At 44.6% G+C, this 277130-nt stretch overlaps 7 protein-coding genes, 1 long non-coding RNA gene and 2 pseudogenes across 26 annotated transcripts; 6 read left to right on the top strand and 4 right to left on the bottom strand.

Moving 5' to 3' along the window:
- On the top strand, positions 16625-17578 carry LOC100621423 (olfactory receptor 10AD1-like). The gene has a single exon (XM_013997985.2). It carries the CDS (start codon positions 16625-16627, stop codon positions 17576-17578), a length of 954 nt encoding a protein of 317 aa, XP_013853439.2.
- Positions 43881-48448, top strand: LOC102161787 (olfactory receptor 10AD1-like). Its single transcript, XM_021092619.1, has 2 exons — positions 43881-45022; positions 47311-48448. The coding sequence occupies exons 1-2, from the start codon at positions 45018-45020 to the stop codon at positions 48275-48277; spliced, it is 972 nt and encodes a 323-aa protein (XP_020948278.1). The 5' UTR covers positions 43881-45017; the 3' UTR covers positions 48278-48448.
- Positions 60680-63021, bottom strand: CCDC184 (coiled-coil domain containing 184). Its single transcript, XM_021092621.1, has one exon. The coding sequence runs from the start codon at positions 62491-62493 to the stop codon at positions 61906-61908; it is 588 nt and encodes a 195-aa protein (XP_020948280.1). The 5' UTR covers positions 62494-63021; the 3' UTR covers positions 60680-61905.
- On the bottom strand, positions 74643-89523 carry LOC100621110 (annotated as a pseudogene).
- ASB8 (ankyrin repeat and SOCS box containing 8) lies at positions 89383-98088 on the top strand. 5 transcript variants are annotated; one of them, XM_021092616.1, is made up of 4 exons: positions 89383-89768; positions 92467-92626; positions 94074-94178; positions 96257-98088. In XM_021092616.1, exons 2-4 carry the CDS (start codon positions 92498-92500, stop codon positions 96887-96889), a joined length of 867 nt encoding a protein of 288 aa, XP_020948275.1. In that variant the 5' UTR covers positions 89383-89768; positions 92467-92497; the 3' UTR covers positions 96890-98088. The 5 variants fall into 5 exon arrangements, with proteins under 5 accessions (XP_020948275.1, XP_020948273.1, XP_020948277.1 ...); XM_021092614.1 differs by having other exon boundaries at positions 89643-89768; positions 92463-92626; XM_021092615.1 differs by lacking the exon at positions 89383-89768 and adding an exon at positions 90658-90705 and having other exon boundaries at positions 92463-92626.
- On the bottom strand, positions 99141-148720 carry PFKM (phosphofructokinase, muscle). Of its 8 annotated transcripts, none has more exons than XM_021091209.1 (25): positions 148589-148648; positions 146541-146627; positions 143665-143777; positions 122096-122188; positions 114308-114381; positions 112949-113026; positions 111323-111512; positions 110948-111113; positions 110169-110213; positions 109666-109774; positions 109456-109551; positions 109126-109218; positions 108281-108406; positions 106844-106908; positions 106343-106406; positions 105459-105608; positions 104432-104502; positions 103981-104068; positions 103740-103892; positions 103118-103282; positions 101831-101892; positions 101494-101605; positions 100103-100202; positions 99918-100023; positions 99141-99676 (listed from the first exon to the last, which is right to left on the bottom strand). In XM_021091209.1, exons 4-25 carry the CDS (start codon positions 122178-122180, stop codon positions 99532-99534), a joined length of 2343 nt encoding a protein of 780 aa, XP_020946868.1. In that variant the 5' UTR covers positions 122181-122188; positions 143665-143777; positions 146541-146627; positions 148589-148648; the 3' UTR covers positions 99141-99531.
- On the top strand, positions 147878-204344 carry SENP1 (SUMO1/sentrin specific peptidase 1). 8 transcript variants are annotated; one of them, XM_013997976.2, is made up of 19 exons: positions 147885-147975; positions 152516-152563; positions 154300-154430; positions 155491-155575; positions 156391-156432; positions 160866-161025; positions 165049-165220; positions 175382-175485; positions 175568-175854; positions 177719-177773; positions 179326-179364; positions 180226-180310; positions 180794-180949; positions 181997-182128; positions 195018-195221; positions 196626-196705; positions 197614-197698; positions 198206-198301; positions 199265-204344. In XM_013997976.2, the coding sequence occupies exons 2-19, from the start codon at positions 152560-152562 to the stop codon at positions 199325-199327; spliced, it is 1980 nt and encodes a 659-aa protein (XP_013853430.1). In that variant the 5' UTR covers positions 147885-147975; positions 152516-152559; the 3' UTR covers positions 199328-204344. The 8 variants fall into 8 exon arrangements, 7 of the variants coding, with proteins under 7 accessions (XP_020948272.1, XP_013853430.1, XP_013853433.1 ...); XM_013997973.2 differs by lacking the exon at positions 147885-147975 and adding an exon at positions 148134-148606; XM_013997978.2 differs by lacking the exon at positions 147885-147975 and adding an exon at positions 148152-148302.
- LOC102162871 lies at positions 171118-172860 on the top strand (annotated as a pseudogene).
- COL2A1 (collagen type II alpha 1 chain) lies at positions 243300-274062 on the top strand. Its single transcript, XM_021092611.1, is given in 55 exon segments — positions 243300-243758; positions 247884-248090; positions 249478-249494; positions 249696-249728; positions 249835-249867; positions 249966-250019; positions 250182-250283; positions 251301-251378; positions 252010-252054; positions 252160-252213; positions 252865-252918; positions 253628-253681; positions 254055-254108; positions 254236-254289; positions 254574-254618; positions 255168-255221; positions 257937-257981; positions 258452-258505; positions 259947-260045; positions 260360-260404; positions 260497-260595; positions 260769-260822; positions 261205-261312; positions 261685-261738; positions 261823-261921; positions 262066-262119; positions 262543-262641; positions 263008-263061; positions 263439-263492; positions 263799-263852; positions 264046-264099; positions 264314-264341; positions 264344-264357; positions 264542-264640; positions 264828-264935; positions 265174-265227; positions 265492-265545; positions 265915-265968; positions 266266-266319; positions 266574-266681; positions 267223-267276; positions 267770-267823; positions 268435-268596; positions 268834-268941; positions 269139-269246; positions 269552-269605; positions 269760-269867; positions 270049-270102; positions 270224-270331; positions 270587-270640; positions 271072-271179; positions 271531-271819; positions 272301-272488; positions 272811-273053; positions 273480-274062. Coding segments are annotated over 55 exon segments (4461 nt in total). The 5' UTR covers positions 243300-243673; the 3' UTR covers positions 273627-274062.
- LOC110260776 lies at positions 255253-262536 on the bottom strand. The gene is made up of 2 exons (XR_002344185.1): positions 260247-262536; positions 255253-260116 (listed from the first exon to the last, which is right to left on the bottom strand). It is a non-coding gene; the product is annotated as an uncharacterized LOC110260776 (long non-coding RNA).

Here is a 277130-nt window from a genome sequence, read left to right as displayed (position 1 = left end):
AATATGGTAAGAAAAAAAGAAGTTGAAGACATAAAGAGTGAAAAGGAAGAATTAAAACTGTCTTTACTAACAAACAGCATGATTGTGTACATACAAAATTCACACATTTATAGACACAAGATTTATAACTAAGGTGGCACTGCAAAGCAGTTGGGAAAGAAGTTTTTTTAAATTAACGATGCCTAGACAACTAGTTATCTATATAGAAAAAAATTGACATCTGACTCCTACTTGATGTATATCGAATACAAAAACAGTTTCCACTTACTTTATAGGTCTAATTGGGAAATAAAACAATAAACCTGCAGAATATAATATAGGAAGACATTTACATGATGTCAGGGTAGGGTAAATGTTCTTAAATAAGACACACAAAAAGTACCAACGAAAAAGGGGGAAATCTTAAATATGACTATATTAAAATCAAGAACTTCTGTTTACTATTTCCCAAAGAAAGGCACAGACTTTTGTGAATTGTGCATAGTAATCTGTTAGTTGTTATACTTCTCTACCATTTGTTAAATATCAGCTTGGTGCTCAGGCATAAACTCCAGCTAGAACCTTCACAAGAACTTCATAAAATGTGGTAAAGACAAATATTACAATACTTGTAATAAAAAAATAATAATAAGTTGGGAGTTCCTGTGGTGGCTCAGCAGTAATGAGGACATGGGTTTGATCCCTGGCCTTGCTCCATGGGTTAAGGATCCCGGGTTGTTGTGAGCTGTGGGGTAGGTCACAGACCCAGCTTGGATTCCGCCTTGCTGTGGCTATGGCGTAGGCCGTCAGCTATAGCTCTGATTCAAACCCTAGCTAGGAACTTCCATACGCCATGGGTGTGGTCATAAAAATAAAAAATAAAATAACTAAAGGTTCAGGGTTATTCCTATAGAGAGGTCTTTTTGTCACTCACTTCAGAAGCACTTTTCCTCAAGAATGAATCCAAGAGCATGAGGAAAGGTCAGCATATCTTGATTCAAATCTAAATGGAAATAGATATAAGGCTATCTCCATACTACCTGTATTGGAAGCTGATCATTGTCTTCATTTCATGGATCAATTCTAAAATATCAGTCCTTTCCTAAAGATGCTCCTAGAAGAGGCTGACCCTGTTTCTCACTGTGTTCTGTAGGTGACAGTCTCCTGATTTCCAGAAAGGTAAGGTCTTTGTTTGCCTTACCATCTTTCTGGTTTCTCCTTTTATTGTACTAATGTCCTAAGCATAAGCAGTCCTAAAGAAAGGTTTCTTTCAGCACCCATATAGACTGTCCCTTGGCACAGGGTATTGAAGAGGAAGTGAAAATAGACAAAGAGGCTTACATATGGCACCCTATCACATTCTCAGCCCTGTAGTCCCTGACCAAGGTCACTGAAATGCTTCTTCTATAGCTTCACCCTGTACAATTGCTAGCCCCTATGAATAAGGCAAGGGAAAAAATGAGAAATTAGGCTCTGCCAGCAGAGGTGTGCAAAATTAGTCTTATTGACATGGCCCATTCTCCCATGCTGTGCTCCTTATAGGGACTAGGTCTTGTTTAGATTTCCATTCTAACAAACCAATTACTTTTTAAAGAGTATCTGAGACAAGTAGGAAAATTTGAACATGACTAGATATTTGTTCCATTTAGGAACTGTTCTGAATAAACATTTTTCCAAAGAAAACTTACTATCCTATTCATTTCCTGGAATCCCACATTGAACTGGATCTTCCTAAATCCCTTGGGTTGCGGGTGAGGGTGATAGGTTCTAGGTAGATTCTACCTCTGAGGATAGGCATTCTTTGTTCTTTGTTTGGCATAAGGTGGCAAGAAACACAAAAACATCATGACCTTTAGTTCTTCCAAACAGCAATCTTGGGTGGGGAAAAAAGATTCTGCCTGAGAAATCTGAAACGAACCCAAAAATTCCAGGGCCCTTTGCCAATGGACACATCTCCCTCAGGATCCTTAGACTGCTCACTCTTATCTGCTGTAACTCCAGAGACCTGGTCAGATGAAGGCAGACCTCAAAAATGGACTCTTCATCTGTTACAGTAAGTTTCCTATCAGTAACCAGTGAGAAGCAGCCTCTACCTCCCTGATGTTGAGAATCTATTTGACGCCCTGCTGTATGGGTGTGTGTGTGTGTGTGTGTGTGTGTGTGTGTGTGTGTGTGTGATTATAAAGTGAGAGAAACACTATGGAGAGTACGTATAGAATCAGGAGCTCATACTCTATAAAGGGGTAGCTGGTTTATAGCAGAACTCACTGCACCTTCACTCTGGGCCTAATATCAACAAGCCAATGTCCTCATCTGCATTTGCCAAAGCCCATAAAGAAGGTCAGTGAACATCCTCACTTCTGTGCTGAAAGCTGACTATGCCTCTGTTGGCATCCATCAGAAATGAACACTTACTGTCTTCTTCAGAAGCCACCTATGTTCAGGTCATTCCACAGCTCAGCACTCAGTGGCCATGGACAAGATGTCCAGATCTTGACCCAGTTAACCCCTTGCTTTTTCTCCCTTTCTAGATGTCTAGTTAGATTTCTGCTTTCACAACAATCTATGGTTAGTTTTTTCTTCTTCAATATCTCCCCTCTCTGTTTCTGTCAGGATCTCTGAGTCTGCCCACCTCCCCTCTGGCATTAGCTAAGGGGCTGATGGCTTGGATGGGAGAGCCAGTCTGGTTTTGAGGTGACCAATCTAAAAGGCAGAAAGAACCCAGAGACCAGTCCAATCCTTCTAAGTCAACTTTGAAGTGAGAGGGTTCCAAACTCCTAGACTGGGAGGTCATTTCTATACATCCAAGGACAGGTGCCATTATGCTCATATGGGCCTCTCAGTTTTTTTCCTATTTGGCTTTTCATCTTTCTGGAAGTTTTTTATCTATCCCTTTTCCTGGCTCTCTGTCTGCCTTTGCCATGTGCTTCATCTCCCATTCTCTCGATCCCCAACTTTAATAATTTTTCTGTCCTCTTTCAGCACAGAGTGGAAAATGTACTGTTCCAGGAGCCAGAAATTTTCTTTTGGTCTTAATACTTTATTGATAAATAGCCTTAATACACAGAGGTTTTGGCTAGTTCCCTGTGCTGTACAGTAGGACCTCATTGCTTATCCATTCTAAATGTCATATTCTTTCACTTTGTTTCCCTATTTGACTTTGTCTTCTGTTTTCTGCCCACCTAGCTTTTTTCTTTTCTTAGCCTCACAATGTGTTTCTCTCCTCCTTTCTCATTGGTGCTTTTCCCTCAGTTCATTTGCCTGCATGAATAGTTTTCTTGCGTATCTGTGCATTTTTCTTTCCTGCTCAGAGAGGTTTGTGAATATATCACAAAATAAAACAAATAACATGAAGATTCAGGTTTGTCCCATTTTCTCTAAGATCTACAAAATAAATAAAATTAAAAGGAGGTAGGGCAAGGAGTCAGAGACAAGACAGGAGTTTGATATACAAAAGAATTTCCTGATCCTGAAGAGTGATTCTTTCAAAGCTGCAGTTTCTCCCCAGGAGTTTCCCATGGCAGTGAAATATTGGTTCAAGATCTTAAAAAATCTCTTCCAGCATATGAAGTACAAAGAAGAAAAGAGAAAAGAATAAAGGAGAAGGTAATGAATGTGTACCAAGCAACTGCTGTTTGTCAGTCACATTGAATATTGTAGTTTCCTTGTCAATTAATCTTTACATTAATCAAGAAAATGCAATTAGTAAGTAGGAAAGCTGAGAAGCAATGGTTTATCTAATTCCACACCCTAAGCTTTTTCCATACACCTGCCATATATATGTATATTTCACATGTGGATGTTAGATCTCAAAAAAATATCTATATCACCCCTAAATACTGTCATTGATCATATAACTCTCTAGTTCTATCCAAAACTTTCATGGGTACTGGTCTTACCTCCCTATCTTTGTGTTCCTGATTTTTTTTTTAATCAGTACAATTCTTCAAGACAACAAAAATGACACTGTAGTGCTCATTAACTGTGGCCGTAAGACTGCTGGAAAGAGCCAATCTACTGCTCAGTTTTGACCTCATCAATTGCAAAGTGCCTCTGTATAATTTCTGAAAAACCTCATCTTTTACTAATAGTCAAACCCTTAATATCCAAGAATTAATCATTCTATATGTGGATTATTTGGTCACCTTTTCATCTTGTTTTCCTTCTACCTTTTAGGGTATTGGAGGGTAGAGGGGTTTGTTTATTTGTTTGTTTTTTGTTTTTTGAGGTGTGGACTTTTTTCTCAAATTTTTTAAACCCCCTTCTAGGGGTGGCTATTGTCAGGAGGAAAAACGTATTCTCAGTATTATTTGATTTTTGCTTTATAGCTTAGATTAAGCCTCTGGAGGGGAGACTCTGAACAACTATCAAGTGAAAAGGATAAGCAGATAGGAGATCCATCTAGAATTAAGAAAGTAGATTGAAAGAAAGATCTAAAATCTACATCTCTCTTGTGAATGTCAGAGAAGTTTCCTTATGACTACATCCTGTGCTTCTGTCTTGTCCATTGTAGCAAAGATCTGTCATGCCAAGCAAGGGCCCTCAGATGTCAGTCAGACCAGAATTAGATGGTCAGGGTCCCTCAACTACAGAAATATGGAGACTTAACAGTCAATCTAAATATAAGAGGACAGAATCTAGAAGAGACAGATTAATGGGGAAAAGCCACATTTACCTTGAAAAAATATCTGATAACATAATTGAAAATATTATTATAATTTGAGAAATTGTTGAATTTGTCTACTACATGATAAAAATTGAACATAAACCTTCATTTTTGCTGAGGCTAGGACAACATAAGTTGCTTTGTAGTAGATGTAGGTTAGACCTAGCCAGGTGTTTGATAACCATGTTCTTTTTAATTCCAATAAAAATCACAAAATCTACTTAGATATTAAGTCCACCAATCCTAAAACCAATCCTCCTGTGAGATAAATATCCTAAAACCAATCCTCCTGTGAGCCTAGTGATTAATTTTCACAGTGAGATTCACATTTATTAACTTCACAAAAAATTGTATGCAATTAGGTTATTTCAGCTTTCCGTTTGTTTGTTTGTTTATGCTGCACATGTGGCATGCAAATTCCTGGTCTAGGGATTGAAACCGCACCAAGCAGCAGCCCAAGCCACAGCAGTGATGCTGCTGGATCTTTAACCCACTAGGCCACCAAGGAACTCCATATTTCAGCTCTTTAAAGAGTTTTCTATTTTTGCCTCTAACTTTCTTTCTCTTAATTTTAACATCCAAGGAGATGAGCTCAGAATATGATTGTCTAAAGTTCCTATGTCTAGAATTATTCAATTTGATGGCTTTGGCTAGTTATATGGTGAGTTTAACCCTTCTAACTCCTTTTTAGTCCTTTGACATGTCTATTTTTAGACACACTTCAATATTCTTTTAGCCAAAGCCATTCCCTCTTCATTTTCTTGATTCTAACAGAATGGAAAGATCATGAGGAAAATAACCTTGGAGTTGCCTTCTTGGCTCAGTGGTTAACAAACCCAACTAGGAACCATGAGGATGTGGGTTTGATCCCTGGCCTCGCTCAGCACGTTAAGGTTCCAGCGTTGCCATGAGCTGTGGTATAGGTCGCAGATGTGGCTCGGATCTGGCATTGCTGTGGCTCTGGTGTAGGCCGGCAGCTACACTCCAGTTTGACCCCAAGCCTGGGAACCTCCACATGTGGCGAGTGCGGTCCTAAAAAGACAAAAAGACAAAAAAAAAAAAAAAAAAGAAAAGAATCTTGATCACTTGCTATTTCCTGAGTATCTAAAATAGGGTATGGTTCAAAATAGGCTCCTAGTCAATATTTTTTGATTGAATATAAATTAGATATTTAGTTGATTTATCCCTTTTTTATATTTTCAATGTATTTGAATTACATCTATAACTTTATTTATTAAACAAACTAGTAATACACAATATTTGCTCAATTTAAGAAGAGTATTTTAAACACTAAGAGTAAGAAAATGTAATGGGTAAATGAAAAGCGTGTTCATCTTTGGTACACTTTATAAATCATAGAAAAATAACATTATTGCACACAATATCACTTTATACCTTAAAAATATGTATAAAGCAGTATATAAAAGTAAAACGTGCTGAGTTTTAAATAAATATAAAATAGAGAAGAGCGGGGTTCCCGTCGTGGTTCAGCAGAAATGAATCTGACTCGTATCCATGAGGACGCAGGTTCGATCCCAGGCCTTGCTCAGTGGGTTAAGGAGCCAGCATTGCCATGAGCTGTGGTGTAGATCGCAGACTCGGCTCAGATCTGATGTTGCTGTGGCTGCAGTGTAGGCTGGCAGCTGCAGCTCCAATTCGACCCCTAGCCTGGGAACCTCCATATGCCAAGGGTGTGGTCCTAAAAAGACCAAAGGGAAAAAAAAAAAAAGGTATTAAAAAAATAGGGAAGAGCATAAAAAAAATCTTTCATGAGTTCCCATTGTGGCTCAGTGGGTTAAGAACCCAACTAGTATCCATGAGGATGCAGGTTTCATCCCTGGCCTCACTCAGTGGTTTAAGGATCCAGCATTGCTGCAAGCTGTATTGTAGGTTACAGATGCATCTCAGATCTGGCGTGGCTGTGGCTGTGGCATAGGCTGGCATCTGCAGCTCCAATTGGACCCCTAGCCTGGGAACTTCTACATGCCTCAAGTGTGGCCCTTAAAAAAAAACTTTTATAGTACCATCTACAAGTTAGTGAACTTCCTTCAATCTCATACCAATGCAAAGGAAATTGCTTTTTAAAAAAAAATTATTATAGTTGATTTAAAGGAAATTGCTTTTTAATTAATGTAGTAATGAATATACCAAATATGCTGGTTTATATTTTGCTTTTTGTTTCGCTTAAAATTATAATGTATTTCAACATCATTATACAGAGTTCATAATGGTAATGACTGCATATTTCATTAATTTTCAATGATATAGTTAATCACTTCCCTGTTACAGCTTGTTATTTTTTGCTGTTATAAATAGTGCTATGATTTGCAATTTTGTATATAAAGCTTTGGTAGTTAATTTCTTGGAATAAATTTTTAAAGTAGTTGAATCTATTCACATTTAGAAAACTAATTTAGCACTATGTGCCAGGCACTATTCCAAAAACTTCTCAAGTATTGACTCATTTAATCCTCATAATGATCCAATAATATAGGTACTATCATTATTATCCTCATCTTAGAAATGAGTAAGCTGAGGTATGTTAAGTCACCTCAGTTTACACAGTTGGTAAGTGTTGATTTTGTGTGAAGCTGCATAATTGGACTCCAGAGTCTGTATTATTAAAGAGACCTTACATTAAAAGGAATAAACATTTTTAAAGCTTTTGGTATATATTGTCGAACTGCTTTCCAGCCAAAATAGAGTGCCATTTAACCATCACTAAAGTTATAACTTTAAAATTTAATTTAATGGATTGGGAATGTTATCTAATTGTTTTAAAACTGCTGTTTGATTATTAATGAGTTTGAATGCTTTGGGATTTTTTCCGTTTTTATGAATTATAAGTGCTCATCTTTTTATTTCTTAAGATCTTGGTGTTTTTGATAAGCTCTTTACCTAACAAATTTAATATATTGTTCTCTCTTATATTTGCTTTTTTTTGTTTGTTTGTTTCTACCAAAATTTTCTGTTTGATGTGGTCAAATCTATCTTCCTTTTCATGATTTCTTGAATGATGTAGACAAAGCCTGAATTCCTATAGTAGTCAGATAGATGCTACAATGGAGTGATAATTAGGAATCTTGAGACAGGGAAGGACTTGAAGCTCGTCCAAGCAAGAAACCACAACTAAACTCCATTAGTTGTTGTTGAGACTAGGCATAGTACAGCAAGATATTCTGGTTGCTGTTCCCTGAGAAGTTAGCATCTAGAGTTTTACGTAAGAGGAAAGACTGTGGCTTAATAAAACTCATCTGTATGGGCCAAAAGGCTGATGATTTAACACCTTTGGCTCAGAAGTCCCCCTTCATTCAAATTCAAGTCTGTTTTCTTCCAGTCTTTCTGTGGGCTTCTGAAATATACTCAAAATTTTATACAACTATAATTAGGTTGTGGTGTGAAGCTTCCTTAAACTAAAGGAAGGAAATAATTTACATTTCTCGGTTCTCTTGCCTCAAGTTTCTTTCCTTCTTAGAAAGCAGAGGGATCAATGAAATAATGAAGAAGTATTAAACATTATGATGGTGATTTCTCTAATTTTAAAGGAACAGTTTCCCTTTTTCTTTATAGTGGACTTACATTGAATGCTCTTATTTCTTAATTAATAGAGTATATCTTTGTTTAAAATTAAGGTAGGAGGATACATGGATAAATTGGAATTTAAAACTCTTGGAAATGATTTAAAAAAGTTAAATAGAAAGGGAAAAATAGAAGTTCTCTCTGTGGTACAAGGGGATCGGCAGTGTCTATGCAGCTCGGGAACACAGGCTTGATCCTTGGCCTGGCACAGTGAGTTAATGATACAGTGTGGCTGTGGCATAGGGAATTCCATATGCCACAGGGCAGCCAAAAAAAAAAGAGAGAGATGAAAAAAAGGGAAAAGTATGCAAAGAAATGCAAAATTTTCAGATTAAAACAATCAATCTAATCATATTAAATATTGAAATTTGATAAATATGAATTTCAGGAAGATTTCAGTTAGTCGGTTACATAGCTAGAAAGTGAAAAACAAAAATCACACTTTAAATATTCATTTACTTGTTTGAAAACCATTAATCGAAAGCTTACTTTGTGCTGGAGAACCAGTAGATGTTTGAAATCTCACTATTATGATTCCATAGTTACTTTTCTATCACTATACTAGCCCTTGGATTTGATTCTATGTTAGTGAATAAAAGCATTTAAATCAGAATTATACCAGCACCAATGAATTATTGATATGAAATTACTCTTAATAAGTAATTCCATTAACCCAAATTAATTCCTTGATCAGTTTTCTAGTATAATACTTTAAATATTTCCAATTTTGTCAATGTGAATACAAATACTGAAATTATTTTGATTCAGATTAATTCATTCATGTTTAACTTATCAACACAGTTCTTTTAGTCTTTTGTCCAAATCACTTCTGCTACTACGTGATTTCTTTTGTGTGCATTATTTTTCCCAAGTCAAAATGTATAGATCTAAATCTTACCACATATAATTTTACCAATTTTCAGTTTTATTGTATATTGATTATTTCTATTATTTTTGTCTGGTATTGATTTCTTTGCTAATCCATGATAAATTGTTAAATATCTCAGTATTGGTCTGTTGCCAGAATTGTCTATTATAAAGCTAATTTAATTCTTCCGATTATTTGGGGGGGACCTTGTCCACAACACTTGTGGCTCAATGAGCAAATAATGGGATCAAAAGAGCTTACATCTAAAAAAATTAAGCAATTTTCACTAAAAGAATTCAGGGGTCGGCGTGGGATGATAGGTTATAGGGGAAGGCTTTGCTGAGCAGGCAGCATGTGATTTGCATTACAACAGATGAGAAAAAATTCACCAGATGCCAGTAGGGGTGAAGGACAGTGCATACAAAAAATGACCAGTATGTGTAAAAGCATGGAGGCAAGGAATAGAATGTGTGCATAGTAAGCACCAAATAAAGATGAATGAGCAAATAAATGGGTTAGTGTGTGGTAAATAGTAAATGGAGTGTAGGATGCAAGAAGTGGATAGAGAGGATGAAGTCAAAGGATGAAAGGCTAATTGCATATGAAGATGAGTGAGGGAGAAGCGAAAGAGATCATTCAGTCTCCCACTTTCACGAGTGGCTGTATCTTGATGCTATCATACAAGAAAGCAAACACAAAAGGCTCCAGTCCACTCTGCTTTCGGACCATTTTGACCTGAAACGAAACCTGATGCATTAGAATCTGTCTGATTGGTAAATTAGAATCTGTCTGATTGGTAAAGACCACAGAAAAGATTTTTCGTTACTCCTTGGTCAGTCACTTTGATGCCTTCAAATTCTTCATTAAAATCAGTAAAGTATTCCTTTAGTCTAGGCTACTCTTGTTGCCAGAAACTTACCTCTGTTTCCTATTGTTCTTTCTTGTGAGAGCTGGAGAAGAGCTGGTCAGCATATTTGACTGTATTTAAATAGGCATATTTCCTAGAATGTTCCTTCTGGGCCTCTTAAATCTCTCAGTGTTCTTCTGATTCAATGCCCTTTATAATATATTCTTTGTTTCAGAGATGCTCTGAGGGGCCTGTTGACCCAGGGTATTATATACACTGAATTTTTTTTAATGCAAAATGTATTTAATTCATTCTTACACTTTTCTCCATGTCTCCAGTCAATGTCTTCTTTAGTTGTTTCTTTTCTTATTTATGGAAACCTTAAAGGTAATGAGGAAATAAGGATAGCAAGGCATGGTAAAAAGGCCTGTAATGTTTAGCCTAAGGAAAAAGGATAAAATGGTTGATCAAAATATCCAAATTTCAAACAGTTTCCCTCTCATAATCAATCATTCTTTATTAGTGATTAATTTCAAAGACTGAAGCCTATAGCTCTTATGAAATGTGCATTATAACATATGGTTATGTGTAGATTTCTGACTAAATGGAACATTAGTTAATAGTGTGACCTAGAGGAAATTGTGACATCTCTGCCCTAGGCACCTTGGTATAGTGGAAAAGGCATTCTAAGGACTTTAAAGGCCCCATTGGAATGGCCTTTGGGCCTTGGGCAAGTTACTTTAGCTCTCTGGGCCTCAGTTTCCTCATCTATAAAATGGAGATAGTATCTGCTTCATAGGTTTTTTGTAAGAGTTAAGAGAGGTAATATATGTGAATATGCTTTGAAAACTATCAATTACTATAAGTGGGTAAAGAACTTTTATCTGAGTAGATATTCATCTGGAATGATTTGAGAAATTTCATGTAAGGGGTTAAAGAAGCTAACAGGGGCACCATCTCTTCCAGAAAAGACCCCACATCAGATGTATTCCTGGACTGGCTCACTCTCAGGCTTCATGAGACATCTTTCTTACCTGTTGCAATGACTTGGTGACAAACAGACCACTTCCAGCTATAGCAACAGAATGAGGTAAGAATGACTTCTACAAGATTTTCCCATTTTATGTGTCTACCATAATATATGTAACAACTGATGGATATTTTTTATTGCCCAACTGAGGGATATTTAAGTTATTTCTAGAGCAAAGATCAAAAATGGGGCCAAAGGGGGTTCCTGTAACATTATTCCCTCCTAGGTAGAAAATCTGTCCTCCTGATGGGCTGAGGCAGAAACAGAAAGGGAGAAATTCACTCTAATCCTAGAAATACCTTCTGCAAATAATAATTTTGCCCTTTCCTTTTCATTCCAGTGGTGTACCAAAACCAATTGGTGGTATCAGCTCTCAAGAGCTAATTGTTAAATTTTCAAGGACTTTAAGAACAGGTTGTTTAAAAAGCCACAAAAACAAATCATAACAACTACTAAATATATTACAAAAACAAAAGTAACAGATATTCAAAATTCATCACTTCCTAAAGTTTTCACGCTTTTTTACTACTATCTATGCTTTCAAAGTTCTGTATTTATATCTATTGTATCTATATGGTTGGAAAACCATACAGTAATGCCATAATGTGCTTCTCTTCCTAACTCCATGTTTATTTACTTATTTATTTTTTGTCTTTTGTCTTTTTAGGGCCACACCCATTGCATATGGAGGTTCCCAGGCCAGAGGTCTAATCAGAGCTACAGCTACCGGCCGTGGCCACAGCCACAGAAATACAGGATCAGAGCTGTGTCTGCGACCTACACCACAGCTCATGGCAATGCCGGATCCTTAACCTACTGAGCGAGGCCAGGGATCAAACCCTCAACCTCATGGTTCCTGGTCGGATTTGTTTCCGCTGCGCCACGACATGAACTCCTGCTAACTCTGTGTTTAGTAGTGTCATCTTTCCAGCTTGAAATAGGTTAATACTCCCAATGGTGGGAGTATTTACACCATGGAAACTGGCAAATGCTATAAATCAGGTGTCCCTATGAGAACCATCTGTTAAACACATACCAGCACACTACTCCCTCAATTCATTTGTCAAAATACTTTGGCTAATAATTGTAGGGCATCCAAAAGCCTGAAGCTGTGGAGATAGTTGACAATGCAGCTTCTGGAATTGGACTCCCAAGATTTGAATTCAAGCTTCACTACTTACTCACTGCATGACATTGGGTAAATTACTGACCATTTCTGGTGTATTTTTAAAATGATGATAAAAGAAAGATTATCTACTCCATGTGTGGTTTTGAAGCTTTAAAACCTTACTACCTATAAACACAGCAGAATAAATAATACCTAACACATAGTAATTATTATAATTAATTTAGATAAATTTCTTAATTATGACATGGGAGCCTCTTTCTAGTACTGTTTTACTAAGGAATTTTAAAAATCAGGTATTACTCTTGAATTTTGTCAAATGCTTTAACATCTCATTGATTAGAATTTTCTCACCTTTGACATATTAATGTGGTAGTTATAGTACTAGAATTCCTAATATAAGCAAAACCTTAAATCACTGGAATGGGTTTCACTTGGTCAAGGTGCATTATCCTTTGACTGCACTAATAAATTCCATTTGCTAATGACTTATTTTACCAATTTCATCATTATTAATAAATTATCCTGGTTGCAATTTTCTTTTGCATACTTTTTCAGGTTTGGGATCAATGGTTTGATGATTTTGTAGAAGTAATCTGGAAGCTATCATTTTTTCTGTTCTTATAAACAGTTTCAGTAGCTTCAAAAAGATCTGATTGCTGCAACATTAGAAAGAACTCATTTAGGGAATTGTCGGGGTCTGGAGCTATTTGGGGCTCCAGAACTAAAATAGTTCTCAAGCTTGGCTGCACATTGGAATCACCTAGGAAACTTTTAAAACCACTGATGCCTGAGTTCCTCTCAATATGTTGTTTTAACTACTGTGGTATGCATGCTGGGCATGGGGACATTTAAAAACTCTTGAGCCAGCTATGCTGTGAAGCCAAGGTTCAGAACTACTACATTTCATTCAGTTTATCAAGATGTTAGCTTAATGTGATTTCTCTGTTTACTTTAATAAATTTTAGTGACTTTTATTTACTTAGAAAACTGTCTTTGCCTCCAGACTTTCAAACTCATTGTCATAGTGTTTTGCAAAATATTGTCACATAATTATTTGTAGCTGTGATAATTTTGACTTTTTAATTTCTGATTTATATATTTGTGCTTTCTTCCCCCACCTCATGTTTTAATTGTTGTTATTAGATAAATCGCAGTTTATCTGTATTATTTGCTTTTTCATGACCAATTCTTGAATTTATTTAACTACTTTTTTTTTCTGGTTTTGTATTCAGTAATTTCTACTTTGATCTTTCAGTATATTCCTGTTCTGGTCTACCTTAGGTTAATTTACCTGCTTCCAACCTCTGAAGCTATTTCATTTTGTTTCATTTCATTTACCTTTATTCCTTTTTCTTAAGTAATACAAGTATTTCAGGCTATTGACTTTTCCTCTAACACATATCTCTGTGTGTATTTATTAATATATGCTACTTCTATTATCAGAACTTTTAAATAGTCTGTAATTACCATTTTGACTTCCTTTTAGTTGTAGGAGTTGTTTTCAGGGAGTTTATTGTTTTCCAGTTTTCAAGTACGTAGGTATTTTTCATGATCATGTCTAGTTTCATTGTTGTCAAATCCCTTCTAAATTCTTCCAAAACTTCTGCTTGATCTTCTTTGATCATGCGTAACAGTGGTTACTTAAGAAAGGAAGAGCAACTGACAGAGTAAGTTTAATAAACAGAAAAAAGAAGTGGCACCAGCTGCCCTTCCTTCCCGAGCCAACTGATTTAATGTGAGTCTTCTGGGGAAGGAAGTATTGAGACTCAATGCACCAGAATCCCAGGTGTGTGATGAGAACTAAGACCTTTCTCATTGCTTCCTTTACATGCTCCTATCTATCAGAAGCAAGTCCACTCTACAAACATAGCATTAAGCAAGAGTCAGCAAACTTTGTTTGTAAAGGGAAAGATAGTAAATATTTTAGGCTTTGTGTATTAGTTTACTAATATTGCATGCAACATATTTATAATAAAAAATTATTCATTGATTGTCTGAAAATCACATTTAATGAGGATCTAATATTTTTATTTACTAAATCTGATAGTCCTATTTTCAGGCTATCTGGGTGTCAGGCTACTCAGCTCTGCCTGTGCAGAACTGAGTAGCAAATGAGTGTGGATGTGTTCTAATTGAACTTGATTCAAAAAATAGACAATGGACTGGAGTTCCCTGGTGGCCTAGCTGTTAAGGATTTGATGTTGTCACTACTGTGACAACATTCACATAATTTCAATCCCTGGCATGGGAACTTCTCCATGTCATGGGCACCACACAAAAAAAAAAAAAAAAAAAAAAAAAAAAAAAAAAGGCAATGGACTATATTTGGCTTGAGGGCTTAGTTTGTTCACCCTTGCATTAAATATGTATACATTTAATGTGCCTTAGAATCACATGCAGGCCTGTTAAAACACTGATTGCTGGGCACCATCCCCACAGCTTATAATTTCTGTGGATCTGGGTGAAACCCAATAATTTGCATTTCTATTAAGTTCCCTGCTGCTGGTGGTGGTCTAAGGACCACACTTTGAGTACAACTGCATTAGAAGAAATACCTATTGCCTTTTTATTCCTAAAACCCACTCCGTGGAACCCAGGCTTATTTATTATTACCCATTCAGAGACTCCATCAATTTTGTAACAAAAAAAAAAATCAAGCGCTGAATGGTAAACATTCTCCTAGCCAGATCTTACTTGGTGTTACTTTTAAAAAGCCACTCCATTCCAGGGAAATATTAGAATAAAAGCACCACTTTCTCTGAACTCTCACAGCCCCTCACAAGGGTAGACTGCTTGGTAAGTTGAGAACAATCTAGACTTCACCATCCACTCTTTCCTTCAGGAGGCTTTGCACATGCGCAAAGTGGCACAACACTCCTGGCAGCCCTGCTGAGCAAAAGAATGTTATCAACAATTTATTTATCAAAATAATTACATTCTAAATTTTAACATTCAGTAAGAGTTTACTTCTTTTCTTGAACTAAAACAAATATGTAATAAAACAATATTCTTTTTTTTCCACTTGGATTTGATAGGCTTTTTTTTCTTTCAGCTTTATTGAGGTATAATTGAAAAGAAAATTGTATGATATTTAAAGTATGCAATGTGATGATAAAAAATATTCTTAAGGAAAATCCCATACACAAATAGATACTTGTGCTCTTTTTCTTACCTTCAGGGGGCAAAATAAATAGAATTTTAAGAAATTTCCTCTACATGGAAATTTAAGAATTTCAGTGCCTAGTTTTAGTGTAGTGAGTATGGTCTGGACTGTTTGGGATCTTTGGAAATCATCTAAGAGTTGGTATATATTGGTATATACTCTAATATACCAATATGTTGCAAGTGTTCCCTGACCCTTCAAAAAGATACATTCCCTGTATGGAGGCAATGAAGTTTGAAATATATCTGCTTATACATGTATGCTTTTCTGTTACTATTATCCATATGTTATATGGATTCTCAGTACTCTTACTTACCCCCTGATCTAATGACTTAGGATAGTATAAGTTCCATGAGGTCAGGGAGGAAGTTCTCACGCATGATTTTATATCTTTGGCACCTAATTCAAATTACAGAGTACAGCAGACCTTCATTTATTAAATAAATAAGCCATCTTTGTCTGTAAAATGAAGTGGAATTGTTCCCAGTTCCCCATTCAAATAAAGAATGAATTTTTATCCTTTTTACTTTCTTCCTGTTGGAATTGTAGCAATCCTCCAACTTAGAATATGCTGTAATTATTGCATTTCTTCTTGAAAATCTACATCTCCCCCTCACTTAAGTTCTTATGGATGGTTTGTCTCAGGCCTTGTGTTGGTCTTAAAAGCTTTTAAAATATAAACAAAGAAAAACTACTGAAAAGACATGAACTAAGACATAGATGTAGTTTCCCTCTGGTTGATTATTTTTATTTATTTATTTTGCTTTTGCTTACTGGTATTTTCCAAAGTACTACAATGAGCAGGCATTAGTCTTATAGTTAAAATAACAAAGAAAATTTATAATGAGAAATAGCAGTCATTTTTTCTCTGATATTTCTACTCCCTGGCTCAAGTTCTACTCATCGAGATTACCCAGAAAAAGTAAATTCTCTCTTATAGATGAAACACCTATGAACATTTAAAAGGTCCTCTCTGATTCTCCCTAAGTCTTTCAAGTTTCCTTTAAAAGTTTGCCATGTGGTTCTTAAATTCTTTACCATCTTGTCCCTGAACTTAATCCCATTGGTGGATGATCATTTAAAAGAAATACCCCAGCACTGGATAAGTGTTTCAGGTGCAGCCTGATTCATACAAAATGCAATAGAATCTCCCTTGGTTCATAATATGGTTCCATTGTTGCAGCCTACAACAGTACTGGCTTTTCATTGCCCATAACACTGCTGACTCACTGAAATTTACTGAAATTCCCATCTCTTTCACTCATTTACTCTTAATCTATTTTTATACAAGTGGCTAAAAACCTGTATACAACCCACTTATCTGTGCTTTATCTATCCTCTCTTCTCAAGCAGCCCCCAGGTGATGGACATAAGGAATGAGAGCACAGTGACAGAGTTTGTCCTAGTGGGCTTTGAGCAGAGCTCTCCTTCTACACGGGCTTTGCTCTTTGCCCTCTTCCTAGCCCTCTACAGCCTCGCCATGGCCATGAATGGCCTCATCATCTTCATCACCTGGACAGACCCCAGGCTCAGCAGCCCCGTGTACTTCTTCCTTGGCCACCTGTCCTTCCTGGATGTCTGCTTCATCACCACCACCATCCCACAGATGCTGATCCACCTGGTGGTCATGAATCACACTCTTGCCTTTGCCTCCTGCTTGGCCCAGATGTATCTGGTTTTTGGTGTGGGTGTGGCTGAGTGCATCCTCTTGGCTTTCATGGCCTATGACCGTTATGTTGCAATCTGCCACCCACTTAACTATGCCCAAATCATGAGCCGGCAGGTCTGTGTGAGGCTGGTCAGTACTGCCTGGTTCTTTGGGTTGATCAATGGGATCCTGCTTGATTACATGACATTTCGTGGTCCATTCTGCAAAGACAACCACATAGAAAACTTCTTCTGTGAAGCCCCCATAGTGATCACCCTCTCTTGTGGAGACCCCCAGTTTAGTCTGAAAATGATCTTTGCCGATGCCATCGTGGTGCTGCTCAGCCCCATGGTGCTCATCGTCATCTCCTATGCTCGCATCCTGACCTCCATCCTGGGCAGAGCCTCCTCCTCTGGTCGGGGGAAGACCTTCTCTACTTGTGCCTCCCATCTGACTGTGGTCATCTTTTTCTACACTTCGGCCATGTTCTCTTACATGAACCCCCGTAGCACCCATGGTCCTGACAAAGACAAGCCTTTCTCTCTCCTCTACACCATCATCACCCCCATGTGCAACCCTATCATCTACAGTTTTCGAAACAAAGAAATGAAGGGGGCTATGGTGAGGGCCCTTGGGAGGAGCAGCCTGGCCCAGGCACGGTCTGTCTAGTGGGAAGACTCATGGAGCCTCCCTTAACTTGCTCCTCCCCCAGTCCCAACAAGTAGGAAATTCACTGGCTGTCAAGCTCCAGAAAAGAGTATTCATGGCTTCCTTTTACTAGCATCAGACCTGGAAGATCCTGTTAATATCTAACAATACTCATCTATCTAACTTCATTTCCACCATAGATTGATCCCCCCAAGCTTCTCTTTGTTATGCATTTTCATAATGGAGGATTATGAAATGGAGAAGTGTGTTCAAAATTTGGGGAAATATAGTATGGTCCTCTAGAGAAAGTCTATGAAGAGGATGAGCAGTCCATTCTTTCCAGGTCAGAGTCAATGGTGGGAGCCTTAGGATTGGGAAAGGAGCAGATTGAGAGCCATGAGGGGAAAAAAGTTATGTGTAGAAGATGGGGGGAAAGCAATGGGTTGGAGAAATAAGCTGTAAGATGGGTGATATTGTTCCTCTATGGTAGCCTCAAAATTGTCCATGAAATCCCTCCAAATTAAGAACTGATTAGTAGGATTACTTCTCAGAGGCACAAGAGGAGGAGCTATATGCCTGATACATGTGGATTATTGATGGAGAGGAGGCAGGGCAGAAGCAAGAGCAAGAGGTCTGAGGAGATGCCCACTTCCCTACGTTGAAACTGGGGGTGGGTTCTATAGATCAAAACCTCCTAGGGTCAGGGAAGCTTTGAGTGATATCTGAGTTGTACAAGAGTATAAAAATAACACTTTACCTTATATTCATTTACTTGCTTCCACTTGTCACTTTTGCCACCAGCCCGGATATGACTTGTGCAATTTAAGTGTACCCTTTTTTTCCCCATGAAGATTCCTTACTACCTCTTACTTTACCTATAATATATTACATGTCCTAAGATGTCCTACTCACATCTTTGTCTGCTTTCTTCCCTACCACTATTCTGTTACCAAAAGTCTAGAGCAGAGTTCTAAGTGGGGATGATTTTCTCCCCCAGAGGTATCTAGCAATATCTGAAGACACTTCGTACTTGTCACTACTGTAGGAAGGAATATGCTACTGGCATCTAGGACGCAGAGGCCCGATATGCTGCTAAACATTCTACAGTATTCAGGACAGCAGAAACAAATCTAACTAGTATCCATGAGGATGTGGGTTCCGTCCCTGGCCTCACTAGTGGGTAGGGGATCCAGTGTTGCCCTGAGCTGCGGTGTAGTTCACAGACGTTCCTAAGATCCCAAGTTGCTATGGCTGTGGTGTAGGCCAGCAGCTGTAGCTCCAATTAGACCCATAGCCTGAGAACTTCCATATTCCGAGGCTGCAGCTCTAGAAAGAAAAAAAAAAAATGCAGGACAGCCCCTAAAATAAAGAATTGTGTGGCCCAAGATGTCAATAATGCTGAAGTTGAATGTGTCCCTGATCTAGAGATGAAGTACAAAAAGGGCAGAATCAGAAAGATGATGAGAGGTATTGATATGGGAAGGGAAGAGATAGGAGGAAACCAAGAAGAATTTAGCATACAAAATTCTATCTGCAAAGTCATTTTCTGCTGGACCCTGTTCAGGATTTCTATTGGCACTGCCATGACAACCATCTACATAAGCACTTGTAATAAAACCTTCCTAAAGCCTCTGTGTTTCACTCTAATTGAGCTTCTCCCTATACCCTCTCCCCAAATTTTTCCAAGTTCTAGAAATTTCCTATCCAGTCATGTCTTTCTGTGTATCACTAGTGTAGACTCCTACTTAAATACGGCCCTTTTCCTCTATTACTTCCAAGAGAACGTCATCTACCCAACAGTCACCCTTCCCTTGTTCCCCCCAATCTCACATTCCTGCCTAGTTCGGTCTCACCCCTCATCACCTCTGCCTGTTTTAGAGAGACTTGTACAAATGCCATTTAGTGCAACCTGTGGAAGCCATATTCCCTCTTATGGAAATGCTCCCTAAAATTTCAACAGTTTTTCTCATCCACTTTAACCAATCTCTTCATTTACTAATGCTTATATTTCCCCACCCATAAGCTCTACCCATTCTGAAGGGTCTGCTCTACTTTTCATGTGTGCTGGATATTTTCTTTTGCTCCTTTAGAACTAAACACACACACCCTCACCCCAACCTGTGTCCTGGTAGGCAGACCTTTATTGACTATCTCAATGGGCTTCATTACCTTCTGGGCTCTGGTTGGGTTCAGCTAATAAGAATTACTTAATAGGACAGAGGAAGGCAGAAAGAGAGTGAGCATCTGTATTTTCTACTTTTTTTTTCTTTTTAGGGCCACATAATGTGACATTTAGAAGTTCCTGGGCTATGGGTTGAATTGGAGCTGCAGCTGCTAGCCTACACCACAGCCCCAGCAATGCCAGATCCCAGTCATATCTTTGACCTGCATCACAGCTCGTGGCAATGCTGGAACCTTTAACCCACTGAGCAAGGCCAGGGATTGAACTCTCATCCTCATGGATACTAGTTGGGTTCTTAACCTGCTGAGCCACAACAGGAACTCCTGAGCATGTTTATTTTCCTGTCCCCTTCCCTGATGTTCCAGTGCCCCTGTCAGGTGGTCTTCTCCTACAGCTCCCTTCCCTGACCTCATAAGGTAGTACCTGATGCTGCTTTTGAGAGCCCAGGATGCTTTATCATCCCTATTTGATTCCCCTTAACCTTTCTCCATATGTTTGTAAGTTCCTTCATTTGTCCTATTTTTAAGGATGCCAGCTGTTTCCTCCTACCACACTGACTGGCTCAGTAACAGGTACCAGGCACCTAGAAGCAAAAACAGATGGAAATTTTCTCAAAATAGACCATGTGTTGGTCCACAAAGAAAATCTTAAAACATTTCAAAGATACGGAAGCATAGAAACCAAGTTGTCTGATCATAATGCAGTTAAAATAGAAATCAGTATAAAAAAGATAACTGAAAAGAAACCCACATGTTTGGAAATTAAGAACCATAATTCTAGGAGTATCCTGGTGGCTCAGTGGATTAAGGATTGGGCATTGTCACTGCAGTGGGCTGGGTTGCTACTGTGGCACATGTTTGATCCCTGACCAGGAACTTCCACATGTTGCGTGCATGACCAAAAATAAGAAAGAAAGAAAGAAAGAAGGAAGGAAGGAAGGGAAGGAAGATGGAAAATTCTAATTAACCTACAAACCAAAGAATGTATCTTAAGTGCAATTTTACATAGAAAGAGTATAGAGCTTGGAAGTTGTCACTTCCACCTTCTTCAATGACAAAGAAAAAAAGAATGAACAGGAGTTCCCATCATGGCGAAGTTGTTAACAAATCCGACTAGGAACCATGAGGTTTCGGGTTCGGTCCCTGCCCTTGCTCAGTGGGTTAACGATCCGTCAGTTGCCATGAGCTGTGGTGTAGGTTGCAGACGCGGCTCCGATCCTGTGTTGCTGTGGCTCTGGCGTAGGCTGGTGGCTACGGCTCCGATTGGACCCCTAGCCTGGGAACCTCCATGTGCCACGGGAGCGGCCCAAGAAATAGCAAAAAGACAAAAAAAAAAAAAAAAAAAAGAATGAACAAGCCAAAAATCAATAACACTTCTTAGATCCATCAGAGAATTGAGTTCACAGGGCAAATCATCCCCCCAAAACTGGGGAACAGGTGAACACTGAGGATCACAGCTTCCTTAGGAACAGAAGCTGCAGTTGGAGACTAGTCAGAATACTTAAAGAAAAACTGATTTGTTTCTGGAGACTGAGCATAGACTAGCTTCAGATAGAAAAAAAATTCCTGGGGAGTTCCCGTCGTGGCGCAGTGGTTGACAAATCCGACTAGGAACCATGAGGTTGCAGGTTCGGTCCCTGCCCTTGCTCAGTGGGTTAACGATCCGGCATTGCCGTGAGCTGTGGCGTAGGTTGCAGATGCAGCTCAGATCCCGCGTTGCTGTGGCTCTGGCGTAGGCCGGTGGCTACAGCTCCGATTCGACCCCTAGCCTGGGAACCTCCATATGCCGCAGGAGCGGCCCAAGAAATAGCAAAAAAAAGAAAAAAAAAAAAAAGAAAAAATTCCTGTAGGCTCATAGTGCGATGAGGTTTATTCCCAGTATCCCCATCATATTCTCATGACAAAAGTCAGAAAAATGCCCCCCTATGCTTCAGCAGTGGGAAGGGGAAAATAACCATTCTGAAATAAGCCCAGAGAACTGTTCTCCTTAACAGCCTGCCCTTGAGGAAGCCTAACTTTAGAGACCCTAAGATCCAAGGAGGAGGGGAACTATCTGAGAAGCACTTGTGAAGGTCACAGCCCAGGGACACATGCTGGCTAGAAGTCTAAGACCTAATTGTAGGAATACAGAATGCTTCCACTCCCCCATACCCTACTGCCACATCATTAGAGCTGGTGGATTTCAAGGGTCATAGCTGAAAGAAAGGCAACCCTCAGACCCTATTTAAGAAGCAAAAAGGCAGGAGTTCCCATCGTGGCTCAGTGGTTAATGAATCCGACTAGGAACCGTGAGGTTGTAGGTTTGATCCCTGGCCTTGCTCAGTGGGTTAAGGATCCAGTGTTCCCGTGAGCTGTGGTGTAGGTCTCAGACATGGCTTGGATCCCAAGTTGCTGTGGCTCTGGCGTAGGATGGCAGCTATGGCTCTGATTCCACCCCTAGCCTGGGAACCTCCATATGCTGCGGGTGCGGCCCTAGAAATGGCAAAAAGCCAAAAGAAAAAAAAAAAGGAAGCAAAAAGGCAGCAGAGGAGACAAAATCAAGGACACTAGAGGAAATTTTAGTTTCTGACACCACAGCTACAACAAACATTAAACATTGCCTAACACCTACCGAGATTAACATAAAACGTCCACTAAAGATCTATTTACCTCATGTCCTTCTACCTGATACCTCATGTCTGATTTTTAACAATAGAGCCAATTATGATTTAAAAAATTATGAAATTTCACAAATTCCAAAATAGTTATGAATCTACATCCAGTTTGGAGATGTAGCTAGAGCAGTGCTTTCTTTTATTAGAAAAAAAAATTTTAATAAATTAAACTACCAATTTAATCACAGAATTATAGATCTTACAAGGAAAGTAGGAGAAAAATACATATAATAGATTGATTCAACCAAATCCAAAGGTTAACTAAACTAATAGAATTAGAAGGAATTAATAATTTGAAAGGGCTGTGGCATGACTGATCAAAAATAAACAGATTTAAGCTATACTAAGAATTAAAGGAGCATGTGATTTCAGATATTGCATACTGAATTATAAAATAGCTCTTCTAATATTGATGGACTAGGTAATTTGGACCAACTATCTCACTAAGAACAATCAAAAGCAGGACAGTTATTTTAAAACATCTTGAGGCGTTCTCCTCGTGGCTCAGTGGTTAACGAATCCGACTAGGAACCATGAGGTTTCGGGTTTGATGCCTGACCTTGCTCAGTGGGTTAACGATCTGGCGTTGCCGTGAGCTGTGGTGTAGGTCGCAGACGCAGCTCAGATCCCGCGTTGCCGTGGCTCTGGCGTAGGCCGGCAGCTTCAGCTCCGATTAGACCCCTAGCCTGGGAACCTCCATATGCTACAGGAGCGGCCCAAGAAATGGCAAAAAGACAAAAAAATAAAAATAAATTTTTTAATTGAAAAAAAAAGAAGGAGTTCCCTTGTGGCACAATGGAGGAAGGATCCAGCATTGTCACTGAAGTGACTCAGGGTGCCACAGTAGCACAGGTTTGATCCCTGGCCCAGGAAATTACACATGCTGTGGGTGCAGCCAAAGACAAAAAAAAAAAAAAAAAAAAAAAAAAAACAGCTAATAAGAGAACTGGCATATGAGATATGTCATAAAGAAGATGGAAGAATGGATAGAGCAAAATAACTTGAAGAGAAAATAGCCAAGAATTTTCCAAAGTCAAAAAAATAAAAAAAGAGACACCAGTCCACTGATTAAGGAGCCCCTAAATATACAAAAAATGTGTGATTTATAAAATGAAAAACACTTCTGGTTATGCCATTAAAAGTTCTGAAAATGAAAAAAAAAAAGCCATCTAAATAAAAAGACAGATTCCTTTCAAAGGAATCACAATTAGGTGGAAAGCTCTCTTCTCAATAGTGAAAGTCAAATATAAAATTTATCTCATATCAAACTCCATCATAGCAGACTAGAGAGGAGTTGGAAGTCAGAAGAGAAAATGCTCCAGACAGCCTGGCAGAAAGCAAGCCTCCACGCTGTGAACTGCCTGTGGGGGCCATGTGATAAGGAACCGTGGGCAGCCTCTCAGAGTTGAGAGCAATGTAGACAGGCAGGTACTTCAGTGGTACAATACAAAGAAAGGGATTTTTCTAATGATCAGTGACCTTGGAAAGGGACCCCCAGTCTCAGATAAGAATCACAGCCCGATTGACACCTTCGATTTCAGCCTGTGAGAACCTGAGCAGAAGACCCAGCTAATCATACCTGTTCTGACCCAAGGAAATTGTAAGGATAATAAATTTCTTCTACTTTAAGCCACTGAATTTGTAGTAATTTGTTACACAGCAATAAAAAACTAATGCACATTTTTAAAATTCTAAGAGAATACTACAGAAAAATTTATGACATTAAATTTTCTAACTTAGATGAGTGAAAAATCACTAGAAAAATAACATTTTTCAAAACTGACAGAAGAAATAAAAAACTTTTGAAAACACCTAGACACATGAAATTAAATCAGTAGTTTAATTTTTTCTCTAAATAAAGATAAAAACATACAATTTTAAGGCAAATACTGCCAACAAGAATTTTTATTTTAGACAGGAATTTCTTGTTTTATTGTGCTTCGCAGCTATTGCAGTTTTTTTGTATGGCCACATCCACAGCATATGGAAGTTCCTGGGCCAGGAACTGAATCCGAGTCACAGCTGCAACCTGCACTGCAGCTATGGAAACACTGGATCCTTTAACCCTCTGCACCAGGCCAGGGATTGAATTCACACCTCCACAGCAACCTGAGCTGTTGCAGTAGGATTCTTAACCCACAGTGGTAACTTCCAATTATTGCGATTTTTACAGTTGAAAGTTTATGGTAACTCTGTGTTGAGCAAATCTGTCAGCAGTTTTTTTCCAACAGCATTTTTTCATTTTGTGTGTCTGTGACTCATTTTGGTAATTCTTGCAATATTTCAAATTTTTACTTATTATTATATTTCTTAAGGTTGTCTGTGATCAGTGACCTTGATGTTAATACTGTGACTCACTGAAAACACAGATGATTGCTAGCATGTTTTAGGGAAAAAGTTTTTTTTTTATTTTACTATTATCAGCTATTTTTTAAAATTACTTAATGAATTTTATTACATTTATAGGTGTGCAATAATCATCACAACCAAATTTTACAGCATTTCCATCCCAAACCTCAGTGCATCCCCCCACCCCCAACCTGTCTCATTTGGAAACCATAAGATTTTCTTTTTTATTTGTCTTTTCTAGGGCCACACCCAAGGCATATGGAGGTTCCCAGGCTAGGGGTCTAATCAGAGCTGTGGCCACAGCCACAGCAACACAGGATCTGAGCCGCATCTGTAACCTACACCACAGCTCACGGCAATGCCGGATCCTTAACCCATTGAGCAAGGCCAGGGATCGAACCCCCACTCTTAGGGCTCCTAGTCCGATTCGTTAACCACTTAGCCACAATGGGAACTCCGGAAACCATAAGTTTTTCAAGGTTTGTAAGTCATTATCTGTTATGCAAAGAAGTTCAATCTGTCCTTTTTTTAGATTCCACATGTAAGTGATAGTATTTGATGTTGGTGTCTCGTTGTCTGACTGACTTCACTTAGCATGATAATTTCTAAGTTCATCCATGCTGCTGCAAATGCCATTTTTTCTTTCCTTTTAATGGCTGAGTAATATTCCATTGTGTATATGTACCACATCTTCTTGATCCACTCCTCTGTCAATGGACATTAAGGTTGTTTCCATGTCTTGACTATTGCAAATAGTGCCGCAATGAACATTGGAGTACATGTGTCTTTGTGAGTCATGGTTTTCTCTGGGTAGATGCCCAGGAGTGGGATTGCTGGATCAAATGGTAGTTCTATTTTTAGTTTTCTGAGGCATCTCTAAACTGTTTTCCACCAATTTACAGTCCCACCAACAGTGTAAGAAGGTTCCTTTTTCTCCAAACCCTCTCCAACACTTACTGTTTGTAGGCTTTTTGAAGATGGCCCTTCTGGCCAGTGTAAGGTGGTACCTTATAGTGGTTTTGATTTGCATTTCTCTGATAATGAGTGATACTGAACATCTTTTCATGTGTTTTTTGGCCATCTGTATGTCTCCTTTGCAGAATTGTCCGTTTAGATCTTCTGCCCATTTTTTGATAGGGTTGTTTTTTTTTTCTTGATATTGAGCTGCAGAAGGTGTTTATAAATTTTGGAGATTAATCCCTTGTCAGTCAATTTATTGCAAAGATTTTCTCCCATTCTGTGGGTAGTCTTTTCATTTTGTTTAGGTTTACCTTTGCTGTGCAGAAACTTTGAAGTTTGATTAGGTCCCATTTGTTTATTTTTGTTTTTACTGTCATTACTCTAAGAAATAGATCTGAGAAGATGTTGCTGTCATTATATGTCAAAGAGCGTTTGGCCTATGTTTTCCTCTAAGAGTTTTATAGTATCTGGTCTTATATCTAGGTCTTTAATCCATTTTGAGTTTATTTTTGTGTATAGTGTTAGGGAGTGTTCTAATTTCATTCTTTTACATATGGCTGTCCTGTTTTCCCAGCACCACTTATTGAACAGGCTGTCTTTCTCCATTGTATATGCTAGCCTCCTTTGTCATAGATTAGTTGACTGTAGGTGTATGGGTTTAATTCTGGGCTTTCTATTCTGTTCCACTGATCTATATTTCTGTCTTTGTAACAGCACCATGCAGTTTTAATGACTGTAACTTTGTAGTATAGTCAGAAGTCTGGGAGCCTGATTCTTCCAGCTCCATTTTTCTTTTTCAGGATGTCTTTGGCTATTCTAGGTCTTTTGTGCTTCCAAACAAACTTTAAAATATTTTGTTTGATTTCTGTGAAAATTTTCCTTTGTAATTTGATAGGGATTGCATTGAATCTGCAGATTACCTTGGGTAGTATAGTCATTTTGATAATATTGACTCTTCCAGTCCAAGAGCATGGTGTGTCTTTCCATCTATTTGTGTCATCTTTGATTTCTTTCATCAGCATCTTACAGTTTTCAGAGTACAGATCTTTTCCTCTTTAGGTAGGTTAATTCCTAAGAATTTTATTCTTTTGGATGTGATGGTAAACGAGATTGTTTCCTTAATTTCTCTTTCTGATCTTTCATTGTTAGTATATAGAAGTGCAGTCGATTTCGTGTATTAATTTTGTATCCTGCGACTTTGCCAAATTCATGGATGAGCTCTAACAGTTTTCTGGTAGAAGCTTTAGGATTCTCTAGGTGCAGTATCATGTCATCTGCAAATAGTGATAGTTTGACTTCTTCCTTTCCGATTTGGATTCCTTTTATCTCTTTTACTTTTCTGATTGCTATGGCTAGGACTTCCAAAACTATGTTGAATGGTAGTGGTAAGAGCAGACATCCTTGTCTTATTCCTGATCTCAGTGGGAATTCTTTCAGCTTTTCACCATTGAGAATGATGTTCACTGTGGGTTTGTCATACATGGCCTTTATTATGTTGATGTGTTCCCTCTATGCCCACTTTCTGAAGGGTTTTTATCAGAAATGGGTGTTAGATTTTGTCAAAGGCCTTTTCTGCATCGATTGAGAGGATCATATGGTTTCTATTCTTCAGTTTGCTAATGTGGTGTATCACACTGATGGATTTGTGGATGTTGAAGAACCCTTGCATCCCTGGGATAAATCCCACTTGATCATGATGTACAATCTTTTAATATATTGTTGAATTAGGTTTGCTAGTATTTTGTTGAGGATTTTTGCATCTATGTTCATCAGTGAAATTGGCCTGTAGTTTTTTTTCCTTTTTTTTTTTTTTTTTGTGGTAGCTTTATCTGGTTTTGGTATCAGGGTGATGGTGGCCTCATAGAATGAGTTTAGAAGTGTCCCTTCCTCTACAATTTTTTTGGAATAGTTTCAGAAGGAGAGGTGTTACCTCTTCTCTAAATGTTTGATAGAACTCACCTGTGAAGCCATCTGCTCCTGGACTTTTGTTTGTTGGAAGTTTTTTAATCACAGTTTCCATTTCAGTTCTTGTGATTGGTCTGTTCATCTTTTCTATTTCATCTTGGTTTAGTCTTGGAAGATTACACATTTTTAAGAATTTGTCCATTTCTTCTAGGTTTTCCATTTTATTGGTATATAGTTGCATATAGTAGTCTCTTATGCTCCTTGGTATTTCTGTGATGACCATTGTTACTTCTCCTTTTTCATTTCTAATTTTACTGATTTGAGTCCTCTCTCTTTTTTTCTTGGTGAGTCTGGCTAAGGGTTTATCAATTTTGTTGATCTTTTCTTTGATTTTCTTTGTTTTTATTTCATTGATTTCTCCTCTCATCTTTATGATTACTTTCCTTCTGATAACTAGATCTTGTCCTTCTCTCTCTATCTGCTTTAGATGTAAAATTAGGTTGTTTATTTGAGCTCTTTTCTTGTTTCCTGAGGTAGGCTTGTATTGCAATAAACTTTCCACTTAGAATGGCTTTTGCTGAATCCCAAGGTTTTGGAGTGTCGTATTTTTGTCGTTTGCTTCTAGGTATTTTTCAACTTCATCTTTGACTTCTTCAGTGATCCATTGGTTGTTTAGAAGCATGTTGTTTAGTCTCCATGTGTTGGTGTTTTTTGCAGTTTTTTTCTTGTTGTTGATTTCCAGCCATATGGCATTGTTGTCAGAAATGTTGCTTGATATGATTTCAATTTTCTTAAAGTTACTGAGGCTTGATTTGTAGCCCAAGATGTGATCAATCTCAGAGTTCCGTGTGCACTTGAGAAGAATGTGTATTCTGTTGCTTTTGGATGGAATGTCCTATAAATATCTATTAAGTCCATCTGGTCTAGTGCTTCATTCAGGGCCTGTGTTTCCTTGTTGATTTTGTGTCTGGATGATCTGTCCATTGCTGTAAGTGGGTTGTTAAAGTCCCCCCGTATTATTGTGTAATTGTTGATTTTTCTTTTTAAGGTTGTTAGCAATTGCCTTGTATATTGTGGTGACTCTATGTTGGGTGCATAGATATTTAAAATTGTTATATCTTCTTCTTGATCATTATGTAGTGTCCTTCCTTGTCTCTTAAAATATTCTTCATTTTAAGGTCTATTTTGTCTGATATGAGTATTGCTACTCCAGCTCTCTTTTGATTCCTGTTTGCATGGAATATTTTCTTCCATCCTCTCACTTTCAATTTGCATGTGTCCCTAGAAGTGAACAGGGTCTCTTGAAGACAGCATATATATGCATCTTGTTTTTGTATCCATTCAGCCAGTCTGTGTCTTTTGGTTGGGGCATTTAGTCCACTAATATTTGAGGTAATTATTCATATGTATGTTCTTATTGCCATTTTATTAATTGCTTTGGATTTGGTTTTGTTGCTCTTTTTTCTTCCCTTCTTCTCTTGTTCTCCCCTCTTGTGGTTTGATGACATTCTTTAGTGTTGTATTTGAGCTATTTTTCTTATTTGTCTGTGTATCATTTGCAGAGTTTTGATTTGGAGTTGCCCTGGAGTTTTGACATAGGAGTCCATATATATATATATATATATGAATGATTGTTTTAAGTTGTTGGTCTCTTAACTGCAAGTGCATCTCCAGTGTCCTGCATTTGTACCCTCCTCTCATCATGATTTCTGATTTCAGTAGCATAATTGTGGGTGTATGATTTCATATCTTTACTGCATATATGCCTTTACTGATGAGCCTTGTCATTTGTGGTATTTTTGTTTCTGGTTGCGGCCTTGGCTTTTCAGCCTAGAGGAGTTCCTTTAGTGTTTGTTGTAAGGCTGGTTTAGTGTTTCTGAATTCTCTCAGCTTTTGCTTATCTGCGAAGGTTTTGATTTCTCCTTCAAATCTGAATGAGAGCCTTGCTAGGTAAAGTAATCTTGGTTGGAGGTTTTTTCCTTTCACCACGTTAAGTATATCATGCCACTTCCTTCTGGCCTGCAGAGTTTCTGTTGAAAAATCTGCCCATAACCTTATCGGGGTTCCCTTGTATGTTATTTGTTTCTTTTCCCTAGCTGCTTTCAAGATTTCCTCTTTGTCTTTAATTTTGATCAGTTTGATGAATTTGTGTCTCAGGGTGTTCCTCCTTGGGTTTATTTTATATGGTACTTGTTGCACTTCCTGGATTTGAGTGAGTGGTTCCTTTCCCATGTTGGGGAAGTTTTTGGCTATCATCTCTTCAAATATTTTTCTGTCCCTCTCTCTCTCACGTCTCCTTCTGGCACCCCTATAATATGGATGTTTGTGCATTTAATATTGTTCCAGAGTTCTCTGAGACTCTCTTCATTTCTTTTGCATCTTTTTTCTCTTTTCTGTTCTGCATCCGTGATTTCCAGTAGTCTGTCCTCCACCTCGCTTATTCATTCTTCTGCCTCCTGTATTCTCCTGTTGGCTGCTTCTAGTGAATTTTTTATTTCAGTTATTGTATTTTGCATCTCTTCTTGCTTAAGTTTTATATCTTGTATTTCTTTGCTCGGTGTTTCCTGTAAATTATCCTTCTTTGCCTCCAGTTTATTTCCAATGTCTTGCATCATCTTCAGCATCAACAATCTAAAGCCTTTTTCCTGGAGGCTGAGAATCTCCTGATCACTTATCTGTTTTTCTGGAGTTTTTTCTTTCGCCCTTATTTGAGTTACAGTTCTCTGTCTTTTAATTTTTGTAGGTTTTTGGTGTGATGACCTTTTTGCAGATAATAGAATTGTAGCCTCTCTTACTTCTGGTGTCTGCCCCCCTTGTGGTTGAAGTTGGTATAGGGGCTTGCTGTAGCCTTCCTGATAGGAGGGACTCATGTCTGCCCACTGGTAGGTGGAGCTGATTCTAATCCCTCTGGTGGGTGGGGCTTTGTCTCTGGGTGAGATTAGAGGTGACTGTGTGCGCGGCGGGGGGGGGGGGGTCTTTAGGCAGCCTGTTTACTGATGGGTGGGGCTGTGATCCCACCTGGATTGTTGTTTGGGTCTGGGGACTCTCAGCGCTGATGAGCAGGGCCAGATTTTCCCAAAATGGCCACCTGCAGAGAAACACACATTGATGAATATTTCCAAGAGCTTTGCCTCCAATGCCCTTCCCCACAACAAGCCACATTCACCCCCTGTTTTCCCAGGAGATCCACCAAGAACTGCAGTCAGGTCCATCCTAGACTCCTATGGAGACTTTGCTTTGCCCTGAGATCCAGGGCATGTGAAAGTCTGTGAGCACCTTTCAAGAAAGGGATTTCTGTTTCCCCCAGTCCTGTGAAGCTCCTACGCACAAGCCCCAATGGCCTTCAATGCCAGATGTGCCAGGGGATCTTTGTCCCAGTGCCAGATCCCCAGGCCTGGGATTTGACATGGGGCCCCAGAACTCTCACTCCTGTAGGTGAGTTTCTGTGATACAGTTACTTTCCAGTCTGTGGGGCTTCCCACCAGGGAGGTATGGGGTTGCTTATATCATGTAATCGCTCCTCTTACCTCTTGTTGTGGCCTCCTCTTTGTCCTCTGGAGTAAGATTTCTTTTTGAAAGTTTCCAGTCCATTTGGCTGAAGGTTGCTCAGCATTTGGTTGTAATTTTGTTGTTTTTATGAGAGAAGTTGAGCTCCAATCCTCAGGAATAAAGTTTTTTAATTAAATATGTACATCATATTTTGGACATAATGGTATTACACACTTAATAGACTGAATTATAGAGTAAATATAACTTTTGTATGCACTGGGAGACAAAAAAATTGTTTGAAATGCTTTATTGTAATATTCTCTTTCTTGTGGTAGTCTGGAACTGAACCTGCAATATTTTAGAGACATGCCTGTATACTAGAAAAAGGGAAAGACCTCAAAAAAATAAAAATAGATCTACCATATTCCTCAATATTTCCACTCTGGATACATATTCAAAAAGGAATGAAAACATTTATTTGAAAAAATGCACCCCAATGTTTATAGCAGTGCTATTTATAATAGCCAAGACATAGAAGCAACCTAAGTGTCTATCAACAGATGAGTGGACAAAGAAGATATATATGTGTATATATATATATACACATACGCACAATACACAAACATATACATGCACAATTGGATACTGCTCATCCATTTTAAAAATGAAATTTTACTATTTGCAGCAATATGGATGGATTTAGTGGGTATTATGCTTAGTGAAACGATTCAGACAGAAAAAAACAAATACTCCATGATATCCCTTGCATGTGGAACCTAAAAAAAAAAAACTAGTGAATATAACAAAAAAAGAGAGAAAGATCTCAACTTTTAAAATAACTTTGATATCAAAACTTAAGATAAAATAAGTTAATCTCACTCTCATGAACAGAATTGTAAAATTCTTAAAACAAAATTGTGTCCTACATTGTATTAAAAAGATAATGCCTTATATCATGAACAAAATTGAGTCTATCCCAATACATTAAAAGTTGACTTAACATCAGAAAATAAATTAATGTAGGAGTTCCCGTCGTAGTGCGACAGAAAAGAATCCAACCAGGAACCATGTGGTTGCGGGTTCAATCCCTGGCCTTAAGGATCTGGCATTGCCGTGAGCTGTGGTGCAAGTTGCAGATGTGACTCAGATCTGGCATTGCTGAGATTGTGGTTGTGGTGTAGGCCAGGAGCTACAGCTCCAATTAGACCCCTAGCCTGGGAACCTCCATGTGTCACAGGTGCGGCCCTAAAAAGCAAAAAAAAAAAAAAAAAAAAAAAAAGAAAGAAAGAAAAGAAATTAATGTAAATCACTACTTTATCAGACAAATGAAGAAAAACAACATTATATCTCAGTAGATGCAGGAAAAGGCATCCATTTTTATTGAAAATTCACACTGGTTAATAATATTTTATTTTATTTTATTTCATTTCATGTCATTTCATTTTTTTTGCTGCACTATGGCATATGGAGTTCCCAGGCTAGAAATCGGCTCCAAGCTACAGTTGCGACCTATGCAGCAGCTGCAGCAACACTGGATCCTTAACCCACTGTGCTGGGCCAGGGATCAAACCTACATCTCAGCACTCCAGCGATGCCAATCTGATTGCACTACAGTGGGACCTCCTGGTTTTTAATTAAAAAAAAAAAATTCTCAGCCAATCAGGAATAGAAATGCTATTAAAGTGATCAATCACCAAAACTCTATAGCAAACATCATCCTTAATAGTGAAACATTAAAATTACCTTTAGATCATAAAGAAGCCTAGGGTAGCCATTATCCCTACTTTAACTTAAGACTATATTAAAAATTCTAGACATGACAGTAAAGCAAGGGAAATAGATAAATGATATATAACTAGAAATGAAAGAACAAAACTATCTTTATTTGGGGGATTTTGGGGTGCTTGTTTTGCATGCTTTTGGCTGATCCCAAGGCATGCAGAAGTTCCCAGGGATCAATCCCGTGCCACAGCAGTGACTTAGGAACCACTGCAGTGACAATCCTGGATCCTTAACCTGCTGAGTCACATGAGAACTCCAAAACTGTCTTTATTTATGGATGGTGTGATTGCCTTAATAGAAAAACTAAAAGAAGGCACAGATGATTTATTAAGGTTAATAGACTTTAACAAGATTCCTGGATATAAAATCAATATGCAAAATCAAATCGCATTTCAATGTTCCAGCAAACAAATTAGAAAAATAAATTTTAAGAACATTTTAAATAATATCCAAAATCTAAAGTACATAGGAAAAACAGTAATGAAAAAGGACAAGCCTTCTTAGAAAAAGGCACATGAATTTATGGACTGTCCTAGGGAAAATCTAAATAATTGGAAATACATAGATACTTAATTCACGAAACATCCATAGATACATTAATGTCCTAATGACTCTTGAAGTCATACTACTTTTGGACAGCTCTTTTTTGGTACAATTATTTTTTCACCCACATTTGAATCGCACGTCATGTTTGGGTTGAAAGTGTGTCAACAAAATGCTGTGAACCAGAGATTATAGAGAAGTGAGGAGACCAATGTGCTTCCTTCTTAGCATTTCAAGGAATGATGTACAAATAGATGCTTTCAAAGAGCTTGATGAATTCACTTTTCTTCATAAGTTTTTGAGTGGATATCTGAAAGATCATCAAAAATCTTTACTGTAAAGGTCAATTTCCTGAAGTTTAGCTTTGGTGTCATATGCATAAAAATCATGCTTTCCTCCAAACTCATTTATGTTACAAAAATACTCCAATAATGGAGTTCCCATTGTGGTTCTGTGGTAGCAAACCTGACTAGGATCCGTGGGGACTAAGGTTCAATCCTCCGCCTCGCTCAGTGGGTTAAGAGTCCGTTGTTGCTGTAAGCTGCGGTATAGATCGCAGATGCAGCTCAGATCTGGTGTTGCTGTAGCTGTGGCAAGGCTGGCAGCTGCAGCTCCAATTTGACGATTTGACCCCTAGCCTGGGAACTTCCATATGCTGAGAGTGCAGCCCTAAGAAGCAAAAAGCAAAACAAGCAAACAAACAAAAAAATTATTTAAGACTGAAGTTTGGAGAATGGTAGTGGAGGTATATGTTATATGGTGGGACCAGAGGTGAAGCCATCCCAGACACTTAGAATGAGTCAGGACACAAGCAGCATAAACTTCAGCTTTATAGGAAGCCAAGCACTCTAAGAGTAGAAAGAAGAGGCGCTGCAGAGGATTGAAGGAGTGAGGGAAATACTGAACTTCTTTGAGTCATGCAGAATCTAATTTAGTACCAGGCAGGAACAACAGTGAGTGAATCAAGGGAAAGAAGGTTATTACAGGTTTGAATAATAGCATTGTGATAAAGAAGAGGTAGAGGATGCAGGTCTGGAAGGGAGCATGTTATCATATACACATGCTCCTTCAGGGAGAGCTTTGGACTATGTGTTCACCACCCTATCAACTACATTTAATACCGTGACTGCTTCATATAGGTATTCAGCCAATATTTATTGTTGTGTTGAACATAGTATAATGATATTGGAAAGGATTGAATTGTGGGCATAAGGAGTGGTACCTAAGTCATAAGAAACCCAAAGTAGAAAATTAATTTGCAATAAAACTGGAAAATAAGTGGTCCAGAATTAATGGGCTCCCAGATGTAATGCTGAGGACATAGGGGTGACACCTGCCTTAACTATCAACTTACAACCAGTATAGAACTTCCCTGGGAAACCATGAAACTATTCTAGACCTTCCAGGCCACTTGCCGTGAACAGAGCCTCACAAGGGGGCCTTGAATGAACCGGTATGAGAGTACCTCTAGGGACCCAGTTAAGATGGTAGGATTCCAAGATGAGACAGTTGGCCTTTATTATAGTTGGCTCCCAACAGTAACCAGTGAGAAGTTCATGCTTGCGTGTGTGTGTGTGTGTGTGTGTGTGTGTCTAAGGAGCTCTCATACTCCCTACCCTATAAATGAGCATCTGTTTTGCAGCCGCACCCTCACTTCTGAGTGTGGATCCCTCCTCTTAGCCTGAGATCAGCACAGGCAATGTCGTCACCAGGGTGTGCCAAAGCCCATGGAGAAGGTCAGTAAATGTGCTCACTTCTTCAGTGAAAGCTGACCCTGACTCTGTTGGCAGCCACCAGAAATGAACACCCCTTGGCTCCCTCAGTGACCACCTATGTTTAGATCACACCAGGTCCCTGCATACAGTGGCCATGGAGGGGACGTCACAGATCTTGACTCCTTTAACCACTTTACTCCATTTCTCCCTCTCTGGTTGCCTAACTCTGTCTCTGCTTTTCCAACTCTCTCCAACTAGTCTGTTCTCTCCATCTCCCCTCTGAGTTTCCACCAAGCTCTCAAAGACTGCCACCTGCCCTTCTGGTTCTGGCTGAGGGGCAGATGGCTTGGGTATACCTGACTGATGGCCCTTCTGAAGGCAAAGGCCTATCACCAGTTTCTTCAGAGAAAGAGACAGTTCTAACTCTGGGACTACTTTTCTCAATTCTTTTCCCAACTTTCCTCTTCTTGTCAGTGCATGTTGCTGTTTTCTATTTTTCTTGCATTTTTCTTATTCCCTGGAGAAAGAGAGGCTTAGAAGTGACTCTAGGATGATCCTCTCTTAGAGATTGAGATATAGAGCATATTTTGCAGTGTTTTGGGGAGCCAAATTAACAGAAATGGGACTTAAATATATCAGGGGGAAAAAACCTGAGTTAAATGGAAAGACTCTCCTCACAGGGGAAAGCAGGAACCATTAGCATGGATTGTAAAGTGTGAATGTGATCCTTTTCTGTTTGTGGGTTTCTGCATGGTCAGTTTGGCTTCCAAGTGGGATGCTAGTCAAGTCTTTACACTATTCATTTCACCTGTGAAGTGAAACCACAGGGAGAAGGAAACGGAAATCACAACTAATGATTATTTAGTGTCCAATCTGTGTTGTCCACTAATTACAAATTATTTTAGTTAACCCTCAGTTTATTGGAGGAAAAACTTGAGAATCAGCCAGCCAACTCCACATAATAGTAACAATGTCAAGGTCAAATTTCAAGTATACCTGCCTCTAAATTGCCTGTACTTTACCCTCTGCCTCACTGCTTCCCTATAAAGTGATAAGATCTAGTTTCGGATGTGGTTTTTAAATTTCAAGATATATAAATATTCATGTTTTTAAATCATTTATTTCTTAGTCTAAGAATCCCTCTAGGTTTCAGCTTTTTTCTCTTCTGTTGTGTTGGTACACACCTCTCTCTCTCTCTCTCATTATCCCTCATGTTTTCTCTCCCTTTATTCTCTTCTCTAAGCAAATTAGAGTCATTGCAAATCTTTTCACACATTTTTAAATAGCAAAATAGCTCAGATTAATCAATGCCATGGAACAGCTGAAGTTATCCAATCCATTGATGTTCAATAATTCTCCTTGATTGCCAGGTTCTCCCTGATTTCATATTCTTTCATCTTTGGTCATATACACAGTGTCCTTAATATTCAGAGGAAGGTCATTATGGATACTTTTATATATCATTTCCTCTCTCTCTCTCCCAATAGGTCATCTGGTTGTTTTACTCTTTGTTTAAGTCTCCATATTGAAAGTGACCGTGAGAAGGGAGACGAGGAGCAAGTCTAGACTGATTTCATTATGCCTTCTAATGAAATAGTGAATTCACGTTAGAGCTATGCTGGAGAACAAGTAGGGATGATGGAAGGAGATCAAGACTCAAAGGTTGGAAAGAGAGTTAGAACCTCAACTGTAAAATGAAATTGAGTTTATTTTGAGTATTTCCGATACTTATGGTGTCTCCTATTAGTGCTAATCTACAAGAAGGGTCTTCTGGGAGAGTTTGTGACCTGCGTTTTGGACGTCACAGGGATCTGGTTCATCACAGGCATCTGAAAGGCCCAACCTTAGCATATTTATAGCATTTGGTCCTGGCCAAGCCACTGTCCAGGGATCCAGGTACTTCACAGACCCTCAGTTTTGGAAAGATATAGAGAAATTGAAGTGTATCCAGGAGCAAGGAGGCAGATGAAGCAAAAAGAAGGCAGAAGACAGAAAGAGAAGAGAATTTACAAAACTTCTGTAATTTAACTCAATTGGATGAATCTCTATTGCCAGCCAGTTATTGGCAAGGCACTAGGAGGAGCAAAGAATTTCTCAGTGTTCATCTTCTTAAGAGAATTGGAAATTAACTTAAAATAGGAAAGAGGGAAATGGGTAGGCCTATAGAAACACTTCTAAGTGACTTTGTAAGAAATTGGGATGGTTGCTAAGTTGTAACAGAGTTGCCAGCAGAGGCCAGGAGGCACTCATGGTATTGATTAGTAGTGCTGCTTCCTTAAAAGTCATTTACATATGTCCTCTAAATAATTTCCCAACCATGGATCTATATGCTTTGTTAGGTAATACATGGCAAAAAGAGATTTCCTGTTGTCTCCCAATGTGATTCCTAAATTCCTCAAAGTTCATGTAAATGTGTTAGCAAAAATCATGGAGTTCCAAAGTTACATCTCACATTTTAAAATCTTTTAAGGAGTTCCCGTCGTGGCGCAGTGGTTAACGAATCCGACTAGGAACCATGAGGTTGCGGGTTCGGTCCCTGCCCTTGCTCAGTGGGTTAAGGATCCGGCGTTGCCGTGAGCTGTGGTGTAGGTTGCAGACGCGGCTCGGATCCCGCGTTGCTGTGGCTCTGGCGTAGGCTCTGGCGTAGGCTGGTGGCTACAGCTCCGATTCAACCCCTAGCCTGGGAACCTCCATATGCCGCGGAAGCGGCCCAAGAGATAGCAACAACAACAACAAAAAAAAAGACAAAAAAGATAAAAAAAAAATAAAAAAATAAAAAAATAAAATCTTTTAAAATGCTGTAATTGTAGGGCTATTATTAATAATATGTGCAATCAGCAGGGAAAACAATTATTCCTTTTTTTGCAATTGGTGCTTTATTTATTATGGTAAACATTTTTGTCAATTGAAGTTTTCTTCCATTTTTATTGAGATATAATTGACAGATAGCACTGTGTAAGTTTAAACTATACAGTATGATGATTTGACATACAAACATCACAAAATTATTATCACAGTAAATTTAATGAACATCCATCATTTCATGTAGATACAAAAGTAAAGAAATAGAATAAAAAGTTTTTTCCTTCTGTTGAGAACTCTTAGGATTTACTCTTTTAACAACTGCCATATGTAACTTACAGCAATATTCATTTATCATTTATTACTTATTTATACTTATTTATCTTAAAGTTACATAATATATTGATTCAATATTCTACACATTTCAAACTGATCACCATAATAAGTTCAGTCAATATCTGTTACAATGCAAAGAGATTACACAGTTATCGACTATATTCCCCACACTGTACACTTCATACCTGACTCCTTTATTTTGCAGCTGGAAGATGGTAACCTCTTATTTTCTTTCACCCGTTTCTTTTCTCTCCCCAACCCCCTACCTCTGGCAACCCCCTGTTTGTTCTATCTATAACTCTACCTCTATTTTGTTGCGTTTCTTGTGTTATTTTTTTAGATTCCATATATATTTGAAATCATCCAGTACTTGTCTTTTCCTATATGACTTATTTCACTTAGCATAAAACCCTTTAGGTCCATCCATGTTGTCACAAATGGCAAGATTTCATTACTTACATGGCTGGATAATATTCCATTGTATATATACCCCACATCTTTTCTATCCATTCTTCTCTTGGTGGGCATTTAGGTTGCTTCCATGTCTTGGCTATTGTAAATAATGCTGGAAAAAACATAGAGGTGCATATATCTTTTCTAATTAGTATTCTCATTTTCTTTAAAAAATACCCAGAATTGGAAGTGCAGGATGATACGGTAGTTTTAGTTTTAACTTTCTGAAGACTCTCCCGAATGTTTTCTATAGTGGCAGCACCAATTTATATTCTCCCAAACAGTGTACTAGAGTACTCTTTTCTCTACATCCTCACCAGCACTGGTCATTTGTTGTCTTTTCAATAATAGGCATAATGTGATATTTCACTGTGCTTTTGATTTGCATTTCCCTGATGATTAATGATGTTGAGCATATTTCCATATGCCCGTTGACCATCCATATATCTCTTTTGGGAAAATGTCTGTTCAGATTCTCTTCCCATTTTTTTAATTGGGTTCTGTGAGGTTTTTTGTTGAGTTTTATGAGTTTTTTAAAATATTTTGGATATTAATACATTATCAGACATATTGGAAAATAATTATTCTTTTCCAATCATTTAAGGATTTGGTAAGAGCTTGTCTTTTTTTTAACTCAATGAATTTTATTATATTTATAGTTGTACAACAATCATCACAACCCAGTTTTATAGCATTTCCATCCCAAATCCCCAGCAATGAAAAGACAACCCACAGAATGGGAAAAAATATTTGCAAATGAAGCGACTGACAAGGGATTAATCTCCAGAATTTAGTCTGTCTTTCTAGTGATGGGATTGGTGCAATAGGATGCAGCGTCAGAGAGGCCTGAGGACAAGGGCTCTGGTCTTATAAGTTCTTGCTAATTTCTCTTCTTTTTGTTCCTAGTGAAAGGACCCACTGTAGTTTCCTCTCTTTCTGGCGTTCCTGACCTGAGACACTACTCAATTAGATACAACTATTTGGTTCTCTTCCTAAACAGATAGGTGGCCAAATCATCCAAACAACCCCACGATTTTCAATTCTCTCTCATTTCTGGTTGTGGATGGTGGGAGGTCTCACTGACCAGTATCTCTGTAAGTTCTGGTTGTCCTTCTTTTTTAACAGTGCTAATTCAGATCTCATCCCTCATTGATTTCTAGGGCTTGTCATCATTGTCTTTATTTCTGAATGATTAATGACCCTACTTTTGCTTTTTTTTAATTTTTTTTTAAATTTGGGGGGTTTTTGGGGCCTCATCTGAGGCATATAGAAGTTCCTGGGCTAGGGGTCAAATTGGAGCTGCAGCTACCAACCTATGCCATAGCCACAGCAATGCCAGATCCAAGCCACACCTACAACTCACGCCAAAGCTTGGCACAACACTAGATCCACAACCCAGTGAACGAAGCCAGGGATTAAACCAGCATTCTCATGGACAATGTGTTGAGTTCTTAACCCCCTGAGCCACAACAGGAACTCCCAAGAAATGCATTTTTAATATGCAGATTCAGTTTTTAAACAGCTTCAGGTATTTTGAGGATTACAGACATTTAAAAACATAAATGTCCTGGAGTTCTCATTATGGTGCAGCGGAAACAAACCCAACTGGTATCCATGAGGATGCGGATTCGACTCCTGGCCTTGCTCAGGGGGTCAAGGATCCAGTGCTGCCCTTAGCTATGGAGTAGGTTGCAAAAGCAGCTGCAGTTTGAACCCTAGCCTGAGAACTTCCATATGCCACATGTGCAGCGCTAAAAAAGCAAAAAAACCCAAAAGCATAAATGTTCTAATTAATATTTTTCTTTTATCCAGTGACCTTCAAAAAGGAACAGTAAATTAAAATTCATTGAGCACTTTTCCTATTGCAGATATTATTCCATGGGGTTTACATATATATTTTTATATAAAATATTTTTTGATTGAATAATTTCCTCCTAATCTTCACAACAATCATACAAACAGAGTTTTTTTCATTTTATAGATGAGAAAATGGGGTTGCAGGAGTTGATTTTTAAAGTTGATGTTACTGGCAACATGAAATAATTTAGAAAATTGGTCATTTATTCCACTATTCCTACAACATACACATATTCAACACTTACTATATGTTAGGCAGTGCGCCTGGAGATAGGGATGTAAAAAAATATCTCTGTATTTAAGGAGCTCATAATTTAGAGGGGAAGACATGTGATGAGTGTTTCCTCTGGCAGAGGCAGGAACAAGTGCAACTTCAGATGGGCTGATGTGAGAAGAGTTACTGAAGACTTCACTATGAATGCAAGAGTTGAGATTGGTCTTGTAGAAGCAGGAGTTTGTCAAACAAAGAAAATACATGAAGACTGAATTCCAGAATGTGACACTAGCATACTCAGTCTTGGAGGCTTAGAAAATTATAGTACGGAGGGGTGGGGGTGTCGGGGGCGGGGGGAACATGAGTATAGCTAGAAACAGGTTGTCTATAGGAGAGTAGGGGAAGAAAGGGGTATTTATCACACTAAAAATATGGATGTTAGAGAGAGGGGAATGGGAAGTGACTTCATGCTTTCTGACTTAGGTTACTAAGGGTTCAATTAATACCATTAACTGAGGTAAGAGATTAGGACAAAGAGCCATGGATGCTCCTGGGGTCACTGATAGCTGTGCAGACTGCTATCTGTCCTCTTTCTTTTACTAAAACAAATCTGAACCAGACTTGACATACTGAAATTTTCATTAAAATCTTCTCAAAGACCTACAAAGTAGGAAATTATACCCCTTAGCTAGTCATATTGCTATTTAAAAGAGCTTTGGGGACTGAAATTTCCTCTAGCTACCCTTACAGCTTCCTAATCTTGAAAGAAATGGGAAACCACTGGCCACCATAGAGGTGTTCCCCAGGATGAGACCTAAGTGCCTTGAAGCTCCTCTTTAGTGCTTTTTTTTCCTTCCACCATGTCATCCTACTTCCACTCTCAATTAAAATATATATATATGAATATGTATGTATATATGTATATATATGTATGTATATATGTATATATATTCTCACTGGATAAGATCTTGGCTACCTGTATGGCCAGAGGCTCTGCCTCCATGGTGATTTAGAGTGTCAATTTCTGAACTTGTACCATAAATATGCTATTTAATTACTCATCTTACTGCACTCTCCTCCCACCCCCAACTCAATTCTCTATGCTTTCAGGTCAGCTTATTCTCGTTTTAATTGTGATGGCAAGATTGGAGTGTAGGCTTAAGAGAAAAGAAACAAGAAGGCCTGTCAGCTACTTTATGGATTGTAGGCCTTAAGCTACTGAGTGGCCCAGGAAAAAACCTAAGTGTAAAAAAAACATGAGTGCTAGGGTACCTCCCACACAAGAGTTGGGAGTGAAAACCCCAGCTAGTAACAAATTGTTTGCCTGGAATTCTTTGAGACATTTTGGGGGTAGCTCCAGTCTCAAGAGTTTATTGGTGGTCGAAGTGGGTGCTCGACCATCACTCAGTCACTCTCCATGGGAGACATTTCTCAAAATGTCTGTGAGAACAACAAAAAATTCTGTGAGATAAAATTTGAGTTCCCATCATGGCTAAGCAGAAACGAATCTGACTAGCATCCATGAGGATGCAGGTTTGATCCCTGGTGTGGATCAGTGGGTTAAGGACCTAGTGTTGCCATGAGCTGTGGTGTAGGTCACAGACATGGCTCAGATCTGGCGTTGTGGGTGTGGCGTAGGTCAGTGTTACAGCTCCGATTTGACTGCTAGCATTGGAACTTCCATATGCCTAGGGTGTGGTCCTGATAAATAAATAAATAAATAAATCAGGAGATTTTTTCATCCTGAGTTCCAGCTGCCTTTTAGAAGTTGATTAAATTATAGACTTTCCAAGAAAATAGCTCTCACACACACAATATTTCCTACAACATTTCAGAGATGCAAGGACAATCTGAGCCATATCTATTGATTCCCTAGCAGCCCATGAACTCAAGTATGAATATTTCTACCATAAAAGTTTTTCACCCAGAAAAAAGGAAATGGTGCTTCTTTGATTTAAGGTCATGAAATGGGTATTTTTAAAAAAAGTAAAGAATTAGAATATATAGGAGAGGAGGCAGGTTTCAAGCTGTTATGATCTGAAATTGCTAGAGGAAAATTAAATTTAAAGCAGAACTACAAGAAGATAGCCAAGCCTCAGAGAGGCTAAGAGAAGAACTTACATGACTTTAAACAAGACTGGTGATTTCCTTTACAACTTATCCGTAAAACAAACATATTCTACAGAAAGATGAACAATACAATGCTGTATTATATTTTCTTTCCTGTGGTCATGGCAGGCTAGGAAGGCAACAGCAATACTGGGGCTACTTGTTGATAATTCAGAAGTGTCCTGGTCCTCTTCAGTAAACATCACAGGAGCCAGAGTCGTACTTTATAATGAGACATTTTCCCACCAGTCTAGTCTACAGTAGCACACTTTGTTCATTGAGATCCTGTGGTCATGGAATGAAGACTTCTCTCACCTCATCGGCACTGTTCTTTGAGAATTCAATATACATGTATGAGCAGGATTCTTCCCCTTCAGGAGCTGCCAGACACCACTGTGATTCACAGTTTCTTTTTGTTATACCCAAAGCTCTATCATGTGTCTTGGTTTACAATTTTATTTCCACATACGTGATAATACTATTACTAACAATTGGGACTTTGATGGGGTACAGTAAATAACACCACTCCTCTCTGCACTTCTTAATCAACTGAGAAATAAGAGTCAGCCAATGGAGGGTAAAATATCACCTTTATTAAAAACAAAGCAGGAATTTGAGCAATTAATTGGACTTCCTGACACAGAAGCACAGAGGTAGACTTATTTCCCTGTATCTGGCAGCTACAACCACACATTGCCTCCCTAAACTGGGGCAGAGCCTGCCCTTAAAAAGTCTACTCACTCCCAAGGGGAAGGTTTGGCAGGAAGCCTGGGGAGGAAAGGAATGGACACATGAGCTCAGTTTCTCCTTCTAAGATCACGAAGCAGGGAACTGCTCCACCGCCCATGAGATGGTGGAAATGAAGAGGGGAAGGGTCCAGAGTGTGTCACTACTACAGTTCCATTCACGTGGAAGGAAGCATCAGGAATGTGGAAGAAGTTATTCCCCACCCTACCCCACCCCTAGCCATACCTAGCCTTGTGGTCTCTTGCCCCATTAAGTCTGTGGTTATCCAGGGCTTTGGTAGACCAAGACAGTCCTACTTCCACCTTCGTGTGGCTGCTCCTCCAGTACTTGGAACTTTTCAGCAGTTCTATTTTACTGGCAGACAGTTCTAAATAAGATCAGAACAGTAAGTAATTAAATCCAGTCTGAAGGGTCTCCAGCTAAAAATGCATCCCCTATTCCTTTCTCCTTACCAAACCGTTCAACTACATTGTCCCACGTAACATAAGTTCTTCAATGCGATTAAATCACGTCATTAAATTACAGTAATAAATTTGAGGTTTGACTGTGATGGTGGGTGTAAACTATTTTATTGTCAAGTTAAAGAGGTTACAGACCCTTCGGTCTTTAAATAAGAAATCAAGAAGTCATGGGTGGTTATTTATTATTCTCTGTTCTCTTGGCAAAAGAAAATCCCATGATCCTCTTCTGGTTTAACAAATAATCTCACAAGTATATAGACAAGTTTTCTGTTCCAGAAAACAGAGAGGTATCCATTTATATATTACCATGGCCACAATTAAGAACAACAATAAAGATTACATATTAGAGGTTTGAGATAAGCTTTACAGCGTTTAGCAACAATTTCTGACGTACACCCTTAGTAGAATCTTTGTCAGAAACAATATTTGAAGGACATGTTCTATGTTACAGAATAATGGGAGCTTATCTGAAGCCAAAGGAGAATGAATGTCTTCTTATTTTCTTACTGGTATTTCTTCAGCTAACAGTTATGATTTTCAAGTCAAGGTGTTAGAATTCAGTTAGTTACCACAGACAAAAATCCTAACAAAATCAAAACCTACACTATTAAAAAGTGAGGACAGAATAAGATTCCTAACAAATGGAGTATGTGAAATGTAAAGTTTTACACTTATTCTAAAAAACGCAGCACACATATAACTTAGTGATATTATTTAACGCAACATTCATCATCTAAGGTACAGATGACAAAGAACAAGGTCAATCAGACAAAACTTCTCTTCCAGAGTGGCCCACCAGGTCGGACCATCCTCTGTGGACCAGTTCTGCAAACACCATGAGAGTTTCTCTGTTATTTGCCACAGCGATTCAGTGACAAACATCATTACCAGCCAAGCAACAGAATGAGGTAAGTTGTGATTTTCAGGGTATTGTCCCATTTATCTATACAAATGTTTGATTGGTTAACCCCTAATGATACTTAACAAAGCACTAGAGGTCAAGTATCACAGAATATTCTTTCTGGCACAATGAACCACAAATAAGCATTTATACTCCTTTGGAATATGCTACTGTCTTAGTGATTCCTTAGGTTGAACTTTAGTTTCTTCTTGGCCAAGTCCCAGGTGTCTGAAGCGTTGCTCACTTACTTCTTTTGCCCAGTCTCTGCCCTCAGCTTCAACAAGTCCACTGGGTCCAGGATTCTGAGCCGCATCTTGGGTTAAGCAGTGTTCTCTGCCCTTCCCTTTTCTTTCTGGGCTCCCAAGAGGAGAAGTAGAGTTCCAAAGTAGAGATTATGGGAGCACTGCCTGGACCTATTAGTAAACACTTAGAGGAAAATCCAGGGCTAAAAGGTGTGGCGTACCGGCATAGGTATTTTCTAAAATTAAGAAAGGCAACATGAGAGATTTAAAGACATGGAGAAGAGAGCGGATACAACCAGAGGTATCTTGATGGCAGACACTCATCACCAGAGATGACAAAGGGAGAGAGAGAAGGGGTGAGAAGTGGAAGTGGGAAAACAGGGAGAAAGACAAACGGGGGGAAAACTGAAAGTATGTACACAAGGGAGTTGGAAAAGAGAAAATGAAAAAGAGTGTGTGGCATAACTGAATGTCAATAAGGAATATACTAACCATCTATAAGCCTCTGAAAGTGGAAGGGATCTATCTGATATATCCTAACTCCAAAACAAGATGAAAAGCAGGAGAGGGTTTTTTTGTTTGTTTGTTTTGTTGTTGTTGTTTTTATTGTTTGGGTTTGTGGGGGCGGGGTTGTTTGTTTTTGATTGTTTGGGTTTTGGGTTTGTTTGTTTTTTTTTTTTTAACCCCACCTGTGATTTGTGAAAGTTCCCTGGCCAGGGATTGACCTGTGCCATAGCAGCAGCCTGAGCCACTGCAGTGACAATGCCGGATCCTTAACCCACTGTACCACAGAGGAACTCCAAAAGTAGAAGATATTGAATATGAGCATAATGACATCCTAAAAGTTTCAATAATAAGAAAAGAACATGAGAATTCTGAATGGTCATTCTCTGATAATAGAAGAAGAACAAGAGTTACTTCTAATAGTCAAAGGACAGATTGAAGTTCTCTGAAGGTCCATCTGGAAAGCTTGAATTTGTGCCCTGCTCACAGAGATGTTTGGATCTTTTTCACCCAATGACATATAGTCCTGAATTCCATCCCAGCAGGAAAAATATCTCCTGTTAGAAAGAATACACAAATTCACAACCAGGCCCCATTTTCTATCTCCAGCATCCACAGCATGGGTGGTTAATGCAGCAATAGCAACCACTGGGAAAGTGAGTCTGGAATGAGGTAAGCTGATTGTTTCAAGTTATTCAAATCATTCTCACCTCAGGGACAATCCTGAGGGTTAGCATGTTTTTAGTTTCTCTAAAAATTCAACCTCTTCATTGTTTTATTTTTTAGTTTAACCATATTAGAGTATAGATCACTTACAATGTTGTATTATTTTCAGGTGTATACAAAGTGAATCATTCATACAGATAAATATATCCATTCTTTTTTCCCATATAGGTTATTACAAACTATTGAGATTTTCCTGTGCTATGCAGTAGGTTCTAATTAATCACCTACTTTATACAATAGTGTGTGTGTGTTATTCCCACCCTTCCAATTCTTCCCTTCTTCACCATTCATTATTTTAAATAGGTACACTAAGAGATATTTAACATTGAGATATTTTTCTTCTAAAAAATAACATATTCAAATATCTTTTAAGTGCTTCTTCAACATGATCTTGTGTAAACTAATAGCTATCATACTCTCCCCTCACATAATCCATTCCTCTGTTTGGCATGGATTCCAAACCCAACTATCTTATCTTTTCACAGTTTAGTTAAAGGCTAATTCTTCAATATTGAGGGTCCTGGAACAGATACTTTACTTCACTTGAGGCCTGACCAAAGTAGAATAATGAACTAAAATAACCACTAGTTTCTTAATTTTTTGATATTATGATTCCTTATCTGCAGCATATGATGACCCTGGCATTTTCACTGCCCAATAACATCGCCAATTGCATAATGTTTACTTAAGTTCTAAAATATTTACAACCACCTATCCATCTTTTTATTTTACATCATATCCATCTATCTTAGCTGGGTTCCTATGCCCAAGTGAGTACCTTGCATTGCCCTACAGCTGTCTCTCTTGTGCCTTCCTCCTCAAGCAGGTCCAAGCCAGCGGACCTAAGAAATGGCAGCACAGTGACAGAGTTTGTCCTCGTGGGCTTTGAGCAGAGCTCCCCTTCCACACGGGCTTTGCTCTTTGCCCTCTTCCTAGCCCTCTACAGCCTCGCCATGGCCATGAATGGCCTCATCATCTTCATCACCTGGACAGACCCCAGGCTCAGCAGCCCCATGTACTTCTTCCTTGGCCACCTGTCCTTCCTGGATGTCTGCTTCATCACCACCACCATCCCACAGATGCTGATCCACCTGGTGGTCAAGAACCACAGTGTCTCCTTTGTCGCTTGCATGACCCAGACGTACCTGGTCTTCTTTGTGGGTGTGGCTGAGTGCATCCTCTTGGCTTTCATGGCCTATGACCGTTATGTTGCAATCTGCCACCCACTTAACTATGCCCAAATCATGAGCCGGCAGGTCTGTGTGAGGCTGGTCAGTACTGCCTGGTTCTTTGGGTTGATCAATGGCCTCTTTCTTGAGTATATGTCTTTCCGGAATCCCTTCTGCAGAGGCCACCACATAGAAAACTTCTTCTGTGAGGCCCCCGTAGTGATTGCTCTCTCCTGTGGAGACCCCAGGTTCAGTCTGAAAATGGTCTTTGCCGATGCCATCGTGGTGCTGCTCAGCCCCATGGTGCTCATCGTCATCTCCTATGCTCGCATCCTGACCTCCATCCTGGGCAGAGCCTCCTCCTCTGGTCGGGGGAAGACCTTCTCTACTTGTGCCTCCCATCTGACTGTGGTCACCTGTCTCTACACTTCGGCCATGTTCTCTTACATGAACCCCCGTAGCACCCATGGTCCTGACAAAGACAAGCCTTTCTCTCTCCTCTACACCATCATCACCCCCATGTGCAACCCCATCATCTACAGTTTTCGAAACAAAGAAATGAAGGGGGCTATGGTGAGGGCCCTTGGGAGGAGCAGCCTGGCCCAGGCACGGTCTGTCTAGTGGGAAGACCCCTGGAGGGGTGGCTCCCTCCTCCAGCCCTGACAGGTGGGTAACTCTCCATGCTCAAAGGCTCCAGGAAAGCGCATCCTAGCTTCCTTGGTACTAGCATCCGACCCGGAAGAGCCTCCTGATGTCTAATGCTCATCTGTCTAGGTGACGTTAAACACCATTTTCTCTCGGAAGTTATTCGGGAGAACTTGTGACTTTTCTGAGTCATTTTCTTCTAAGTTCTCACAACAGAAATGCATAAGCACATAACTGCACTAAAATCCATTTCATTTTCTTTGTACAGCAAGTTTACATGCTCTTCCCAGCAGGAGTTCTGCATGCACATTTAGGAATAAACAGTTTTCTCTTTCAGTGTACTGTTTGTATTTGTTTTTCTTTCTCACACTCCACTCTCACTTCCTGAATCTGCCTTCGTCCACGCTGCTCCTACATGAGAAACAGTAGAGGAAGAAGTAAGAAAAAGGAAATTAGGGAGCAGCGTTGAGATTAAGACAAGTTGGTCAGAGAAAGAAGAAAAACTGAGGATCACCAAGCTGAATATACCTTTTTAGCCTCCACTAGCCCATGAGGGAGAATTTGCGGTGGCATGAAATTACCAACACTGCATTCAGTGTTTGTTTAGGTTCCTGTGTGTTGAGGAAGGGCAGGACAAGTGGGAGAGCCCAGGTGTCCACACCTTCTCCCTGAGTCCTCTAACTTCCTTAAGTACATGAGTATTTGATGTTTCCTTCAGATCCAAGTAATAAGTACCTCTATCAAGTTTCTCAGAATACCAGTTTCCTTCCCTGTCACCCATCCCCCTAATAACTCCCCTCTCCTGACTGCCTTCCTTTTGAGTAATCATCTAACATCTCAGTCCATTCAATCCTATTCCACCTTACCTCCTCATCTTAAATGGAGGCATTTCATTCCCTGTAGTTTTAAGGAATGCCCCCTCCACACTACTTCCACTGTCTCTGAAGACTTTCTCTTGGTAATCCTGACCTCTCTACCTTCATGTAGCTTCTCTCCTTAGTCAAACTCAGCATCCCTTGAGAGGGCATTATGTTCTCAGCTGATGCTCTTTCTTTGAAAATTGCATCCTTCTGGAGTTCTCTGGTGGCCTGATGGTAAAGGATCTGGTATTTTCACTGCTGTGGCATGAGTCAGTCCCTGGCCCAGGAACTTATGCATGCCATGGGTGCAGCCAAAAAAAAGAGAGAGAGAGAGAAAGCAAACTGCATCTTTCTTAGGTCTCTTTCATAACAGATGGGAAAGAAAAGGGGCTAACCCTGACATTATCCAAGAAAAATTACCCCAAGGCAGCGTTAAGCAGACAAGAAAGACTTCATTTCAGAGTATGGCAATAAGAAGGCGATTGAATCCAACTCTGCTGAATCAAGTAGCTAGAAAGTTTTTAAGAGATGCACTAGGGGGATCTTAGTCCACCTGCCCCTGGTAATTGCTCTTACCCAAAGGAAATGTAAACTTACCTGCTGTAATTTACAATTTGGAGCAAGACACCCACTAAAGTTAGACACCTACCCTACCACAGAGACTAGGAAACTGGGGTGTTATTTTCCTTGAGAATTACACTTCAAAAGATGGCTCCCAGGTCCTTGATAAAATCATTCCCTGAGTCTTAAAACTGGCAAGAAGCTTTTTAAGGGGATTTTTATACATTTCAAAGGGGCAGAGAAAGAATTTGCAATTACAAGTTTCTAAAGTAAATGCTCTGAGAAAAAGAGAAGTCAGGGGCCTATGGTCAAGATGAAACCTGTTTACAAATTTGTCAAGTTCAAAGGGGAATGTTAAGGCCTTCTTAGTCATCACTGAGAACAAAAGAAGTCCTTATTCTTCCCTCAGGATCTCTGTTCCTTTTCCAAGTTCAAAAATCCCTGTCTCAAAGAGCCTTTAAAAGTAAAAAGTGAAGGAAAGAGAAAAAGGAAAAGGCAAAAAGAGATGAAAATGTGGTTTTAAGTTTTCTGAGAAATAACATTTCCCCAGCACTATTGTACACTGACATAAACAAGACACAGTTACAGCTTTTAAGCTTTAACAAGTAACAAATAATGGTAATGCAAAGGGCAGACTAATATAGGAGGGCTATACAAAATACACTGGGAGTACAGATTATAACACCGCTTGCAACCATTAAGCACTTAGGTTCTAACAACTTTACGTTTAATCTTCACAAAACCCTTGAAGTACTAGTACTAACTCCATTTTGAGAAGCAAAACTAAGGCTCATAGAGGTTATTTTGCTCAAAATCATAGCTCATTTCAAATGACATAGCTTCAATTCTAACTGGGCACCACTTCGAGAGCCTGCACTCCTTAATCAGATAACTATCCCAAAGAATGGGTCAGGCTTTTACACCAAGGAAGTGATATTAGACCTAAGCCTTAAACAATATATAGGGAATTAAAAGGTAAAATGGAGCAGGGTGTGGCATTGCCAGGGACCAGTAATTATAAGCAAGAGGAACTGCCTGATTCATCATGCAAATGATAGGTTCAACATGGATGACGAAGTATGGCCAGGCATGCTAGAAAATCAGGCTCAGTGACCTAGAACTGTCTTCTCCAGGCCAAACACTTCTCATTCAAGGTCCTGGGCTCTCAGGAGTCCCGGGCTCCACGTGGGAACCAACGCATAGAGACCGGGGTTGGGGGTGGGGGCGTCTTGCCGGTGCTCTGTCCGAGTCTCCCCTGCCGCTGCCTCGGGGCTGGGGCTCGAAAAGAGCCCATACATACGACGAAAACCCAAGTAAACGCAAAAACTAGAAGCCATCCATTAATGCACGTCCATTCTCATTTCGGGATGCAAAGCCACTGGCCCTCCGCGTGACAGGCTTTAGGGTTACCACAGCCCGGCCCAGGGGCCGAAAATGGAGGAAAGAAATCCAGGAATTCTACCTACAGTCTCGACTCAGCCCACCCTCAGCCATGGCCGAGCCCTCGGCTCCTTTCATTTAAAGCCTGCGCCATGTTCTCAGCACCAGATTTCCCGCAGGTTCGGCGCAGCAGAGAAATAAACTACCCAGGAAGCCGCGAGGCTCTGACCTAATTACAGCTAGCAGAGGAGGTGGGCGTGGTCCGCGCTAAGGCCCTGCGGCCAATCAGACTTCCCCAGCTTCTCGGATCGTCGCTATGGCAACCAATGAGCGCCTCCTCTTTCGCCGCCCAGCCCTGATTGAGAGCTCTAACCAGACCTCTCTGGGTGTGAGACGCTAGCTATTTTGGGAAGCTCCGCAGCCGCACGCCCCAGCTGGTGACGCATCCTTCGGCTTGGGATATCCTCCCAGCAGAGTGCAATTGTTGAAATGCCGCGCCCCTTTGGAGGAAGGCGGGGCGGGATGGGGGCGGAGCAAGGCTGGAGGGAGGCCTGAGCAGAGATCTTTGAGCATCACTAGGAGTGACCTTGTCCAAGGATCTGCAGCCTAGTTCTTTCCAGGTGTTAGCACCCACACCCCCGCCGCCCCTTTCAGCGAATTGAGTAATTGTTGGATCTTCTTCCCTCCTTTGGACAACCGCAGGGTTCTCTGAGCGTCCTTGACTCCCTTTGCAGTTATCGACTCCAGGAAACCTTCCTTGATCCCTTCCCATCCTGGGTTCACTGGACTTTAAGTTCCCTTCATAACCTGCCCGTTTTCCTAACACCACTGATGCTTTTCTGCCTTCCTCATTAGTCTGTGATTCCTTTGTGAGTCCTTAGCACAGTGCCTCACTGTAGGTGGTGCTGTGGTACTGTTTCCTCAATGAACTCTCTAGCACAATCCTGATGTATTAACCAAGTATAAGCAAAACTGTTCTGATAGGAGTGGAGAAGGAGTGTCCAAGGAAGTCTCTGAGCACCACAATTAGTTACTTCAGGTGAAGTAATCAGTTTAACATATATAGTTTACCCACAGACATGAAAATTAAACATAGAGCCTCTAGAAATACCCTTAAAAATCTCTTTTTGGACTTCCAATCTGATTACATGTGTTTGTTTTTATTTTCCAGTCTTAATACCTAGGTAGCCATTTGCCTGTTCTGCTTAATTCCTTACCCTCTTCCCCCAGGTCTGGGCTTTGAAGCAAACCTGTGTGGACCACTTCAGCAGATTCCCTTCTCTGCCTTTCTGTTGGATTCAGCCAATGAGTATCATAGGCAGAAGATCAGAGGGAAGTAGGAATGTGAGGTTGGGATATTTAATGCCCTATTTCCCTAGGAGGGTGTGGACTCATTTGAGTCCTCTTGCTAAGAGCTCACTCCTGTCATGTGACCACCCTCTACCTAGTTCTCTAAGTTTGAACCAGCTATCCCATTACCCCTTCAGGCTTAGCCCCTCTAATAGTAGATTCTGGGAACTGCTCACCACTCTTGTGATTTCCCTACACTTTGCCCACACCTTTCTAAATAATCATCTATTAAATTTTCTCAAATTACTGTGATTCGACAGTGCCTTCTGTTTCCTGGGGATGCCCTTATATAAGACCATTTTCTTTTACTGAGGTAATGGAAACAGTTATCTCAAATGCAGATATTTGGAAGGCTCAATGATGTAGCAAAAGAGCATGGGCTTTGAAGTTGGGAAAAAAAATGGAGTCTCATGTCATTCGATCATTTATTTATTCAGTTGAACAGTACTGTTAGCTGTAGTAGAGATTTTAGAGAGTGTCTGCTATGGCACACAGCCCATTCCCTAAGAACCATCTTCTCCCACATGTGGGAACCTTGCCCATCAAGTTAGTAAGTATCACGGGCCACAACTCTCCTCAATCACAGTCAGTGCAACAAAGCTAGATTAAGCCCTCTTTCACAGGAGTTTGCAATTGGTATGCAGTGAATATAATCAGTTCTAGGCTGGAACAGGCAGACACTCAAACTATGGAGCAGTTGTCTTCTGCTCTGTACCTGAAGAAACAGTTAGCAGGGAGAATAGGTTGAAGTCAGAGGAGAAGGAAACAGAGATAAAATACCATGTCTCCAGAAAAAGAGCCAAATAACGACTCCCCTGGTTTTGGTCAGCCTTGGAGGCCCACCTTCATTTTTGCTCTTTGCTTTTGTGAAATAACCATGCATCTTTGTAATAAACTCCTCTTTTCCATCAAAACGATTACAGATAGGTTTCTATTTCTTGCAACCAAAGAAGTCTTAACCGAGACAATATCCACCTCACTGTGGTTATAAGAACTAAATGAGATAACATATTTCAAACACCTAAATCAGTGCTCCAAAAATAAATTGCTTTTAGAGATCCTTCGTGGCACAGCAGGTTAAGGGTCCAGCATTGTTACTGCAACACCTTGGGTCACTGCTTGATATGGGTTCAGTCCCTGGCCTGGGAACTTCAACATGCCATGGGTATAGCACAAAAATAATAATAATAAAAGTTACTTTCTTCCTTCCAACTTTAAATGGCACCCATGTGCTCTGAGTATCAGACTTACTGTTTTTTTGTATTTCTTATTTGGAATGACAAGCCACTATTTTTGCAAGATTTTCTTCATTCATGTTTTTCCTCTTACAGTTGCTGTTCTGTTCATTGTCTAGGTGCTGATGTATTTGTGTTTGTGTTTCGTTATGTTTTGTTTTGAAGTTTTTGTTCTCAGTGGATTGAATGTTTTGTTCCTCAATGGGTTTTAATCATATGCCTCAGTTTCTGACACACCATCATGGGTCTCTGTGAGGAAAGGCCCTCTTGTTTTATGTGTTTATTTATTTCTTTATTCTATCTTTATACCCTTTATCTCCTCTCCCTCCACCTTCCAAAATAGGCGGTTTTCTAGTATGTGTATTTCTGTTAAACGTGTCCTTGGAAAATAGTATTATTTTGCAGGCATGAATTTTCTTTCTTTTTTGTCATACCCACAGCATGCAGAAATTCCTGGGCCAAGGATCAAACCTGAGCCACAGCAGATTCTTAACCACTAGACCACCGGAGAACACCTGTAGGCATGTATTTTTAAATGTGCTCCAAACTACTATTATATGTCTCATTCTGTGCCTTTTTTCAGTGAGCACTATTTTTTATCTCCATCCACATTGCCAGATGCTAGCATTTAATCTGTTGCTTCACACTAGTGCCTACTCTTCCGGGCTCTGCACTATGCACTCACAATGTTGTACCTCCATTGATGAACACCCACATTGCCCCCGACTCAGTGACACTGCTAATAACACATCCCTAACAACATTAGTAATTATCTAGATTTCTGATTTTTGCTGTTTTGATAGATATAAACTGATGTCTCATTGTTGGTTTAATTTGCATTTTATTATTAATGGTTTTGATCAAATTCCCATATGCATATCAGCTTATTCTATTCTGTAAATTGTCTGTTGATATTATTTGCATCTTTCTTTACCTGTTGAGTTGCTTTTTTCTGTTCATTTGCACGAGTTCCACGTATATTCCGTCTTTGTCAGTTTTAGACAAAGCAAATATTTTCTTCATTCTGCCATTTATTAACTTTGCCCATGGTCTCCTGTATAGAACATAAGTCTTTGTATTATAGTCCAATTTCTCAGTTTTTGCCTTGTGGTATGTGCTTTTGAGAGTGTTGAAATATATGGACTACTCTCTTAGTTATGCCCACTCTCTGCCTCGTTCTCTGAGGTCACTGGAGAGGCCCCTGGGGTCACTGCATCCACTCCTCTTCATTGGACGCCACAGTATTTGGACTACTGAGTTTCATTCTTAAGAGAATCCCATCTTCCCTGAGCCTTTTCCCACACAGAACCTCAGGCTATGAAAATCATATCTTTTAATTATTTGAAGCTGGGCTTCCCATAATCCTGGACACACATAATCTCCTTGGCTATTGGGGAGAACCAAATCACCATAGTTACTGTCTTTCAAGAGTTTCCTCACTCCCATTTCTCTAGTCACTTCCATCTCTGTGAGTCAAAATTAGGCCCAGTTTGCGATCTCTGCTCTGCCATCCTCTTCCTTAATGAATCACTAAATCACCTTCTGGAACTTGGCATTGTGCCTATTTTATGATTTGTTCCTGGGACCTACAATCCAGTTTATCTGTTTTGGCAGACTCTAGCACATTTTTACAATGATAGTACTTATTTTCCTCTACTTTACCTTCACCTGAATAATTCCTTGTTTATTTCTACTCTCAGGGACATACAATTCCATTAAAGCTCCTCATGATGTAAAGTACCCTGACTTTTCTTCTATCATTTTCTTTTGTTTTTATTCCTCCTACTTACTTCCTTGTGTTTCTTTCCTTTTTTCCTTCCCTCCCTGCCCTTTTTCTTCCTCATTTCCTTTCTAAATTTTACCAGTGCTGAAGGCCAGGACTGACTTTCTATAGATCACAGCAAAGAAGCTGTTTCTATCCCAGAAGCAGGTTCCCCACAAGCATGTGGTATGTGCCACATGACCTGCACTTCCTTTCCAGTTGCACATCAGAACCCATTTCTGTTTCTTTGGAACAATGTACTGCACCTTTTCTTACTTCTGTGGTCCAGGCATGAGTCCTGTCCTACCAAGTTTCTTTTTTTTTTTTTTTTTTTTTTTTCCATTTTTAGGACCACACCAGCAGCATATGGAAGTTCTCAGGCTAGAAGTCGAATCAGAGCTGCAGCTGACAGTCTACGCCACAGCCACAGCAATGCCAGATCCGAGCCGAGTTTGATATCTACACTGCAGCTCACAACCACGTCGGATCCTTAACCCACTGAGCAGGGCCAGGGATTGAACCCACATCCTCATGGATACTATGGTTCACTATTGCTGAGCCACAATGAGAACTCCCCAAATTTCTTTACATTTGTCACATTTTATTTTCCTCATTGTGTAAAAACTCAAGTTCTATTTTTATCTTACCTGCACTTTGTGGATTAGTGTAGAGACCGGAAGTGCTTTTTTTCCCCAACCCTTTTCTACTTACTTTTTCCAGGGAATTATGGGATGCCACCTCTCCTACTGCTTTTCTTCCAGTAATTATATTTGATATCCCCTGTGGCATAAAATTTTGTGAATTTTCTCAGCATTTTTTTCACTTTTGTCTTCTCCATTTTGTCTTGTCATCCCCACCACTGACAAACCACACAATCACATCCCCAACACACACACACACACACACACACACACCCCATTCCCATTTTCAAATGGAAGTGCTCTTAATTCAGTTGACAGTGCTCACAGGAAATGAGTTTTCCCTTCAATCTTCTGTCCCAATTCAAGAACGTAACATTCTCTCATCATCAGACTGTGAGCAACATAAGGGCAGAGACCATCCCTTCCTGGAGTCTACCCCAGAGCCTACCAGTTGATAAATACGTGCTAGAAGATTGAGTCAGTCGTGTTTCCCTTCTTGGATGTCTTTTTCCATCATCCTTATAAGAATTATTCACCTACTCTAAAAGGAATTTTGACTTTCTCTTTTTATTCTCAAAGCAGAATGTAAGCTACTTAAACTTCCCTTAACATACTGCAACCACTTGTAGCAGAGTAAGATGAAATACTATTTAATAAGCCTTGCAGGGCACCCCAGAAGAAGCTGGTGCAGGTGATCAAGACTGCAGAAGTGCCTTTTCTGAAGGAAAAACTGGGCTCTGACTGCATTTGGGAAGAATGACTAAGAGAATGGAATCAAGGGCCAGAGGGACACATTGAGATTAAAAGAGCAGGGATACCCTTGGGAATCATTTCTAGTTGACTGCATTATGGGCTTCCAACGGATGGTATAGTAGAATAGCTAGAAAATGTACCTGGGAAAGGAAATGTATAGGTAAAAGAAGTATGCCAGGTGCTTATTGGGCGGAACTTAACTCCACCCAACCACTGTATTTTATACTTAATTCAGGAAATAATGGCACATGGTGCAGATTTCTGAAAAGAATGAATGTTCAGAGCTGTAGTTTAGGAAAATCAGTCTTCAGGATTATAGGTATATGAGCAACCAGGGGAGACCATTTAGGAGCTTATTGCAGTTGGGTTTTATATCATTCAAATACATTCTATTTATTCAGTTTCCCCTTCTGTCCTTGCCACCCACTATTTGGCCAGGCTGTTAGTAAGCATTTGGTAGTGCTTGCTAGACTGAAAAACATAAATTTACTTTGAGGGTCCCTTTGTAATGTCCCTGTTCCTCACCAGGTGGCACCATTACAGCATTATTTACAGAGCAGGCCTTCCTTCTATAAGCACAGTGCTCCCACGCAGAAAGGCTGTGTTGCTTCGTGGGAATTCACCTTCTGGGAACAATCTAGAGGTGTGGAGTTGGGAGAGGAGAACAGGGAGGATGGTAGCTGAGATGAAAGATTCAATAATATTCTTTTTGTACTGTAAATCAATTAATACCTCAATTTTTTAAAGTATTTCTTTTGTATTTCTATGTCATTTCTTACTGTAGCAGAGTATCCTGGCTAAATTTCTATTCCTAGGTATATATATGGGGAGAGATGCTTAGGAAAACCTGCCTTTTCAAAGATGCAAGCAGTTTTCTATCTTGCGCCAAGTACTAAACTTAAGTATATCTGGGAAAGACCTGTTTCTTAGTTCTGGGAATACTTCTAGATGAGCAATTTCATTTACATTTCAAGCAAAAACTATACTCTGTGGTGATACTGAGGCCATATAAAAGGACATATTTATGTTGGAGGCCAGTTTGCATCTCTAAGAGAAATAACTATTTCTCTAGAACAGACTTTATTTAGCTGTGCCAGAGTAAAGTTGTAGCTTATTTCTAGAAGTTGTATGTTTTCATTTTGAGATTAAGAGCTAACCCTGAGAGATTGCCTGATGAGAGACAGAAGTGCCAGAACCTGAGAGAGTTGTGATGACTTATATGCAGCTTTATTGGGCCGACGTAAAGTGCAGCACGAAGTTTGGAGAGGACCATCACCTCACTGCCACACATCAGCAGTGCTCTGACAAACTCCCAAGTACTAGAAGGCTTAGAGACAATGGGAGACAAGATTCTTAGCACATTCTAATGGGTGTCAATATAATTTGAATTTGCTGAATTAGTGGTGAGTAATCAGATTTATGCAAAGATTTCAATTCACTGTAGGAAATACTCTGGAGGCCCCAGGAGACAAGGATGTATCAGTTCAGATAGGGTAATTTCTTCTTTGGTATTTTTCAAATTAAAAAGTCTTTTAGCTCAGTGATTCTTACCTTTTTATGTAATTCTTACCTTTAAGAATTAAGTTGAAACAATGGCTCTTCTCTCTAGAGAATATATATATATATACACATGATTTTGCATTCAATTTCAAGGGGCTGTGGTCCCGGAAATTCAATAGTGACTCTATTGATGAGTTGTAGGTTAGAAATCTCATCTGAAACTCACTCAACAGAAGCATTGCAAAGCAGAAATGCCAGAGAAGAGTGAGAAATCTGGAGAAAGGAGGAGGTGGGAGAAAAACCCCGAGCTGTATCCCTCTGAGATGCTGGTGCAGGTGACTGAAGAAAACTGAAGACTGAAGAAAACTGAGTATCGCTTTTTCTGGGGAGATTTTTATCTATCTGACTTGGGAAGAATAGCTTGAGAACCTTTAGGAGCCCTGGGCTAAGAGACTGACGACACATTTAGGACAGTTGGCAGAGGAGGAGGAACTGAATTGGAGTCAGGGGTTAAAGGGCTCAACCAGACCTTTCTACAGGTGCAAAAGCAGTAAGCTGCCTTGAGATTCATGTCATATTCTGCAGAATCTGAGCTACAGGAAAGAGGCACAAGAACGGAGCTGTGTCAGGGAGTATCTGGGAACATCAGCTTCTTCCTCTCAAGGAGCAAGCCCAGAAGGCCATCTTCTCAGTGCCATTATTGTATTATCACTCACTTGACTCTGAGAAGGGTCACTAACCAAAACCTGAACTGCAATTACTTGTTCAAAGGTGACAGGTGAATAAAACTAACATTCTTTCCTTTTCAGGACTCTTAGACTCTTGATTGGGGAAATAAGGGATTTCCTTTTCCAAAGATGAAATAATATAGCAGTTGGTGGAGTAGTTCCCACCTAGGGTTCTTTAAGTCAGAAGATCTAGGTTTAAGTCCTGCTTCTGCCAAGTACTAGTTGTGTGACCTTGACCCAGTCTTGGAGTCTGTTTCTGGAACTAAGTGAAAATAATAATAAAGCCTACTTCCTAGGGTTGTTGAGAGATAAAATTGGGCACAGTGTCTGGCACATAGTAAGTGTTCAATAAGAGTTATCATGGCTGTTATTGATGCTGAATGCCAGAACTGTAACAAGAAACTATCTCCAGCCCTCAGGGACACTTTCCCACTAATACATTTTAGCTGCCTTCTCCAGGGCTCCAGCACACATTCCCCAGCCACCCACCACTGCACAAATCAAGGCTTCCTCTGGTCATCCTATGTGTACAGGGCTGGCGTTAAAATCTTTTGACCCTTAACTGTATGGAATTTGTGAGGAAAAGACATGTCAACTTGGGAATCTCATCATCCCCTTTACTTGACTATCCTGAAAGATAAGAGTTCTTTAGATCAGGAAGAATTATGTTAGAAGAAAGCTTCTAGAAACTTCCCTAGGTAATTGTGTTTTGCCAGAGGAGACAGTCGCCATCATCACCCCTATCCTGAGAGAACTATACAAAAACTAACATTTGCACAAAACTTCCCGAGGGGCTTAGATATTTTTCTCCCCAACAAATTTTGTCCCCATTTTACACAAGCAGAAACTAAGTCTCAAGCAAGAGACCAAGTCTCAAGCAGTCATTTACTGCTGGAACTGAGATTCAGTCCCAGAGCTCTTTCCATCTCTCTGTAGCAAGCAGCAGGAAGAACACACACACACACACACACACACACACACGCACGCACGCACGCACGCACGCACGTGCGGCACCCCAGCTCATTCTTCTCCCAAATTTTGTTCAGGGAAGTCTTCGGAAATCTCCAATGCCCAAGGGAGCAGACTAGAGTTGATGTCACTATAAGCTCCGGGGAACACCTTACCGGCATTCTCCACTAGAGGCCTGAGGCAGTTATTGTGTTTCCTTTGTGATGTGTCACTATTGCCAGAGATCCCAGGGCAATCCCTCATGAGCAATCCCCCTCCCTAGCCCTCCCATGGAACAGATGTCTGCCTACCATTGCAGGTCTCAGATTTGGAAATCATATCCCAGAGGCCAAGTGCTTCACTGAAGAGAAGTCAACTGAATGTCTGGAGTCTAGCTACTAAAAATCCTTGTTAGTTTGGGAGTCTCAAAACATACCCTCTCCCTCTTCAGTCCAGCTTGAAGTCAAGGTCCAGGATGGAAGGGAAAGCAGGTAGAGTTGGCAATGCATATACCGACCAGGGTAAGGACAGTCAACTCCTTGGAACCCGAGGCGAGAATAGAGGAGGGAAAGCCTGGTTCCTATAGTTCCCACTAAGTCTTTGTCCATGCAGTGGGTCCAGAAGCCCCACCCTGACATTGCCTTAGTACCAGTCAGCAAGGAGGGGAGATGACGCCTCTTTATTCAGGTTAACACCAAGGAAAGCATCGAGAAGGAATACACAGAGGAGGAGGAAGGGCACACAAAGTCACCACTTGAGGAGGTGGGAGGGAGGCGCATCAGTTAGGAACCTCAGGACAGCCACATGCTCCATGCCCTGGTTGTGGAGGAAAAGAGGAGAGGAAAGGGGACAGCGCCATGAGAGCCTGGGGCTCACAGAAGGGTCTGAAGCCCCCTGAACCTAACACCAGAGCCACAAGCCCTGCCCCTCAGGGCTCACACACTACTACACAGGTCGACACACATAACACACACAAGACATTATGGAGGTAACACCGAGAGGCGGCGGGCAGGGACGTATTGACAGGAAAAGGAACTGAAGTTAAGCGGGTATAGCCAGGAGAGAGACAGTTTTTGGCTGCAGCCCCCAAGAGTCCCTCAAATGTCCCCTAAATCTGGGCTGTTGCTGAGCACCCTCAAGTCTGTGCCTGTGAACTGGGCTCTTTGTTCTCTAAGCCCCAGTGAATGGATAAAACAATCCCAGATGAAGTCAGTGACAAGGCAGGATCCGCTCTGCATGCAAAATCCTAGATGTTGAGCTATTATGTCTTCATGTACATTCATAGCCAGCTCCTCCCAGCCCAGGGGCCCTTGGAACCCCATTCACCCAGTTTCCTAGGGCTGCAGTTCCCTCCTCAAGCTTCCTTTACCAATCAGCAGCCGCAGAGATCTGTGAGGGGGAGAGGCTTCTGCAGAACGCTGAATAGCTTGGATTTCATCAGAAGGGTAAATTTTCTGTTGCCAGAACAGAATACCCTCAATTCCTTAACTTCTAGGTAAATCGTTAGAGATTATTTGCCATAGTCCTAGATAAGTCCTTTTTCAGAATAGAAAAGCAGAATTTTATTTACACAGTTCAGGGGTTCTCCTGTTGGCTGGGGAGGGGAAAAGGGCAGGGTAGGGGATTGGATGGGAGTCCAGAGATGGGCGCTTCCTCTCCCGGAATCTCACCTTTCCGCAGTTTGCTGCATCTCGCTTGGTTGGGCAGAAAGAATTCTTGATGCTCCCAAAGTCCTTTACCCTATAAATCCTTCCTCGAGGGAGTCTCTTCTGCTTGACCAACAAGAGCAGCGTGAAGCATGTTGCACCGCGCCGTTCAGTCCCCTCACGTCATGCACTCGGAAACCCAAAGCCAGTCCGGGAAAATAGAGCCCCCTCGGAGTCCCCTCACAGAGAGGCCTCGGCCTCCAGCTGCAGCAGGGTAATGTCGGGCAGATCGAGGGGCTCCACAAGTGGCCCGTCCCCCCCAAGGTGGCCAGCACAGGGGCTCTCGGGGCGCTCACAGTGACTAGTGGGTGTGGCGGAGCTGGGCATCTCCTTCTCCTCTTCATCGTCGTCCTCCTCGTCTTCAGGATCGCGACCCAGCAAACCGCTGTCCCCGATCCCAAGCGAAGGGGTCTCCCGCTCTTGGGGGGCGCCGGGGAAGCTCCCCTTGCCGCCGACCACGCCCAGGCCACCCTGGCGGGGCGCGGTGGTCATAATCCGGCACATGGAGACGATGGCTCGCTGGTTGGCGCACACGTCGTCCGAGAGCACCTGGATGTGCGAGGCCTGCTCGTCCAGGGCCCCCCGCATGGCCCTCACGTCCTCAAACAGGGCCTGCAGCTGGGCTTTCAGGTGCTCCATCAGTTCCTTCATGCCGCCGTTGTACTCCCCGGAGATCACGTCCCCCACCGCCGGCACGGTGGACACCTCCAGAGGTGCGGGCATGTCTCCGCCGTCCTTGGTCATGATCTCCAGCAGACCGTCCTCCATTGAATGGCAGAAGCGGGTGATGGCTGCTCCGGGTCCGGTCCAGCCCGGCCTCGGGGTGGGGGAGGGTACGGGGAGGGGGAGAGGTGCCCAGAGGGCGGGGAGGAGCCGAGGAAAGAGGAGACTCTTGAGAGGGGCGGGGAGCCGACGTGAGGAGGTGAGTCCCGGGCAGAGGGCACAGGCAGGATCGGGGCAGGCCGGGAAGAGCCGGCGGGACGCGGACCCGGTTACAGTCCCAGGGCCGGCGTCTCTCCGGCTCGCACAGGGGCGAACGCTCCCTGCCCTGCCTCGCCTCCCGAATTGCACCCGAATCAGCGCCGCCCTCTGGGCGCTAAGGACGGCAAGTAGTCGCCCTTTCCCGGGGTCACAGAAGCGCCTGTGGTGGGACCCAGGTCGAGGCCGAGGCCAGCAAAGGGTCGAGCTCGGGACTCCCCCCAGTCATAACCAGCTGGCTCGCGAGTGTGGTTGGAGTGACGGGGCGGGTCTCCCAGCCGCGCCACGGATGCTCCTCTGTTTCCAAGGCGACGCACGGCACGTAAATGACGTGTGTCTCCATGGCAACCAGGAAGTGGAAAAGAAAAGGGAGGATGGCTGGGAAGCTGCAGTGGGGCTCTAGAGTCTCAGCTAGCGGGTGGGGGCGGGTAGGGTGGGGATGCTGCAGAGGCTTCAGCTGAGGCTGAAAGAGCGTGTGGCCGCAGTGTTTAATAGGGAAGCATGAGAGAGCAGTTTGCTGCCTAAGTCCCCAGGTCGGGGGAGACGTAGTCCCTCTCCTGGCCTGGGTGGTAGACACTGAGCGCTACTGCCTTGGAAGGATTTTCACTCGCCCGCAATCTTTTCTCTGAGGATGGCGCTAGAGCCAGGTCTGCTTCTTTGTCCTCCAGCAGGAAAACAGAGAGGATAGTGAGGCCGATGCTATTAATCCCAGACTTGAGTTGGAGCGCTGCGCCGCTTTGGAGCCGGCCCCGCCAGCCTTAGCGGTGCGGAGGCGCAGGCTGTCACTACAGAGGTTTCCGCCACTTCGTTTTGTTTCTGCAATAAATCAGCCCTCGCCGTAGATAGTTCAGGAGCTGAGAAAAGATGGGATTCCCTCCCATATGAGACCCAGCCGCTTCTACCCAGGGCACTGGGAGTTCTAGGGTGGTGAGGCAAAGCGCTTCAGTTTTGAGAAAGACAGCTGCGTTAAGAGCAGAGATTTCTGTCTCCTCTGTGTCCTCTAGCACGGAATCCCCAGCACCTAAAATAGTACCTGGGGCGTAGTAAATAATGCTCAATATGTTTGTTGAATGAATACTTTACAAGAACTGCTGTGTACCATACCTTCATCCAGAACTCTCTAGCTCACAAGTAGTGGATTTTAGGAACCTGAGTGCAATTTCGTTTCTGTCATTTATTAATTCAGAGACCTTGAGTAAATCACTTTCCTGATCTGTTAGGGGATTGGACTGGGTATGGAGTAACATTATTGTATTGAGTAACATCATTGAGTTACTCATAATATTGAGTAACATTATTTCTAACTCTGAGTAACACTTTGCATCAGCTTACAGATGAAAGTGTGAACTGTTGACAATGTGTGGAAGGGATGAATGAGGGGACTATGTACCCTTAATTCCTTCTCAGCAGGCCCTGCACCCATGTACAGACATGCACTGAGTGTCTCAACCTTTGTAACAATGCATTGCCCTTTTTGAAGAGTGGAGTGGGAAGCAGGGAGGAGGAAGAACAATTAAATTTAATACATTTACAGATGACTTCGACTGAGAAGACAACAGCACCTGGGCAGCAGCATACTAACTAATAATGACCTCAGTACATTGGAAAAGCCAAGTGGTCAGAAACCAAAATGAAATTCACAAGAAATAAACCTGGAGAAGAGAAAAGCTGTATCACTTCAAGATGGGGAAGAGCTAGGTATGGGTAAGTGTTTCATATACTAGTGGTTCAGTGATAGCAAATGTGTTACCTTTGTTGCATTCTCTGGTGATGAGGAGTGGGGCTGGCCCAGAGAAACTGTAAAGAGCTGTTTAGCTTATTCCATGTCTTACTGCTATTAAAATGGGGAAATATCCTAAACAGCAGAATGTTTAATCTAAGGCATTATTGGTATAACAAAGTATTATGCAGCCATTAGAAATTCAACTTCTCAAAACAAATATTTTTTTGTTTTTAAACCTTCAGTATTTAAACCTTCAGTATTGCATTTTCTAAGATTCAATCCTATTTGCTTGCTCATTCTGTCCTTCCTTCATTCCACAAATTTGTGACTCTCACCTTAGTTATCACTCCCACCTCTACTGTGTGCCCCAATAAGTTATTCCTAAAGCTCAGAAGAAAACGGAAATGCGTTTCCTTGATTTCCCTAGGCACAGCTGAATTGAACTGGTATTCACAAAAAGACTTTACCCGAAAAAGAACAGTAGGAAAACTAGAAACAGAAAACACACACTCGCGCATACACACACACACACACACACACATACACACACACACAAAACAACTGAGCTTACACAGCCTAAGTTTCTGATTATACTACAGCAAGTATATTCTAAAGGCTTATGGGTTCAAGGCTGTTCATCTTTCCCTGGAGAACTTTGCCATAGTCAGAAAATACTGGCATGATTTTCAGGGTTTTTGCTTGGGTCTGTTACTTCACATCTCTTGACCAGCACATCACATGGATGATTTCATCTTGCCAGCTCTCTCACCCTTCAGATGGGTTCCTGCCTTCTAACAACAAGAACCAACCCTGTCCCTAATACAGGACCTCCCATCTTAGCCTTAACCTTACATTAAACATAGCCCCTATACAGTAGGAGCTGGGTTATGCCATCATACAAGGCCCTTTGCCACTATTGTTGAGGATATCATGTATGTCAAGGCTTTCAGCATAAGATTACATCATGCTGCCCAGAGGTGCTGGCATGAGGTCTGCTGAGAGCACAGGGGGTCTGAGCCTCAAGGGAGGGGAAATTTTATTGGAGAAGCACAAAAGAACATGGGAAACAGTGCAGAGATCAAGGGGTGTGGCTGATCCAGTCAAGTTCCAGGTCAGATATTTGAGAGCCAAGGGTAGGTGGGATCTGGGGGTCTGGACTAGTAGCAGGACTTGAAAATACAAGAAGACAGTTAGTCCCTCAGATTCAGAGCCAGATAATTTTAGGAATTCCAGGTAAAAATGAGACAAGGGAAAATAAAAGGGTCTGGTCTCAGAAAAGTAAGGAGCCAGAGTGCAGATAGTAGAGCAGAGCTTCAGTCAGCTGGCTGGGTTACAGTGCTGGGCCCTCTGGAATCCAGTGCCCTGGGGTTTGTTGAGTGGGTCCCTCCCCAAGTCAAATGGGTACTCTGGCCATGGCTCCAGAGTATTCACACATAGAATGTTTGCCACATAGCAGGAAAAAATAACCCCTTCACACTGCTCTTCTGCTTCCTGCCTTTTTCTTATCCTCTGGGAATCACCTTAGCTGTTCTATTGCTTCATCCCAATCTCAGAAGCCCAGAGAGGTGCAGAGACTCCATGCTGCATAGATATAGGTCACCCAGTTTCAAGCCTCGCATTCTCACTAAAATTTTGATTTTTAGTAGTCTTTGCCATTTTCCTCTACCTAGTGTTTAGTTTATCTCCAGGGTCTGTTTTATATAACTGGTGTGCTTTTGCACTATAAATCCAGTAGTCATAATGAAGGTGCTTACTTAACTCAGATCTAGAAAGATGGTCAAAATCAAGGTACAAAATCAAGTTTGACTGCCACACTTAGGTCTGCAATCCCAGACAGTACTCCCCAAATGTAATTTTATAAAGCTGAGCTGCCTTGGGTCCCATCTTAGCATTCTATCATATTCAAAAGAAACACATCTAATAACCAAAAAGAATTAAAAGCAATTTAGATTTTTATTATGGTGTCTGGAAAACTCTAGGGGGTTTACATTTTTAGCACAGAGCAAAAATCTTAAGCTTCTTGCTTCATGTTGCTCATAAGGCATAAACTGTTGCTGCCCTACTTTCTCCCTTCTCCCCAAACACCCCCAGACTTTCTCAGAAGTCTGGCCCTTGATTTTTCATTCCCCCATACCCATCACTACTTCTTCTCCTTCTCCTCCTTCTCCTTCTTCTTCTTTTTTAAGGGCTGCACAGGTACAGCATATGGAAGTTCCTTCCTAGGCTAGGAGTTGAATTAGAGCTACAGTTGCTGGCCTATGCCACAGCAGCATCAGATCTGAGATGCATCTGAAAGCTACACCACAGCTCATGGTAATGCCAGATCCTTAACCCACTGAGCAGGGCCAGGGATTGAACCCACATCCTCATGGATACTAGGCCAGTTCCTTTCCTCTGAGCCACAATGGGAACTCCCCCATCACTTCTTGAATGTATTTTTTTTCTTTTCTGTAGAAAGAAACTCCTTGTCCTTGTTTTAGCTCCTTTTATTCTGTCCCTCATTCCTCTGATCTGCATAGGTACTAGGAGCCCTAGCTGTCAATAACAGAGTCTCTTCCAAGAGGGTAAGAAAGACTGAGGGGCTAAGGATAGTCTTGTTGGAGTTCCCTGGTGGCTCAGTGGGTTAAGGATCTGGCATTATTACTACTGTGGCACAAGTTCAATCCCTGGCCCAGGAACTTACCCATGCCGTGGTTGTGCCCCCCTAAAAAGAATACTCCTATTGTTATGGGTTTTGTGTGACTAAATTTTTTCAGCATGAGAGGGTTGTTTGCCTGGTATTCCAGCCCACCTCCTTTGCTCATCTCCATGCTTGTTCAGAGAAGTGGGCATGCTCGCTAGCAAGGATCCTAAACCCTTATGAGCCTCTGCCTGGAGAGGGGGTCCAACTCTTCACACTCTCAAGAATCTCTACTTCACAGAAGTGGTCATGAGGTCACACACACCCCTCAGTTAAAGCCTGATCAGGGCTTTCAGTTGCTTGCTTTGTGCCCTCAAACAAATTTTAGAAATCCTAAAGGCCAGAGTTCCCATCATGGCTCAGTGGTTAACGAACATGACTAGCATCCGTGAGGTTGTGGGTTTGATCCCTGGCCTCACTCAGTGGGTTAAGGATCCGGCATTGCCGTGAGCTGGGGTGCAGGTCGCAGATGAGACTCGGATCCCACATTGCTGTGGCTCTGGTGGAGGCCGGCAGCTACAGCTCCAATTGGACCCCTAGCCTGGGAACCTCCATATGCCGCAGGTGGGGCCCTAAAAAGACAGAAAAAAAAAAAAAGAAGAAAGAAAGAAAAGAAAAGAAAGGAATCTTAAAGGCCACCCCTCCTCATTTCTTTCTCACCCATATTAACGGTACTCAGAGCAAGAATTCCAGGGGATCTTCCAGCTTCTCATGCAGTCTGCACTTCCACTGGAAATAACTTGTCATTTCAATTAAACCTGCTTTGCTGCTTTTCACCCCACCTCCCCTTTCTTCATTGCTCACCACAACAGCTTCTCTTGTAGCAACACTTGCACAGAATTTCCTCCCTCTCAGTGCATGTTTAGTCATTTATCCATGTCTCTCTGTACATAAATAGTTCCAGTCCAAGTGTCGTTGGACAGTTGGCCACAGACACAGACAACTCCAAACTCTAGAGCTACCCAGGACCCCTTGTGCAGGGCTTCATGTACCCTCCATCCTCTCTGTATATTTTCTTTCTTTCTTTTTTTTTTTTTTTTTTTTTTTTTTTTTGTCTTTTGTCCTTTTTAAGGCTGTACCCATGGCATATAGAGGTTCCCAGGCTAGGGGTCTAATCGGAGCTGTAGCTGCCATCCTACACCAAAGCCTCAGCAACACCAGATCTGAGCCACATTTGTGACCTACACCACAGCTCATAGCTTAACCCACTGAACAAGGCCAGGGATCAAACCTGCAACCTCATGGTTCCTTGTCGGATTCATTTCTGCTGTGCCACAACAGGAACTCCTCCCTCTGTATATTTTCTGCCCCCAGAAAGTTGCACAAAGCTCAGGGCCTGATTTGTCTCCAAGTCAGAATCCTCATCAGGCATGGATAATGCTGCACTGCATGAGAATACCCGCATTTTCTGGTGTCATGAGGCAATTTTGCTTGGCAAATTGCCTCTCTCAGAGTATCAGTGCAATGTGGAGGAAATTATGTGCAAGTATCTGGGGAGATTATGGACTGTGGTATGTCTGCCATAGACTTCTCTGCCATTTAAAAGAATTTTTAGAAATTCCGTTTCACAATACCAACTTATGCAAACTTCCCTATCCCTTCTCACCTGTCATATCTTGGGAAGTCTCTGGTATTCCATCATGGACAATACATACAAAATTTTGTAGATCTCCCTCTTTTTTTTTTTTTTTTTTTTTTTTTTTTTTGTCTTTTTGCTATTTCTTGGGCCGCTCCCATGGCATATGGAGGTTCCCAGGCTAGGGGTCGAATTGGAGCCATGGTCTCCGGCCTACGCCAGAGCCACAGCAACGCAGGATCCAAGCCGCGTCTGCAACCTACACCACAGCTCACGGCAACGCCGGATCCTTAACCCACTGAACAAGCGCAGGGACCGAACCCGCAACCTCATGGTTCGTAGTCGGATTCGTTAACCACTGCGCCACGACGGGAACTCCTGTAGATCTCCCTCTTGCTAATATCTCTACTTATGCTCTCTCAGGACCTCTCAGAGGCCCTAAAAATACTATCAAACATTGTTTCTTCCACTTCCCTTTTTCTATGAGGTGGTATTCCAAGAGCCAACAAGACACTGTTAGCTCCACTATTATTTGGGGGTTGCCAGGGGAAGGGCTGCATCCACAGCTTGTGGAAGTTCCCAGGCCAAGGATCGAACCTGTGCCACAGCAGCAGCTCCAGCTACAGCAGTGACAACACTGGATCCTTAACCCGCTGAGCCACCAGGAATTTCCAGCTGCACTATTAGAGCAGCCACCATGAGGGTACAGTATTCTGTTCAAAACACAAGTAAGAACCACACTAGTATTCATGACTGTGGTAGACACAGGTCCCCAAAATGCAATCCACATCTTCATAGTAGCACAACGATTCTGGCTCTTAGGCAGAAGTAAGAAAAGGTCTTTCTCCAACTTTTTCACCAAGACCCTGAAGCCCCTGTTTTACGAGGTCTTACATGAAAAACAGCTCCATCTTCTATAGTCATCCACAGTTTATAGGCACAATGCCTGCTTCATCTGTTTTAAGGCACAAGGATCCCCTTCACTCTGGGACTCTCTCATTCCTTTACTTTGCTTTATACTTCTCCACAGCACTCATATCTGCGGTACTATTTTTTATTTTTTGGTCTTTTTTTTAGGGCCACACCCTTGGCATATGGAGGTTCCCAGACTAGGGGTTGAATTGGAGCTGTAGCCGCTGGCCTGCATCACAGCTCATGGCAACGCCAGATCCTTAACCCACTGAGCAAGGCCAGGGATTCGAACCTGCATCCTCATGGTTGTGAGTCAAAGTCTTTTCTGCTGAGCCATAACAGGAACTCCTGTGGTACTATATTTTTACTTAATTATTTATTTGTTTATATAGGTATTTATTGTCTTTCACCTCCAGCTAGGTGTAAGTCCATGAAGGCCAAGGTTTGGTTTTGTTTATTGCAATATCTCTAGCACTAGAATAGTACCTGGCACCTGGGAGATGCTCAATAAATATATGTTAAATAGATGGATAAATGAGACCTGAATCCATACCTAGAAAAAGAAATGTCTCCCTTAAAAATATGTACCTACAGAGCTCCAACTCTGCCTTATCTTAGAGAGCAGGTTACCTTCTCTGATTTCAGCCGTCTACTTTGGAGATCTAGGACTTATGTTCACACAATTAAAATGACCCTTTTTAGTGGCTATTCTTGAACAAAGGAATACTTACTATAAAATACGTGGACGTTCCCATGTCTTGCAAAACAGAAAAGTATTTGTAGCTTTGAAATGAGAATTATGCCACCCCTTGGAACCCTCAGCAGTATATTCCACCACTGTCTCCATCAAAGTGTCAAAGATTGGGGTCAAGTTTTTAGTCTAACTTCAAGGTCAGAGGATGGCATGCTCTCCCCCCACCTCAAATGTTGAGAATGGAATGATGCCAAGCCTGCATCCCCATCCTGAATGTCACAGAACTCCTAATTTATACTCTTATACTAGTAGAGACAGGCTCAAAAAAAGTACTGTGGTACTGGTTATAATAAGATTGGTAGTTAACTGAGAAGGGATATTATGAGTAGAAAGGTTACTATGGTTTAAAGCTAGTGTTTCTATTCCCTTTGAGTTCCTGAACTGATAGACTAATAATTTAGTGTAATGTTAGCCCAGGGTACATTATACTGTAATAAAACTGAGGATTTTTTGTCCCTTGCTTACACCTTCCCTGCTTCTGTTCTAAAACCAAACAAAAACTCCCCACATTGATCAAATATATAACAAAGGAGCTATAAAAATCAGTTTTTCCAGGATAGGAAAAATCAAATTAAAAACCAAACATCACACCTGGATCAGAAAACCAGTATTCCAGGAACTGAGATTAGTCTTTAAACAACCTCAGTAGGACAATTTCAATGAGAACTTACTATTCTCAACAGTGTTATCTGAGTCTCTAGGAAGCAGAGGGCAATTTCACTGGTAATTGCCCAGATGAAATGCATTAAACTGGGACTTAGTTCCCCTCAGAGGGTGATCCTGAGTCACATATCTAATCTTTTATTCATCCCAGCTCATCCATCACCACATCACACACCAGCTTCCAGTTGCTTCATGTATTATTAAAAGTCAGTTCCCTCTTAACAAGGACATTAGTGGCTTCTGCTACTTAGCAGAACAATGAGTACCATCCAAGACACTTGCAGGTGTGATAAACAATAAACTGCCCACGATTTCACATTATTAGAACATTGAAATCACTGGTGTTTCAAATTGTAATGAGATCTCTGGGACATAGGCTTCTCTGCTTCATACTTGTGGATTTTTATTAGTGTTTCAGGGACAGTCTCTTCATAAAAAAGAGTGATTAAGGAGACAGGTTCTAAAGAGATGGAGATGGAACACAAAGATGCTGCCAGGGTTATAATTTGAGTCTAAAAGATGTAATCAACAGAGATGAGAGAGAAGGAAAAGCTAGAAGGAGATTCTCAGTAGATTTTAAACTCTGAAACAAATCAGCATCACCCTTTGATTCCACGATGAGGACAAGAGGCAGGGTGAAGCTTTTTTAAAAAAAAACGGCGGCACCTGCAGCATATGGAAGTTCCGAAGCTAGGGGTCAAATCAGAGCTGCAGCTGCCAGCCTACGCCACAGCCACAGCAATACCAGATCCAAGCCAAATATGCAAACTACACCACACCTCATGGCAACACCGGATCCTTAACACACTCAGCGAGGCCAGGGATCAAATCAACATCTTCATGGATACTAGTCAGGTTCTTATCCTGCTGAGCCACAATGGGAACTCCAGGGTGAAACATTTAAGCAAGATTTCTTTTTTCTTTTTGTTTTTTTTGTTTGTTTATTTGTTTGTTTTTTGTTTTTGTCTTTTTGCCTTTTCTAGGGCTTCTTCCCTCGGCATATGGAGGGTCCCAGGCTAGGGGTCCAATCAGAGCTATAGATGCCGGCCTACACCACAGTCACAGCAACAGCAATGTAGGATCCAAGCTGCGTCTATGACCTACACCACAGCTCACAGCAACGCCAGGTCCTTAACCCACTGAGCAAGGCCAGGGATCAAACCCGCAACCTCATGGTTCCTAGTCGGATTTGTTAACCACTGCGCCACGACGGGAATTTCCAAGATTTCTTAAAGGACTTCTTGAGAGTGCTTGGATAGGTGAGAGGAAGGGGCTTGAATTTCCCTTCTAGGAGAACTTGAAAACTGGGAAAATCTTACTTGTCTGGGTTTAGCTTCGAAATAAATAGATTTATTTACCCTTTAGACCAGCTCTGTACTATGTTAGCACCCTACTGCCTGTGTTTTAACCACAAATCCAAAGCTGAAAAACACGTGACGTGATTGTGCATTTTTCAAAATAGAAAGATTCACCTGTAATCTCTGATCCCACAGATCCTTCTCTAACCCATTTCCTCCTCCCCTTATCTCATTATCTCCTGCCTGGAGGGTGATGACAGTTCCCCTCTCAGCCTTTCCTCTCTCCATCCCTTTCCTCCTTACTGTACAACCCTCTCCTCACAGCATTTAGAAGAATCTTCCTAGAATTCATGTTTAAGCCAGTATGGTAGCCACTAGTCTCAAATGAGTAAGACTTAAGTATAGCTAATATGACTAAGGAACTGAGTTTTTCGTTTTCTCTAATTTTACTTTTAATTTTGATGGCCCATGTGTGGCCAGCAGCTACTTACTGTATTGGACAGTGCAGTTCAAGAATTTACAATATACATCCTCAACTTGTCACAGTCTACCCTCAAATAGTGTAAGAACCTTACAACAACATACTTTTATTTCTTTCCTTAGGTCTTTTGTGGTTTTGTGGTCACATATATTACTCCTATGTAAGCTAAACTCCCAAATGTACTTTAATTATTTTTAATTTAGTCATTTATTTTTCAAGAGATTAAAATATGAGGAAAATATTTTAAAATATTTTACCTACTATTTATCACTTTTCACACTCTCTATTCCTTTGTTTTGTTTTGTTTTATTTTGGGTCATACCTTCAGCATGCTGAAGTTCCCCAGGCCAGGGACTGAACTCAAGCCAGAGCAGTAACCTGAGCCACAGCAGTAACAATGCCAGATCCTTAACTTGCTGAGCCATAAGGGAACTTATTCCTTTGTGTTGATCCAAATTTTCAAGTTATTTTTTTTCTACCTAAAGAACTTCCTTTAATATTTCATCTTTGGGAGTTCTCTAGTGGCCTAGAAGTTAGGACTGGCATTTTCACCGCTGCAGCATGGGTTCAATCCCTGGTCTGGGAACTGAAATCCCACATCAAGCTGCTACATGACAAGGCCAAAAGAAACAAGTTTTCATCTTTTGTTGGTTTAAAATGTTTTTGTAGCTCCCGTTGTGGCTCAGTGGGTTAAGAACCCGACATAGTGTCCGTGAGGATGTGGGTTGGATCCCTGGCCTCGCACAGTGGGTTAAAGATCCAGTGCTACTGCAACTGTGGTATAGGTGACAGATGTGGCTCAGATCCTGCATTGCAGTGGCCATGGTATAGGCCTGCAGCTACAGCTCCTGGGAATTTCCATATGCTTAAAAGAAAAAAAAAGTTCTTTATTTCATCTTTACGTTTGGGCAAAAAAATTCTGGGTTGACCCTGTCTTCTATCTTGCATAGCTTTTATAAGAAATCTGCCTTCATTGACTTCTCTATTCTTCAATAGCTGGTGATGGCATACTTTCCTGTAAAGGTACAGATAGTCCTTTAGGTTTTGTAAGCCATATAATCTGTTGAAACTACTCAACTCTGCCATCATAGCACAGAAGCAGTCATAGCGAATACATAAACGAATTCATGAGGCTATGTTCCAACTATATTTACAGAAACAAGAGGTGAGCCAGATTTGACCCATGACCATAGTTTGCCAGTCCCTGTTCTATATGTAATTTGTCTTTTTAATCTGGCTGCTTTTAGAATATTTTCTTTATCCTTTGTTTTTACCAGTTTGATTACAATGTGCCTTGGTATAGTATTCTTTAAGTTTATTCTGCCTGGACTTCATTAAGTTTTCAAATTTTGAAAATTTTTAGCCATTATTTCTTTAAATATTTGTATAGTCCCCAGCTTTTCTGAAACTTCAGTTACATGTATGTTAAACTTCTTAATATGTCTCACAGATGACTTTTGCTCTGATCTTTTTCAATCCTTTTTCTCTCTGCTTCATTTTGAATAGTTTCTATTTCCATGTCTTCAAGTTCTCAAATCTTTTCTTCTATAGTCTATAATTTACTATATTTCTCCTGCAAAAATTTTAAATTTTATTCATTTTTAAAATTTGAAAATCTTTATTTTAATTCAATACTAAACTTTAAAATCTGTGCCAAATTATCAAAGTATTACTTTGACTCACAATGACATTATACATATTTAAACTCAACACAATTACAAAATAAAAACTGCTTATTTAAACAATATAATTCTCCTCTAATTAAAAATAGCTTTAAAGAAAAGGCTGGATTTCCAATTTTCATTGCTATTCCACTCTTTGGCCTCCATTGTCCAGAAAAAACAGGCATATTTCAACTCATTTCTTTAATGGAATTTTGCAACAAATTTCTGAAGTTTTCCAGTTCTTTCATATTTGTAGAAATTCTTCCAAATGCATTAAATGGTGACACTCTTTCTTGTCTGCTTAGATGGATTTCATAACTGGGCCAACTTTCTGGTATATTTGCTGTCACTTTCTCTGAAAATGAGACCTTCAAAGCAGTGCCCAAACCCTGAGTCAGAGTATTTTCCACAGTCGACATTTAAACCAACCAACAAAAATCCATAATTCTGGGGAATTCCCATTGTGGCTCAGTGGTAACAAACCTGACTAGTATCCATGGGAACACAGGTTCCATTTCTGGCCTTGCTCAGTGGGTTAAAGATCCGGTGTTGCCCTGAGTTGTGGTGGAGGTCACAGACCCAGCTCAGATCTAGTGCTGCTGTCTGTGGCTGTGGTGTAGGCCGGCAACTACAGCTCTGATTGGATCCCTAGCCTGGTAACTCCCATATGTCTCAGGTGCGGCCCTAAAAAGATCAGCAAACCAAAAAACATAATTTTGGAGACATTTCTGCAGTGCAGCCTAAAGTGTGCCTGTGATTAGCTTGCTCCTTTTTTTATCCCAAGCGGAAAAAAAAAAAAATTCATAAGAATGCAAAGGAAACAATTTGTTTTAATGAAATATTTCCAAGAGTAATTTCTGAATCTTGTTTTCCGAATCTTAAACTTCATTTCCAGGAAATAGTTGGAAATCTGGGTGCCCAAAGAATGGTAGCACTTTAGATAAAGGCCTTAAATCTTTTAAGTAGAGACCATACATGTTCTTAGGCCTTCTTGAATCTTCTCCTTTAGTCAAAATTCCATCAAACCCACTGGTGAAATTCTTTAATATGTATCCCCATTTTTTTTTCCCAAACAGATATCTTGTTAAAACTGTCACACTCAAATGCACATTAGTTATTGCTTGCATGTAGTCCAGGTATAAGTCTGTAGAATACCACTTCTTTTACACGGAGACCATCATTTGTGAAAAATGTTCTTGTCACATTTCCCTTGACTAGAAGCCAAAATATTTAAATGTCTTTTGTCTGTAGCTTGAAACAGTTTTCTTTGTAGATAACGATATTCCCTATCTTCCAAGCATCAGGCCCCTGATAACTGTAATGCTTAGGCTTAGAACAGTCTATCGGAGTTCCGTCACGGTACAGTGAGTGGTTAACGAATCCGATTAGGAACCATGAGGTTGAGGATTCGATCCCTGGCCTCGCTCAGTGGGTTAAGGATCCGGCATTGCCATGAGCTGTGGTGTAAGTTGCAGACACGGCTCGGATCCTGCGTTGCTGTGGCTCTGGCGTAGGCTGGCGGCTACAGCTCCGATTGGATCCCTAGCCTGGGAACCTCCATATGCCGCGAGTGCAGCCCTAGAAAAGACAAAAAAAAAGGGCACTATATGTCATCAGCTTCACAAAGGTTGTGTGGGGAATCATCAGACCTGGCCCACGGAAAGACAGTCTTTTTTGTTTCCTCAGAGACTCATCCCAAACTCCATGTCACTCAGCTTCAGTGAGATTGTTGGCTTCTTCAGAGTACCTGTCTTGCAAACTTGTTTTTAATTTAATGAGAACACTGAATTTTTAACATTTAATTTCGCATCTTTATTATTTCTTACACTGAACTTATTTGCTTTATCGTATAACACACATAAAACAGTTTCACAATACCAGTATTAGTACTAATGATAAAACTACAGAATATAGTTTGAGTTCTCTGCAATGTGTTTTGTTCTTAGAATGTATGCCACTACAGAAGGACAAAGTCCTGTGTTTAAAAGTCATCTGAAATAAAGTTTTGCCTTTTTCTTTTTGGTTATGTTACCAATATCATACACATTTAGGTCTATTTTGCTTGTTTTAGATTTTAGGGCTTTTTTTTTCTTTTTTGAATATATAAAGTAATTACAGGATCCTAAAATCAAAAATACGTTAAAAGGTACACTCAGAGGCATCTCCCTTCCATTCCTATCTCCTGACCCCAGTTCCCTCTCATCACCTTCTATAAATAACAATTTTCATTAGTTTCTGGGTTATCTTTCAAATATTTCATTTTGTTCAAAGGGTAGCTACCATATACATTGTTTTGCACCTTGCCTCACATGATACATGATGATAATTATCCTATAGCAGCGCATAGAAGTATTCCTCATTATGTTCACAGCTTCATAGTATTCCATTATATACCTATTCAACTCCCTACTGTTAATAGTATTCAGAGTGTTTCTAGGTTTTTTTTGTCATGAAAAACAATGCCACAATTAATAACCTTGTATGAATGTTATTTCAAGTTTGTGGATATGTACTTTTAGTACATAGATTTCTAGAAAATGTGATTTCTGGGTTAAAGGGTGAATGTATTTACTTTATAATTTTGCTAGATAATACCAAATTCCACTCCTTAAGAGCTGTATCATTCAACACTTCCTCCGGTAACATACCAGTGTCTCTTTTTCCAGAGTTTTGGCAACAAATTGTTCTCTCAAACTTTTGAATTTTTGCCAACACAGTAAAAACTTCTATCTGATTGTAATGTAATTTACTTTTCTTTCTTTATTGAGTATGTTTTAGTATTTTAAGGGCTACTTGCATGACTTTTTAAAACTATCTTCATGTCTTGAGATCATTTTTTCTACTGGATTTATGTCTTTTTATTTCTAGATCTTTATGTATTACAGAGATTAGCTTTTCCCTGTGATACAGTTGCAGATATTTTGTCCAATGAATTCTTGGTCTTACTTTGTCTATGGTCCTACTACTTATGGTATTTGGGTCATACAATTTTAAAAATTGTTTATAGTAGAATTTATCAGTCTTTTATTGATTCTAGATTTTGAGTCCTATAAATGCTTTCCCCCCTACCCCCAAAGGTATATTATATAGAAATCTACTCATGTTTTCTTCTACAACTTGTAGGGTTTCCATTTTTGTTATGTTTTATTAACTGATCCACTCGGAGTTCATCTAGGTGTGGGTATAAGCTATAGATACAATTTTATCTTTTTCCAAATAACACCCAGTTGTCTCAATAGCATTTATTTAAGACTCCATTTTTCATTATTTTGAAATGTCTTTGTCATATATGAAATCTCTTTATGTATTGGATTGATGCCTAGGCTTTATGTTATATCCCACTAGTGTATGTCTATTCTCGGACCAATTCCACAGCATTTTAATTATGAAGGCTTCATAGTATTTTAAATGCCAGTAAGACTGGCCCCTCCTCATTGTTATTTTTCTTAGGATTCCCTGGAAATACATGTTTTTTTTCTGTATTTATCTAACTAAAAAAACAAATTCAAAACTTATTGAAATTCTTTTTTGTCCTTTTTTATTTATTTTATTTATTTTTTTTTAGGGCCCCACCCACAGCACATGGAGGTTCCCAGACTAGGGGTCTAATCAGAGCTACAGCTGCCAGCCTACGCCACAGCCACAGAAACGCAAGATCCAAGCCATGTCTGCAACTTACACCACAGCTCACAGCAACACTGGATCGTTAACCCACTGAGCAAGGCCAGGGATCAAACCCCTAACCTCATAGTTCCTAGTGGGACTCATTTCTGCTACACCATGATGGGAACTCCCAAAACTTGTTAAAATTTTTATTGGAATTATATTAATTTTACAAATTCACTTAAAGTATGTCTTTCATTTGCTCAGGTCTACTTTTGTGTCTTAGGGATATATTATAAAAGTTTCCTCATATATTGTTACATATTTCTTCTTAACTTTATTCCTAGGAGTTTTGTAATTACAGTTGCTATTAAACGGGATGTGGGTGTTCTCAGCTATGTTATATTCTAACTGGTTCATCCTTGTTTCTATGAAACCTACTGACTTCTGTAAATTGATTTTATATCCTGCTACCTCACTGAATCATCTTTTTGTTTGCAGTAGTTTTTCCATTGATTTACTTTCATTTTCTAGACACACCATGAGATTATCTACAATCCTCATACAGTGAATTGCTTTCTTTGAACAATACTGTGGCAAATACCTCCAACATCATGTTAGATGTTCTAGTAATAATATCTAAGCCTCACTTTGCTTAGACATTGGCCAGGATGCTTCCAGTGTTTTCCCACGAAAATTGTAAGATAGATGTTGATAAGCAAGATACTTTATGATGTAAAGAAAATGCTCTCCTATTCCTCTTCTGAAAGTTATTTTTACTAGGAATACATCTTGAATTTTCTTAAGTATTTTTTCAGCACTATGGAGATAATTACATGATCTTTCTTCTTATATATAATAAAATTATTAAATATATTAATGTATTTTCTAACACTGAACCATCTTTATATTCCTGAAGCAATTTCCATTTGGTCATGACATTTCATACTGTTTGATTCCATTTGCTAATATTTTATTTAGGATATTTGCATTCATATTCATAAGTTGGATTGGTCTGTAGTTTTCCCTTTGGTACAATCTTTATCAGATTCTGGTTTCAATGTTATATGCATTTCTTTAAAGAATTTTTAAAGTTGTCCTTCTTCTGAGCTTTGGAATAGAATTGAGCTTATAGGTCTTTAACTCAAAGATATAAAGAACAAAATGGTGGTCACCAGGGGGAGAGGAAAGGTAGGAGGGGAAGGATAGGGGTAGGAGTACAAATTACCATGTATGAAATAAATAAGCTACAAAGATATATTGTACAGAACAGGGAATGTAACATATATTTTCTTTCTTTCTTTTTAGGGCTGCACCTGTGGCATATGGAAGTTCCCAGGTTAGGGGTCGAATCAGAGCTGCAGCTGCCCGCCTACACCACAGCCACAGCAATGCCAGATCCTTTATTCTACTGAGTGAGGCCAGGGATCAAACCCCCATCCTCATGGTTACTAGTCAAGTTCTTAACCCACTGAGCCACAGTGGGGACTCCTAGCCTATATCTTATAGTCACTTTATTTTTTTTATTTTTTTAAATGTTTTTATAATAGTCGATTTACAATGTTCTGTCAATTTATAATCACTTTAAATGGAGTATAATCTATAAAAATATTGAATTACTATGTTGTACACCTAAAATTCATGCCATATTGCAAATCAACTATATTTCAATTAAAAATAAAGAGATTATAGGTCTTCGAATAATCCCATTTGAACTTTGAAAAATTTATGGTTTGCAAATAGACAGGTTTTTGGAGGGGATGCACTGGGGGTTTGGGATGGAAATGCTATAAAATTGGTTGTGATGATCATTGTACAACCATAAATATAATAAATTGAGTAATGTTAAAAAAAATCCCATTTGAAACCATATTGGATACTTTTAGGGAGTTTTTGTTTTGTTTTGTTTTTTGGGTTTTTTTTTGTCTTTTTGCTATTTCTTAAGCCGCTCCCGCGGCATATGGAGATTCCCAGGCTAGGGGTCTAATCGGAGCCGTAGCCACCGGCCTACGCCAGAGCCACAGCAACGCTGGATCCGAGCCGCGTCTGCAACCTACACCACAGCTCACAGCAACGCCGGATCCTTAACCCACTGAGCAAGGGCAGGGACCGAACCCGCAACCTCATGGTTCCTAGTCGGATTTGTTAACCACTGCGCCACGACGGGAACTCCTAGGGAGATTTTTTTTAAATATTCTATTCAGGAATTCCTGTCTTGGTGCAGCAGAAACGAATCCGACTGGGAACCATGAGGTTGCGGATTCGATCCCTGCCCTTGCTCAGTGGGTTAAAGATCTGGCGTTGCCGTGAACTGTGGTGTAGGTCGCAGATCTGGCATTGCTGTGGCTCTGGCATAGGCCAGCGGCAACGGCTCCAATTAGACCCTAGCCTGGGAACTTCCATATACTGTGGATGCGGCCCGAAAAAAGACAAAAAGACAAGAAAAAAAAATTCTATCCAGTATTTTAATTGTTTTCAGCAGAATAACTGGTCTAAATAGGCTATTACTACTTCTTCCTGAGGAAAAACTCCCAGCTTTCTTTACCTTATTTATCCCTTCTAATCCTTCAAGACTTTGTTCAATTATCATCTTCTCTAAAAAGTCCCCCCCCCCCCCGCACCCTGCCTTATGCTAAGGTGCCTCTTTTCTGGGCTCCTTCTGGAAATTCTCTCTCTTGCATAGTTACATTTTTAAAAGTAATCTAGTAGTGGTATCATTATCCTCTATTAACCAGAAGTTTCTTGCAGACAAGGATCCTGCATTGGCTCCACTTTTTCACTTCTGGTGTGTAGTGCTAAACATGGTGGCTGACATATAATACGAGTCTCAATACATATTTGATGAACTGATCTTTGATTAGATTCCCCCAATCCCCCACCTGTTTATTCTCTAGTTCCTGTATTTGTAAACGGCTGCTCAATTCATCCAGGAGCTCACAGCAAAATCTAGGACTCATTCTTGACAAACTGTAACCTCTCCAATCCTCTTGCAATCAATCACCAAGTTCCATCAATTCTAGCCTTAAAATATTTCAAATTTACCCACTTCTCTCCCTTTTTGTGGTCACTACCCTAGTCCTAGTCCCCATCATTTCCTGCCTATATCTCCTAATGCTGCTTTCCCTATTTTACTCCTTACTCTACCCCTTCTATAATCCATTCTTCATCAGAGAGTCAAAATAATCCTTTAAAAACACAATTGAGATCAGTGTCACTTGCATAAAACCTGTAGTAGCTACCTATTCTCTTGGGATAATGTTTAGAATCCTTCAGATGGTCCCCAAGGCCCCACCCGATCTGGAGCATCCCCCACTACCCCAACTTGAGCCCCTTATTCTGACCCCTTTCACTTCTTCCACCTTCCTCAGCTCTTTCCCTTTTGAGGTCTTGAGATACTCTTTTCCATTTGCTGGAAGGCCTGCTCCCTTCACCTCCTCCACACTTTGATCCGGTGATATCCATTCATCTTCCAGATACCCAGGGAAGTTTTCCTTGCTCTCCCAGTGTGATCGAGGTCCTCTATTGAGTGGTCGTATTATCCTCCATACTCTTCCTTAAAGTAACTTATCACTGTTGTGATTATTTAGGTGTTCGGGTGATTAATGTTCATTTCCCACAGTAACCTTTAATTTCTCTGGAGGCAGAGATAGTGCTGATCTTATTTTCAGCTAGATCTTCAGCATCTATCATAACAAAAAGCAAAGTAATAGGATTAAATAAGTAATTGTTGAATGGGGGGTGGGGGGAACTAATCAAACACAGAGCAAGCCTGAAGGAACAAATACTCTATTTCCCCTCCAGGGGGAGGCATCCTCCTGCTAGAAGTGGCACAGAGCTCAAGAGAGCACAAAATTCTGAGAGCAACCATAACTTGCTTCTCAAGCCCCTAATACTGATCCAGAGAATCTGATAATTTCCTTGCCAGTAAGACTCAACTGTTCAGTCTGAACCATGTACTGATACCAGGCAAGTGGGCATTTCCTCCTAATTTCCCTTTCTTGAACAATCTTAAAAACTCTCCTGCTTGGAGTTTCCTTGTGGCAAAGCAGGTTAAGGATCTGGTGTCACTGCCGTGGTGCAGGTTTGATTCCCTAGCCTGGAAACTTCCACTTGCTGCAGGCGTGACCAAAAACAAAAAACAAAAACTCTCCTATTAGAGTTTGTCTGCTCCAGTCTTGGTTTGTTTGGAAATTTAAGTATAACTGTCATGATCTTGAAAAAATAGTGTCATGTATATGTAATTAAATTTTATCATTAATATTGTTTTGTATTTTTATGTAACTTTTTTTTTCAGAATCCCTCAGGCATCTTTCTCTATCAAGTCTCAAAATGTTTCAGAATTATTCTGACAGTGGAAAATATTGGTCATCTGTAGGGACAAAATATAATAAAATATTAATGAAACGCTAATGTTAATTAAAAAAACAGAGATTCATTAATTTCCTCAAGCCTTGGGGAAATTTAAAAGGAAAAAGAAAAAGAGCAGAGTTTGAATACTGAGAGCGTGTCTGCCTCTGAGCAATTTCTGAAAGAAGCCCTTGTTTAGTCCAGATGACATGTCTTGGGAGACTCCCCTGCTGCACATTAATACTGTTCTTTTCTTTACTGAACTACTTTCTCTAGGACAAGGTTTAAGTCTATAAAAAGTTTCATGAGGTTTACATTATCTTTATCTGAACTTTTTTTTTCCTTTCCTTTGCTCTATTTCCAAAGTTCTCTTTCAACTTTCCTTTTAAATATGCCTTTCCTTTTAAATACGGCTTTGAGAGGTCAGTTCACTTTAGTTCCATTCAGTTTGCATTTATCCAATACCTATTGTGTGTTTGGGACTGTTCTGTGGGGAGACATGAGTACAGGAAATCTAAGTGCCTACCTTAGAGGTGCTTACAGCAGAACTGAGAGGCCCAGACATTTGGTAACTTCCTTGAACAGGTACAAAGATGACATAGATAAGAATATTTACGGAGTTTACAAAACCATTTTTCAAAAATATGATCTAGGTTTTGTGAAATTAACTGTTGGGGTAATTGTTACTCTTAGCCTGTTGTATAGTCATCAGTAAACCGAGACTTAGATAGTGTAACTTGCTCAGACAAGTGAGGTAACTAGAGCTACTATCAGAACTGGAACCTTCGTCCCTATGCTGTTTGCATGAATATCTCATCATTTCTAAATTAAGGAATATGCTATAAGTGATAACCCTAAAAATTAAAGAAATTCAAAATAAAGAGAGAAAAATTGACTATTATACCTAGGAAGAAAAGCTATATTTCCCAACAAGTCTGACTCTTGGATCTTATTTTTTTCACCCCACGTTGCTGATTTTGACAGGTCTCCTCTCTCTCCTTCACTCTTAGGGCATCTCAAACTTTCTTTGGTTATTTTCTTTTCCTTTGGTGATGGGGAAGAGCTTCTTTGGAAGGAATCACTTCTTACTTAAGTCATCTTTTTCTAGGAAGTGTGTCAGGAAAGCTTTGTCATCAACATTAATCAAGCAGCCCCTGAAGAAGGATGAGGGCTTTTTTTTTTTTTTTTTGGCTTTTTGGCTTTTTGGCTTTTCTAGGGCTGCTCCCTTGGCATATGGAGATGCCCAGGCTAGGGGTCCAACCAGAGCTGTAGCCACTGGCCTACGCCAGAGCCACAGCAACGCGGGATCCAGCTGCATCTGCAACCTACACCACAGCTCACAGCAATGCCGGATCCTTAACCCACTGAGCAAGGCCAGGGATTGAACCCGCAACCTCATGGTTCCTAGTCGGATTCATTAGCCACTGTGCCACAATGGGAACTCCGGGATGAGGGCTTTTTAGAAGAAGAATTGATGAGTTCTGGCCAGAAGCCAGAAAACTGTTGTGATAGGTTTCATGTTACCACTTAGAAAGGCTGCAAGGCATAATTCCTCTCCTCCAGCACACTGTCCCTCTGGAAGATTGTACTCAAAATCAAGAAAGGGTTTGGAGCCAGCTGTTGAAAAAAGGAGTTTTTCACTCCCAAAAGGAGTTGTACAAAATCCCATGACTGTAAGGTTGCCATAGCACTCAAGGAGCGAGACACCCATATCTGCAACCTGAGACAGCTCAATGGCATCTACCCACGGAGGCTGGATACTAATCCGCATTGAACAGTGATAGCAGCAATTATTACAAGCAAAACATCATTATCGAATTTCTAGTCCAAGTTTATGCCAAGGTCTGAAAATAGGAACACTAGTTGTACTGTCATTCAGTACCATCTAATGAACACTTCTTCAAAACAGAACTAGAATTAGCAGAGAAGAGAAAAAATAAAAGTCTTTTGAGAGGGACACGACATATTAAAACAAAAATAACTCAGGGAGTCACTTGTAATCAAAGCATGAAAATCAGAAGTAAACAACTGAGATATATAGAGATGGAGTTGGGATGTAGAAAGCAAGGTTCATAGGATGTGATCAAAACATGGCTTTTCTTTTTGGCTTTTACCATTTTTAAAAAATATTTGTTGGGAGAGGATGATTTTCCCTTTCCCTGAATGGAAAACTAGGCAGATTTCCTGACTTAGCTCATTCTTCCATAATGGACAATACTTTGAGTAACAATCATTTTAAATCAAAAAAGAGTCTTGATTTAGTAATTAGAATGTTTCCAAATTCCCAGTGGTCATGGCTCAGTGGTTAATGAATCCAACTAGGAACCATGAGGTTGCAGGTTCGATTCCGGGCTTTGCTCAGCGGGTTAAGGATCCCGCTGAGTTTGTTTCGTTGCACTTCCAGTCCCTTCCCACCCAGAGGGAGAGGCAGTGCTGGTGCTGCATCCTTCTTCTTAAGCCTAAAGAGTAGCTTGGTGGGACCAGAGAGCTAGGGGTCGAATCGGAGCTGTAGCTGCCAGTCTACACCACAGCCACAGCAATAAATGATTAAAATGATTGTTACTCAAAGTATTGTCCATTATGGAAGAATGAGCTAAGTCAGGAAATCTGCCTAGTTTTCCATTCAGGGAAAGGGAAAATCATCCTCTCCCAACAAATATTGCTGTGGCTGTGGTGTAGACTGGCAGCTACAGCTCCGATTCGACCCCTAGCCTGGGAACCTCCATATGCTGCAGGAGAGGCAAAAAAAAAAAGGCAATAAATAAATACATAAATAGCCGCACCTGTGGCATATGGAAGTTCCCAGACTAGGGGTCAAATTGGAGTTGCAGCTGTTGGCTTTCACCACCTACAGCAATGCCAGATCCCAGCTGTATCTGTGACCTAGGCCACAATTTGCAGGAATGCCAGATCCTTAACCCACTGAGTGAGGCCAGGGATCAAACTGGAATCCTCAAAGACATTATTTTGGGTTCTTCACAGAGGCACAACTGTAACTCTTGCCTTTTTTAATTTATATGCAAGACTCAGTGCAATTCTCTGTTTTTGACACCTATGGGAAACAGTTTCCAAGCTCTCTGGTCCCACCAAGCTACTCTTTAGGCTTAAGAAGAAGGATGCAGCACCAGCACTGCCTCTCCCTCTGGGTGGGAAGGGACTGGAAGTGCAACGAAACAAACTCATTTTTCCACAAGAACCCTCTTTACAGACCCTCCCTCTCTACACTCTCTTGATCTCACCCTGAAGTAGAACTGTTCTTCAGCATCAACTTTGTACATAAAATTGTATTGAGGAGTTCCCGTCGTGGCTCAGTGGTTAACGAATCTGACTAGGAACCATGAGGTTGAGGGTTCGATTCCTGCCCTTGCTCAGTGGGTTAAGGATCCGGCGTTGCTGTGAGCTGTGGTGTAGATTGCAGACGAGGCTTGGATCCCGCGTTGCCATGGCTCTGGCGTAGGCCAGTGGCTACAACTCCGATTAGACCCCTAGCCTGGGAACCTCCATATGCCACGGGAGCAGCCCTAGAAAAGCCAAAAAGACCAAAAAAAAAAAAATTGTATTGAAATAATGATCTTTAACTGCAGTTAACTGGAAATCTGCCTCCCATCTCTGTCAGTTAACTGGAAACAGGTCTTTTCATCTCTGTCTTCCCTGCCCTGCTGAGCACAGAGCTTGGAAAAAAGTAGGTGCCCAACAGATGTCTGATGAGCATATAAATGGGCCTGAAACCCCCTTTGGTTGTGCAGTGGATTTTCAAAGACACTATAAAATAATCTGAATGAGATGGGTTATTTTACAACTCCTTGGGAGACTAATCTTTCTTATATTTATAAGCTGCTGGGAGTTCCTCAGAATTTCTATACCTTAGTATTTAGAAACCAAGAGATTCTGGGGACAAAACAATGTAGAGGAAAAAAAAAATCATCTTTTTTTTTTTCAAGAAACAAATGGATAAATAACATGAGATAGTACAAGTTTTTAGAAATTTTATGAGCTGTCAAATAGAACTTCAGAAAAAATTTCCCCCAAAGCCATGGGAACTATGGATATTGTCTGAGTGGTTTATTTTAAAAACCCTAAAGCTGAACAAAACAACAAAGAAACAAAAAAATAAGCTTTAAAATATTTGGCAAAATGTTAATATGTTAAAAAGGTAATACTATAAAAAGTTAATCACGCTATTCTCTCTAGTTTTCTGGTATGCTTGAACATTTTTTATAATACAAATAATTTTTTTTTTTGGCCCTGCCTGTGGCATGTGGAAGTTCCCTGGCCAAGGATCGTACCTGCACCACAGCAGCGATCCAAGCCATTGCAATGACAATGCCAGATCCTCAACCTGATGCAATACGAGAGAACTCACAAATAGCATTTTTAAACTGGAGCTGGGAATGAGCACTGCCTTTACCCTGCTTTAGAAATGAGGTGCCAGAGAGTTCCTGTTGTCACTCAGCAGGTTAAGAACCCAACTAGTAACCTTGAGGCAGGTCGATCTCTGGCCTTGCTCAGTGGGTTAAGGGTCTGGCATTGTCAAGATCTGTGGTGTAGGTCCCAGATTCAGGGTTATTGTGGCTGTGGCATAGGCTCCAGCTGCAGCTCTGATTCGACCCCTAACCCAAGAACTTCCATATGCCACAGGTGGAGCCCCTCCCCCCAAAAAAAGAAAGAAAGAAAAAGAAAAAAAAATGAGGTGCCAGAAAAAGCAAAAATGGAACAGAAACTATGTAGTCTTTATCATCTTATAATATTCATGGGCCCATGAATATAGTAGTATTACGACAGCCATAAAGCTGTTCTTATTTGGACTAAGGAGTAAAAATTTTGGAAGCAGTATTTTTTTTTTTTTTTGCTTAGGAATTTGGTAAATTCAGAATTTATAGAAATAAAATGATATTTAGAGGTTATTTCAGCCAACACTCTCACTTTACAAATAAGAAAACTGATACAGAATGAAATAACTATCACTATTAGAGCTAGGACAAAATCCTGCGTCTTCTGTACTCTGGCTTCTCTTCCTACCAACCCTGTTTTTTACATATCATTGAACAAGAGCTTCCAAAGCGTGGAACCTCTGAAAAGCGATAGATGCCACCCTTCAGGTACAGTACTTTCATTTGCTAGGTCCTTTGTCTCTATCATCTTTTGCTATGCACAAGTGGGGACTTCTTTTGGGCAGGAGATTCTCTTAGAATGGTAGACCCACTAGAGCTAGATTTAATAAGATGAAGATCAGACAGGCAGTTACCAACCCCTTCATAGACAGGTTAGTTATGTGGAGCTTGTGTTCTACTTTGAGAAGGCTATGGGGAGTGCCAAGAAGAGCATCACTTTACTTGATTTAGAGAGAGACTTAACAAGCCTGGGCCCACAGCATCATGGAATGGAATGTGTTGCATCTCTACCTCTCACCTCATTAATCCGCCAGCCAATTAGAATTGAAGGGGGTTGAGGCAGAATATACCATCAGGCTATTCATGCTCTGGACACAGGGACAGGAGTGTGAGGGGTACTGAGTAGACTGTTTTTAGACAAGACAGGTAACGTGGTTTTTCCTATGATATTGCCTGCTGGTGGCCAGGAAGTACAGGTTCACAGAATGAACTCCCTCATTTTGGATCAGCACCAACACAAGTATCTCTTGCCCCTTTGTTGAGATGTTTAATGCTAATTTCTGCTTTATAAGCAACAGGCACAGAGTCAAGCTGTTTCCATTCACTAAATTTGATCAAATACCTTAGATTCCTTCAAACTTTCTGAAGTAAACATATGAATTTAAAACAATGTAGTTAATAGGTAACTACAAATTCAAATCAACTCCCCAGACACCTTCCCAATCAGAGGGCTGCCCAAAGTCACAATTCCAGAGCTGCCAATGACCAAAGCTTCCTTTAATCCAGAGCCTAGAATTGGTGGCTTGCCTGCTTTTAAAAATGATTCTTGAAAACCAATGTTGCCGACATTTGCTATTTGGGAGAAATGGCTTTTTTAAAAATCTGGACTTTAGCTTCTTTTGAAAAACTGAACAGTCTCTCGATAGCAAAGTGGTGGGAGGTGGGAGACACATTCCTGCATGGAACAACTCCTTGAGTTTGAAACTCAGAGGAGGCTCACGGAATTTACCCAGTTACACCATTTAACTTACAACGTTTCCTCACTGATATACGTACCAGAGCCCTGCTTTACTCTCAAACTGGTTAGACTTTGTTGCTTAGAGCAAGCTTTAGGGAGTGGGTGCTGTAATACTTTTGGTTAAACAGGTATGAGGTAGATCATGGTACTTAACAGTCAGCCTCTGTGGGCTGATTCACTCTTTGCGTGCACCACTACATGCTGCTGGCTCCGAACTCTGTGCTTTGCATGGAAAATTCATCACTCAGAGGTGTCAGCATCTCTCTGGGTGGGAAAGGTTAATGTCAGCATGTATATCTTATTCAGTCCTCAACATTTGGGCTAGTATCCCTCTTGAGTGGCTGTTTATCTTTGGTATAGTGTCCTTTGAGGGAGGGTGGACAATATCCAGAAGCGTTCCGAAGAGCACAGATGCGTGCCAATGTTATGGAAAAAAAAAAAAAATGCGGAAAGTCTTTTATTTGCCAAAGACAGTTTTGTTTTGTTTTTGTCTTTTTCTAGGGCCGCACCCGCGGCATATGGAGGTTCCCAGACTAGGGGTAGAATCGGAGCTAGAGTCGCAGGCCTACGCCACAGCTACAGCAACGGGGGAACCGAGCTGCGTCTGCAACCTACACTACAGGTCACGGCCACGCTGTACCCCACTGAGCGAGGCCAGGGATCGAAACCCCAATCTCATGGTTCCCAGTCGGATTCCTTAACCACTGAGCCACGAGGGGGAACTCCCGACACTTCTTACTAACGGTTGAATCTTCTCACCAACCCAATCAGCGTAGGGAGTTTGGGAATAATCTGGGAATTGAGTGCTCAGGTCCGATATAAAATGCCAGTGGGAAGCAGCAGAGGGCTCGGATGAACTCGTTGCAGACCTGGTCCAGCTGGCGTAGCCCCGCAGTGCAGGTCCAACAGCACGGGAGCGGTGAGCTCTTTGCCTCTTTGCACACTATCGCGGCGGACCGGAGCCCCGGGGTTGCGGCGAGGGCGCCGCATTGAGTTTGCAAGCAAAATCTTTGGTGAAGCTTGAAAGTAAACCGGTTAACTAAGCCTGGGTAGGACGGAGGCAGTGTCACAAGTCTACGCAGGCGCGTTCCGCGTTCGGACACTGGTGGGTGCGCAGGCGCTCATTCTAGTCACTCCTCACATCCTGTAAACAGAGCGGCCCGCCGGAGACAACTTCTGCTTCCGGGTCACGCCTTGACAGCGGCTTTCACCACCCAGGTCAGCCCCGAGGTTCGGTGAGTGTCTCTCCGCTGCGGCCGCGTCTGCAGCCAGGTTCCCTAGCCCGGGGCACCACGCTCAGTAACGCTTCCTCCACTTTCCGCTCAGGGTCCGCCAGCCCTAGAGGGACCTCGTTCCGGGCCTTGGGGAGATCAGGGCGGGGGTTGGTCCGCTTCTGGGGCTCTCCTGGTGGAGATTACGCGACCCTGTTTCAGTACCTGCCCCAGGAGACCTGCTGTGATTGCCGCGGTCTCTGCTGAGTTCGTGCGGAAAGTGACACCACACACCCATCGCATTTTGTGCAGTCGCCCTCTACTCCCTAGACTCGGCAAGACCTAGCTGCTGCGGGCCCTCTCCTAGCAGGTGCAGTGGGGTGAGGGCGCCCCTGGCTGGGCCGCGGGTCCCCCACCCAGGTGGGCGGAAGCCGGGTCTCTAGCACCAGAGCTGTAGAATGTCGCCTTTCTCCTACCTTGGCGTTTTCTCTGAATACGAAGTGAAAGAAAATGGGAGAGAAAGGACTTTCAGCTGCAGCGAGGGAAGGGGCCGCTTGGGGTCACGTGCAGGGGCTGCTGTCCCGAGAAAGGTCGAGTTTAGAATTCCTTGACCCTTCCTGTCAGTGTTGTAAAAGTGCCCCGAAGTTTTCCTCTTTAGTAGGAGCTTCGAGGCAGCAGCAGAGGACCACTAGTCACATTCTCAGGAGTTCTTAGCCTGGAGTCCAAGAGCGCTTCGAAGATGATTGCAGGGTCAAGTTTCTTCAGATTATCATACCCCAGAAAGAGTTAACAGAGCCACTTCAGTCTAAGCCTTCAACCCTGGGTGCTCTGTTTTCTGCCCCTGTTCTTGGAATCGCTGACTCAAATGCATCTATGCCTTTTTTCCCTTTTTCTTTGCAGCAAAGTATAGATATAGACTCTTGTCTCTGAGGAGTTTCATGGCTGTTGGAGAGATTAAAAAGTATGCCAACTCTAAAACTACCTAGAAAATTTCAGAGAGGCCTATAAACAAGTGTGTAAGCTTATTCATTCATAGTAAACTAAGGGAGAATAATACCCAATTTGAATCATTGATACCTGTGAATTGAATATTTTTAACTTGCATTCTATTAATTAGTACTGTATGTATTTTAAACAGATAAATGGCTACTGATTAGAAAAAAAGGTTAGAATTTATAGCGTATTACATAATGTGTAAGGGAATAGTCCATCACAAAAAACAAAACTTACCTTGTATGAAATTACCAAAATAATTTTAGGATTTCCCTCTTAGTAATCATCCTGTGTGTAACATATTTAATTACTGCAAGTCTTGAATTTTTTTAGGATCCTAAGTAATAAGCTTTACATTGGTTTAACAAACGTTTATTGATAACATGCCATGTGCCAGGAACTATTAAAAATAACACTGTATTTATCCCCAAGGAGCTTATAGTTTGATAAGAACGTGGATTCCTAAACCGTTATGCCTAGAGAGCTGATATGGCATACCATATTTTCTCTAGTTTTTGATATATACTTTTTCAGAGAAATTCTCCACCTTCTTTGCTGTAATTTAAAATTTTCCCCAACTGGTATACAGCTCTTATACAGCCAAAAGTGTTATCATAGTTCAATTTAGGTATACTTCATTTTCTTCTTCCATCACAGAACTTTCTGTTGTGTTGTAGTTTCAACGTATATTTGCCCAAATTTTTTTCTCAGTTGTCACAAATGGCCAATTATTAAAACGTTAAACTCATTTTGCACTCTTAAATCTGTTTGTTTTCCTGCAGTTGCAAGCATATGTCACTGATGTCAACTTTGGAATTTTTTTTTCTAATCTTATATAGATGACCCCAGAGTAATTATACTTTGGCGTTCTTTCCTCGTTGTAGAATATTACCTCAAAAACTTACATTTTTTTTCTTTGCTGAAGACACTTTAAACTATTTCACAGATACTTTGTCATTATTAACATAGATCTATTTGCTCCATAGCCTTTTCCCTCTCTTCTCATAGGTAACCAATCACTTCCATACCCTTTAGTCAATCAATTAGTATTTATAAAATATCTACTTTTTGTGAGACTTTATGACTGGGCAAAAAAGTGGAAGACAGGGAGTTCTCTTGTTGCGCAGTAGGTTAAGGATCTGACATTGTCTTGCTACTGTGGCGCAGGTTTGATCCCTGGCCTGGGAATTTCCACAAGCCAAGGGCATGGCCAAAAAAAAAAAGAGAGAGAGAGAGAGAGAAATGGAAGACGAAGACCTTGCCTTCCAATTGATTACAACTTAGGTGGAAAAACAATGTGAACGTAACTATATTGCAAGGCCAAATATAACAGATAACCTAAAGGAGGACTGATGATAAAGACCACATAATTCAGAGGAGAAAAAGAATGTTTTGTGGCATCTTTAGCTTAAAAAAAAAAAAAATCCTCTTCCTTGCGTAATCTTTTTCCGTGGGGATCTTGGAGCCTCTTAGGGAAATCTTGTGCTAGACTAGGTCAGAGAGTAGAACTGAGATTCTAAGGGTCAGAACATTTGCATTCAGGTTTATTCAGATGCCTTAGCAACTATTATAATCTATTTCCTATAATTAAGAAAGAATGATATTAATGAATTATCGATCACTTTGAAATCTGGTTTTAGTCATGGGAAGGCCTCAGAGAACTCCCAACCCTCAGGACAGGTATGCTCAGTGATACTACATTTGCCTAAAACATCTTTGTTTCAGGCAGTTTGGAGCATGTGAACATACTTTGAGCCTTGATGAGTTCCAGTATGTGGTATATTATGCAGAGCATTCAGAGCAAATACTCTCTCTCAGAGCGCTTAATCCGAACAATCGCTGCCATTCGCTCCTTCCCACATGACAATGTAGAGGACCTCATCAGAGGGGTGAGTGTGCTGTATTGACGCAGGAGTACTTGGGGAGGTAAAGTGGGAAAGTTCCTGGGGAATCCTAAATGGTTTACAGATTCGCAGCTCTGACTCAGCACAAGATCACAAGGAGTTTTAACAGTCTTCTAAAATGTATTAACTTGACCATTAAGTTTTATTTTCCTATGTTTTGCTTCTCTTCCTTTCTGCCTTTCACTTTGTGCATATACTTTTATTCAGGAAATATGTTCTAGATAACCCTAGTCTCATGGTCTTGGTAAAATCTTTGTATATATTGCATTTGGGATCCAGCAACTCAAAGTCTTCTACACATATTGTACTAAGGGAGGAAGGAAGCAAGCAAAGCATAAGTGGTTTTCAAATCCTTGTGGTTTATAATTACATGAAGAGATATCATTTGCCTTCTGTCTTAACAACAGCTACCACTTATAGTTCTGTAGAGAATATCGATTCCTAAAGTATATGGTAATTTTTGACTCAAGAAAGCACCTTAACTATCTGATATCTATAGTTATCCACTACTATTCAGTAATTCGGTTAATGAGTAGTATCCTAAAAGGGTCTTGATACCTTTTTCTGTATATTATTCCCCTTGAAGTTACAGAGTAATTTTTTTTTTTTTTTGATCACTAGAGAATGCATCCAGATGGTTATTCCCGAACATTCTTTTTAACAACTTTAGAATCCCTGTTTACAGTCTGGAGCTGCTTCAGAGTTGTGTGGCACAGTTTTAAGAAGAAAAAGTCATACAGCATTAGCTTGTTCTCAGCAAAGGTGGTATTAGAAGACTCAGCAGTAGAGACTTTGTCACGTTCTAATTCTAGCTCTGCTGCTGAGTCATTCCATGACTTTTGTCTGACTGTGTATCGCCACCTCCTTTGTCTGATCTGAAATGGAAGTACCAGTGGGGTCTAGGTGGCAGAGAATGCTGATGCTAAGAGGCTACTTTGAAGATGTTTATAAACAAAGAGATAGCATTAAGATGACCTTAATATTAGTGTTGGTTGTCTATCACATGCCAAAAAGAGCCAGTTCTCCTGGTGTCAGTCTGAAAGACTCACTTTCCGGACTTTTTCAGAGTACGGTGGCCATAGAAAGTTGATTGCTTCTCCAGCTTTCCTGCCTGATGAGAAGGTTCCACTGCTTTTACATATAAGGTTATGTCCTCAGGTGATGTTCAGATGACCATCTGGCAGGCTAGCCTTGGAGAAACTTAATCACTTGATCTAAGGAATTGACAGTCCCTTTCATTCATCTTCAGTGTATTCTATTGATTTAGTTACTGGCATTATAAAATTATTTAATTAATAGGAATAGAAACTGGGACAGTGGCATGTTTACAGTACAAGTCAGAAATAGAACCCCCCTGGACCTAGTTCTGGGTCTTGTTGTGCGTGGTGAGCCAGAGCTGAGCACACTGACTGAAGTTTCCTCCTGCCCATAGGGAGCAGATGTGAACTGCACTCACGGCACACTGAAGCCCCTGCATTGCGCCTGCATGGTGTCAGATGCCGACTGTGTGGAGTTACTCTTGGAGAAGGGAGCTGAGGTAATGTTTTTTGAACACTGCCGTATCAGTGACTCTCTAAAACTTGAACTTCACATTTTCTTAAAATTTGTCTCTTCTCCCATTTCTTCCCACCTTCTAGCTCATGGTAACATTGGCATAGCCAATATTAAAGCAAAGTGTAGTGGTAAATGTATAAATCACCTGAAGGATTTCATTCCTTTGCCTTTCTTTCTTACCCTGTCCATGGCTCCAGGGAGAGGGAATTTTTATTCCCCCTTTCTCTCCCAGCCTACCTTCTGGAGTTGTTTACATTTGCATTTAACCCTCTCATTGCCTGTTGACTATCCAGGCACCTCAAGTATGATTCAGTCTAAACTATTTGAAATGTGCTACCAGATGTACACTTCCAGTACCTCTGTTACTGGAAAATGAATCCTTAGGCAATCCCTTCCTCAGGATTGAGCTACTTGTGCTATTTCTACCCACTAATGTTTTCTATTTTAGTATACCTTATGCCTGTCTTCTTTCTAATATATCTTAACATTGAAAAGTAGATTAATTTTTATTGGCATTAATAAGAAGCAGCGTACTATAGTGAATGATTAAAAGAATATATTCTGGAGCCGGTCTTTGGGGGGCTTGAATTCCAGCCCTGTCACTTCAAGCTGTGTGACCTTGAACAAGTAACTTAACCTTTCTTTGCCTCAGTTTCCCCATATGTAAAGTGAAGATGGTAATGATGTCTTCTTCATGAGGTTGTAAAGTGTTTAGAACATTGGCTTGTAGTAATTATTAAGTAAGTGTCTGTTAAATAAATGAATTTTTGGCAGTTTTTGAGGAATCTTCAAGGTACACGAGCTGTAGCACTCATCTGAATCAAGGATGTGATGAAGCTGGGAGTTCCCATTGTGGCTCAGTGGTACTGAACCCAACTAGTATCCATGAGGATATAGGTTCAATCCCTGGCTCGCTCCATGGGTTAAGGATCCAGCGTTGCTGTGAGCTGTAGTGTAGGTCACAGATGGGGCTCAGATCTGGTGTGGCTGTGGCTGTGGCGTAGGGCAGATTCAAATCCTAGCCTGGGAACTTCCATGTGCCTTTGGTATGGCCCTAAAAAGACAGAAAAAAAAAAAAAAAAAGCATGCCATGAAGCTGGTCAGTAGTCTTGGCCAGCACCCAGCACCCCACCTCCACACAGCCATGTTGTACTCTACTTGTCAGTAACTATCCCATAACTTTTTGAGTGGACCTGAAGGGAAAACCAGTGGTAACTCTCAGTGATGAAGGTGAAAATATCCTGGGATGGGGAAAAGACAGTTTTTAGCCAAATAGAAGGTTGAACTCAGTTAAATATTTCAGTTTTTCTTTAGCGCATTTTATAGGGGAAGATAATATGCTGTTAATAAACTTGGGATTTGAAGTCTTTGTAGCCTTCAGAAATTATAGGTGATGCTGCCCACTAGCGAGCCAGATGCTGTTCCAGCACTGGAAGAGCACTGGATGTGTGCTCTTTCCTCCACATGCTTTCCTCCAGCTTCTATTGTGACCCCACAGCATATGTTCGCAGGGGTGACTTGGATTAACAATTTGAGCTTCTCCGTTTGGTTAAAAGACACAGCAGAGCTACGTTAGCAGAACCTTGTTTGGCCTCATGATTTTTTAGTTTGGTTGCCATTCGCCACAGGATTCAGTGAGTTAGGATAAGTAAAATGAACCAAAACCTTTACTCTGGCCAAGATATTCAAGCTGCTTTCCAGTAAGTGTCCTTCAGGGCAGTTAAAAGCGCTTAGACTTCATCTTCTCTTTCTTTCCCCTTCCTCTGTGGTAGAGGTCCCAGCGAATAGTAAGTAAGATGGCAGCAAAAACCTCAATAATGCAGGCAAGCTAATCAATGCACGTAATAGAGTGTTGGTTGTTTGGGGACAAGACTTTTCCTATTTCCTCTTCGGTGCCCATCCTATCTCTGTCCTGATCAACACAACTCCCTGGGAATTGCTTGTTGACCATCATATTCAGATGTTACGTAACAATGGTGGATAAACACCTGCAAGCTTCTTTGCCGCCTGTCCTCTTCTCAGTCATTTAGATACTGTAATGTAGACGCTCCCTCTTTGCAGGTGAATGCCCTGGATGGTTATAACCGAACAGCCCTCCACTATGCAGCCGAGAAAGATGAGGCTTGTGTGGAGGTCCTGTTGGAGTATGGTGCAAACCCCAATGCACTGGATGGCAACCGAGACACCCCGCTTCACTGGGCAGCCTTTAAGAACAATGCCGAGTGCGTGCGGGCACTCCTAGAGAGCGGGGCCTCTGTCAATGCCCTGGATTACAACAATGACACTCCGCTCAGCTGGGCTGCCATGAAAGGAAATCTTGAGAGCGTCAGCATCCTTCTTGATTATGGCGCAGAGGTCAGAGTCATCAACCTGAAAGGCCAGACACCCATCTCCCGCCTGGTGGCTCTGCTTGTCAGAGGACTTGGAACAGAGAAGGAGGACTCTTGCTTTGAGCTCCTCCACAGAGCTGTTGGACACTTTGAATTAAGGAAAAATGGCACCATGCCACGAGAAGTGGCCAAAGACCAGCAGCTTTGTGAAAAACTGACTGTTCTGTGCTCAGCCCCAGGGACTCTAAAAACACTCTCTCGCTATGCTGTGCGTCGGAGCCTTGGACTCCAGTATCTGCCGGATGCAGTGAAGGGCCTTCCACTGCCAGCTTCTCTGAAGGAATACCTGTTACTTGTAGAATAGCCTGGAGGAGACGTTTGACCAGCATGCTGGCAGCTCTGGATGAGGTTTTGCCCTGCAGTACTGTCTCTGTCTTAGAAAACAGGAAAAGCACTTGTTCCTGTTGTGTGGTTCATATTTACGAGGCAACATGTCACAACAGTAACCTCCACATCACTTCCCCTCTCCAGCCAAGCAACCAAACAAAAAACCCCTCATTCTTGTTTCTGTTTTTTGCTTCCTTGGCTTTTTATATTGCCCCCTGCAAAAGAAGAGGTCTCCTCTCCCTCCCCTTTAGTGAAAAAGTCAACAGTGCAACTAAATTTTTCTAGGAAGATGAGGAGTATTTATAGAATATGCATTTGGTTTTCCTTTGGGATATGATTAACGTTTCAGAAGAATCCCTCTAGAAACATTGCAGTTCATCTCTGAAGAAGTTTAAGAAAATGTGGGTAACAATTCCAGCCTGAAGATGAAGATACGAAACAACTGCAGATGGTGCGCAGGTTCTGAGTTGGGCTAGATGATATCCCTAGAATGCCATCATGGGCACTCAGAGGGGACCCTCGCCTCAAAGAGAGGCGCAGTCTTTGCTGCTTTTCCTTGGGTTTGTTGCGGGCTAACAGTAGTTCAGTAATGTTATTTCAGGAAGATTGTCTTGCTGCTTTCTGGATAAAAGCCCTAGGAACTTTTCTTTCTAAGGCAGCTCTTTCTCTCCCTAAAAGCCAGTTTGCCGGAATGGGCTTGGCAGGCACTTTTTTTTTTTCCCAGGAAGGGGCTGGGCAGGGCTGCCCTTTATCATGGGCCTTTTTTCCCTATGGGAAGCTCACGCTGCTAAGAGTTGGGAGTTATTCTTTTCAGCTGTTTGGAAACTGCTTTTCTGATCTATACAAGACATTGGTGGAAGGGGCAGCGTTGGGGAGCAGGGGAAAGAGCATTATAGGAGCTTCCTCTGAGATGGCCCACCTAGACAAAAAAGATCTGTTTTAGTGAATGATGCTCTATAGTACTTTCCCTTTTCATGTTCCTAAACCAGATCAAGTTGTTACTGATCTTAGATGACCTCATGAAAATCTGAAAAACTTTTTTTTGATTGGGAAATATAAATAAAAGTGAACAGAATCTGCTGACACAGCTAATTCGGAAAAGTATGTCTGCTTTTGTCCTTTTGCTATTGGTGTTTTTTGCTCACTTAAAAAAAAAATAAACAGTTCTAAAAGCAATTTGGCAATTTGTCCTGTTGCTAGTTTTCTGTACCTTAATGAATTCCCCTGAGCCCCAGTGTCCTCATTTCTGAAATGAAGCTGTCACCAGCAATCACACAGCCTGTTTTGAAGAATCAGTAATAACAGTGTGATATTCATTATTAATTTCTCTTTCCCTTAAAGCACTGTACAAAGAGCATTTGGCTGCTTTAATGCTGGACACTGACAAGCCTTCTTGGTTATTTTTTTAAGAACTGTTTTCAGAGTATAGCAGTTATGCTTTGGACACTCAGCAAAAGTGAAGTACCAGAGATAATCCTTTCCTCCACTCTTTGTAAAACCTCAAGCCTTCCTGCCTCAGTAAGTGAGGAAACTGCAGGTTGGGAGGAATATGTATGCCTGTGCCAAGAGCCCAGATGTGACTGGAGACTAATCTCAAGCCTGGCATTGGCAGGGCAGGATCCTGTCAACTGGGACATAGTCTGTAGTCCCAATCCTGAAGACCCACTGCCTTACATGAGCCCTTGACTAATGAAGAGGAAGAAGTCGTTTTGGAACAGAAAGCAAATTGAGCTAAGAACAATTTTCCAAACCAGTATTTCAACCAGCTCACAAAACTAAGTTCAAGACTAGTGTGTTTCCCAGGCTTTCACACTGTACATGTCGCCCCATCCTTGGAGTCTGCTTTTATCCAGGAAGGAGCACAGGGGAAAAGTTGAAAAGGAAGAGCCCTGGGTTGTCAGCAGTAGAGATTGTGGGATGTCTGGAAAAAAGCAATGCTGGGTAGTGGGTATATAAACAAGAGGTAAAACACAACTTTATGCTTAAGGAAGAGAAGAGCATCCTATCAGCTACGGAGGATGCAGGAGGGACCAGTCCTGGGATGAGGGTAAGGACAGTGTACTATGTTCTAGGACCCTGTGTACAGAGTCAAGAGATGTCCAAGAATGGAGAGAAGGACATGTGGTTATCACATGGGCTGCATTCTCCCAGGTGTCCATCTGGGCAGAGTCTGGCGCTTGGGGCTGATAGGAATGCACTTGTGAAGATGATAACAGGAGAACCAGAAGCACAGTGACCAGTTGGCATTTATTAGTGTAGTTATTGTTTGTCACTGTGGTAAAAGTAGTAGAGGAACCAAGACTTTGTTATCACAAAGAAATAAATAAAGCTTATTTTTAGGAAAATTCTAACCGAGTAACTGAAATCTAGCAGTAGCACTAGAGGAGCTCAGCCTTGTGTGACAGATGAAGCAGGGGTAGAAGCATGACAAATTCTACCTATAAGGAGCTTCCACTTACTGCCCCTGCCCCAGCTCCCTGGCCAGAGCTGACCATGGCTTCAGCATAAAAGGAAACCTAATGAAAAATGAGCTGAAATACTTGAGAATACATGGACTTGGATCTATCGGGGATGAGCTGATGATGATCAGACAATCTGTTCCCCACACTGCAGAGAGGTTTAGATGGTAGCTTCTCCAGACCGCTTCCGAGTGATGTGCTCCAGGTGGGCATGCTCTGACGTATCCAAGTCAATCTCATATTTGGCCAGGATTTTGAGGATGGGCCTCAGCTTCAGCCACCACTGTTCCTTGGGGATACGGTGCCTGCGGAGGAACAAAGTAGGTGTAAATTTAATCTTTAGCACCCCAGTCAGCTTCTATCAAAAGCTTTGGGAAGATGTTGAGCAAAAGAGGCTGGATTTGGGGCATGGGCACCAGATCTGAAGGAGGTACCACTACAGATGTTACTCTGAAGAGAAAAGGACTGAAGACAGGGAACAGGCTGGGAAGAGTAGATCTTGAAACCGCCAAGGAGGGAACCAGCCTAGGAGGTAGATGTACTCACTCAAAATCCGTCTGTTCCTTCAGCTCAGTCACTGGTTGAAAGACCAAGGCCCTCTTGCGCATGCCCAGAACACAGCCCGAGTCTGGGGTATTGGCAAAGATCCGCCCTGCAATGGGGGCAGTCAGTCAGCTTCTATACTGGGAGCCAGCTTCCAAGAAAGGGGCTCACCCTCTTACCCCACCTACCATTGCGGTAACTCTCTTTGATTTTCCCAGACATCCAGTTCATAGCCTTCGCACCCATCTTAGTGGCAAAATTCCTATCAAATGGAGTTGGGCTCCCACCCTGGAAAAACAAATCATAAAAATTCCACAGGGAAGGACTCTAATGAAGTACCCACGATGTTGAAATACACAGAGAAAAGAGAAAAGAAGAGGCCAAGGTTTACAGCCAGAAACAGGAATCAAGAAGCCTAACCATGGAGGGAAATCCTGAAACAGGGCCAGGAACCAGGGTGAGCTGGCCTAGCATATTTAGCTGTTAATCAGCTATGAGAGTAAGTAATTAGTACAAGGGGATGACTGGTCTCACAGTGCCTCTTCTAGCTCCAGAGCTGTGTGACCCTGTCCATTTCCTTCTAGTCTTACTGGCCACTCGGTCAATTCCCTGCTCCTCTTCAGCCAAATGGCTTTTGTCAGTCACCATCTCAATGACACAAAGTGTGCCTTGTGACCCCATCTGGATGCCCTTGGTAGCACCTCAGAATAATACAAAACGCTGTGCAGATTTTCTCTGAACAAAGCAAAAGTTAAGTGGGAAAATGGGAAGAGAGGAAACACAGAATATACGCCTTTACACTTTATCCAATAGGACCTCATTCCTGCAGGGGCGGATAAGCCAATTCAGACTGAGATAATGAGAATTCATCTCTGGGTCAAAGGTCAATGCTTAAACAGCACCAGCAGGGGACATTTGGGATGGGGGAGGCCTCAGACCACTAGTATCACTGGAGGTGATTGAATGTGGATGATAGGAAGGGATTCCTTTCTCCTCGAAACCCCAGTGAATGGAGACAGAACCCAAGGCCAGCAAGGTGCCTGTGCTCCGCCCTATGAAAGGCAGCATGGTGTGATGGGAAGAGCACTGCCCTAGCTCATTCTGGCCTCACTCAAGCTAGATGAGTGGCTCTGAAAGCATTATTTTCCTCTCTGAGCTTCATTTTTATCTGAAGAAGTGGTTCTCAACTGGAGGTGATTTTGCCCCCGAGGGGACATCTGGTAATGTCCAGAGATGTTCTTTTAGTTGTACAACTGTGGAGGGAGTGCTGCTGGCATGGTGAGTAGAGTCCAGGGATGCTGCTAAGCCATCCTACAATGCACACAACCGCCGCAAAGAATTTTCCAGCTCAAAATGGCAAGGGTGCCAAGGTTGAGAAACCCTGCCCTACATGGAGAGGATGAACACAGAATCTCTAGGGCCATTTCCAGGGTGGAGATTTCTGACTGTGACTGTAAAGGCCGCAGGCCTGAGCTCTGGGCAGCACTGATAGCTTCCGGCAGGTTGGGGGCCAGCACGGGCTCAGTGGCTGTGGGGGGTTATGGCTGCTGCTGCTGGGCATGCTGTGTGTCTTCCCCACCTGCTGCATGTGGCCAAGCACATTCTTCCTGCTGTCGAAGATGCCTTTCCCCTCCTCAGAGTACAGGTTGAAGATGAAGTCAGTGGTGTAGTTCTCATTGCACTTCTCGTTCCTGTAGGAGAGACCGAAGCCTGTGCAGGGCCTTGTCCCCTCCCTCCACCAGCCTTCTGCCTTCGTCGGCCGTGTCCCTCCCAGTTCCACCTCCTCCCACCATCCAGGCTCTCTTGCTTGGCAGCCACAGCTCCCTCAGGGTGTCCGAGCTGCAGGTGCAGTCTGACTCAGGCCAGAGCCTGGCTGTTTCTTCTCTTCATCCAGGAGCAAACCAGGGAGGACATACCTTAACACCAAGCCCCTCTTCACAGTTGTTTTCATCTTTTGCACCAGATGTTCCACATTCACCTGAGAAGGAAACAAAATCCTAAGCCCAGCTGAGAGCGGATAAGGCTGGGCGGGTGCACAGAGCCTGCCTCTCCAGGAGGGGAGAGGGTTGGCAGGGGTTGTTTACAGCCTAATCCCTTAAGAAGGTCAGGGCGGGGTGAAATTAAGTGAGACTCCAGAGGAGACTGGCAGAACAGGAAGAGGGAGTTGGAATCAGGATGGTAACTGTCAGTTTTCAGCCCCTCCCCACCCCCTCCTAACCTCCTTTCCAGGGCTTTCTGGTTCTGCCTCCCTCAGAGGGCTGACTCTGCTCTGGGTGTTGGACTCTTTAAGTTGCTTCCATATGCAGCAGTGACCCGCGCCCCCTGTGCCCCTGCCACCGCCACCCTGGAGGAACCATCCTGTCATTTGGGCTTTGAGTTGGGGTGAAAGAAGGAGAGGGTCACTACAGGCAGGGTGGCTGAGTCCTTGGATTAGGGGGTTCCCTCAGCCTGCAGACTCCACTTTGTGGCTCGTTCCCCTTCCAGTGAAGGGGGATCTTGGAAAACAAGGATCATGGAATGAGAAGAGCCCAGTTTGGTAGCAAGGGGAGTCTGGAGGGGCGGCGTGACTTTCTCAATCAGTTCATCTGCCTACCCACTAAGTTCATCTTTTCTTCTTTTTTATCTTTTTGGGGCTGTATCCGTGGCATATGGAAGTTTCCAGGCTAGCGAGTCAAATCGGAACTGCAGCTTCTGGCCCACACCACAGCTGCAATGATGTGGGATCTGAGCCATGTCTGCGACTTACACCACAGCTCATGGCAACACCAGATCCTTAACCCACTGAGCAAGGCCAGGGATCGAACCCGTGTCCTCATGGATGCTAGTTGGATTCGTTACTGCTGAGCCATAACAGAAACCCAGGCCTACTCACTAAGTTTAGAAAGGTTTTGTAGCCTCACTAAACCTTTCTTATTTGTAATACAGAGAAATTATCTCCCTTACATGTCTATTATGAAAATAAAAGGGGGGAAAAAAAAACACACATGTAAAGGGCTTAGCAGCCTGGCGCCCTTCAAAAGAAAGCTCCACCAACAGGAGCTGTGGCCTGTATGGGAGTTTACACCAGAGAAGGCCTGCCAGGTGCTCGCTTTCCAACTCCACAGACCATCAGCTGTGTCCTGGTCTTGAGCTCTTATTGTGGGGACAGTAGGGACAGACTGGGGCAGGGGACAGCCTCCTAGCAGGCTCCCGTAGCTCTCTACCTGCAGGTCCCGAATGGTGAAGGGCTCCTCAAAAATATAGGCAGCATCGGCCCCCGCTGCCAGTCCCGCCATGGTGGCCAGGTAGCCACAGTAGCCGCCCATGGTTTCGATGATGAACACACGGCGCTTGGTGCCCGCCGCGGACTGCTTAATGCGGTCACAGGTCTGCAAAGACAATGGTCAGAGAAATTCAGGGTCAGGGATGTGGTTCTTGTCACTGTTCTGGCCCTGGCCATCGCCTAGCTCTGGAGCAACATCCTCCCCCCAGCCAGCTGGGCCCCTAAGCCCCTCAGGTTTCTGCCTTCAGGGACGGCAGGCACACCTGCCAACCACCCTGTGGCCCCTTTCCAGAGAAGAAGGTTGTCCCTACCCTTCCTGTTGCTCCGCAAAGGGGAATTAGGCCATCTACAGAAAAACATTTGGTATGCGGAGAGCAGATGCATGCTGAGGTCAGAGGACCCACAAGGCACGTAGAACAGACACTAAAGGTTGAGCTCAATGCAGTCTGTGTAAATGCTGGGCTTGAAGAGGCATTTTTCTAACACTGCCACTTGGCTGGGACAGAACAAGCTCACTTGCTAGGCCCAGGCTCATCCAGGGCTCACAGTTGCGGCACACTCACCATGCAGATGGTGTTGAGAGCTGTGTCGGCCCCCACGCTGAAGTCTGAGCCCGGCACGTTGTTGGAGACCGTGGCAGGGATGACCACAAACGGGATGCAGAGCTCGTCATACTGCTTCCTGCCTTCCATCAGCTCTAGGCCCCCTGTGTAAGCCTGAGAGGAAGAGAGCAGCAGGGGTAGGAATCACGGGCGAGGGAAGGTGGGGGAGGGTGAAGGGAGATACGGGCTGGAGGACACTCACCTCAAAGCCCCCAATGATCACAAGGCCCTGGATGTTAAACTTAGTGATGTTGGCACTGATCTGTTCGAAGCTCTTCTTGGGGAGAGTCCTGGTTGGTTGGGGCAAGGGCCAGGGGTGGGAGTGATAGAATTTGGAGAAGAGACAGCAAAATTGAGGGAGAGAAAAGCTAGAGTTATAAAGCTCTTTATTTATCATTTCTTGCTTGTGCCCCCTTCCCTACCCCACCTCTCACCCACATCCAAGGATACACCTGGGGCTCTACATGGCCAGAGCTGCTAAAAGGTGTCTGGATGGGAATGTCCGCCTCACTGAAGCTCCTGTGAGCTTGGGAGTAGAGGACCTAGATGACAGCACTGGTCCAGGCAGGCCCTGAGCGAGTGAACTGATGCCCAAATCCCAAGGGAGACCTTTAGAGGTGACTAGAAGGAGGTGCTCCTGTAATGCCACTCACCTTTTAGTCCCAAGTTTAGAACCACCTTGGCCAGTCCAGCCCCCAACATAGCTCCAGCCAGCCTCCTCGATCTGTGGGGCAAGGTCACACAGGTCTGCACTGGGCCTGACACCACTTCCTGCGTGCTGACCCCGCCCAGAGACACCTCTCCTTGGAACACCAGGCGTCACTTTTTCCCCACGTCACTGAACTTCCACCCTTACTGCTCATTCACTGGCATTAAGCCCCTGCTTATGCCAGGCACTGCGCTGAGCTTCAGGATGGAGAATTAAATACGCTGTTTGCAAAGGATTCATTTCAGTGGCTCCTGCCCGTTCCTACTGCCCTAAAATTAAATATAGTGCCCCCCTTATCCATGATTTCATTTTCTGAGCTTTTAGTTACCCATGGTCAACCTCAGTCCAAAAATATTAACTGGAAAATTCCAGAAGTAAACAATTCCTAAGTTTTAAATTGTGTGCTGTCCTGAGGAGTATGACGAAATCTTGTACCATCCCGCTCCATCCCACCTGAGATATGTATCATCCCTTTGTCCAGCATATCCACGCTGTATATGCGACTTGCCTCTTAGTATAGCAATAGAACAGAGTATACATTGACCCTTGAACAGTGCAGGGGTTAGGGGCATCGACCCTCCATGCAGTCAAAAATACACATATAACTTTAGCCAACTCTTATATCCATGGCTCTGCATCCATGGATTCACCTGACCCGGGTCAGAATACTGCAGTGTTTGCTATTGAAGAAAATCTGCATGTGAGCGAGCCCATGCAGCAGCAACCCAAGTTGTCCAAGGATCAGCTGTGTACAGGGTTTGGTGCTATCAGGGTTTCAGGCATCCACTGGGGATGTGCCCTTGTGGATAAGGGGGGACCACTGTATCTACTTCTGCTTGCGCCCTGAGAGAAGAGAAAGGTAGCGAGGGATAAGGAAGGCCAGAGAACAAACCGGTCACCGAGCCACACTTAATCCCACCATGCTGCTCCTGGGCCCTGGAGTAAGTGCCCGCTTTCCTTTTATCCCGTACCTGACCCTTGGCTAAGCCCTCGAAGCCATCGTGCACAACCAGCACTCGGTTGCCCTGGATGAGGCCAATTCTCACAGTGGAGCGGACAGCGGCATTCATGCCTGCGGCTGGGGCCCCCACGTTCATCACGGCCACTGTGTAAGAGCCACTCTAGAGAAGGAAGAAGAGAGGGAAAGGGGAGGGGGACAGCAGCAGGATGGGGAGACTCTGAGTCCCAGTGGTCCTGACAGCACACCCCCTCCCAGGGGATGCCGGCACAGCCTGTTCCCTCCCTCCCACAAGGGAGTGAAAGCTGTCATCACAGGTCAATCAACAAAGCCTCGGTCTCTGATCCCAGCTCTCACTGCACAACGAGTACGAGCCCTTCCAGGGCAGTGTTTCCCCAACTTGGATCCTCGGACCCCCATGTCAGTCCACTCAGGGAGCTTGTTGAAGCTGCATATTCTTGGCTCTGGCCCCGATCTGAATGCCCTCTGAGGGAGGGGAATAGCATGTTGAATAAGCACCAAGATAACGCCAGTATACAGTGAATATTAAGAACCACTACGCCAATGGAAAAGGTGGCTTAGAGACACAGATGTGACTATTGCAATGTGCTCAGAGGAAATAATACATAAGCCTCTTTCCCATTCCTTGCACGCCATCCTGTCAGCCCTGAATGGGATGTGGTCCCGGGTTAGAGACATCCAGGGCACACTACAACATGGGGCTTGTACCTGGGTGGCTGAGAGATAGTTATCTGAATGGGGTCTTGGACTCAGCACTGAAGATTAGAGGGGGGCAGAGAACTTGGCAAGACCATGGGTTGTGTGGACTGAGGGCAACACTTTTTGACAGGAGAACGAGGGAGGAAGAGGGAGGAGGGGAGAGCAACTTGCCGGTACCTTAGTCACTGGGGGTCTGACGTGAGCCAGAAGCTTGTATACCTCCCAGTTGTTCATGAAGCTCCTAAAAAAGTACCGAGAGAGAGGGCGAGGGAGAGAGAGAGATGTCTTCAGGCCATTCTCCAAGACCAGCAGCCAGGGAGATCTGGTCTGAAGTTTTGCTCCCTGAGTGAAGTTCCACAGGGCAACTTCTAAGGCCAGAAAAGGCAGAGCAGGGAGCAGGCGGTGACTCATCAACACCCCCGGGAGCACGGCCCCCCTTGCCTAGGGCTAAATACAGAAATAACAGACAGGAAAGCCTAAGGCCGGGGAGAGAATCCCCGGGGTGCACCGAGCCTCCTGGTCACCTCACAACTAATTCTCTTGGGGAAGAAACTGCTGCAAGGACAGTAAGAAGAGAAAAAAGCAGAAGCTCCTATTCCAGGTCTGGAGTACATCGATTTGGGGCTTCCTTCTAGCATCTGATTTCTGCAGCTAATAAGCTCCCAGCTATTTCCTCACCGGCCTCTCAGCTTCATGGCTTCATCAAATCTCTTCTCATTCATGGCCTTGGTCACGTCTTTGGTCTGAGGGAGGAGCAGAGCAATAGTCAGGCTCCAGGGCAGGGTTCCGCACAACTGGACTCTTACCCCTACCCCACCCCAAGACCTGCCTGTCTCTGGGCTTGTGACTAGATCCTGCCCACCCTGTACCCCACCTTTCCAGTGCCCCCACAAACTTTCACAGAGGAGAAGTATCTGCTTTTCCTTAATTTTCTGAGTAATGAGCAGCAAAAGAAAAAAGCTGATTCAATGCTCTATTTATTAGAAGATGAGCAGAGTGGAGGAGGAACACACACAGATACAACAGCACCAGGAGTTCCCATTGTGGCTCAGCAATAAAGAACCCAACTAGTATCCTTGAGAATGCAGGTTTGATTCCCAGCCTTGCTCATAAGCATCCGGCGTTACCATGAACTGTGATGTAGGTTCTGATCTGGCGTGGCTGTGGCTGTGACATAGGTCGGCAGCTGCAGCTCCAATTCAACCCCTAGCCTAGGAACCTCCACATGCTGTACAAGTGGCCCTGAAAAGCAAAACAAAAACAAAAAAAAAACCCAGCACCTTCCTCCATTCTACACCCAGAGAGCCCCAGCCTCAAAGCAGCCTCTAAACTAATGAGTAAAATAACCAAGTAACCAGCCAGGAAGAAAGGCTGATCCCTGTCCTGTGCTTCCCAGCTATGCTTTCTGCTCTGCCAGCCAGTGCTTTAGCTTAGTGATGTGATGCAGTTCTAGGCAAGGCTGGAGCCTGTCCAGGCTGTAGGGCCTTAGGACTCCTGAGTCTCAGAGAGAAGCAGCCTGGAGACAAGGAGCCAGCCCTGAGAACCAGCCAGACACCTTCCCCCCCGCCCCCACACATGCTGGCTCTGGGGCATCAAAGGAGTGGTTCTCAATAAGCAGAGCCACCAGTTCCTGAGCATCAACCTCTTCTGGGTACAGCAACAGATCACTTACCTGCCTTCTCGCCAATCCCTATAATGGCCCTCGGGGTGAGTAATTTTTAGTAACCTCATGTTGGTTTAGAGAAACATGTTCAAGGAGGAAATCAGAGAGACAGATAAGCTCCCCAGCGAGAACTGCATAACATCCCCTGCTTTTACTAGGGTCTGGAGAGAGGTTGCATTTCTCCCAAGGCTGGCTGGTATAAGATATCTGGTCTCTACTGGGTAGGATGGAAGTTTTGCATCTTCTTTAGGAAGATTTGGCAGATGAGAAAACTGAGGCTTAGTTAAGAGAGGTGACAGCTCGTATGCACAGCATCCTGTGCTCCTCCCCGATGAACCTCTGGCCTAACCGCACACCTCTCCACCCACCTCGCCTGGGCGGCTGCGCTCTTCCATTAGCTCAGAGACCGGGGCTTGGGGCTGGGAGGGAGGCAGCCTGCGGTCAATACTCACCACCTGGACGCACTCCATGAGGGGCAGGCGCACAGCCTGGTTACCAGAGAGGCTCACCACACAGGCAGGGGTGTCCGGGGTCCCCTCCAAAAGTGCCATCACTGCTTCCACACCCATCCTGCTGCCCTGCAGGTAGCAAAGACAGTCTGCTTCAAGCCTCCCCATCTAGGCTAGGCCTGGAGAGCCTGGGCACCCAAGGCCTTTTCCAAATCTTGAGTTGAGTTCCGCATTTTTTGGCCACACCCATGACATGTGAAATTTCCCCCACGCCACGGATCAAACCCGCACCACAGCAGCAGCCCAAGCCATGGCAGTGACAGCGTTGGATTCTTAACCTACTAAGCCACCAAGGAACTCCCTGAACTTCACAATTAAGGACTGCAGCCAAGAACTCTGGCCTTTACCTCCCTCCTCAGATCTCATCCAAAGCTTGACGACTCTTAATCCTCTTGCCATCAGAACCCTAAGGAGTCTCCCTGGTTCCAGAGAAACATGTCCACTACAGTAAGTGAGGGGATTACTGGGGCTGAATAATATTTCCTTCTTGAATTGATAAAACAAGGAAAGTAGGAATAAGAGGGTACCAACTGTGTGTCTGAGGTTAATCTAATAATCCTGATAATGCTCAAAGCTCTAAGATACTAGACCTTAGGGGAGCATTTTTTGCAACAAAAGAGAACTCTTGCGTGTATGGGAAGGGGTCAAGGGCCACTGCAGTTCAGAGGCTGGTGGCGGGGTGGCACAACCAATGGTTGAAGCCCCTGTGCTGTTAAGTGCAGTCCTGCTGGGAAAGGACCACAAGCTGAGGGTCCATGGTGTGAAGATCGCTCAGCCTCATGACTTACCAGGATTCTGTCAAAGGCCGACGGTGTCCCACCCCGCTGCACGTGCCCCAAGACGGTGACCCGGGTGTCATATCCCAGACGCTTTACCACCAGCTGAAGGGACCAAGAGGGGCAGACAGAGATGACGAGTCAAGGAGAGAGACAAGCAGGGACCAAGGTAAACCAAGGATGACTTGGCCTCTTATCTGGCAATGATTCCCGGGTAGGAGGAAACCTGGGGGCAGGAACCTGGGGAGGGACAGGAGAAGGACTCAGGGGAGACTCAGAAAACAGCAGGGGATGGGCCGGGTGGGCAAAGTGTCAAGGCTGCTCTGGCTCCATCATACTAACGTCTTTGATATTTTCTGAGGTGATTGGCTGTCCATTCTTGTCAATCGCACCCTCAGCCACAATGATGATGTTGAGACGAGAACCCCGGGTCCTTGTCTGGTCAAAAACAAAGGAGAAAATGGTCAGAGCTACGAAACTGATGGACAGGAAAGGGATCAGCAGTGGAACAGGGTGAGGGACGCTTCAAAGGGCAAAATAAAGGGCCGGTACCTCGCTGAGCCGGCGACAAAGATGCTCCTCCCAGGCATCATCCGGCGGACACTCAGGAATAAAAACCCAGTCGGCCCCACAGGAGAGAGAGGTGACAAGGGCCAGGTACCTGAGATGAGAGCCAGAAGCATCGCGCACAGGCTACGCTCCACCAAAGCCTCACCCCTTCCCAACAAGCCCACCCAGCCCCATGGCTGTTGAAAGGTCTGAGGCTCCATTTCACTCTTGGGGTGCAGGGAAGAGCCCCTTGTATTCATGCTCATCTGCCACAGTGGCACCCAACCTCAGAGCACTGTCCATTCTCTCACATTGCGTGCATGCTTGTGCTGAGCCCTCTTGCACCCGTGCACACACAGGTATGTAAGGAGGTGGAGGGGCGAAAGGCGGCCACACCAAGACAAGCACGGACACCACCAGATCTGCACCCCTGGGCGGCCTCTCTAGGGAAGAGGACAGGGCTACTGCTGGGCTCACGAGATAAAGGGGTCAAACAGGGATCTTACCCACAGTGCCGGCCCATCACTTCTAACACAAATGTCCTCTGGTGGCTGCAAGAGACAGACATAGGGCTGACATAGTCGAAGTATCCCTGTGGCCAGGACCAAGCCATCCCCGATCTTGAGGCCAAGCAACCTCTCTCTGAGATGCATTTATGCCCTGGGACTGCCAGCAGGTCTCCTGAGAGACTAGGAACACCCAGGGGAAAATCTTTAGCCCCAGGGTGTCCTTCCCAGGCCTGAGAAAACACAGCAGAAGAAGGTGTCAGGATTGAGGCTCTGTTCCCAAGAAGGAGGAGACCCAGGCAGGGAAGGGGTGAAGGGAAAGAGCTGAAGGGAACGCCAGCCTGGAATCCTCCAGGATCACCGGGCAGGAGACTGTCAACCCCCACGCCCCCATTCCTCCCAGCTCTGCCTCCCCCGAGGCCCCTCCCTACTGTGCAGTGTTAGTAATGGCCTCTACAACCTCTGTGATATGGTTGGACAGGTTTGGGGCTCCCTGGATTTGTCTCAGCCTGGTCACTAATGATTTAGGAGACTTCACAAGTATTAAAGACCTCAGAGCAACATGTCTGGACAGAGGGCTAGACAGTGACCAGAGGCAAGTCTTAGAGCTGTGCAATTCAGTGCTCCAGGGATCACTGTTAGTTAAAAATAGTGTTCTAGCCCCGGAAAACCAATCGTTAGAGTCACCACAGCTCAAGTGCTTTAATCTTCCCTGTTTCCTGGTCGGTCAGCCTGTCCCAGCCACCATCCTCCCACACTGCCTCCCACCAAGCCCTCACCTCTGGGCGGTAGTAGTGATGGCATCTACGATCTCTATGATCCGGTGCAGGGCCGAGTCCGTGCCAATGGTCATATCGGTGCCGCAAAAGTCATTGTCAATGGAGCCCACCAGGCCCACGATGTTCAGGTAGCTGGACTTGTTAGCCTCCTCCGCTGTGATCTTACCTGACAAGGGGAAGCCAAGCAGAAGCTACTGGGTGAGGACCCTGGTGTGCTGAGGAACAGAAGCCAGGAGAGGGAAGGGGCTGAAGCCGATGGCAACTGTCAACAAGGCAGGAAAAGGAAGCCAGAGACTGCCCTCCGTGCCTCCCCTGGGAGGAGACAGCTGTGTGTGCGCATGCACAGAGGCCACACTGATGAGAACAGCATCTCACCTGCTTTCTGGAGGTCGTTCAACAGGTCACCCCACTCAGAGCGGAAGGTGTCGGCCCCAGTGAGGCTGCCATCACCCCCAATGACACACAGGTTGGTGATCCCGCGCTTCACCAGGTTGTGAGCAGCTCGCAGCCGTCCCTCTCGTTCCCGAAAGTCCTTGCACCGGGCGCTTCCAATCACTGTGCCGCCCTTTGGGGAAGAGGTGCAAGTTAGATCCCCAGATGACACTGCCAAAGCTGGGCTCAACATGCTAAGATTCCCCCTGTTCCAAAACCTCCATGGGCTGACATCACCACATGACTCCCTAGGAGGTTCCCTGACACAAAGCCGTGGCCCCTTCTAAAGGACAGGGAGGTGGTGCTGGCTGAGATATCACAGGGTGGACCCCACATTCTGCTACCCCTCTTAGAAGATGGCTCAGACGGACCCATTTCATTGAAGGCTTTGTCATCAACCTGATTATCCTGGAGAGAACTAGGGAGTGCACACATATCTGCAGGCTTTGGAACTAATCTCCATCTTCTGAGTCTTGGAAGTGTAAGAAGGAGCAGTGGTAGAGTCCCGGATGTGGCACAGTGGGTAAAGAATCTGACTGCAGTGTCTTGGGTTGCTGTGGAGGTGTGGGCTTGGTGTGGTAGGTTAAAGGATCTGGCGTTGCCATAGTTGGGGCATAGGTCTTAGCTGTGGCTCAGATTCAGTCCCTGGCCCAGGACCTTCTATATGCTGTGGACGCAGCCATTTAAAAAACAAACCAAAAAAAGGAGCAGTGGTGACTTCAGCAGGGACCAGGCATTGTCAATCCTTTCCCCTTCATGCTGGCGATCCATGTGCTATTAGGAGGAGCCACAGGAACCAAGCATTCACCAGAGAAACAACTCTGAGTATGAAAAGGGCTCAGAGATACCCCAAGAGAGGAAAAGACACTTAGGGTTTTCATAAATCATATAAACTCCTGGCATCCAAGACTTTAGGGGTATTGATGGAGAATTCTGGGTCATTATCAGACTACTTTATGGAGGCACCATACAGAACCTTCACTAAGTTGGACTTTTTAGGAGATTGAGGTAAAAGAATGGGGATACAAATGTAATGTGTACATTTTTCAGTAAATCAGGAAATGGATGTATATAGAATGACAAGAGAAAATAGCAAAAATGGCTGTGGATACAGTTGGAATAATCTAAACTCTAAAAGGCTCTCTTAGTCCCTCCTCCCTTAAAAGGTCTGGTTTCAGGTCACCTCCTCGCCATCACATGAGGACTGGCAGACTTCAGCTCTACTTCTGGCTCTGGCTCCAGTCCTCGGGTAAGGTTATTTTCAGGGCCTAACCTTCCCTGTGACCCCAGAGCAGGATCTGCTTATGTACCAGTTATTCAAGTCTTGCCTTTGACCTTTCTATAAAGAGCATAGTGTCCCGTAATCACATCCCCACCCTCCATCCTGCCCCAGGAAACTAGGGTGATGTTTTCAAAGTCAAAGAGTAAAGGGCAAACGGAGGCCCTCTCTCGTCACAGAATCCCTTCCCACCAAACCACATGGCAGGGAATTCGGTAAACCATGAGCCCAAAGCTGAGTGGAGTGAGACAGGACAGGACAAATAGGAGACAGGAGTCCTCTGAACATACCAGCTGAAGCATCATGGAAACGCTCTCCCAGGTGGCCTCCCTGATGTTATCTCCGCCATCCACCAGGCCTTGGTAACCCTGTGGGTACATCACACCTGTTCAGCCCCTGCCCGGCTTCCCCCCAACTCCCAGGGTTATGATAGGATCCCTGGGAAGAGGTCCCTAAGAACCTAGTCACCCATCCCACCTCCTGTTACTGATGCCTGGGTGCTCCTGAGGATAATGCCGTCCGAGGAAGGAGATTCAGCTTTTTCAATACCCTCTTTTAGTTGCTCTCATTCTTGAAATATCAGGATGCCCTCCCTAACTTTTAATCTGGATTCCTCTTATTTTTGGTTCATCCCACTTCTTTCCAGGGGTGTTTTAATAACTAACAATAGAGGAAACAGGATGTTAGAGGGAGAAGGGAGAGACATGTGACTTGAAAAGGTAAGAGACAATAAAATTTGAGAGAAGAAAGGCAGCTAGACCTGATGAAAAGAAGAGTGGACAAAGGATGAGAGGAAAAAGAGAGAAGGCAACCAAAGAAGGGTTAGCACCTCAGAGAGTTAGGCCAAGAGGAGAAACGTCGTGGGCCTCTCCCCTCCTAAGGCTCTCTTTCTGGATGCCCTGTATTTGCTATGAAGCACTAACTCATTTCAGCTTCTCTCTCTGTTTGGGGGGACGTGAAGGGAAGGCAGAGTTTCTTTTTACTTTAAAGTGAACAGGAATTCCCGTTGTGGCGCAGCAGAAGCAAATCTGACTAGGAACCATGAGGTTGGGGGTTCGATCCTTGGCCTCGCTCAGTGGATTAAGGATCTGGTGTTGACGTGAGCTGTGGTGTAGGTCACACACTCGGCTCAGATCCCGAGTTGCTGTGGCTCTGGCATAGGCCAGCAGCAACAGCTCCGATTAGACTCCTAGCCTGGGAACCTCCATGTGCCATGGGTGTGGCCCTAAAAAGCCAAAAAAGAAAAATAACAAAACAAAAAGTGAACAGGGGGAGTTCCTGATGTGATGCAGTGGGTTAATCTGACTGCAGTGGCTCAGGGTGCTGTGGAGGTGCAGGTTTGATTCCCAGCCTGGCGCAGTGGGTTTAAGATTTGGGCATTGCCAGAGCTGTGGCTTGGATTCAGTCCTTGGCCCTGGAACTTCCATATGCTATGAGTGCAGCTATTAAAAACAGTGAACAGGCAACATAAGGAACCAGTCTGCAGATCCCTGGTACCCACCACCATTATGGGAGCCCAGAGTAGGGTGGAGTAACTCATGGAGATGGAGAACCAAGACAAATCAGACACAGCAACATAACAGGGAGGTAAGGAAAGAGAAGAGCAGGAAACCGAGAAGGAATAATGAGGAGCGAAGCAGAGAACCAACCTCATGGACAAAGAAGACACGGGCGCCAGTATAGATGCCAACTCGAACCACAGCTCTGACTGCAGCATTCATTCCTGCAAGGATGAGAGTCAGAGACATTACTCCTGAGGAAAGTGGCCCTGGACTCCAAGATCTGAGACAGTCCTTTTCTTGGGCTTTTCTCTGAATCTAGAATACTCCTCTCACCCAAGTCTTCTGGCCTCCCCATTAATACCAAATTACTTCATTCAATGGTAATATAGCTCCAGATACCTCCATACATCTCCCCTCCCCTCAAAACCCTGTCTTTCCCAAGATCTTTCCTTGCCAGGGCCATCTGGGGACTAATAATCCTGCAAGCTCATTGTGGGGGTGTCAAACATCAACTCATTGAATCTTATCCATAACCCTGGAGTGGCCTCCATTTTACAGACGTGGAAACTGAAATTCGGGGAGGTCGGGGTCACAGAGCTAGGACCAGCTTAGCTTTTAATCCAAGGCCTAAAATGTCTAAACCCACACTGCTGACCTCCATGCAAATCCCATGGCTGTACTAGGTTTTTTCTTGCTTTCTACACTGAATCTAGGCATCCCATTTGTGTGGGCTTCATGGGACAAAGACATGACTCTGGGGCTCAGTGACCTGACCAGTCACCATCAGTTTATGCGTACATCTACTACTGGCTGGAGAATTCTCCCAGTCTCCACACATACACAGCTTTTCAGTGTCCTTGAGGTGGCATATGTCCTAGCATGTACCACCCAGTTACAGACTCTACGCTCTTCCTTCTCCTGTGCTGATCTCTGCTCGTGACCCTGTGTGTATGATGCGTATGAGGAACTTAAAAATTGTGCCGTTGGTTACACTGGGAGAAACAATTTGGGCTAAAACTGAGAGGAGAGCCTTTCACCCTTTTCCCATGTGAGTATGGTCCTTCTACGAGTATCTACTCAGTGACAAGAACTCTGTCTCCTGAGGGTCCAGGAGGAGCTGACCTGTCACAGCACACAGCACATGGCGGGCATTGTGAAGACCCCTGCAGCAGAAACAGTGCCACTGCTCCTGCACTCAACACAGCTTCACCAGGGAGACATTCCTGGGCCTTGATTCTGGTAACCCTGTCCCACCTCATAATGTGAGGAGGGGCTCATGGTGATGCCCTAATGAGTCAACTTCTTGTGGCCTTTTTCTTTTTCTTTTTTTTTTTTTTTTTTTTTTTTGCTTTTTAGGGCCGCACCTACGGCATATGGAAGTTCCCAGGCTAGGGGTCGAATCAGAGCTGCGGTGCTGGCCTACACCACAGCAACGTGGGATCCGAGCTATGTCTGCGACCTACACCACAGTTCATGGCAATGCCAGATCCTTAAACCACTGAGCAAGGCCAGGGATTGAACCTGCATTCCCATGGATACTAGTCAAACTCCTTGTGAGCCATTTTAATCCTCTCCCTCAGACATCCCAGTACACATTTTTGTTTCAATCTAAAATCTATTCATTTGGTCCTTAACACCGCCTGGAGAAATATCATGTACCCATGAGCACTAGAGAAACCAGGAACTGGAAGAATCTATAGCAGCAGACTAAAATCCATCACTCATTATCCAAAGTATCTGGAATGGGATAGAATCAAAAAGACCAAGGCATCTAGGGTTTTTTTTTGGGGGGGGGAGGGTTTGTTTGTTTGCAGGCTGACAAAGATTGGTATTACATGGCTATAAGCTCTAAATCAAATTGAAGGTCATTCACATACTGAGTAAATATTTATTGAATATTTATCATGTTTCTGCACTAAGTAGGCACTGGGGACATCAGGGAATGATGGAAGTTTGGGGATACAAAGATAAAGGACTTGGGAATGGTCCTCAAGACTTGGGAAGAATTATAGTGTGGTTTCAAATTGGATCCATATGGAGGGGATCTGTACAAAGTACAGTGGGAACAAGAAGGAAAATCTAAGCCACCAGGAGGGAGTCAGGGAAGGTGATACAGAAAAGACAGCATTCAGGAGTTCCCACTGTGGCACAGCAGGTTAAGGATTTGATGTTGTCTCTGCAGTGGCTCAGGTCACTGCTGAGGCACTGGTTCGATCCCTGGCCCAGCACAGTGGGTTAAGGATCCCAGTGCTGCCACAGCTGTGGTATAAGATTTGATCCCTGGCCTGGGAACTTCCATGTGCCATGGTACAGCAAAAAAGGCAGAGGCAGGGAGGCAGCATTTGTCCTGAGACCTAAAGGATAATTTCCTTTCAAATCTTTTTATCAGGTGGGGGAATTGTGGAGAGTGTTGTAGGGAGGGAGAATAACACAAATGTGACAGTCAAGAAACAGCCTTGGGGAGTTCCCGTTGTGGCTCAGTGGTTAACAAATCCGCCTAGGAACCATGAGGTTGCAGGTTCAATCCCTGGCCTCGCTCAGTGGGTTAAGGATCCGGCGTTACTGTGAGCTGTGGTGTAGGTCGCAGACGTGGTTCGGATCCTTCGTTGCTATGGCTGTGGGATAGGCTGGCGGCTACAGCTCCAATTAGACCCCTAGCCTGGGAACCTCCATATGCCACGGGTGTGGCCCTAGAAAAGACATAAAAAAAGAAAGAAGGAAGGAAGGAAGGAAGGAAGGAAGGAAGGAAGGAAGGAAGGAAGGAAGGAAGGAAGGAAAGAAGAAAATGCCTTAGGTAATTCCATATTATAGATAAAGAATAAAATGTAAAATGATTGAGAGATGAAGCTGCACAGGTAGGCAGACACCTGTGTGCCCAGTGAGCAAGTTTGGCTTTTATTCTGGAAGCCAGGGTTCAACTGGGGACCCATGGGCGTTGGTTTCAGGGAATCCATAAACCCCATGACACCATGGAACTGTATGAAAAGCTTTGTAGGCACATGAGTATTTATTCTGGGAGAAGGTCCACAGCTTTCATTTGAAGGGGCTTGAAACCTAGAAAAAAGTTGCAGGCAATGGAGAGTCTTCGAAGGATTCTGAGAGAGGGAGGACATGATAAGATCTACATATCAGAAAGATCATTCTGGAAGCAATGTGGAAGGTAGACTGAATGAGGTGACACTAGGATTAGATGGCTATCTGGTGGCCTACAAAAATGGTGAGGGCCTGAACTGGAAGAGTGGCATTTGGGACAGAACAGAGATACTAGACAGGAGTCAGAAGCAATAGGGCTTCCACTTAATCAGCAATGTGATTCGACTTTAAGGTGTTGGAGAGGAGGACAGAAATGCCCCATGACTGACTTACGCCACAGGGAAGACTGGTGCAGTTAACTGAGCAGAGGTGGGTCTGGGTTCAGGAAGGTAGGGTGGGATGATGTATTTATGTTTGGATCTCTTGAGTTTGAAGCTCCTGTGGGACATCCATGTGGACTTGGAAGAGACTGTCTCAATAAAATACATAAAATTAGAGGGGAAATGGCAAGGAATGGAACCCTGTAGCAAGCCAACATGGAAGGAATGGGCAGGGAAAGAGGGGTTCCAAGACAAAAACTATAAGGAGCAGCAAGAAAGACAAGAGGAGAACCAGGATTTAGCAATATTTTGGAAGCCAAAGAGGACAGTTTCAGGAAGTGGGAACAGTGCCAAATGCTTCTGATAATTGATCTAAGAGGAGGACAGGAAGGCTGGGCTTGACAACAGGAGGTCACTGGTAAGCACTGACGTCAGAGCTTTTCTATGACATCACTAGGGCAAAGTCTAGAAGTCTAACTGAAGGAATCAAAACTGAAAAATCTGTGAAGGGAGCAGGCTTCTCATAAGCTTGAGGGAAGGCCTGTGTGTATTAAAAAAAAATAAGGTCAGAGTCAATGCAAAGCCATCAGTTTTAGAAAAGATGAATAAAGTCAACTTAATAGGATCAGAACAGATGTGAACCTGTGGTTTGTTTTATTTATTTTCTAGACTTTCACAAGGCTATGGAATTCTCTTTTGGATACCTGGAGTCCTGGAGTATAAGTCTGTAATCTTAAGAAATAAGGAAAAAAACCTTCTGAAATGTATAGGTTGGAATGCTGCTTCCTGCTCCAGAGCTGAGTAAGGGTAGAAGAGAAAAGATTTAAGGAAAACAAATCACTTAAAAGGTTTTAAGTGTAAAGCAAACAATGGATGGTGGGAAGGAAATACCTGAATCCATTGGGCAAAGGAAAAATCCCACGAGAAAAGAAGATTTCTTTTTTCTTCCCTCAGCCTTCTTACCTCAACCCTCTCAACTTCCAGAGATTGTCCTTCCTACCTCTGAGTTGGATATCTGAGTGTTTTCCTAAAAGTCAAGTTTTAGGACCCCTTTTATGTATTTGTACCTGTGTCTCCAACTCCTAGTTCCCTAGAAATCACAGACTGGGCTATATAGGTAGCTTATACTAGAAAGTCCCAGCAATTCTTTGGGCTCTTGTACTTAACATCACTGGCCTATTCTGGCCCCAGGCCAGTCCTTGGCTGTTCCACATTGCCCTAAATAACCCTCTATGAGCAGCTGTTGGACTTATTAGAAGCAAGACGAAGGATAAGATTACAGGCACTATCCAGGGGTACTCTGGGTACAGCCAGGAGGGGCTCTGGAGAGCATCAGAAGCACGCACTTTGGAGTCTCCGATTACAGACTGTCGGGAAGAGGCTTTAGGGAGAACTACAGGTGATGGGTCTCTATGACATGTGGTAGAAAAAAACTCATAATTGACTTAGTCACTCTCTTTTTGCTAAGAAGTTTCTTTCTACCTTAACTGAACCTTGAAAAAGAAAAAAAAAAAAGGGATATGAGGAACAAATATTAGATGTGAATTACACTTTCAGATGAATGTGTAATTAAAAATTGTTTAGTCCTAGAAAAGCAGTCCACAGAAGGACTAGAATCCTGTTCCTATGAACCTTTAAAAATAGGATAAATAGGAGTTCCCGTCGTGGCGCAGTGGTTAACGAATCCGACTGGGAACCATGAGGTTGCCGGTTCAGGTCCTGGCTTTCCCCAGTGGGTTGGGGATCCGGCGTTGCCATGAGCTGCGGTGTAGGTCGCAGACGCGGCTCGGATCCCACATTGCTGTGGCTCTGGCGTAGGCTGGTGGCTGCAGCTCCAATTCGGCCCCTAGCCTGGGAATCTCCATATGCCGTGGGAGCGGTCCAAGAAATGACAAAAAAAGACAAAAAAAAAAAAAATAGGATAAATATGCATTTGGAATGGACTGCCTGTTTGAAGACAGAGGGCTGGAGGAGATGACTGAGAGCCTTTTCAGAAGAATGTGCCAATTTTATAAGGCCAGGTGTAGCATGGTTTTAAGAGGACTGGGACCACTTTGGGGCTGGAAAGGGAGTTAGGATTTGGTAGCTAATCAGCCCAGCTTCCTCCCCTCCTGCCACCCAAGCCACACCCACTGCATGCAGAAATTCCAAGGCTAGGGATCAAATCCACACCACAGCAGCAACCTAAGCCATAGCAGTGACAATGCCAGATCTTAACAGCTAGGCCAACTTCTGAGTCTGGGTTGTCTGATTCCTGGCTACTCTTCTACTTTAAGAGGTTATTAGCCTTGCTAAGCTCAAGGAATGACAGAGCTGAGGCCCCTCGAGATCCTATAGAGCCCACAGCCTCTCGGGGTGAAAAACGTTTCTGCGCCCTCTCCCTGGGAGAACTAGGGCCCTAAACCTATCTTGGAGCAGGCCACTTCAGCATTTGAGCTGCTCTTTCAGTTAAGACCTCTCAGCTCTACGTTGTTTTCTGTTTTGCTTCTTCCTCTCTGGAATTCCATCCTCTACCACTCAGTCCCTACTGACGTACACCCGTGATGTTATGTGGCTTCACAGTGGGATGTTACCCTGGGTACACTGAGCCTGTCACAGAGTCCCATAGGTCTTGGTCCATCCAGTTGGACCCTCCAGAAACCAGCTTTACCCATAGCCCCTGCCTCCAGAGAGGATCTTTCCCTTGGAGCAGGTGATGGTCATCTCTAGGATAAGAGGGTCTCTCTGCTCAGGATCAGAAGCTGGAAGGGCTCTGCTGCTCTCGGACCCAAGTTAATCCTAGACCTCTTTTTGTTTTTTTAACCTCGATCTCCAGAGAGCTCTACTTTTTTATAAATTCATAACTGTGTGACTCACCTGGATTTTTTTTTAGCAGGCTGTTGCTTCCCCTACTCTGACAATCCAATTCCACAGGCCATCCTACCAAAATTTTAAACTCACCACTCAGAGTTCATGTGGAAAAACTCAGTATGGTATGAGAATCTTTCCAGGAGAGAAGAGAGCAGCAACAGAAACCAGGTCAGCAATCTCTACAGCTTCAAGGAGGGCTCCACATTCCTAATCTGGCCACTAATCCTATGCTCAAGCCTCTGTGCCCTCCTTCCTCAGCTTCTTCATCCTAGCATTCTCCTGTTCATAACATATATCACAATTATAATTAAACATTAGTTTAAAATATAGTTAAAGTCTAGTTTTACTAATATATTAACAGGAAGGATCATAGCAGCAAAGATGATGTGTGATTTTTTCACTAAGGTAGCCCTAGTGCCTACCATCCTGTTTGGCAGACAACAGATGCTCAACAATACACTTTTTACTTAATTAGTAATGCATTTATTAAGTACTTAATAGGTACCAGGCACTGTTCTAGCATTCTCTTTACTTGAGTGAAGAGTTCAGTTTCTTGAAATCTTTTCCATGAAGTTTTTCCTCGTTAATCCAAGCAAGGCCTATCATTTCATTATATAAAGAGAATAGGAATCAGATGAGGTCTGGGGCACTGAGAACCAGCAAAGTAGAAGCAGAAAAGCAAGGATAGGTTGGGTTATGGTTAAGACACACTTGATTATGTGTGTCTTATGTGTCTTAACATAAGAATTCTAATAATGTATGATATCTTTCCTTATTAAAGATCCCAAAGGAAATCAGCTTCACAACACGTAAGACAGGGCTCTATACAAAGTGGGCACTTAACATTAGGTCTAGGAAAGCCAAGGGAGAGGGGAGGGGAGGGGAGGCTAGTCTCCTTTCTCTCTTTTTCTCATCACAGCCTCCATGTCCTAGTACCCCCTTCAAAGAGATTCTGCCTTCTTCAATGTCTTATAAATCAGGATGTATAAGAATTTACATCAAACAGGTAAAAATAAAAAAAAAAAACAACCCACAACCCCTACCTTCATCTTTCCATATACCTGATATTTATGACTCCCAGGTTTCTTGGACTTAACCCAGAGATGGGTTCTCCAACTTTGCTTTCTGGACCTGCTCCCCCCTTGGGTATGTACTGATTAACTGCTGCTGTTCCTGTTTGTTTAAGGGTTAAAGGGATGAAGGAGAGAAAAGGCCAGAGAAAACAGAAGATGACAGGATGGCACAGAAGTGTGCCTAGTAGAAGGAAATGTGCTGTGAGAGCAAGGTGCCGGGCCCTGGTCAGTGTAGCTTTGCAGACATCAGAGTTGGTGCCTGCAGATTACCAATTCCAGATCTCCTTGTCTCATCCTTTCCAAGGTACTTGAAGTGAATCCACCCACTGCCTTCTCAACCATTTGATCTCTTTAGTCTCCTTTCAAATGTTGCTTGAGAAAACACTGGTTTTCCAGGTACCAAGGGACCAAAATGGTCCCAAATCTTTAGAGAGACTTGGAAAGAAGTTTTATACAGATTTGAGTAAATAGAAATCCAAAAGCACTTGAGGACTTAGACCTAACAGATTGTTAGGGAAGCCCAAGGCTCCAGTGTGAATTTAGAGCAGGAGGATCTTAAGGAGCATGGTTCTGTCCTATAGACTCGGAGAGTCAGGAAATTCAAAGGCACCTCCCAGCCATAGTTTTTGTCTCTCCCCAAGCAGGGCCCTCCTGCTTACCTTGGGCATCACCACCAGAGGTTAACACGGCGATGGCTTTGCCAACCCCCAGGGATTTGGCTGCATGGTGCTCTTCATGGGTCATGATCCACTCTAGAATTCAAAAGAATGATCGGTTAAGACACAGCTGGATCAAGGTGCCACAAGCTCAGAGAATGGCTGTTAGACTGGCTGGAGCCACCTCAGTCAGGCTCTCCACTGAGTCTGGGCTTTACAGCCTGGCACCTCTGGACTTCTTCCAAAAGGGAGCCACACCCCCTCAGAGTGACAAGCTAAAATGTCACAGAAATCAAGCCCAAGTCTGCAAAGGTCCTGGCTAATCCCTCCCACCCCAATGGAGCCTATTTGGAGAATGAGATAAGGTCAAGGAGAAAGGGGTGGGGGCAGTGACTGAACCGAAATGAGAAAGGAAGGAGAAAAGTTAGGTTAACCTCAAAGATTCCTCCCTTTTAATGACAGGAAGGGCTGTTGCAGAGGATAGGAATCAGACGGGGTCTGGGGCATTGAGAACCAGCAAAGTGGAAGCAGAAAAGCAAGGGTAGGTTGGGTTATGGTTAAGATTAGGGTTGGATGTTAGGGAACTGAGCTAAATCGGAACTGGAGTTTGAGGTTATAATGGCACATTAGAGCTCGGGCAAAATAATGGTTCAGGCTCAGGCATGGTTAGGGACTTCCTGTGTTTTTTCCCATCTCTTTCAGGGTTTTCTGCCTCCTGAGTATATCTTGATCTTCAGGCCTTGCCCCTCATACTAAAAACCATCAAACAGGAAAAGTAACACAAGATCACTGCCACATACACACAGATATGTACACTTGACAGGTGAATACCTTCATATTTTTGTCTTTTGGGCTTATCTCTCTCAAAGGAAAACATACTTTTGTATCCATAAAATGCCAAAGGAATCATCACAATCCCAGTTGTCCAGGCTAAAAGCTGTTATTTTTACAATTTATCTCCTCCCAACTCTCAGAACCCAAACCCTTCCCAAACTCTGTTATTCTCCTTCCTCATTATCTTCCCTTATCCTTCTCTTCTTTTCTATCCTCTTGCCTCTTTCCATCTGAATTGCTTACTACAATAGCTGGTCTCCCTCTGCTGGCGCTCTCCTTCTCCCCTCTATTTGAGACACAAAATAAATCTCCATGGGAAGGTCACAGGCCTGTTAGGCCTCTGTGGAAAGAGGATTCATTCACAGGAACAGGAGCTGATGACCTTTAAGCACAGCTCATGTTTCTACTGTGAATCCGGCGAAATCAGGGTAGCTGCTGATAAAAACATAGGTCACATCCACACACAAATCCACATACGTGCCAATAAAATACATGCAATGAGATACTCATGAAGAAAAACAGACACAAACACACAGTGTTCTTAAGAAACACATATTCACAGACATGCTACACATAATCAATGCTGACAGATAAAGCCCAAACTTCTTGGGCTGGCATTCAAAGCTTCCTCGATCTAGCTCTGGCCTCGAGCGTCAACCTTAGCACCGATGAATTCTCTGTTGCATTATCACCTGAATGTTACTTTGTTCCTCCCCATTTTGTGCCTGTACACACTGCATCACTTGTCCAGAAGGCCATGCTGGCTCGTTCCACAGATCAATATCCTACTCCATTATTTAAGACCAGTGCCCATCACATCCCTATTAAGCCTATTAAGCCCTCACTGACAACCACAGGTCAAAGAGGGCTTCTTTCTGGTCCTCCTCTAATCACATATTGTCTGGAACTGAATCATTCGTTTAGCACTCAAGTACTACTTTATGTGATATTTTAATTGCTTCTTATCTATTGAAAAAGTTTCACTAGATCGGGGTTAACAAACTATAGCCCACGGGCCAATTCCAGCCCTTTTAATGTTTTGTGTATGGTGACAAATTAAGAAAACTTTCTAAATTTTAAATGGTTGAAAAAACAACTTCATGACATGGGAAAATTATATGCAATCCAGATTTCAGTACCCATACTTCACACATTCTTTTGCACATCATCTTTGGCTACTTTTGTGCTAAGAGCACAGAGTAGTAGATTATTGCAACAGAGACCTTATAGCCAAAGCCTAAGACATTTACTATCTGGTCTTTAACAGAAAAAGTTTACAGATACCTGGACTAGATGATTGCTAAAGTCATTTCCCCTAACTAGACTGAAAACCTCCAGGGATCATGTTCATTTTTTAAACTCTCCCACAGCCTACCAAAGCCTAACGAAGTCTATGCACATAACAGGAGTCCAATAAATTCTTGTTGGAAGCACTGGTAAAATAAAAAACAACACAAAATGTACACAAATATAGGGAAAATTTTAAATATGCTTGGATACAGATATACCTCCATATTCTCTCTACTTCTAACACATGCAGATAAAAATAGGACTTAAGAAAGCAGACAGTGACAAATAGGGAAAGAAATATAAACACACACAGACCGAGTGTCTAACTAGAGTGTTCATGTCCAAATTTCTGCAGTTCTCAAAAAAAGACTAAGTGGCTAGTGCAAATAGGAAGGCAAAAATTTGGAAAGAACAAAACATGAGTACTATGCTGATCCCTTTTCCCCTGAGTTTTTCCTTCTCATTCACTGTGGGAGCTCATCACTGATAGAAACCCATACAGGGATCTTCAGTGAGACAGAGAAAATTCATCATAAAGGAGGAGGGGAGGAGGGCGGGGGAGGAAGAGGGGAGGGAGGTGTTAGGAGTGCTGACCTGCCAAAAACAGCCCAAATTCTTCTTCTGCATCTCTAAAATTGTTATGGAGGCACAGGACACAGATATGCATGCAGATTCATAAATAAATAGATCCACAGCAACACACTCATAGAAACAGAGATGTTAAAGCCTATCTATAAAATCACATGTGTGCAGATAAGCACGCAGGAGAAAGACAGGAGAGGCAGCATCACTGGTGCACTGATTTGAATTGGATGAATGCCAGGGTAGGAGTCGGGCAGCCGAGGGCAAAGAGGTCCAAACACCACCCAACCATCCCTGATTCCCAGGGAATGGGCCAGCGCGTGCAAGCCAGGGGAGTCCAGCAAGGGGCTAGGATTGGATTCTTCCCGACTGCCCATCCCCCTCTCAGCTCCTGCTTCTGATGCCATACACCTCTTCTTTTCCCTTCTGCTCTTTTCTGTTCTCCTCACCGCTTCTTCCCAGTAAGTACGTTCACTCCCACCCCGCTCTCAGCTTTCCCCCTGCTCTTTACCCAAGGGCCCCTCTTGCCTTATAGTCTCAGCTCTCCTCCGCCCCGGCTTCCTTGCAGATTGTCCTTGGGGAAGGGGGGAGGGGAGCTTGGCGAGCACGGGGAGGAGCCAGGTGGAGGCTACAAGGGAGGGGAAAGAGGAGAGGCTTTCCAACCTCCACTAGCTGATGCTGCCCAGGAGGCTCCGCCTTCTCCTGCTCGCCTTTCTCCTCCCCTTCCCCCTCCCACAAAGAACACAGCTCAAATACGATACTGGCTAACTTTCTTCTCTCTCTGCAAGGTTCAGGAGTCCCCGAATCTAACACGGCTCCTGTGTACATGAGCTCCTGTGTACAGTGGGAATCAAAATTTCTTTAGTCGCTTTCCTTCTTGTCAGCAGAGACTTTTTTTTTTCTCTTAGCCGGGGCTGCCTGAGACTCCTTGCATTCAAACATCCTCAGCAACTAATAGCAAAGACTCCATCTCTGACACTCTCCATTCTCTCCCACCTCCCACTATTTAAACAAACAGGTATGGAAAGTATATGTGCCAGTTTTGTATTAGGTTCTCAGAGATGAAAAAATAAATGAAACAAAATCTCCGCCCTTGAGGAACATCAATCACTGGTATTTTCTATAGAGGGACCCCAAAATTCCTCTTACATTTACATACCTTTCTCAGAGAAAATACAGAAAAGCTACCTAGGAATCAGAGTGGCAAGAGGCAAGACCCCTGCCGTGATAGCTCCATTCTCAAGCCTGCAGTAGAGGGGGTGCAGGATTCTGACAGTGTCACAAGCATTTCTGCTGGGCTACAAAGCAGGCAGAATCCAGACTGGGAGCATGGGTCAAGCAAGAGGTGCATTCTTCACTCAGCTCCTCTTTACTCTTTCCACTGCTTCACCCATGCCTTGTTTCTTTTTGCGTGTGTGTCTTTTTAGGGCCGCACCCCTGGCATATGGAAGTTCCCAGGCTGGGGGCAGAACTGGAGCTATAGCTGCCAGCAACGCAGGATCCAAGCCGCATCTGAGACCTACACCACAACTCACAGCAACATCAGATCCTTAACCTGATGCGTCGGATCAAGGATCGAACCCAGGTCCTCATGGATACTAGTCCGGTTTGTTACCACTGAGTTACAAGGGGAACTCCCACCCATGCCTTGTTTCAGTGCCTCTCCACAGTCAGCTCTCATCTCCTTGCTGTTTCTACTGCCCTTCCTCTTGCTTACTTTTGTTTCTGCACCTGCACAGTCTGCAAACGATAAAAATGCAAGTGATTAGAAGATAAAACATAAAATTAAATGTTACCATCAAAAAAGTGAAAAGACAACCCATAGAATGAGAGAAAATACTTGCAAATCATATATCTGATAAGGGACCAGATATCAAGAATATATAACTTGCACAGCTCAATAATAATAAAAAATAAGCCAATTTAAAAAATTGGCAAAAGATCTGAACAGATACCTCACCAAAGAAGATAGACAGATGGGAAATAAACATATGAAATGATGCTCAATATCCTATGTCATTAGGAACTGCAAATTAAAACTGAGATACCACTACAATCTATTAGACTGGGGGAAAAAAAGAAAGAAAGAAATGACAATACCAAATACTGATAAGAATGAGTCTCATTCTTTTTTGGTGCAAATGCAAAATGGTACACTCACTTTATTTATTTATTTATTTTCTTTTTAGGGCGGCACCCACAGCACACAGAAGTTCCCAGGCTAGGAGTCGAACTGGAGCTGCAGCTGCTGTCCTATGCCACAGCCACAGCAACCATATCCAAGCTGCATCTGCAACCTACACTGCAGCTTGCGGCAACATCCGATCCCTTAACCCACCAAGAGACGCCAGGGATCAAACCTGCATCCTGGAGTTCCCGTCGTTGCTCAGTGGTTAACGAATCTGACTAGGAACCATGAGGTTGTAGGTTCGATCCCTGCCCTTGCTCAGTGGGTTAACGATCCGGCGTTGCCGTGAGCTGTGGTGTAGGTCGCAGACGCGGCTCGGATCCCAAGTTGCTGTGGCTCTGGCGTAGGCTGGCAGCTACAGCTCCAATTAGACCCCTAGCCTGGGAACCTCCATATGCCATGGGACCGGCCCAAGAAATGGCAAAAAGACAAAAACAAAAAACAAAAAACAAAACACCTGCATCCTCATGGATACTAGTCAGGTTCTTCACCCACTGAGCCACAATGAGAACTCCAAGGTATAGTCGCTTCATCAGTTTCTCACAAAGCCAAATATAGTATTATCATATGATCCAGCAATCATACGTCTAAGTATTTACTCCAATGAGTTGGAAACTACATCCATATAAAAACCTGCACATAAATGTTTACAGCAGCTTTTACTGCCAGAAACTGGAAGTAACCAAAATGTCCCTCAAAAGGTGAAAGGATAAACAAACTGGTACATCTATATAAGGGAATATTGCACTAAGAAGAAAAGACATGGAGGAAACATATTTTTCAGTGAAAGAAAGCAGTCTGAAAAGGCTACATACTGTATGACTCCAACTGTATGACATTATATATGCAACTATAAAGTGTCTGCAGTAGCAAATCTACAGAGACAGAAAGTAGATTTGCAATTGGTTGGAATGCAGAGAAATGACGAGTATAGAATTTCTTTTTTGGTTGCTGGAAATATCCTACACTTAGAGTGACTGCACAACTCTATAAATATACTAAGAGCCGTTTAATTGTACACTTTAAATTTAATGAAGTTGAGTTTATCAATTATCCATGGATTGTGTTTTTTAAAACATATCACCATACCCAGGGTCATCTGGATTTTTTCCTACACTATCTTTTAGGAGTTTTAAAGCTTTGCATTTGACATTTAACATTTAAGCCTATGATCCATTTAGAGTTAGTTTTTGTGACGGGCATAAGGTCTGTATCTAGATTTTTTTTTTTTTAACACATGTATGTCCAGTTGTTCCATCACCATTTGTTGAGGAGACTGTCTTTGCTTCATTGTATAGCTTTGGCTCCTTTGTCAAAGATCAGTTGACTATAACTATGAAGATTTCTTTCTGGACTCGTTATTTCTTTCCATTGATCTACTTGTCTATTCTTTCACAAAAACCACACTTGCTTGATTACTGTAGCTTTACAGTAAGTCTTGAATTTCAGCAGTGTTAGTCCTTCAACTCTGTTCTTCTCCAATATTGTGTTGGCTATTTTGGGTATTTTCTTTCCATATAAACTTTAGAATCAATTTGTTGATATCTATAAAACTACTTGCTAGGGAGTTCCCGTTGTGGCTCAGTGGAAGTGAATCCGACTAGGAACCATGAGGTTGCAGGTTCGATCCCTGGCCTCGCTCAGTGGGTTAAGGATCTGGTGTTGCCTCAAGCTGTGGTGTAGGTCGCAGACGTGGCTCGGGTCTGGCATTGCTGTGGCTGTGGTGTAGGCCGGGGCTACAGCTCTGATTAGACCCCTAGCCTGGGAACCTCCATATGCCACAGGTGCAGCCCTAAAAAGACAAAAGACAAAAAAAAAAAATTACTTGCTAGGATTTTTATTGGGATTTCATTGAATCTACAAGTCAATTTGGGAAGAACATCTGGACATTATTTATTCTTCCTATCTATGAACATGGAATATCTCTCTATATATTTAGTCCTTCTTTGATTTCATTCACCAGAGTTTTTAGGTTTTCTTCATAAAGATCTTACATATATTTTGTTAGATGTTATCCCTATTTTATTTTGAAGGATGCCAATATAAATGGTATTGTGTTTTTAATTTCAAATTCCACTTGTTTCTTGTTAGTATGTAGGAAAGTATTTAACTTTTGCATATTAGTTTTTCATCCTGCAACTTTGCTGTAATTGTTTATTAGTTCCAGGAGCTTTTTGTTGGTTCCTTCAGATTTTCAACATAGACAATCATGTCATCTGTGAACAAAGACTGTTTTATGTCTTCCTTCCCAATCTATATACTTTTTTATATCCTTTTCTTGTCTTGTCACACCAGCAAGGATTTCTAGTACAAAGTTGAAAAGGAGGAGTTCCCGTCGTGGCGCAGTGGTTAACGAATCCGACTAGGAACCATGAGGTTGCGGTTCGGTCCCTGCCCTTGCTCAGTGGGTTAACGATCCAGCGTTGCCGTGAGCTGTGGTGTAGATTGCAGACGTGGCTCGGATCCCGAGTTGCTGTGGCTCTGGCGTAGGCCGGTGGCTACAGCTCCAATTCAACCCCTGGCCTGGGAACCTCCATATGCCGCGGGAGCAGCCCAAGAAATAGCAACAACAACAACAAAAAGAAAAAAAAAAAGACAAAAACAAAGTTGAAAAGGAGTGGTGAAAGGGAACAACCTTGCCATGTACCTAAACTTAGTGGGAAAACTTCAGTTTCTCACCATTAAGTATTATGTGAGCTGTAGAGTTTTTTTTTTTTTTCTAAATAGTCTATCAAATTGAAAGTTCCCCTCTATTCCTAGTTTACTGATAACTTTTATAATGAATGAGTGTTGTATATTGTCAAATGCTTTTTCTGCATCTATTGATATTGTCATGTACATGATTTTTCTATTTTGGTCTGTTTATATGATGGATTTTTACTTATTTATTTTGCTTTTTAGGGCTGTATGTGCAGCATATGAAAGTTCCCAGGCTAGGGGTTGAAGAGGACCTGCAGCTGCCAGCCTACACCACAGCCACAGCCACACTGAATATTTAACCTGCTGAGTGAGGCCAGGGATCAAACCCACATCCTCATGGACAGTGGTCAGGTTCATTACCACTAAACCACAATGGGAACTCCCTATATTAATTGGTTTTTGAATGTTGAACAAGCCTTGCATAACTGAGATAAATCCCAGTTGGTCATGGTGTACAATTCTTTTTAGACTTTTTATGATTCCATTTGCTAAAATTTTGTTGAGGATTTTTTTTTTTTTTTTTTTTGGCCTTTTGCCTTTTCTAGGGCCGCTCCCATGGCATATGGAGATTCCCAGGCTAGGGTTTAATCAGAGCTGTAGCCACCAGCCTACTCCAGAGCCACAGCAACGCAGGATCCGAGCCGTGTCTGCAGCCTACACCACAGCTCACAGCAACACCAGATCCTTAACCCACTGAGCAAGGGCAGGGATCAGACCCGCAACCTCATTGTTCCTAGTCAGATTCGTTAACCACTGAGCCATGACAGGAACTCCTGTTGAGGATTTTTGAATCTATCTTCATAAGAGATACTGATCTGTAGTTTTCTTTTTTTTCTAATGTCTTTGCCTGGTTTTGGTAGCAGGAGGATAATGCTGGCCTCATAGAATGAGTTAGGAAGTACTTTCTTGGCTTCTATCTTCTGAAAGAGATTGTAGAGAACAGGTAAAATCTCTCCTTTAATTGTTCGGTAGAATTTACCAGTGAATCTACTGGGACCTGGTGCTTTCTTATTTGGAAGATTATTAATTATTAATTCAGTTCTTTAATGGACATAGGCCTATTCAAATCATTTGTTTCTCCTTGTGTGAGTTTTGGCAGATTACATCTTTCAAGGAATTGATCCATTTCATATAGGTTATTAAATTTATGGGCGTAGAGTTGTTCATAGTATTCTTTTATGACCCTTTTAATTTCTATGGAATCTGTAGTGATGTCCCTGCTTTTATTTTGGGTGTTAGTAATCTGGGTCCTCTTTTTTTCTTAGTTAACCTAACTAGGAATGTATTAACTTTACTGCTGACCTTTTCAAGGAGCTAGCATTTGGTTTCATTAGTTTTCTCCACTGCTTTCCTGTTTTCAATTTTATTGATTTCTGTTTGAATTCTTACTTTTTTCTATTTACTTTGGATTTAATTTGCTCTTCTTTCATAGTTTCCTAAGTTGGAAACTTAGATGATTGATCTAGATCATCATCTTTTCTAACATATACATTCAAAGCTATAAATTTCCTTCTAAGCACTGCTTTCTTTGCATCTGACAAATTTTAATGAGTTGTTTTCATTTCATTTTCTTCAAAATATTTAAAATTTCTCTTGAAATTTACTCATTAACTCATGTTTTATTTAACCTTCAAGTATTCAGAGATTTTTCTAGTTATCTTCTGTTATTGACTAGTTTAATTCCATTGTGGTTTGTGAGAAACCACTGTATAATTTCCACTCTTTTAAATTAGCACATATATATATTTGTTTTTAATGACCACACCTGTGGCATAGGGTCAAATCAGAGCTGTAGCTGCCAGCCTCCACCACAGCCACGGCAACACCAGATCTTTAGCCCACTGAACGAGGCCAGGGATTGAAACCACATCTCATGGACACTATGTCTGGTTCTTAATGTGCTGAGCCACAATGGGAACTCCCAGTTAAGATATTTTAATAATCTACAATATGGTGTTATCATGTATGAATGTATAAATTAATATGTATGTGTGAATCATGTAAACTTGAGAAAATTTTTACTTGGTAATTGTTGGATGAATTGTTGATGTCCATTATATCCAGTTCCTGGGCCAGGGATTGAATCTGAGCTGCAGCTGCAGCCTACACCACAGCTGCAGCAAATGCTGAATCCTTTAACCTGCTGCACTGGGCTGGGGATCGAACCAACACTTCCACCAAGACAAGCCAGGTCATTAATCCAGTTCATTCAGAGTGGTGAGTTCAACTACATCCTTACTTATTTTCTGTATGCTAGGTCTGTCCATTTCTGAGAGAAGATGTTGGAGTCTGCAATTTGTGATAATGGTTTCATCTATTTCTCCTTTTAGTTCTATCAGTTTTTTACCTCACATAGTTTGATGCTGTGTTGTGAGGCACATACATATTAAGAATATTATATCTTCTTGGAGTTCCCTTGTGGCACAGTAGGTTAAGGGTCTGGTGTCATCACTGCAGTGGCTTAGGTCACTGGTATGGCAGGGGTTCCCTGGCCAGGAAATTTCTGCATGCTGCAGACACAGCAAAAAAAAAAAAAAAAAAAAAAAAATTGTTATATCTTCTTGGAGATTTGACCTCTTTATCATTATGTAATGCCCGCATTATCCCTGATAACTTTCTTTGAAGTCTGCTTGTCTAAAATTAATATAGCTACTTCTTTCTTTTGGTTAGTGTTAGTGTGGGATATATTTTTTTTATCCATTTATTTTTTTCTTTTTCAGCCACACCCACAACATATGGAAGTTTCTGGACCAGGCAGCTGCAGCCTACACCACAGCTGAGGCAATGCCGAATCCTTTAATCCACTGTACTGGGCTGGGGATGGAACCAACACTTCCAGAGACAAGCCAGATCATTAATCCACTGTACCACATCAGGAACTCCATCCATCCATTTACTTTTTATCAACAGGTATTTTATATTTAAAGTGGGGTTTTTTTTTTTGTAGACAACACATAGTTGAGTCATGTTTTCAGGTGAACTCTGACATCTGTCTTTAAATTGGTACATTTAGACCACTGATATTCAAAATGACTATTGATATAGTTGGATTAATAGCTACTATATAACTTATCATTTTCTATTTGTCACCTCTGTTCTTTGTTCCTATTTTTGTCTTCCACTCTTTTTCTGTCTTTTGTAGGTTTAACTGAATTATTTTATGTGATTCCATTTTCTCTCCTTTCTTATCAGCAATACTTTTAAACTTTTTTTAGTGGTTGCCCTAGAGTTTGCAAAACACACTTGCAACTAATCCAAGTCTATTTTATTTTATTATTGTTTTTGCTTTTTAGGGCTGTACTCGTGGCATGTGGAGGTTCTCAGGCTAAGGAATCTAATCAGACTATAGTTGCCAGCCTACACCACAGCCACAGCAACACAGATCCGAGTCACGTCTGCGACCTACACCATAGCTCACGGCAACGCCAGATCCTTAACCCACTGAGCGAGGCCAGGGATCAAACCTGCAAGCTCATGGTTCCGAGTTGGATTCGTTTCTACTGCACCATGGCAGGAACTCCCACAAGTCTATTTTAAAATAACACTATACCATTTCACAAGTGGTGTGAATACCTATAATAATAAAATAATCTTAATTCCTTCCTCCCATCCCTGTATTGTTTCTTTTATTTCACTTATATACAAACATAATTAGGCATATATATGATATATAAGCATACATAATTGAATACATTGTTGCTATTATTTTGAACAAAATGTTATGTTAGATTCATGAAGAATAAGAAAAATAAAAGTTTTTATTCTGTCTTCACTTATTCCTCCTCTGATGCTCTTCTTTCTTTATGTAGATCCAAGTTTCTGACCTATATTATTTTCCTTCTCTCCAACATACTTCTTTTAACATTTCTTGCAAAGCAGGTTTACTGGCAAAAAAAAAGTTCCCTCAATTTGTGTTTTCCTGAGAAAGTCTTTATTTCTCTTCCACTTTTCTTTTTTTGGCTGCACCCATTGCATGCAGAGGTTCCTGGGCCAGGGATCAAACTGACACCACAGCAGGGACCCAAGCAACTGCAGTGACAATGTTAAATCCTTACCTGCTGATGCACAAGAGAACCCCTCTCCTCCACTTTTGAAGGACAATTTTACAGGGTACAGAATTTGACATCAGTGTGTTTTTCTCTCAACATTTTAAATACTACTCTATTCTCTTCTTGCTTGCATGGTTTCTGAGGAGAAGTCAGATATAACTCTTATCTTTGTTCCTCTATTAGGTAGGTATGCTTTTTCCCCCTTTCAGGACTTTCTATCTTCAATTTTCTATAACTTGAAAATGATATCCCTAGGTATAGGGGTGTTTTTGTTTTTGTTTGGTCTTTAACTTGTTTGGTATTCTCTGAACTTCCCAGATCTATGGTTTGATGTCTGACATTAACTTGGAAAATTCTCAGTCATTATTGTTTTAAATATTTCTTCTGTTCCTTTGTCTGCTTTTTTTCCTTCTGGTATTCCCATTATGTGTATATTACAACTGTTGTAGGTGTACCACAGTCCTTGGTATTCTGTTGAGTTTTTTTTTTTTTTTCCATTCTTTGTTCTCTTTGCTTTTCAGTTTTTGAGGATTGTATCAATATATCCTCTAGCTCAAAGATCTTCATTCAGCCATGTCCAGTATAACAAGGCAGTTTTCAATGCTGTTACAGTAGTTTTTATCTCTACCATTTATTTTTGGTTCCTTCTTAAGATTTCCATCTCTCAGCTTATATTGTTTGTCTGTCCTTACATGCTCTCTATTTTATCCATTAGAACCCTTAGTGCATTAATCATAGGTGTTTAAAATTCCCGGTCTGATAATTCCAACATCCCTGCCATATTTGATATTGATGTTTGCTCTGTCTCTTCAGTTGTGTTTTCTGGAGTTTCCATTGTGGCACAGTGGTTAACGAATCTGACTAGGAACCATATGGTTGCAGGTTCAATCCCTGGCCTTGCTCAGTGGGTTAAGGATCTGGCGTTGCTGTGGCTGTGGTGTAGGCCGGCGGCTACAGCTCCAATTAGACCCCTAGCCTAGGAACCTCCATATGCTGTGGGAGCAAGTGTAGAAAAGGCAAAAAGACCAAAAAATTGTGTTTTCTGCCTTTTTATATGCTTTATAATTTTTTCTTGATAGCCAGATGTGATACACCAGGTAAAATAAAGTGCTGTAAAAAGGCTTTAAAGATGTGGTGGTGAGGTGTAGGGGGACATATTGTCTTGTCATTAGACTGAAGTGTTTTTTTTACTGAGCCTATGCCTCTGGACTATGAATTTCACAAGTGTTTCTTGGATGTTTTTTTTTTTTCCTCCTAACTCCCTGGAGGTGGGATAGGACTAGAGTGAGTTGGAGTTGGGTATTTCCCTTCCTCACGTCAGTTGAACTCTGCCCCCACCCCCACTTTGCCTGGATCCTCTGAAAGTTTTTAACTCTCAGAGTTGTCTGCCCTGAGCCTCCAGCAACTTGTCAATTTACAGTTCAGGTTTTCCTACTCCTTTATTGGTTCTCAAGGAGGTTTGCATTTGTGGGTCTCTGCTCCAGGAAGCTGTGATAAACTATATTTACCTGTTGTCTCTCCAATTTGGGAGTCAGCAGTTTGCCCTGTGTCCTCTCCTCTCTTATGGATTTAAGAAGAGTTGTTGATTTTTCAGTCCTTTTACTTTTACTGTTGTTAGCATGGAATGGTGACTACCAAGCTCTTTACATGGGGATGGAAGCTAGAACTCCAAAGTCCAAATTACACATTTTAAATGGGTGAATTTTAGGATATATGAATCATATCTCAATAAAGTGTTTTTAAAATTTAGAAAAGGAGAAACTGGAAAAGCTCCCCATATATTCCTGGGTTTTTAACTCCAACAATGAATCTAAAGGCTGAAACTTAGAAGTCAATCAATCCCTTCCCCTTTCTACCATTACCAACTCCTGTGTCTTCATGAAAAGTGTTCTTAATGACTTACTGCATTAACGCATCTATCGCAATTAGGTGAAGACAAGAAAATGTCACTTGCTCATAGCCTCATCCCAAGACACTCAATCCTTTAGATATCTTTTTCTGTCCAGGGATCAATCATCCCTAGGAGTTCCCAGAAAGTTATATGAACACAATTTAAAGAAATGCCATCTCAAAAGGCATCTAGGGAACCTTCAGATCAGTTGGAGCTGGGGAGGCATAGAAAAGAATTTTCTCAGAAGTACTTAGGTCTTGACTATGGTCATCCTAGCTCAATCCCCAAACTTGAAGATGTTACTTTCTGAGAGCTAAATTAGTGAAAACCAACATAAAATAGAGATTTGCTAATGGAAGAAATTTGTCATTTAAAGAAATGGCTGTAAATGTCTTCCTAACAAGAATTTTGAGAAACCCCTATTCGTCATTAATTTACTTATACATTCCCCAAATATTTATTGACTCATTATGTGCGAGCCACTGTGCCAGGTACTGAGGTATAATAAGCTCTCATGGAACTTATCATCTAGAAGTGCTGTCAAAGGAAGTTTATATTTCATTGGACCTGGGGTACAAGTGAAGAAATTAATAACCCGGAGTTCCTGTCATGGAACAAATCCAACTAGGAACCATGAGGTTGAGGGTTTGATCCCTGGCCTCGCTCAGTGGGTTAAGGATCTGGCGTTGCCGTGAGCTGTGGTGTAGGTCGCAGACACGGCTCAGATCTGGCGTCACTGTGGCTCGGATTAGACCCCCTAGCCTGGGAAGCTCCATATGCTGTGGGTGTGGCCCTAAAAAGAAAAAAAAAAAGAAAAAAAATTAATAACCCAATTTATAACTGTAATACAACAAATTCTTATGACATATATTTGTTAGATGAGGGTAAATGGAATTTAAAAATGGGACCTGGATACTAAGAACTTGGCAGTGTTTATTTAGTACTGTTTGAGAAAAGAACACCAGTGGATGTACATTCCAGCGTTAGAAAGAAGAGTGAACACAATGGAATACTATTCAGCCATAAAAAAGGATGACATAATGCCATTTGCAGCAACATGGATGGAACTAGAGAATCTCATACTGAGTTAAATGAGCCAGAAAGACAAAGACAAATACCATATGATATCACTTATAACTGGAATCTAATATCTAGCACAAATGAACATCTCCTCAGAAAAGAAAATCATGGACTTGGAGAAGAGACTTGTGGCTGCCTGATGGGAGGGGGAGGGAGTGGGAGGGATCGGGAGCTTGGGCTTATCAGACACAACTTAGAATAGATTTACAAGGAGATCCTGCTGAATAGCATTGAGAACTATGTCTAGATACTCATGTTGCAACAGAAGAAAGGGTGGGGAAAAACTGTAATTGTAATGTATACATGTAAGGATAACCTGACCCCTTTGCTGTACAGTGGGAAAATAAAAAAAAAAAAAGAAAGAAAGAAGAGTGATATGATAAAACCATGAAAGCTCCTTATAAATGGATTTTCCTTAATTTTAATCCTAAACTCCAATATCATACATTTCACTTTTTCATAATTTTCTGTTTATTTTATTTTATTTTATTTTATTTTATTTTATTTTGTCTTTTTGCTATTTCTTGGGCCGCTCCCGCGGCATATGGAGATTCCCAGGCTAGGGGTCTAATCGGAGCCGTAGCCACCAGCCTACACCAGGGCCACAGCAATGCGTGATCCGAGCCGCATCTGCAACCTGCACCACAGCTCAGGCAACACCGGATCGTCAACCCACTGAGCAAGGGCAGGGATCGAACCTGCAACCTCATGGTTCCTAGTCGGATTCGTTAACCACTGCACCACGACGGGAACTCCCATAATTTTCTGTTTATCAAACAACTTTTAAATTTCAAACGTAATTCCGCAGGAACCTTAACAATTTGGAAGGAGCACTTTAGTGAGCTATGGTTGACTTATGAATCAAAATTTGTATGCATAATTTGATGGTGGACTGATTAGAAGAGAATGTTTGAGATCTGGGAAGTTCTAGAAAATAGGGCATATCTAATCCTCAGGCCTCTAATGGGGGAGGCTGAAAAGCATCCCTCATGGCAGGGTTTAGGTGCAGGAAGCCTGCAGGTAAACACATTATGGTGACTAAGGAAGAAGAGGTTGAAAAGGGGGACTAAACATCACCATACAAGCTAGGCTGCCTAAGCAAAGTATCAGGAATTAAGTGCACAGTTTAGCAGAGTTAAGGAGTCACGAGAGCAAAGCAGCAAGTTAGTCAAATAAGAGATGTTATCAATAAATCTCAAGGCAACCAAACTAAGCCAGCGGCTGAATTTGCCCTCATTCCAAAATTATTTTCATTGCTAGTATGGTTTAATGGGGCTGGAAAAGGACACGCTGGACACTTCCTCCATAGGAAGAGCCAAAGTGTCCTAGGTTTGCACTGGAAAAGAACATAGGGCCCTCAGATAGGCTTCTCAAGGGGGCTTATGTCCATTCTAATGAGTCAAGGATAGGAATTAGCTAGGGTACCTCTAGAAATCTAGAACTTTGTCCAAAGTATAATCAGTTTTCTTTAGTTGTTGAGATTGGTAGTTAGAACTCAGGCTTTAGGGGACTTGGCAGAGAGTGAGGGGAAAAAAAGAATTGAACCCATAAGAAGGTCAGTTGGACCCAGAAGGCCATGTGTTAAAGTCCACTATTTCTTCTACTGTGTACTACCAGATGGTGGTCTTGTTTTTAGCACATCAGATAAAGCTCATGTGCCAACTTCCTTATATGACAGTTCACCTTATATGTATAGTCAGGTACCAAGTAACGAAAGACACATTCTTTATACTGAGCATCAGAGTACAGGAAAGCATTTAGAAGGTCATCTTAGATTTCTCAGAGCTCTCCAGGCACAGACAGCTATTAGGATATTGGCATGAAGTCCAGGTAAACAGTTGGGACAAAGATTATAATTATTACAAAAGAGGGCATTCTGGGGGAGAGAAGTTTAAGATGTTTAGAGAGAATTCTGCAGCAGCTAGATAGGAAGAGCACTTGAGTAAAACAGTTGAGATAGTCTAAAGTACTTGGTTCATATGCTCTGCCCAATAACTCTGTTAAGTAGTAGTAGGTAAATGAAGACAGAGAGAGGTTTGGAGAGTATGCTCCAAACCAGGATAAAGTAAAATATCACTGCCAGGAAGTTAAGTAGTTCACCAAGACAGAAGATCTCTTTGACAATGATCTAAAGGCTGGTATAGACGAGGGGCAATGAAGAGGACGTGGTATGCTATACTCAGGGTCCATTTACTACCACTCAGATGGTGTCGTGACTATGAAATGGGTACAGATCCATATTTAGACCACTATGATGAGCAGATAAAGATGATGCTAATGGTGATATACCAGGGCATTTAGGAATAAGAAGTAGGTATGCCAGTTATCCAGGTATGACTCTAACCTAGGAAAACAGGAAATAGCATAGTATGGCCCCATGTATTCAGTCAACAAATATTGAGCACCTATTACATATTAGGGACTGTTCCAGACTCAAGGGTATCCAGGATTGGGAAAAATAAACAAACAAACCTGTCTGTCCTCAAGGAGGTTACACACAGTGAGGAAAGTAGATAATGAAAAAATTAGTCAAGTAGTAATAAACGCTGTGAAGAAAAATAGGAATTCCGTTGTGGATCAGCAGGTTAAGGACCCAACATTGTGAGGATGTGGGTTTGAACCCTGGCCTTGCTCAGTGGGTTAAGGATCTGGCATTGCCACAAGCTGCTGCGTAGGTCGCAGATGCAGCTCAGATCTGGTGTTGCCGTGGCGTGGCGTAGGCGGGCATCTACAGCTCCAATTTGAAACCTAGGCTGGGAACTTCCATATGCCACAGGTGTGGCCATAAAAATAAATAAATAAATAAAAATTAAAAAAATAAAAAAGAGAAATAAAGCAGGGCAAAGAAGCAGAGCAACAAGAGTGCTATCTTAAGTAAGGAGTTCTGGGAAAACCTTGCTAAAATGATATTCTAGGAAGAAGTCTGAACAAATAAGACAGAAAACCAGGCTACCATTTGGAGGGACAGTTTTCAGATGGGGAGAATAGCAAATGCAAAGATTCTGGGACAAGAAGAAGTTTGAGTCATACCAGAAGAGCACCAAGATTCCCCCTGGACCAGAATCAGAATCGTAAATGGGTCACCATGACTAGGTGGGATGATGTTGTGAACCATAGGCAGCAAGTAGGTACGGGTCTCTTCCTGGGTTAAAACAAGTATCTGGTCCTCTCACTTCCACAAAACCCCTGGATCTCATCAAGTCATTACCTGACTAATACGCTCTTATCTGTTTCCTCCACTAGAATGTAAGCTCCTTGAGGACAGACCCTGGGCATGAACACAAAGCCACTGTCTGCGCTGGAGGACCATCCCTAACTGGGGTACGATGACCCTTGGAAACACCGCAGCCTCTGTTAGCCACTAATATTAAAGTTCCTGACACAGGGCACTGGATTAAGACAAAGGTTCTTGGTTTCAGTCCAGCAGATTCAGCACCACCTGGATCCTTGTCAGAAATGCAAATTCTTAGGCCCTACATGGGACGTACTGAATCAGAAACTCTAGGGGTGGGGCACAGCAATTTTTTTTTTTCTTTTTAGGACCCCTGCAGCATATGGAAGTTCCCAGGCTAGGGGTCTAATCAGAGCCATAGGTTTCGACCTATGCCACAGCCACAGCAATGCCAGATCTGAGCTGCGCCTGTGACCTACACCACACAGCTTGCAGCAAGGCAATACCACATCCTTAACCCACTGAGTGAGGCCATGGATTGAACCCGGATCCTCATGGCTACTAGTCAGGTTCTTAACCCACTAAACCACAACGGGAACGACAACAGTGTGGTTTAACAAGCCCTCCAGGTGATTAAAATGCACAATAAAGTTTGAGAACCATTGTTCTCAGTTGTGGAGGTCTAAGAACACCATCACTTGCATGTCTCAAAGAGCTGGATGGTTCCTATGGAGTAATTTCTGCCAACTGGGATCAAATTCTTGAGAAAGTTAGCTCAGGGAAGAGATTACAGGTAACAAAATGATCCCTACTACATGTTGAAGCACAACTTTTTTTTTTTTTTCTGTCTTTTTAGGGCCACATCTGGGGCATATGGAGGTTCCCAAGCTAGGGATCGAATTGGAGCTACAGCTGCAGGCCTTCGCCGCAACCACAGAAATGCAGGATCGGAGCCGTGTCGGCGACAAACACTACAGCTCCTGGGAACGCCAGATCCTTAACCCACTGAGTGAGGCCAGGGATTGAACCTGTGTCCCCATGGATACTAGTCAGGTTCCTTTCCACCAAGCCATGACGGGAACTCAATGAAGCACAACTTTCAAGTCATGATAAGGGCAGAGATAAATAAAATCTTCAGCTGAGGTACAGAGACTCAAGCCTGGACCAGACACACTTTTTCTTTTTGTAAAGAACAAGTTTTGAGGGATAGCAGAGAAGGCAAATAATCACTATATGAGACAATCTTGGGTGTCTTTCACCTCAGACCTGTTAACATCTCATGGAACATAATGTGAAAAGCCTGGCTGTTTAGCAAGTCCAAGGGATATAGTTTAGGCTCTTAAATACATTTCCCTGGGTTAACTGATTTAATAGGGGACAACCAAGAGATGGGTGGTTTAAGAGGATAAATAAGATAATCTCCATTAATCAATGGAAGATGAAAAATGTGTTTTATAGGTTTACCAGTATCTCTTTTTTTTTTTAACTGGTGTCCTTGCATATTCAACTGGAAGAAGAGCATCTATAAAGTTATTTTCCCACTCAATGATGTTTCCAAATTAGTTGACATTATAAAAACCCTGAGCATTTTAGCTTCATGAAAACTCAAGTTCTTTGGAGCTGGTCCTAGAAAGTTGGGCTCAAGAGGTCAATGATGAATAGTGACTAGGTTGAGATTAAGGCAATTTTGATTGAGGAAGAGCTCCCACTGACTTTCCTTCAGCAATACAGGCTTTTGGGTTACTTTAGCATAGTCTGGATCTCTGATGCAGAAAGCAAGTATACCTGTTTGGAGGGAGCCTGAGCTGGGGGAAGCGACCATCTCCACATACCACTTGTACTCACAACGTTGGGGTTACTTTGCATCCTGGTCTGCATAACCACCCAGGTGTGAGTGTACTACCAAAGGAACAGAAAGTTGGTTGGGGGGGGGCATGGGCAATGCTGGTGACAGTAGCCTAGATTAAGCAAAGAATATGATAGGAAGGTCTTATGCTTGGGCAGGGAAGCTGTGAAACAAAAGACAGATGGGTGTAACACTATTCTCTTGGCACACTCCCCTGTTTGCAGCCCAATAAGAAGAGGGGAGGAACTTCTTCTGTGGTGGTGCGGCGAGTCCAACTAGCATCGATGAGGGTGCGGGTTCAATTCCTGGCCTTGCTCAGTGGGTTGGGTTACAGTGTTGCTGTGAGCTGTGGTGTAGGTCACAAATGTGGCTCGGATTCCACGTTGCCGTAGCTGTGGCATAAGCGAGCAGCTTTGCTCCGATTTAACACCTAGCCTGGGAACTTCCGCACGCTGCAGGTGCAGCCCTAAAAAAGAAAAAATAAATAAATAAATAAAGGAAAAGAAGAGGGGAGGTTTCTGCCCAGGGGAAGCTTTAGGTCTAGTGGGCAGCTGGATCTGCTGGACCAAGGACTGGCCCACAGAGCTGCCTGCTCCCCCTGAGCATTTGTCCTGGAGATAGTTGTCCCACATTCTCAGCTATCTGGGAATATAAACCACCATCCTTTACAAAGGTTAGGGACCTAGGACCCCTTGCTGTGCCTCAGTGCAGGACCAAGTGACTTCCTTATGTTGGGAATTGATCCTCTATAGGCCAGAAACACACACACACACACTCACACACACACACATACACAGCCTACCTCAATTTAGTACAGGATGATCTGTCTATACTGATGGTCAGGTAGTTAGAAAAAAGGAGCTGCAGCTGTTTCCCTTCCAGGTGTGAGGCCTAGAGCTCAGCCCCTCCATACTGGCTTCACTTTACAGAGCAAGGAGCAGAGTATCCTGAATGGAGTCCCTATAAACTTTTTCAGGCTAGCACCAACAACAGTGGGACATCAGGGCAGGGTTTTGGGGGTTTGGGGCATCAGTATCTTTGGGCTCACCTCTGCCAATCATACTATTTGAGGCATACTATTTGAGGCTCACTCATAACCTATAGAGCTGCACTGCCTAGACTGAGGAATGGAGCAAGGCAGTGCCATTAACCATTCCACCAAAGCAGGTAACCACTCTTGCCCCCTCAAATCCCTCCCCAACCCAGGAGCCAAAATGATATTTTTAAAACATAAATATGATCCTGTTACTCTTCACTGACGTCCCATGGCTTGGGGATGGTAAGACCTAGAAGGCATGACAGGTTTTGCCTCTTCTACTATCTTCATAGTCAGCTCTCCAGCTACTCCTTTCCTCTCACTCAGGTCATACTGGCCTCTCTACTCCTCCAGTGAACCAAACTCCTCATTCAGAGCTACTGTCCCTTTTTCCAGGAAGCTCTTTCCCCTTTGCCTGGCTAGTACATGCTCATCTCACAGGTCTTCCTGAGAAAAGGTCTCCCTGACTTCTCAGGCAGGTTCAGTCCCCTGTTTTACACTCTGACTGCATGGTACTATTTTCCTTCATTGTACTAGCTTTATTCTGGTTATCTAACCATGGGTGTGATTATGTGATTCCTGCCTTACTCCAACAAGACTATAAACTTCGTGAGGGCAGGCAATGTACCTGCTTTGTTTACTTTATTCCCAGTGCCAAGTACAGTGCCTGACACAATGTGTGCTAAACAAGTTTTCCTGTAGGACCGAAAAGAAGGAGGGAGAGAAGGAGGAAGGTAGGAAGGAATGAAGAAAAGGAGGGAAGGAAAGAAGGGGGAATGAAGAAGGGAAACAGCCAGGGAGAAAGGCAGAGGAGGAGGAATGGAGGCCCCAACAGTGTGAACTGGGAAAATATCTGATTCCCCATCTCTAATGGAGAGCTGGAAGGGTTAAATGTAGCTCTTACCTGAGGCCTCAATGCTTAAAGGCAGAAGTTGAACATCAAAATTTTGTCCATAGGATAATGCTGAGTTCAAACCACAGAAGCAGGTCCAATTGGGTCACCAGAGCAATGGAGGTCTGAGGTGAGTATGAGGTGCAGAGCAAAATGAGAATGGGAAAAGCAGGGAAGAAGAGGGCAAATAAATAATCTACACAAATTCAGGAAACTGTAGGACAAGTCCACCAGCTGGCTTTTTCTTTACCTAGCAGCTTTTTATGCATGAGCAAAGCAAGCCTGATTAAAGGGACACAGACCACACTCAGTTGCCATATATAGATACGATTGTTCCAACAGCTTAATAAATTGGGATTCTTGGATATAAACCCTCTTCTTGTGAGTCTGGTTAACTCTAGGTACACTAAGGAGACTGAAATAAGTTAGAGCGTATGCCATTTCAAAGCTTAGGACTGGATCCTGGACCATGGTGCCCTGCTACAGGCTGGACTCAGTGGCGCTCTGCTTAAGCAGTTACCTGGCCCCTCCCTTTCCTACATCTCCAAGGCTTCCTCTTTTAGAAATGCAACATTTTTGAACCAAAGTTATCAAGCTCTTAACTTACACACTGTCTCCTATTATCTCCCTTCTTGATTGTCATCTCTGGGGGACAGGGCAAGCATCTAGTTCATTTTTTCATCTACTGAGTCTATACAGTGACTTCAAATAGTAAGTGCTCAAAAAATTTGGAATAAATATCTGTATTTCATAGGTGGTAGGAGTGCTTACTCCAATGAATTTGTTAACTTCTGGAGGAAAATCTTTTAGACTCAAATTCTTTCTGAAACTACAAGGAGTTGGGCTAAATAATCTCTAAGGTGTCTCCAAACTGTAAACTACTGGGACAATGACAAGGTTATGTTGTGTGTGTGTGTGTGTGTGTGTGTGTGTGTGTGCGTGTGCGTGTTTGTGTGTGTGTGTGTGTGTGTGTGTGTATTTAACAACCTATCATTTCTAATGCACTATTCGGCTCATAGTGGGAACTCAATAAATGTCTGCAGTGAACTGACTGCAATACAAATATATACATATAAATAAATATAGATGTATACTCCAGTACAGAGATATATATAATTATATATAAATACATATATAATTTTCTTTTTTAAGGCCATTCCTGCAGCATATGGAGAGTCCCAGGGTAGGGGTCTAATCAGAGCTACAGCTGCCAGCCTACACCACAGAAACAACAACCAGATCTGAGCCATGTCTGCGACCTATACTACAGCTCGCAGCAATGCCAGATCCCTAACCCACTGGGAGAGGCCAGGGATTGAACCGGCAACTTCATGGTTCCTAGTCAGATTCGTTTCCACTGTGCCATAAGAGGAACTTCTGACTCCAATACAGATATATTAAGTTGAGAAGAAACACAGAGATAAATTCCTGAAGTTTCATACAAACTGCATAAGAGTTGGACACTACAAAGTATATAAGAGAAATTTGTTATTTAATGGATTCTGAAGGTGAAATTTTTTTTTTACAGTATCTGGAATCACTTTGTAATATAGTAACTCCTTAATTTGATCCTGTTTTTTTTTTTTTTTTCTTTTTACAGCCACGCCCATAGCATATGGAAGTTCCAGGGCCAGGGGTTGAATCAGAGCTGCAGCTGCCAGCCTACACCAAGGCTTGTGGCATCACTGGATTATTAACCCACCGAGTGAGGCCAGGGATCAAACCTGCATCCTCACGACACTGTGTTGGGTTCTTAACCCACTGAGCCACAACAGAAACTCCCCTTAATTTAATCCATTTTTAAGTTTCACAGTTTTACATATCAAGGTAGCCAATAATAGGATAAACCAGATTAGCAGCTTACAGTTATGAGGGTGCCAACAGACTTAGCCCTGACCAAGCTATTCTTCACAGAGGGAAGTCCTTCTTTACATAGTTTTGCAGATGTTCAGCACCCCGCCCCCAGCACACAGACATTTTCTCCCTCTTGTCTTAACTCTTATTTCAAATCTGGTAGATCTATCCTACTTTATAATGCTGTGCATACATTTTTCACTTTCCAATACTCCTTTCCACATTCCTCCCCCTTGTTTAGCTACATGCCTCACCATTTTCAAAAACATGTATGCCTTCCACAGTGTGTGGATCATCCATAGTATCTAGACTCTTCAAGGTGTCTGTCTTGGGTGACTTTTGAATGAGCAGGCTGGAAGTTGAAGCTTCCCCAGATGAGAAGCACTATATCTAGGTCACCCTCAAGGTGGGATTCAGGGAGGGGAGTGCTCCTTAATCTCTTTCACTTTCTCTATGACTCTCAGCTAGTTGTCTAGGGATGTTTTTCCCCCACCCCCAATAAATCCAGGGAAAAATTAGAGAAGTACTGACTCTTATCAACAACTATCTTACCTCAAAAAGGTTCTAATCCTTTGACATAATTGGGGTAAAAGCAGAACACATAACTAGGAACTTTGAGACTGAGGTGGAAGAGAAAGCCATTTTTCTTTGGGACACTATTTATCTTATAGGTTTTGGAGTATCAATTAAAGTGGCAACAAGGGCTCTCACAAATGAACCTGGAAAGGTTGAAATAATTCACAAAGGACAGAGAAATCAAGTACAAGCTCAATACTATAAATCTTGTTCTCCCTCAACTCCCGAGTCCTCCCTATCTGCTTGGGCCTATCCCCACATATCATGCCAAAATATCACCTGATACTTATACAAGGAAAAGACCATCATAAATGTTTTATCATAGTGGGGATGGAATACCCAAGGTCAGTTGACTGCTAAAGCCCGCCTCTACACCAGTTAAGTGTCATCTCCTGTACTGAGAGTCCCTGCAAGTGAACCCATTCTGTCACTGGAATATGATCAGGAGACAATGGTACCTGTTCTCTGAGGAGTCCTGACTAACTGGCGAGACTGAATCACACACATGAAAAATTTCAGATGGACTTCCTCTTTATGCATGCCTCCTAGAAATAGAGACAAAGTTTAATGCAAATCAACAGATCTGTGCAATGATTAAAATGGACAAAAGTGACATGGACCAGGTACATTTAAGACTAATAGGCCTTAGGACTTGACACTATAAAATGTCAGCATATGAACTGATACATATAATCTACTTTTATATATTTGACAGGACAAGATATCCTAAAGTCAGCAAGCACCTCCCCACCCCACCCCCAGCGGCTGAGAGTAGCTAAAAGGCTGGGGGCCTCCAGAGGCTTCCCTTCTTCCAGTCTGAGGTCACAGACCAGGACTGTCACCTGAGTCTAGAGAGCTTACTCAGAAGCATTTCTCTAAGGCTTCTAGACATGGCCTGGGTTCCAAGGCCCACCAAGCTGATGGGCTTGGTAACAAGTCTGAATGAACATACATATTTCTTCTCATTATTTTCTCTTAAAAATTACAGCACAGATTAAGTTAATTGATTCAGTCCAGCAACAGCAGCACTGGCCATTTAATTCTTCAGAGAGCAGAATCCTGGGTTGTTTCCCTGAGAGCTTTCCTCACACCTCCTGGAGGGGCATTTCAAACTGCTCCAAAGTTCTGGAAGTTTCTACACGTTTCCAGCATCTAACCTAAGCCAATTCCAAGCAGGTTTTTTTGTGCTTTTTTTTGTTTGTTTTTTGTTTTTTCTTTTCCCCAATGGCCAATCAAGCTTGATGTGGTGCAAAGGAGAATATAGAAGTGCAAGTTAAAAAACTCTTGTTTCCTAGTCTCAAATCTGCCATGTGCTTTATAGCCTTGCCAATGGTTCCATTTCTCTGAAACTCTTAGACTAAATCATCTCCAATAACCTCTGCAAGCAGTAATGTTTTGTGATTCTCAATAAAACATGACATAGCCTCAGCTATATTTAGCTCCTCAGGTTTACATCTGTCAAGGTGGCCACAGGTTGCCGCAGATCGAGGGTCAAAGCAACGAGCTGCCATGGAAACCAGAGCCTAAGCAAAAAACCGCCAGGCGGAACCAGAAAGCAACGGGTGAGGGGGCCGAGGGAACAGAGAAAAGCGTAGGACGAAGGGCACACTAACAGTATTCCAAGAACGAGAAAAAGCTCAAGATGAAAGGGAAACGGGGAAATTATAACTACAGCCTTAGATGCTCCCTTGACTTATCAGGCCTTACCACACTGCGCAGGCGTTTCGTAGGTCCTCAACTCTGCTCTTTGACCTCCCGCCCCCACCCCTCCCCCGCAGGCCACCGAGCAGCCCTTCCGGTGTTGAGGAGGCGGTTCCGGTTCGCGGCGGTTCCCGGGTTTTGCGTTCCGCGCCCGGCCGGAAACCCCTTCGTATAGCAGCCGGTTCCGGTTCGGTGAGTGGCGGCGGGAAGCTGGGGGAGGGGTGAGGATGGAGGGATCCTGGGCTGGGAGGCAGTGTGGGCCCGGGCCCGGCAACCTGGGCTTGGCTGGGCGGAAGCGGGGACGGCTGTGGGGACGGTGCTTTTTCCTCTGCCCCGCCCCCTGGGACCACCTCCCCTCCCCCCTGCCGTCCGCCGGCTGCGATCTGGCTGGTGGCCGTTAGTTAGGTTTCCCAAGGCCGTTCCTTCAGGCTTCTCCTCCCGCGTCGAGGAGAGGCGGTTTCCTTGCGGTTACGGCCGGTTCCATCTCAACGCCCAGCCCTCGTTGTGAGGAACAGGCAGGTTGGGATTTCGGGGCTTTCCCGCCAGAGCAAGGGCTTCTCTCGGGGGAAGCTGTTTTCACCCGGAAGCTCAGCCTTTCTCTTATACTTGCTTCACCTCCCGCCTTCCTTGAGACCTGAATGGTATTTCTCCGCTACTTCTGCGTCTCACGTAAACATTTCTCCAACTCTTTTACTCTGTGGTATCTCCCTGAGATGTGATATCGCTAGTGCCACCAACAGAAAGAAACGTCGGGACCCTCCTGCCCAGGTTATGAAAATCCCCTTAACTGCCACTGTTTGCTTACCTGGCTCATCGCCTCCTGGTAATTCCCTTGAACCGTCTCTTTCTTGGTGTACCCTAACCTGATCTCTCTGGCTACGTGCCCAGTTTCTCTTGAGCTTGGTGATTTCTGTTTATCGGTGCCTCTGCAGTATTTCCACTATCTTGTTAGCACTAACTTGCTCCTTTATCACTTTCACGTCAGCCTTGTTAAAGTCATTTCACTTCACAGTTGGTACGCTTATTTGGGTGGTGGTGATTCTTGCAAAATTTTTTATAAAAATTTTATAAGCCTTTGATTGGCTACCAACCATTGACTTAGGGTGTTCCAGTTATGTGTTTTGGTTGGAGTAGGTCGCATTATCTCCTCAGTCTTTATTTTTTATAGAGATAATTTCTAAGGACTCATGTTGAAAGATAGATTACAGAGTTTGAAATTACAGTTACGGTGAAACCTAGAGCATTTCTTTAAGCGTGATCCCCTAATCTTCCAATTTAGAGACTCCCTTTTCTTGATCTAGTCCCATTTTGAAAGCCTCATTTGTTTTTATCTTGAGAAGCCTCATTCACTTTTACCTAATCCCCATTAATTATACCAAAGGTAAAGATGGTGTCCATATCAGTCATCTGATGACAAATCTAGAGGAAGCAAATGAATTAAAAAAAACAGGTTCTTCTACCTCAAGCTAAGGTGATGTAACTCAACTACAGCTTTGGGAGTTTTTCCTTTTCTTTACCCGACTCCTACATCTCCTACCAATTGCACCGGCTTTATTGTCTTGGTGTAAGTGTCTGTTGATGGATCTGGTTTCCTCCAGGGGCCAGTGAGATTCTCGGCCGCAGGGACCAGTTCTTATTCAGCTTCGCAGCCGCAGGACCCTATATTACTGGTGCACAGTAAATGTTTGTATATGAGGAAAAGCGAGTCCTTTCTGTTTAAGGTGTTAGAGTCTGGAGAGATTTCATGTAAAAAGGTGGGAAAAAATACGTAATTATATAGTACAAACTGTTTCATAGACATAATGTTCCAGAGTTCATAGTAGGATGATTCATATGATTCCTTCTACAACTTTCTCATATAAATTGTTCTGTAAAGCTAATTTTACAGCACCCTCTCCTCAGTATATACTTTCGGTAATTTCATCATAGCTCCAAACATTCATTTTTATTTTTTAAATTTTATTTTATTTATTTTTTGTCTTTTTAGGTCTGCACCCTTGGCATATGGAAGTTCCCAGGCTAGGGGTCGAATTGGAGCTGCAGTTGCTGGCCTATGCCACAGCAATGTGGGGTAGGAGCTGAGTCTGCAACCTACACCACAGCTCATGGCAGTGCCCGATCCTTTAACCCACTGAGCGAGGCCAGGGATCAAACCCGACTCCTCATGGATACTAGTAGGGTTCATTACTGCTGAGCCACAGTGGGATCTCCCAAACTCTTTGCATGTATGTAAACTTATAAATGTTTTACTGTGCTTACTACATTCCGTCATTGTTAGGACTTTGCCATCTTTTTTTTTCCTTTCAGATTTCCTATTGTTTTGTGTTCAGCTACTTTACCTGACTTCTCCTGAATATCTCTAACTGCTATGTTCTTTTAGTAAATTAAATGACCAGTGTAAAGTAGGAAATGAGTTACTAGAATACTCATTTTTTAGAGAGAAAAAAATTCTTATGCTTGAAAAAATTTGGTAACATCAAAGGTTCCAGGTCCGGCATTTCATGTTGAGTCTTGGGGTGAAATATCCCTTCTCCCATTGTAATTTCAAAGTGGCATAAAGAAAGTAGGATAAGCACACTGAAGAAGCAGCATGGATTTGTATTAAAATGTGAATATGGGGCTTTAATGATTAAAATTATAAAATAGTGTGGATTCCCAGAGTTAGCTAGGGATTAATTTTATCTTGCTAAAGTTGTATAAATCCTTGTATAAGGATATGTTAAAGGATGTGAAATTTTGTGATTTTTGTTGAAAGAACATTTGCTTGGAAGTGAGGATGCCTGGATTTTTGTCTTCCCTTTGCCCCATCTTTGTGATTTCAGGCAAGTCACTTAACCTTTCTGAACATAATCAGTAATATTCTGTGATTTTTTGTTTACTCTCCTCTTCACATCTATCTCAGCAATGAAAAGGAAGTTAAAATGGGATTGTTCTACTGGGCACCAGGCTTTCATTTTTTTTATGGCTGCACCCACAGCATATGGAAGTTCCTGGGCCAAGGATTGAATCCGAGCCCCAACTGCAACCTACACTGCTGCTGTGGCAACACTGGATCCTGTAACCCACTGCACTGGGCTGGAAATTGAACCCACACCTCCACAGTGACCTGAGCCTCTGCAGTTGGATTCTTAACCCACTGCACGGCAACAGGAATTCCAAGTTTTATTTTATTTTATTTTTTTGGTTGTGACATGCAGTGACTTGATGTGAAATCTCGGTTCCCAGACCAGGATTGAACCAGGCCATAGCAGTAAAAGCGCTGAATCCTAACCACTGACCATCAGGGATCTCCCAACCAGGCTTTTAAGTTGGCAATCTTCTAAATACAACAAAAAAGACTAGTGATGTCTCCTGGCCCCTGAGCCCCCAGCTCTGGGGGTGGCGGGGACAGGGAGAGAAGAGAGACAAAGTGTCCCAGAGACCTTTGGAAATGCTGAGTTGATTGGACAATAGAAAATGATCAAATATTTTAAAACTAAACCTGAAAAAACTGTCCTCCCCACCCCTCCACACCCAAGCAAGACATCTGTTTTGAAACTTTAAATACAATAAATATTAAAATTGTAGCCTTAAAAAAAAAAAAAAAAAAAAGGCTAGTGGTAACAATTACGGAATGGCCTGAAAGAGAAAATGTGAAAAAGCCACAGCTAGGTTATTGGTTGATAGGATTTTTTCCCTTAATATGGGACCCAGGGGATTAAGCTTTATTAAAAAAGAAGGGGAAAGAATGACCTGGAGAATTACCAGATAGAAACTTTTTAGTAGGTTGAGCATTTCAAATACATTTGAAGCCTAAATCTTAGACTTAAATTCTTTGGAGATCCTCCTTGGCAAGACTAGGTAATCAGATGATTATTCTGCTTAATCTGTACCTAGGCCAAGAAAAGCTCAAGCAGCCCCCTCCTTTGTGTATGCACTTTGTTATTAGAATCATGAAGGATACCTGTTATCATCATCCAGTCTCCTTAGATTGAAGGCCTGATAGTGCTGTGTAATTGATAAAGTGCTCAATCTTTTTAAAAACATGGTGATAAGATTATGAATATATAAATGTACCATCCCTAGTCTCCTCCTCTTAGAAATCTGCCAAGGAGCCTGTGTGTCAAGGATACATTTATTAACCAGGTTCCTCCAGTTAGGCTTTTAACTTCTTTTTCTGGGCAAGTAAGATATATCAGAGGGGAAAGTAATTTCATATAGGCAAAGGGGGTTTGGTTTACAACCATTTGAATAGGGGAGAAAGTGTTTAGTACAACCACGAGGTATTCCTTGATTGTCCTCGGAATACAGGTAGCTTTATGTTTGAGTGAGTCTTAATAGGACTACCACAAGATCTGGCGCTTGTTAATAAAGTGGTTTAGCCTGAGGTAATAGAGCAGTGGATTGGGATGAATTTTTAGGTTGTAATTTCAGTACAGTCACTAACTTTATGATTTCATGCAAATTAATCTCCAAAGGTTGGCTTTCCTAACTGCTTCTTGCTATGATATTCTGTGATTCTTTATGTAGTCCATAATTGCTGTTTAGTATTGCCCAGGTTGCAGAAGTGCTTGCAACTGCCTCAGGCTAGTTTTAGTTCCTGTTCTCTTCCCATCAACTTGCCTTATTACCACCTCATATTTTTCTCCGCTAAGAATACAGGTGTCACTTCTGAGTGGCTTCCTGTTCTATAATTATATGAAAGAGATGTTTGAGAGTGTAACATTTCTATTTTCTGTCTTTTTTTTTATAGGACTTTGTATCTTTGCTAAAGTCAGTGATGTGAAAACACCTGACATGGGTAAGACAGACTCTGAAGTAGTGGTCAATCCTTTTAGCTACTCTGCTTAGTTAAACTGGAGTGAGAGAATAAGTTTTCCTAACATTTTCAATATTTGCACCTTTGTGCTATAGTTTTAAAAGCAATCTCATCCTAATCACGTGATACAGTATACCAATTTTCTTTTGTTTAGGGTAGTGTTTATAGCAGCACTTTAAAGCATTTTCTCATTCATTATATTGAAAAAGCCAGGTATACAGTAGCAAGCATTACTATGAGCCAGGCCTTGTTTTAAGTACTTAAAATATTCTGTTTCATTTAATTTTTTAAAATTGGAGTTCCCTGGTGGTACAGTGGGTTAAGGATTCAGCATTGTCACTGCCATGGCACCAGTTTGATCCCTGGCCCAGGAACTTCCACAGATGCGGTCAAAAAAAGAAAAACAGAACCTCCTTACAAGGATACCTAATAGTACCTAGTAGGTACTATTATTATCTCCATTATATTGCCAAAGAAACTGAGATGCAGAGGTTAAGAGACTTGCCTAGGGTCACACAATTATAACTGGCAGAGCTAGGATTTAAATTGAGGCAGACTGGTTCCAGGATCCTTGTTCTTTAGTGCTAGGTCATACTGCCTTCTATATGATAAATAATGTGATTAAGGTAAATTTAAATTTCATTTAGCTAGTGGCATTGAGAATTATGATTGGAACATTTTCCACTGTTCATAGTACTTTATATCTGTAAAAGGGAATAATAGAAGGTCAAGACTAGTAACCAATTTAGGAATAGGTTGAAAAATCTATACAGTAGGTCTTTTTTTTTTTTTCTGGCTTAAATTCCATCAATGAGTTTCTTTCTTTTTTTTTTTTTTATATAGTAGGTCTTATAATAATCCCTATGCTCCTTTAAATCCACATTAGTCTTCTACTGTTGTTTTTTTTTATTTTTTTTAATTTTTATTTTCCCACTGTACAGCAAGGGGATCAAGTTATCCTTACATGTATACATTACAATTACATTTTTTTTCCCCACCCTTTGTTCTGTTGCAACATAAGTATCTAGACAAAGTTCTCAATGCTTCTTCTACTGTTTTTTGCTTGGTGTACCTTCTTTTTCCAAGTCATTTGTTTCTCTTTTTTCTCATTGCTGGTATCAGTGTAAGTCAGTGAGTTCCCTTGCTCTCATTTGTTCCTGTTCTAGCTCTTGTATAGTGACAGAGGTCTCAAAAATGAATATCAAGCTTCTGTGACAGTATTATAGTAATTGAGCTGGTCTCTATTAAGAGCTATATGAATACATTATGCTTTTTGCAGAAGAATTTTTAAGGTGGATTGATTTTTAAAGCACCTTTTTGAATTGAAACAGAAGAATAAATCAGGGTTAAGAGTTATGAATGGTGAAATTTTTGCCCTATTTTTTAATTTTTTTTTCCTACAGTTAAAAAATAGTCAAAATTTTCTTTTGGGAAAATTTCGTTATTTTAAAACTTTGAGTTAAAAACATGTACCATTTGGAACCATTATAAGTAGGTGATTTCAGTCAATTCCAAATTAACCAATTTCTGCACACTGGCCTCTTTTTTTGACAGTGACATTTTGAGATTTCTTGCCAATAATTATGAAAGAGGTTTCATTTGACTGTAGACCTGTCTTTTGGAGATCATTTTTTTTGTTTTAGGTGAAATGATTGGTTCATAGGAAAGCAACCATCAAAGAATTATGTGACTTGTACTAATCCAGACTCTTTCCCCAGATGATATTGCTGATAGGATGAGGATGGATGCTGGAGAAGTAACTTTAATGAACCATAACTCCATATTCAAAACCCATCTCCTGTCACAAACAGGTTTTGCAGAGGACCAGCTTTCACTTTCTGACCATCAGGTTAGTAATAATTTTCTTTCCCTAATTAACGCATTATTTTGGCTTAAGTTTTCATCTGATATAGTTTAAATGCCACACTCAAAAGCACAAGCATATGTGTAAACTTTTTAGAATCAGTAATTCTAGTATTTGGTATTCTGTTTGATATGTTAAAGTTAAGGACCAAGCTATGTATGAAGTCCTGGAGAACAGTACCTTTTAGAAAACTCATTATTATTCCTCTATTACAATTACCAATACACAGATGAATGTTCTTTTAAGCTGGGGTCTTAAAATTATTGAGCATTAAATGGGGGAAACTGAAAATATATAGCAGCTCTGAGATTTCTCTGTTCTGTAAAGCTTAGTTTCTTGAAGGACCAGCAGCATCAGCATCACCTGGGAGCTTCTTAGAAATGCAGAATCTCACACTATACCTACTGAATCAGAATCTACACTTTATAAAAAGTCTCCAGTAGATCTATATGTACAGTAAGGTTTGAGGGGCACTATTAATAAAACAGTCTTTCTCAGTAGGAAGCTATTACTAATTCCTATTATACCATTCTTTGTGGTGTGAATCTTCCCTGAATTGCAGAATGTTTAGCATCCTTGGCCTCAAGGCAAGGATGTGTAGCATCTGCCCCCAATAATCATTTTGATATTTGAATGTCTATCCACATATTTCCAGATTTGTGCTGGGGTGCAGGACCACCACTGATTAAGAAATGTCTCTGTAAATTATCAAGAGTCAAAACCAGGTTGATTTTTGTCAGCTACTTTGGCGTATGATACAAATGGCTTTCAGAACAGGATATGCTAAATATGTATTACCTTCTAATGAGCATTCTTTGAATTAAGTTGTATAATAGATATTTTGTGCATTTTCACCTTAAATCCTTAATCATTTTATGAGGTTGTATATGTGTTTTCCTTGTTAGTATGTAGTTTAATTTATTTTTAATACATATTAATATAATTAATTATATTAAGTTCTGAAATGTAGTAGTTCCTAATGTAAATTTTTATTCCATTTTTCTGTCAAAAATATGATTTAAGAAAAATCTTTTGTTTTCTTTAGATTTTACCTTCTAGGCAAGGAAATTTGGACCGCTCTTATACTTGTTCTGCAAGAAGTACCGCTTATAATGCAAATTATTATTCAGGTATGATATATTACTTGGAATCAAGGCATTTCTACCTTTCAGACTCCTAGTAAATTGTGTTTATTGTCTCTAGAAGTGAAAACATTGTCAAAAGCAAAATGGTATCTTTAAAACATCATTTTAATAAGCACTCTCTGTGTGGTTGCTGTAATACTTTACTGATCTAGTCTCAACCAGATATTTTTTAATGAAGAAGGTTTTCTTGGAATCCATTCTCCTGCTTGTCTATTTGCCATTATAAAAAGCAGTGCAGATTTTTGGTTTTGGTTTTTTTTAAGATACGTGTATCCGATGTAAAGGTTATTTGTTTTGTGCTTGTTTAAAGCACAGAGCTAGCCTATTTGTATTCTGCCTAAAACCATAAATCCTAAAAAATTTATTTCTACCCCAGCTTGTCCCTCCATTAGGGCAGGAAATGTTACCTACATGTTTCTGTCTAGCACCTGCCACAGCCATGCTTGCATATTCAAGGGCTTGCCTTTTAACTTGTGATCCATGACAGAAGTCAGCATTCTCTAGGCTATTCCTAGCCTCTGGCCTGCCTGACTTTGCATCTACCCCCTTTCTAAGGTTTGGATTTCCAAAGATCTGGCTCTGTTTTGGGGAAACTAAGAGTTTTTTGATAGTTAGCTTCTTGACAGTATGACCCAAGATTATAGTGGTCTTTTCACTCCTCATGCTTTAATCTCCTTACCTGACCAAAGGTATGGGAATATTAGCCATACCATTGAACCTGTCTCAATGAGATTTTTATAAGTTGAGATAATAAATATGAAATGCAAATAATAATTATTGTTGTTATTTGGCTTCCTCAGGATTCTTTGTCAGCAAGATGAGATCTCCTCCCCTAAAAAGACGTTAGTATGATGCTCTTTTAGATTTGTATTATATTTAAATATCATTTAGGTGGGTGGTACTTTACCCTGGGCACTGGATTTCCTCTCCTGGGGTGGGAAATGGCCTCCACATAGTATGTGCATAATTGTATAGAAAAATCAGTTAATTTTTTCAGAAAGTAACTCTGCCATCATTATTGTTGAAAAGGCCTTTCTGATGAGCAGAGAGCCTAAAATATGGTTTGATAGCTCATTATTATTAATCCTAGGGGAAGGACAGTTGAGTGGATAATGAAATAAGATCATTAGTATTTTCTTTTGAATTTAGGCTGTGTTGACTTATAATTTTGTATGCTTATTTACCATTGGACAGAATATTTGGTTTTAGTTTAAAATAACTGCTCAATAATAAACAATCATATATTAGAAAATTATACTCAAATTGATACTCAAAATCTCCTGGCTAACTCAACTCTTACTTAACTCTGTGGTCTTTTCTGTTTTTTATCTGATTATATATCCATGTACACATTGTATGATTCAGAACATAGAGTCTTTTGTTAGCCTAGTAATTTTTTTTTTTTTTACTTTTCTGTTTACCTATTATTCTTCATGTTTACCTTTTTCTATTGATTTCTAATAATCCATGGAATTGATATACACATTTATAATCTTTTATGTACAATTCCAAAATCCTAAAAGCTCTGAAAATCAAACTTTTTTCATAATTTACTTGGCATCAAAATCTGACCTGAGCTGAATTCATTACTTGGCGAAAGCTTCATGAACTAATGTTAAACTATTTGTTTTGTCTTTATTTATCCCTGTAAATATGAATATTTATACATTTCACTGTAGATATATCAGTATGTTTGATAATAGGGTGCTGCTTCAGATTATACTTAGAAACACATTTAGTATATACCAGGTTATCCTTGTAAAATTCCAGAAATCTTTAATGTAGAGACACAATTGGATCCAGGGAGCTGTGATTTAGGATGATGGCCTGTACCTTCATTTCCTTCATTTTCTCTATGATTTAGGTCCCCTTCATCCTCACCACTTGCAGCTTTTATAAGTAACATAATTTACAAATATTTATTTTTAGCATTTTTTCTTTTAAATTTCAGTAGGCCTTTGATATTCACAAAGGATATATCTGAGATCATCTCAGAGTCCTATTTTGACTATGGTGATATTTAACCAGATTCCTGGCTTCCTACTCAGTTACATGATTCTTGAGGGTTATATATATTTTTTCTATGTTTTTCTTCATACCACAAGTTGATCCCTGTATCAGAATCTTACACCAAAGTTATTATCTCTCACTTAAAGCCCCTTTTTTTAGGAAAAGGAAAGAAAACTAATTCATAACAATTACTTTATACATGATGTTGACTAGAGAATACCAGCTGTTTAATCCATATTGAAATGGGGATGCTGAGCTATTAGATTAATTTTCTAAATTACAGCCTGAAGCAAAGGATTCAGATTTATGTCTCTGCCGAATTTAATCTAGTCCCTAGCCAAACCACCTTACGGTATGTCATAGACCTCCAGGGTTGCTCCCTGCAATTAGACTTTTAAATCCATGAATGTCAAGGGTCCAGCTACTTTTTTCTTTTATAAAGACTTTAATTCAAACCTTTAAACTTTATTCCTTTGCCACACCCAGTCTAGTTCATTGCAAGTCCTACAGAATATTGTCTCTGCTGTCACCTATTCTTTTCCGATAATTATCACATTGATTTCTCTGGTCAGTCTCCTTAAACCTTACCTCTTGATTGGGCTAGACAGGGGTCCCCAGTTTACCTCCCTTAGTCTTCTCATTCTCCCTATGCTGGTATTTGTCTCCTCGCTCACCTTACTCCTATCTGCTCCTCCACTAAGATGAGAGCAAACCCAAGAAAGTGTTAAACTTTAAAACCTAGAGTCTGGAGCTTTCATTTATTGATTTTCTTGATCTGCCTTTCTATATCAAGCTTTTAAAATATTTGCTTCTCAATCCCAAGATTAGAGTGTTAAAAACATTGATTTCTTTTTTAATTTAGAAAGCAGAGAAAATGCAATACTTTTATTTTAATAAATTAGTGCTGGTCAGACTTTAAGACCTCTTGATTTTATTATGAGAACAATTAAAAAGAAAATTAAAACATTTTAAACCTTAAAAGTAATTTAAGATGAAAAGAAATGATTTTGCTCATGCTTAGAATCATTATTAATGTCTTATCTTTGTAAGATATGTTAAATTAGGTTGAAAAACAGGCATTTAGTAGGTGAGGCAAATTAAAGTATCCTGTATTTATGGTAACTAGATAAATCTGAAAGTTAACAGGAGCAACTGATGATTAATAGTAAGTGATTGCTCGACACACTTTTTTTTTTAAATATAAAGTTTCATTATTTCCATAAAAGTATTGCCTGTTCTTGTAGAAAAATTGTAGAGAAAAGTAGAAAAATACTCATCATTCCATCATTGGAACACAACCAAAATTAAAATTTTGGTGTATTTTCCTGTAGTTTTGCGTGTGTGTGTGTGTGTACACGTAATAAATAATCTTATTTGGGCATTTGCAGTCTGACTTCTTAGTGATGACAGAATGCTAGGTTAAACTGACACTAAAAAACAGTGTCTGCAGGAGTTCCTCTTGTGGCTCAGCAGGTTAAGAACCCGACCAATATCTGTGAGGATGTGGGTTCAATCCCTGGCTTTGCTCAGTGTGTTGGGTGGGAATCCACTGTTGCCACAAGCTGTGGTGTAGGTAGAGGATGCAGCTCAGAGAAAAAAAAAAGTGTCTACAGCTCTCTGTTGGTCCCTCTCTAGCTTTGCTTGATCTCATTGACCACAGAGCAGTATCCAGTGATTTCACTGAGTAGGGATGGAACCACCTTATTCTGATGAAATAGATTGCCTGATCCTGTACTTTTCCCTTGAATTTTAAAGCCAGAGTCTCTGTCAGGTGCCATTGAGGCAGCTATATTGGCTTATCCTTAGTCTCAGATTTTATTTGCATTTATTTGCATTGTCAGGGTATTTGCATTTTTGGTAGACTTACTCCTCAAGTAGACATCTCTAGTTAGATCATTCCCTAGTCAAATTTTAGCAAAAAAAAAAAAGTGTGACAAAGATTTCTACTGCTGTCCTTTGCATTTAAAGATAATGATTTTCAGGTCCTTTAATGAAACTCATTTTCATTAGCCTCATGTTTCTATTCTTGTAATAATAGTGATAGATGTTAAGCATGGGTATTGATACCAAGGGAAAAGATTATGATTCATTTTGAAAGTAAATTTAATTTAATTATTAGATTAGGTCATTCACTACGTCAGCTAGTATTAGTACCAGCCAAGCCAAGCACTGCTACTTTTTTTATACCTTATTTCCCCTAAAGTCTGATATCCTGATCAGCAAAAACAAAAACCCATTACACCAAACTTAACGTTTTTGTCAGTTGCCTTACTTTTTGTATAGAATACCAAAAACTACATTATGTATTTTGAATGACATAAGTACATAATATTGTGCAAAGTTCTGTAGTAATATGTTTTGAAAGAGGATCTTCAGAATAATGTTGGCATTAGACAAAAATTCAGGAAGTAGAAAATTACATTGTTACCTTTCCACTGGTGCTCCTCAGAGGTCTGTAGCCTAACTTTTGAAGTTACTTTGAAGATACTGTTTTAAATTGTTCAATCCTGCTGTTAGGGAGGGGAGGGTATAAAAATTATTCTACTCCTAGCTGAAATTTTGAAAGATTTTTATCACCCCAGTTTGTAAGCCAGAAGTCAGAAAATTCAAATAATAATTAATCCTCACTCAGTCTGACTGCAGTAGCAAGCATTGGAGTATTGATATGTCTGACAATCATAACATTAAGTGACTAAAGGTTATCATGCCAGAACCAAATGCATATGACAGGTCCTTCCTGCCATAAGCCGGCCAGAATAAGCAGCAATTGGGTTATCTCTGCTCTTATACAGAGCCCTTGAGTCGTGAATATGGTAATTTAACACAAGAAAGTGACACCAGCTGCTTATTAAGCAATAACTGTTGTTCATTTGAATTACAATTCTCCTTGGCCCTCCACTGCTTTCTTACTGGTCTGGCCTACCTTCTTTCAGGCCCAGGCCTGGGAGTGCTTGCAAGATATAGTTGGGGTAAAATGTTGACTTTTGGTGGACACCACGGAGTCACATTGATGCAGATAAGGCACATGGCTGTGGCAGGATTCAGCTCCTTCATCAATTTTCAGGTTAGTATGGCTGAATCAATTATAGTTTGTAGAAGTTCCCTTACTACAGACTTTACTGGCAGTTGAGACTGGGATCTTTCTTCCGTGAGAGACATGGTGATATGCCACATTGCTTTGGAATACAATGTTGGACATGGTTGCAGTCATGTGGAGAACCACTGTAGGTATTTGTTTAATTTATTCCAACTTTTCTTCTTTTAGACAACCCTTCCTCAGACAGTTTTCTTGGCTCAGGAGACCTAAGAACCTTTGGCCAGAGTGCAAATGGCCAGTGGAGAAATTCCACTCCGGCATCAGGTTCAACTTTACAAAAATCAAGAAACAGCCGAAGTCTTTACCTCGAAACCCGAAAGACCTCAAGGTAAGTATTCTGGCTATTTAGTTCACAAGCCCTTCCTCCAATATAAGAGAAAATGGCTATTAAGATAGTTGTTATATTGGCATTTTTTGAAAGTAACACCGTTTTTGAGCTTTAAACCATAGAGATATGGACAAATATATTTTGAACTTTCAACTCTTTATTTGGTGCTGAATTTTGGTGATAGCCAAATTTTATCACTAGAGGGAGGAAAAGAGTTTTCAGGAAATCTTGGTGGATATCAGCATATTGGGACCCTTCAAGATCAGTATGGCTGTTATGAACCTTAAAGTGTAAATGGATCAGCTTCTGCAACTTTAGTAGCAAAGAAACCACATTTCACTTTGTAGGCTCTCACATGAGCAGAGACCTTATTTTAAACCAAATCAGCCTTATGGCTCATGGCCTTAGACAACTACTTCTATTAGAAAATACAATCACAAAAACTTTATCCTATTTTGCCCAACTTAGTAAGCCCTGCCTATTCCTTCACCAAACTTATACGGATTATTAAAGGCAGATGAAATTTGCCTTGGAAACTTTCCCTCAAGTACTTTATTATATTAATATAGTAAAATATTTTTTCTCTCTTAATATGGTATTTGTGACTTCTTAAATATTACTCTGGTAATGGATTTTAGGAATGTGGGATCAGTTACTACTTAGTAAAAGCTAAGCTTTCTGGTGTTGATTAAAACCAACAAGATGGTTTTTATCTTATTTTATGATTATCAGCACATGGACTCTGGAAACGTGTGAGAGTACTCCCAGAGATTGTCTTCCCCACTTCTTAATATTTTTAAAAATTATGTAAGAATTCATTAATACTCTCACATAAAAATTAAAGCATTGCAGATAAAGCCAAAGATCCCTTGACCACTACTCGCAGTCTTACTCCCTTCACCACACTGTGTTTCCTTCCAAATCTTTTCCAATGCTTATTTCTCTTCACTCTTTCTTACTTATATATAGCATGATATATATGCTATGTAATTCTATAACATGTATAATATTTTGTCTTCATTAAAGATATTCTGTACACATCATTTGGCAAGTTTCTTTTTTACTCAGTAATGCCATACTGTTATTTTTTAAGTAACATTGTTACAGAAACATCGCACATGATTTGTATAAAATTAGAAAACACAAATAAGCACAAATATAAAAAAAGTCATATTCCCACCTGTCAGACATCACCTCTGTAATGTCTTAGTACATCTTTTTCCAGATACTTTTCTCAGTTTACACACTTTTTTTTTCCAAAAATAAGTTCATACTATGCATACTCTTGTAATCTGCTTTTTTTCTTTTCATTTTTCTTTTTACGGCTGCACCTGAGCTATATAGGAGTTCCCTGGCTAGGGGTCACATCTGAGCTTCAGCTGTAGTCCTCTGCCACAGCCACAGCAACCCCGGATCTGAGCCACATCTGCGACCTACTCCATGGTTTTTGGCAACACTGGATCCTTAACCCACTGAGGCAAGGCCAGGAATCAAACTCACATCCTCATAGAGACTACATGGTGTCTTTAACTGGCTGGGCCACAATGGGAGCTCCATAATCTGCTTTTTCAATCAGTCGTCTTCTCTTTCTCATTCACTCAGTAAATTTTATCTTGTACACTGAATAAATTATATTTAAATTTTTCTAGTTGACCCAAAAGTATCTTTATAGCTAGTTTGTCTAAACCAGTATCCAGTCTAGAACTGCATCTGGTAGTTAATCACCCTTAGGTCTCATACAGTCCAGAACAGCTTCCTTTTTTTTATGACAAAACTTTTTATGCATTATGTTCCACTTTTTGAATTTGACAGGTTGCTTCTTCATAATATCATTATTTTGTCCTCTATCCTCTATATATTTTATAATCTATATTTTTGACTTGAATAAAAACCAGTGCTGTGTTACATCACATTAGAAAACCTACAATGTCTGATTCCTATCACTGATGATGTTGGATTGACCTCTAGGTTAGGGTGATAACACTCTGGTTCTTAATTGTACAGTTAAGTTTTTTTCTCTCTTGTGACTAGAATGTATTCTAAATGATGTTACTTTGGTATTATATGAATGACCAGTTTCAAATCAGACTTAAGAGTTAATAATGTCAGTTGATAATCCTTATCTGATAATTTTTAATTGAGGTATAATTGACATATAGCATTAGTTTTCAGGTGTGCAGCATAATGATGCAATATTTATATATATTGTGAAATGATCACCACAGTAAGTTTAGTTAACATTTGGTACCAAACATAGTTATAAAAAAATTTTTTTCTTGTGATAAAGAAATTTTAAGATCTGCTCTCCTAGTGACTTTCAAATAGGAAATATAGTATTAACTGTAGTCATCTTGCTCTACGTTACATCCTCATAACTTATGTTACCACTGGAAGTTTGTACTTTTTGTCCCCCTTTGCTCTGATATTAGAGTTAATGAAATAGTGTTTTTCTAATATTGTCATTTCTCTTACACTTATTAATTGGTACTCCTCTATAAGGGAGAACTTTTTTCCTCATTAGCTGGGGCTATTTGATTACCCTGAAATACATTTCCTGTTGGAAAGGCAGAATATGTGATTAGATCTTTCTTTTTCATTACCAATTTTCAAAGTAAATTTTTTTAAGTAGCCACTGCATGTGGTTCAAATGAATTTTTCTGTTCTTTTTTTAGTGTCATCATAGATTCACTGTGTTTCAATCCACTACAGCTATTATTCTTTTAATGCTTACATTCTCACAGCTTTGGGTAGTTGGAACTCTTTCAGGCTTATGTCTCTGTGACTCAACCTCTTTAATTGTTGGTAGCACCTTTGCTTTCTGGTAATGCAAGATGCCCTCTTGCATTAAATACTGTCTTGCCTCATACTGTCATTAAACAAACACATATGCACACACATACATTCTCTCTCTAAAGCATAAATACAGAAAACATTGTGGGGAATTCATTATATCTTTACCAAATTATATTCCCCTTGCCATCTTTTCCTAGCTGCATCTACCCATCCTAAGAAAAGAAGCCTCTTTCTGAAACTCCAAGTTCTTGTTCCTCTCCCCATTTGAATACATACAGAGGTCATTAGTGTTTGAAGAGTTAGAATATATGTATGTTCTAATTTTCTTTAGACCTAGACTGATTTCATTTGAATCCAGAACACATATACTGGTTTAAATAGTTGACTTCATTAAATTCAGTCTAGTCAGCTATGTACTTTATTCTTCATCATCAGCAGAAAGAAAATTAATTATGCGGAGCACAAGTACCTTTGCTGCATAATGATATATGAAAAAAGCACATAGAAAAAAAATTAAATTATTAACCTAGCCTTAGAGATAAAGCTCAGTTTTGAATCCACAAAAATATTTTTCTTGCCAAATTTTTTCCCATTATTTGAGGCACATACAGTATTAAAAAAAAAAATTTCCTTTGAAAGAGGTAAATAGTGAAGCCAAAAAGAGAAGTCACAGTGATCCAGCCTCATAAAAAAGTCTTCTGGTTGTTTTTAATGAAGGATGGGAGCCCTCTGTTGGTCTTTTAGGAAACTTTAAATTCAATTGAAAAACAGTTGAGAAGCTTCAGCTTTATCCATCTTTGCATATTTAATCTTAAAATAATTCCCTCCAAAATGCTGGGGAAAGGATGCTACAGGGAGTAAATAGAAAGTGTGTGCATATTAGCATACCTGGTACCCAGCTTGTCTGAAAATGTCCAATCTGATATGCTTTCTGTCATACAACACAGGTCTGTGGTTACTGACCAAAGGAACTTAAAAGTTTGCAAAGCTAAGAAATACAGTTTTTAGTTGTTTGATAGTTACGTAGCTTAGCAATTTAAGACCTCCTAAGTGGTAGAACCTGATGCAGCAACTCATGTATCATTTCTTATGTATTTCCCTCCAGGGTTCATCTGTCATTCTGCCTGTTAATTTTTTTGTTTTTGTTATTTCTTGAAAGTGAAAATAATCACTAGGTTAGATTTTCTTACTTACTGTTCTTGTCTTTTCTTACAAACTTTTTTTTTTTAGTGGATTATCAAACACTTTTACGGGAAAGTCAAACCATCACTGCCATGTGTCTGCATATGAAAAATCTTTTCCTATTAAGCCTGTTCCAAGTCCATCTTGGAGTGGTTCATGTCGTCGAAATCTTTTGAGCCCCAAGAAAACTCAGAGGCGACATGTTAGTACAGCAGAAGAGGTAAGGAAAACCTGAAACAAAAGCTACTAAAAGTTAGATTCTTTCCCTACATTCAGCCATTTGTTCCCTCAGATTTGGATATTTATTAACCATTGCATTTACTCAATCCTTTCTGTGTTGTTTTTTTTTTTTTTCTTTCTTAATTACTCTTTGAGTGCTATCATCTGTTCTAAAGAAAGTAAGGAGATATTTTCTCAAGATTTTAGTATTTTTCTTACCATCTTCTATTCCTGTTGGACAGCAGGCTTAATCTTCAGTATTTTCTGAATGGCTTCACATACATCAGATTCTCTCTCTTCTCTTTTGGACCCTACCTAAAACTCTAGTTTCATATGGCAAAACTGTTAACCTTGCTGGATTTGATAAAATACTTGCCCTTATTTCTTACTAGGACAGTTATTCTTCCATATAAAAGAAAAATCAAGAAACCAGCTTAATAATTTATATCCTTTCATTATGAGTAAGATCTTTGAGATCATAGACTTTCTCCACAAGAAAGATGTGTTGACACTGTGTTGTTATATTTATTCGACTTAAAGGAAAAAGTTAATTCTGTAAATATAACATAATACATAATTTATGCAATAAGGAAATGTGCTTATACCTGTTCAATTAAATATTTATTATGCATCTAGTGAGCTTCGGACCATGCAGATATAAATGAATAACAATGACCTCACATTTAAATGGCATTAGAGTTTCCAGTATTCTTTCCACACGGTTTATATTCTTTTAACCCTGCGAAATAGGTAGAGATGAGATAATAACCACATTTTACAAAGTTGGAAAGTAAAGATCAGAGGTCACACAATAATAAATGGCCAGCCTGCAGTCCAGGTCTTCTGAAGGAGCCTAGTGTGCTGTGCTTTCTGTTACACAATATGTGATTCCTGCCTATTGGGGCTTATAGACCATGGAGTCAAGAATATAGCATTATGTGCTAAATAATTACATAATTTGGTGGTGAATATCTCTTAGGTGGCAAAACTTGATTATTTGTGACATGGTTAGTAAAAATGTTGTATGTTTTAAATTTGTATTGAATCTAAAATATCCAACAGAGGATGGCAGAACTAGTAAATCATATTTAGCAGGGGGAAGGACAGACAAGAGTTGCCTTTGGTAGTAAGAGCTGAGCAACAGTTATGAAAGATTTATTTTTCACTGTACCTTTTGTAACATTGAATTTAGTACCATGTATGTATCAGTTGTTATATACATAAATAATTTTTTTTTAATTGCTGGAGTTGTGGGGGTTGTGCTTTTGCTGAAGTCTAGGCAGCCTACATGGTACAGAGAAACTTGTGGAGAGGGAGACAGCAGCAGCATGGCAGCTGGATTCAGGCTTCCCACACCCTTCCCTGCCCCATGTGGCACTGCTGGGATCAGGGTCCTTTAGACTGTGTTCATTGTAAGCCCACCATTCGCCCCCTAGCCAGCCAGTCCTTGGGGCTGTTCAGCCCCTCCTCCTTCACCTTCACTTCCAGCCTGAGGACTTAGGCTGACCAAATACTTTCATCCTTCTAATGTACCCTCCAGGCCACAGACCGGGCCAATGGAGGACATGAAGCTATAGAGTTCTCTTTCCTTTTATAGTGCCAAGAAGATACCAAGGGTTGAACCTATCGTGTAGAACAAGAGATGCAAGAAATTTTGCCTCAGTTTTTTTAGGTCTATAAATCTGCTTTGAAAAGCAAGTCACTTGTAGTGTAGAAATATGAATAATCCATATTATATGAATAAGACAAAATATTGGATCACATTTTATTAAATGAAACTTTCAACAGATAAGATATTTAGTTTTAGATATTACAATAATCCAGATTAAAATATATTATTTTCCTGGGCCTCCCGGGACTAAAGGATTTATTAATGGATGCTTATAAACTAGAGGAAAAGTTATATTCTATGGAAATACTAGGATCTCCAAGGGAGATGCTGTTGCTTATGTAGAGGAGAATTATGTATGAATCTCACTTCTGGAGTTGTCTAACAGCTTCAGGAATATGAAACCATCTACACATCAACATATTATCACTGTACTCTTGAGGCTTAGAACAGGGGTTTGAAGAGAATACCTGAAGAAGAATTTGGAAATGTGCAAGTGGTAGCTGTACCAACACTTGGCTGATGGCTGATTCAAGGGCAACATTAAAGAATGATGCTATCCAATAGAGAAGCCATTAGCTACATATGCTATTTAAATTAATTCAAATTAAATTAAAAATTTAGTTTCTTAGTCACACTAGCCACATTTCAATTACTCAGTCATATGTGGCTAGCGGCTGCCATATTTTGGACAGTGCAGATATAGAACATTTCCATTATCACAGAAAGTTCTGTTAACACTGTTACAGAGAATGTGAGTTTGTAATGAAAAAATACTAGGGACATTGGAAATGATAAATAATACAAAGACAAGTCTTTTCTTTTCAATTATATTTTGCTTCCAGACATGCTTTTCTACAAAATATTGTGCAACATTTTAAGATACTATACTTCCTTATAGATGATACTGATGGTTTTATTCTTTAAAAAAAAATACTTTACAATTTTGTTATAAACCAAGAATTTTTGACTTAGAAAATTGTTTAATTATACACTTTTCATACTTGAAATTTATTTATATGGTATAAAGCTGTTACTTTAAACAAAATCAGAGTGGGATTTATAAAGTATTATTTGGGGCTATAGTGAAAGGAATTACTTGTTTGCTAAAATTTATTTTGTGCTTTCTGTTAAATTTCTTTTTTTGTTTTTTGGGGGTTTTTTTTTGGCCACTCCTGGGGCATGTGAAAATTCCTGGGCCAGAGATCAAACCTGAGCCACAGCAGTAACCCAAGCCAGAGCAGTAACAATGCTGAGTCCTTAACTGTTGGGCTACCATGGAACACCATCTGTTAAATTTGTATAATTTTGCACTTCAGTTTTATGATGGAACCTCTTATAGAGGCATCTAAATGCAAGAATATGCCATATTTTATTCTTAATAGAATTCAGCACCTTAATTATCCTTACACTTATTAAACTTCCTTTGATCCTTTATTAGGTTTAAAATATGACATTGGTGAACTTCCTTTAACATTTTATCCAATTATTTGCTCACTCAATAGAAAATAGTTTAGTAAATAATATACAGAAAGGGTGTTTTCTTTTACTTTAATAGTACCAGGTGCTTCAAAAAAGTATTGTCTTTGAAATTTCAAGTGACTTACCTCTGCATTTTGTATTTTCTTTTGGTAAAGCCAGAAGTTTTATGTTCCTTTTCTTTCTTTTTTGGTTTTTGGGGTTTTTTTGATTTTTAGGGTCAGCATGTGGCAGATGGAAGTTCCCAGGCTAGGGATCAAATCAGAGCTGTAGCTGCCAGCCTACTCCACAGCCACAGCATTGCAGGATCCAAGCCACGTCTCACCCTACACCACAGCTCACATCAATGCTGGATATTTAATCTGCTGAGAGAGGCCAGGGTTCGAACCCAAATCCTCATGGATGCCAGTGGGGTTCCTTACCACTGAGCCAAATGTTATATGTTCCTTTGAGAGTTGCGCAGACTATTTTTTCTTTCTCCAAAACAGTTCTAAATAAAGTGTAAAATACCCAGTGTTTCTTGTTTTAATGAAGCCGAAAATAGAAATGTATCTTTCATCATTAAAAATAAAAACAAAAAAGATGAATTCTTATAACTTCCAAATTAAGATGTAGAATAGTGAAGGATCCTTAATGCTTTTTCTATCACTTCTTTTTTAAACCATAAGTTAGTTTAAGTTGGAAGTATGGGGCATGAAGAGACTGCAGATAATTATTTGGAATATGGAACAGATAATTATTTGGAACTATCTGGAACCTTTATTTCTGTTCATTTTATGTTCTCTAATGACTTTGAAGTTGTTCAGGCTCAGACAGAAGCTTTTCTTTGAAGATATATTTCCTGGGGAAAATGATTCGTGGGCAACTTTTGTGTTAAATTGATTTTTAAAAATCAATTATTGAAGTTCCCTTGTGGCACAGTGGGTTAAGGATCCAGCATTGTCACTGTGGCAGCTTGGACTGCTACTGTGGTGTGAGTTCAGTCCCTGGCCCGGGAACTTTTATGTGCTGTGGGTGCAACCAAAAAGGAAAAAACAATAATTAAAGCCTGATAAGTGTTTTTGTAAAAATCAATTCTTTGTATTGAATTAATTTAGATTTCTTTATTTTTATTTATTTATTTATTTATTTGGACAATTCAACCATTGCTCTTCATACGTTCCCATAGTTTTGTTTTAATTTTGTCTTTTTAGGGCTGCACCCATGGCATATGGGGTTCCCAGGCTAGAGGTCGAATCAGAGTTTTAGCCACTGGCCTATGCCACAGCCACAGCAACACCAGATCCTTAACCCACGGAGCGAGGCCAGGGATTGAACTCGCAACTTCATGGTTCCTAGTTGGATTTGTTTCCGCTGCACCACGATGGGAACTCCAATCTAGATTTCTTATAATTTGCATTAGTTGAGTCACTTATTGACATCTTGGTTCTTAATGTTTTATTTATAAATATAAAAGCTTATCCCAAGAGGAGTTCCCATTGTGACTCAGTGGATTAATGACCCAACATGGTATCCACAAGTATGTAGGTTCCATCCCTAGCCTTGCTTACTGGGTTAAGGATCCAGCATTGCCACAAGCTGCAGTGTAGGTCACAGATGCAGCTCGGATCTCGTGTTGCCCTGGCTGTGGTGTAAGCAGCAGCTGCAGCTCTGGTTCAACCCCTAGCCTGGGCACTTCCATATGCTGCAGGTATGGTCATAAAAAGAAAAATATATACATCCCAAGAAAACATTTTGCTTTGTGATGTGAGGAAGGAGGGAAATGTTTCTAACTTTTTATGGTTGAAAGCTTTAGTGTACCACCAACAAAGGACCTTTCTATGTCACTGTTCTTAGTGTTCTCTTGAGGTCTTTGGGATATTTCTTTACTTTCCCTTGGTATGCAGAGTAACCTCTTAGACCAGTATATCTGCTTTACTTTCCTCCCTATGATAAGATGATACAGTCAAAGCTTTTTAGAATGTAGTTTGGTGGACAGTGGGAATGAACTAAAATGACTAAGAGTTGATTTCAGAGTTCCTGCTATGGCTCAGTGGGTTAAGAATCTGACTGCAGCAGCTCTAGTCATCATGGAGGTACGGATTCAATTCCTGATTGGGTGCAGTAGGTTAAACATAGGTCTCAGCTGTGGCTCGAATTCAGTCCCTGGCCTGAGAAATTCCTTGTGCAGCAGGTGCGGCCATTTAAAAAAAGAAAAAGTTGGAGTTCCCGTCGTGGTGCAGTGGTTAACGAATCCGACTAGGAACCATGAGGTTGCGGGTTCGGTCCCTGCCCTTGCTCAGTGGGTTAACGATCCGGTGTTGCAGTGAGCTGTGGTGTAGGTTGCAGACGCGGCTCGGATCCCGCGTTGCTGTGGCTCTGGCGGAGGCCGGCGGCTACAGCTCCAATTCAACCCCTAGCCTGGGAACCTCCATATGCCGCAGGAACGGCCCAAGAAATAGCTAAAAAGACAAAAAAAAAAAAAGTTAATTTTGGAATTCACCTTGTGGTGCAGGGGAAACGAATCCAACTAGTATCCATGAGGATGCAGGTTTGATCCCTGGCCTCAATTAGTGGGTTAAAGATCTGGCATTTCTGTGAGCTGTGGTGTAGGTTGCAGATGAGGCTTGGATCCCACGTGGCTGTGGCTGTGGCTGGCAGCTGCAACTCCAGTTCCACCCCTAGCCTTGGAACTTCCAGGATATGGCCCTAAAAAGCAAAATAAATAAATACTTAAAAAAAAAAATGTTGGGAGTTCTCTGATGGCCTAGCAGGTTGAGGCTCCTATGTTCTCACCACTGTGTCTCTGGTTGCTGCTGTGCGGCATAGGTTCAGTCCCTGGCCCAGGAATTCCCACATACTGCCTGTGTGGCAAAAAAGAAAAAAAGAGAACCTGAAATAAAAGTTGCAACTCTCATTTAAAAAAAAAGTTAATTTCCATGACTCAGGTGTGGTATTCCTCCATTTTACCACCCCTGAAAATAACAGCATACTCTTAACCCTGTTACACTGTGGATTAGGTTATCTGGTGTAGTGGAAAAATGGAGTCAAAATTTACATTGAGGGGTATTCAAAAATTTCAGGTATTAGTCAGGCTGTGCTTGAGCTGCTGGTCCCTTGCAGCTGCCACCTCTCCCTCTACCCTGGTGCCCTCGCCACTGCCATGCCACAGAGCAGCCAGGCCCCTGGGCTGCAGGAGGAAAGCCTGCATGGCTCCTCGGTAGAGTTATACTTTGGCAATAATGGGAATGGGAGCATCATTCCAGACTCGGTTTCTGTTTATAATGGCAACATGGAAAAAATACTGCTGGATGCCCAGCATGAATCTGGACAGAGCAGCTCTAAGAGTTCTCACTGTGACAACCCACCTCGCTCACAGACCCAAGACAATAACAGAGCTTCTGAGACAGACACACATAGTGTTGGAGAAAAGAACAGCTCTCATTCCAAGGAAGATTATATGGAGAGAAGGAAAGAAGTCGAGAACATCTTGAAAAAAAACTCAGACCAGATTTGGAATTGGTCAGGTCAGCCAGAAAACATCCCCCCCACCAAGGAGTTCCTCCTCTTTAAGCACCCAGCGTGCATGACCACGCTCAGCATGAGGAACACAAGTGTGATGAAGAAAGGGGGCATTTTCTTTTCCGAGTTCCTCAGAGTATTTCTTCCATCTCTTCTGCTGTCCCACCTGCTGTCTGTCTGCATGGGAATCTACAACAGAAGGTGCCTGATGACATCCCCCAGTGGCTTTTGATGAAGAGCCGGGGCCCGATTCTCCTGTCATGGGGTGTATGTCGGAGCCTGCAGCACAGCTCAAGGAAGAAGCTGCAGCACTGGTCCCATCTTCTGTAAATGCCGAATTCCTAACTCAGCAAAATACAGACAGCAAGACTCTGCTTGCCTGTGATCACACAGGTTCAAGTCCTAAGCATGTCATTGGTTTATAGCTCCTGTTATCACCTGCTAGTGACCTGTCTTTGGACATTATAAAAATCTAAGAATAAATAATTTTAACATACCTAGTCTAGTATTTTAACAAATTACCTGAGACCTTGAGTTACACACTTGATCTTAAAACGACATGAGGGGTTTGTTTATCCCCAGTAAACGCTGTGGCCTTACTACTGTAGACGCACTTGAAGTGGACACCTCTGTCTACCGCAGACCCCTCGTCCTGGCTGTGCTGGTGACTCTGTCACCTGACCTCTAGAATCCAGGCTGTAGATCTGCTTGCGCTGGGCAGTCCCCACACCCACATGGGATTCCCTCTGAGACTTGCCCATTTCCTGGGCGTAACCACTGGGACAGTAGGAAGCTACTCTCTCTGGATTGCTGAATTAGTTTGTGCTCAGTTTTTTAAGTTCCTATGTCTACGTTAAAAGGCTGGAATAGGAAAAAATAAATCTTTGCCAAATTAAAAAAAAAAAAATTCAGACATTAAAGTGCCAGACATCACAGGTTTCCCGTATATAGATCACTATGGATTTCACTGTCAAAAATCTCTCTTACAATCTAATAATGTGTAATGATGCTTCACTCAGATTATCTACTTGACAAATTTTCATAATAGTAAATTTATGTGTTTTTTTTTTTTTTTTTTTTTTTGTCTTTTTGTCTTTTGTTGTTGTTGCTATTTCTTGGGCTGCTCCCGCGGCATATGGAGGTTCCCAGGCTAGGGGTCGAGTTGGAGCTGTAGCCACCGGCCTACGCCAGAGCCACAGCAACGCAGGATCCGAGCCGCGTCTGCAACCTACACCACAGCTCACGGCAACGCCAGATCGTTAACCCACTGAGCAAGGCAGGGACCGAACCCGCAACCTCATGGTTCCTAGTCGGATTCGTTAACCACTGCACCACGACGGGAACTCCAATTTATGTTTTAATAAAGCATTGCTTTTAAATTTTTTTTTTTTTTTTTTTTGACCATGCACGACACATGGAAGTTCGAAGGCCTGGGACTGAACCCAACCATAGCAGCGACCCTAACGCTGCAGTGACAATGCCTGATCCTTAACCTGCTGTGCCAGAAGAGAACTCCTAATTACAGTTTTTTTTGCTTCGTTTTATGGCTGCAACTGTGGCGTATGGAAGTTCCCAGGCTAGGGGTCAAATCAGAGCTGCAGCTGCCAGCCACATCCACAGCAACTCAGGATGTGATCTACCTGCAGCTTAGGGCAACTGCAGATCCTTAACCCACTGAGTGAGGCCAGGGATCAAACCTGAATCCTCATGGATACTAGTCAGGTTCTTAACCCAGTGAGCCGCAATGGGAACTCCATAATTATGGTTTCTAATACTGTAGACTGTCTCCTCACAAACACTAAAAAAGAGGACCGCCATCATCTCTAGTATAATGGTAATGTCTAAGGGCTTATTTTCTTCATATAGAGCATGGCAAATTTGTTTCTTCTCTTTTTCTGTTTTGATACCAAATGCTCAACTAATTCTACCTTTTCTGATTACTCAACTGTGCAAATTTAAGGATATTTTTTCTTATAAGGAATTAGCACGACTCATAGTGCAGATGTATCTTGTTAGATCAGTAACATAATGACAGTGTGATTGAAATTTACCTTGTAGCAAAAAAATGATTCAAGGAGAAAAAAATTTAATGTCTCTTTACCTTTTCATAGATAATTGCATTGTGCTTTTACCAAACATTTGTAATTGAATAAAATGCTATGTGTGTGTTGAAATGTCACAGTTTAGGATGTTGCTAGCTCTGGCACAGAGTATTAAAATTGTTTTGTGAAGACTGGTGGTTGTACTAAACTTTTTATAAGATTTTGCAAAATACCAGGGCATGTTATTTAGCGAGTGTAGCCCATTGCTTCAGGGGATCTGCGCAGAGTAAATACTTTAGCATGGTTATAGTGACAAGTCCTTATGTGATCTGGTTCTCTGCTAAGTGACCTCATTTATTACCACCCTTCTCCTCATTCACACGACTTTACTGTTCTTTGAACATATATTCTGTCTGAGGGCATTTGCATTTGCTCTGCCCCTACCTGGAATGCTCTTTTTATAAATTTGCATGACTGACTTCTTCCTTTGATTTAGGTTTCTGTTGAAATAATCACCTTTTTAGAGAGATCTTACCTGTTCTTGCTGTCACCCCTCCATCGCTTTTTATTTTATGTGCTTCATACTACTTGACTAGTTTTTTGTCAATCCTTTAATTGTAATATAAGCTCCACAGGGGCATGAACTTTATTTTATTCAGTGCAGCATTTCTAGCATAGTAGGTGTTTGAGTCAATAAGTGAATTATGTGCTTTTCCCTAAATTCACTATTGGGACTTAAGGAAAAAAGTAAATGCTGGTGATGAAAACACTTACACTCTTACAATAGGAATAGTAATATGATTGGAATAGGAAACTTTAGCTAGATGTCCCACTCTAATCTTGCCTCTTCTGGGAGTTCCCATCGTGGCTCAGTGGTTAATGGACCTGACTAGGAACCATGAGGTTGCAGGTTCAATCCCTGGCCTTGCTCAATGGGTTAAGGATCCAGTGTTGCCTCAAGCTGTGGTGTAGGTCGCAGACGAGGCTTGGATCCCGCGTTGCTGTGGCTGTGGTGTAGGCTAGCAGCCACAGCTCCAATTAGACTCCTAGCCTGGGAACCTCCATATGCCGAGGGAGTGGCCCCAGAAAAGGCAAAAAAAGGCAAATCATCATCATCATCATCTTGCCTGTTGTGGTTACTTCCTTGTGATTTTTCTAACAGGTATCAGGAGTCAAGAGATATATTGGAATAGTGTTTAGAGATCCTTAAATGTTTTATTTCAGGGACTCTATCAGTTGACTCAAAAGTGATTGCCTACTGGCCTTTCTGGTTTCACATTCTATAGTTTCTCTGTTCTGTTATTCACATATATGCCCCATAATTTTCTAAAATATACTGTCTGGTATTTACTTCACTCAGTTCCTCTTATAAATACTTTATAATTTTCTAGAATATTATTAATGAACCATAATTCTTAATTATCATGAGGATACTCCCTGGGCTTCGACAGAGCTTCTGGAAGTCTAGATGCTACTCTGAGAAACATTTGCCTCATTGAATGTGTTTAAGATTTTTTGTTTTCTTTTATAGACAGTTCAAGAGGAAGAACGAGAGATTTACAGACAGCTGCTGCAGATGGTGACAGGGAAACAGTTTTCTGTAGCCAAACCCACCACACATTTTCCTTTACACCTGTAAGTCACAGAAACATCTTTCACATGAATTGAATTCTACATTTTGTTATTTGGTACTGAAACTATACTCTTTTCTTTCTAGGTCTCGATGTCTTAGTTCCAGTAAGAATACTTTGAAAGATCCCCTGTTTAAAAATGGAAACTCTTGTGCAGCTCACATCATTGGCTCTGATACTTCATCATCTGGATCTGCCAGCGTTTTAACTGCCCAGGAACAACTGTCCCACAATGTGTATTCCTTATCATCTTATACCCCGGATGTTGTTGCATTTGGATCCAAAGATTCCGATCCTCTCCATCAACCCCCACAACAGCACTCACTTCCACATCAGCCAGATAACTTACCAGCTTCAAATACACAATCTGAAGGTAAAAATGGTATTGTATAACTGTATTTTCAATTCTAAGAACCAACTAACTATTTGATCTCTGTGGATTACAGGCAAGGTAGTAATACACATGAAACTTAATTAAGATGTAAGATATAAGATGCCTTAAATACATTTAATTCAGTTAGCCATGCCACAAATAAACTAAACATATAAGTAACTTGCTTTTTTCTTACATGGAGATGCAAATGATTTCATATGATATTTTATTTAAAAATTAACTTCCTGAACAATCTTGTGTCAGATAGCCCAATTACTTCAGTACATTCTCTGTTTCTAGTACTATGCAATGAAAATTAGGTGCTCTAAAGTTATAGGAGATGTGAAACATCAATTAAGAATTGAAGTAAAAGTTCTTTGGGTAGTACTTAGAAAACCTGGCATCAAAGAGTTTTCTACCTAACCTTCAGCTAACTAAAATACTCACTCTTTTAGCATTCCAGTTAGTTAGAAGTTTTGCTATGATAATTTTTTTTTTGTTTGCTTAATTTCCCATCTCTCTAGGTAAGTGTTATATGTGTGTTAGGCATGTAACTTAGAACAAGTTTTATAAATGGTTTGACATTAGGGATCTTTCGCTAAATCAGTCTCTAAGCTCTCCTCTCCTTCAGGTCATTTAAGATTTTTTGGTGTTTTTTTTGTCTTCTAGGGCCGAACCCGCGGCATATGGAGGTTCTCAGGCTAGGAGTCCAATTGGAACTGTAGCCACCGGCCTACACCACAGCTACAGCAATGCCAGATCCGAGCTGCGTCTGTGACCTACCACAGCTCATGGCAGTGCCAGATCCTTAAGCCACTGAGAGAGACCAGGGATTGAACCCTAGTCCTCATGGATGCTAGTCAGGATTGCTAACCACTGAGCCACAACGGGAACTCCAAGTTTTTTCTTTTTTTTTAATACCTATTCCTCAGTTTTCTTAAAATTCTTACTTGGGAATTAAAAATGTTGGTGACATCATTATGTAGCTACGCATATTCATGAAAATTTGTATTAAATTTTGTGTGAGGTGATTTACTAAGAATTCATTAAAAGCCTTTAATTTCAGAAACATGCATTGTGTGGCAGATGCTTAGAACAAATATACCATGCCAAACTGTTTGATTACTTTCCTTATATGTTTATTAAATATTTTAAGTGAGGTTCTAATCATAGCGCTTTAGAAGGACATGATTCTTACCTTTATCAACATAAAATAAATTCTAGAATGCTAGAATTTGTTCCCTTTAGACTCTGCTACTTTTTTTTAAGCTATGCCTATGGCATGTAAAAGTTCCCAGGCCAGGGATCCAACCCGTGCTGTGGCAGTGAGCTGAGCCGCTGCAGCTACAAAGCCAGATCCTTTACCTGCTGCTCCAAAAGAGAACTCCCTGGACGCTTCTACTTCTGCCTTAGCTGCTGCTCTTTCTTTCTGCCTTCCCTCCTCTTGTATTTCCCTCTCTTTCCTTTCTCTTTCCCCTTCTTCTTCCCTCTTTCACCTTCTTCAGTCTCCTGGTAGTTCATGAACTAAAGACTTTGGAAAATCTTGGCATGTTCTTAATTCCCAGGAATAGAAAGAGGAAGCACAGGGAGCAAGCACAGCCTGGGAGGAGATGCTGAAGGGCATATATACTTGCTTTAGAGTGATTGCTTTATTTGTGAGGCAAGCTCTTCACTAAGGCCTACTTAGGGCTCAATGAAAATGGACCTGCCCTCTTTCTCTTCCATCTTACCTTTATCCCTATGCTGTATTATTTTATGGAAATAGAATATAACAAAATGTGGGAACTTAAACTACAGATATCTAAATGGTACAACTGCGTGGAATTTTGTTAGTAATGATAACCTCTTGTGTTTCTTTGTTTAGGATCAGACTCTGTGATTTTACTCAAAGTGAAAGATTCCCAGACTCCAACTCCCAGGTAAACTTTGATTAAAGGACATTTTTAAAAATTTTGTTTTCTCTCTCTTTAATCACAGTTTCTTCACTAAGAATTACATAATGTTAAAGTAAAACGGCCTAAATTCAGGCCTCTCTCGTGTGTTGTTTGAATTATTTCAGTGACTTCCTAATTGATCTTTTTTTCTTCAGCCTCCATTCTGTTCTTCATTCCATCTTCCATTCTGCAGAGCAATCCTTCTAAAATGTATATCTAATCGTTCATTATACTCCCTGCAGGGTGCCTTATCAGATGTAGAATCAATCCCAAACTCCTAGTATGGTTTCCTATACTATGCATTCTTCCTCCACTATGCATTCTTTCCTTTAACAGGTATTTATTTGGGTGCCAGACAACAAGAACTCCAAATGTGTTCTTACCTCCACTTGTTTTCAGTATTGCACACTAAGTAGCCCCTCACAGTGCTTCCACTGATCTCCCCGACTTTCTTTGTTGTTGTATCAGTTTACTGCATTAAGGAAATAGGTCACATCCTCTTTGTTCTCTCCTTACTAACCTCAGTGACAGTAGGGAGGTAATAGAATAGCATTTTCATCATCAATGATGATGGTGATGGTTGAGAATACTAATTCTCAGAAGTTAGGCTGAGGAGCAAAGGATAACCTTTGAGCCCTTGTTCTTGTCTTTACTAGGACAGATTGCAGAAATTTAAGAACTGAAAGGGACTCCAATCTCCCTATTTATAAATCAAAGGCCCATGGAAAGGAAGTGACTTGCTAAGTGTCACAAATCAGGGCCAGCTCCAGGAGATCCCAATCTCTTAACTTCCAGTTTGATGCTCTGTTTACTTGTTCTGCATATCTGAAAGTTTTCTTTGGAAAAGTGTTCACTCTTCTTTCATTTGGTTCTGTGAGAACTTCTTCAGTTAAGGGGGCTGGCAAGGAGATAAGGAAGTTTCAGAAGAACAAAAGGCTCTAGAACATGCCTGTGACTCTACAAAGCATTATTCCCAAGAGCTGCATGGAATAGAACTGGTCTTTCATCTTAGGAATGGAGTTATACTGCTGATTATCCACTTTGGTTCCTTGGCTTATTAGCCATTTGATGTGACTGTTCTATGGGTGGGGATTTTCAGTATCAGCTGTGATTTGGTTGAATGTATTTTGACTCAAGTAGAGAGACAAGAAGTCCAAGAACTCATTGAGATTTTATATAACTATGAGTAAATCTGTCAATTGGAGCCATTTGGAAAGAGGACTATTCTAGCTTATTACCTTGACAAGTTATGTCCTCTTTCATATCATGTGGGTCTCTTTTGCAAGTAAGAAACTATGTTCAACTTATTTCTCTGCTGAATGTTGGGTCATCTTTTTAACAGCATGTGGCCTATGACTCATATTTGTATTCCTTTAGCTACTATTTAAATTATTTTATGTAATTTATGTCCTTTTATTTATTCCATACTTGTAAAGCATTCTTGTAAACTATTTAAGTGATTAGTTTTCTTAATGAAAATATTTGATTTTTTAAAGTCACCTACACATTTGTCACATTTTTCTTTTCCTACCCATAGTCCTACTTTTTTCCAGGCAGAGCTGTGGATCAAAGAATTGTAAGTTATTATTTTTGATATCTTTTTTCCTTCTCCATCACTTTCTTTTCAGTTAGAAGAAGTCATTTAGCCTGTCACTCTGCCTGTTTTTAGTCAGTAAAAATCCTTTTTATATCTGTTTAAAAAATATCTTTTAACTTACTGTGTTTTAAAAGTTCTTTGGGGGTTGGGATATTGCTATGCTCAGGGTTGTTAAATCTACAACAATTATTAAAGCTAAATTGAGAAAATATTTTAAAGTTAGCTATTATATGTAAAGGAAAATAAATGCCCTTATTTTCACATTGATAAAACTATTTTTTTTTGAGTAATTGGTGTTTTTGTAATTTGCAGTATCACTGAAAGTTTAGTTTCTAGTTTTAAGAACTCACTTTGAGTAGCCAAACCCCTGGTCTTGTTGTTTTGTTTGTTTGTTTGTTTGTTTGTTTTAAGAAAAAGAGAAACCTATAGTTCTTTTATATCATAAATACAGTATTTGAACTAAAACCTCAGTGATATCTTGTATTATCTTCTGCTTTGGGTCAGTCTCAATTTTGAATTTCCAGAATGAAGCTTCACTTTCTCCATAATTTTAGAAGTACTTTTCTATTTTTTTAAAGACTGCACATTTACGGATGTCCACAGAAGTCGCTTGTTCATGTTTAGCAACAAACTAGTAATTTTTATCATTTCAAAAAATAAAATAATTTCAGTAACACCTTGTGGTTTCACTTTGTCTTAAAGTAAGTGTAGTGATAAGTTAGTATAAGGATTTTTATATTTTCTGTATGAGGGTTTTATGTGTAATGCTCATTGTCTATCAGCAGTGTTCTTGATGTGAGAGTGGTCTGAATTTGTGTCACATTCCTTTGAATTTCCTAGAACTAGTGTTTATGATTCTCGAGCACGGGAGAGATTGCGCCAAATTGAAGAGCAGAAAGCATTGGCATTACAGCTTCAAAACCAGGTAAGAAAAAGTTTTTGAGATAATAAATGAATAGCACATCCAAGTTGAAACTAATTTGTAAGGTCACCTGGATTTGGGATCAAAACAGTTGTAATTGGAGTTCCTGTTGTGGCTCAGTGGCTAACAAATCCGACTAAGAACCATCACGTTCTGGGTTCAATCCCTGACCTTGCTCAGTGGGTTACGGATCCGGCGTTTCCGTGAGCTGTGGTGTAGGTCTCAGACGCGGCTCAGATCCCACGTTGCTGTTGGGCTGTGGCTGTGGCATAGGCCAGTGGCTACAGCTCCAATTAGACCCCTAGCCTGCATATGCTGCAGGAGCAGCCCTAGAAAAGGCAAAAAGAAAAAAAAAAAGTTGTAATTGCAAGATACAGTGTATGGTAAGGGGAATATGTTCCTGGTCTCTCCAGTTAGTACTGTTTAGTGTACAGAGACAGATAGTATATTTCTTTATTCCACTTATTTTGAAGTTCTTTCTCTCAGAGACTGCAGGAGCAGGAACATTCAGTACATGATTCAGTAGAACTGCATCTTCGTGTGCCTCTTGAAAAGGAGATCCCTGTTACGATTGTTCAAGAAACAGGAAAAAAAGGTCATAAATTAACTGATAGTGAAGATGAATTTCCTGAAATCACAGAGGTAAATTATATATTATAAATTCCTGCACTTTCAAGTGTTGAGTTCAGAGAGAATTCTTTGGGGAGTTTCCACCACAGTGCAGTGGGTTAAAAATCTGACTGCAGCAGTTCAGGTTGCTACAGCAGCTCAGGTTGCTACAGTAATGCGGGTTCAGTCCCTGGCCTGGCGTAGGGGGTTAAAGGATCCAACGTTGCTGCAGCTGCATCATAGTCAGAGCTTCAGCTTGGCCCAGGAACTTCCATATGCCGCAGGTATGGCCATTAAAAAAAAAAAAAAAAGAGTTCTTTGGACAAATTTCAAACATTAATAGAACATCTGGATTTAAATTGTATTGTGTATCCCTGCTTTTATTTGTATTGTGTACTAGTCTTGGCTTTATTTTAAGGGATTATTGAAAATTGAGGAAGGAATTATGGAGTGACTTTTAATGACTTTAGTGAAAAAGTGTGTTTCATTTCATGTATATTTTAACTTAATGCGTGTGTACAGTACTTTGACATCAAATAGCAAGCTGAGCCTTACCCTTTTTCTTAAGTAATAAAAACTCAGTATAAAAATTTGATAAATACATAGAAGTCTGCATACATTTAAAGATAATGTGCTCCTTAATTCATTCTTCTGTTTGGAAAACTCTCTTATTGCTGGTTAGTGTAACACGTTATAGCTGTACTGAATTCCACATTTTTACATTAAAAAAATAAAAGAAATTTTTCTAGAAAAATGTGTCTGAAAGACATTACCTTTACTCTCTTATTACCCTTTGAGAAAGATTCTATTTCTGAGAAAATTGTTTGGCCAAAGATATAAAATATAATACTTTCAGGATTATTATGAAACGAGGGTCTGAAATATTCTGAAAAAAAGGGAAGACAGGACAGGTTGGGAAGAAGTAATCAAGGAATTTACTGGAAGAAACAGAAACCAAAATGTTAGAAGTAAACAGTTGATTAGGGACAGATAAAAGCTGGGGATTGCATGGGGCTTGGTGAAAAACTGCTATGTCTGAGGCCATGTATGCTTGATCTCTGACACTTCTTGGTTCCATAGGAAATGGAGAAAGAAATAAAGAATGTATTTCGCAATGGGAACCAGGATGAAGTTCTGAGTGAAGCATTCCGCTTGACCATTACACGCAAAGATATTCAAACTCTAAACCATCTGAACTGGCTCAATGATGAGGTAATCTCACCCCTATTTTTATATCCAAACAGTAAATGAACATCAAGTGGAAACCAAGGCATTATCTTACTGTTTCTTAAAATGTGGTCCTCAAATGACCTGTTTCAGAATCAGCTCCCACTGGCCTCTCCATTCTCCTGAATAAGTACGAGGCAGTGTGGTAGAGATATGCATTTTTAAACAAATATCTTAGGTGATTTTTTTATATACCTTAATGTCTGAGAACTGATGATTTACCATTTTATGTGTTGAAGATTGGGACACTGAGGGAGAGGACATTCGCTCATTAGTATTCTCACTCTCTTTAAGGTACCTTCCCTGCATTTCATATCTTTTGAGCAAATATTTAATAGCTGACCATGTTGCAGCATGCAGGAATTCTTTGGGATTTCCATGTAGGAACCCATTTCTACCCTTCTATCTCCACTTAGGTGATGAGTGATAAGATTTCCAAAATAGCCTATATTTTTACATGATTTTTCTTGTCTTTTTATGGCCGCACCTGCGGCATATGGAGGTTCCCAGGCTAGGGGTCTAATTGGAGCTGTAGCTGCTGGCCTACACCACAGCCACAGCAACGCCAGATCCAAGCCACATCTGCAACCTACACCACAGCTCACGGCAACGCCAGATCCTTAACCCACTGAGCAAGGCCAGGGATCAAACCTGCAACCTCATGGTTCCTAGTCGGATTCGTTTCTACTGCGCCATGATGGGAACTCCCTACATAATATTTTTTAAACTGACATTGAAGAGGCTGTGTTATTAAATATTTGATGTATTGGGTTAAAAAGAGTTACAGCCCTCGGCTCCTGAAAGTTCTAATTATTTTAAGTAGATTAGTTATATATTAATTAAGTAGATTAAACTGATCTGTCCTGTTCCTAAACCTGTAGGAGTGTGTTATATTTCAGAAGGATATTTTCACAGCAAAAGAAGAGAACTGGATTGGGGTTTTTCCTTAAGTACCTGCTTCCTTCCTTAGGCCCACTAGGAGCATCCCTGCTTGATATATCAGGTGTACACAAGCTTCGTAGTATGGAGAATTTTTAGATACTTAATATACTAAGCACTAGATAGTCTAGATACCTGTATCCTGGTCTTGTATGTTTAAGACCTTCCAAATATAATATTGGCTAATATCTATAGGGCATTTACCACATGTTATACACTATTCTAAGAGTTTTATATATCATAGTCACCACAGTCACCACAGTCCTTGGAGGTAGATATTACAGCTTTGTCATCTCCATTTGACAGGCATAGAAAGATTAAGAAACTTGCAAGTTTACATGAATAGTAAGTAGCAAAGCAAAGATTCAGACTCAAGCATTGGGTCTTATATATTGTATTATACTGCCTTAGAATCTTTAATTGGATCCTGTTTCAAGATTAGATGTATAAAACTTGAGACATGTATCTGGTCCAGTAATTTGATTTTCTGTGGAGCTAGCTGGACTAGTCCCATTCTCTTTGCCACTGGTATGCTTATAAGATATAAATTTCAGAAGTTCATCACTCCCTGAATAATATCTTTGACCAAGAATAGTAAGACGGTACAGTTTGATACGTCTTGCCTTAGGGGAAACGAGAGCCCTTGCTTCTTGTGGCTCAGAATAGTGATATTAGAACATTGAATCAGATAATGAGGGAAAAAAAGAGTTCACCAAATCAAAGGGCAAAATGAAAATTAACAGGAGTTCCTGTCGTGGCACAGTGGTTAACGAATCCAACTAGGAATCATGAGGTTGCGGGTTTGATCCCTGGCCTTGCTCAGTGGGTTAAGGATCCGATGTTGCTGTGGCTCTGGTGTAGGCTGGCGGCTACAGCTCCGATTCGACCTCTAGCCTGGGAACCTCCATATGCCGCGGGAGCAGCCCTAGAAAAGGCAAAAAGACAAAAAAAAAAAATTTAAGAACAATCAAAAGCAGGCGTTCCCATATTGCTCAGTGGGTTAAGTACCTGACTAGTGTCCATGAGGATGCTGGTTTTATCCCTGGCCTCCCTAAGTGGGTTAAGGATCTGGCCTTGCTGCAAGCTGCAGCATAAGTCACAGGTGCCGTTCAGATTTGCATCTAACATTACTGTGGCTGTGGCATAGGCCAGCAGAGCTGTAGCAGAGCTAGGCTTCCCTAGCCTGGGAACTTCCATATGCCGCAAGTGTGGCCCTAAAAAAAAGCAAAAAAAAAAAAAAAAAAAAAAAGGTGCAGTCAAAAGTATCCATCGATTAAGTGTTTTTGATTTGGAGATATTAATCTGTGGTCTCTCACCTTTTTTTTTTGGCCTGCCACTGCTAAATGGGAAGGATTGTAGCTTGTTTGTTGTACATTATGCAGAACCTTCTAGGGGGCAGCAATGAGTAGGTCATGAGCTGAGTTCTTACTATATTCTGTGGCGTTTACCTCATTGAGCTCCCTTACAGAGGCAGCATTCATCAGGACATATTTTCCATTCCCTGGGCCCATCAGAAAATGGGTTTTTTTTTTTTTAGCAAGCAAAGTTAATGGAAATTACGTTATTTAGAAGAGTCGAGGGGAAGGAAAGATTCCTCATGTACTTTATCTCTACCACACCTACCCATAACTTTGGTAAGGAGTGCTTTTCTCCTGAGTTTAGAATAATGTTAATCTTGAAAAGCAGGTGCCAATTCACATGTCCATGATAATAAGAACTATTTTAATAACTACTTTAACGCTATTTTAACTATTTTTAAAAGCACCATTTTCAAAGTACCATACTTCTCAGGGTTATTACCCTCAAAAAGCTGGTAATATTTTGATGGGGAATTAGTAGGTATTCATACTCATTTAAAAATACTTAATTTGCTTCCCAATTGTGAACTCTCAGTCTTTTGCAAGTAATTTGCCCTCTCTTCTATACTGTTCTCCTTCCCTCAATAGATATTTTCATTAACCATTTCTTTTCTTTTTGTATCTCATGTCAGTTTTATAGGCTGCATTAAAACTTTCTCCAAAACAGGGAATTCCCTGGTGGCCTAGAAAGTTAAGGATCCAGCGTTGTCATTGCTGTGGCTCAGGTCATTGGTGTGGTGCAGGTTTGATCCCTGACCCAGGGATTTCCCCATACCATGGATACAACCAAAAAAATAATAATAATAAAAAAAACTTTTTCCAAAATAAAGTGATTGACACGTTATTTCTACCATTTTATAGACAAGGAATATAAGATCCTAGAAATGAAAGTGTTCAGATTTAGTTTATAAGGGTAATAAAATCCAGAAGGCCTATATTTGGGATATGTACAGAAAGCCATTAGGCCACCCTTTCTCTGGTCTCTTTCGTAAAAGAAGAGTAGGCCACAATAACTGTTCATACAGTAGGCTTTCCAACTTGTTTTCAAAAATGGATTGGTATATAGGCAAATAGTTAAATTCTCTTAGCTTCAAAGGATTAATGATTGACAGATTAACATTTTACTTCACTGTAAGAAAATGAAACTTCTCAAAATTGGAATGTGGGAACTGGCTGCCTTGTAAAGAATACAAAATGAGGGATTTCCGTACCAGGTGATTAGTTATTAATAGAAGTATCTAGGAGTTCCTCTCATGGCACAGCAGAAACGAATCTGACTAGGAACCGTGAGGTTGCGGGTTTGATCTGTGGCATTGCTAAGGATCCAGCGTTGCCATGAGCTGTGATGTGGGTCACAGACGTGGCTCAGATCTTTGATGTTGCTGTGGCTGTGGCGTAAGCCAGCAGCTGTAGCTCCGATATGACCCCTTGCCTGGGAACCTCCACATGCCACAGGTGCAGCCCTAAAAAGTGAAAGAAAGAAAGAGAGAGAGAGGGAGAGAGAGAGAGAAAGGAAGGAAGGAAGGAAGGAAGGAAAGAAGAAAGAAGGAGTATCTAATTAAGGGAAGGAGGACAGAGTTAGAGACTAAGGGAGAAATTAGTTGCAAAAGTAGATTGAAAGTCACAATTAAGAAACAAAAGGAAATAGTTTAAAATGGATGTCAATATTAGAATTATTTATTATTTCCTGGAGATTGAGTTGAATAACTTCTGGAATCCAACCCTAAGATTTTAGGTTAATGATCCTGAGGAGAGAACTGTTTTGGGCGTTATGTTTCTCTTATGGTCTCATGATTCTCCTTCTTAGAGGGCCTAGTTGTTTCATTAAGCATCGGATACATTTAGAAATACGTGGAAATTATTTAGGCATACAAGTAAATGAATCTGATATCAGCTTCTGGCCACAATAGAATAAAATGGATCAAATTTACTCTTTTCAACTTGGAAACTAGATAAAACATGACGTTACAATTTGCAAACGCTAGATAACAGTGGTTCCTGAGAGAAGGGAAATGAAAAGGATGAGCCTATAATTTCTCCTGCTTACTAGGGTGGTGTACAAGGAAGTACCTAGCAGTCTTGCTAAGCGGAGGAGAGTTCAGAGAGGCCAGCGTGGCTAAGGTTTGTGAGGTAAATACTGGAGGGAAGTTGCTCTACAAAGCAAAAGCTCCAGAGATGTGCAGAGGGCTCTCCTTGAATCTTTAGCTGAGTACCGATCTGTGCATATATGGGAAGAAACTACCGGAAGCTAGGGAAAGAGCTACCAGAAAGAAGAATCAGAAGTCTGAGCACTAACACAGGTGCCAAGCATAGTTCATGTTCCAACCAGCTAGAGTAGGAAAGTCCTGGGACATTGAATAGAGTCCTCAAAAGGGCATGGCCTCAAGAGTGAGGCCAAAGTGGCCATGGAGTAAAGGCTGCTCTGAATCCGTGATAACAAGCCTTGAAAGCTTGAAACTGATCCAATAACTTAACCATACACAGAATGAAGCCCAACAATGTTTAAAGGAATACAGCAAATTCTAATAACAATAAAATCCAACAACATGAAATGCATAATGTCTAGCATCAATTTAAAAATTCTCAGGCATGCAAAGTGGGAAAAAATGTAACAGGAAAGAAACTGTAGCTGTAGAAATACCCTGAAAAAGATAAAAATGATAGAATTAGCCATCAGAGGTACTAAAACAGGTATCATAAACATATTCCATGTGTTCAGGGAAATAGAGGAAGGTGGACATTATGGGGAGAAAAATAGAAGATTTTATTTATTTATTTACTTATTTATTTATTGCTTTTTAGGGCTATACCTGTGGCATATGGACAGTCCCAGGCTAGGGGTCACATCAGAGCTTCAGTTGCTGGCCTACACCACAGACACAGGCAACACCAGATCCCAGCCATGTCTGCGACCTATACCACAGCTCACAGCAATGCCAGATCCCCAACCCACTGAATAGGGCCAGGGATCAAACCTGTGAGTCCTCATGGATACCAGTCGGGTTTGTTAGTGCTGAGCCATGACAGGAACTCCAAAAAAATGGAAGATTTTTAAAAAGACTCAAATTGAGCTTCTAGAGATGAAAAATACAGTGTCTGGAATAAAAAAAGAAAATTCATGAGATGAGATGAATAGTAGATTAGACACCATGGAAGGAAAAATTAGTGAACTTGAAATAGGGTGATGGGAACCATCCAAATGAAACAGAGGAGTTCCTGTCGTGGCGCAGTGGTTAACGAATCCGACTAGGAACCATGAGGTTGCGGGTTCGGTCCCTGCCCTTGCTCAGTGGGTTAACGATCCGGTGTTGCCGTGAGCTGTGGTGTAGGTTGCAGACGCGGCTCGGATCCCGCGTTGCTGTGGCTCTGGCGGAGGCCGGTGGCTACAGCTCCGATTCAACCCCTGGCCTGGGAACCTCCATATGCCGTGGGAGCGGCCCAAGAAATAGCAACAACAACAACAACAACAAAAAAGACAAAAAGACAAATGAAACAGAAAAAAAGGCTGAAAAAAAAGATGATCAGAGCATTAGTGAGCTCTGGGACAGTGTCAAGCAGTCTAAGCATGCACTCGAAGTCCCAGAAGGAAAGGGAGGGTGTAAGTGGCATCAAAAGAAGTGTTTAAAGACATAATAGTGTAGGATTTTCCAAATTTGAAAACATAAACTGAGAGATCCAAGAAATTCAGTATACCCCAAGTAGAAGAAACACCAACTGAAATATATAATAACTCAGTTGCTGAAAAACACTGATATAGAGAAAAATGATAAAAGCAACCAAAAGAAAAGAAACATATTATGTATAGAGGAACAAAGACCTGTCAGAAACCGTATAGGCCAGAAGAGAAGGTAGCTACATCTTTAGTACTGAAGGGGAAAAAAAAAAACAAACTTGTCAACCTAATTTCTGTACCAGCAAATATGTCTCAAAAAAATAAGGCTGTACTTTTCTAGGCAAACATGCTGAGAGAATTCATCACCAGCAAATCTCTTCTATAATATTAAAGGATATTTGTCAGGCAGAAGAAAAATAATGAGGTAGAAATTTCAATCTCATTTTTTACTATCTCTGAAAGACAAAAAAAATGAACATGCTATGGGGCTTGTGACATGTTGAAGTAAAATTTGTAACAACACAAAGAGGGGAAATGGAAGTATATACTTATATTCTTGCACAATACATGAAGTGGTATAATGTTATAGGAAGATAGACTATTGTAAGTGAAAGGTATATAAATCCTATAGCAACCAGTTAAAAACAAAAAGGTATCGTTAATAAGCCGGTAATGAAGGAGTTCCCTTGTAGTACAGCAGGTTAAGGATCCAGGATTCATCCCTGTGGCATCTTGGGTTGCTGCTGTAGTGTAGGTTTGTTTGTTTATTTGTTTTCATTTTTGGCCGACCCATGCTTATGGAGCTTCTGGGCCAGGGATTAGATCCAAGCCGGAGTTGTGACCTAAGCCACAGCTGCGACAAGGCTGGATCCTTGACCCACTGTGCCAGGTTGGGGATTGAACCTACATCCTAGGGATCCCAAGACATTGCCAGTACCATTGTGCCTCAGCAGGAGCTCCTGTAGTGTGTGTTTGACCCCTGGGAACTTCTACATGCTTCGGGCACAGCCAGAGAAAAAAAAACCAGTAATGGCAATAAAATGGAATTTAAAAATCCTCAATCCTGGAGCTCCCTAGTGGCCCAGCAGTTAAGGATTCAGCATTGTCACTGCTGTGACTCATTCCGTCCTGTGGCCTGGATTTGATCCCTGGCCCAGGAACTTTCACATGGCACGGGCATGGCCAAAAAAAAAAAAAAAAAAAAAAACCTCAATCCAGAGGAAGGCAGGAAAAGAAGAGGCAAATAGAAAAATAGAACAGTTGGGACAAATAGAAAAAAAGAACACGGTGGTGGATTTAAACCCAACCATCTCAGTAATCACATTAAACATAAACGGTCTAACCGAGCACACCCAATGGAAATACAATATGAGCCATGTATGTAATTTCAGGTTTTAACCTAGTATATCTAAAACGTTATTTTGGTATGTAATAAATACGAAACTATTATTAATGAGGTATTTTACCTTCTCTTTAAAATGCGTGTATTTTATACTTACAGCACATTAACACAGTACAGTTTGGGTTTTTTTGTTTTTTGTTTTTTTGTCTTTTTGCCTTTTCTAAGGCCATTCCCTCGGCATATGGAGGTTCCCAGGCTAGGGGTCTAATCGGAGCTGTAGCCGCCAGTCTACACCAGAGCCACAGCAATGCCAGATCCTTAACCCAATGAGTAAAGCCAGGGATCAAACCTATACCCTTTATGCCAGAGCCACAGCAACGCGTGATCTGAGCTGCGTCTGCAACCTACACCACAGCTCATGGCAACGCTGGATCCTTAACCCACTGAGCAAGGCCAGGGATCAAACCCATGTCCTCATGGTTCCTAGTCGGATTCATTAACCACTAAGCCATGATGGGAACTCCCACAGCACAGTTTGGATTAGTCATATTTCAAGTGTTTTATAGTCACTTTGACTAGTGGCTGTCATATTGGACAATATAAATTAAACAACCAGTTAAAAAGCAGAGATTGTCAGATTAGGTTAAAAAATTTGTCTTCAAGAAAGTTTTGTTGTTGTTGGTGTTGTGCCCAGAGCATGCAGAAGTTCCCAGGCCAGGGATTGAACCTGTGCCACAGAAGTGACCCAGGCCACAACAGTGATGATGCTGGATCCTTAACCTGCTCGGCCACCAAGGAACTGCAAGAAACCTATTTTGAATGACACAGATAAGTTAAAAGGATGGAAAAATACGCCATGCAAACACTAAACAAAAGAAAGATGAAGTAACAATATTAATATCACACCAAGTAGATTTCAGAACATGGAATGTTCCAATGAGAGACATTTCATAATGATAAGAGGATAAACTCATCTAGAACATTAACTGTCCTATGCATCTAATAACAGAACTTCAAAATACAACATGAAGCAAAACGTAAAAAAACACAAAGGGGAAATAGACAAATCTATAATTACTGTTGAAGATTTCAGCACCTCTCTCCCAATAATTTATTTTGTTTCCAAGGAGAAGTTAAATCTAAATGATGCTCAGTAAGAGAGGAAATGGCTTGCAAAACATTAAGTCCAGCTAGACAAAACTAGCACAGGGAATAGGTTTTCCCTAGAAAATAAAAAATGATTGTGAGAAAGGGGAAAAAAATTAGACAGAATGAGATAAATTGGTTTAGTGAATGAATAGGATGGGTCTCCCGTATGCTGTGCACCCCTACATGTAGAATAAGATGATCAGAATAGGAGTTAACAGTGTTTCTAACATGACTCAGAGTCCACATCATTTTAGTTTACCTCTTTCAAGTGTTTCTTAATAGAACTAGTTCTTTTGATAAACAGGGATTTATGTGAGGTCACAGGGAGAATAGTAATTACAGTTGTCATGGCTCCATAAAAATAGATGTTGCCTGCCTGTCTTTCTCTAAAATTTTGGCAGTAATTCTAATAATTTGTTACTTGAATTTGCACATGAGAAAAATCCTGGGCACAGTGAGAGATGCAGTAACAGAGAGATTGTGTGAAGTCTGCCCTCTTGGTTTCTATGATGTTCTTAGGTTAGATCTTAGTGACCTTCTGAATCATAATATTCAGGTGCTGTTGCTTGGTAAGTCTTTTGGGTTTTGTGGTTGACAAGGTTGACAGTGTGGTTGACGTTCTAATTTAAAAAATCAGAATGAAGAGGCAGGAAAATCTAGAAGGGTAAAATAGGAAGAACAGCTTTTTCCCCAAAAACGTAATCTTTTCTTTTCTTTCTTTCTTTCTTTCTTTCTTTTTTTTTTTTTTTTTTTTGTCTTTTTAGGGCTACACCCAGGGCATATGGAATTTCTCAGGCTAGGAGTTGAATCCAAGCTGCACCTACTGACCCATGCCACCATGGCCCCAGCAATGTCATATCCGAACTGTGTCTGCGACCTTCACCAAGCCCCACAGCAACGCTGGATCCTTAACCCACTGAAGCGAGTCTAGGGAATCAAACCTGCATCCTCATGAATCCTACTTGGGTTCATTCCCACTGAGCCACAAGGGGGACTCCCCCCAAAAGTAATCTTGGTTTCTGCTAAGAAGCACTGTCATGCCCAAGACTTGTAGTACATTTTTTTCCTAAGCTAATTTTAAGTGTCAGAGTGTGAAATTGGGAAGGATTAAAAGTCAGGACTTGACTGTTAGTGAAATTTTTACTTATTTTAAATGCATGAGAAAACAGTAGTTTGGCTGGTTTACTACATGAGAAGGAAGATACAAATAGCAGTAGTCATTTATGTCATTGTGGTAACATACAGGAAAAGGATTGAATCCTTAGTTTGAAAACATTGTAGGCTTTTCTTTTAAAGAGAAGCTTTTTTCAGCTTCAGCCTGGCAGCTCTTCAAATAAAATCACAAAGAAACAAGACACTGTAAACAACCATTCCACTCCCAAACAGGACTGCATAGACAAGCAGGCGCTCATGGCCAAGGCTGTGAAGGCAGCCGGAAGGGCAGCTCTTTAGAAGCCACAGCAAAGAGAGGCAAGTGTGGGCCCCCAAAAGAGTGACAAGTGCAAGACCAGTAGGCACAGGGCTGATTTACTACTCTTAGCCCCCTATTCCAAAGGGAATTCAAGATCTTCTGGAGCTAAGAGAGCCCTGTGTGCAGAAAGGCTCTCACCACGCAAGGGGAGAGACCCTTGTCTTCATACAGTACAAGCAAATGCTGTCACTGCTTCTCTTTCATCTTAAACACTGTGATCTCTTCTCTCATTTTGGTTTTCTTCATCTTCAGCCCTCCTCTGTGAGAAGATGTGTAGGAATCTTTTTGTTCTCCTAATTCCTAGCTTGTTTTTTTGGTATGATTGTATCTTGGCAGACCTATGGCAGTTTTCCTCATTTGGACAGAGTAATAGCTAAAAAACTGAGGAGAGAAACTTGGATCTAAAATCTGCCTCAGATGTCAGATTACACCTCCTTGGCTAATAGGAGGGAACATTGAAGCCACCAAACTCCCTCCTAATGGGATACAGTGTAAATGAAAAGGAACCCAGATCCTCCCTAGAGCTAGTTTAATGAGCTGACTTTGGAGGAAGCCATTTCCCTCTCAGTGGAGAAACCTTGGTTGGAGGCAGAGCTAAAGCAATGGAAAAAGGTCCTGATCCCTAGGTTCCTGTTCAGCTGGTTTGGTCTTCAGCGTTATAGTCCACTCTCAAAATAATAAAATAAGAAACAGCTCAAGCTAGACTTAATTGTTTTCTGGAACGCTTTCCTCCTGAAAAATGTGATAGCCATGTGTGGTGTGACACTCATTTATGTCATCGTTTTCACTGTAGGTTAATGATCCCAAAGGCGATATACCCCGGCACCTGGGGAGATAGATCTCCATGGCTCTGATGTGCTTAGCTGTCCTTACATCTCTGTGATTCCTTCCACCTCCACCTCAAATCCTTATTGTCTGTTGTAATATATAACTTATCTGCCCCATGGAGGGTTTGGCTTACAGTGACTGACAGATTGTCTGCCTGTTCTCTTCACCCCTTGGATTGGAGGGTTTAGCCTCATAACATGGCTAATATTGTGGGGTAGAATACCAGAGGAGTCAGTCCCTTCTTGCTGATTTTCTTTCACTCGGGAATTCAGATTATAGCCAGGAATCTGTGCTTGTTGGGCAGATCTTCCTGTAATCCTGGCTGTCTTCACAAGCCTAGAAACATCCTTTAGCACCATTGCCTTTGGGGCAGAGTTAGATTGAAAACCTCGATTTGAGAAATCTGTGATCCTGATTGTCTTGATTCATTATCATTTAAATAACTCAGCTCCAGTTACTTATTGGCTATCACACCAGGCAGAGAATTAACCACAACCTGGGTTTTCTGGGCCTATAGCTCAGTCTTTAGAGATGCAGGCAGAACAGTGTCTTTCTTCAGTCCTAGCTTTCCCCACCACCACCCTCAGAGCCCGGCCTCATGGTGAATGTGGTTTCCTTGCAGCTGCCTAGGCATCCTCATCTATAGGCCCTTTCTCTAGTCTAGACCATGCTCCGGTGTGTTCCTGGCAGTATTCCCTGCTGCCTACCCAGTATGTAGTTGCCTACTGTTGGGCAGTAGCTCACTGCTCTGGCATCCTAGTGTGTAAATATTTGTCAAAGGACGGGGGCGTTTTCCCATTCCCCAAAAAGCATTCTGAAAAATGTGCCTGTTTTCTTAGTCATATTTCCAAGCCGTGGATCAGTTAGCCCATTCATTCCTTGTAGTTGACAGACACTAGTGCCTGACCTCAGTTGGCCACATAAAGTAAGTATGCAGTAACTTCCGGCACAGTAACTTCCAAGCTTTAGTACCGAGGAGCCTTGGACCTAAAGGAACCATGGACAACATAGTCACTATTAAAGAACACATTATTTCATTAGCATGTTTTAACATATCTCTGCTAACATGACATTAAGCATTTTAATTTATTTCACTTGTACTTGCCTCATATTGAAGGCGTAAATGAGTCAACAAAAATGGGAAAGCTAACCATACAGATTCTGGGGGAGAATGTTACTCTTCATGTTTGTGATTTTACTTTCAAGTCTCATGTAATATAGGTTATACTATATCCATGTCTGCCTCTATACAAACAACATTGCTAAGCTGCTGTCACTTTAGAGATGTTTTTCCAGTAAGTTGATGGTTTATCCTGTCACACTCAAGTTCTACTTGAGACCAAAACAGTTTGCTTTTGCTCAGTGGCGTATTAGGCTGAAAATGCAGTCTTTAGTCATTGAGCAGTTTTCTATCTTTGTGCAAAATCAGGAGGCCTTCATAGAAGGATTAACTGCTGATCTTAGCTTTATTAACAGTAGATTTGGACCTCAAGATTTATTTAAATGGCTCACACAGACCCAGCAGATTAAAGGAACTTCTTGTACTCTTTCCTTTCCTTTTCTCTTGAGTCTCACCTAAAGGGGCGCTATAGCGCCCCTTCCTCCTCATTCTCTAGTTGTTTTTTTTTACCCTAATCTTCAGTATTCTACCGATCTGGCCAACATCTGCCCATATATATCCTGAGCCATGCATATATGTAAATATATAAATATATATATGTGTGTGTGTATATACGTCAACTTTCCCTGTTTTCACTCTTTATAACCCCCTCAACTCTTGTTCCTATGCTATGCAGTGTAGGAATGGTGTTTCCTTCTTACAACATAACTGTTTTCGAAGGCTTGAGTATCTATTTTTGTCTTTTTTGTCTTTTTGTCTTTTGTTGTTGTTGTTGCTATCTCTTGGGCCGCTTCGAGGCATATGGAGGTTCCCAGGCTAGGGGTTGAATCGGAGCTGTAGCCACCAGCCTACGCCAGAGCCACAGCAACGCGGGATCCGAGCCGTGTCTGCAACCTACACCACAGCTCACGGCAACGCCGGATCGTCAACCCACTGAGCAAGGGCAGGGACCGAACCCGCGACCTCATGGTTCCTAGTCGGATTCGTTAACCACTGCGCCACGACGGGAACTCCCTTGAGTATCTATTTTAATATATATACCTTCTTCCCACAGATCATCAATTTCTACATGAATATGCTAATGGAGCGAAGTAAAGAGAAAGGAATGCCAAGTGTACATGCATTTAATACCTTTTTTTTCACTAAGTTAAAAACGGCTGGTTATCAAGCAGTGAAACGTTGGACAAAGAAAGTGGATGTCTTTTCTGTTGATATTCTTTTGGTGCCCATTCACCTGGGAGTGCACTGGTGTCTTGCTGTGAGTACCTGTTTTATTTTTGTTAAAAGAAATCTATGTACTTCTAGAATACACAGAAAGTAGTGAATATTAGTTCTACACTTTCACTGGATGATTGAGGAAGGAGTAGCATTTAGTTGTCTAAAAATTGGATAGATCAGGGAGTTCCTGTTGTGGCTCAGTGGTAATGACCCCGACTAGTATCCATGAGGATGCCAGTTCCGTCCCTGGCCTCAGTAAGGATCCGGTGTTGCCGTGCGCTGTGGTGTAGGTCACAGATGAGACTCAGATCCCAAGTTGCTGTGGCTGTGGTGTAGGCCGGCAGCTGCAGCTCTGATTCAACCCCTAGCCTGGGAACCTCCATATGCCTCAGGTGTGGCCTTAAAAAAGCAAAAAAAAAAAAAAAAAAAAAATTGGATAGGTCAATGAGCTTCTTGCCAAGAGTGGGGGGTACTTAGGTTTTGAAGAAAGCTGTGGAATTTCCTTTTCTGGAAATATTTAAAAAGGGAGTTATGAGTCAAAGCAGGCTTAAGGCAAGGCATAGAGAGAAAAAGTGACTTCTTAATGATGCTGCCAACTCAGATTCTATGATTATTATTTTCTGCCTAATCATGACTTGCCTTGCATACTTGGTAATTTAATATTTTTATGACTCAGAAAACATGGATACATTAGCTTAAATATTAATAAACGTATAAAAGTTATTTTGCAGAATTACATTTGAAAAGCATAAAGCCAAAAGGAAATTCTCCAGGTAAAAGAAACAAAAGCTAGGAGTTACCATTGTGGCTCAGTGCATTATGAACCCAACTAGTAGCCATGAGGTTATGGGTTCAATCCCTGGCCTTGCTCAGTGGGTTAAGGATCTGGCGTTGCCCTGAGCTGTGGTGTAGGTTGCAGATATGGCATGGATCCCACATTGCTGTGGTTGTGGTGTAGGCCGGCAGCTGCAGCTCTGATTCGCCTCCTTGCCTTGGAACTTCTGTATGCCACAAGTGCAGCTCCCCAAAAAAGGAAGGAAGGAAGGAAGAGAGAGAGGAAGAAGAAAGGAAGAAAACAAAACCTAGAATCTTTTACCATCTTTCTGAAAATGTGTGGAAATGATCCCACTCAACTTCTTTCTCTGAAGAGCACATTATGTCTTCAGTGCTGCCCACATTGCAGATGGAGAACCTGAATACTAGAAAAAGGTTTTAGGGCAATGAATAGGGCCACTTATCAGTGAGCCCCCACCATAGTTCTAAGTAAATAACACCCCCCCATTCTTCTTTCCTCTGCAGATTAAGCAAGGTATAATGCAAAGTATCCATCAAACTTGTCATGATTTCATAGGAAATTGGTGGAAGTTTCCAAGTTCCAGGGAAGGGAAAAGCTGAGAAGTCAATTTTCTTCACTTCATAAACACACAGATTTTTTTATTCCTAGGTTGTGGACTTTAGAAAGAAGAATATTACCTATTACGACTCTATGGGTGGGATAAATAATGAAGCCTGCAGGATCCTCTTGTAAGTAAGGAGTTGAGGACAGAAGAATTTGGTGTTGGGTATGTGTTGTGTTTTTTTAGTTGTTGAATTCTGTTTTCTGATCCATTCAATGGAGTAATAAATAAAGGAAATTTTTATATTGAGTAAGAATGGATAGTTTCCATCAAAGAAAGTAAAGTTTAATAATAGTATAATAATACCAAAAGTATGCCCTAATGGGGATAATTACTGTCTTGGTGTGCTGAAATAGAGAGTGGGTACAGAGAGAGAGAGAGAGAAAGAAACTACTTAGGAATCATATTCTCCAACCTAATTTTTCAGATGAAGAAACCACAGGTGATTCTGATTTGCTCAGGTCCCACCAGTTAGCAGCTCAACTGGGAACCAAAATGCAAATCTCTTTACACATGTCTATTTCTCTTTCCGAAATGTCTGTTTCTCACTGTACCACTCTGGTGGCCAGGCGGAAGTAAGTTCCAGAAGAGTGAGCAGTTTGCGCTTAAGAAGAGTGCTCTGTATGGGGTGTGCACTCAACACATTGTTTTGGATTGAATTTTCACACCAGAGAATCAAGACTATAAATATAAATAAAGACCTCGATATTCCCAGGGAAGCATTTCTTTTTTATTAGATTGAGTTCCGAAGGACCATGTAAACCAAGGGAAAAGAATGAAAACTTGTTCTTCAGAAAGGACAGTAGATAGAGGAGCCTGGGTATCAGAGGCACTGGTTATGTTTCTCAGAGCGGGCGTGAATTGTGGGACTTCCAAAGGAAGCTTAGCAGTCCAGAGATTCCTTGCCCAGCAACATATACTGTGTTCCGTAGAAGTGCAGATGGAAACTTCCTAAGGATTGTCAGCCCCATTCTTTGAGCAGCAGGTGTCATCAGTGTTCCCCAAGCTCACCTCATTCTCTCCCAATACCTGTAGGCAATACCTAAAGCAAGAAAGCATTGACAAGAAAAGGAAAGAGTTTGACACCAATGGCTGGCAGCTCTTCAGCAAGAAAAGCCAGGTACATTTCACCTTGATGAGATGGAAATTCTGAGATTAGGGTATGGGAAAGAAAAGGATTTCACTGTTTAGTCCCCAGGGACCTTCTGTTTGGTCGTGTGGTTCTGTGGGAAAGTTAGAGTAAACTTCTGTGGGAAACCTAGTAATGTGTTTCTTATGAAGAACTAGGTTTTCTAAATGTCCAGCTATTTTGCCAAGTTTTTCATTTCTGTGGGTAATGTTTGCAGATTGTTTGGCCCCTGTGGGAGGGACCTGTTTTTACACACTGGGTATCGTGGGAAGTCTAAGGTATTCTCCTGTATGATTAATAGGACATACACAAGCCTGACTGAGAAGCTGTATTTTTTTTTTCTCTGAGCCTCTGTTGTTCTGAATGGGGAATCGGAGTAATCTCTTCAAAATTCAGGGAAACTTGTAAAATTCATGTTCTTTGGTTCTTATTTATAATCAAATAAGGAAAAAGGAAGCTTGGAAAGATGTCACCTTTTTGTTGTTTTGGGGCTTTCAGGAAATTCCACAGCAGATGAATGGAAGTGACTGTGGCATGTTTGCCTGCAAATATGCTGACTGCATTACCAAAGACAGACCAATCAACTTCACACAGGTGAGCTGAGCCGCCTGGAGGAAGCTCTGTGACCACCCTGGCTCTGGGTTGCCCGACAGATGTTTTTCTCTCCACTTGTACCACTCAGGGGGCTCCACTTCCGCCTATATATAGCTCATAACATGGGTGGAGATGGCCTGTGCCACGTCACAAGAAGAAGAAGGCTAGTGATAGGCCACATCCCAGGTTACCATACATCAGGTTACCATACAACCCTGGGCAACAGCAGAGCCTTCTTCCCTGCCTGTCTCCCCCACCTGCCTCAAATCCTATTAGAAGCAGAGAACTGGAACCAGAGCAGGTTTCCTTCAGTTTCCTTTTATTTGGGCAGCAGTTAAATTTTGGAACAGGCCACACCTCGATCTCCCAATGTAATTTGTTACGCTGCCTTCCTGCCCTGCCCCTCACTTGATGCAGCCGATTTGTCTTCTCGTAGTTTGTGATTGTTTATTTCTGTCCACATGGTCCTTCGGAGAACAAAGTGGTTTGAGACTAGAGATTATGGTGTAATCTTTGTCCTCTACTTAACCCTTTACTTCTGTTTAAATTAACACTTTACCAGATTTTTCCATCATAGCCCTTGGATGGAGCTGACTCTTGCCATTCCCATAACTTTTCCCCTAAAAGTGAGTTTTTGATTTTCAGGCCTCAAATCTCATATCCTTTTAAAAGTTCGACATAGAGGACTTGATAGACACCATTCTCAAAATTCTTGGAGGCATTTGGGTATAGCCTGGTGATGCCCAGTAAAACTTCTATGGTGACAGCAACGGAAAACAATCATAGAGATGGTAATAAAAAAAAAGAGCAATAGAAAGAAAAAAGTCATGTGTAGTCAGGAATGAGCAGTTGGAAAGACCAAGAATGCAGCTGAGACTATTTTAGTTAAAAACCTCAGGAAGAAAAAGAGTGTTGGGTCTACGTACAAGAAATGAAAATTAGGGTGTCTCTGTGTCCCTACAGCAACACATGCCGTACTTCCGGAAGCGGATGGTCTGGGAAATCCTCCACCGAAAGCTCTTGTGAAGACCGTCTCAGTTAGCAGACATGGACTTGTGGGGGACCAGCTCTTTGTTGTCTACATCCAGAGACCTTGGAAACAGCTGCTCCCAACCCTCTGTTCTTGTAAAGTCCTTGATCCTGGACCAGGCCCTGGAGAGATGCACTCACAAGCACATCTGCCTTTCCTTTTGTATCTCAGATACTATTTTTGCAAAGAAACTTTGGTGCTGTGAAAGGGGTGAGGGACATCCCTAAGCTGAAGAGAGAGACTGCTTTTCACTTCTTCAGTTCTGCCATCTTGTTTTAAAAGGGCTCCAGCTTCACTCAGTCCCTTATTAGGGGCCTGAGCGAAGCTTGGATAGACTCTTGGTTTCATAGAAACTCTTGTTGTTAGGCCTTATTAAGAGGTAGGAAAGGACGTGGGCAAAAAGGTAGGGATGAAAACCACCAGCATATACACGCACACATACATACAGGATTTACAAGATGTGTCATCAGGAAAGTGACAGTAAACTGGACCTTGGGGCACCTGCGTAAGTCCTTCCTCCAGGACTTGTCCTGTTTATATGCCCCTTTGTGAAATCCGTCTGGTTCTTCATAAGGCTGTTTTATCATCGTAGCTTCTTCTTCCCCTCCTGAGGCACAACACATGAGCCTTGGGTGGACCCCAAAGTCTCAGTCCTTTCCTTAAAAGCAGAGATTTGCATGTGCTCACAACACATGATACAGGGAAGTCCCACCCAGGGAGTGGTTTAGTGGAGCAACAAGGCACCACTTTTACTGCTGCCTACTTCTGACCAAGAAGAAGGACCTCAGTCTTTAGCATAAAATTCCAGCATTGGATGAATGCAGGTCTAGTTTGGTCTGTGGCTAGCTAGGTTAAATATGTTTCTAACCACAGAGAATTTAATATATATATATATTTCACAGGAATATGCTTTTTTTTTTTTTTTTTTTTTTTAAGGCTAAATGTGTTCACCATTTTAGCCTGTAGATTTATTACCATTTTCCAAATTTAGCTCCCGGCACGCACAGATCCCACCCCCTATGTGTAGGGTGATTGTGGACTTCCTAACAGAATATTTTGAGGCCTGGATGAATTTTGGCTTAGGGGTAGAGGTTACAGAGGGAGGCAAGATTTTCAACTGGAAAAACGGGTGGAATTTGGACTGATCAACTTGAGATTGAAAAACTGCTATTCCTTTTGTTCTTTGTAGCATCTCCCCCAACCCTGAGCGATCCTCAGGCTAGATAGTGAAACGATCCAATGCCAGTGTCATTTTGTACGTAAGTTCCAAAACGGAACATTTTATACTTTTTTCTGTATTGTAATAGGTAGTTTTGTATGAAATCTTTTCTTCTCTTCCCTTGTACCTCATCCTTTCCAACATTGTGCTTACTCCCTGGGCTTATTTGAAAATTTTACTCTGTTTTATATCAAGCTTGTTTAGTACATTTTTCTATGTGTTACCACAGGTTACAATTTGAAAAGAAAACTATTTTTTTTAAATATTCCATTGTTAACTGAATGTTACTGTTTCCACTCCAGCAACCAGATGTTCGACCTTTTTCATACTGCCTGCCTTTTGGGGGAAGACCACCTTTCGTTTGTTTGTTTTCTTTTTCCTTTTTTTTTTTTTTTTTTTCCCTTCTCTCTTTCTTGCTTTTTTTTTTTTTTTTTTTTTTCCCTCTCTCTCTCTTTTTTTTTTTTTTTTTTTGGTGTTTTCTATAGGAAATAAATAGCTTTCTATATATGAGTTGCTGGGACTTTTCACATTCTCTTTTAGAAAGCTATGGCATGCAGGCTCATTGTGGGACTCCTGAACATTGATTCTTGGTACTGAATGTATTTAAGTGACAACTGCAAAGGTGGCAGTCTGGCGTCGATTTGGACCATGAATCAAAAGACTTGAGTCTTCCAGATGCTCTTGCTATTGTCTGGGGAATTCAGAACAAGGTAGTTGTCTGTATTGATTGTTTGTCCATTAGATAACACCTGTCTTACCCTCCTCACAGAATTTGTACAGACCAAAGCAACAAATATTTATTGCCATGTATAGCAGAAAATGAAACATGCAACAAAAGCACTTTGAAAAATATATAAGGAATTGTTAAGCCTCTCTGAACTTGGCCCCGATTTCTGACCAATGCAGTTTTCTACAAGGCAAAGTTAGTGATCCTGAGACCACCCTACATGAGTGGGCCAAGCTGAGACACAGGTTGTGGTCCAGAGTGGGAACCAAAAATACTTATATATAGTGGGGCCCCTTCTTTCCAGAGAGCTGCCCCCAGAAGAGCAGGACTAGCATCTGGAAACTTTCTTCTTCATTTAAGGGTGGGCCTTGATGACCAGGTTGAAATAAAATGTTCCTACATTCCATGGCCAAGGGCATGTTACCAATATCTTATTTAACTTACTTTTAAGCTAAAGCCTGTTGCTTTCCTCTTCTTCAGTCTTACCCTCTTTCCTGTGCCCAGTGCTCATAATTACCTACCTCCCCTAAGAAAGGAACTCTTGATTCATAATAAGCTCTAGATGCCAACTATGAAAACTTCAGCAGAAATCACAGTCCCAGCAGTCCATCCTGGAACCTATACAGAGAAAGTCAGACCATTCCCACCCATTTGAGAATACTTGATTCAAGGCACAGAGGCTACTTTCATCCCCTTTGTCACCTGGGACCCACCATTGCTCCCAGGAGACCTGTTTAGGATTGAATGCAAGAGTACTTTTCCCTCATCTGCCCTGGAGACTTTGTGTAAATTGACTCTTCTATATATGAGGTGCTTCAACCTCTCTGTGGTATCAACCTCTCTCTTCTTTAGCCCCTGTAACTGTGCTGGCATCTTCTTCACTGCCCCTAGCAATATTAGGCCCAACGTTTTATTAGTGTTCTGGGGTGAAGCAGGTAACCTGGAAAAGCACTGCCAGCAACCATATTCCGTAGTCTATCGCCACCTGGTTCTGCATGGCCCATAAAAGATTTTAGTGGACAGAGAGGGAGGGTTCACATCAGAGCGCCAATGTTTTTAATGTTTTAACCTCTAGTCTTTCTGTGCCATCCCTTCAGCTCTCAAATATGTCTTGCCCCAGAGTAAGAGAGACGACTGACACTTGGGCTTTGTCTTCTCCCTTGCTGCGCCCAGATGGGCCAGGGGGACATAGGATATGATGCTCTCATCTGGGGAACTCATATACCCAAGAGAGTCGGAAAAGGACACATAAGGCTATTTATCAGGCCCTGTTGATGTACATGCTGAGCTCCTAGCAAAGTGATCATATTTCCCTGCCTAGGAGCAGTCTATCCACAGCTTCAGATTCATCCTAAAATTTGGAAAGGGACAAGTTAAGGCTCAGCCCAGCATCTTTCCTAATAGCCCAGAGCTTTATTTCACCTGTGCTGAATGCTATTATCTGTCTTTCAAGAGTCTGTAATACCTATTCCTAGCTTTGGCAGCACGGAAGGACATAACATAATGGTAAGTGGGGTCGTGCTGGTCACCACTAAGAAAGGAGTGCTTAGACACATCTCCCCTGTGAGAGAGAAACAAGAAACTAGGAGATACTGAGTCAGAAGATAAACCTTGAGGAAATGTTAGTGCAGGCTGCTTCTGGCCACACAGGGAGAGGTGGGGATAATTCTAATTGGGAGTGGTTGGACCAGATGTCCAGGGTCTTGCAAAGTCTAAAATTCTGAAATGCTATTGAGGACCATAATGCTGCTTGGAATACAAACTGATCAAGGTAGAGATTCAAAGTCAAGTTGAAGGCCAGTGTTAAGACTGGCTTGATCTTAGAGTTAGGGCCCCGGTCAGTCTTCCCTAATGGAGCAGGTCATAGCTGCTGACTTTTTTCCATTCTCAAGTGAAGAGTAACCATCAGCTGCTTAACCTCTGGAGATGGTCCTTCCAGCCTTCGCAGAACTTCGGGGAAGGAATATGTATGGGAGGGAGGAGCACAAGGAGCCCAGCATCTTCCACCTGCTGGGCAACCCTCATCCGATTTGTTCTTATTCCTTTCACACATACACAGCACCCACACCCCCAAATCCCACCACCTTGAAGCCTTCCCTGATCTCATTATCTTAAAATCCCTTGTCTGGACATCTGCAGCCCTTAGAATCAGAAAAGTAATACAATCCACATCATATACATATTGTAATCTGTCCTTACGTCAGGAATGGGCTGAGATGCATGTTGCCACTTAGGGCAGATGGGTGATTTGGTGCTTTTGTTTAAGCCAGGAGTGCAAGCTGCTGCTCTCTGGCCTCCTGGGGAGGAGTAGAGATAACTGACTGAATATTGAGGCAACGTACTGGGGGTCAAGGGAAGAAGGTCCACACACAGCAGCCTGCTGTGAGGCTGTGCCTCCTTTATGGTCCCAAACCTAATGCCTCCTGCTGCCTTTAACAAACCCCCTTCCTCGGCAGTTCGGCATGTCCTTCAGGGGTCTCGGTCCCTAGCCCAGGGGGCTGATTGACATATTTTTTCCCCTAACCACAGATCTTTCTGTTATATACCATTTTCTCCATCTTTTTTATTTCCAGTGGTGGTGTACACCCCAAATTGATTGTAGGTCCTCTTCTGACTACCCTGTCATTTAAATGGGCTGTTTTGCATGATGCCTTGTGTCTTGTCTGTTGGCCAAAGGAGGGCATTTGCCTCATGTGATTCTTCTGGGGAGCCCCTTATGCAAGGTGTTTAATGAGCCCGTGTTTAAACATTGGGTTTGGGGGCCCTGAAGAGTGGAGTGGAGAGATGGCTTGACCAAGGAAATAAAAGCCACCCATTCTCTAGGACCTTTAAGTTTAACTAATTTAGGAGGCCAGGAAGATACCAAGCTATGGACCTCATCAAGAAGGCAGACTCAGGCGTGTGGTCCATTTGAAGCTGGGTATGGATGATGGAGGGGCAGAGGTGGAGATAAGTCAAGGATGATGCCTTTATCTGACTTTGTCTATCTGTGACTCTACCTAGTTTTTAAAGGTTGATTTATTTAAAATAAATTCTGTGAATTTTGCTTTCTTGCCTTGACTGGAAACTCCCTGGTAAAAAGGACTCGATGGTATTTGTCTCTCTGTCTCTTTGCCTGTTTGTTCTGTCTCTGTCTGTGTCTGTGTCTCCTGATCCAAGCTGGACCAGTGATTGGGTCCTCAATGTGGTCTGGATTCCTGAGTCCACCCCTTAACCAGGAGTCTGAATACTGGTCATTCATTCATCTCGTTCCACATACCTGGAATTGAAGCCTGAAACGCAAATAACATGTAAATCTGTGGCTCCCTGGCACTTTTTAAAACCAGACCTGTCTGTGGAGCCAGCCAGAGAGCCCTCCTGAGCCAAAAACACCAGTCGGGACTTCCAGCCCACCCCACTAACAGCACCCCTTGTCTCCTTGTCCCCTCCCATGCCCCTTTCTCCTCACCACCTAACCTCAAGGAAGTGCTCCTACTGCTCTACCTGTAAAGTTCACACTCCAAAGAATAAAACAAGAAAGCACCAACTTCTGAAAAATCTTCCACTATCTTGGTGAAACAATTGCAACTGTGTTGAGCTAGAGGAGCTTGGAGTCTCTTGGACTTGTAACATGTTTCTAACGTGGTGAAGATTTTTCAGCCATTCAAATATGATGGGGTGCAGAGGGAAGCCTTCAAGCCACTCTTACTTTCTGATTCCCCAGGGTGGTTAAAGATAACTGACGATTGCCTGGGTCTAATGTCTCTCCCCAGGTGGGGAGAAGACCCCCTCAAAGTGGAGACCAGGACCCAATCGTGAGTCATAGTCAGCCTACCCCTGGGGCGCCTGGGTTAGTCTTGGGCATGGCTTGATACTTTCCATGGGGAGGGAATGGGGTTCATGTTTCTTAAGGACTTGTGTTCTGAATGCTCTTTTTTTTTTTTTTTCCAGATTCTTTTCCATTCCAGTTTTACACTAAGATACTGACTCTAGTTCCCTGTGCTATATAGTAGGACTTTGTTTATTTTATATGTAATAGTGTGTACCAGATGTTCTTCTGAACCCCAGGAAAAAATGTTTTGCCTTCTTGTATACCTGTGCCCCATTTCCTGTCAGCCCATCGCCAGCCAATTATCTGTGCCATGAGGCCCTCCAGGTCACCGTTGGCTCTGCCTGGGCTTCCTGGTCTCAGCTGCACAGGCCTCCTTGGTGTTCGTCTAACAAACCAACCTTGCTTCCACCTCATGGTCGTTCTGTTTGCAGCTTCCTAGGCCTGGAGGACTTCTCCCCAGACACCCTCCTCCCTCCCTCCCTGCTTCCTCCCTCCGTCATCCCCACAGCCCAGGTCTCCCATGCCCTCTGTAGCATTTCATATCTGACTGTGTTATTCACTCACTGGCTTGGTCTCACTAAAATGACTAATCTGTTTACGCTGCATCCCAGATGCCTAGAACAGCTGAAGGAGAGAACTACTGAGGGAGTGAAGAGCTTACAGTTACTCAGCATCTGTGAGCAGTGTCTCCCTTCCAGATTTTATTTTTATTTGCTTATTTTATGGCCACATCCATGGCATATGGAAGTTCCCAGGCCAGGGATTGAACCTGAGCCCCAGCTGCGACCTACACTGCAGCTCTGGCAACTCGGGATCCTTTAACCCACTGAGCCAGGCCAGGGATTCTCCCTTCCATAGTGATAGCCTCCATCCTATTCAAGTCCTCACTCTTCCTGGTGTATGGTTTACAGGGCACACCCCCTCTAGGGCCCCTGGCTGCAAAGTCATCGTCCAGTTAGCTCCATGAACACTCCCGGTAATAATAAGAGTAAGCGTTTATTTATTGAGACCCTGGCTGCAGCCTTATGTGCCGTGTCTTTATATTTAGATTATGTTATATTACCTTATTTAATGCTCACAAGGGTATTGATGTGGGTGCGATTATCCCCAATCCTATAAGGAGCATAGAGATGGAATAACTTGCCTGAAGTCTCACAGATTGTCAGTGTTGAAACAGGGACTCCAAGCCAAGAGTGTGTGTCTCGGAAGCCTGTGACCTGCCACTTCACACGGCCAGCCTGCTGGCCCAGCAGGGGTCACAGGGCTCCACCAACACGAAGCCAGAGAGCCTCCGAGGAGGTCCGCAAAGGTCCGTCCTCCGTCTTTTCTCTCATGAGCAGGATTGAGGCCCTTACTTGTCTCTTCCCCTTAGTTTGGAGGGTCAGGAGGAATGGCAGGCACCTCTTCTTTGAGGTTCATTTCCTCTGGACTTCTCCAGAAAGGGGTGCCAAGGAATCCCCTCACTCTCCCTCTGACAGCTCTTTCCCCAACTGCCCTTCTTGCTGCCTCCCCCTCTTGTCCCCAGCCCTAAGCCACCGGCATTAGCAGCACTTATTCCTTTGAGGCCTCTGGTCCTGACCCCAGAAGGGGAAGGGCTGAGGAGTGGCAGGTGGTGAAGAGGGAGACACCCAGCAGTCTAGCGCATCCCCACAGGGTCTCAGGAATCAAGAGGTTGTGGGGGCGGCGGGGGCACGTTGGGACACACTTGGGGTCTCCGCAGTGCTCCATTTTTTATCTGTTCACTTTTGTCCCTGTCTCAGGCTCTGTCCCCTCAGTGTGGAGTTTCCTCTGCCCTTCCTTTCCGACTGATTTGAGAATCTCAGGAATGCAGAGCCCTGTGCCCTCTCGCTCGCCATGCCCCCCTCCCCCGCCCCACCTCCAGACGTGGAGCCCCTATAGGGGCCGAGGGGGGCGGAGCCCCGCTCTCTCCCTGGAGAAGAAAGACAGCACACACTCTCAGCCCTTCCTCCCACCCTCTGATTTTTCCCAAAAATCGGTCTGCCACTTTCAGCTTCCTCTTAAACAGACGGCCTTTCCCACCCTCGCCCCTCACCAGGAGGGCCTCTCTTGATGGTAATTACTCCTAATTGTTTTCCTTTGGCTCAAGAGGCCTTTTCTTGCCGGCCCTGAGCCAACAGTTGTGTGTCTGCTCAGAAAATGGACTCAGCCCCGACCAGAAGCAAGCCCCCTCAGGCCTCACAGCCCAGGCTTTCTAGGTCTAATTCAGAGGGCAACTCTACTGGATAAGCTTTAAGGGGAGGTTCTGCTCGGACTCTCCCAAGCCAAATTGCCCCAGGGAAAAGTGATGAAACTTCAGGAGCTCTTCCAATTTCAAGGGCACTGGGGAGCGCTGAGTATTTCCTTCCCTGAAGATCTCAGCATCAGGGATCTATTGGGTCTAGCCTGGGGACAGGACCCCTGAACGGGGTGTCCGAGCCCTGCAGCTCTGGGCTTGGTAGTGTGGAGCTGCCCATCTCATCAATCAAGCCCCCTCCCCGCAACCCTCAGTCCCATCTTCTACCCCAGTCAGTGGAGTAAGGAGGCCTTTTGTTGGAGCTTGAGAACACCACAGCCACTCCTGCACGGTGGTTTTGTGTTGCTCTTTCCTGCACCTCCAGCTTCTGAATCACCTTAGTAGCTAGTGGTGGGGCTGGAGAAGGGGGAGGGGTAGCAGGAGGAGGTGTGAGGAGCTTGGATGAGGGCAGAGGTGCCACTGTCTGTTTTTCCCTCAGCAGGGCTGCTGACCCTGTTTCATTTTACCCCCAGAGGGAGGCCCTTAGTGGACCAGAGCTCTAAGAATTCTGCATGCCCTTCGGAAAAGGATTTGGGGGTGTTCTCCACAGAGAAGAGGATATGGAAGTGTTTTATTCATTCACTCATTCAACAAATACTGCAATGTGCCTACTATGTCAGTCTCCTGTGTTAGGCGCTGGAAACCTTCTCCACCCCCTGGTCCCAGCACAGAACCGTTTGCTCTAGCCCCAGCCAAAAACATTTTGTCCCCAGGGTCCTGTTCCACGGCACCGCTATCAACCTGAGCCTCATCTCTTCCCATCCGCCTCCTCTCTGACTCAGTGCTATTTGCCCGGCCACACCTTTTCTAGTGAGTTGGCTGTACCTTCTAGACTCAGTTTCTCCCTTCTTCCCTACATTCAGACCAGGAAGTCAGATTAGGTTTATCAGAAGGTCTCCTTGGATCTAAGAGGCGTCATTTATTTATTTATCCCTCTACCCATTCACCCATCTACACATCTGCTTATCCAGCCAGCCAGCCAGCCATCTGTCCATCCATCCATCCAATATTCACTCACTCATTCTTTGAACCAGGCACTGGGGAGAAAGGGATGAATATGGTACAGTCATTGGTTTCTGTTTACTTATTCTTTTGTCCTCTGCATATCTCTCCGTCTCAGCTACTTTCTCAGAACCCAGATCTCCCTTTTCCCCTCACCTAAGAGGCCAGACTCCTACTGGGGAAGTCTCCCAATGGGTAACTAAAAGTCCTAAACCAGAGACCACTGGTAATCAGGGCCAGTGAGGGGAATGGAGGCCAGGCTGGTGGTTGAAGGATGAGGAAGGCACCCAGCCAGGCCACTGAGCCCATCACTGTGGTTTGGCTCTTTTGATGAAAAAATAGCAAGTTTGGACAAGTGTCTCCCTGTGTCCTGAGCTCTGAGTTGCTCCCAGACAGGAGTCACTCCATTAAACAAACCACAGCCAAGGGCAACAGGGGCCCAGAGAGGACGAGAAGGGGGAGCGGGAACATGGGGCTCAGGACAGGGCCTGGGCCAAGCCAGTCCGTCCCAGGCACAATGGTGCAAGTGAGGCCTGCTGGATGGGTTGGAGATCAGAGCACACACCGCGGAAGCTGCAGGTGGGGCTCGGGAAGGAGAAGCCACGCCCAGACCCACAGACAAGGGGAAGACAGACACACACAAAAGCAAATAGGGTCAGCTCTCTAGAATCTGTTTTAGGGTATTAGCCAAAGATTGTTCCCTCAGAGTCCCCAGATGGGTAACAGGATGTTGGGACAATAGGGCTGAGAAGAGAAAGTTATGACAGGGCACCAGAGCATGCAGGTGCACATGTATGTGAGTGTGTGTGTGTGTATATGCACATATGCACACGCACACACACGTGCACTCTATTGATATGAATTTGGGCTGGTATAATTTTTTCTTCTGCGTCTTCTGCTTCATTCTAAAATCAGAAGGACTCGGAGTGGTTTGGGCTTCTCCGGGCCTCTCCTCCCCTTTCCACATGTGGCCGAGGGCGAGTTAATGGGACCTGCACACACAGAGGCTCACACAGCCTTGAAGACAGAGACCCATTCATCCCAGGACACTGTGGCACCTCTCTCCCAGGCTGGCCTGCAGTCCCAGTCCCGTAGCTCCCACACGCGCGAGTGAGAGACGTGCGCCTTTGCACACGCCACCTTGCCCTTGAGCACACACACAAAGCCACACTCAAGCTCTGTTAACCCTTCATCTCCATGTGCGGGGGGGCTGGGGCAGGGGTGGCCTCTCCACTCCTAGCCTGGGCTCTGGATTTGCCTTTCTCAATCCCTTTTACCCAAGCCCAAACCCACCTGAGTTAACCCTTGAACAACCTCCACAGGATCCCCAGGGAGACCACCAAGGGTCAGCAAAGCCTCCGTGTAGCCGGGAAGGGAAGTGAATGCAATCTCAGCCAAAGAACTGGATGGAGGCGTTCCTTCCAGTGGAGGAAGAGAGAGGACTGTGAAAGCTATGCCACCTACAAGCTGTGTGTCCTCAGACAAGTCAGTTAACCCCTCCAGGCTTCAGTCTCCTAACTACAAGAGGTTCAGAGATGAACCTACTAAAGTTAAATGCAAAACATGTAGAATTCTATATTTTGGGGGAAAGAGGTTTCACAAGTTTAACGTGCTTGTCGAAGGTCCCTTGAACTCCCTCCAGATCTAAGAACCAGTGAAATGTCTTGAATGTCAGGACTTGATGTGTGCGAGGTATATGCACTGTAACTGATGCATTGTAATGCATCTAGGTCAGCGTCAGCCTCACCTGCCCCTGGTGCCTGAAGTTCTCCCACGTGACTCTGATTCCTATCCCACCAGGTTGTGGAACCAAATACCCATCACCTCCAGGAAGAATCAAGCTCAGCCTCAGATGGAAGTGCTCTCATCTGACGAACTCATTTGCTGGGATGGGGTCAGACAGGTCGGGTTGGAGGGTCAAGCCAAGTAGGGGTCAAGGGGCAAGAGAGAATGAAAGATGGGATGGATATTAGAAATAATAGCCAAGTCATACTGATGTCTAGTGAGTGCTTTCCATGTGCCAGGCATTGTGTAACCAACTGGTGAAGCAAATAATATCATTATTCTCATTTTACAGATGAGGAAACCGAGGCTCCAGGAGACTGTCAGCAGCACAGGGTCACTTAACAAGTAAGTGGTTAAAAACGAACACTGAAAGCAGGACTGACTCCAAAGTCCTTACTCTTAAAAGAGAAGGGCATTGAGGGGGGCTTTCCCTGGTGACATTTCAGATGAATTGGGCACAGCACTGGAGCTTTGGGGGAGCAAAGGAATCCCCTTTGGAGAGAAGAGTCAGAGCCAATAGTCTGCCTGAGCCAGTCCTTGGGGGTATGAGGGCAGCAAGGGGGCTGAGCCAGAGGCCCTGGCTCTTCAGAGGTTCTGCCAAGGCCTGGCTCAAAGGTCTCTTTGTTCACAGCTCTGACTTCTGCAGGGTCCTCCATCTCCATCCTCAGGGACCTTGGGCTGCTTCACCAGCAAATTGGTGTCTCCAGTCCCTCCCACCCTCAGAGAACAGCTAGCGCCCATCATGCCACAGAGTCCCTAAGAGGTCGGGTGGCTCAGGGATCAGGAGCAGGACCACTCGGGAGACGGGGTGAGCAGCGGGGCCGCATCAGGGAGAATCAGGATGGAGGGACTGCACGCCTGCTGCTCCCCAAACAAACACATGTTGCTTCTTTTGAGGCAGAGAATCAAAGACTTCTTCGCTGTTTTTTTTTTTTTTTAATTATTTAAAAGAGTTTTGCAAATTTTTATTAATTTGCTGTGAAAGGGCTCAGAGTTCTCCCAACCACTTGTTCATATTCCTCCCCTGTCCTCTTCTCCCTACAATCCTTCGCATTGCTCCCTCAGGCTCTGCAGTAGCAGAAAGAGAAGGGAACATGCCGCAGTGTGGTGGCTGGATTAACCCCAGCTTCCTCACCCCCAGACTGGAGTCTAGAGGGAACCAGAGAATGTAGGAAGGAGCCCTACCTCCAGGGAAATCTGGACGGTGGATGCCACCCCACTAGGGACGGAAGAGTCAGGGGCTCTCCGGCCCCTTTCCGGGGCCCCTTGCTGGACACTCCTAAGACTCCATTCTTCTCACCTGGGTCCTTCTGGGTTTGGGCTCCACCTCCTTCCTGAGGGTAGAGACATGTGCATGGGTGCATTTCCTGAGCCCAGGACCAATGCGAACGACAGCCCTACAGAAGCCTCCATGTCTGCAGCCTCATTTTCCATTTCTGCTGCCTCTTTCCCTTGCCCTTTTTGCCATGGAGGACATGAGGCTGTTCCCAGAGACGCTTTGTTCCTCCTGCTTACCTGGGCCCCTCAGAGAGCACCTCCCTCAGATGACCCTGGTCTCAGCTTGGCAGGCACCTTCTGCTCCAGCCCAGGCATCTTCCTGCCCTGGCAGCCTGACCCAACTCTAGAGATTTCCTAGTGCAGAGCAGTGTGGGGCCTGGGGGCCTACTGACCTGTGAGGGTGGGATGTCCTTGGGGCTGAGGGGTTCCCAAGGTGAGCTTGAAACCACCTGGGACACCAGTGGACCAGGATCACTAAATATGAAGTTAATTATGTCATTTCAGATATTTGATTTTTTTAAAAGCATACAAGTAGTCATCATGGTAAAAGCCAAAACTTGGCTGGACTTCTTTTTGCTTGCTCTACTCCTAGAATTGCTTATATTTTGAATACCAGTCTTTTCAAAGCTGGCACTTGTAAAGGTTTTCATCCAGCTCCAAGTGTTCTGCATTGTCCCTAAGCAAAAGAAAAATGAGCCAGAAAAATCAGCCCTCTGTGGCCCCCAAAATGGAGGTAGAGGGATGGCAGTGGCCCGAGGAAGAGGGCACAGGATTGAGAGCCAAGGGGTTTCGGTCAAGCCCCAGAGCCAGCATGTGCTACCTGAGGGACCTTTGGCTTACCCTCTTTGAACCAACGCTCTCTCCTCTCTAGGTGGTATTATCTGACTCTACTTCAGTGGATTGTAATGAAGGTCAGATGGGACTGCAGATGTCCAAGCACGTTGAAAAGAGCCACTCTATCAGTATCAGTCCTCATCAGAGCAAAGGGTGGAGGGAATGTCCCAGAGAGACCTTCAGAAGCTTTGTGATGATATCTTGTCCTCCTCTCAGCCTCTAGTCCAACCCAGAGATGCCCAGAGAAGGAGACACCAGTCCTTCTCTCCATCTAATTCTGCCCTCAGCACCTCGGGAGCGTGGTCTCTTCATTGCTGGAAGAAACACCTTTGGTTTCCTGAACAACGTAATCGTTTAATGGCTTAACTCAAGGCACATTTCCAAAAGGACTCCCTTTGCTAATTATGAACACAACCCCAGGGGGCCTCCAGAGGGAGTGGACCCCACTGTAAGGAGCCCCTCGCCAAGGAGGGCTTCTTGGTCCCTGTGGTGTCGGTGGGAACTGTCATCTCCAAGGTCACCCTCTTCCTCTGGCTGGGGCAGAGTACAGCCTCATCTGCTCTGTCTGTCACTGGAGTGCACTGTCACAGCCTCCTCGTTGAAAACCGGCTCTCCTTGCTTGGATGGCCTTCAAGCCTTGCATTTTTTTTTTTTTTTTTTTCAGAAACTCTCACCAGACCCACAGATGAATTTATCTACCCTGTGTGCACCGTTTGGCTGTTTCTGTTTCAGGGCACCACTCGCTCAATGAGCTCCACTGTTCTTCAGAGCTGGACAAACAGCCTCGTCTCTGTTCTCTCAGCCAGACCCTGGGGCCTGGAGTCCTGCCTCCGGGAATTCCAGAATTCAAGAATGTTAGAGCTGGATGACACCTCAGCCCTCCCCTGGTCCTGCCACAACCTCTGTATAGATGGAGAAACTGAGGCTCAGGGAGGAAAGGCTTTAAGAAGCACAGAAAGCCAGCCTTTCCTTTACGTGGTGCAGGCACCATCTTCCCCTGACCTGCTGGCCTCTCGGCCGTGGAGAGTGCAGACTCCATGGCAGCAGCCCGCACCCACTGCGGGAGCAGTAAGAATGTTCTTCCTAGTATTGGGCTAAAACTGACCTCTTGCCTCTTGGTTGCTCATCTTTTTGTGCAGTCTCCATGGCGAGGTAGGACCAACCTATATAGAACAATTTAGAAATCAGTTCATCCTCAAAGGGAGTGGACCACGCCGTCCTGGGCCTTTCCCCGGCACCCTCTGGCCACCAGATCGGAGAGAAGGCCCAGCATCCTCCTCACAGACACTTGGATTCAAATCGCACTCTGTGGCTTTAGAGCAATGCGATGGTGAGCATGTTACTTAACCTCAGCTCCCTCATCTGTAAAAAGAGGGATCTTCGTAGGTTCCTCCATTAAAGGCTGTGGTGAAGATGCAATGAGATAACATGAAAATTGATTAAGCACAGAGCTGGTGTGTGGACAGAATGCAACCAGTGTGGATTGATTGATTGATTGATCGATTGATTGATTTTGCTTTTTACAGCCACACCTGCAGCATATGGAAGTTCCCAGGCTAGGGGTCAAATTGGAGCTGCAGCTGCAGCTGCAGCCTATGCCACAGCCACGCCAGATCTGAGCTGCGTCTGTGACCTATACCACAGCTCATGGCAATGCCGGATAGTCACCCACTGAGTGAGGCCAGCAATGGAACCTGCATCCTCATGGATACTATCTGAGTTTGTAAGCTGTTGAGCCACAATGGGAACTCCCCGATGTGGTGTTGGAAGAGCATAGGCTTTGGATTCATACTGCTTTTGTTTAAATCCCAGCTCCTTCACTTACGTATCTCACTTGACTTTGGACAAGTTACTTAACTTCCATGGGCCTCATATTCTGCACCAGTTTGGATACTTGCAAGTTACACACACGCGCACACACGCGCGCGCACACACACACTCGCACAAAATCCCAACTCAACCATCTTAAACAAAAATGGACTTTATTAATTCAGGTAACTGAAAATCCTAAGATCATGAAGGTTTCAGGAATAGTCTGATCAGGGCTTTGGCTTGTTCTCTGTGATTCTCTTGGCTTTGCTTTCCTGATATGTTACTTCATCCTCAGTATGGCTCGCCTATGATCCTGAGGTGGCTACCAGCAGTTCCAGACCTCATACCCACACATATCGCAGTCTAACACCAAAGGGAAAGAGAGGTCTTTTCTTTCTTTATCATTAAATCAAGTTCTGCCCTACGGTTTGTTTGGACTAAGCCGAAGGACTAATCTGGGATGGATGATAACATGGCCCTGATTGGCTCAGATTGACCTGGTTCTACCCTTGGAACTGGGCCTGTTGTCAGCCCTACCAAATTCCAGGGCTGCTGCATAGGAAGGGTGGGGTGTGGTAGATGCTGGGGAGGTAACCACCAGGTCTTCTGCAGGGGACATTTGTCAGGGCTAGACGACATACTGCGTTGAGAGCAGCATGGGACACCCAGTAAGTGCTAACCATTTATCAACTATTATTGTGTGTGGGTGTGGTTTTTTGTTGGTTTTTGGGGTTTTTTTTGTTTTTGTTTTTGTTTTGTCTTTTTAGAGCCACACCCACAGCATATGGAAGTTCCCAGGCTAGGGGTCAAATCAGAGTCGTAGCTGCCAGCCTACACCACAGCCCCAGCAACACCCAATCTGAGCCGCATCTGTGACCTATGGCTCAGCTTGCAGCAATGCCGGATCCTTAACCCATTGAGAGAGGCCAGAGATTGAATCCTCATGAATATTAGGTTCTTAACTCGCTAAGCCATAACAGGAACTCCAATGATGATGGTTGTTAACTTCCCAAGCACATGCCGTGAATCAGTTTTCAAATGTGTTGGTTGGGGGTCCAGTCCCAGCAGCAGCATCAGGCTTACTCCCTATTTCTTCCTCTCTCGGGACTCCATTCAGCCTCAGGCCCCTGGGAACCCTTTAGGCCCTACAGTGCCAACAGCCGCTTGTGACCACGGCTTCTATAGGTCCCTAGCCCTCTCCTAGCTTTGGTGGACAGCTGCACTGTGCGCTCTTGGTTCCTAAAGTAAAGCTTTCTTTAGAGTCTCTCCACATTTTAACTGCTGCCTCCAAAAGTTGCTTTGGGGCATCCTGGACCCCAGCTCTATTCTCCCCTTTAATCTGTGTCACTCAAAGAACACTAGCTCTGGAGTTCCTGTCATGGCTCAGTGGTTAACGAACCCGACTAGTATCCATGAGGATGCAGGTTCGATCCCTGACCTCGCTCAGTGGGTTAAGGATCTGGCGTTGCTGTGAGCTGTGGTGTAGGTCACAGATATGGCTGGGATCCTGCATGGCTGTGGCTGGCAGGGGTAGCTTTGATTAGACCCCTAGCCTGGGAACCTCCACATGCTGCAAATGATGCCCTAAAAAGCAAAAAAAAAAAAAAAAAAAAGCATCAAACCTAAGTGATGAAAAGCTGTGGGAAATTTCTTACAGCAAAGGTTAATATTAGAATCTACACTTTTCCAGATGGCTGGTGCTGGGGGCTCCTCTTTGACCTTCTTGCTGCAGCAGACAGAGCCCCTTCTGCGCCTTCCAGGTGGTTTGACTGCTCTGGTTACTAAGACTCTGATGCCTCCCGCGTCAGCACCAGCCCATTGTCAGTGCCTGGGAAGTGTGTCCAAATGGATCATCCCCTCTTGTCCTCTTGCTGGCATCGTGCAGCTTAGATAGACCACGGGATAGCTTCTGCGGATCTGCCCAGGGGCCCTGGGAGGAAAATAAAACTTGTTATTTTCCTCGTTCCCAGATAAGAGCACCAGGCTGGAAGACTTTAAATGGTTTGTACGACACCACCCAGCTCAAAAGCGGGAGAGCTGGGACTTGAACCTCAGCCCCCTGAATCTAATGCCAGTGTTCTTTTTATTCCTGCAGATTCATTTCTTGCCCTGGACCCAGCGCTGGGGAAGGAACACCCTGAGAAACCTGAATCAGGCTTGCCTTCATGCCGGGCCCAGCCTGAGCCAGCAGGGGAGCTGGGCGGTGCAGCCCAGCAGGCATGGGCCCCAGAGCCCAGCTCTGCCCCCACCTTCGGTCTCTTTGGGGGCAGGCAGGGGGGTGGGGTGGGGGGCACACCGTGGGGATCCCAGGAACTGGAACGTGGCTGCATCTGTAAACCTAGCCCCCGTCTTCTGTTCCCTCAAGCTCCCTATCTCTCTGGGCGAACATTTCTCACTGTTTTCTTTCTCCTTTAACTTCAGTCTCCTCCCATGTCTCTTCCTCTCTATTGGACTCGATTTCCCTCTTTCGTTTCTCTCTTGATATTTTATCTTTGCTGATGGCTTCATATTTTGCTGATGTCTTCTTGCTCCCCTCTCTTTCCCTCCCTCCTTCTTCAGAACGGGCTGGGTTAAGCAGGCAGGAAGATGCTTCAGCCCTGCTGGGGGGAGGCTGCCGAGCGCTGCTGCCTTCCCCTCCCCCGCCTCATCCCTCCCCTCCCCGCCCCTGCCCCCACCTTCCTTGGCAGCCACCCTGCACCCCTCTCACTTGGGCCCTGGCCCCTCATCACCCTAGCCAGTTCCTCCTTGATGCGTGGGGCTGACACGAAGGTACAGGGAGGCCGTCAGAGCCACTTCTCTGGATACAAAAGCCTCTTTCTCCCCCTCGGAGATGAGGTTTCCAGGCAGGTTATTTTTATAGCAGGGCTCAGGCAGGATCCTTCAGCGAAAATAAACAAAGTCACACACACCCGTCCTTCACACCCCTGAGCCCCTTCCCTGGAGAGGGGCCCGGCCTGGCTCTGCCGACACAGGGACGCCCACCGCCCCAGAGGGGCTGCAGAAGCCGCTGCCCGGATGAAGAGAGGGAGGTCGTGGTTGGGGGAGGGGCTCCTGGGAAGGAGACAAAGTTCCCCTAGGGCTGGTCCAAGGGGGTCTGGGAGGAGAGGGGTGAAACCCGAGGGCCCCATCGCACAATCTGGGCCAGGGTCTCTGCAGAGGAGTCAGATTCAATTCAGGTTTAACTCCGCTTTTCTAAATGCCTGCCACTGGCCAGACGCTGTGCTTGGAGGTTTCAAACACACTTCATTTATTCCTCATCATTGATCCCAGTAGAATTCAGTTCGACAAATTGCCATTTTGTGTCCACTGCTGCGTGCCCTGTGTCAGGTGCACACGGGACGCGGGCCATCCATGGGGGGCTTTCCAGAGCGGGGAGGGCTGAGCTCTGGGACCTCAAGAGCCTGAGGTCGTGGGGGTCATCACGCTTACTTTGCAGATGAGAAAACCGAGGCTCGAATGAGATAGAGAGACGGGTCCAAGGGGAGCCTGGGCCTGGGAGATCAAGGGCATTGGCCATCTCTCGGGGCAGGTTCCTGCTCGGAGGAGGAGGCGGGCAAGGAGCCTGAGCAGGGATGGGGGTCAGGCATAACTCCACGTCCAGCTTTCCTAGGGCCCCAGAGCCCCACATTCCAGACCTAGAGTGGGGCACACACGCTTCCCAACCCTTGAGGGCAGGCAGGCTGGCAGGCGGGCGGGCGTAAGACCTTAACCAGCTGCCCAGAGAGGAACCTTTCTTAACTAGGTTCCCTGTAGTCTCCTCAAAGCTCCTTTGAGGCAGCCTCGGGTTAAAAAGGCTTCATAAATCAGGCGCATTCCCCGCTGGGCAGGACAGACGTACACAGCCCTCGGGCATCCCGGTCCAGGGAAGGCAAACAGCCCACGGCCGCGCCTGGCCGGGGAGTCCACCCAGGCCTGTCCGCCCGCCCTCGGCGGCGCCTGTCCCTGACTCGGGGCAGCCCTCCCCCTGTGGACAGTGAATTCCAGATCGCGGCGTCCACACTAATGACCCTTCCGGAGGAGGGAGTTTCAAAGCCGCCTCGGCCCGGGTACTCATTCCGCTCTTCATGACTAATTGCGGAGCGGAGGAATGTGTCCCCAGTTCAGAAGTTTCACGTATCAGCAGGTCGCCTTCTAGTGAGTTCTTGAAGAGCCAGAGGAGCCCCAAATCACCCATTCTGGTATCTGTACTCCCTTATCTCTGAAATGGAGCGAATGATACTTTGGACGGGGTGTTACTAAGAGCTTCTAGATAGGCAGGGATTAGCCCAGCGCCCGACACCCAGTGAGGAGGTCTGAGCTCTTGCTGGCTGGCCTCGCCGAGGACCAGGCTAAATATCCATTCATTCTGCAAATGGTTGTTGAGCACCTGCTTGTGCTGAGTACCTGCTGGGGCCAGGCCCTGGGGGTTCAGAGTCCCCCGAGGCCCAGCTTCCATCCCCCAGGAGTTCACGTAATGGAGGCTGTTCAGACCTCACCTCTGGGGCTCCCAGGGTCAGACAGGAGACGCTGGGGGCCCTTCCAGGACCCAGGGCCTTCCCTTCCCAGCTTCAATACAGGGCATCCCCTTTGAACCCCCTGGTTTGCTTCCCACCCCTCCCGGGTCGCTGTTTATTATTTTCTTTGAGCGAGGGGCTGACCTCAGTATGGTTTAATGGCCTTTTCCTCCCGCGGCCACTCTCATCTGACACCTGGAATGCGCTCTGAGCTGCCTCGGGCCTTTCTGTCGCTGCTAATGAGGTTTGCGAACAAAGCCATGCATGGCTGGAGTCTGCTCACAGAGGGACCGCTGGACCGCCGCCTGGGGACCCGGGCTCTGTGGGAGGAAGGGGGTGTGGGGGGAGGGCTGAGGGAACAGAGGGTTTCTTTCAGAAAAGGCCTAGGACTGGGGTGGGGGTGTGGGGAGGGAGGGCAGGCACACTGCTACCTCCAGGCAGGCTCCAGGGTGGCCACAGTTGCTGGAGAATTCGTCCCAACCCCAGGCTCTGGAGCTGTCTCTGTCATCAACCCGAGCAAGGGCTGAGGGGCCAGGCCCTGGACCTGTAGGGCACACCCAGCACAGAGCCTGGCAGAAGGAGCCTCTGGGTCAGTGCCACCTGGGGGCCTCTCTCTCTCCCCGCCCCGTCCAGGCACATGCCTTGCATGTACCCAGGCACTGTCCTGTCTCCACCCATCCGCTCTGGGGACGTCTCACGTGCCACCTCCCCTGCCTCACCCGTCCCTGGGAAGACTCCAGCTATTCTGCCAAACTTGAAAGATAAGAGGTAGGTAGATCCACAAAGAGCCCTGGAGACTAAAGATAACTCAGTCCAGAGAGGAGAAGCCCATGAGACGGCCCAGAAATAGACACTCTTCAAGCCTCCAAAGGGTCCTTAGACCCAGGAAAGGGAACTTGGCTCTCAGGCTCCATGGAGCCTGTGATCAGGAGCGTGTGTAGAAAATACAGCCCAGGACAGCCACGATCAATCAACCACCATCTATCAAACCCTCCTGGGAAAAGGAGCGCTTAAGGCTGCTCTTGGCAAGAACTAAACTCAAGTTCAAGGAGGGTGCATCCCCTGCCGTCTACTTGCTGTTTCCGCATACCTGGTGCTATGCCAGGAGCGTCTCATTCTTCCAACAAATCTTCGAGGAGGTTGATGTCACTGTCATTACCCAGTTATTACAGATGAGGCGATTGGGTAACAGAGAGGGTAAGACACTGGCTCAAGGACACACAGCTGGTAAGCAGTAGTGCCAGGATCAGACCTTAAAGCCTGCCCATGAGCCTTATGCTGTACTGCCCTTTTCGCAGGGAGAAGGTCTGGGGTCCCCAGAGGAGGTTGAGGAGGAGCAGGACAAGTTGGAGTTCCCTTCAGTGAAGCGGTGTAAGCAGAGGGGAGGCCAAAGGCAGGAGACAAGTTGTCCGAGGAGTGAGTACCCTGGGCCTGGGGCAAAGACTGGAAGGATGGATTAGGAAGGGCTTCGAGTGTCGGGCTGGGGAGTCAGCCTCCTTCCTGCAGGCCAGGGGGACTCACAGAGGGCTTCTGAGAGTTTGAGTGAGACGTGATGAGAGAAGCATTTCAGCACAGCAAGTCCGGCCAGGGGCAGACCACAGGGGACAGACAGAACCACCACCCACAGCTGTGACATGTCCCTGGAGCTCTTTCGACACAGAACAGCCCCCCTTTCTACCCAGCCCAGGGTGGGACCCTCCTGGTTAGATCAAAACCTTGTCCATCAGGCTGCCTTGTCCAGGAAGCTGTAGGTGAGGGTTGCCATCAAGAGTGCAGTGTTCCCAGATCAGCGTGTCGGATCCGAGGACCCCTGCACTACTCCCCATCATCGTTTCCTTAAGTCAATGCTCTCATTCTCTTCCTTTTTGTCTTTTTATGGCCACACCCACAGTATGCGGAGGTTCCCAGGTTAGGCGGCTAATTAGAGCTGCAGCCGCCAGCTTAAGCCACAACTCCAGCAACGCAGGATCCCAGCCGTGTCTGCGACCTACACCACAGCTCACGGCAACACCGGATCTTTAACCCACCGAGCGAGGCCAAGGATCGAATCCGCAACCTCATGGTGCCTAGTTGGATTCATTAACCACTGTGCCACGACGGGAACTCCCCTCTCTTTCTTCTTTACTCAAGTTTACTTGAAAGGAAAACTCTCTCTCATGCAGCAATGGTCTAGCTTTTCCTCCAATGCACATTAAAATAGATACATTACCGAGTTCCCGTTGTGGCACAGCAGAAACAAATCCAACTAGTAACCATGAGGTTTCGGGTTCGATCCCTGGCCTCACTCGCTCAGGGCATTAAGGATCCTGTGTTACCATGAGCTGTGGTGTAGGTCGCAGACACGGCTTGGATCTGATGTTGCTGTGGCTGTGGTGAAGGCCAGCAGCTACAGCTCCGACTTGACCCCTACCCTGGGAACCTCCATATGCCGCGGGTGCGGCCCTGAAAAAAAAAAAAGAAAAGAAAAGATACATTGCCAAAATGTATATCTATTAAAATGAAAAACGCTTACCCACGTTCCACCTAAAATCAGCCCAGGGACCTGTGCACTTAGGAAATATTAGTGACCCTCCCCTGGCTCCCCAACTTGAAGTGATCTCATTCAAAGATTTCACATTTGGAAAAAGCAAGTCAGAAGTCACTCCGAGCCAAAGGAGGGGAGGAGGCCAGGCAGGAGGTGGGAGTGCAGCTCTAAACCAGGCCCCGCCAGGGATGCTGCTGGTGGGTATGAACAGAGGGGCCGGGGGCAGCCCAGGGAGCTGCCTGGGGAAGTGAATGAGGCCTTGTTGAGAGCCATGGCAGCTGGGCCGTGTGCGGAGTCCGTACTGCAAATGTAAAATTTCCCATAAATTTCATGGATGATTTCTTAATAAACACTTGAGCCATCTGTCTGGACGGGGCCATGGATGGTCCCGGGCACCTGGAGATGGGGCTGGGCGAGGGACTGCGGTCTCCTGCACCCTCCCACGAAGTCCCCTCTCCCCGTCCTCGCCTTGTCCCCTTGTTCTTTTTTGTCCTACGTAAAACAGCTTCCATTTTCTGAACGCCACTGAGCCCAGCGAGGTCTGTGATGGCCCACAGTCCCTCTTTCTTCTTTGTTTTGCTTTCCTTTTTTGGCCACCCTGTGGCAGTTAGAGTTTCTGGGCCAAGGATCAGATCCTAGCTGCAGTTGGAACCTAAGCCAAAGCTGAGGCAAGGCTGGATCCTTAACCCGCTGTGCCAGTCTGGGGACTGAACCTGTGTCCCAGCACTCCCAAGATGCCATCAATCCTGTTGCACCAGCGCGCAGGTGACACTCCACGTTCTGTCTTATTTAGTGCTCATAAATTCCTTATAAGGCAGGTGCCACTTTCCCATGTCAGGAAACACGTGAGCACAGCAGGTTGCAGAACTGTTAAGTGGCAGGGCCTGCCTAGCCCTTTGGGCCTGGATCTGTGTGACCTTCAAGCCCGTGCTCTGAGCCGCTGCACCCGGATAATTTGTGCTGTCTTCCTCTTCCTCGCCCACATCAGCACACTGCCCACCCTTCCCTTTGCATCTCCTTTCACAGCCAGTCTCTGCTGGTGTCTCTCCTCTCAAACGTCAATACCTCATCCCCAGGTCACCCTGTCAGAACCGCGCCCCTCAGGAAGACAGCAGCTCAGTCCGTAGAGCCGCTGACCTTTCTGTGATAAGAATTATTATTATTATTATTATTATTATTTTGTTACTATTTTCTCTTTTCTGGGGCCGCTCCTGGGGCATATGGAGGTTCCCAGGCTAGGGGTCTAATTGGAGCTGTAGCCCCTGGCCTACACCAGAGCCATAGCAACGCAGGATCTCAGCCGCGTCTGTGACCTACACCACAGCTCACGGCAACACAGGATCCTTAACCCACTGAGCAAGGCCAGGGATCGAACCCGCAACCTCATGGTTCCTGGTCGGATTCATTAGCCACTGAGCCACGACAGGAACTCCTCTGATAAGAATTATTAATCTGATGTTGAGAAACCCTCTTAGCCACTCGGATTATTGCTCTGGCTTCAAACAAGTAGGATAAACTTCAGCCAGAAAGGAAATGATTTCTGGGATCTTTCTCTGAATTTGGTACATCAAAGCCATCCAAGTTCTAGTGAACTAGAACTAGAACTAGCATGAACAACCAGCCAAGTTCTAGCATGATCTTCTTACAAGCACCTTCCAGCAGCGTCCCTTGCTTTGTTTAATTGACGTGTATGAGTTGTTAATAGTGTTCTCAAAAAATTGTCCATGCTCAATGGCCTTGTTGGGTCTCTCCAAAGATAGACTGCTGTAGGAGAGGAAAACCCCTCGAGAAGGAAAGTTCCTGGGTGTCGAAAGGCGGGAATGGCAGCCTTAAGCCTTCCGTCGTCGACAGCCCTAGCAAATCCTCAATGGTAGCTAGCGCATGACAAAGCAATCCGCTTCTTTGCACTAATTCGTTAGAACTTACCAAACTGATTTCAACCTGTGTTTCTTGGGTTTGGAGCTTTGGTAGGGACCATTCGATCTGCAAATATTTAATTTTCAAAATACCTCAGTGTGGAAGAGGCCAGGTGGTAGTTATAACCCACAAATAGGAATTCTGATCCTCTGTGCAGAAAAAAGTCAATTTAGATTATTCAAAACCCTGGATCGACCGATGCAGGTGTGTGTACATCCAAATGCTGCCTCATGGCCTCTCTTATTTTATATTTGCACGTCGATTACAACCTCCCTTGGGGCAGGGACCGTAGATCAGAATATCCTTTTCCTTCCATGACGGAGACCAGGGCAGAGAGGGCTTCGGGCTACATGGAGGGCCGAGTCCACACTTCGCGCTCTGAGTAGCATCTGGCTCTCTGGGCTTGGAGCGCCCACGTTTGTCCCACCCCCACGTGGTCGAGAAAGAGAAAAGACAGATAAAATGTCAGCCAAGGAATCTCAGCAGCTGATGAGCCCAGGGACCAGCCACCCACTGGATGGAGGTAAAGCCCCGGCCAGGAGGCAGCCTGAGAACTGTTCAGTTCCTGCCTTCGCCTCACCTGTGAAGGCTGCTCAGAGGGAAGAGGGGTGGACCCAGGCTTCCCTGAAGGACAGAGAGCGCTTGTTACCAGCCGTTCCTCAGGGTTGAAATTCCACTTCAGGTCTCAGCACCGAAAGTCATTTTTCTTCCTTATTTGTGTTTCCTGTGGAAAGTCTGAAGAAAAATCTGTGGAGCATCTTTTGAGCTTGCCTTTGGAAGGGAGAAAATATGCTCCCTCTCTGCTGGGCAAACACAGCAAACATTGGTGCTTTCACAACCCAGACACAAGCTGGTTTTCAAAGCCTCCCGCTTGGCAGCCCCGCGAGCTGGGGAGCTGGTTGGAGGGGTGAGGGGGTGCAGCACCTGGCTGAGGAGGTTTGCTTTGGGAGCAGAGCTTGGAATTTGTGAATTTTCTACTCCAAGCACATCCAAACAGAGCAGCCACAGCCTCCTTCTGCAAAAGCTCCCTCAGGCAACTGGGGCTCCTTCTGCCTGGGAGGGGGCTGGAGGGCCAAGGGCCTTGGATGACCGGCTCCCCGCCCCCACGAAGCCCGTGCTGGGGTGTTGGAAGCTTAACAGAGAGGACACAGATGAGCACAGATGGCTTCGGGGACTCTGGTCCCTCTCTCTGGGTGATGCTGAGGATAGAGGGTGGAGGTGAGAGGGAAGGGGACAAGCTTCTGCACCCGCAAATGTTTCCAGATTTCCAAATGCTAATTAGGGAAACCACTGGGCAAAAGTTATTGCTGTCAAGCTAGCACTGTGACACTGCAGGTACCCCCTGTGGCCTGCCTGGTTCTTTCAATGTGTCTCTAACAAGGATTTCCTCCCTCCCTCCCTTTTTTCCTTCGTCCCGCCCTCCCATGAGAGAATAATATAATAAACTCCCAAACACCCCCTGATCACACTAGCAAGCATCAAATCAACTCAGGGCCAGTCTTGTTTCATCCATAATGACACATACCATACCCACTCCATGGCCTCCAAATGGAAAGTTTTGAAGCAAGTCCCAGACATCGTTTTATCACCGGGACCTAGGTTTTCTTTAAGTGTTGCCCTCGGGTGAACATCAAGGACCCTCCTCCCCCAGGCCCGTGTATACATTTTGCAAATCACTGCAGGGGTTCGGGGAACCTCTGAAGCACATCCGAAGGCCTCGAGTTTAAAAGCTCATTTAGGAGTTCCCTTTGTGGCGCAGTGGTTAACGAATCTGACTAGGAACCATGAGGTTGCGGGTTCGATCCCTGCCCTTGCTCAGTGGGTTAAGGATCCTGTGTTGCTGTGAGCTCTGGTGTAGGTGGCAGACGCGGCTCAGATCCCCCGTTGCTGTGGCTGTGGCGTAGACCAGCGGCTACAGCTCTGATTCCACCCCTAGCCTGGGAACCCCCATATGCGGTGGGAGCAGCCCTAGAAAAGGCAAAAATACACACACAAAAAACCCCCTCAGTTATAGGGTTTATACTCTCTATCTCCACATCTCCGTTTCCTTTTGAGACTTTGGAGCTATTAGCTATTAGCAGTTCCTTCTCAGGAGATTTACTTCTTTTTTTTCCTTTTAGGGCCACACCTGCAGCATATAAGAGTCCCAGGTTAAAGGTCAAATTGGCCCTGCAGCTGCCGGCCTACACCACAGCCACAGCAACACCAGATCCTTAACCCTCTGAGCGAGGCCAGGGATCCGTCTGCATCCTCATGAATGCTCGTCAGGTTCTTCACCCGCTGAGCCACAACGGGACTTCCAGGAGGTTTACTTTCTGGTTTTATTTGCCGTGGCTGCTCATTGCGTCCGAGGACGTGGTGGGTGAGGGGAGGGTGGAAGATGCCAGGGCAGGCAGCTGTCTTCCTGGTGTTTTCTGTCCAGTGATGGAGGCAGGAGCGGGGAGCCACGGGAAGGAGCCTGGGGGCCGAAGGAGCAAGAACTCAGCCTTGAGATGGGGAGGAAGCTCTTCTGGGGGTTGTTTATGGCGGGCAATAGTTAGTCTCTCAGGGCTGTTAATGTGTTTGTTTAGGGTCTGTTGTAATGTCGCTAAGATAAGGACCGGCTCAGTTTACACTCCACCTTCAAGTACTGGGCTCGGGCTGCAGGGACCCTTTGAGGGAAGCAACTGCACTGATCAAAGGCCATCCCTGGCTCCTGAAATTGGGACATGCGTGAGAAATCAGGGGAGAAGTGCTTCTCTCCCGGCTGGACAAATAGCCAGCTATTTTTAATGAGGACACAAACTTCTTTGTTCTCTTTTTGATTTTCTTATGAGAGGTGGTATGGGAGTGAAGTCCTTTTTGATGCGGGGTTCTTTGGAGAGAGCTAGAAGCTTTCTGACCTTAATATCCGACTTTTGCCATTCCGCCACCCCGCCCCTCCCCAGTGTCGGCAAACCCAGGGACCTGCAGTCAAGTCCAGCGGCCCCTGAAGGGAAGACAGAGCATGGGTTGGTGCTCAGGGCCCTGGGCCAGTGGGGCTGCAGGGGAAACGCTGAGACAGGTGCAGACACGCTCTGCAAGTGACCACAGAGTGAAGACGGCATTTCAACGAGTGAGCAAAGGTAGAGACTTCTCCGTAAAAGTTCTGGAACAACTGCGTAGACACGTGGAGGAAGAAAATAAAGTCAAACTCATACCTCACACCTTAAAAGGAAATAAATTGTATGTGGATCAAATGTTTAAATGTAGACCTACTCTATAGCACAAGGAGCTCTACTCCACATTCTTTCTTTTTCTTTTCTTTTTAGGGCTGAACCTGCAGCATGTGAAAGTTCCCAGGCTAGGGATCAGATCGGAGCTATAGCTGCCAATCTATACCACAGCCATAGCCATGCCAGATCCGAGCCATATCTGTGACCTACACCACAGCTCATGGCAACTTCAGATCCTTAACCCAGGAGCAAGGCCAGGGATCGAACCTAAATGCTGATGGATACTAGCAGGGTTCTTAACCTGCTGAGCCACCATGGGAACTCCCAGTGAGAACATTTTTAATGTGTCCATATGAAATCATTTCCAAGAGCACCCCCCCCAAAAAAAAGAAGTTCCACGTAGAGCAGGTGTGTGGAGTGTGTTGCCATTTGTGCTAAGAGACAGGAGGGATGGTATTTACCATTTGTGATGGGAGGGGAGCACAGTTGCTTAGCTACAGCTTGGAATCTCTCCGGAAGGATCCCTGAGAACTAGTCATGTTGGTTCCTTCTGGGAGGGGACGTAGGTGGCTGCAAGGGAGACTTTACTTCTTGTACCTGTGGAATTTTGAGTCATGTGAATGAATTACCTATTAAAGTCAAATTAAAGTTATGGGTTTTTTTTTTCCTTAAAAAAAAAAAGAAGAGAGGGAGGAAATGGTACAATAAAGGAAGAAGAGAAAAAGCAAGTGCCCTTTCCTCTCTTTGGAGCTGATGCAAAGCTGCCCCAACCTGGTTCAGGGGACGATGGCCCCTCTCCTCCCTGGGCTCTCCCAGCAGCCGTGCTCACAGAGATTTTCTGGGAACAGATGCCTGCAAAAGCTCATCACCAAACCATGATTTCCATACATTTGGGTTTCCCAGACTTTCCTTCGAAAGGGCCACCGTTGATTCTATAGCTGGAGACGTGAAACGCAAGCAGCACTGATTCTGGGCAGGGGCTGTGTACTCTGAGAAAAATGCATGCTTTACATGACTGAGCCATGGAGACCCAGGAGAGGCAAACGAGGGGCTTATCCCCAGCCAAAAAGTTAAGGGGGAGCGGGAACGAGAGATGGGGGGTTGGGCAGAAGGAAGGAGAAAGAAAACACAAAGAAGCCACTGAGTGCCAGCACCTGACTGGGGCGCCGCGTTGCATCCGCACAGAGGCACGCCACAGTGAGGAATCCACACGGAGGAATGGTCACACAACGAATGAAAAGGTGATCCCGGGTGCCCAGTGTTGAAACTGTCCGCTCTCCATGTGCCCAAGCCTGTGCTCTAAGCCACAAGCATGGGGTGAGTCGAACCACAGGTATGGGGAGGCTTGATCAAAGAAACACAACCCTTGAAGCATGCCAGCTTGGGTTTGGGAAGGCTGGAAGGGGTTTCCCTGCTTCCAGAGTAGTGCAGAGGAGAAGAGGGCTGGACAGAGGAACTGGTCCGCATTTTAGCCTGTGTTCCTATGTATCTTGTTACCTCACTGCTCTATTGCTGTTTTGATGCTATCATCAACAGCAGTTTCTTATTTAGAGAATCGCTTTGCAGTTTCTTTTCTTTTTTTCTTTTTGTAGCCATACGCACCACATGCAGAAAGTCCTGGGCCTGGGCTCTAACTCCAGCCATGGCAGTGACAACACAGCATCCTTAACCAGTAGGCCACCAGGGAACTCCCATTTTTGCATTTTCTTGAATTTGCAAATACTGCTTCTCTTATGGGCAATAAACAAGGAAGAGTGTTATGATTCCACGAGTACAGCCACCTGCCCTCTGGAGCACTCCACTTATTTGGAGAAACAGAGGCTTGCACTTGCATTCGGCAGAGAAGTAAGAGGCAGACATAGCTGGAAGACCCAAGCCCTCCTTTTGCCTCTGGTCAAAGCACTGCCCTGGGCAAGTTCCTCCCTTTCCTGCCAGGGCCAGCCTGGCAAGGGTGAGAGTCGAGCAAGGCATTTGCCTTCAGTGCAAACTTTGGAGACACACAAAATAAAAATTAATGCAAAAAATACATGGTGAACATAATGTCACCCTTTTTTTCTTTATCACATGAAAGCGAATCAGAGCCACAGCTGCTGGTCTATGCCACAGCCACAGCAATGCCATATCCTTAACCCGCTGAGTGAGGCTAGGCATCAAACCTTCATCTCATGGCTTCTTAACCCGCTGAGCCGCAATGGGAACTCCAGAATGTCACCATTTTAAATAAAGATGGAAGCAGCATTACTGATTTCTCCTTTAGCTTTAGGCTCTGTTACGGCTCACAGCGCTGCTTCCTAGGCCTCATTCCTCCATCTCTAAGTCAGGAGGGTTGGACCATTTGACCTCTTGGTAGCCTGCTGGGCCCTGATGCTTTATGGCTTGGTAATGAATTGCCTTCGAAGAATTAGGGAGCATTTAGCAGAGTGCTAATTGTGCAGCCTAGACCACAGTAGAGTGGGTGACAGGGAGTCTTCATCAGGACAGAGGGACAGCAGTGGAGTTGAGATGTTGGAGGAAGTAACATTTAGCCAGCTTTCTCTCCCGCCCCACCTCTCTCTCTCTCTCTCAGCACTGGGCACAACCTAACCTACGTAGCCACAGAGGGAAGAAACCCTCCCCTTGCTTCTTTTCCTGATTCTCCTCTGGAAATGGATTCTCATCCTGCTGGAGCAGAGAGAGCTTCATTCAGATGTGGCTTGTGGCCAGGGCCTGCTGGCCGACGAAGTTGCTGAAGGAGGTCAGGGTGTGTGCAGGGTGCTTGCTGACCTGCAGGTGGAGGTGGGCCTGGAGGAGACAGCAGCAGAGGCACTTGCTGGGGCTCTCCTAGGACACCCCCCGAGCCGGCCCTCTCTCCTCCCCTGCCCGCAGGGGGCAGAGCATCATGGCTTGTTCTTCCTCTTTCCCTTTGTTTCACATGTTTGCCATTTATATCCACAGGCAAAAATTCGTGACTATTATTTTCTATTGCTGAAAAGAGTCCATTCTATAGCTTCTCTATCCGACTTTTTTTTGGGGGGGGTGTCTTTTTTGTCTTTTTAGGGCCGCACTCAAGGCATATGGAAGTTCCCAGGCTAGGGGTCGAATTGGAGCCATAGCCCCTGGCCTACGCCACAGCCACAGCAATGCCAGATCCTAGCCACATCCACGACCTAGGCTGCAGTTTGAGGCAATGCCAGATCCTTAATTCACTGAGCGAGGCCTGGGATTGAACCTGCACCTCATGGATACTAGCTGGGTTCTTAACCCGCTGAGCCACAATGGGAACGCCACTCTATCTGCTTTTCTACGGATATTGTATTTTACAAAAACTCACCTGCCTTCATGTGCACACATCGTGTTTTCTGTTTGGGCCACATCATGATCCCTGTAGTCCTACCTCCCCTCGCATCCTCAGGGTATTCCCATCAGACCTACATCCCCGGCACTTTCATTGCTGGTGATAAAGCCCTGAAGCAGTCATTTGAGGTGAATGGGCTCTAGTCATTCAAATGTTGAGGAGTCCGCGTGGCGCAGTGGACGATGACAGGAATGAGGTGCGGGGTCCTGCCTGTCAGTGGTTAACGATCTGGCGTGCGTGAGTGTGGGTGGCAGACGCCGGATCCGCGTGCTGTGTCTGCGTAGGCGTGGCTACAGCTCGATTGGACCCTAGCTGGAACTCCATATGCGGAGGCCCAGAAATAGCAACAACGACAAAAAAAAAAAAAAAAAAAAAAAAAGAATGTTTGACCACTAACCTTCAGTTTGAAGTTTCAGGGGACTGCAAACTAGCCTAAAGGAATATTGATCTACCTCTACAAAATGTGTCTTAAAGAGGATTTTAAACAATTGATGCTCTGCGGATGTTGGGATAGTTCCTCTTCAGTGTTTCTAACTTAACAAATTACATGTAAAAGCCATAAACTCTTTTATGTGATCCATAAACATAGTAAAAATGTCACACCCCATAACTGTGATTTAGTCTACAATTCCAGGCTCATAGCTTGTTTTCTTGTAACCTTCGTGAGGGCACCCTTGACTTGACGGAGTCTTCTAAGGCCAGCATGGAATGCACGAGCAGAGTTATGGATCCAAAGCTTAAGGGAGTCTATGGATGTGTCGGCACAAAGGATCTAATCGTCATTGAGCTGTGATCCTATTTGTTCCTTCCTTCCCTCCCTCCTTCCTTCCTCCCTTCTTCTTTCTTTCTTTCTTTCTTTCTCTCTCTTTCTTTCTCCTTCCTTCCTTCCTTCTTTCTTTCTTTCTTTCTTTCTTTCTTTCTTTCTTTCTTTCTTTCTTTCTTTCTTTCTTTCCTTTCTTTCTTTTCTTTCTCTTCCTTCCTTCCTTCCTTCCTTCCTTTCTTCTCTTTCTCTTTCCTTCTTTTTTTCTTTCTTCCACACCAGCAGCGTGTGGAAATTCATGGACCAGGAGTCGAATCAGAGCTGCAGCTGAGACCAACACCACAGCCACAGCAACACCAGATCTGAGCTGCATCTCTGACCTATGCTGACGCTCACGGCATCACTGGATCCTGAACTCACTGAGCGAGGCCAGGGATCAAACCCATACCCTCAGAGAGACAGCATAGGTCCTTAACCCACTGAGCCACCATGGGAACTCCTGTGGATCCTGTTTCTGCAGTGCATCACTCACGTCTCCACATCACCCAAGTCAAGGATGCCCCTCCTTGGTGAGACGTTAGAAGTCAATGCTCCACGCAGGGGCTGCAGAGCCATCACTTGGGACAGCCATGCTGCTCAGGGGACCCAGTTTTCTCAGAGCCTGATTTCAGATGTGCTTTTCCTAAGGCCTTGCCAGCTGGTTTCATCTCTGAAAATGTCCTTCATCACTAGAAAGTGGCTGAGGCCTTTGAGGTCCGATTCGAATCACCAGGATGAGAGAGTCCGGCTCTTCAGGAAAACCCACCTTTTCTCTTTGGCCCCAGTGACCCTCAGACGTTTGCTGTGCTGCAGGGAAGGGCAGCTGAAGACAAGTGGCATCAGAAAAACCAGCTGCCTCCACCCTGGATGGGAAGAATAGCTCCCTTCATGGCCCTGCTCTGGGAGGCCGGGGTCATCCAAGTCCAGGGGTGAGGAAGTGAATCAGCCCTTCCCAGCCCTTCAGTCACCAGGTCTGTTCAATACCCTCTGGTGGTGTGGCATTTGGATGTGTTTTGTCAAAAATTAATGAACATCTCACTTAGGCATTGGAAACAAACACAAGCCCCGGCCAGTTCTTACACTTGCTCAGGATGAATAACTCCCTTTGGCCTCCCAGCCAGTGGGGCCCAACAAGTGAATTTAGAGGCTGAGAAGTGAGTCGCTGGCCCTCACACCAATTCATCCATCAGCCTACGACCCAGGCTGGCTGTAGGGCCCAGACGCAGCCATTCCCAACCCTGAGTGCACATCAGTATCACCTGAGGAGGAGGCTTAAAAAGCATGGGTGTGTGGGTCCCACCTCTTAGAAATTCCGATTTAACTTTTCTAGGGTGCAGTCACAGCATTGGGAGTTTTAAAAGCTCCCCACATTAGGATCTTAACATACAGTCAAGTTTGGGAAGCACTGCTCTGGACTAGTGCTTCTCAAACTTAATGTGCAAACACGTGACCTTGGGGTTATGTTAAAATACAGATTCTGACCCAGTAGGTCTGGGATGGGGCCTAATGTTGTGTATTTCTTTTATTTTTTTTCTTTTTAGGGCCGCTCCTATGGCTTATGGCTGTTCCCGGGCTAGGGGTCGACTCAGAGCTGCAGCTGCCAACCTATGCCACAGCTCACAGCAATGCCAGATCCTTAACCTACTGAGCAAGGCCGGGGATCGAACCTGCATCCTTGCAGCTACTACTCAGGTTTGTTACCACTGAGCCACATTGGGAACTCCACATTCTGCATTTCTAACAGGCTCCCAGGTGACATGATGCTGCTGGTTTGCAGACCACAATTTGAGTAGCAAAGATGTGATGCGTGGTCCAAGATGGTAGCTACTAGCACATTTAGCTAATTAATTAAAATTAAAACCAATTAAAATTAAGCAAATTTAAAAAGTTGGTCCCTCAATTGCTTTAGCCACATTTCAAGTTCTCGATCATCACAGGTGGCTAGTGGCTACCATATTGGATAGCACAGACTAGAATGTTCCATCATCATAGAAAGTTCTGTGAGGCAGCTCTGCCTTAGAGCATCTCTTTGTTTCTGAGGCCATGTCAGAGCAGCCTTCTTTTGAAATGTGGGTTGAAGCTTTCTTGGTGTGGGGACCACAAAATTCCTCTTTTGCACTCCTCACTCCCATGCATTGGGCCTGTGGAAGGTGCTTGGTTAACTCAGGTTAGTGAACTCATGCTTTTGTCACAAACAAGTGTCACAAAAACACTGGCTGATTGACTGATGCTACTTGGGCATCAGTTAGCATTCTCATGGAGCTGTATCCAGGATAGCTCAGTGGGCTTGACAGGTCAATGACCAGGTTGCACTGGGAGTGCCTCCCCTACCTCTGGCCGGCCCATGATGCAGGCAATAAATGCAAGGCCTCGAGTGATCACCTCCAGAGCATCGGCCATCATTCATCATTATAGCCTGCAAGGTGGACTGGAATGAAACTGATGGGGCACTTTGTCTTCTAAGCCCAACTCAGAGGTGACAAATCTAGACCTTTCTCTCAGGGCATTTTTCCTGGGTCTTGGGAGAGGGAAGTGCTGGAGATGGACTGCTTCCTATTCCTGGGTAACTGCTCTGCTCTTCTTTGGGTGACTGGCATGGACCCAGGACACAGATGGAGCTGGGAGACTTAGCCCACAGGGTTAAGTTAAACCCTCAGCCAGTTGATCTGTTATCTTCACAGTGGTTGATTTTCAGATTCAATTGATGGGTTGCTGATAGTGAAACTAAATTCTGCAAGGATTAGGGTGAAGTAGTAGAGAAAAAGAAATTGAAACTGATGCCGCTCATCATGAAGATACCTCGTTTTACAGGTGAAGCATCTCAGGCTCATGGAGTAAAGCAGTTGTATCAAAATCACCAGGCAAGTTAGTGCATGGGTAGGTGTAAGCTTATGTTTCCTGACTCCAAGGCCAGGGTTCTTTCCACTGCTCCATGCCCAAGATATTTGCAAGGATGCATAAGCCATTCAAGGGAAGAAATAGAATTTAACCTAAAGGTTTGTCTCTAGTATGTAATATAAGGTAGGTGTTCTTTAAATGTTTGCTAGTAAGGATGATAATGAAATCGCTTTTTTCTTTGTCTTCTCACTCCCAGCCTCCACATCCTACTGCTGGATTCACCTTGTGCATATCGCTTCTAGGATAACTAAACTTCCCCCCTCCTCAAGCATATGTCAGTAATAAAACAGCACTTTTTTTTTTATGGCTGTACCCATGGTATATGGAAGTTTCCAAGCCAGGGATTGAATCTGAGCTGCAGCTTAGAGCCACATCACAGCTACAGCACAATGGATTTTTTAACCCAATGCACTGGGCTGGGGATCAATTGAACCCGCACCTCCACAAAGACCAAAGCCACTGCAGTCAGATTCTTAACCTACTGTGCCCCTGTGCCAGTGTGTTTAGGAGAAGGAACTCCTAAAACAGCATCTTTAGTGAGTAAAACCCTATGCATAAAGAAAGGTGAGGTGATGAGACCATTACCACAGGAAATATTTCAAAGATGGTAAAGAAATTTCAGATACGGCACCCTCTACATTTACAAGCCATGCAGCCCAGGGCACCAAAGTGGTAAAAAGTCTGCTCTTGATAAATGCATGAACTTATATCAGCCAACATTTCTCAAAATCTCTCTACCTCCTCCCAACCCCAGCCCTGATCATATTACTCACCAGTTCTCAAGTTAGAAAACTATGCCAGAGTTATCATTATTCAGTGTTATCGCCATTGAGAATCAGTGAAGACAAAGTAATAGCTATCTTTTAATGTCAAGGACAAACATATCAAAGTGGAAAGACACACATTATTTTAGGGAAAACTAACATTTCCTAAGTACAAGCATTTAATCAAAATCAGTAGGTGCAATCTCACCAAGAGTTAGCATATTAAGTAAATTCCCAAGTAGAATATAAGTATTTACAACCCATCTAGAAAAGGGAGGGGTGTGCTGTGCCATTAGCATGCATTTGCTAAATCCCTGCTCTTCAGGAGGTTGGCTTCTGTGCACTTTGCCTGCAATTGTGACCTTCTGCCACCAGGTGGCTGCTGTCCTATTGATAATCTAGAACAATAACTTTTCTATTTAGTTAGTTTCTGGGTGTGCCCATGTCATGTGGAAGTTCCTGGGCCAGGGAATGAACCTGTGCCATAGCAGCAACCCAAGCTGCTACAGTGATGCCAGATCCTTAACCTGCTGTGCCACGGGAGGACTGCAGAAGGTTTGTTTGTTTGTTTGTTCTTTTTAGGGCCGAACCTCCAGAAGTTTTCTATTAAAAACTTCTTCTTTGATGAACTAGAACCCTTTATTAACCCAATTAAATATAAAGATCACAGAGGACCAGTCATTTATAAATGAAGTTACACAACTCCAAGCAAGCTGTAAAGAGACAGAAATGCCTATAAACAACCAGGTATCTTTTTCACTCCTTCTGAACTGTTCTCCCTGGCTGGGAAATATAGTTAACCTTTGAACATCGGTGGGTCTGGACCACACAGGTCCACTTAGGCATGGATTTTTCTAACACTGTATACTACTACACAATCCGTCGCTGTAGAGGAGCTGCAGATGAAGAACTGAATGTATGGAGTTCCCATTGTGGTTCAGTGGGTTAAGAACCCAACTACTATCCATGAGGATGCGGGTTCGATCCCTGGCCTCTCTCACTGAGTTAAGGATCTGGCATTGCCATGAACTGTGGTATGAGTCGCAGATATGGCTCGGATCTGGCATAGCTGTGGCTGTGGCATAGGCCAGCAGTTGTGGCTCCAATTTGACCCCTAGCCTGGGAATTTCAATATGCTGTAGGTGTCCTAAAAAAACAAAAAACAAACAAAAAAACACCCGAAGAACTCAATGTGTGGAGAAATCGCAGATGCGAAGGATCAGCTGTAAATCATACATAATTATATTTTTAGCTGCCAGAGGGTTGGTGCTCCTGACGTCTCTCCCCTTCAGCTGGAGAGCGTTGGTGCTACTGTAACCGGAGAAGAACGAGGTTTGCTCTCATGTCCTTGAGTGAGATCCTCTGGGGCATCTCATCAAACTGGATCAAAAAGACCTGCAGGTAATTTCTCCCCAAATCTTGGTCTTCCCACAGTTATGTCAAATGTCTTTTTGTTTAAACTGATAGTTATTTGAGAAGGTTAATCACTATCCTAGTCTTCCTAGTTTTCATGATAACCTTAGACGCTCCTGTTCTCCTTCTCCGGGAGAAGCTGTGCCCAACTATTGGGTCCACGTATCCCCAAGTTTCCCTTTCAGGTAAGAGTAAAAGTTTGTGAATCTCGAGTTTGTGTTACTTCAAAACAATGAAAACACCGTCAATTCTATACTTCATCCATCAACTAAATTAAAAACAGAGAAATGAGATTATTTCTTAATGGTATGGAAGGCAGGTGGAGCACATGTCAATAAATCGGTGGAGACCACAGAAAGCAGGGCTGAAGATAATGAACGTGACCCTGAGCCTCCTCTGCAGAGCCAGCTGCCGAGGCTCCACATCTGCACTTCATTCACCCTCTCGATGAGCCCAAGAGCCAATTGCTGGTATCCCTGTTGTGTGGATGAAGTAACTCACCCAGGGGGACAGAGCTGGGAAGTGCAGTTGCCATGTCTAACCCGGGCAAGTTAGGGTTAGTAACGGCAACAGTAAGCATATGTGTGTTTGTTTCTAGGAATTTTCAGGATGAAGTTAGACAGGCACCTTGACGGGCTGGCATAGGAGGGAAGCCGGGTGCAGCAGGAGTCTTCACTCTTGTTCCCATGAGGATGGAGCTCTTGAACCACAGGCAGGGTCTCCATGTGAACAAAGCCATTGGGGGGGCCTCGCTGGCATCTTAAGCTGCCAGAGGAAGAACCTTACAATTGGGGATAGAGAGTGGGTAACAGCAGACTCTGGAGAGTCTAACGACTAGTTACACTGGGCCTAGATGTGACCAAGCCACCGTCACCAGCCAAAGCTGCGTGAAGAGCTATTCTCCGTTAAATGCCAGACAGAGTGCTTCGGTTTGTGGTGTTGCACTGCGCTGGTGCGATACGTTGTATTGCAACTTGTTCACCTCGGAGTCTGGCTCTTTCTGTGTCTCTCTCTTCCCTGAGGTGGCATCTCCTTAAGGGTAGGGTCCATGTCAAATAGATCTTTCGATGTTGGTGCTCAGCATGGGCAATGGAAGGAATGCTGGCCAAGGCAGCAGAGGGGGAGGGGCACAGAGTGAGGGGAGACAAAGAGGAGGCCCTGGCTTTGAGCCCAGGAGCCTGGGGGTAGGTGTCAGGGGCGGTGAGTGGGTGTTGGGCAGAGGGCCTGGCCTGCAGACTGGAGCCGGGAGCGGGCGTGCAGAGCGGCGTGGTGCCCTGTCTGGCCCTGGACAGGTGCCTGGCTCAGCAGGGCAGATGAGGTGCCTTCACTGGGTTTGCGGATAGGGAAGGGCGCACACATGTCCGTCTGCTCCCTCCTGAGGTTGTTTTTGGCAGAGGAACCCACTAGAAGCTTACCACATGTTCCCTGGAGCTTTTCAAGGACTTCCTGGAGGGCAGGTCCACCCCACCCACCAGGGTAGGATAAACTTGGTTTCCAGGCAGCTGACTTTCTCGAGGTGGGGCTGCGGGGTTATGTACCCTGTTAAGCCCAGGGGCGTCCAGTCCAGCTCCTTACTTTCTGTGATGCTTCTCACCCAGGAAAAGTTCACAAGTCATGAGTCCCTGAGAGACGAGAGACAGGGCTGGTGAGAAAGAGTCTCCACCCCAGTTCCCCCAGCACTCTCCAAGGGGTTTGGAACGCAGGTGCTAGAGGGGGTCCATCTCTTCCTAGCCTGACCCCACTTCCCATCAGAGAAATGGAACATAAGGAAAGTGACCTCCCACCTCCTGCAGGAGGAAATGGCCTTTGAGACGTCACACACACACACCCCAGCAGCAGATTTTCCAAAGTCCCGCATCTGTCACCTCCTTGGCAACCCTCTGTCTACCCTTCTCCTTCATCTCACTTCTCCTTTCTGCTACCTCTTAACTGGAGCCCCTTCCCTGCCATGCCTGCAGTGCATGCAGGATCCCAGCTGTCTGGAACTGCAGATAACACCTGCTCTATTAGCCAGGGCCACAAAAACTATCCTTAAACAAATATTTAGACTAGCACTTCTTCAGCCCTAATGGGCACATGAGTTATCTGGATATCTGGTAATGCTAATGCTTTTTTTTTTTTTTTTTTTTTTTTTTTTTGCTGCTCCTGTGGCAAGTGGAAGTTCCTGGGCCAGGGATTGAACCTATGCCACAGCAGCAACCTAAGCCACTGTAATGACAATACTGGATCCTTAAACTGTTGGACCACCAGGGAAGTCCCTAACATGCCAACCCTGACTGAGTGGATTACATGGGCCACTCTCCCAGTAGCAAAAATTTAGACCGCTTACTCCATGACAGCACTCTGCTAGGTAGACTTGGGTGCTTAAGACTGGAAATGTGAAAATAGAGCCCCTGTTCTCAAGGAGGTGTGCAAATACACGCACAGAGGCTTTTTCCACATGGTTGTGGGATAGATGGACGAATGAATGATTGAGGGCATAACCCCATGGTACAGGCCATGTGTTAGTGCAAAGAGTTTAAGGGAGGGACCTATATGGGAGATAGAAGCCACTCACTTTCGTACATCTGACAGGTGGTTGACCCCTCAAAGCGTTTCCCCTGAAGCCACTTGCCTGAAGAGTGCCCAGAGCAAATGCTCCCTGGCTCTTGGGGACAGCTGTGGCTGGACAACCATGATTGCTTCACATATGACCTCTGTCGGGGGTGTTCTGATATGTGTGCGTTGAGGCACTGATGTTTTCCCCTTCACCCTAGAACCATCAAGAGCCGATGAGAGACACACATGTTCCTTAAAGCCAGAAAACCTCGTGCTTAAAGAAAATACCAAGAGTTTGCCTGAAAGGGTTTGGTTGGTTGGTTTGTTTAAAAAAAGTGAAATGGGAAGGCCATTTCTGTATAAAAGTACAGCTATTTCTTCAAAAAGTAAGCCTTTAGAAAATGCAGACATGTTTTTCTTTTGTCCCAAAGGCCTATCTAGTAGGAGATAAGTAGAAAAGGGAAAAATGAGAAGAAAGGCAAGTCTGAGTCAGACCCAGGGACAACTAATGACATTCATGGAGTCCTCTGAGTCTGGCCTAATTCTCACCTCTAGTGCTATGTCTTATTCCCACCGGACCCATGGCTGACCCCACACTGTTTGGGGGCCCCTGCCACATCTTCTGGTTCATCTGTCCTTCTTTGCTTTCTTATAGGTGCCATCCTGTCCTCTTAGTTACCTCCACATTTCAAAGCTCTGCTCATCCTTGGAGACCTAGTTCTCCTGTGAAAACTCTGGAAGCTCTATGGCTTCCAGAATGCTGTTCTTTCTCGTTTTAATTTGTCCTGTGTTATTTTATTTTATTTTATTTTTTAGGAGGGTACCTGGCTTGCAGCATTTTTCACAGTCTTTTTTTTTTTTCTTTTTTTTCTCCTTCAGAGTCAAAGACAGTCTTTTAATCCTCCCTGAATCCCCATTTCATACAGAAGTGGGCGTTCAGTATGAGTGCTCAACTGAATTCGTATGGTGCTGGGACAAGCCTGAAGAGACAGGGTTGGATTCTAAATGCTGTTCATGTTGAGAATGCATAGTGACACGTTTGTGCTCTTGTGTTGGAACAGGCACCATAAATCTAGAAACCCTATCCTGGACAGTCCTGATCCTGTTCCTCTGCCCCAAAAACGCCAAAGGAAAACATAAACACATCTTGAAAGGATGTCTGACCTGAGCTCAACCACCAACAGAAGCTGAATGACATTGAGTGAGCTGGCCTGGCTCTCCCTCCACCTTGGCCATCTGTGTCAAGTGTGTGCATTCACCACCTGCCATATTTGGGGCAGGCTTACCTCTTTGGAATGTGACTCCTTCCTCACTTTATCACTATTTTTAAATGGGATTTGTGTAGAGGGAGAGAAAGAGATATTTTCTTTACGGTCTACCTACAAATATCTTTCCCAATAAGGCTGGGTCTACACGACATCTAAATTTACTATCCCCATAGAAAAGAGAAAAACAGTGAAATACTTACTTTGTCCATGCAACACGACTAGTTTAATCCACCTGTCTCACTGAGTTGGTCTGATTTGGGGTAGATACACTGATTGTGTCTGTTTAATTTCTTTCTTTTTCTTTTTGTTTTTTTTTGTTTGTTTGTTTGTTTGGTTTTTTTTTTTTTGGTCTTTCTAGGGCTGCACCCGCAGCATATGGAGGCTCCCAGGCTAGGGGTCGAATCCGAGCTACAGCCAATGGCTTACACCACAGCCACAGAAACATGGGATCCGAGCCATGTCTGCAACCTACACCACAGCTCATGGCTCATGGCAATGCCAGATTCTTTAACCCACTGAGTGAGGCCAGGGATTGAACCCCAGGCCTCACGGATGCTAGTCAGGTTTAACCGCTGAGCCACGACAAGAACTCCAGTGTCTGTTTAATTTCTAACTGTTCTACCTGCTGTGAGGCCTGCTGTGCTTAAAGGCCTGCTGTACTCCTGTAAGTGAATGAGGAAGGCCATGTGGGACCTTCATCCTTAGCCACTGGTGTCCTTCTACTAAGTGGGGGAAAACAGCAGCTCCTTGTTTCCAGGTCTAGAGAGTTCTAGACATTGCGGTTCTTCCTCATCTATTTAACACTGCTAGGATATAAGATTTTTCACATTAAATGAATGAACATTTATTTTCATTATGTTTAGTGGAGATCTTTCTAAAATGGAATACAGATTTCCCTGTCTCCCCGAAGAGACCATATTAAACTTGAGTTAGCAATTTATTGGGCATTTAAGTTCATCATTATGGACCACAGGGATGGCAGCCGATGCTATAAACCAGGATACACCCTGGCACTACTGAGGACTGTCGGGCTTTTGATCCCTATCCTATTGCCCCTGCGTTATCCTGGTTTTTTTGTTTGTTTGTTTGTTTGTTTGTTTGTTTTTACTTTTCTGTCTCCTCTCTTATTGTCCTTTCCTGCTGTTCCTACTGTGTTTCATCAACTGCTCTCCTATCTGACCTCAATGTTTCTGCATCTAATTGGTGAGATCAGATGACTACCTGTTAATACAAGCTCTAAACTATGAATTGATAGACACAGGGTAAGAAGGACACTCCTACATATGAAATACATAAGCTTCAGTACATAACGCAAATTCTGGCTGCTCAGAATTCTAAGTGTTGCTTCTCCCTCAGCTCACAGGTTTATTTCTCCTTCTTTTCCGTTTCTTGGCTATGTGCTGGCTCATAAGATTGCCGGGTAAGCAAGCCCCAAATCAGTGATTTTTTTTTTTAATTATTGAACCCACATATAGTTTCAAACCCAGTCTGAGTCACAGATTAGAGGTTTTGAAATTGTAGTTTTTGGATTCATGGGTGGCTAAAATACTAATATTGGTGTTTAGTTGACTCTAGAATTTAAATAATTTCTATCATTTATTTTGGCTTTGCCAATTTCAACTTTAAATTTTATTTTGCTTTTGTCAGTTCTTATCTCTGATGAAAAAACTTTTTTCCATGGGGAGTGGAGAACTAAATTTTGTATTCACAAACAAACCATGATTATTGGAAAGACTCTAGAGCTCTTACATGTAGATGTAGTTCACTGAAAAGATGAATCACAGAGTTTGAGGATGAAATCAAGAGCAACTTAGCAACAGATGTATCATTTTGTTGCCCACTGGAGTAGATCACTTTGAAACAGGATTCAGTTTTTTTCACATATTTTAGTGTTTTCATCAAAGCTCTTTTTTTGGTTGAATTTTTAGGGCCACTTCGTTTTTCTTTTTTCTTTTTTTTTTCTTCCACACCCATGGCACGCAGAAGTTCCCTGGCTGGGTATCAAACCTGCAAAACAGCAGTGACAATGCCAGGTCCTTAACCCGCTAAGCCACCAGACAATTTCATGGCCACTTGTATTTGAGGTCATTTGTATAAATGTCTAGCTTTATAGCTGCATATATATTGCTTGTATCATAAAATAAATTTTATTTTGCATCTAAATGCATTAGTCCACAGGGGTTTACCTAAACCCTCCTTTGTGCTAAAATTGTGCCAGGCATTGTTCTTGTCCCCAAGGAGATTCTAGGCTCATTGGTAAGATAAGACAAATGAATATGGGGTAGAGGGGAATCAAAACAGCACACACAAATATATGGCTTAGAGTATAGTTGTGGATACAGTCTATAAATGCCAGGGGGATTCAGAAAGGCGGGGAGACACTGTATCCTAGAAATATTAGAGAAAGCTCTCAGAGTAGCTTTAATGCATGGGTCTTAAGCAACGTGTGAGATTTGGTCAATCCATCTTCCAGGTGGGGAAAACAGAACCTGTGGCTTCAATGAGGGCATAGGACACCGTGTGAGTGAGGCTTGTTTTCTCCTGGCAGAGACCAGGGCTGGGGAAAAGTTCAGAGCTTAATGCAAAGCCTTGAGCAGGAGGATGGGAAAAGAGTGAAGGAAGGAATCGTAGGTAGAAGAGAATTTGGAACCAGTGCTTAAATCCTTCACCAGCCTCCATCCAGACCAGACAAAGCATAGAGGGATTTCTTTAAAAAAAATGAATGTTCCTTCACTTTCCAGGCAGCACACTTGCACAGTAGTTAAATTTTGCACACTTGGAATTTGGGGATCTACTCTGAGAAGCTTCGACTCAGGGGCGGGTGGAGAGAGGGAGGAGAAGCCTAGAGCCCCCAGTGAAGCTTGGGTGGAAGCAGCAGCTTCTTAGTGCTTTCAGCTTCAAGGAGCAAAGCTCTGCAGGAGCCCTACTGCTGGAGAGGGGAGTTCTGGTTAAGTCAAACTCCGAAGTCTGAGTTTCATGAAAGTTTGCGTTTTGCCAAAATTCTTTGGGGGGAATGTTACAATCCTCAGGGACAGAGAACCATTTACTCAAGAGGAAGAGGTTCTCTTCAGGGGCTTTTCCTTCCTGGCATTAACGGAGACACCTGGAGCCAAGAGAGGAGGACAGCTGGGCCAAGGTACCAGAAGGCGCTTGCTGGGGAAGGTGAGATGAGGTGGGAAGGGATGCCTGGGGGCCAACTAGGAAATTCTGGCTTCTTCTCTGGCTCACAGAACTTGGTCCTGCTGGAGTGGCCTCCTCCCTCCCTATGGTCCCTGGCCAGAGCTGCTGGAGCCCAGAAGGCAGCACCCATTCCCCCACCCCACCCCGAGTCCCCATCGACCGGGGCCACGAAGAGCAGACACGGTGTCTGAGCCTGGAACTAGACCGTCCCCCACATCTGTAGCGCGCATGGTTTCGTCTGGCCTCTCTCCGTCCTCAGTGTCTCCTGCAGCCTCTTCCCCCGGGTCTGCCCCCGCCCCCCACACCTTCGCACAGGTCTCCCTCTGTGGTGGGACACCCAGGCCCCTTTCCTGGCTCGGCTCCTGCTGAGGTTCCAGAGGAGGCTCATTCATTGCATAGCTGGATGGGGGAGGAGGCGGGGGTGGGGTGGGGGCTGTCGTTCTGAGCATCCAGGTGGGCGCCCTGGGGCCAGGTGCTCCGAGAAGGGGCTCGAAGACAGGTCAGGACGACTCCACCCCCTCAAGCTTGGCCCAGCTGGCCAGCCTCCAAGATTTAGAGCTCTAGGTACTTCGTGGGCTCCCCCGGCTCTTTTCCTCGCCCCCCTCGCCCCCGCCCAAGGTCTCAAGGTGCTGCCCCTCTCTCCCTCCCCCGCTGCTCCTTTCTACCGCTTCCCCTCCTCCTTCCCAAGTCTTTTCCCTCCACCGTCTAGGGCTCGCGGCCTGCGCCTCTGCAAACACCCCCCGCCCCTCCAATCCGGGCAGAACTCCGAGGGGAGGGGCCGGAGGCCCCCCTTCCCGCCTGCGGTCGGAGAGGGCAGCGCCGCAGTCCTGAGTTCGGGTTGTGGGGGGAGCATAGGGGCCGCCTCTGCGCCCCGCCCGATCAGGCCACTCGGCACACTAGGGGTAGGGGGCGGGCGGCAGGGCTAGCGGAGAAGGGGGGTCCAGCCCGGGCAGGTGCGGGCTCTGGCTGGGCCCGGGCGGGTTCCAGGGGCGGGGTCTCAGGTTACAACCCCGCGGGGGGCCTGGGGCGGCCCGCGGTTTGGGCGAGTTCGCCAGCCTCGAGAGGGGCCGGGCGCATATAACGGCGCCGCGGCGGAGAGAAGACGCAGAGCGCTGCTGGGCTGCCGGGTCTCCTGCCTCCTCCTCCTGCTCCACGGGCTTCCTGCATGAGGGCGCGGTAGAGACCCGGACCCACGCCGTGCTCCTGCCGCCTCGCTGCGCTCCGCCCGGGCCCGGCTCCGCCAGGCCCCGCGGTGAGCCATGATCCGCCTCGGGGCTCCCCAGACGCTGGTGCTGCTGACGCTGCTCGTCGCCGCTGTCCTTCGGTGTCACGGCCAGGATGTCCGTAAGTCGCCCACCGCCCCTGCCTGCCACCCTTCTGTGCCTTCCCTCCGCATCCTCTTCCCAGGCCCTCTCCCCCTCTGGAGCCCACAAGTCAGTGTTAGAGAGGTTTCCTGGGCCGAGGCGCGCCGAGACGGGCGCAGGATGCCCAAGGGCTCGCCGCGCGGATTTCTGCAAGTCAGGGGCTCTGTTCCAGCGTCCTCCGCTCCAGTCGCGGTTGGAGGCATTTGCAGGTCCCTACGTTGCGCAGGAATATTAAGCAAGCAAAGTATTGGGTCCGAGTTTTGCGCACAGATTTAAGCGAGCTTTTTTCCCATCAGCTTTGATAACTAAGCGCACACGCACCCAGCTTGCGTCTTCGAAGCACTCAGAGTTCAGCAAAACTTGTTGTGGCCCATCAGTCAGGAGAAGTAGAGCGAAAGGCACGAGCGAAGGAGCCAGCAAGGGCCAAAGGGTTGCCTTGGCAGTCGTGTCCAGGGGTTACTGTCTGGGGGTTCAAAGGGGAGTTAGACAAAGGAGATGCTCTGAAACTAGTGGCTTGAAATTCGAGGCCACAAAGAAAGGCTTCAGAAAGACGCTCTGAGACCTCAGCGCCTCTCGCGGGTTCCCTCCCCCCTCACGGCTGGCCCAGGAGCCAGGTGCAGCCCTGTTCATCTCGGCTTTCCCCTTGCCTCTAAAGGGTACAGAAACTTACTGTAGGAGAGGCCATCTGAAAGGCGATAACATTCCAACCAGACTGTGCTTTTCAAACGCCCCGGAAAATAGCGCCCCCTCCCAGCAGTCTTCCCCCAACCCCAACCCCCACCCCGGGCCAGGTACTACAATGAGTTACTTTTCTAAAAGTTTCTGGAACTAACAGAGGCTCTGCAAGAGGGGTGTGTGTGTGTGTGTGTGTGTGTGTGTGTGTAGCAGAGGAGGGGGACATGGTCGGTGGATTACTTTAACAGTTTCAACCGAATATCGTTAGAGATGGCAGTTTTACAGTCCAGGCCAAAGGCTATTCGAACCGTACCTTTCCATCCCTTTCCATCGCCTCCTTTGGTAAAGTCCCACTGTCTGGGATTATATTTAGGACAAATGAAGCCTGGAAAGTGTATTAGGTAGAGAAGATTTTTTTTTTTTTCCATGTGTTTGGGCACGTTTCCGACGGCTGGGATTCCAGCCCTGTCTTTGTATGTTACAGATTGTAAATCAATCGCAGGGGAAGCTTTTTTTGAGGGGGTCAGTGTATGGGAATTTCAGTCCCTCTGCCGCTGGAGGCTCCATGCAGTCTCGCTTGCCACCAGGCTATCTCCAGAGACAGTTTAGAAGGCTGCGGGCCCAGAAGACTTTCCGTTCATTAGAGTGGCTGACTGGGGCAGGGGCAGGACTGGAGCGGGTGGCACAGCGCAAAGAGCCGGAACAAGGGCGGGGGCCGGTGGCCCGGAGTGTCGGATGGTGCGCTAAGCTGGAGGCGCGCTCCCGGGCACTTGTTGGACTACGGTGTGTCTGTAAGCGGCTCCAGCTCGGACTGACTGTATATTTGTCCTAAATTTGCATGTACACACTTCCAAATCTGTCTTCTTTGCTGACCACTGCCTTAGTGCCCAATGGAATTAGCTAGGTGACTCTAAAATAACTTCCAAATTCTCCATCTGGTATTAGAGGTGCTCACTTAAGTGGCAGAGCGTTCTCCGTGCCGCAGCTTTCCTGGGAGGGAATGAATTCCGCAGTTTCTTGGGCCCAAATCTTACAGTCACTCCTCCTTCCCCCAAGGGGAGAGTCTTGGAGCGGCTGACTTTGCCCCCTGGCGCATCCCAGCTCTGTAACCCTCTCCCCTGGGTCAGCGGACCCAAAGACGTGACGTGGGGGAAACGCAGCCTGCGTGGACGTCAGGAATGTCAGAAACCTAGGGCTAGGGCGCGCCCCTCCTCCACATCTTTCCACGAGTTTGAGAAACATTGGCGGCGGAATCTTTGACCCACATCTGCATTTCACAGTCCTCGCCTCCGAAAGTGCCCCTCAGCTCGGAGGAGAGACCTCAATCCTCCTTTGTGAGGCTTGTTTGCGTTGGGAGATTGGCAGCGATGGCTTCCAGATGGGGCTGAAACGCTGCCCGTATTTATTTAAACTGGTTCCTTACGGAGACCTGTGAATCGGGCTCTGTGTGCGCTCGAGAAAAGCCCCATTCATGAGAGGCGAGGTCCGGTGGGTTCCCCTGGACTCCCCGACCCCCTCTCCCACAATGCCCCCCTGTGCCTGCCCGCCGCCACCTCCCGGGCTCCAACCCTGAGCAAGGAGGCTGAGAAGCAAAACAGTTCCCCGAAAGAGGTAACTTTTTAATTGGCCTGCTACAAAGAATCACTTATACTGCGCTGCGGTAATGAAGGGAACCCGATCAGGCGCGCGGGGATGCTATCGGCAGCCGTTTTTCCAACAGCAATTATGGTGGCGCTGGGCTCTTCCATCCACACCTAGGAGATCCGGTTACGGGCTGGCTCCTTTCTGGGGCAGTCATTTAATCCCACTTTTCACCCTCCCGGTGTCTGTGGGCAAGCCGTGGCCAGAATCAAAGCCACAAAGAGTCACCAAACGGCTCTCACACCCAGCACTGCCGGGCCGGCCCATACGCCCCGCCTGCGCATCCAGGGGCGGCCCTTCGGAGGGAAATCCGATCCACATTCGGGGCGTACCCCCTTCTCCCAGCACTTTGCTCTCCTCCCCCTCGCCCCTTCCTCTAGAGTGAGGGTGGATTCTTAGTCGGGACTGGTGACCAATAACCTCTCCTCCCTCCCCATCGCTTGCTTTCTACAGCTCCACCCATTTTAACGGTGGGTGTGTCCCAGCAACATCTGTATAGACCCTCGGACCCCCCTACCCTCCCGTGATTATCTCGCCTAAAGGCTGAGTGGGATTTTTCTAGTGGAAAAGGAAAAGAGAAAGGTTTAGCTTTCAGCGCCTCTTTAAAGAGCAGGGGACAGGCGGCTTTCTTTCTCCGCCCACCTGGTTTGTGGCCCTTTCCTATTCTTCATCCCCTGCCGCCGCCAGTGCTTTGGGGATTTTGATGAGAAAAACAGCACTGGGCGCTCCCTAGCACGTGGTGCGGGCTCTGCAGTGCTTGGCGCTCTCCTGAGCGCTCTTGTCAGCACAGGCTTCGTTTGCAGGGTGAATTCCAGACGGCAGGGCACTCGTGGAGAGGGACTCGTCCATGCCATTCTTGGTCTGCGTTCTTGGAGGAGGCCAGGCACGGACTGGCTAATTTTAGCCGGCACCAGACAGTCAAAGCCCTCTTCTGTCCCCTGGACACGACCCCGCCCCCCCAAATTGGGCTTTGGTTTTTAGGTGGAAGCGAGGTCTCTCCTTTCAGAAAGGGCTACAGCTGGAGGTCAAGGCAGGCAGACGGGAGGGGTTCTTTGGCCCTCCTTGCCTCCTAGGGCATTTTATTAGCATCCTTGGGTCCAAAGCGGTGTTATTTGAATGGGCCTCTCCCCCTTCCCCAACTGGTTCTAATCTGCTGATTTAAAGCATGGGACAAGATCCTGATTCTAATAGCTCCTCCTTCCACCCCCACTCCCACCCCCATATGTGCATATCCTCTTTTGGAGCCTGGCTGTTTGATTTATAGAGTCTAATTTTTGTGAGGAGAATTTTCCACATGCCTTCTGAATTTTAGCTGTCAGTTGTACGTAGCAAATCCCTTAATTCCTAGAGGATGGCAGAAAAAAGCCGGCCCCTGTTCCTGTGCTGGGGGAGAAGGGGTGTCTCCCCCTTTCCCCCCCTTCCTCTATCTTGACAGTCCCCGAGTTCGCATTCAGAGGCTCATCTCAACCCAATCTAACTTGCCCCCGACCCCCACATCCTGGGGCACAGTCGGCCTGCTCACCTTCCCTGCTGGGTCAGGACGTTCGCTGGTGAATAGACAGCAGAGGGCAAGGCGCACAGCACATAGCCGTTGACTACACGGAAGCATGGGTGATGTCTCAAGGGGAACAGCGCTGGAGTTCTCTCTATTCCAGCGGCCCCAGTCCCCATTCTTCAGCCTTTGAATGATGTCAAGTTGACGTGCATCCTCTTTCTCTTTTTCTCTTCTGGCTCCTCACCCCCGCCTTCCCTTGGCTCTCTGCTTCCCCCGCCCCCACCCCTGGTGCAGAGAAGGCTGGCAGCTGCGTGCAGGATGGGCAGAGGTATAATGATAAGGATGTGTGGAAGCCCGAGCCCTGCCGGATCTGTGTCTGTGACACTGGGACTGTCCTCTGCGACGACATAATCTGTGAAGACCTGAAAGACTGCCTCAGCCCCGAGACCCCCTTCGGAGAGTGCTGCCCCATCTGCTCCACCGACCTCGCCACTGCCAGTGGTTGTAATTTATTTATTTCCTATTCCACATAAATAAATTACTTGCCAGGGCAGCAAATGCCCTGCCATGGATGCCGGTCACCTCCGTGAAGCCGAGGCCCTGGTTATCCATGGCACCCCAGCAGCTGAGGCTGAAAGGAAAGGCCGCTTCTCGCTTGCAGGTTGAGACTAAGGGAGCCTGATGCGCTTAGAGGGGTCCCTCCTCCCCTAAGACCTCCAAAAAATAGGCTTCCAAGAGCTGGAGCATCCTGTCTGGAACCACCTCTGCAAATGACCAGAGCCACCGTGTCATTCTGGCCAAACCAGCTCTATTCTCCTCTGTTACCCACACCCGTAGGGGGCCTCCAGGTCCAGGGCCTTCAGAGCGGAGAAGCCTCTGCTGGTTTGAAACCTTTGAAATACAGAACATGGGGCGGCGGCGGTGGCGGCGGAGGTGGGGGGGCAAGTTTCCTTTTGTTTTGGCCTCTGTTGGAGGCAAGTTACTAGGAGGAGGAGGCATGGAGGAAAAGGGTGGAGATGGGGCCACCTCCGCTCTGCTGGGTTGTTGTTAACTCCCAGCTGGCATAGGGGCTGGCAGCCCTCTCCCCAGCACTCCAGCATGGACCCTGTCCCCCTGTAGTGTGGGTGGTGACACATGTCTAAGCCTCTTGGGGACCCTCACTGTTCCCTTCCTGCTCAAAGAGAGAAGACAGTTGAAAGGGAAGCGAGCAGTGGCCTTTCCTTCAGCCCCCCGCTCCCCCCACTACAAAGCTGCTTGGGGAAGCTGCCTTTATGGGCCAGATTCCCCAGCTGGTTTCTGGGGGGGCCGAGTTGACAGCCTTTACTCCTCCGCTGCTACAAAGGGGGAGGGGGTTCTGACGGGGGTGGCACTGGCCCCCACACTCTCTGTAACTCCTGTGCTCTGCTGTTTTTCTGTGCTTGCTTCTCGGAGACCCAGCTTGAATGTAAGACCTTCCTAACTACCTACCTCTTTTTCTGGGGTGGAGAAGGGGAGGAGGTGGGGAGCTTGGGCTCTGGGAAGGGCTTCTTCCCCTGTGGGGAAGAGGAGAGACTGACTCTCTCAGGTTCAAGTGCTTTCTTTCTTGGTGGCTGATTAGATCTTGAGTTCTTCATTTTCTCTTTGTAGCCCCGCCCCCCATTATTTTGCATGCTGACAGCTTTTTGAATAACAAAGTCTGGGTCATCTCTGTTCCTCACGGGACCTCAGCGACTCCAGGACCCTAACACCCTCAACAGAGGGGTTCAGCGGAGTAACAGGAAGCTGCCTCCTTCCCCGGTTGTGTCCCTTTCTTTGTTTGAGCCCTTGAAGTGTGCTTGAGTGACAAGAAGTTGTACTCACCCATCTCACAAATCTTACCTTCTCCTTCTCTGTTTTTTCCCATTTGCAGGGCAACTGGGACCAAAGGTGAGGATTCTTGTTGTTGTTTGCTTTTTCTTTTGCCTTTATATTTCCTTCTTCAGAAGCAATACTATGCTCATCTAGTCTGTGGTTTTCGACATCAACGCAGATCAAGGCCACCTCGATGCAGGGGCTGCTGAGCAGGGTTTTGTGCTTGGGGCTTGGTGGGCTTACTTGGTTCAGTCCTGACAGTGTTTCATATTTCAGGGACAGAAAGGAGAACCTGGAGACATCAAAGATGTAAGTCCGAATTATATACCCGTGGAGCATCTGTTACTCTCCCTGGGTCTTTTCCTTGTGGTCCCCTCTAACTTGCCACCCTGGGGGGGGTGTGTCTCTTTTACAGATTGTAGGACCCAAAGGACCTCCTGGGCCTCAGGTAAGAGCAGGAGACGTTTCTTCCACCATGCCTTCCTTGAGTTACTGATCTGCAGGCCCATGGTCTTGCTGTCATCTCAACATTTTCTTCATGTTCAGGGACCTGCAGGTGAACAAGGACCCAGAGGTGATCGTGGTGACAAAGGTGAAAAAGTAAGTAGAGAATGTAAGAATGCTCCCTGACCCTGGTGGACACCCAGGCTCTCCAAGCCCCCTCCCCCAGATGCCCAACCACCTCCTCAAGGGCAGCCTATGGACAGATGGGTCTTGCCCAAACACTGCTTCACATTGGGGCCTCTTTCTCTTTCTTCCAAGGGTGCTCCTGGACCTCGTGGCAGAGATGGAGAGCCTGGGACCCCTGGAAATCCTGGGCCCCCTGGTCCTCCTGGTCCCCCTGGTCCCCCTGGCCTTGGTGGAGTAAGTATCCTTGTGTCCCCCCTTCCTTCAGGCTGTCCCCCCCAGAAGCGTGGCTTCTAAATTACTACTCACACTTACCTGGCTGGCTCCCAGGGCCGCCAGCCGTGTGAGCACAGCCTGTCCTTGGGCTTCTCCCCCAGGCCTATAATTTGGTAGAAACACAAGTAGGCATGAGACTGGGGCGCTAAGGGACTTTTTTCACTCACTGGGGTTCTGCAAAGAAAGTCTTCAGTTACCTGGCTTCCTGGCATCTCTACTGTGTGGCTGATTCTTGGGAGTGGGTGTGGGGTTAGGGGAAGGATGACTAGGCACTTAGAGTTCCCTGGAAGAAGAGTGACCACTGTCCTTGGAAAACACTGAGTTTTCATCTTTGCCAAGTACATTCCAAGCCACTCTTTATTCTCATGAAAGAGCCCCTGTGAGTGGAGGTGTGTGGCTAAAGTCATTTTTGGAATCAAACCAAACAACAAATTATATTATTGCCCAGTTTTTGCAGGTTTGCCATCTTGATGTTTGCTATGATGTAAATTTTTAAACTCAAATGGCCCCAGATGCCTTATTTCATCCCCTGCTAAAATACTTCAGGACTGTTGATTTTAGTCTTTTTGCAGGGCAGTAAAGTCTTAGAAAAGAAAAAAAAAAAACAACCTTTAAAAGTGATATTTTTTAGTTAGGTTTCTCAATTTATATTAAATAATGTACCTCGTATTTTAGAATTTAGGAAAAACCTTACAGAGTTAAATGCAAGCAGTGGGTACTCTTCCCAATAACACTTCATCTCCCAGGGAAGTGATTATGCCACTGTCATCTAATAACCCATTTCCCAAACTATTTTTCAGGAATCATTAGTAATTTTGCTCAATGCTAGGTTAGTTTCCAACAATTAGAGTTTATCTAAATAGAGTTGGGGGTTTTTTTTTGTTTGTTTGTTTGTTTCTATCCAGATATGGCTTACCTAGTCGAGTAGGAGAAACATAGGGCCTCTCAAGCTTTTCATGTGGTTGGGTTTATTTGCAGAACTTCGCTGCCCAGATGGCTGGAGGATTCGATGAGAAGGCTGGTGGCGCCCAGATGGGAGTCATGCAGGGACCAATGGTAAGAAGAGACGCCAGTTCTTTGCAGCCAAAATGGCAGGAGGTGGCCCTGAGCAGAGCCAGAGACTCTGACAATCTCACTTGATAGATAATTGCTGAGAGCAGCTCGTCCCCATCAGTTACATAACCTCCCATTTAGCTAGCCCAAAGCATTTGGTTTTTAATGGTGACGGATGCCAGTTTTAATGATGCGCTGGAGTGACTAAGAAGAATGAGGGTGGAGAGAAGCATATAGGCTGATCTGTTAGAAGGCCAGTTGCTATTGCTCTTGGAATGAGAACTGAAGAATGCAGACAGCAGCCACTGTTCTCCAGCATCCACAAGACTTCCAGCAGGAAATCTCAGCCCTGCAGCTCCCACTTGGCACATGCTAAATGAAACTCAGACTTTAGTAAACATGGCTGCTGTCCAGGAGAAAGCCAGGCCAGCTTCTCCATCCAAATGGTACCTATCAATAAAAATAGATTGTTGCGCGGGGAGCGGGAAATGAGAGGGAGCAGCGGTGGCAGGCCCCCTGCCCAGAGAGTCACTCCTTGTCCATTGTCTGGGCTGTGAGCTGGGAGGAGGTGGCACCCTGGAGGCGGAGGGGGAGGCATTTCCAGTAAATGCCCTCATTTTCTGTCCCAATGCAGGGCCCCATGGGACCTCGGGGACCTCCAGGCCCTGCTGGTGCTCCCGTAAGTACTGGGTCTTTGCTCTCGGGAGCTGGAGACAACAGATGCTTTCAAGCGCCCTGATATAGCTTGTGGGGGTCAACTGGGTGTCCTCACTTCACTTTTTAGGGACCTCAAGGATTTCAAGGCAACCCTGGAGAGCCTGGAGAGCCTGGCGTGTCGGTGAGTACCAGCCGGGGCCCTGCCCTCCTCCACGGGGGCTTCCCGCATGTACCGCTCAGACGCCAGTCCTTTCACCTCCCTGGCTCTGCCTGGCTCTTTCCCACAGTGGAGGGCCCAGAGGAAACCCAGACGTCCCCTCTTAGCTCTGGGAGAGCTCTGACAGAGACCCAAATGTGACAAGGACCACCCGGAACTCTATCACCTCCGTCCTCTTTCTGGGTCACCCCTGGCCCGTGCTGTCCGCGGCCTCCCTCTGTGATCCGCTCTGTACCTCTGCTCTCTCTCGGCACAAAGTGGGTTCTTTCATCTTTTATTCCTTAGAAGATAACTCGCTTCCAAAAGCAACAGTCCCAAAGTTTTGTCCATTGATTGATGTTTTCCCTCTCCAACACTCTCTTTTTAAAAAAGTTTTTTTAAATTAAAATATAATTGATTTATAATGTTGCCCCAATTCTTTTTCTTCTTCTTCTTCTCTTTTTTTTTTTTTTTTTTTTTTTTTTTTGGCCATGCCTGTGGCATGTGGAAGTTCCCAGGCTAGGGATCGAACCATTGCCACAGCAGTGACCTGAGCCACAGCAGTGACAGTGCCAGATCCTTAACCGCTTGGCCACTAGGAAACTCCTTGCTTAAACTCTCTTCTTTTGTTTGTAGGGTCCCATGGGTCCCCGAGGTCCTCCTGGCCCCCCTGGAAAACCTGGTGATGATGTGAGTACACCTGAGAAGTCCAACACGTGGCCGCCGCACTTGAAGGGCCCTGGAGAGGGGGTGCTGGGCAGTGATGCAGAGGCACCCTTGGGGCGGCCCGGGGTGCAGGCATCCTAGGGGTGCAGACTCGGACTCTGCCTACTGTCCACATTGCCACCAGCAACTTAGCTTGCAAGTGCCCTGGGGAGGGCTTTGGACCCACTGGGAAGGGACCTCATTAAAACATCATTAGCTCCAGGAAGGGAAAGTGAGACATGAGAGAAGGGAGAGGGAAACACAAGGGGAAAGATGTAGAGAAGGAAAAACAAACCCTCAGGCGGCCCAACGTTATCTTAATTGTAAATGCGTTAGGAAAAGCTCAGCCCAAAGTCAGGATGTCTGCAAGGGATGCAAACGAAGGGAAGCGACAAGAGTTGGCACTTGAGCTATTGTGAGTCATGAGACAGTGGACGTGTCTCCAGGTTAGGGAGCAGAAGGCGGGTCAGCAGCGCCTCCGAGAGGAGGGAGGGAGCCCACCAGCAAAGGCTGGAGGCCATGGGGACGGAGGCAGCTGACCCAGGAAAGGCACTGGGGGGGTCAGGGATCTGAGGGAGGTGGGGCAGCTGAGGAAGCAGGCGTGAAAAGGCATGGCAGGTGGAAGAGGAGAGACGCCCCTCTGCTGTGCTAACGTGTCTTCTGGGGAAGCTGAGGTATGTCTCTCTCCCTGCAGGGTGAAGCTGGAAAGCCTGGAAAATCTGGCGAGAGAGGCCCTCCTGGCCCTCAGGTAAAGCTCCGCCTTTCCCAGCCTCAGACTCCTTCCCAGGGGCTCCCTCTTTGTAGCCACAGCTGTGGTCTCCTACCAGCTCTCCCTTCGCTCCCTCCTCAAATTCCAACAGTCCCCACTCCCTCCTGCCTTCATGCTGATGACCAGGTCTCCTAGTGCAGGCCCTGGGAGGCTGGCAGCTGTTTATAGAGCTACTTTGCTCAAGATGGGGCGAGGCACAGGGAGGGCGATTCTGGGATGAACTGATGGTCCCAGTGCAGGGCTTCCACTGCTCCCGGGCAGCCTAGGGACCTGGCTCCCAAAGCTCTCCAGCAGCCCAGGGTAGCTTTGACTCGGGTCTGCTCGGTGCCCTGAACATCTCTTTGGATTGCAGGGTGCTCGCGGCTTCCCAGGAACCCCAGGCCTTCCTGGTGTCAAAGGTCACAGAGTAAGTATCCCGGGCGAGGGTGTTGGAAGGAGGGGAATGACCAAGGGGGAGAAAGGCTTTTGGGGACCTGAATCTTCCTCTTCGGCATCCCCGGAAGTGTGACTGGATGTCTTCTCTTGTCCCGTAGGGTTACCCAGGTCTAGATGGTGCTAAGGGAGAAGCTGGTGCTCCAGGCGTGAAGGTAAGGGCCAGAAAGCCTATGGGGATGGGGGACGAATGACGAGGAAATGCCCTTGAACTGGTGGCGTGAGGACGTCCAAAGAGTTTGGGTTAGGAATGACCAGCGCTGCATCCTAATGGATAAACAGCCAGTCTGGAAGGCTCTGGAAATTGTCCCTCACAGAACTATAGCCTGGGGGCATCAGTGCTAGCTGAAATAACCAGAGCTTTCAGCTTCTTCCACGGGAGTTGTCTGGGGCTTGGCCGCGGGGCCCTAGTCACTGACCCTCGGCATCTCTTTTCCAGGGTGAGAGTGGTTCCCCAGGAGAGAATGGTTCTCCAGGCCCAATGGTGAGTATGAGCATCCCCCCAGGGGGTGGTGGTGGGGCTCCAGACATTCTTCAGGCACCTTCTAAAACCTGGCAGATGGTGCCACTGTAAATGCCACTGCTCCCTTTGTGCAAAGTAGATATTCAATTTTGTAGGTTGATCTGATGATGAGCAAAAAGCCAAATGTGTCAACTAGATGATTTGCTCAAGGTTCCCCAACACTTCCTCGAAAGAGTCCTGTTAACACTCTTAAGGCGATGCTTCAATGTATACAACTATTTTCAACATTTAGGGGGGTTCATCTATCACAAGAAGCAAGATGGGCCTATACAAGGCTCCTGATAGGTAACAACAGGAGCATGTGTTGTGCCCTGGGGCAGAAAGACCTTTGGGGTGATGCAAGGCCTCCTGATGAGTGAGGAAGGTGGGATCAGGGGCATCCACACCTTTGCCTCCTGGGCATGCATGCCCCCTCCCCTCCGGTGTCTGGGAAGGGCCCGCAGGTTAAGTGATGGCTGCAGAGTGTTGTTGAACCAGCTCATGCCTGTGTCGTTCTGGGGTGTGTTCCAGGGTCCCCGCGGCCTGCCTGGTGAGAGAGGACGGACTGGCCCTGCTGGCGCTGCGGTGAGTAATTGACAAGACCCAGAGCCAGGACTTTTGAGTTTACAAGGCACTTGTATTTGGCTTATTTCGCCCGACCCTCAAAACAACCCTGAGAGGCGAAGACTGTGTCATCTTTCCACGAGGATTCGCTCTCGGCACGCTGGCCACAAATTCCCGGGCTGGGTCTGCTCTAGTCCGAGGACTGGGAGCGGGCTGTGGGAGGGCTGGCTGGTGAGGGCCGGAGTCTCCTTAACCAGTCTGATGATTCAGATAACCCCCTCGGCAGCTCCACCCACATCCCAGTCAATCCCATTTGAACTGATGCTCTTTTTTATTCTTTCTGGCTGCTCAGATGCTGCTCTAGAAAAGTAGAAGAGTTAGCGTCCACTTTGTGTCCTTGACATTGCTGCTTCGCTGGTGACTCTGACACACCAGTGGCTGCCGCTTTAAGGGCACGTCCTCTGTTTAATAACTAAGGTGCTTTGTCTCATCTAATCTTCCCTCACATCCTCTGAGATTCTCTGGTTCTCCCCATCTGAGAGAAGAAGCTGAGGCACGGAAAGGTTGAGTAGCTTAAGAAACAATGCGTTGTAGCCTCGGACTCTGGTGGCTGCTTGTTAATGGGGGAAGTCAAGAGTGGGATTTGCAGGGATGGGGATGCAGGCGTTTAGCTCTCATCCCTTAGCAAGAAAGAGCCCTTGGGGGGGGTGGCGCCTGGCCAGGCGAGTGATATGATGAAAGCTGCGTTGAAGAAAGATTAACTCGCTGTTGATTTTGTGCCCCACCCACCCACCCAGGCTCTGAGGCCCCTCCTCACGGGTCCTTGAGGGCCAGCCAAAGTAAATCAATGTCACTCCGTGGCACTGCTTTCCAGATAATGTATCTGTTTTGGCAGAAATTTCCCTCAAAAGCAGATCAGTGGAATAACAAGCAGCCTCGACCCCCGTTTGTCAGCCAGAGCTGCTGAAGTGTCCCAGGGTCCCTTTGTGTGAGGGGATTAGGGGGCTCTGGGCCTGCCAAGAAACACTGTGATTTCTGCAGATCCTCAAGACCTGGCTTGTGGCTTTTGGGCCAGGCTTGGAGCCATGGTGGCCACACCCCGTGAGGGGTACAGATGGGCTGCACCTCTGTTCCCCTACTTTCCTGGGCACAGGAGACCTTGCTTCTTGCTTCTCCTTGCTGGTTCTATCCCCACGGTAGTCAGGCTGGCAGGGCGGGCACAGGATTGGCAGGAGCACACTGAAAATGTCACGTAGTTCCAAGTGCAGGCCTGGTGTCAAGGCTGGACCTGGGATGGGGGCTGGGTGGGCCTCTGCCTGCAGTGGTCATGTGCCACCCCCCTTCTTGGGCCAGATGGTGCCCACTCCCCAGCCTTGCTGCCAGGGGAGCCCTGGATGCCAGCCAGCCCGCATAGCCAGCCTGGGCCTCTCCTCTGGCCAACCCCTGGAGGGAGGGTACTTCTCGAAGTGGCCAGGCTGGTCTAGAAGGGGCTCTGGCCAATGCTTTATGTTCCCTCTGACATTTTGTTCTGTTAAGTCTTCTCCTGCTTCCCTGTTTAACGCCAACCTGGAGAGTCTCAGTCAGGGGAAACGGACCACTGCCAGGAGGAAGATCTGACTCTTATTTAAAACAGGAGCTCCCCCTAAAGCATCCTTCTTCAGCCTCCGAGGAGAGGCAGAGGCAGGCAGGCGGGGCTCAGCTCAGGAAGAGTCACCCCCTGGCCTGCTCCGTCCCCTCCAAAGACCTGGTACCTTGGTGCCTTGGTGCCAGGCCCAGCTTTACCTAGCTGAACGGTGCCCTGGGCCCTGGGGGGCCTTGAGAGAGAGACTGGAGGTGCTCACCACAAACCCCGGATGGGGTGGGGGAGCCCTCAAAGAGCAAATCCTACATAGGAAGAGCCGGCAGCCTTGGTGTCCTGGGGGCCCAAGCTCAGATGTGGTCCTGGGCTAATCCCGGTGCCCTGTCCCCATCACACAGCTTCTTTCCGGGATGGGGGCAGACATCCTGCTGCTTCTCTGTTTTCCTTTGGAGCAGGTTGTCTTGTGGGTTGAGAGTGGGATTCGGGGTGCAGATGCTGGAGTTAACCAAGCCTTAACCAAGGAGGTTAATGAGCCCTGAAAGTGCTTTCCTCTGTGACAGGCAGGAAGAACCAAGTCGGGATTGCTGGTTGGCTACTTCATTTCCCTCTGGCCCATTTCACTGAGTCCTTAAATGCTAATTTGGCCTTGAAGTTGGAGATATTTGGGGTCTAAATGGAGTTTAAGAAACAATGGAACCGGAGTTCCTACTGTGGCGCCATGGATTAAGAATCCTACTGCAGTGGTTCGGGTCACTGCAGAAGCTCAGGTTCCATCCCTGGCCTGGCTCAGTGGGGTAAAGGACCTAGTGTTGCCGCAGCTGTGGCATAGGTAGCAGCTATGCTCAGATTCAATCCCTGGCCTGGGAAATTCCATATACCACGGGGGCGACGGTAAAAATTTAAAAAAAAGAAAAAAGAAAAAGGAAGAAAGAAACAATGCACTGGATGGGAAACGACCCAAGCTGTGTTACGGGGAGAACAGGCCCATTGCTTGCTTGGTTCTCAAAGCCCCCACGGAGGGTCCTGGGGCTGCTTCCTCCCGCAGCTCACACCTCTCCAGCCTCCTGCTCAGCCCAGGGCCCCGTGTGGATAGGCCGGGCAGGGAGGGACTGGACCGGAGGACACGTCTCACCAGGCTGCTTCCTTCTCGCTCACAGGGTGCCCGGGGCAACGACGGTCAACCAGGCCCTGCAGGGCCTCCGGTAAGTTCACTTTGTCGTGGGGCGTTTTACCTGAGTCCCCGTCAGCAGCCCCGTGAAGCTGCAGCATTTGCTCAGTACCCACGCGGTGCTCTGGCTCCTCCTGGGAAGGGGAAGGAATAATTTGTCGCTACTCTGAGAACATGCTGATGTCGAGCCTCGAAGCAATGCTTCCTTTTTCTTGGCCACCCTCTCGCAGATTTTTTTTTTTTTTTTTTTTTTTGAGGAGAGATGTAGAGGGAGGTGAAAGAGTCACCCGCTTCTCACTGTGGACATAGTCAGAAACATGCTTTGCCTTATGAAGCCAGGCTTGGGACACGGGCAGTGGGGATAGTTTTCATCCAGGGATGTTCAGTTACAATGGAGGTAGCACAAGATCCAGCACAAAGGTGGGAAGGCATGTGTGGTGTGGGGGTGGCTCACTTTGAGGCTGGAGAGAGGCATTCACCTCTCCACCCGCATCTTTCTTCCAGGGTCCCGTGGGTCCTGCTGGCGGTCCTGGCTTCCCTGGTGCTCCCGGTGCCAAGGTGCGTGTCCTGCCCTCTCCCTATAACCCCGGCTGCTGGCCCCTACCCCACGATGCCCCTCCCCTTCCGAGGTGTGCCCCGCTCCCCCTGCTGCTGCTCTTCACGGAGGCAAAGAACAAGCTAGGCATTTCATGGAGTCACCAGCTAGAAGGGAAAGGAAGGTGGAATGATAAAAAAAAGCTGGAGGTGCACTTACAGCTTCAGAGTGGGGAACAGCCAAAGATGGGGAGACAGCCAAGCCCTGAGAGGGAGCAGAAGACCAGGAGCTGAAGGACAGAAGGCAAAAGCTCAGCTGACTTTAGACCCGGCAGGGAGTTGGAGGGAAGCAGGCTTGGAGATGGTTCCAGGCTTCCTCTCACCCCTGCTTCATTTGGGAGGCCTGGCTCTTCCATGCCGTGTTAATAGAGTTCTTCCGAGGATTAAGAGAGGCCAGCGGGAGGTCAGCCAGTTCAGGGAAAGGCCCCTGTGCCTGTGGCCCAGGAGGGATTCCAACGCGGTGTGTCCCTGGGAATTCTCTCCCGGTGCCGCCAGGACATGAATAAGGAGCCTCCATGTGGTCACTGGCATCAGGTTGCTTTTCCCCTCCGGGGAGGGGGGGTGGGTTCCCATGGCAACCAGACAGTGTCTGAGGCCCCAGGAGCCGGGTGAAGGAGACCCATTGTGAAGAGGGATGGCGGAAGGTGAGGGGGCCTGACCCCTAGAAAATAATAATTACAAAAGTGAAGCAAGAATGTTCTGAAAAGAACCTGAGGAGCCTCTGCCCTCCCTCCAGGTCAGCAGTCCTCCCCGGGGACTTCACCGTCCAGAGAGCCCACATCGCAGCCAGTTGTAACTTTCAGGAAAAAATGAAAGGAAAAGCAGAGGCCATTTTGGGAAAAGCAGAGGTGGGGCGCTGGTCCCGGCTTGCTTTTGCCTGGCTTTCTGGCGTCCTTCAGGCAGGCTTGGGCCAGAGCCTGGTTCACACATCAGCCAGATAAAAGCCAAGTGGTGCCCTGAGCTGAGATGTTTGAGGGCCTCAGTGAAAGAGGAAATAGGTGGGGAAGGGGAGGTAGAGATGCCTGCCCATCTCAGCCAGCCATCCTTTATCCCGTGATGTGGGCTGGCAGGATCACCCAGCTCCAGCTTTTCTGATGGGTGTCGATGGGCCCAGCATGACGCCCGGGCTGTGGCAGGAAACCGTGTATTCACTGGTCATGGTCACAGTCTGGCGGGAAGATGGAGAGTAGAGTGGGTGAGGCAGGAAGTCACCAGAGCTGCAGGCTCAGCCAGGCGGCCCACGTGGGAACACGGGTGGGACCCCGAGTGCTCACATGCCAGGGGCACAGGTGCAGGACCAGGCTTTGTATACATGCGTATAGCTTGTCCTGAACTGTTGCTGGCCCTTGAGAGATCTCTGTCACCGTGACCTGTCCTCACTCCATTCCTCCCTGTCTCTTCTCAGGGTGAAGCTGGCCCCACTGGTGCTCGAGGTCCTGAAGGCGCCCAAGGTCCTCGAGGTGAACCTGGAAATCCTGGGTCCCCTGGGCCAGCTGGTGCCTCTGTAAGTGTAGTTTTTCTTTGGCCTGAAGGGTCTGGGGTCTGAGGCCTTGGCACACTTGACCCTGTGCCTAGCTAGGAGGAAAACAGCGCCCCAATCATCAAACCTTCTTTCCAGCTCAATGCCTGCCACCCCCACCCCTGTCTCTAGAGACATCGCCCTCCATCACCCGGCCTCCCCTTGAAATGTCCAGCGGGGCCATACCTGGAATGGGCTGCTGCTGGCCTACCCCTGAACCTGCGGCCTGGGACGGCTGGAAGGTGGCTGGTGTTTATTCTTTGCTGCTTGTTTTATAATGACACTGTCTCCTTTTTCAGGGTAACCCTGGAACTGATGGAATTCCTGGAGCTAAAGGATCTGCTGTGAGTTCTGCCCTCGGACTTGGCTCCTCCCGGTGGGGTCAGTCCCTCCTCAACCTCTTTCCTGATGCCCCTCTTTCTGCTCATGCCGACAGGGTGCTCCTGGCATTGCTGGTGCTCCTGGCTTCCCCGGGCCCCGTGGTCCACCCGGCCCTCAAGGTGCAACTGGTCCTCTGGGCCCGAAAGGTCAAACGGTAAGACCCAGAGGGAACCCCAAGGCCTACCAACGGCCCTGGAATCATACCTGCATCTCCCCTTCCTGAGCGCACACCGTGTCCTTCAGTGGATGCCTTCAAGGGTCTTGGGAGGTGGGGGCAGGGCCACGGAAAGAAGAGAATGTGAGAACCTGCCTTTCTCCTTTGTCAAGGGTGAGCCTGGAATTGCTGGCTTCAAAGGCGAACAAGGCCCCAAGGGAGAACCGGTGCGTATCTGCCCACCAGCTCTTGTCTTTCCAAGTCACTGCTCTGTGGCCGCCCCTGGCCCACTGCCCACCTCTGCAGTAGCCCCCATCCCCTCATCTGGGCCCTCACAGGCTGTGCCTGGAGCAGAGCTACAACCAGGTTGAGAAGCTGATGCAGCTTCAGCTCCCATCTTTGGCTTGACCAGCTTGACTGATTTCAAACTTTGTAATCTCTTCCCACTGGGCCATGTCTGCCCTTCCCCATCTGATTCTTCATGACCCCTTTTCCCCAGGTCCCCCCCACCCTGAAACTGTAGCCACAGCCACTTCCTCTGCAGGCCAGGCCTGTGCTTGCTGCAGGGCCAGGCGAAGACTCATCCTGTTTCTCTGTGCTGGTTTACAGGGCCCTGCTGGTCCCCAAGGAGCCCCCGGTCCTGCTGGTGAAGAAGGCAAAAGAGGTGCCCGTGGAGAGCCTGGTGGTGCTGGGCCTGCCGGTCCCCCTGGAGAAAGAGTAAGTGAGCCAGGAGCCCCATGCTCAGGGGCGTGACCCAAGGATGGGAGCTGAATCCTTGTGGCTCTGGGGCTCTGCCAAGTCTGTGGCCTTCTGGACACCATACTTCTCTTTTCTCCACCCACTGCCCATCTGATGGGGATAGGGCACCTTCTTATTTGTATCCCTCACCCCCAGGATGACATGAAACAGGGGATCTCCTTCCCAGAAAGTTAATCTCTCACAAGCTTGCAGGCTGTAGCTACTGCTCCAAGAAATTGTGGGTGCAGGGTTGGTGGGCTGGACCCTCTGGCATCTGGCTAGGCTCTTTGCAGCCAGGGTTGGGCTAGGGGCCACTCTAACCCCCTGCCTCTCCTCTCCACTTCTTCCTAGGGTGCTCCTGGCAACCGTGGTTTCCCTGGTCAAGATGGTCTAGCAGGTCCCAAGGTAAGTGGGGGAACAGGGCCTGGGGTCGGTCCCTGCATCACTGGTCAGATGGCTTCTGCTGACCCTTTGCCTCCTTTTGTGTAGGGAGCCCCTGGAGAGCGAGGTCCCAGTGGCCTTGCTGGTCCCAAGGGAGCCAACGGTGACCCTGGCCGTCCCGGAGAGCCTGGCCTTCCTGGAGCCCGGGTAGGTGGCCGATCTGCCTTTGTCCTTGAACAGACTGCATCTGACTCCCAGCAGACTCTGCATGCCCCTCCAATCCCATGCTGCCAGCACTGGGAGGATCTGGGGCTGCCCTGACACATATCCTCTTCTCTCTCCTGAACAAAGGGTCTCACGGGTCGCCCTGGTGATGCTGGTCCTCAAGGCAAAGTTGGTCCTTCCGTAAGTCCATCATCCGGGGTCGCTGGGAGGGGTTGGAGATGTGCTTGTGGAGGCAGGTGCGAGGAGACAGGAGTGACGCAGGGGAAGCCCAGGAATTTTGAGACTTGGGGAGGGGAATGATGGTCAGTAAGAGAGCCAGGTGTGGCCTGTGTGGTGGCAGTGAGTTCTGAAGATGCCGCCCTCTTGTGCATGGGGCCTTCCCCTTGGGGACGTCCGATGTGCACTTTCGGGGATAAAACTTCTACGCTAAGCGTGCCTTGTCGCTGACGGGCGGGGTGATGTGGGCTGCTGGTTGCAGCCTTGGTTGATCCCATAGGCTGTGTGTCTGGCCAGTGCCTGGCCCTGTGCCCTTCCACAGTAGGCACTTAGCAGATACTGGATGGAGGAATGTCCATGGCCTGAGAACCGTGTCCTCTCTTTCAGGGAGCTCCTGGTGAAGATGGTCGCCCTGGACCTCCAGGTCCCCAAGGGGCTCGTGGGCAGCCTGGTGTCATGGGTTTCCCTGGCCCCAAAGGTGCCAATGTAAGTAACCGCCTGCCCTTCCATTTCCTTCCACATGGTGCCACTACCTCCCTGCCCCTGGGGAAAGGGCTGGCCCCTCAGCAGACTGGGATCTACTGGCTACAATGAGCAGGATCCACAGTGCCCTGGGCAGCCTGGCCCTCCACACTCTGCAAGAGTGCATGTGATCAGGGGAAACCCAGCGCTCTTTAGAGCCTTGGCACATCTCAACCCCAACAGTCTTCCATGGGGCAGAGCTGCTGGGGATACTCGGCTTTAGCCTTTGTTGTCCATCAGGCCGTGGCCCCAAGCCCCAATCTCCCAGCCTGCTGCCTCTCCAATTCCCCTCAAAGCCTTCAGCTCATGGCCCTTCTCTCTTTCTTCCAGGGTGAGCCTGGCAAAGCTGGTGAGAAGGGACTGCCTGGTGCTCCTGGCCTGAGAGTAAGTATCCTCCCCACTGCCTGTGCCTTGGTGTTTGCTGGACACCTATGAGGAGAGCAGCCTCCGGGCACGCTCCTGGGTCCCCTAGTTGGCAGTGGATTCCTGGGGCTGGGCCCGTGCTGCTGTGGCCCTGGGGGAGTCCGTTCGGGAGGACTTCTGGTTGCTGATAGCTGCCCAGGGCGATGGAGAAAGCGCCCATGCTGAGAAGCACTGAGGGGAAGGAAGAGGCCAGGCCAGGATGGGAAGGGAAGGAGTGTTTGAAATGGAGTTCAGGTGGGGGATTGTCTAGTAGCTCTGGCCACATAGTGCTCCCACCCTGGGGTCTGTAGAACTGAAGAAAATTATATCATGACATCACCCCTTTTTTTCCCCTCTAGGGTCTTCCTGGCAAAGATGGCGAGACAGGTGCTGCAGGTCCTCCTGGACCCGCCGTAAGTACCTGCCCAGTCTGTCCAGGTGGCCAACGGGCCGGGGCTCGGTGGGCACTGGTGGGGAGCAACGGAGCTGACACATGTGGATCTGTGTTGATCTGGGATGCCTGAGCCGAGGCAGGGTATCCCAGGCAGCAGTGTGAACCCCACCCTAATTTTCAGGAGTGTGGGTCACCAGTGGGAGGACAGCGAGGCACGCACTCCTTACTTGGGCAGTGTGGGAAGTCCCCAGACCCTTCTAGTCCTAGATGAGGCTCCCGGGTTCTCTGGGGTGCTGGCTCAGCTCACCTTTGTCTTCTGCTGCAGGGACCTGCTGGTGAACGAGGCGAGCAGGGTGCTCCTGGGCCATCTGGCTTCCAGGTAGGTGGTGAGACTCCTGTCCTTACCCAGGGCCCTGGGGCAGCAGCAGGTGCTGTGGGGGAAGGCGCACCCCTCGAGGGGGACCAGGGGATGAATTGTCCCTGTACCCCCGGCTCTTGCCTTGTGTCAGCCTCCCTGGAGGGTGGGGCAGCAAACTCAGCTCTTTGCCTAATGAAGTCACTTTGGCTTCTAGGGACTTCCTGGCCCTCCCGGTGCCCCAGGTGAAGGTGGGAAACCAGGTGATCAGGTGAGTAGGGGGCTCTTTGAACCTGCAAACTGTTTTGAGTGGGAAGGTCTATTCTGAGGCTCAGGAGGGGACAGGAGGGGACTAGGAGCTCCAGGAGTAACTGGGACCTGCCGCCCAGCTCAAAGGCGACAGTCTGAGCTCAGCCCCCAGCGGAGGCCAAGGCTGTGGGACAGAAAAGCCTCTGTTCGCCTGCTCATCCTGCTTTCTTCTTCAGGGCGTTCCTGGTGAAGCTGGAGCTCCTGGCTCGTGGGTCCCAGGGTGAGTGTCCTGTCACCCTTTTCTGGGTGGCCTCCATGGGCCTGCTCTCTCCCTGCGCGTTCTGCAGGCCTGTCCCCGCAGCACGGGGCCTGGGTCCTGCTCTGCCCCTACCTCCCTGCTTCTCCCTCTCCTTGGGCCTCGGCCCCATCGCTCACCTGACTGCTCCTTGGTGTCTCTGGCGCAGGGTGAACGAGGTTTCCCAGGGGAGCGTGGCTCTCCCGGATCCCAGGGTCTCCAGGGGCCCCGCGGCCTCCCCGGAACTCCTGGCACGGATGGTCCCAAAGTAAGTGAGGCGGGTCCTGCTGGCAGAGGACCTCTGGGCTGGCCTCGGAGGCCCTGCTGAGGGAGGAAGAGGAAGGAAGACGGAAGGAGGGAGGGGTGGAGGATGAGACAGAAAGGGGTCTGGGCAGAGGAAGAAGGGAAGGGGTCTTGGGGCTGGGCTGCCCACCACAGACTCCTTCCCCCCACAGGGCGCATCTGGCCCAGCTGGCCCCCCTGGGGCTCAGGGCCCTCCAGGTCTGCAGGGGATGCCCGGTGAGAGGGGAGCTGCTGGTATTGCCGGGCCCAAGGGAGACCGGGTGAGTACTGGGCGGAACGTGCTTCCCCATACGCCCCCCGCTCCCCACACCTGGAAACCTGGAGACCACCCTCCAAGGCCCTCCGTTTGACCTTTAGTGATGTCCTCTCCTGAATCTACCCCTCCGTCTTACTCACCCTGAGACCACAGCAAGTCCCTCTTGGCCAGGCTCTGAGCTCCACCAGGAGCCCTCTTCAGGAGGGCACTCACTGAGCTGGCCCATTTCCTTCATCCCGCAGGGCGATGTTGGTGAGAAAGGCCCCGAGGGAGCCCCCGGGAAAGACGGCGGAAGAGTAAGTGACGCTGGTTGCAGGGAACTGTCATGGATCTCCAGCCCTGCACTCAGGGGACAGAGGGTCCCTGGTCCTGTCTCAGCTGTGGGGGCTGGGTAACTGCAGGGATCCCCCCTGTCAAAACTGGGGGCCCCAAAGTAAGAGGGTTCTGGGGGCCACGGGAGGATGTGCCAAGGTCCATGGGTGGGGGCCCCAAGGCTCCCTGCTGGGCTCTCCACACCCCTGGCTGCCTCTCTGCCCCTCACCTCCACCTTCTCTCCCCAGGGTCTGACTGGCCCCATCGGCCCCCCTGGCCCAGCGGGTGCTAACGGTGAGAAGGTGAGTCATGGGTCCCCTTCCTCACCTCCCCATCAGGCCTCCTCCTCCCCTTGCTCTGTAACTGTCACCCTCCTGCCCTTGAGCCAGGGCGGCGGGTGAGGGTCTTCTTAGAAACAAAGTCATGGCTGTGCTGGGTGCATGGGTGAACTGTCAAGGGGAGCAGTTGGACATGGGGATACAGGTGTCTTCAGCAAAGCCCCCAGGAGGGTGTATGCGTGGCTGGAGCAACAAGGAGAAAACAAGCTGTGGGTTGGTGGGGAGACCAGGGCCCCGTCCGCTGTCAGGGCTCTGGATGCACTTTGTGCTTGAAGGGCCCATTCTGACCCCTCTCCCCTCATCCTTGGCACTTGTCCCTGCTCCTCACTTTAGGGAGAAGTTGGACCTCCTGGTCCTGCAGGAACTGCTGGTGCTCGTGGCGCCCCGGTGAGTATCTGGCCCTGGCCAGGCCCTGCAGACCCCCCTCGCTGGCTCCCTCCTGCCCTCTGGGTCTGGGAAAGGAAGAGAGAAGGCACGTCACCCCCATGCCGCGATCGGGTGGGAGGGCCTTCGGGTCCCCAGATCCTCTGACCAGGAGTGGCTTTCTGACCTGGGCCCCTGACCCGCTTCTCTCTGGGGGTGGCTGTGCAGTAGGCGAGGCCAGGCCAGAGCCTCTGTGCTCCTGGGAGGGAACAGAGCAGCCAGAGGACTGAGCCTCACCCTTCCTGTCCTCTCCTCTCAAAGGGTGAACGTGGAGAGACTGGACCCCCCGGACCTGCTGGATTCGCTGGTCCTCCCGTGAGTACCTCCATCCACCCTCCCTCCAACAGCTGTGCAGCCTTCCCAAGGGCACCGTCCGTCCTGCAGGGGGCGGAGAGGGACAGGATTTCAAGAGAGAAACGGTTCCTCTCCCCCTACCCCTCCACACTGGTGTAGCAATCCTTCCTCATTCCCAACGTTCAGGCCCACGTGGATACACACAAGTCCCCGACCCTTTTGGAAGAATCTCCAGTGTTGGCCCCCACTCACTGGCTTCCCCCTTCCCATGACAGGGTGCTGACGGCCAGCCCGGTGCCAAAGGCGAGCAAGGAGAGGCCGGCCAGAAAGGTGACGCTGGTGCCCCAGGTCCTCAGGGGCCCTCTGGAGCTCCTGGGCCTCAGGTGGGTTACACTCGCTCCCCAGGAACTGATCCCCCAGAGCAGAGGGATGGGCCTGGGGGACGCTTGCCTGGGTTTAGGGCCCTCCGCCCAGCAGACTCTGCAGCCTGCTGCTGCCGCAGCCACCAGAGGGGAAGGCTGCAGGGAGGAGGATCTGTACCCAGGGATGAGGCTCAAGTAGCTAAGTTGGCTTCACTGTCATGGGGGTAGGTGTGTTGTGGGTGTGCTGGGGGATGGACACAGGGTACCAGCTGTGTCTCTCTGAGGACACACAGCCTGGGACAGAGCAGCTGGTCTCCTGGGAGACCTCGGACCAGCTCTGAGGACACCCAGTAGGCTTCTCCTCCCCCAAGTCTCCTAAAACACGAGCCTCCTGTGGCTCAAGGTGGCAGGCCTGCCTGTGACTGTTTCTCCAGGCTAGGATTTTTGTGCCATGAAAGCTGCATGTTTGAGAGCCTAGCTCTCAGGAGTCTGCTGTCAGGGCCGATGCCCTCAGCCCTCCCCTGGGGCGACCAGGCCTCACTGTCTCTCTCCTTCCTCCCAGGGTCCCACTGGTGTGACTGGTCCTAAAGGAGCCCGAGGTGCTCAAGGCCCCCCGGTGAGTGAAGCCCCCACTCTGCCACCACTGGGTCAGGTGGAGGGCACTGTGGGGGCGGCAGCTCCTCTCCCGCCCATCCCCGGCCTCAAGAAGAAGGCCTGGCCCTGAGGCTCCACCATCCCTCCTTCCTTCTCAGCCCCACTTTTGCCCCCAGCCCGAGCCCATCCCACAGCTGGGAGTCGGTTGGGCGGCGGAAAGGCGCACCCCTCTTGGCTGGTGCTCAGTGATCCTGGGAGTTTCCAGACCCCAGGCTCACCGTGATCAGCTCCCTGCAGCGCCAGATGTGCCCCTGCAGGAGCTGGAGGCAGAAACGCTGTAGCTGTACTGGGCAGTGGCCAGACCCTAGGGGCCCCTTCTTCCTCTCTAGCTCCCCTTGCTGCTCTGCAGCCCCTCGCCCCTTTCCACACCAACCTCTGACACACACACGCCCCCAATTTGATTCTTGGGGCTCCGAGGGCCTGAGGTACTCAGACTCTCCCCTCTCCTCACATAGGGAGCCACCGGATTCCCCGGAGCTGCTGGCCGCGTCGGACCCCCAGGCTCCAATGTAAGTGCTGCTCCTGGCTGGTGCCTACCTTACTCCTGGCATGGAGGCACAAGGCAGAGGTCCAAGAGTCTGGCCCAGCCCCCTGCTTGTCGTTATGCCCATTCCCACTCCTGGGAGGAGTAATTGATGAAGGGGACAATTGGGAGCAGGGGGTATGCCCCTCTTGTTGGCCATGGGCTTCTAGCTCAGCGGGCAGGATGGGGCTGGTACAATTGGCTTCATCATGGACACACATTTCTTGTGCGGATATTTCTCATCTGGCTGTTGGGGAGTTTGCCGTGGAGGGAGGAGAGATGGTGAAAAGTCATCCCCTCACCAGTACTGCCAAGTGCAGGGGGAGTGGGCATAGAGGGGCAAGGCTGGAGCTGTTCCTTGAGGCCTGGTGTGGGATTGAGGCCATAGGAGGACCAGAAAAAGGAAAGTGGGCAGGGGCTGGAGAAGCCAGGCTAGCTGCCCAGAGCTCAAATGGGAGAGGACAGAATAGGTTGACTGGGGTGGAGACCAAACAGCCTTAGTGGAGAGAGCCCCCAAAGGGTCATGGTGGCTTTAGCAGCCTGGCTGGGTGGGGAAGGGTGAGCCAAGTTCTCACTTCCTATGTTTGCTCCTTCTAGGGCAACCCTGGACCCCCTGGTCCCCCTGGTCCTTCTGGAAAAGATGGTCCCAAAGGCGCTCGAGGAGACAGTGGCCCCCCTGGCCGAGCTGGTGACCCTGGCCTCCAAGGTCCTGCTGGACCCCCTGGCGAGAAGGGAGAGCCTGGAGAGGATGGTCCCTCTGTAAGTCCTGCTGCGGGCTGGGGTAGCCCAGAGTCAAGGTCACTGGGGCAGGGATGGGAAGGGCATGGGGGCTCTCAGAGCCCAGAGTCAGGGAGCAGGGCTGTGGGGCTGGTGGGGAGAAGAGCCCTGCCAGCAGGAGGGCTGAGTGCGATCCCTGCAGCAGGCAGCCGGCTGCTGCTCAGAGCCGGGACAGCTCCATGTCTCTTAAGTGCTTACCTCTCTCCTCTACTCTCTCAGGGTCCTGATGGTCCTCCAGGTCCCCAGGGTCTGGCTGGTCAACGGGGCATCGTCGGTCTGCCTGGACAGCGTGGTGAGCGAGGATTCCCCGGCCTGCCTGGCCCATCGGTGAGTGAGGATGCCCCGTCCTCTGGGCAAGCTGGGCCCAGCCTGGCTCCCACAGAGGCTCTTCACCCAGTGTTCTTGGTGCAAGTGACCTGGCTGCCACCTGCTCCATACTCAGAACTGACCCCTGGTCAGCCCCCTCCCCAGAAAGGCTCAGCAGGGCCTCGGAGGAACACTTACCCCCTTGTTGCTGTCCCCAGGGCGAGCCTGGCAAGCAGGGAGCTCCCGGAGCATCTGGAGACCGAGGTCCCCCTGGTCCTGTCGGTCCTCCCGGCCTGACTGGTCCTTCTGGTGAACCTGGACGTGAGGTGAGCAGAGGGACCCACTGTGGCTGGCTCTTTCTAGGCAGAGGGGAGCCCTGGAGAAGGAGGTGACAGAATGGGCCAAGCACAAGGGCCAGGTGCAATGGGAAAGTGGTCATGGGAGAGAGAAGGGCACAGGCTAAACACTGGGCACACAGGAGGGAGGGAGGAGGATGCTCAATGAGGAAGCTTTGGCTCTGAAGCTTCGGCTGGACAGACAGAGGGAACAATCCTGGGTTCCAGCTGGGGAGGGCGGGGAGCAAAGGCAGGGACAGTGGGCAGCTCTGATGGCCCCTTTTCCCTTTGCCCAGGGAAGCCCCGGTGCTGATGGCCCCCCTGGCAGAGATGGTGCAGCTGGAGTCAAGGTGAGTACAGGGGTCTCTACGTGCACTCGGGCAGAGGGACATTCCAATGGCCTGGCAGGCCAGCCTGGGTTGGTATGTTGGGGTCACAAAGTTAGGGCTCTCCTTGTCTCTTCTGGAACATTCTTCTCTGAGCCTGAGACCTCTTTTCTAACAGGGTGATCGTGGTGAGACTGGTGCTGCGGGCGCTCCTGGAGCCCCTGGGCCCCCTGGCTCTCCTGGCCCCGCCGGCCCCACTGGCAAGCAGGGAGACCGAGGAGAAGCTGTGAGTATCTGTGACTCAGTAAAAGCCATGGTGGAGGAGGCTGGCTGAGGGGACAGGGAGCTCTTCCCACCCACCCTCCCCCTCCCCAGGCCCTGGGTTCAGTGCCCAGCAGGGAGACAGAGGCAGAGGAGGCCCGTCTCTGTCCTGACTTGCTCTGACGCTGCTCCCACTCTCCCCACAGGGAGCACAAGGCCCCATGGGACCTGCAGGACCAGCTGGAGCCCGAGGAATGCCAGTGAGTATCTGGGTGTCCTGTGCGAGGTCCCAGCAACAGGGACCTGGGGCTCCTTGCCAGCAGAAGGCTCTTTGCTCTGGCCTGAGCTGACCTAACCTGTGCCCGTGTGTCTTGTTCCCAGGGCCCTCAAGGCCCCCGAGGTGACAAAGGAGAAGCTGGAGAGGCTGGCGAGAGGGGACTGAAGGGACACCGTGGCTTCACTGGTCTGCAGGGTCTGCCCGGCCCCCCTGTGAGTGCTGCTGTCTGCGCTTGTCTCCCCAAGGCCTCCCACTGTGCAGAGCCCCCTTGAGTTTCCTGTGCTGCTAAGATGACTTAGGGTCATCCTAAGAAATGTCCAGGCCCTCCTCAGGGTTGGAGGGAGGAAGGGGCATGGGGATGGGACATGCATCTGCACCCCCAACACCCACTGTATATATACCCACTACACATGCATAGTCAAGAAGATGGGGCTCGGTGCTGACCTTTGCCTCTTCCTTCTGCCCAGGGTCCTTCTGGAGACCAAGGTGCTTCTGGTCCTGCTGGTCCTTCTGGCCCTAGAGTAAGTGATGGAGTGAGCCCTTCCTCTGGGGTGGGTCCAGGGTGCTGGCCAGGTGTTTGGTGGAAGGCTGATGTGGCTGCTTCTAGGAGAGCCTCGGGCCCAGGGGGCCTCACTCAGCAGCAGAGCTGGGACTGGCTTGGTGAGACAATGGCCTGAGAAGTACCTGAGATCATGGGATGAACATGAGAGCAGCTCTTAACTGTCAGACCCCCTGGGAACAGGTTTTTACAGAGGGGAGTGAAGGAGGGTAGGAGAGCCAGGAAGCCATCCTGCTGGTTCTTGGCCACACAGAGAGCAGCGTGGGGTTCTATGACAGAACCGGGAAGAATTGGGAATAGACCGGCCAGGAGGGCCACCTCCCCAGCCCCTCTCCTTCTCAACCTTCCCTTTGTTGATGGCTCTTTTCTCACCGCCTCTCTCCCGGCCTACAGGGTCCTCCTGGCCCCGTCGGTCCTTCAGGCAAAGATGGTGCTAATGGAATCCCTGGCCCCATTGGACCTCCTGGTCCCCGTGGACGTTCTGGTGAAACTGGCCCCGCTGTAAGTGTTCTGACGTCTTCCCACTGTCCCGGGTGCTCCCAGCGCTGAAGGCCTGAGCTCCCAGGTGCTAGGGGCTTCTTTCAGGGTATCATGCTGAGGCTAATGCAACGGCATCCTTTATCATGGGGCTCCTAGGAGGTTTAGAGGGTCCATGGGAAGAGAAGAGAGGAGCAAACAAAGAAACAGGAAGTGGGCTCTGGTTTTCTTGGTCCATGGCCTGCTGCACACACGCCCCTTTGCCCAACCTCATGGTCTGGGAAGGACATACTCTAGTACATTCTAGCGGTGGGATGGACACAGGAGGGCCTCCTCCCCTTAATTCCTGGCTGATTTCTCTCTTTCCTGCTTCAGGGTCCTCCTGGAACTCCTGGCCCCCCTGGCCCCCCAGGTCCCCCGGGTCCTGGCATCGACATGTCCGCCTTTGCTGGCCTAGGCCAGAGAGAGAAGGGTCCCGACCCCCTGCAGTACATGCGGGCCGACGAGGCGGCCGGCAACCTGAGGCAGCACGATGCTGAGGTGGATGCCACGCTCAAGTCCCTCAACAACCAGATTGAGAGCATCCGCAGTCCCGAGGGCTCCCGCAAGAACCCTGCTCGCACCTGCCGGGACCTGAAACTCTGCCACCCCGAGTGGAAGAGCGGTGAGCCTGGAGGGCAGGTCCCCCCTGCCCCAGCACCCAACAGAGAGCAGGAAGTCAGCCTGCTGGGCCTGGCCCCCTTCAGAACGAGGAAGCAGATGCCTCTCAGTGCAGGGCAGAGTGGGGCCTGGAAGGTTCTGGCGTGTAGCAGCTCCCCCATTTCACAGCAGAGAAACTGCAGCCTGACCTCTGCTGCAATGGCCACATGGCAGGAATAGCCGGGCCCCCGCCCCCAGGCAGGTCCTACACCTGGCTTTGTGCTTGTTCCCCAGTTGAACACTAGATGTTCCCAGCCAGGTCTCCTTGGCCCGATCTCCTTCTGCCTTCCTTTGGCCGCATGCGGCCCCCACACCCTGCTCCTCACTGCCCCTGCCCCTCTGTGTCCCCATAGGCTTTTGTCTCCTCCAGGCAGGCCTGGCCCTCTAGGGAGCATGTGTCTGTACCTGTCTGAGCCCCGATGGGGTGTTGCCTCCCTCCCCCGCAGGAGACTACTGGATCGACCCCAACCAGGGATGCACTTTGGACGCCATGAAGGTTTTCTGCAACATGGAGACTGGTGAGACCTGCGTCTACCCCAGCCCAGCCAGCGTTCCCAAGAAGAACTGGTGGAGCAGCAAGAGCAAGGACAAGAAACACATCTGGTTTGGAGAAACCATCAATGGCGGCTTCCATGTGAGTACCTGCTTGCTCTAGGCCCGAGATAACTCCTCAAAACCTTTCTCTGCTTTCTCCCTGGCAGTTTTTAGCACTTGCCCACCTTCTCACCAGTATTCTTTGGCACTTACAAAGAAGGAAAGAGGAGATTTTTTTGGGGGGGGGTCCCATTTAGAGGTGGAGGAAGAGGTCTATGGAGTCTTGCTCCACTCCCTGGAAGCAAAAATGTCTTTGCAGTGACCCACGGGCCCAGCCCCTTCAGCATCTCTGAACCCTGGTCAGTTGGCAGCCCCTGCAACCCCTATGCCTGGGCCTCATACCACTGCTCTCTGCCATACAGTTCAGCTATGGAGATGACAACCTGGCTCCTAACACTGCCAACGTCCAGATGACCTTCCTGCGCCTGCTGTCCACTGAGGGCTCCCAGAACATCACCTACCACTGCAAGAACAGCATTGCCTACCTGGACGAAGCTGCTGGCAACCTCAAGAAAGCCCTGCTCATCCAGGGCTCCAACGACGTGGAGATCCGGGCTGAGGGCAACAGCAGGTTCACGTATACTGTTCTGAAGGATGGCTGCACGGTGAGTCAGGCCGGCTGGGTCACCAGAGCAATGAGCTTCTCGGGGCCTGGGGCTCAGGCTGGAGCAGGTAGAGGGTTGGTCCACAGCAGGTGGCATAGTCCTAAAGGGGCGTGAGGGTGAGGGGCCACGTGGGGACGACACGCAGGGTGATGGGTGAGGGAGAGGTGCCTGCTGCCCTGTCTCCTCCACTCCCTGGGCTCCGCGTGTCCAGTGCCTGTTATAGGAACGTTCGTGTGGTGCGTGGGGCCCTGTCCTCACAGGCCGGGTGCTCACTGTGGGGAGTGGGAGCGGAGGAGAGCAGGGGGAGGAGGCCCCGCCGCTGAGGACCAGAGTGGAGGTGGAGGTCAATCCAAAAGAGGTCTGGGGTGTGTTCTGTGATGCTGGCCGGACTGCAAGGCATCCGCTGACCCTCTCTTTTTTCCCTAGAAACACACCGGTAAGTGGGGCCAGACTATGATTGAGTACCGGTCACAGAAGACCTCTCGCCTCCCCATCATTGACATCGCGCCTATGGACATAGGAGGGCCCGAGCAGGAATTCGGTGTGGACATAGGGCCTGTCTGCTTCTTGTAAAAACCTGAACCCAGAAACAACACAATCCATTGCAAACCCAAAGGACCCAAGTACTTTCCAATCTCAGTCACTCTAGGACTCTGCACTGAATGGCTGACCTGACCTGATGTCCATTCATCCCACCTTCTCACAGTTTGGACTTTTCTCCCCTCTCTAAGAGACCTGAACTGGGCAGACTGCAAAATAAAATCTCGGTGTTCTATTTATTTATTGTCTTCCTGTAAGACCTTTGGGTCGAGGCAGAGGCAGGAAACTAACTGGTGTGAGTCAAACGCCCCCTGAGTGACTGCCCCCCAGCCCAAGCAAGAGGACCCCCTTCAGGTGCCGGGCGCAGGAACTGTATGTGCCCTACACAATGGTGCTATTCTGTGTCAAACACCTCTGTATTTTTTAAAACGTCAATTGATATTAAAAACAAAAAAATTATTGGAAAGTACATATGGCTTGTGCTTTGTTCTTTACTGTCCATTAGTCCTGAGTCTGCGAGCAGGACCCAGTGGCTGTCCGCAGGCCTTCTCTTGACTAAAGCCACCCCCACAAACACGAACTTGCCTCTTTTTGTAAACTTTGGCACTGTGTGGAACCCAGGGTGAACCGGGACGGAGGTTTGGGAAGGGAGGTGCAAAAGAGGGGGGGACCATTCCTGAGCACGAACCCAGACACAGCTCCAGGGTGGAGTCATGTGAGGGAAGACGCGTGCTCTGAGCGTGGATGGGGATGCGGGGCTGCCTCCTGATCCCTGGCAGAGATAAGAGATGCTCTGTGGGAGGAGGGTGCATGTGGGGGGAGGAGGGGAGGGCAGTGAGGCCGCTGTGATCAGTGCACACAATCAATCTTGGTGACCTTATCTGTGTCTTACCCCAAGACTTGACTTTGAGAAGTGCTAGTGCTCTAGGCTAACCCTCCCCCTTACTCCTGCTCCTGTCCCTCTACTGCCCATTCCTCACCTCCTGGGCTGGCATTTAAAGCTTACTGGATGTCGTTTCAACACCAGGTTTATGAATGGACAGCCTCCCACTTGCTTTCCAAAGACTTGAGTATGTGAGGCAAAAATGAAGAGGCAGTCACCTTCTCCACTAGAGGGAGCTAGTGCATGACAAACAGAGTAAAATACAAACACAATGAAGAACACATAATTCCCACAGCTATCTCATAACTTAAACAACCCTTCTGTATACCAGAGAGCTAACAGGAGCAAGGGGGAGAGGTACAGAGGTGCTTATGAAAATCTCAGACCACATGTGGAGCTAAATGGTTGAGCTTGGTTCCAACCTGTCAGCCACACTCACAGCCCACCTGCTCCCTGACTCACCTTACTGCCCACAGTGGCATCAGAGATACTTCTAAAACAGCTCAGTAGATTGTGATTGGTCAGAGGAGTTCAAATCTTGGTCAGAGGAGTTCCATCTGCACCAGGATATCAAGCTGATCCCTCGAAGTCTACCCATCACCCAGGTATCCAGTACAACCAGCAAATAATAGCAACTGCTGCATAGTGAACCAGAAGGCAGAGCATAAGAGAATAGAAGCAGCAGGACAGGAAGCCCTGCATCTGTGGTCAAAGAAGGCAGAGCACAAGAGAATAGAAGCAGCAGGACAGGAAGCCCTGCATCTGTGGTCAAATCAAAACGTACCGCCTGGGGTGGCAATGCTACACTACAGTGTTACTGCCCCCTTGTCCTGACCTACTAATTCCCATGATCCCGATGGTTCAGGAAAGGCAGAAGGCCCTCCAGGCAGAATAACCACTCCAACCACATTCTGACCACAGCAGGACTGAAGAGACTGACCTGGCTTACTGACTGGGCCTCAGTCAGGTTACTGTGCCTCTCTTAAGCTTTCTTATCTCTATGAAAGTGTCCGGTCTCAAAGGGTTTTAGCTTTTGGCACTGCATGGAGCCCAGGAGTCTGACTCCAGCCTGGAATTACTCAAGTCCCTGGCTCCTGGGTAGATCACAGACCAATTTCTGAAATAGTTTCCCCTTCCAAACAAGAAACACAGTATGAATCTCAAGATGATGAAGAACCTTACTTATAATGGCAAAGAATAAGGATTGTTTTGCCCAGAGAAATACTTGGGACCCCTCAGTTTCATGTAGAGCTTTTTTATGAATAGGCTGATTCCTTTAGTAATTTGTTTCACGTTTGGGGCTAGAATTCCTAGGACAGTTGGCCCACTGCTCTCAGGGATTCTGGTTTGGAGTAACTGGTGTTGAGGAACAGGTGGTGGAGGTAAATTGTGGCCTATGTAGGGCCTGGTGAGTATCAAAGTCTTGTGAATGGCGTTTGAAACTTCTAGTGATAACTCTGGACAAAAACACATAGAAAATGTAATCCTTAGCATATAGCAGGTGCTCAATAAATACTTTTTTGGAATGAATAAATGAACAAATGAAGATTTCAATGAGGTCACATGGTGTAAGTACTTCGAGAGTAAGAAAGAAGTCATAGTAGGGGCCAACTCAGAGGCTACAGAGAAGAGAGATCTCTGGCAAAGCTTCGCTTCCAAGAAACACATTCCTTCCAAATTGCGATCCCCTAGAAATATAATAGTAATGGCAATGACACCTGAGCCACACTTCCCCTTTCTATTTTGGTGCTGCTGAGAGCAAATTCTTTGCATTCATTCAAGAATTGGTATGCATCAATTAGCATGATACAACTACACAGAGTATCCCAAAGTGCAACAGGGATGCTGAGGCTATAAACAGGTATGAGAGATCGCGGCATCAAGAGATCACATCTACTGCTATTATGTTTAAAAAATTTAACTGCTCAGGAGGGGACAAGATGGCAGAGTCAAAGGATCTTAGCTTACCACCTCTCACAAGCATACCAAAATCACAACTAACTGCTGAACAACCATTGATTTAAAAAAAAAAGACAGCAACCTACCAAAAAGACAGCCTATATTCAAAGACATAAAGAAGAAACCCAACAAGATGGTAAGAGGCGCACTCATGATATAATTGACTCCCATACCCTGCCCAGGTGACCCACAAAATGGGAAGTAATTATTTTTTTTCTCCTATAGGAGTGAAAGTTCTCCTAAAGGGGTTAGAGTTCTAAGCCCCACATCAGACTCCCACCCTGGGGGTCTGGAATTGGGAGAATCCCCAGAGCATTTGGCTTCGAAGGCTAGCAAGGCTTGATTCCAGGAGTTCCACTGGACTGCAGAAAACAGAGGCTCTGCTCTTGGAGAGCACACACACACAGTCTCATGCATACTGAGACCCAGGGTAAAGACAGGGACTTCACAGGAGCCTGGACCAGACCTACCTGCTGATCTTGAAGAGTCTTCTGGGAAGGCATGGGTTGAGGGGTGGCTGTGGCAAAGACACTGGTGGCCACCATTTTGGCACTGAGATCTGGATCCACCCAACAGCCAGTGCTGGGATGTTTCAGGCCAAACAATCAACAGGGCAGGAACCAAGTCCCACTCATCAGCATAGAGGTTGCCTAAAGACTTCCTGAGCCCACAGCCACCTCTAGACATGCCCTTTG

Source organism: Sus scrofa, chromosome 5 (assembly GCF_000003025.6).
Source record: "Sus scrofa isolate TJ Tabasco breed Duroc chromosome 5, Sscrofa11.1, whole genome shotgun sequence".
Lineage (NCBI taxonomy): Eukaryota > Metazoa > Chordata > Mammalia > Artiodactyla > Suidae > Sus > Sus scrofa.
This window is presented reverse-complemented; position numbering and strand designations above follow the sequence as displayed.

Excerpts from the sequence above, each read along its gene's own strand:
- LOC100621423 (XM_013997985.2), top strand. The coding sequence starts at position 16,625 with ATGGACATAAGGAATGAGAGCACAGTGACAGAGTTTGTCCTAGTGGGC.
- ASB8 (XM_021092616.1), top strand. The coding sequence starts at position 92,498 with ATGAGTTCCAGTATGTGGTATATTATGCAGAGCATTCAGAGCAAATAC. Across the intron at positions 92,627-94,073 it reads TAGAGGACCTCATCAGAGGG|GGAGCAGATGTGAACTGCAC; the intron begins GTGAGTGTGCTG and ends TCCTGCCCATAG. Across the intron at positions 94,179-96,256 it reads TCTTGGAGAAGGGAGCTGAG|GTGAATGCCCTGGATGGTTA; the intron begins GTAATGTTTTTT and ends CCCTCTTTGCAG.
- PFKM (XM_021091206.1), bottom strand. The coding sequence starts at position 146,622 with ATGCATAAAGAGGAAGTCCATCTGAAATTTTTCATGTGTGTGATTCAG. Across the intron at positions 109,552-109,665 it reads TTTGTCGCCGGCTCAGCGAG|ACAAGGACCCGGGGTTCTCG; the intron begins GTACCGGCCCTT and ends GTTTTTGACCAG. Across the intron at positions 99,677-99,917 it reads AAGGAACAGACGGATTTTGA|GCACCGTATCCCCAAGGAAC; the intron begins GTGAGTACATCT and ends GTTCCTCCGCAG.
- CCDC184 (XM_021092621.1), bottom strand. The coding sequence starts at position 62,493 with ATGGAGGACGGTCTGCTGGAGATCATGACCAAGGACGGCGGAGACATG.
- SENP1 (XM_013997973.2), top strand. The coding sequence starts at position 148,555 with ATGAAAATCCCCTTAACTGCCACTGTTTGCTTACCTGGCTCATCGCCT. Across the intron at positions 148,607-152,515 it reads ACCTGGCTCATCGCCTCCTG|GACTTTGTATCTTTGCTAAA; the intron begins GTAATTCCCTTG and ends TTTTTTTTATAG. Across the intron at positions 165,221-175,381 it reads ATGTTAGTACAGCAGAAGAG|ACAGTTCAAGAGGAAGAACG; the intron begins GTAAGGAAAACC and ends TTTCTTTTATAG.